This window comes from Lutzomyia longipalpis, chromosome 1 (genome assembly GCF_024334085.1).
Source record: "Lutzomyia longipalpis isolate SR_M1_2022 chromosome 1, ASM2433408v1".
Taxonomy (NCBI): domain Eukaryota; kingdom Metazoa; phylum Arthropoda; class Insecta; order Diptera; family Psychodidae; genus Lutzomyia; species Lutzomyia longipalpis.
In genome coordinates, this window is record NC_074707.1 from 6,017,119 (window position 1) to 6,304,393 (window position 287,275).

General features: G+C 36.2%; 23 protein-coding genes across 44 annotated transcripts; 14 read left to right on the plus strand and 9 right to left on the minus strand.

Moving 5' to 3' along the window:
* The first annotated feature begins 673 nt into the window (after positions 1–673).
* On the plus strand, positions 674–2,276 carry LOC129786673 (lipase 3-like). The gene is made up of 3 exons (XM_055821842.1): positions 674–891; positions 953–1,678; positions 1,769–2,276. Exons 1-3 carry the CDS (start codon positions 745–747, stop codon positions 2,180–2,182), a joined length of 1,287 nt encoding a protein of 428 aa, XP_055677817.1. The 5' UTR covers positions 674–744; the 3' UTR covers positions 2,183–2,276.
* Positions 2,277–3,616: 1,340 nt separating this feature from the next.
* Positions 3,617–12,323, plus strand: LOC129786866 (uncharacterized). The gene is given in 11 exon segments (XM_055822115.1): positions 3,617–3,726; positions 3,804–4,505; positions 4,604–4,762; positions 4,764–5,005; positions 7,507–7,849; positions 9,485–9,878; positions 9,971–10,197; positions 10,284–10,337; positions 11,316–11,417; positions 11,491–11,721; positions 11,953–12,323. Coding segments are annotated over 11 exon segments (2,667 nt in total). The 5' UTR covers positions 3,617–3,672; the 3' UTR covers positions 12,112–12,323.
* A 1,199-nt stretch (positions 12,324–13,522) lies between these two features.
* Positions 13,523–14,915, plus strand: LOC129786681 (26S proteasome non-ATPase regulatory subunit 13). Its single transcript, XM_055821854.1, has 3 exons — positions 13,523–13,673; positions 13,747–13,860; positions 13,929–14,915. Exons 1-3 carry the CDS (start codon positions 13,552–13,554, stop codon positions 14,851–14,853), a joined length of 1,161 nt encoding a protein of 386 aa, XP_055677829.1. The 5' UTR covers positions 13,523–13,551; the 3' UTR covers positions 14,854–14,915.
* Positions 14,916–15,215: 300 nt separating this feature from the next.
* On the minus strand, positions 15,216–19,128 carry LOC129786710 (glutathione-specific gamma-glutamylcyclotransferase 1). The gene is made up of 3 exons (XM_055821895.1): positions 19,015–19,128; positions 16,122–16,730; positions 15,216–15,868 (listed from the first exon to the last, which is right to left on the minus strand). Exons 2-3 carry the CDS (start codon positions 16,359–16,361, stop codon positions 15,317–15,319), a joined length of 792 nt encoding a protein of 263 aa, XP_055677870.1. The 5' UTR covers positions 16,362–16,730; positions 19,015–19,128; the 3' UTR covers positions 15,216–15,316.
* A 183-nt stretch (positions 19,129–19,311) lies between these two features.
* LOC129786709 (myogenic-determination protein) lies at positions 19,312–30,387 on the plus strand. The gene is made up of 7 exons (XM_055821894.1): positions 19,312–19,381; positions 19,445–19,824; positions 20,930–21,706; positions 21,780–21,864; positions 21,950–22,062; positions 29,260–29,338; positions 29,817–30,387. The coding sequence occupies exons 3-7, from the start codon at positions 21,335–21,337 to the stop codon at positions 29,957–29,959; spliced, it is 792 nt and encodes a 263-aa protein (XP_055677869.1). The 5' UTR covers positions 19,312–19,381; positions 19,445–19,824; positions 20,930–21,334; the 3' UTR covers positions 29,960–30,387.
* A 626-nt stretch (positions 30,388–31,013) lies between these two features.
* On the minus strand, positions 31,014–33,574 carry LOC129786662 (lysosomal acid glucosylceramidase). The gene is made up of 4 exons (XM_055821820.1): positions 33,435–33,574; positions 33,213–33,349; positions 32,771–33,110; positions 31,014–32,279 (listed from the first exon to the last, which is right to left on the minus strand). The coding sequence occupies exons 1-4, from the start codon at positions 33,511–33,513 to the stop codon at positions 31,132–31,134; spliced, it is 1,704 nt and encodes a 567-aa protein (XP_055677795.1). The 5' UTR covers positions 33,514–33,574; the 3' UTR covers positions 31,014–31,131.
* A 10,913-nt stretch (positions 33,575–44,487) lies between these two features.
* On the plus strand, positions 44,488–45,273 carry LOC129786870 (uncharacterized). Its single transcript, XM_055822121.1, has one exon. The coding sequence runs from the start codon at positions 44,488–44,490 to the stop codon at positions 45,271–45,273; it is 786 nt and encodes a 261-aa protein (XP_055678096.1).
* Positions 45,274–45,381: 108 nt separating this feature from the next.
* LOC129786871 (outer dense fiber protein 3) lies at positions 45,382–46,124 on the minus strand. Its single transcript, XM_055822122.1, has 2 exons — positions 45,715–46,124; positions 45,382–45,646 (listed from the first exon to the last, which is right to left on the minus strand). Exons 1-2 carry the CDS (start codon positions 46,122–46,124, stop codon positions 45,382–45,384), a joined length of 675 nt encoding a protein of 224 aa, XP_055678097.1.
* A 341-nt stretch (positions 46,125–46,465) lies between these two features.
* Positions 46,466–49,027, minus strand: LOC129786743 (synaptic vesicular amine transporter). The gene is made up of 6 exons (XM_055821933.1): positions 48,482–49,027; positions 47,849–48,384; positions 47,476–47,775; positions 47,254–47,397; positions 46,842–47,192; positions 46,466–46,727 (listed from the first exon to the last, which is right to left on the minus strand). Exons 1-6 carry the CDS (start codon positions 48,645–48,647, stop codon positions 46,638–46,640), a joined length of 1,587 nt encoding a protein of 528 aa, XP_055677908.1. The 5' UTR covers positions 48,648–49,027; the 3' UTR covers positions 46,466–46,637.
* Positions 49,028–49,748: 721 nt separating this feature from the next.
* Positions 49,749–51,122, plus strand: LOC129786873 (lipase 3-like; the record flags this gene model as incomplete). The annotated part of the gene is made up of 3 exons (XM_055822123.1): positions 49,749–49,763; positions 49,954–50,682; positions 50,751–51,122. Coding segments are annotated over exons 1-3 (1,116 nt in total), but the record flags the coding sequence as incomplete, so codon positions are not given.
* A 2,554-nt stretch (positions 51,123–53,676) lies between these two features.
* Positions 53,677–56,568, plus strand: LOC129786875 (lipase 3-like). Its single transcript, XM_055822125.1, has 3 exons — positions 53,677–54,070; positions 54,554–54,745; positions 56,552–56,568. The coding sequence occupies exons 1-3, from the start codon at positions 53,677–53,679 to the stop codon at positions 56,566–56,568; spliced, it is 603 nt and encodes a 200-aa protein (XP_055678100.1).
* On the plus strand, positions 56,348–62,700 carry LOC129786876 (uncharacterized). The gene is made up of 3 exons (XM_055822127.1): positions 56,348–56,551; positions 56,717–62,136; positions 62,684–62,700. Exons 2-3 carry the CDS (start codon positions 56,781–56,783, stop codon positions 62,698–62,700), a joined length of 5,373 nt encoding a protein of 1,790 aa, XP_055678102.1. The 5' UTR covers positions 56,348–56,551; positions 56,717–56,780.
* A 699-nt stretch (positions 62,701–63,399) lies between these two features.
* Positions 63,400–71,169, minus strand: LOC129786745 ((E3-independent) E2 ubiquitin-conjugating enzyme). Of its 2 annotated transcripts, none has more exons than XM_055821935.1 (7): positions 70,850–71,169; positions 70,423–70,676; positions 69,139–70,318; positions 67,469–69,021; positions 67,058–67,395; positions 64,993–65,208; positions 63,400–64,938 (listed from the first exon to the last, which is right to left on the minus strand). In XM_055821935.1, the coding sequence occupies exons 1-7, from the start codon at positions 71,054–71,056 to the stop codon at positions 64,913–64,915; spliced, it is 3,774 nt and encodes a 1,257-aa protein (XP_055677910.1). In that variant the 5' UTR covers positions 71,057–71,169; the 3' UTR covers positions 63,400–64,912. The 2 variants fall into 2 exon arrangements, with proteins under 2 accessions (XP_055677910.1, XP_055677909.1); XM_055821934.1 differs by having other exon boundaries at positions 63,400–64,806; positions 70,850–71,069.
* LOC129786746 (dnaJ homolog subfamily C member 8) lies at positions 71,164–72,634 on the plus strand. Its single transcript, XM_055821936.1, has 3 exons — positions 71,164–71,650; positions 71,738–72,058; positions 72,125–72,634. Exons 1-3 carry the CDS (start codon positions 71,591–71,593, stop codon positions 72,494–72,496), a joined length of 753 nt encoding a protein of 250 aa, XP_055677911.1. The 5' UTR covers positions 71,164–71,590; the 3' UTR covers positions 72,497–72,634.
* Positions 72,635–72,778: 144 nt separating this feature from the next.
* On the plus strand, positions 72,779–74,216 carry LOC129786749 (protein valois). The gene is made up of 3 exons (XM_055821950.1): positions 72,779–73,279; positions 73,361–73,534; positions 73,600–74,216. The coding sequence occupies exons 1-3, from the start codon at positions 72,917–72,919 to the stop codon at positions 74,140–74,142; spliced, it is 1,080 nt and encodes a 359-aa protein (XP_055677925.1). The 5' UTR covers positions 72,779–72,916; the 3' UTR covers positions 74,143–74,216.
* On the minus strand, positions 74,205–159,180 carry LOC129786747 (uncharacterized). Of its 12 annotated transcripts, none has more exons than XM_055821939.1 (16): positions 158,086–159,180; positions 134,019–134,276; positions 117,716–117,955; positions 114,820–114,935; positions 113,610–114,732; positions 112,859–113,453; positions 112,502–112,655; positions 111,320–111,525; positions 110,552–110,666; positions 98,419–104,406; positions 82,112–82,314; positions 80,864–81,058; positions 80,534–80,788; positions 80,168–80,394; positions 79,875–80,083; positions 74,205–77,705 (listed from the first exon to the last, which is right to left on the minus strand). In XM_055821939.1, the coding sequence occupies exons 2-16, from the start codon at positions 134,267–134,269 to the stop codon at positions 77,557–77,559; spliced, it is 10,026 nt and encodes a 3,341-aa protein (XP_055677914.1). In that variant the 5' UTR covers positions 134,270–134,276; positions 158,086–159,180; the 3' UTR covers positions 74,205–77,556. The 12 variants fall into 12 exon arrangements, with proteins under 12 accessions (XP_055677914.1, XP_055677913.1, XP_055677920.1 ...); XM_055821938.1 differs by lacking the exon at positions 158,086–159,180 and having other exon boundaries at positions 74,205–76,552; positions 77,534–77,705; positions 134,019–134,284; XM_055821945.1 differs by lacking the exon at positions 117,716–117,955.
* A 4,393-nt stretch (positions 159,181–163,573) lies between these two features.
* LOC129786750 (CD2-associated protein) lies at positions 163,574–182,609 on the minus strand. 2 transcript variants are annotated; one of them, XM_055821952.1, is made up of 7 exons: positions 182,225–182,609; positions 173,510–173,711; positions 169,324–169,435; positions 168,712–169,135; positions 166,777–167,764; positions 166,195–166,714; positions 163,574–164,767 (listed from the first exon to the last, which is right to left on the minus strand). In XM_055821952.1, the coding sequence occupies exons 1-7, from the start codon at positions 182,412–182,414 to the stop codon at positions 164,672–164,674; spliced, it is 2,532 nt and encodes an 843-aa protein (XP_055677927.1). In that variant the 5' UTR covers positions 182,415–182,609; the 3' UTR covers positions 163,574–164,671. The 2 variants fall into 2 exon arrangements, with proteins under 2 accessions (XP_055677927.1, XP_055677926.1); XM_055821951.1 differs by having other exon boundaries at positions 164,528–164,785; positions 182,225–182,580.
* A 104-nt stretch (positions 182,610–182,713) lies between these two features.
* On the plus strand, positions 182,714–186,331 carry LOC129786751 (3-hydroxyisobutyryl-CoA hydrolase, mitochondrial). 3 transcript variants are annotated; one of them, XM_055821955.1, is made up of 5 exons: positions 182,714–182,812; positions 182,870–183,039; positions 183,099–183,901; positions 184,022–184,193; positions 186,213–186,331. In XM_055821955.1, the coding sequence occupies exons 1-4, from the start codon at positions 182,810–182,812 to the stop codon at positions 184,144–184,146; spliced, it is 1,101 nt and encodes a 366-aa protein (XP_055677930.1). In that variant the 5' UTR covers positions 182,714–182,809; the 3' UTR covers positions 184,147–184,193; positions 186,213–186,331. The 3 variants fall into 3 exon arrangements, with proteins under 3 accessions (XP_055677930.1, XP_055677928.1, XP_055677929.1); XM_055821953.1 differs by having other exon boundaries at positions 184,022–184,142; XM_055821954.1 differs by lacking the exon at positions 186,213–186,331 and having other exon boundaries at positions 184,022–186,052.
* LOC129786752 (GTP-binding protein SAR1) lies at positions 186,318–188,130 on the minus strand. The gene is made up of 5 exons (XM_055821956.1): positions 187,996–188,130; positions 187,624–187,700; positions 187,290–187,409; positions 186,919–187,220; positions 186,318–186,853 (listed from the first exon to the last, which is right to left on the minus strand). Exons 2-5 carry the CDS (start codon positions 187,664–187,666, stop codon positions 186,737–186,739), a joined length of 582 nt encoding a protein of 193 aa, XP_055677931.1. The 5' UTR covers positions 187,667–187,700; positions 187,996–188,130; the 3' UTR covers positions 186,318–186,736.
* Positions 188,131–189,288: 1,158 nt separating this feature from the next.
* On the plus strand, positions 189,289–193,234 carry LOC129786932 (solute carrier family 22 member 4-like). Its single transcript, XM_055822196.1, has 8 exons — positions 189,289–189,518; positions 190,962–191,197; positions 191,276–191,400; positions 191,477–191,639; positions 191,703–191,879; positions 191,938–192,524; positions 192,591–192,778; positions 192,856–193,234. Exons 1-8 carry the CDS (start codon positions 189,516–189,518, stop codon positions 193,114–193,116), a joined length of 1,740 nt encoding a protein of 579 aa, XP_055678171.1. The 5' UTR covers positions 189,289–189,515; the 3' UTR covers positions 193,117–193,234.
* Positions 193,235–193,931: 697 nt separating this feature from the next.
* On the plus strand, positions 193,932–196,019 carry LOC129786934 (farnesol dehydrogenase). Its single transcript, XM_055822198.1, has 7 exons — positions 193,932–194,188; positions 194,258–194,340; positions 194,412–194,577; positions 194,872–194,998; positions 195,102–195,237; positions 195,331–195,468; positions 195,819–196,019. The coding sequence occupies exons 1-7, from the start codon at positions 194,140–194,142 to the stop codon at positions 195,876–195,878; spliced, it is 759 nt and encodes a 252-aa protein (XP_055678173.1). The 5' UTR covers positions 193,932–194,139; the 3' UTR covers positions 195,879–196,019.
* Positions 196,020–196,578: 559 nt separating this feature from the next.
* On the plus strand, positions 196,579–207,916 carry LOC129786933 (carcinine transporter-like). Its single transcript, XM_055822197.1, has 8 exons — positions 196,579–196,917; positions 198,832–199,184; positions 199,853–199,977; positions 203,691–203,853; positions 204,640–204,816; positions 205,791–206,380; positions 206,471–206,658; positions 207,537–207,916. Exons 2-8 carry the CDS (start codon positions 198,952–198,954, stop codon positions 207,795–207,797), a joined length of 1,737 nt encoding a protein of 578 aa, XP_055678172.1. The 5' UTR covers positions 196,579–196,917; positions 198,832–198,951; the 3' UTR covers positions 207,798–207,916.
* Positions 207,914–285,224, minus strand: LOC129786931 (uncharacterized). 7 transcript variants are annotated; one of them, XM_055822190.1, is made up of 18 exons: positions 285,143–285,218; positions 284,790–284,882; positions 279,311–279,875; positions 237,614–237,844; positions 235,589–235,785; positions 234,990–235,036; positions 234,632–234,747; positions 230,504–230,581; positions 230,243–230,299; positions 223,812–223,869; positions 219,857–220,005; positions 216,154–216,320; positions 215,011–215,092; positions 213,821–214,024; positions 211,835–212,027; positions 211,587–211,747; positions 211,124–211,481; positions 207,914–211,067 (listed from the first exon to the last, which is right to left on the minus strand). In XM_055822190.1, exons 3-18 carry the CDS (start codon positions 279,674–279,676, stop codon positions 210,616–210,618), a joined length of 2,916 nt encoding a protein of 971 aa, XP_055678165.1. In that variant the 5' UTR covers positions 279,677–279,875; positions 284,790–284,882; positions 285,143–285,218; the 3' UTR covers positions 207,914–210,615. The 7 variants fall into 7 exon arrangements, with proteins under 7 accessions (XP_055678165.1, XP_055678164.1, XP_055678166.1 ...); XM_055822189.1 differs by having other exon boundaries at positions 285,006–285,194; XM_055822191.1 differs by having other exon boundaries at positions 207,914–209,882; positions 210,593–211,067; positions 284,790–285,194.
* Between the last annotated feature and the right edge of the window lie 2,051 nt (positions 285,225–287,275).

A 287,275-nucleotide genomic window follows, 5' to 3' on the forward strand; every position in this document is an offset into this window, starting at 1 on the left:
AACCCATTGGCACGGAGTCTGCTGGAGTGTGAAACAGGGAGTAGGCTGAAGAGGCCTAGGCGCCCCAAGCTTTATGTGGAGTAGAAGTGATGTAGTCTTTACATATACTTGTTTTTTTTTTTCTCTGTTGTCTTTTTTATTTTATTTTATTTATAGTCAAAAATACTTTCTGTATATTCTAGAAGGGCCGGATCATTGGATCCGAGTCCCTGCTTAGCTCTTTTTCTTTTTCTTGATCAAAAGTGTTGCTGAATGTATATATTATAAATACAGTTGCAAATATAATCGGAAAAAGAAAAAAAAAAAAAAAAAAAAAAAAAAAGTTTACCGCAAGTCTCTATCTATTACCGTTCTCTTGCAATTTAACGTTGTACTACGGACGGCCGGACGGACGGCCGGACAGACGGCCGGACGGACGGCCGGCCGGAAAAAATTTTTTTTTGGCGCATACGTTTTTTGGAATGTGGGGACCCTAATTCGTGCTCATCCCAAGTTTGAGCCCGATCTGACGACTTTCGATTTTGCTCGGTACACAAAAGCTGTGTCTGAAAGAAACACAGCTAAAATATTACTTATCTCATGAAGAGGGTCTACTTGAATGGCTTTAAATCCCCAATTGATTAGATTAATCGATAACTTAAAGTATAAAAGCCCCGTGATAGACGGAACAGGTGCATAGTATTCAATTGCAAGTTCAAGTTTGAATTTCTGAGAGTCAATTGTGCATGAGCGAGTGCAGAGAAAATGATTAATTTCGTAATTTTCTGTACAATTGTGGGAATTTCCTTGGCGTCACCGCTTCAGGATGAATTGGATTTTAATTTGTACGCCGAAGATGATATGAATTTGCAGGATTTGGAAGGGAACGCCTCAGTTAAATTTCCTAGTATTGTAAGTATTTGAATTTAATTTTCTTTCGCGTATTTTTTATTCTTTTTTCTTTTCAATGAAGCCAACATTAATCAAGTCTTATGGCTATCCTGTGGAGAGTCATGAGGTGGAAACTTCAGATGGTTACCTCCTTACAATGCATCGTATTCCTCATGGTAGAAATCCCGAGGATGAATCATCTTCAAAGAAACCCGTTGTATTTCTGCAACATGGTTTACTTGCATCATCAGCTGAATGGGTTGTCACAGGACCCAACAATGCGTTAGCATTGCTGCTGGCTGATGAGGGATACGATGTGTGGATGGGAAATGCACGAGGAAATACTCATTCACGAAAACACATCACAATGTCCCCAAATGAACGAGCTTTTTGGAAATTTACATGGCACGAAATAGGGATTATCGATGTTCCTGCAATGATTGACTACATCCTCAATGAAACTGACCAAAAGCAGCTTCACTACATTGGCCATTCACAGGGTACAACTGCTCTATTTGTAATGCTTTCCCTACGTCCGGAGTACAATGAAAAAATTACCATGGCGAATGCACTGGCTCCCGTTGCATTTATGTCAAATGCAAAATCACCATTTGTGCGAGCATTTGCTCCATTTGTTTTCATCCTTGATCGAATTACGAGCTTACTGGGAATGTATGAATTTGCCCCAAGTACAACAATGATGCAAATAGGGGGTTACTTTCTATGCAAAGACACAACATTCTTCCAAGAAATCTGCGTCAATACAATCTTCCTAATTAGTGGCTATGATTCAGAGCAACTCAATAAGGTAATTTAATTGATATTTCAATCAAATTCACAAGAATGTTCTTGAGACTTGCACTGTATTTAATTATAAATTAATAATTCCCTTTACCAGACGGTTCTCCCACTTCAAATGGCTTACGTCCCTGCTGGAGCTTCTGCAAAGCAACTCGTTCATTTCGGGCAGCTTTTCAACTCACGCCATTTCCGTCAATATGACTATGGTTTGATAAAGAACCTTCAGGTATATGGATCAATTAAGCCACCAGACTACCCTCTGGAGAACATTGAAGCTCCAATTGCACTGCACTACAGTGACAATGACTGGCTGGCTTCAGTGAAGGATGTTCAACATTTACAGAGTAGATTGAAAAATAGCCTCATTGGAGCTTTTCGAGTTCCCCTGCCAAAGTTCAATCATCTCGACTTCCTGTGGGCTATTGATGTACGGACTGTGCTGTATGACCGTGTAATTAGTTTAATGAACAGATACAATAAGGAGATTAATTATAATAGTGATACTGAATAGAATTTCTTCTATGAAACTCTTGAAAATGAACACTCTTACATCTTTTGGGAAAATAATTATTTTGTATACAGAAAATAAAATTAATGAATCAAAATAATGTTCTTTTTTTTCAATTTAATCTGCATGGTGGATTTTTTTTGTAAATTCCAAGAAGCTCATTTTCATGATATACATATGTTGGGAGAGCTTTTCTATTGGAGTCTCCTGGAATTTGATAAAAGGATTGTTCATAATTTGAGAGAGAATCCTCATTGACTTTTTGAAATGTAAAATATAAATAAATTATTAAAGATTTTCACAAAAAAATGATGAATAAAACTCTTTTAAGGTGACGTTAAAAAAATGAATAAACAAAAGAATATGGAAATAAGGATTGGTAGAAGAGCAAAGAACCGAAAGATAAAAGAAACAGTAAAATTTCAAAAGAAACATATAAAGAAACAAAAGAAACAAATAAAGAAGGAAGTTGTTATTTTCTCATTATGACTTTGAAACACCCACTCCATAAACTTTCAACTGTAACTTTTCAACTACATCGTTTTATTTTTAAATCAAACAAATAACAATTCATATTTAGTTCTGCGAAAGATTTTTTTTTATGTCTGAATAAAAATGTATGATAAAAATGTCAGAATTTCTATGAATAAGTTCATCAAAATGCAGTTTTTAAATGCTCCTATATTGAATATCTTATAGTTCATTAATTAAATTAATCAAAAACCTGGGCTTTTTTCTAGCATCATCCTTTTTTTAATTCTTAATTTCATTTCACGGAAATTTTATTTGAATCTAATTAAGCTCTATTGTAATGTAAATGTCCCTTTTAAATTTCCCAGAATTTTACAGACTGAATTCATATTAATTTTCCTTGGCACTGATGACGAGGATTATAAATTAGAGAAGAGCGGGGCAAAAAAGTCACTGGAGAGTTTAGGAAAAGCTCAAAGTATCATATTTTCCACCGAAAGAGAAAAGAGGTTTGAAAATGGATTATGAGGTGGAAAATTTTCTAAAGAAATGAGCTTCTGCACTATCTGCTGGAAAATATAATATTTTAAGCTTAAAGCCCTAAGAATATTTTTGGAAAATCTTCTTAAAAATCATTTTATTTTATTCGTCAAGTGGAGAGTTTTAACAAAAATCTACCCACATACATTGAATATTAGAGCAAAGTAATTTATATTTATGTAAACTATTTTCCCGAAAAAGGGATTTGCTTGGCAAAACACAAAAGTTCAATATAAACATTTTATAAATTATAATGTAGGTAGGTGTTCAAATTGTTTAATAAACGAGAATCCACATAATAATCATTTTCCCACCGTTATCGCGGTTTTACTGCTGTATTGCTCACTCATGTTCAGTGTGTGCTCTTTACTGTTGAGTGGTTTAATCATCAAACAATCACAATATGTAGTAGTGTGGAGAGGGTATGTGTTGTATGTGAATAATGGGAATTTAGTTGTGAATTTTACAGTGACGCTGGTGAGATGAGGAGATTTAGTAGACTGCTGCATGTTCCTCGAAAGCAGATCAGACCATTTGTGAGTTTGTTTTGAGAGCTGATGGAGCTGATGTGGATATTTTTCTCTTTCATAAATCCTCCTCTATTTTTTCCCAGATAGACATAATTCAATCTCATGGCTACACCGCTGAGGAGCACGTTGCTCACACAGATGATGGGTATTTGCTGACATTGCACCGTATACCACCACGAGCAACAGAGCGTAGAGGTGTTGTCTTCCTACAACATGGACTTCTCTGCTCTTCCGTTGATTGGATTGTGTGCGGTCCAGCGAGGGGTTTACCATACATGCTTGCCGAAGAAGGTTTCGATGTATGGCTGGGGAATTCTCGAGGAAATTCCTTCTCACGGCAACACGTGTCTCTTGATCCGAAAATGGAGGCCTTCTGGCAATTTAGCTGGCACGAAGTTGGGATTTACGATCTACCAGCAATGATTGATTATGCCCTCAATACGACTGGGCATGAATCCTTGCACTACATTGGCTACTCCCAAGGAAGTACTGCGTTCTTCGTTATGGCATCAATGCGAGAGGTGTACAATGAAAAAATTTCCCTCTGCCAAGCTCTCGCACCTGTGGCTTTTCTATCGGATTCCAAGAGTTTATTTCTGAAGGCACTCGCACCATTTGCAAATCAATTCAAATCAATATTTAATCTTCTCGGACAGTATGAATTTTTACGTAATAGAAAATTCATGGAGCAAAGGGAAGAGCTGTACGATAAATCACAAATAGAAACTTTGTGGCACAATGTTCTATTTAAAATCATTGAGAAATGTTGTGAGCAAAATGATCCTGTAAGTCTCATTTGACTTTTCTTCATTTAATTAACACTTTCTCTCTCGTCTAAGAATTTAATTTAATTAAAATTTCTCTTTTTTTTTCTTTTTTCCAGGTACTTTTAGCAAAAATAATTGAAAACACTCCTGCTGGTGCATCAATCAATCAACTTGTGCATTATGCACAAATCATAAGCACAGGAAAATTCAGTCATTTTGATTTTGAAATGCAAGGAAATTTAATAAAATACGGCACTAAAAGACCCCCAGAGTATCCCCCTTCATAGAATAAAAATTCCAACAATTTTCCACATTGCTGATAACGACATTTTCTCATCCGTCAGCGATGTTGAAAAACTCACAAAGACTTTGCCACACCACGTTCAAAATATCCGTGTACCATTTCCTAAATTTAACCACTTGGATTTCCTCTTTGCAACCAATGCGCGAGCTTTGGTTTATGAGACTGTTGTTGATGTTCTCAACAAAAATGCAATCAATAAGTGTGAGAAAAAATAAAATACATACATACATATTCTTCTCTAAAACATGAGCTGAGCTTTTTTTTTGTACATTAAAAGCTTCGGAAGGATGAGAAAGCTTTGTTTCTTTTGAGCAGAAGAGCAACATGAGATTCATTTTGAGAAATTGCTGCAACATACTTGGTCCATTGTATAAAAACTATGTCTGTGCAGTCTTTTCATCCGTCTTCTTCTCGCAATTTTCCTGTTATCCACCAAAATGCAATTCATTCATCATCTTTTTTTGCATTATTTTTCACTTTAAACGATTCATTTACAAAGCTAATAATACGCAATACAAATTCAATATATAAAATTTTATGTTGAAGAAGTTTTCTTTCTTTTGAACATTTTATTAAAAAACTTTCTCATGTCTCGGTGACCGATATGAATACTTAAGAAGTAAATTGTTGTTTAACCTCTTATAAATTACAAGCTCCCCTATCAGTACGTATCTGGGTATACGTTTATCAGAAGCGTCTACCAAAGTTCAAAATTATTGCGAAAGCAGATAAAAGAATTTCCCCGCATGTTACAATACACTTGCTGTAGTTCAATGAGTTCAACATATGTATGTATGTTTATTCTGCAACATATGCCTATATCGTACATGTAGGTATGTATACCGTACAGTTCTTTACTTTGAGTAGTACGCAATATCTTATCAAAAGTTCAAAACTTTATCATGTTGAATGAATTAAGTTTAGGAAAAAAGACGCATAAAGCTAAAGTATTTTGTCGCATAATTCAGGAGTAACAATGCGGAAAATTTAACGCAAATTAATAAACTTTTAAAGCTAAAGTTTCTAGGAAATTCAAATTCAAAAAGTTTCTAGGAAATCATTAAATAGAAGAATGTAAAATTAATAATTTATTTTTCGGATTCGTGAGAACTTTCATTCACCTGAAAAGAAAATTTCTACTCTCACAAATTGTTCAAGAATTGTACATTCGTGATGAAAATGAATAAAGTGCAGCATGAAAATATCATATTTCAAAGCAAGAAAAATACAATGTCTTCAAATTAAAAGATAATACGAAATAATGTCCGATACACTAGTCTGTAGAAGGAATTTAATAAATTATTATTATCAATACGAAATAATCTCTTTTTTTTTCTTTCAATGTGAAAATTTAAAACGTTCGGTTCAAAATTAATTTCAAAGCCCTGTGCTGTTTTATTGATATTTAATTAATTTTTAATCGTCAAAAATGCTCAATTTTGGATTAATTACTCCAGATAATTAAAATATTATTATGTTCAGCATAAAGACTAAACATTATTAATTCACAGAGCATCTCCTCGAGGGAAAAGAAAATTTTACCGCACGGACTAGCTGTTATGTTAATTTTCAATAAATGTACATAATAATATTCTCTCAAGTTTATTGAACCGCATCTCAATTGATTTGATAAGTTTCCAAGTCAAATATTTGTAATGAATCAATAAAGAATCCCGCATGATGTGAATTTTCTCCATATAGAGCATGATTAAAGCCTTTTGAATGATTTTAGCTGTATCGCTATGTTTATCTGCGGTTGAAAATGGGCTGATATTTCCCCGCATAGCACTTTCTTTAGCATATTTATACTGATTCATATAATGATTTAAATTGAATTTTAATTTATCAATTTTTTTCTGAATCATTCCAGTCATTTTATTTAGCGCGCGGCAGTACAAAGAACACATCGTCTAATGAACGACACTACGGCGCATTTCAATTCAAAGTTTATATATTTTACAAGTAAAATTGAGAAAATTGCGAAAATGTTATCAGTTGGAGTATATGTAAATGGGAAATATTTATTATTTTCTCAAGAAACTCTGTAAAAACTTATTTATTTATGATGTATCAAGATCTTATTTTTCCACTACCGGAAAGTGGTAAACTTTCTTGATATTATTGTTCCTCTTCTGGAAAATTCATAACAACACGGAAATTTCTCTTTGATTTACAAGTTACATTACTTCATTCGAGTACAGAATATGCGAAGAAGGAATATTGACACAAAAAGTGGCTTATTTAATCATCAAAGCTGTGACCTCATCAACAAACACTGTGCGTGTTTAACCTTTGAACTTGTGAGCATGATAACTGCACGGTTGATTAAATAAACAAATGAGTGAGAGCCCCACTTTTCAAATTGATTCTCGCACATATGCAGCATATATACGTTTATTGTGTGCATGCTATATCGGAAATGTTATGTTTATTGTTGACTCATAAATGTTGACCACCATTTATTGGCATATCAGTTGAAGCACAATGTGGTTGCGTTTTAAAATATATATACATTTATATATACATAAATCTCTTCTTTCTCTCTTCTAAAGTTTTTTTCCTCAACGCTCAGTATTCAGTAGAAAGTGAAGCCGGAACGACGTTTCTCTAATCTTCTTTGGAAGTTGTCTTTTATAGTTAACAAATTCAATTACCTTCTGGGTGTTGTGTAAGAAAATACTCTTCTTTTTAGTTGTTCTACAGTTTATTATAAAGTAGATATATAAAGTTGAAGACAATGAGTAGGTGTAGTGTGGTGAAAATTGTGATTTTTGCACTGTTGTGCGTTAAGTTATCCCATGGAGACAGTATCTTTGGATTTTGGTCACGCATTATGCCGGGTGAGGGATCATCCACGGAATCATCGGCTGAATCCTCAAAATCATCCAAGGAAAATCTCGAAATGTTCAGCAGCCCTCTTGGTCCTCTTGAGGCAATCTCAGCGGAATCTGTGGACCAAATAAGTGAGATTAGTAAAATTTGGAATCCCCTGTCGTGGTTCCAATCCACTGAGCCCGAGCAGAAGCTACCCTTCAATTTGGATTCAGAGTTGGGGACAGTGAGTATTTTGCCCTCATTAATTTACATACATAATCACATAAATATACATAGCATTCACCGCATTTTGCTCTTCCATTCAAGTTCACGCAAATATAATCAATTCTACTTATACTTATGTTGAATCATCCTCAAGTTCACACAGCCTTCGGAATTTATCCCCTTATAGTGTTCTAGTATGAGGTTTTTTGCTTCCTCAACCACAATATAATTCCCCTCATGTTCGCATTAGAACATAAATGACATGAAGTACGAATTATTAACGCTCTTCGGTCTCCAATATTGAAATTAAAGGACTTTTTCATTCCCTTTTATACAAAAAAGTTCTTTTACATTCAACTTATAATGTCACAAGCAGTAAAATATGATCTGAAATTGGTCTAGACATCAGACTGTCGTATGTATATAGCACAGTACATACATATATTTTGTATATAGTAGCAGAATCATTGGGATGTCTCATTTCTTTTTTTTTTTTTAAATATAAATCAAATAAAAGGAAGCCCGTATCGTGCAAAAAAGGCTACATTAATTGGATTAATCGCTTTTGGGTGAAATTCAAAGTTCATTTTCCCCTTGTGTTGGAGTTTTATCAAAATGAAAATTGCTGAATTCGCAGCTTTCAATGGAAAACATTTTTTTTTCTTCAAAAGCCCCACAGTTCATAAGGGTATCACCCCATCGCAAAATTCCGTTTTCCTATCGTCATTCTAAAATAAAAATACCCGGATCTCGGGGCTTTCCGAGAACAGGGAGATGCTATATTGCAAAATTCAATAAAAAAGAAAATAAACATTTAAATATCAATATAATTAAGTTAATATTGCAATTACATTTTAATGGGTGATTTTCAATGTGTGACATTTGATGGAAATTTTAATTGTATTGATACAGAGTAAATTAATCAAAAATATTTAATTGACATTCCACATATCGTGACAATTTCCAATAAATTAAATTTTTGTCATTAAGTTCATGCTGCTTATTCCAATTTAAGTTATATTGTAATTATAGGGATGGAGTAAAACGAAGTATTTTTTTAAATAATTATTATTTTTATTTTAATTAATACAAACGATACAAACAGAAAGTTAAGTCCAGTGGATGTATAATGTCAAATTTAAGCTATTCTCTTTTATTTCATTTCGATTTAATCCAGAGATTTATTTATTAAATATTGAATTAAAAAATATATTTCGTATACAAAATAAACAATTTATAATCAAAAAAATTTAAAGAGATTTGTTTCGTTATTTTTCCCACCACTTTATGGTATTGTTTTGCAAATTGCAAATTAAAATAAATATATAAATCATACAATGTTAATCACATTTTTTAATGATAAATAATTTGTTTGTTTAATTTTTTATATATTATGGGATCCATTTAAGAGATGATTTTCCCAATTGTTTTTTTTTGTTTATTACTTTGTAAATAAAATTAATATTCTCTTTAATCAAATTGCATTATATTTAAAATTATTTAAAAATGAAAATTTCTCTAATGGTTTAATATAAATTTAAATGAGAAAGTGGCTATATCGAGCATGTGGCTATACTAATTACATTCCTCTCTATTTATTTAACTAAAATTAAATTAATACCCACGATTACATTTATGCTGGCAAAATTTACAGGCGGAAATAATTCGTCGTCACGGCTACCCCTCGGAAGCTCATACAATACAAACGGAAGATGGATACTTGCTGACTGTCCACCGTATCCCTTGTGCCCGTTCAGGGTGGACGAGCTGTTTAGCCCAGGGTCGAGGGCGCGGGAAGGCGGTTTTTGTCCAACACGGGCTTTTGGGTAGTTCGGCCGACTGGGTGCTCAGTGGCCCTGAAAATGGATTAGCCTTTCTATTAGCGGATGTGGGGTATGATGTGTGGATTGGGAATGCACGTGGCAACACTTACTCCAACCGCCACATCACACTGAGGAAGGACGATAGCAAATTTTGGGATTTCAGCTGGCACGAAATGGCCAAATACGATATTCCCGCAGCCATTGATTACGTCCTCGAAGTGAAGAGTATGTATATAATACACATTGAAAAATGATTGAGATTAAGGGAGGGGCGGTTGACATTGATTGGGGTTAATTTGGGCAAAATTCAATTTCAGACACAGAGAACAAGAGATACTCCTCCAATGACACAGTCATGCAGATACATACCGACATTCTCTATGTTGGTCACTCAATGGGGACAACTATGGCTTTTGCAATGCTAGCTATGCGTCCCGAGTACAATAGCAAAGTTAAAGCAATGTTCGCTCTAGCTCCTGTTGCATTCATGGCCCATGTGAAGAGTCCATTGAGGCTAATTGCACCATTCTCAAAAGATCTGGCGGTAATTATGATGAATTAGGGGGTGCAAAAAGATAGTCAATATGCTCCTAACATGTTGTGTTGGCGTTTTTTTTTTTCTTCTTTCAGTGGTTAATTAAATTTATGGGAAATGAGTTTCTGCCAAAAAATAAAATTATTACGGTAAGATATTTTTACATTATATAGATATGTCTAGGTAGAGGTACATACATATTTTTCTTCTTACATCTACATCGCAGATCATGAAGATTAATAAAAAAAATAAATATTAATTTTTTGACTCGAAGCGAAATTTATTTTATCCATTTTATCAAAACTTTCTTCTCAGAAATAAACATATTTTAGGAAAAGATATGTAGGGGAGTGCGGGGTTAAAAAAGTCACTTAAGGGTTTAGAAATAGCTCAAAATATCATATTTCCCAGACGGATAAAGGGAAATGTATAGCTAATTTCTTTAGGAAATTTACTGCCCTACAACTCTTTCTCAGATCATTTTGTTCTATCTAGCTAGGAAATATGATATTTTAAGCTTTTTCCAAACCCTTAAGTGACTTTATTAGCCCCGGTCTCCCCTACCTAATACATAATGTGTGTGATGGTATTAATCTTGCTTTTCTAATAAAATAATTAAAAGTTTGTATGTAGGTAATATTAGGAAATCCATTCAGGGATTTTTAATAAAAATTCATCCCTGGTTTCTGAAGAATTTGTATAATAAACATACATACATATATATTGTTTTTAATAAACTCGACAATAAAATTAATTTTCAGTGCATTCTTATTAAATCTTGTTATGAAATTCCAGCTTTATTGGATTAGTTTGTAAATTTTCAAATGAAATTATTTTTATTTGAAATTTATCTGAATTCAACTTTTGTTGTAATTAAGCTCTATATATGAGTGAAGGAATTAATGTCAATGTCGAAATTTCCCCAATTCCAATCGAAAAGCTATCTTTACAACCAAAAAAGCTGCTATAATTGGTGGAATAGGCATTTACTGACTAAAACATATTCACATGACGCTGAAGCCCTATCTAAAAGGCCATAATTAATTAGTTATCTATCTACCATTGATTTATATAAATATGTACTGTACATAATATATATATATACATATATCTTTTTTCTCGGAAAGTTCCTGGCAAAATATGCATGTGAGATGAACGATGTGGAGCGCTATATATGCGAAAATAGTATTTTTGTCTTGTGCGGATTCGACAGAGCTCAATACAATGCGGTATGTTGTATTATCTACTTTTCATGGAAAAAGAGATTCTAACAATATTTAACGAATCCATTTTCTATTCCAGGATCTCACCCCCGTAATTTTTGCCCACGCACCCGCTGGGGCTTCCACTAAAACACTCGTCCACTATGCACAGGAAATTCACGAGAAGGGCGATTTCAAGTACTTCGATTATGGGCGTAGTGAGAATGAGAAGCGCTATGGACAGCACTCACCCCCGCGCTATAATCTCACAAATATATCCACTCCGGTGGCATTGATTTATGCAACCAACGATTGGCTAGCAGGACCCCAAGTACGTAGTTTCATCCACATATATGTATATGTCCCTTTTGTCATATAACACAGAATACACCGAACACACAAAATGTATTCAATCGATTTGGTGGACAGATAAAGGACATCCTCCCTCAATTCCATCAATCCTTTTTCATTTCCTCATCCGACCGTATTTTATATTATCTACTAAAAATTATCAATGTCCATCCCTTTATTTGTCTTCTTTTTTTTCGTGTTCAATTCAAAGGATGTCGAGTTGCTGCACAAGAGGCTCCCAAACTCAATAGGTATGTTCAAAGTACCTTTCGAAACTTTCAACCACTTGGACTTTATGTGGGGATTGGACGTTAAGCGTTTGGTGTACATTGATATGTTGAAGCTTATGGAGAAATACCGGACAACATAAGTTTCGCCCTTTTGTGATTTTTTACTTAACATTTGGAGTTTTAATAAAAAAATTCTCCAAGCAAATGAAGCAAAAGGATTTATTGGACAAAAATAAAATTCTGCACGAACATACAGAAATTTTTGTGTGAAGGAAAACATTGGTGATGAAAATGTAATAAAATCCAGAGATATGACGGCAAAGAGGAAATAAAAGCTCCACCACAAATATAATTTGATTTTTAGTCTTTCATCTTTATTCATCTGCAAACTGTTTGGTATGATGAATGAGTAAAAATAAATTTAAAATACAATTTCCCCAAAAACATTTTTTGATGAGTTTATCTACCTGTTTTACCCTTTTTTGCAAAATAAAATAAATTCTTTCATGAAGGGCTTTTTAATTACTAACCCACTGCAATATTTTAATTTATTGCGTGATCATTACGCGGAAAACCTCTAAAATTGGCTCGTTTATGCTTCAAAGGGTGATTTCGTAAAACTTTCATTGAATTTTTGTTAATTAATCAAAGGGTGCAAATGGATTGGCAGTTAGTCATGCAAAATTTCTCAATTTGATTAATAATAATGTCCTTTTTATTATATTTTTTGGGAGCATTTTTTTCATTTTATTTAATTAAAAAATATAGGTATTAGAATCATTCGAATATTTCGAAGGTACATACATTTGAAAATAATTACTTGATAGACTTGATATAGGAATGCAATACGAGGGAAGGAAACAAAGAGTATAAAACAGCAATTTATAAATCATAAAATTCTATAAAAGCCATAAAAGCTTTTAAGGGAATTTCCAATCCCATTTTAACTGCTAAAAATGATTTTGGAGACAAAAACATTTTTATTTAAAAATTAATGCATTTTTGAGTACCTTTTGAATTTGGCGCCCTAATGTAGTTCCATAAACAACCACAACTATTTTTTGGCACTGTTGGTTGGGAAGGAAAATGAAACGGATGACATGCTATTTCACCCCCATTCTCTCAGTCGCACGTTACTGATACTGTTTTACTCGCACAGTTCATTTTTCGCGATTTTCTCGCGTTATCCGATAAATTTTTCCACTGAAAGAAGTTTTTCGCAATAAGGAAGTGACGCCGCGTTGAATGGCGGTGAAAATGCAGAAAGTCCGCGAAAATCAATTTGCGGGAAAACCGAGTCGTGTAAAATCCGCAACCGTCAAAATTTCAGCAGGCCCAAATTTCCGCACAAAGAGGCTCCCCGGAAGCTCGTAAGCACCCAAAAGTGTTTTAGGAGCCCCAAAACTGCGTGTTACGCCTGAAAATGAGGAGAAAAACAAAATAAATCAGGAAATTGTGGAAAAGGGAAAAAAAGTTCGTTACTTCAAATGTAGCGGGTAACCGTAAAATTAGCCGAATTTTTCGCCTTTCTTGCTCACGCAAAACTATCGCTTTCTCGCTCGCTCGCGATTAGTGAGGTTATGAAAAATTGTTTGTCATTCAACATGTCCGGAGCTACGAATTATTTATCTGAGCAAAAAAAGACCACAAATAAGGAGCTAGCGTCGGAATGGACGGAAATTGAGGAGCTCTACAATGAAAAGTAAGTATTCCACCTGAAGGAATTGCCGTTTTTCCGTTACTTATGCGTGAAAATGCCGCGTCTTTGTTTGCAGACTCTGGAATGAGTTGACAATAAAATTGGGGACGTTTGTGAAGCACCCGGCGCTGCAGAATGAGGAAGCCCTCGTCCAGCTGTACCAGAACTTCCTCTCCACCTTTGAAACAAAGTGAGTTTTTTTGAGATTATTTGTTTTTCTTCAAGAAAGCTTAATTGGAGTATGTTTTTGTTCTTCAGAATAAACCCGTACGGATTGGTGGAGATTCTCGCTGTTGTTGTGGGGCACATTTCGGACAAGCACGAGGCGAATAATTTCCTGGAGAAGCTCAAGGAGAAAGTGAAGATCTGCGATGAAGCTGTGTGGCTGTGCAAAGTGATGCAGGGTCAAATTCAGCTGGAGCATTTGAATGATCTCGAGGCCACGAAGAAAATTATTGAGGATCTTAAAGAGATACTGGAGGAAGCTGGGAATGTTACTCCAGTCCATGGGAAGTACTACATGCTGGCCAGTCAGTACTATCGCCTCGTGGGGCAGCACAGTGACTACTACCGTGCAGGATTGCAATTCCTGGGATGCTCAATTGATGACTTCCCGCTGGATGATTGGCCCCAGCAGGCTTTCTTCCTTGGTCTGGCTGCTCTTCTCGGGGAGGGAATCTACAATATTGGTGAACTTCTTGCGCATCCCATTCTCCAGTCACTTACACACACCGAGAATGACTGGCTCATTGATCTGCTGAAGGCATTCAATTCCGGGGATATCAACAAATTCGAAAGTATGAAGCCCAAATGGTCTAAGATTGCCGATCTAGCTGCTCAGGAAGTGAAGCTGCGCCAGAAGATTTCCCTCCTGTGTCTCATGGAGATGACATTCAAGCGTCCAGCTAACCAGCGAACCATCTCCTTCGGGGAGATTGCTGCCGAAACAAAGCTGCCACTGAATGAGGTGGAGATTCTGGTGATGAAGGCTCTAGCACAGGGTCTCGTACGTGGACACATCGATCAGGTGGCTGGAGTGGTCAACATGACGTGGGTACAGCCACGAGTGTTGGACAGGACACAAGTAGCTAGTATGGCCAGCACACTGGACACCTGGATGCTCTCAATCACGGAGATGGAGAAGCTCATTGAGAGCCGCGCTAATGAAATTCTCACCAACTGAAGCTGCACTCTTTTTTTTTTTCTGTATGGCAGTCGCAATTACATTAATTTTCTGGATAAAAATGTAAGAATTTTTATTTTTCTCTCTTAAATTATTGTCCGGAAGATATCCGGAGGAGGATTTCTTTGCCATTTTTGTGAGAATTTATGACTCTAACCAGTTAACTTTGTATGAGCTCCGAACCGACTTAGATGTTTTTACAATGTAGCCCTCGATTTGTTATTAAAAATCATTAAAATGATTTTTTTTTGCGCTAAAATTAAGAAGATCTCAAAGAAATTTCTTCCGAAACAACAGGGATGGGCGATTCAACTGCCCACCTACGGGAATTAAAAAAAAAACAAGCATTTCCTTACAAAAAGTTTCTTATCAGTAATATATTTTGAGATAAGCAGTGTCATCAGTACAATCAGATGAAATGTTTTAGTTTAAAAATTCATTTAGTTAGTGCTTCGAGTAGATTTTAAATGTTGAGGCAACGCAGTCGGGTTTCAGGGACGCGCGACGTAAACTCAAATGAGATTGGCCGTCGTGTCTCCTCGTGCGAATCCCGCCTAATTCTCTGCGGCGGACGTCCCATTACGGTACTCATGGCAATCTTCCGGTGGCTCATTAGCTGCCGCACCACCTCCTCGAGCTCAAAGAGATGATCATCCCGCGCATCGGGCAATTCTTCCCGCATAAACGTTGCGAGGCGCAAGAGGTATTCAATGTTGTGTCCGCAGGACCCGCGTGCATCCACAATGTGTCTTGCCAGTGAGATTACAGTCTCCTCCCCGGCCCACTGATCATTCTCATCGGAGGCAATGTACAGCAGCACCGGGAAGGCTTCCCCGCTGTGTCCGGAATTCGCCGAAGCTACACGTGGGAAGAATTTTGTGTATTCCACAATGTAGCCACCGAGTTTGCATTCACGCTGCTTCAGGTAGTCCAGGGCTGTTGGGCCTGCGATTCGGTAGGCACAGCCCCATGTGATACCCTCCTTGTCTTCCACCAGAGTCGCCACACGTCCTGGCTGGAAAGGTAAGAAGGGAAAAATTAATATTTTTTCAAAGAATTTTAACGCGTTTTTCAGAATTTCTTTTAAAACAATTATAAAAAAAAAACTTTTTAAAAAAAATATACGACATCAATAAAATTTATGAAAGCTTCATAAAATATTTAGAGCAAAAAACGAATGAGAAAAATTCAACGAATCGTGGATAGAATTTCCATAATATTGCTTAAGAATCTGCAGCAAACTTTCAATTTTCGCAGCATTAAATTACCTTGTCTATTGTGCCCCTCTGGGTCGTATTGCCCTGCCAGAATCTCCTCACGTAACCACGAATGTAGCCTGTGATGCACTTTGTGTAGTCAAAACCGGGATTCCAGCAGAGGGATCCATACCCAAAGACCCAAACAGATGGAATCTCCTCCTCGGTTTCGTTGTTGTTACTGCTACTAATGTTGCCGTAGTCATCGTACGACGATTCCTCGTCCGCAAAAATATTCTCAATGCTGCTCATTTCCTTTTTTATTAAGCTCTTAAATCTCACGTTCAAATGATTTAATTTATTTATTTTTTAATACTCAAAGCTCACTCTCTCCTCTTTAATTGTTCACGTGAATTTTTTTTAGTGTTTTCTTTGCCTCGTTCTTTTAGTTAATTTGTGAAAGAGTTGGCATAAAGATTGGGTGTGGGTTAAAAGAAGAAATGACGCTGGTGCAACTTCATTAACACTTCTTCACTAAAATCTACTATCACAAATGTTTTCTTATCTCCATTTTTTTCACAATGATTTGCCCCTTTTCACAATAATTTCCACATGATGTTCACACTATTTGGGTTGTTCTTGTACTGCGCGGAGTTCCACCAAATTGATCCAATCTCGTACCTACGAAGAAAGACTCTGTGTGAGATTATCTCTGGTCAAAGAAAGACATCTACTGTTCACTGTTCAATTTAATTCTGGCATCTGTCTCTGGTGACTTTGGGAGTGGGATAAAGAAACGCAAAAGGAATGAATGTGGGTGGGAAAATGTGCGTGCGTCACAAAGAATCTCATATACTGTAAATTTGGCCCTATAGAATAATATTTGTTGTTGGAGAAATTCTCAAACATTCCAAAAAATGCGTGCTTGCCAGTCAAAACTTAACGAATTATTATGAAAATTAGAGAAGAAAGGGGAGAATAATTAAGAGAATTATTCTTTAAGTGTCTCTTTTAATTTTATTTATTAATATTTCGTGAAATATTCGTTAAGCTTTGATAATAAAAAAAAAGTTAGATATTTTTCTAACAAATATTTTACAAGTTTTAATAAAAAAAAAAGATTTTTAGCAAAATTCTGCCAAAAACTTAGCCAAAGTGAACCAAACTTACAAAAAAAAACTTTTCAAAGTAACGCCATAAAAGAAAATTCGCCTTTTCAAAATTATTTTTAAATTCAAAAGCTAAAACTGATTAAGAAACTGAGAAAATTCTAAAATCTATGCTAGGGATGCTAGGTCTCTTTCAAACAGAAAATTTTCCAAGAACTGACTTAAAATTTGTAGATTAGGTATACAAAAATACTCAAACCTACTTTATTTACTTCTAAATTTAAAAAAATAATAATAATGAAATGAAATTTTTATATTTTGTTCAACTTAATTTTGCATAACTTATGACCATTGTAACGTAGAGATTATAATGCAGCCAGTAAGAATGCTTTGCCGAAATCTGTCAGCTAATCAGAAAACTTTATTTTCAAGCTTAGACTCACTCTACTTTTCAGTCATTAATTTTTTTTAATTGAAGTTTATTGAATTAGGTAAAATACTCTATATTCATTTCATTTCATTTAAAAAAAATTGTTTTTTTTTATTTAAGTTTGTTTAGTTTTATGGTAAAAAAAAATGATAAAAAAAATTTAACTACTATTAAAATTATTAAGTTTCATTATTAGGTATTAGACAAACACTATATATATATACATATACTATAGACGTCTATAGACGTTTATTAGGTTAGGATTATTAGAATAAATAATTCTCTCCGTAGAATAAAATGTTATCGAACTAACTTTAAAAAAAATCGAGACAAACACATTGTTCTTTATTTAGTTTAGAGATTAATTTAAATCTTCTCGCGAGACCTTGTTCACTGTCAAAGCATTTGCGCATAAGCAAAAAAAAATTACTCACTAACAGCTACAGCCTTATCGTCTCTCAATTCTCGACAATTCTAATGCACATTTCTTGTTTTTTTTTGCGGAAAAAAATACAGAAAAAAGCAATAAAAGATAGGCTCGAGATAGGCTGTCACGATGACAAAGAGCGGAAAAAAGAGAAAATGGGTCAATGGGGATGAATTATTATTTTTCTCGTGAAATTGGTTGTAAAATTCATTAATATTTTTGCAGAATATCACAAAAAATGTGCCAAAAGAAATATCTCATTCAGTGTGAGAGCCAAAAAATAGAGCCAACATATGGAAAGAGTTTTTATCTATATACGACGAAGAACTATTTTTATCAAAGATCTCTTCCCGGTTCTCAGTGTGATTTACATTTTAGAATTTTTATTCTCTCTTTCTACGTCTCTCTTGCAGTATCAGGCTTGTGTGGCGTGAACATTGACCGAGATTCTCATTTAACATTGTAAACATGCGGGATTTGTGCGTAAAAAAAATCTTTGTTTGGACGCTCTCACAGAAAAGTCCATTGGCCTGGTGAATTTTATTTTGTAAAAGAAAGCGAGATTTTTTTTTGCGCAAGGCGACGTGTTGTGCGGGGTAGATAAGAAAAAATCAATTTGAGAATGTCGATGTGCGAATTTGGGGCAAAGCCAAAAATCTTGTTGATGAGAGAAATAAGGTCAAGGATAAGGCGCACTTTCGCTGGCACATTTATAGTACATTTTGCAAACTCCGAACTTGCTCATCGCGCAACGCCAACAAATTTATTTATTTTTTCTCTTCTGGGAATGTCGTGCAATTTTGCCCAATTGAGGGACAATATAATTCAATTTATTTAAATTTATTCTTCGTCCACCAACAGAGCCGTCTGACGTCAGAATTTCCCCAAAGGGGGTGGAAGAAATATCCTCATTTACGTAAAAATACGGAGAAAATTGGCAAATGATGTCCACCCACTGGGGCATTGCATCAGCTATACAAAGTAATGTAATTGACTCACATTTAGGAACAGAAAATCCTCTCACGGCATGCCTTTGGTGTGAATTATTGAGACACTTTGTACGTGAAATCACAGCAGAGTTAAATCCATGACTTTTCTTGGCGATTGAGGGTGAAATAATCACTAAAATCTCACTATTTTAACACTGTTATAAAGAAAAGGTGGAGGAGAGTTTAACTAAAAACTGCGATAAGGTGGTGGCCCATCGCTGTTCAATTGATGAATGATTTGCACCGACTGGCGTACGAAGATATTTCGCCTGGTAACTATACTGAATCAACTTCAATACTGTGCAGCTCGTACACTCCGCTCCATGGCCATAGCTTCATGGACTTGAAAATATTGTTATGCGGGGATCACACGGCATGTGTGTATGCCAGCACTGCACAAAAGCTTCACCAAGACACCATTAAACTCGTTGCACTTACAGGGAATTTATGGAGAGGAGAACTACCTGATTGAAAGGAAATTTTTTTCACTCCTCCTGACCACATGCCAATTTCGGCAGCCGAAATCGACAAAATCTCCACTCTGTATGGTGGAAAATTCCATGATGAACGGCGCATGGCAAGTCGCAAAGAACCAGAGAGAGGTGCTGAGGAAGAGAAGAAGACACAGAGCCCATTTAACTTTCTTCAAGCACATGGCTTTTTTGCTGTCTCTCCGCACCATCATCGGTCACTCTGTACAATACACACCGTGTCGGCAAAATGTGAATGATGCAACAAAGCCAGTGCCAACAATAAGCCCCCGTTTTTTCCGCTCAAACCCCATGAATGAAGTACGGAAGAAGAAAACAGAAATGATTAGGTATAGCGGGACAGCAAGTTTCTTTTAATTCTTTTCTTGCGCTCTATTAGTTCCTGCAAAGCAAAAAATGTTCTCTTTCATGGAAACTTTAAGGAGTGTCGGACAAAAAATTTGAAATTTTTTTTAAGTCTTTTTTCTGCATTCGTTTGGCTATTTATTTGGTCAATTTTTGCAATTCTCAGTAATTTGGGTTTTAAGACTCGTTTTTTAGGAGAGACTTTTCTGGCAGTCTTTTAAAAAGAGATTTAAGAGTATTGCATTAGCTAAGAAAATTGCTTATTGTTTGGATTTTTTACTTTAAATTTTTTTACGGCATGTTACATAAAGATTTTTTTCCATTGAATTGGTGAAAAGTCTGTACAATAAAGGCATTCATCTTGAATTTTGCAAGATTCTCCAATAAACTAAAAAAGAATATTCTAATAAGAATATTCTGCCACTCAAGAAAATATTCTAAGATAATTTTGATTTAACTGAAAATATGTCTTATTAGAATCTTATAGAGATTTTGAATTAACTTTTTGGGTCGTTTTAATCAATCAAAAGAATTAATTTATAATTGTTTAATTAATTCATTTTTTGTTTAATTATAATTAATTAACTTATTATATTTCTGTTTTTTTTTTGTTTTAAAAAATAAATAATTTTTAAGTCCTTAAAAATAGATTGAGTTCAATTTGAAACAATTTTTAATAAAATAAAAATTATTCAAAAAAATATTTATTTAAAAATAGCAGAAATATTTCTCAAAAAAAATAATAGATCGTAAGATAATTTTCATTATGAATTGAATTCCTTATAATTTTCAAACCCTGAAATACCATACAATTAAACAAATTTATCCCAAAAGAAAGTTTGAGAACCACATAGGTAAATTAAAAGAAAGATAAGAAATTGTCTACTTTCAGGCTTATGAAGCTTTTTAAATTTTCATTTTGTAACGTTCAAAATATTTTCTTCTCGGTCTCTAATGACTCTATTTAAAGATTAATTTATTCCTCCTTATTCTTCAAGATCCCTTGAAGATAATACAGAGCTAAAATCGCTCTTAAACTACAAAAAAAAATAATCTACTTTTTTTTTAAATTCATATTTGATTATACAGAAAACAGCTCAATAATCGGTAAATGAAAGAAATTGAAATGCGTGTGGAGTGTGTGAATCTCCTCCTTCGGGATTTTCACGAAATCAGCGTGAAATGGGTGGAGCTGGGAAACGAATTTCCCACTCTTCACACAGGCAAATGAAACATCTGCAGCCCGAGAAATCCCAATAACAGAATAACAAAAAATAGTGTCACATGTGCTTCTGAGGAATGATCATCTCGACAGCCTCGGTAGTGTCTCCTCAGTTGCGGGGAATTGAAGCCACGGAGAACGAGTGATTAGTGTTTGGGGGAGGAAGATTTGTTAGTGAGCAATTTCATTGGCATTCAACCCTTTTCTTCCGCGTGACGCGTGGGTGATGGTGGTTTGATGAGTGCGGAGTGTGCAGAAAAGAATCGGGGACAATGACCAAATTCAGTGAGAAATTGTGCTGCAAAATTGCACCGGATTACAAGAATGGCTACGAAGTGAGTCACAAAACTTCAACACCAGTCGGTGACTTTTACCCGCACTACCAGGCACCGATGCAGCTACAAACCGACGTGCAACAGCAGAGAGGGAATCACTTTGAGCAGCAGCAAACGCATCATCAAATATCCTCAGATGCAGATGACAATAGTTTGAGCTCTGAGGAGCACGTACTAGCACCAGTTGGATGCTCAGCTGGGCAATCTCGTCCCTGCTTAGCCTGGGCATGCAAGGCGTGCAAAAAGAAGAGCGTTACGGTGGACAGGAGGAAAGCTGCAACACTCCGTGAGCGCCGACGTTTGCGAAAAGTAATTTCAATTTCAGTTAGTTTTTAAAGACTTACAATTCTTAAACTTTTTTTTTGTAATTTCTCCGGGAAAGGTCAATGAGGCATTTGAGCTACTGAAGAGACGAACAAGTACAAACCCCAACCAAAGACTCCCCAAAGTCGAAATACTCAGAAATGGTAAGATTCCCTTTCTTTCTTTCTTTTTTTTTTTAAAAGAATTCTATTTTTAAGATATTTATAATTTTTATTGACTGCTTTGCAGCTATAGAGTATATTGAATCCTTGGAGGATTTACTACAAGAAACACCCGCCAATAGAGAAAGTCCCGACACTTCTGATGATCTGAATCAAACTTCTCGTTCTCAGGATTATATGGTGAGTCTTCTAGATTTTTTGTATTGGCTAAAAACTAAGAAAATTCAGAGATTTTATTTTAAATCCTTTATTTGGTAATTTATTGAAAAATTTCTTAAAAATTTAATGGAAAAAAATCAGCTGAGATTTAATGGCTTCAATCTTCACAATTAAATTCTCTATACTAATGCCGTTTTCTATTTAATAGATTTAATAATGAATTTTGTATTCGTTAGAGGAGTTATAAAAATGTTTTTTTTTTTTAAAAAGAAAGAATACAAAGATTTTTTCAATCAAACCTTCATAAATTAGAAATAAATTAGAATATTTGAGTAAAAATATTTGCAAGTTTTCAACTTTCATCGTCTATTCGAGCTTTGATTTCCCTTTTATTTCTTGAAAAAATTCAAGAGAATTTATTCGATAAAATATAATTATTTTTTACAAGAGGAGTGAGAAAAAATATTAAGATGTGCTCTATTCGATAAAATAGAGTAAATTAGAAAATCTGAATTTACGATAAATCTATTTTAAAAATTGATTTCAAAGTTGCTCCAAAGAATGTTTCGAAAGCCCGTCATTTAAAAAATATAGCTTCAATTAATTCCTCGACGTATTTATCAACTCAATTGACATTTTGTGTAAACTCCCGGCAACCACATTGAGATTCGCAAGAGAAAGCAAGAGGATTTCGGGAGTGTTTGCGTTGCTCCTTTTGACACAACAATTAATTGCCCCAACATTTATTTTCTATATGCGCGCCTCTGACTACCAGCTTGGCTATCATGCCATGTATATGCTCAAATACATATATACCTACCTATATTAAATCCTGATGAGATGACGAGAGAATATTTGAGAAATTCCCCAGAGTTACCGTGGCAAAAATTAATGCCCCTCATCCATGAATTGTGCGCAAATTTAAAGGCGGAAATATTTCACAGTAAAGTCAATTTGATGATTTGATACACCGCCCACCCACGTCTCTCGATTCTAACTCATTTGGTTGTCGCCAACATAGGGAGGGGTGAGGAAAACCCGCAAGAATCGGTGCTAATATTAGGTTTTCAAGTCTTAGAAGAACTTTCTCTTGCTTTTCATCAATTTTCAGCTATATTACTTTTCTTGTTCTGTTCATGCGGCGGGTGTCTTCAGCACGTCTCACAGTGCAAGGAACACCGGTTGTATGTTCAGGATGACACTCCGTGACAGCTTGACATATTGTGAATGCCACAAGAAGAGCCCGAGACTAGCTAATTCTCCACCTTCTTCTGCATTTTACACAAAATATCGAATACACAACAACTTTATTTCCGCCAAGAGGCAAATTAAATGCCACGGTGGTCCCACTTCATGCCATCCATTCTTTGTAATTTACATAAATGATTTTGTGCTTTTAATAGATAAAAATATAGGGGGTTATTAGGTTTCTTTATCAGTAGAGGGTGGTCCTTTGAAGACGAACTTTTTCACCCCTTTCAGCAATACTTTGCTTTGCTAAAAAAAAAACTAAATCAATTTATCTTGTTAAAGATAAAGGAAAACATTAAAATTGATTGTAACATACTAGATTTAGATTAGATTTAATCAGATTCTTATCCGTGCTGGGATTTCTTTTATAGTTTTTCAAGCTTTTGATACCTGATGGAAAACTCGTGCTGATTCAACAGAATTGAAACGTCTAAGTTCGCTAAAAACATTTCTAAATTCTGACAACTTTCTAATTTATAATTCCAACCTAATAATTTCTTCATTTAAGAAACGTACAAATATCGAAAGAAAATTAAAAGTAAAATAGTTTTTAAGAAGGAAACAATCAAACAAAATTGAGGAAATTCCTTTAATGATAATTCCCTCAAATGTGCCCTCAAAAAAAGAAGAAAATATTAAAAATCACCTTTAAGAATAAACAAAAAACACGGAACAGAAAAAATAGAAAATTTCCTTTTTTATTTATGTTTTCAATTTTCTTTTGACGCATCTTTATTGCCTCGTTTCCGCGTGATGGTTCATAAAAAAGATGATTGAGCGACATATTAGCATAACACATCTTAAATTTTAGGAAGAAGTAAAAAAAAACTAATCCTTTCATCTTGCTGAAAGACTTATTAATAAGATTGTGGAGAAAAGAACGCGAGGACATCTCTCAGCACTCAGATCATTTAGTGCTACTGCTGAAAAATTTATCCATTTGAATCACGGAGAGGGTGAAAATATATTTATTGCTTTGGCAATCAAACATGTTGTTATGCCAAAGCAACAGGAAAAAAATGTTATTGTCTCTCCATCAAAAGAGCATAGAGACAAACAATTCTTCCACCCATTTGTAATTAATTAAATTTTATGATGCAGATGAGTTTGTCTCCATGATGTACGCATGTTCCCTCCGGTATATGGAGCGATGTTTTATGAAAATGTACCGCGCCTCATAAAATTATTAATTATTTAATTAAATTCGACAGGCACTTAAGAGATGCATTTTGCTTTATTTTAAGTGCCTTTTCTTGTACTAAGCACCGAATCCACTCCTTTTTTTTTTGCTCCGACTCCCGTGGATTTTCTCTTGGTGTCTGCACACACATGCTGCACTTGAGATGGGTTTTTTTCCTTCGCCGATGGTGGTGCAAAAAAAAGGAGAAGGAGTGAGGAAAATGCAGTGTAGTACTTCGAGATTACTTTCTTTGATGCAATTAGACCCAAAGTTATACATCTTGTGAACCATTCACGTATCGTTGCTGTGAGAGAAAAAAAGATTCCCTCATCCATCTGCAAAACATCTGTGGTTAGCTACAAGGAGTATGCAAAAAGACTCTAAAGAAATGCAATATGAATATAATAATTAAATATATTTGCTATGAATCTCATGATTTTTTCATGCTCTTACTTAAAGCTTTTCTTCTTAACTCTTTAAAGAAATTTCTTTTCATTTCACTTAATTTTCATAGAAAGAATTATAAGGTTGAGAAGAAGAGGAAGAAAATGTAGTAGCTACATATTGGCAATTAATTCCCAAATATGTTCAGCTTGAGCCGCTTGAGCATAGTGCAGAGGAGCATATAAAGCGAGGAATGAGTTTCGTGTTAGAAGAACCCAATAAAATGGATCATATAGCTCATGTACCCCAAATTCCAAAATCATGTTCGAAAGCAAACGGATTTCCACTTCCCTCACGGAGGAAAATTTGTAATGACAACCCATATAAATCACGATCTGTTTTGACTTGGCGTTTCCTTCCACATCTCCTTCCCAAAATTTCCATCCCGAATGACTTGTGAACGGCACACCATAAGACGAATTTAAACATATCGAATGAAATGTGACGCCCCAAAATGCACGACACACGTGATTTTTCGGGTGTGCACATCAAATGGCATAAAGAATTGCCCCTCTTGCTTTTTATATTTTTCATTAAAAAACCATTGAAATGAGAATAAAGTCCTCCAAACCATCCTGATGTGGTTTAGTGGCGTGACGATTTAAAGAGGTTTTTTATCGAGATTATTTTTACTCTCTTCACTAAATCCATGCTATATAGAAAAAGTGTTGTGCAATTTATCTATATATCTATTTCTTGAGGTTCAAACTTTAACATCACGCTTAAGCATAAACATGACAAAATTTTACGACCAGTCGCCAGTGAGGATGAAAATTGTCAACATTCTCTACACCATTAAAATGCCTGAGAAAATTTCCTGCTCTGAAAAAAAATCTCAACACGAAAAGATTCTAAAAACTCCTTCAATTTTGTTATTTCGGCATTCCAGCAGGAAATATCAGTAATAAGCCAAAAATTATAATGATGGTTAAACTTAATAAAATTCTTCTAAAGCACTTTATTATTGTATGGGAAAGTTCCTCAATTAATTTTGCCAAAGAGATTATAAATGTTTCCTTGGGTGAGAAAGTTTCCCATAAATTACCTTTTCACTATCATTGATTGATTTAGTTTTTTTTTTAAATTGAAATAAAAGAAGAATTAAAGTATAATTACAGCTCCAACATATCTTTTTTTCACGTATTTTACGACTATTTTTATTCTCAATTTTTATGATTTTTTGTCTTGTAAAACCTGTGTATGTACTCCCTTAAAAATCATGCAGCCGGTACTCAAAAATCTCCCTGAATCCCAATAAAAATAAAACTTCTGTTTTACATAAAAATACTTAAATCCTTTCCTGGATTATAAGAAAAAAAACTCTTTCCCTCTCTATATGAATTTCCGTGATTTATGGGCATTTTCCGCGATTCAGTGCCACGGAGGAAAAGACGAAAGAAAGTATTCAATGGGGATAGAGGCTGATGGTTGTGTTTGCGTTTCTCATGCTTCGATGGCCATAAAGTGATTTGTCCTTTTGATTGAATTCTGGCCACACGCCAAGACCGAAATCTTTAATGTTCCTTTGCCATTTACTGGCTGGTGTAACGGGGAAGCTGATACACTCCATAATGGTTAGTTTTCTCTAATTTAATTAAAGCCACATCTCTTTCTTCTTATATTTATGATGTTGGGGATTTATCAAAAAGGCACACTCACTTATTCCATACATAACATATTTATGTACATAAGTATGTTCGTAGAAGCTCATTTAGCAATGGATGTTGCATTCACTAATTATAAATTTGTTGTTTTGAGGTACATATTTCTTATGCATTGCTATTCTCATGGGGAAAACTAACAAATAAACCTCTATTTGTGTGCTCATCTCCTCGGAAACTTGCAAAGGGAAAAGCTTTTCTCACAGAGGGACATCAGTCAGTATGGGAAAAGGGGTGTATATGGAGAGTGAACATTATAGTTTCGATGAAAACCAAGAAGCAACACATTTTCAATCTAATTTGGCACACCTTTGATCACTACACGCTTTTACGGATGCCGCGCAAACTAACTAATTAACTGAGCAAATTTTCAAAGAAATTTGCAAATTAATTATTAAATTTTTAACTTCTTCGTCTCGGGCTCTTGCATTGCGTTCCCGTTTTTCCTCGCATGTTGTTCATTTTGGTTTATTTATGAAGAAATAGAAAACTCGCATTATATACAATACAGCAGATAGGAAAAGTTGCTACATATAGAGTGTGTCTCTCTATTATTCAGCAGTGCGTAAAAGAAGTCAAAGAGAGGAGAGACCACTGCGTGGAGTAGTTAAGAGCGCTAAATTTACGATATCTCCTCCAGAAGACAATAAATTTGTTCTAATTCTGTAACGGTTAAAGGAAAACCCGCGTGCTCGGGGAAAATTGGTAACAGTGACATTCTTCTAATTTGTTTTTCATGTATCATCGCCACACATTTCACGTTTGTTGGTTTTTGTCTTTTACAATACGATGAAGTCTCACAGCGTTGACTTTTTCAGGAATAAGAACGACGAGGAAAATAATACATGAGAATGGCAATTATTTTTATCCATCATCCTCACATCTTGTTCCCCCTTCCTTCATTTTCATCACCTTCATTCGTTGCAGAATAAAATATCGATGAATTTTCCTGAAAGTTTTCTTCTAAGATTCTCAAATTTGTATTTCTTTAAGGATATCTTTCACTGAGGAATAAAGTATAAAGACCCTCTGTAATGCAACCTAAATGTCACCTTAAATTTTCCTGTCTGTCCCCTAAATTAGAGATATTTTTAAATTCATTCATTTTGTAAAATCATCGTGAAAATTATGCGAAAGTTTTCAACTGACAATTAATTGAATGGGTTTGGCAAAAAGCAGAGACAAAGGTCTTCCTCTTCGACGGCAATTAATGCCTCCAGAGCTAAAGTTTATGATGCGTTTCGCATTATAAACCCGCAGACGAAGAGACTTTTCCTTTCGTCTGTATATGATGTCTAAATCATAAGCTTATTGCATTTTCTTGACATGAAAATTTTCTTCTTGTGTGGCACGAAAAGCAAATTGCTTGTACAAATTTTTCTCATGTCATCTTGCGAGGGATTTAGGATCAACTGAATTGGACGTGCTGCCACATGTGCTACGGGAGGGATCTACCGCAGAATATGATCTGTGAAAATTTTTTAAATTGAATTCTTTAGAGAAAATTCTTTTAGATAACTTTTCAGTCAGTATCGGATTACAAAGAAGATTTAATTTGGGATGAAGATTAAAGAATTTTTTCAGGGAGATTAATCAGCTATTAATCGTTTTCTCTGAGCCTTTTGATTCACGCAAAACCTCTTTATGAAAGTTCTTACAGTGGAGTTGCCAGGTAAACCAGGCGCCTCCACTGCTGCTTCAGCTATAGAGGTGTCTGGATATTCATCAATGTTTTCTTTAACATTTTATTTGATTTTATCGAATAATTGTTATTCTTTTTTGTCCTTAAAAAAACACTTAATCTTTTAATTAAAAAAATGCATAAGACTCTACTCTAGATTGGCACATAGAATGTATGATCACCTACATAAATCATCAAATATTATGAAATCTCAAACCTTCCATGAGTCTCCTGAAGTCTCCTATATAGCTGTCATCGGGATGCACGGAGGCATGATTTGTTGCAGGATTCATGAGAAACATGTGCAATGATGCGCTTTTTCTTGAATGAATTCCTATAATAAAATTAATTTGCCCCGTTTTTCCGTGTACACCGCCGATGTTTCTTTTCCCAAGAGGCACAGAAAAGTCTCGCTGCTTAGTTAATGATGCATACAGCATCATGCTAAAACATTCTTTCTTTTTGGCTTGCTATGCGTCTGCAAAAAATGCAACCTCTCGACTTTCTCATGCAATAAAAGGACACACACATGGAAGACAAAATCAATTTTGCAACTTGTACCGAGAATTAGCACTTAATTAAGCAAAAGAGTTCGGTGAATTTGCTTTCTATTTTCACATTTCTGCGCCAGCAAGAGCGGTGCGTTGTAAATCCAGCAATAAATTTGTCCCAAAAGGAATGCCACTCCTCTTTGGCTTCAAGGCGCGTCAGGGTTCAATGGAAGTGTCGTCCAAATGTCATGAACTCGCGCGATTGGAATTAACATTGCGGAGATATTTGAGATTACATTCGAATCTCCCTTTTGCAAATGAATACAAATTCTACCGTCATGAGCGATGGTATTTTGGCATGAATTTGGAAAGATCATTAAAATAGTTACGCCGCGTATTACGGGGTGTCGTATGCCGTGAGAATTGAATAATTTTCACACAGAGTTTCACATTTCTTCTCCTTAGAATTCTACGATCTTCTTTTCTAACTTTTCGTTTATCTATTTTCAGAATTGCTGTCCTGGTTCCTTCTTGAAAGAAAGACTGCATCAATTAACCAAAGACACAGACAGATTTACGCCGATTGCCGGTAAGTGCCCGTGCCCTTGCCAAATTGAAGAATTTTTTTTAATGATTTTTTTTTGTTATAAAAGTAATAAAAAAGGAATTAATCCAATGGACAAAGCAAAGAGTTATTAAGTTATTTGCCAAGAAATATTTCTGTTTTAAATTTTTTGTTTAAAGAATGTTGGCAAAATGTTCACAAACTTAATGATTTTGTATTACTATGGGAATAATTAATTTTAAAAGCATATTTTAGCATTTAAAACGTTATTTAAGGGTTGTTAAATAAACGATGAAAAAATAGATTAAAAATGCCAGAAAAAACTGTTTATAATTAGGTATGTAACAAAGAGAATTTTTCAGTGAAAGAAATTTTTCTTAAAACAAAGTTCTAAACTAAATTAATTTATAAATATTAGCAATTCCTCCTTCCACAAAATCATCCCCTATAACAAACTATCTTTGATAAAATTGCAAAAGATCAATAAAAACTTTCCTTTCAGGCTACATTTCAACGGGAAATGTGAATGGATCGAGTCTGGAGTGTTTAAATTTAATTGTCCAGAGCATAAATGCCGTACAACCATCACCAGTCCATCCATCTGCAACTTCACTTCCCAGCAAATTTGATACAGTGGTTCAGTGATGCGTCTCCCCACCACCCCCACACCCCATTGAGACTCCAAAGATTTAAATAAATAAAAATTATTTTCCAGATTTTAGAGAAAATGCCTCGTGCGTAAAAAAAATCTCAAATGCAATAATTAGTGTTTGTAAAATTTAGTGATTGGCTTTATTATATAAAAAATATTAATTAGGATTAATTAGGTACACATTTTTTGTTAAAAAATAAATAAATAATCGAGATGAGAAACTCTATTAATTTGCAATTTATTCAATAGAAGTGATTTTAAGCATTAATATAGAAATTTTTAGTGAAGAATTGGATGAGATTATTTTTGTTCTCATAAACCAACCGTGTTGAGAGGATACGTGGTATACATAGAGATATATAGGGCAGGAAATGTGAGTTAAGATTTATATATAAAATGAATACAATCTTGTCGAATTTAATGTGTTGAAAGTATTTAATGGTTAATGACTTTGGGGTTCTTATCGGCTTCTCCAAGAAGAGATAATAAGTTGCTGCTTGTTTAGTTGAGCGCCCAAAGTGCCACTTGAGTGAGTTTCAAAAGCACTTTAATGTGTCGTACAGAGGAAGCTACTCTCACCCTCTAAAACCATCAGCTAGGGGATCATTTTGGTGTCAAATTGCTCTTGAATTTTCAGCGCATCATCTGCCGTTTTCGTCACATTTCAACCCAAAAAATCTCTTTGCTTTTGCGCCTTCTCAAACGTCTTCAAGTGAGGAAAGGGGAGTTTCTTGAATTGCCAGTTTAAGAGTAATTTATTTATTTACATTCTCTCCCCCCTCTCTATGCCATCTCAAATCATTCAATATAGATATATTTTCTCAATCTTTCGGAGGATCATTAGAGAAACACGACCGACGCATGCCTCTGTGCCTGCAACGGATATGTGGGCGTGCATTTATTTTTGAAAAGGTATCGGAAGGAGATTCCCGTGCAGTCAAAGAGAAAATTTGCCTGAGAGGCACACAAAACTTGACTAAATGGCCCATGAAATGGCTTGACAGTCGGAAAAAATGGGATTCACTTTAATCTTCCAAACGTGCTAAATTCTGTTTATTTTCCCAAAGGGATTGTCTTTTATTTTAAAAATTTTTTCACGCTCCATTTTAGGCAAAATTGCTTCATTTAATTTTTCTTAAGTGCTTTGAATACTTGTCCGTTGTCTCTAAGGAAGAACATTTAAAATTGATTTTTTCTCAAAGAAAATTACAGAATGAATTGATTTTCCCGGAACTGCAACATTTACGGCAGTTCTCAGTGGAATATTGAGAACAACCTTAACTGCATGCTCCTTCTTGTTGTAGATCACAAGAACAATTCGGCCATCGGGTCTCTGGAAACCAACAACCTCCACATGTGAATCACTCGATGAAACTTTGATCCTGACTGAATCCTCCGTGATAAATCGCGAGAAATGCCCAATTGCGTAGAAAAGTGGCTGCTTGTAGGCCTCATCGGCGGTTTTGTTAACAATAACGGCCGAATCGACAAAGTTATTCACATAATTGGGCCCTCCTTGTTCATCCAGCAGCAAATTCCAATCAATCCACCCATTGACTGAATGCTGCAAATCCTGCAGGTAGGCTGTAATATACTCCTCAGCCCTAGCCCAGGATCCCAAGATAGGTCCATGTGTCTGAAGAGGTTTATCCCCAATTGAAGATTCAGTATTGAGGATCAACTTATTAGTGAAGGTTTTGTGTGTGGTGTCCAAGACAAGGGGTGGTACAAAACGATCCCAATACCAATGCACGGCAAAACCAGCTAAATCATTCATCACATTTGGTCGAGCATCAACCATTTCGTTAAACCACCACGGGAAGGTGTAGCGTTGATCATCTCCCGCGAAAATCTTCACATTCCCGTATGAGCTGTTCCGGAGTGCTGGCGCTAAGTGATCCGCAACCCAGACGGCCTGGGGACGTGCTGTCCATCCCAGACTCATAAAATGTACAAACAACCACCCAATCACGCCATTCATTGGCTCATTGCCAGTCGTAATGCCCCACAAATTAACACCACTCTTGGCCATTAAATCAATAAAGCGCACGTGGTAGTCTGCCCATGTTTGGTAGTACTCCTCCTTCAGAGAACTAGCTCCTGTCCAATCGTTATTAGTCTTCATCCATATGGGTGAACTCCAAGCACTTCCGAGGAATTTAATATTACGATTTCCAGAGACATCTTGAAGGTGTTTGATTTTGTTAATTAACTCCACATCGCGGGGATCGAGGCTTGAGAAATTCGATAGACGAGCATCATCTTGGGGATTCTCATTGTACGCCCATGGCTGTAGATCAAAGTCACATCCACCTGGAAAATAAATTTAATTAGTTCAAAATTTTATTTTTTTTTACTTTTAATGATTTTTTCAATAGAAAAGCTCAACGTCTTTAAGGTGGAAAGCTCATTAAGAAGAAAAAAGTTTGATTTGTAAAGATTGATTTTCAGTTAATTTTTGGTTAATTTTGAGGCAAAAATTGTAATTCAAAAATTTATAAATTCTTTAAAAGGAGGCTATTAAATGAACCTTAAGTTATTTTTATATTTTTTTTTATATTTATATATATAAAAAAAATAAAGAGAAACGGAAGCTTAATAAAGTCAGTCAAAAGTGTGGAAAACGCTCAAATTAAATTTTTCAACGATTTCCAATTTTTTTCAAGCTCCTCAGCTTTTTGCATAATCTTATTGGAAATCCTATATTTTTAACTTTTTTTCTAAAACCCTTGACTGACTTTTTTACCCACAACCTCCCCTAATTAAGAAGAAACGGACCCCCTATAGATATTTATTTAACTTACCAATAGGAATTCTCATAAAATTATAACCAATTCCTGCACGTGAGTAGTAGGATTTGTAGAGCAAATCTTGTAGTTCAGGTGAAAGTTGATCTAAATTGTGGGAAACTGCCCCCGTGAAAGCACCACCGAAGCCAACAACTTTCTGATACTTCACGGTGGGATCGACATTCACATTCACTTGATTTTGATTGAGAAAATCCAGTAAATCACCAAATAAATTCCCAATGAAACCACCCACAAGGGATACTTGTGGCACCTTCTCAACTAGGTCACCAATAATGAAGTTCTCGGTGGAAGATGTTGGCCAAGAAAATTTGCTTACATTGAATCGCAAACCAGCCTACAAATATACATAAAATAAAGCATGATGAGAGCAACATTGTGATGTTGAGATGCCAGTTTCTATATCACAAGCAAATATTGCTCTTGATGATGAACTTACTTGACTTGAAGTGACTATTACGATGTCCGATTCGCCGGGATTATCAACATTTTCGTCAAGAAAATCACAATTTGTTTTGCTACACACACAAACGTACCCATTTGGATACTCTCGCAGATTGCATGGAATACTTTTAGCTAAAAATAGACAATAATACAATTATTTAGGGATTTAATGAAATTTCTTAATAAGAAACTCTCAATGAACTTTTATTCTTCTCACCATTTAAGGGAAGAGCTTTGATGGTGATGATGAAGAGTATCCACCACAGAAATGAAAGTTTTTTATGGAACTTTATCATTCTTGAGAGCTTTCTTTGGGAGCTAAAAATTCAACACTCCACTGGGAACGTCTGTTGGAAGACTGAAGAAACCTTGAATTTATTTGCTCGGTCAAGCATATATGGAGTACTTACCGAATAAAAGAACATTAAGAGATAAAAAGATAGTCGATTTGTTTGAATTGCTTTAGAAAATTTAACGTTTTATCAACTTACCGCATTATTTACATGCATAGTGTAGACGAAAATTTTATTCATTAATTAAATAAAAAATTTTACAAAAATATATAATCCTTCTGCTGCTTAGCTTTGTTTATTTTTCAACCCCTCTGTAAAGGGTAGAAGATTGTTACCGATTTAAAAATTAATCGTTATACAATAAATATCATCACCATCTGACCTTTCTCACCAGCAATACAATGCGTTATAATTAATCTCGAAATTCCAATCTAAAATTAATTGATTGATGGGTCAATAAGAAGGCGTTAAATTGTTGAGAATAATAAAAGCTCTAAAAGCTATTTTATCATTAAAATGCATAAAAGTCAGAAATATTCATCGAGCTCTTTTAGTCCCACAAATTAGTTCAAAATGAAACCCCAAGTAGTGATTTTGGCCTTAATTTTAGCATCAGGATGTAGTGGTTTTGTACTAATCTTGGATGATAGAACAGCAGAAATAACGACCAAAGCTCTATTGGCTTTCTACTATGATCAACGTATTATATCCTACATCCTAACTGAGGAGGAAATGGAGTCAGTCGCGTATGAATTATTCAAATCAGCCCTTCACAATACGTACCATTTTACCTTTTACGACTTTATAATTTCCGATTTAACGGATGATTACAAATTACCGGGCACAGAGGAGGGTATAACACCCCATTCCCACACCCACAGCTACATAGTCAGTTCAGAAGCTTTCTTTGGGCGTCAGGATGTGATTCAGAGTCTCTTCCGTCAGAATCCAAATGCAAAATGGGCCATTGCTATTACGAGCTTTATTGAGGAAAGAGATCTTCTGGAGTTCTACCGGAAGTACTGGGATCTCTACAACATGGCCTTCATTTTCACCTTCTGGAATACGTACAAATTTAAATTTCCCGACAATTTAATCACAAACATAACGTATGCATATTCAGAAAATTGCTTCCTGTACCTTTTTAATCCCTTTGAGCTAGGCAATGATGGCCTACGAGGGAGGTTCACAAAAATGGATGCATCAGAAATGGAAACAACGGCAGATTGGGCTGAAATATTCTATTTCTATCACAATCTCATGAATAATTTGCATCAGTATGAATTGAAAGTTGTTCTCGGGGATGATGATCTTCTCGTCAAGATTGTTTCAGAGGATAAATTTATCTACCCCGATGGAGAATTAATTGCAACGTTGATGGAAAATATGAATTTTAAAATTAAACGTATTCCTCTTGGAGAAGTAGATCATCTTGGTTCTGTGCTTGACAATGGAACTGCCGTAGGTGTTACAGGAATGTTGGAATACAATGAAGTTGATATTATTGGGAATTCTCGTCTTATGACGGATTTGGGTGAGATTTTTTGAAAGTCTTTTAATTAATTTTAAAAAGTATTCTAAAAAACCAATTCTAAAACAAATTAATTTCAGGAACAAACAACACAATTTTCCTGTCTCCAAATGAACTTTCAAACAGCATTTTCCTGGTAAAGAAGAAAGCCCCAAAAGATAAACGCCTAACAGTGATGTCATGGGAAAATTATAAATTTCCCTTGAATTATTTTCACGCCTTAATTTTCATCCTATCCGTACTTTTCCTCACAGTGATGGAAATATTTTTTCAGTGGAAATTCCGCAATGAACAGCTAAATGTTTGCCGTGTTGTGGTTACAATGATTGATTCGGCAACCCTAATCTATGGTTTTATTGAGGAATCTTCGAGATCTCTCAAGAAATGGACCAAAATCTACCAACGTCTCTTTCTCTGCAGCATCATTTTGTACGCAATGTTCCTGTCGAGTGTCTACAAAGGGAACGTTGTGAAGGATTTGAGCAATGCTCTCGTGTACGAGGATCCAATGACCGTTGAGGATATTCTAGAAACAAAAAATGAAGTTCTTTACTTCACCAGCATTCATACAATTTACCGGAAGTACGTCAATGATTCAACTTTATTGATCAACAAATTACGGAAACGTCGTGGACAATGCGCAGGATGGGGTGATTGCCTGCGTAGTGTCTTGGACAAGGATATGATTATGCTCGTAAGGGATACTTATGCTCTTGAAGCAAGAGCACAGTACTGGAACAATGTAACAGGAAGCAATCTCTACCACATTGTTCCTGAAGTTCCATTTGCCTTCTTCGCCTCAGTCACAGTGCCCAAAGGATCTCCCTACCAGAAGAAACTCAACGAAATGATACTTAAATGTTCAGAAGCGGGGATTTTTCATCATGCTCAGAAAAAGGCTAAACATGATTTGGAATTGAAGCACCTGCGAAGGTATCTTGTGGGACAGTTCATCCCAGAAGCTCCCAAGAAGCCAATTAATTTCCAAAATATCGATATGGTCCTCACTGTCTACTTAATCATGATTTTTACAAGTACTCTTGTTTTTCTCTGCGAAGTTGCGGCTAAAATAATACTAAAGAAAAAACTTTAATGGCTTTCAGGAAGTACTGAATACGTGAAAAGAAATTATATTATTGAATGAAGAAGAAAAATAATAATTAATCTTTCTTGTAAATTAATATAATCCAAGAAATTAATAGATTTGTAAATCAACAATAAGGCACACAGAGGGTATAATTTAGTAGAGGTATTCTTGCCTAAAATAAAATGTATAAAGGACATCAGGAGCATTAAGTCGATGGCAGTGGTGTGTCAATGTAATTCATTTGTGAAATGTATTTACAACCAGCACTTCTCCTTCTATTACCTTGGAATGTTCTTGCGATAGATAGAAGTTTGACTTTTCTCGATGGAAAATCACTCGATACATCCATAAAAGCATTGCTGACTTTTTTTTACGATCAAAGGATTTTATCAATCTTAATGACAGACACAGAACTTGAATCGAACATCTATAAAGCCTACAAAAAATCCCTCTACGACACTCATCATTTTACATTTTACGATTTAAGACTATCACAATTGCAGAAGGGGAATATCCTGCCAGGAAGTAATAGAGGAATCACCCCACATTCAGGGACTCACAGCTACATTTTAAGCTCTGAAGTAATAATGGGAAGGACGCATTTAGCAAAGAGCCTCTTCCGCCAGAATCCTAATGCAAAATGGGCCGTAGTCATCACCCGCCCAATTACTGAAGATGTTATCATGAAATTTTTCAGAAAATGCTGGGGAGTTTACAATATGGCAAATATCTTTATTCTTGAGAATAAATTTTCCTTTGAGAAATCCCCAAGTTTGGTTACCAATATTACCCTTGCAACGTCCACAAGGAACATCATACGTTTTTTTAATCCATTTGAAATTAATGAAGATGGCAAGAGAGGAACTGTAACCATTATGGATACAGCGAAGATGACAACAAGGGAAGATTGGTCAAAAATCTTTGACTTCTATCGCAATCTCATGAATAATTTGCATGGATACACATTGAAGGTTGTTCTCGGTGAAGATGATCTTCTTGCGGGAATTGTGTCTGAAGAAAACTTTATCTACCCCGATGGTGAACTCTGCATGATTTTGATGAAGGAAATGAACTTTAAAATCGATAGATACCCCTATGGGTATGACTATCTTGGAGAAGTTCTTGACAATGGAACAATAACTGGCCCATTGGCAAAAGTGGAGTACAATCTAATTGATTTCATTGGTAATTCTCGTCTTATGACTGATCTCGGTAAGTTTTTTTTTTAATTAATTTTCTTTCAATATTTTAAAATCCGGGTTTTTCGTCGGTAGTGGAAACTCCTTACCCAAAGAAACTCAGCGTCTTACCAGAGCTTTCGGCCCTGCTCAGAGCCTTCTTCAGTGGCTAGCATAGAGAGGAGGTAAGGGTAGGGAGTTTCCACTACCAACGAAAATCCCATATTTTAAAATATTGATGCAAACATCGGGAAAAACTAAATTAATTTCCTTTCATTTATTCTTTGAGAATAATTTAAAACCAAAATCCTTCTTCATAGGCACAAACAACACAATTTTCTTGTATCCTCATATTCCTGCCAACAGTAGATTCATGGTGAAGAAGAAACTACCATCCGATAAACGATTGACCGTGATGCCCTGGCAAAACTACTCCTTCCCTGTTAATTATTTTCACATTGCCATTTTCATCATATCCAGCCTCTTTTTGGCAGTTATGGAAATATTTTCTAAATGGAATTTCCTTAATAGGAAATTGAACAAGGACAAAATGATATTTATATTAATTGATTCTGCAACACTAATGTATGGTTTCGTTGAAGAATCCTCGAGATCCTTGAAGAAATTGACAACGGACTATCAACGCATATTTTTCTGTAGCATTATCCTTTACTCAATGATCCTCACAAGTGTCTTCAAGGGGATGATTGTGAAGGAGCTGAACAACCCCTTGGTGTCTGTAGATCCTAAATATGCTCAGGAAGTAATAGATTCGGACAAAGGAGTTCACTATTTCAATAGCATTGCTACAATCTACAGAAATTTCGCCAATGATACAACATTGAAGATAAATAAGCTGAAAAAACGTAAAGTAGCATTTGATTACACCGTCTGGGATAACTGTCTCTGGGACATTGTGAAGAATGACAGGATAATGCTTATTAGAGATAACAATGCATATTATACTAGAGCAAGATTTTGGGACAATAAAACAGGAAGTGATCTTATTCATGTCGTCCCGGAAATTGCCTTTACCTTTTTATCCGCAATAACAGTCCCCAAAGGATCACCGTATCAGAATAAATTCAATGAAATCATTCTTAAAGCAACAGAAGCAGGGATTATTCATCATGGAGAGAAGAGTGCTCAACATGCTCTTGAATTGGTGCATCTCAAGAGATACATTATTGGGCAATTTGTTCCAGAAGAACACAATAGACCGATTAATTTTAAAAATATAGATATGATCCTCACTGTGTACCTCATTATGATTTCAATAAGCACAGTAATTTTCATTTGTGAGCTGGTAGTACATAAATTAACAAAAAAATATTTTTCCATGTTCAGAAAATGATTAATTGGAGTTTAAGGAAAAAAAATGATGGATTGTCTTTGAAATAAATAAATTAGATTTGTGAATGAACGTGTTAATTAATTTGAAATTACATCCTACGCAATATTTCTCAAAAAAGCTAGGATATAAGACAGCCAGACTAGATATATTCTCATTAGTCCTTATTAAATCTGTCCTGATTTGTAATTTAAAAAGAAAAAAATGTCCCTCCGGTTTATTTTAATTTTTCAAAGTTTAACTGCAGCTATAGCACAGAACGTAATTCTTGAGGATAAAGTGACTGAAATTGCCACAAAAGCCATGACAGCTTTCTTCTATGATCAGCGCATAATCTCCCATTTAATGACGAAAGAAGAAACAGAATCCTTGAACTATCAGAGCTACAAAAGAGCCTTCTACAACAGCTACCATTTTACATTCTACGACTTAAAGTTATCAGATTTAACTGAAGACTTCACCCTACCAGGTACGGAGAAAGGAATCACCCCCCATTCAGGTACCCACAGCTACATTGTGAGTTCAGAAGTTATAATTGGGAAGGAGAAATTGGTTAAAAGCTTCTTCCGCCAAAATCCAAATGCAAAATGGGCCGTTGTCATTACAAAACCCGTCGATGAGGAGACAATTTTGAAGTTCTACCGAAAATGTTGGGGACTCAATAACATGGCAAATATTTTTATTGTTGCCAATGAGTTGTCTTTTGAATATTCTAATAGCTCAATTGCAAATATTACCTATGGGAAGTATATAAATTGCATTCTGCGCCTTTTCAATCCGTTTGAAATGAATGAAGATGGCAAGAGGGGAACTGTTACCAGCCTTAATACATCAACATTGAAGACAAAATACGATTGGGGAAAGATCTTCTTTTTCTATCGAAATCTCATGAATAATTTGCATGGTTACACCTTGAAGGTTGTTCTTGCTGAAGATGATCTTCTTTCCGGAATTGTCTCAGAGGAGAAATTCATCTACCCCGATGGTGAACTATGCATGACTTTGATGAAAGAAATGAATTTTAAAATTGACCGTTCTACCTTTGGAAACAATCATCTTGGTGAAGTTCTTGAGAATGGAACCATAACAGGTGCAACGGCAAAATTAGAATACAATCTCATTGATTTTATTGGAAATTCTCGTCTAATGACTGATATTGGTAAGAGCAGAAAATACTTAAGATTGGCCAAAAGAAAATTATTCTTTTTAATTCTTCTTTAAGGAACCAACAATACCATCTTCTTGTACCCCTACAATCTTGCAAATAGTTTGTTTTTGGTGAAAAAGAAAACTCCCAAAGACAAACGCTTAACTGTGATGGCCTGGGAAAATTATTCCTTCCCCCTTAATTATTTTCACGTTGCTATTTTCATCATTTCCAGCCTCTTTTTGGCAGTTATGGAAATATTTTTCCAATGGAAATTCCGCAATGAAATATTGAATAAGCAAAAATTATATTTCATTGTCCTCGAATCTGTAACCCTAATGTACGGCTTCATTGAAGAATCTTCAATATCCCTGAAGAAATGGACAACAATCTATCAACGTCTTTTTCTCTGCAGCATCATCCTTTACTCAATGTTCCTCACAAGTGTTTTCAAGGGAATGATTGTGAAGGAATTGAATAATCCTTTAGTTTCAAATGATTTTAAATACTCACAAGAAGTTATTGATTCGGATAAAGGAGTTTTCTATTTCACAAGTATGGATACGATCTACAGAAAGTACGCCAATGATACAACACTGAAGATCAACAAGCTAATGAAGCGTCGTATAACGAATGTTACCTGGGATGATATGTTCTGGGATATAATTAAAAGTGATCGCGTAATGTTGGTTAGAGAAAACTTTGCATACAAAGCCAGAGCTGATTACTGGAATAATCAAACTGGAAAAGATCTTCTTTATATAGTTCCTGACATTCCTTTTTCCTTCTTCATCTCAATTACGGTTCCCAAAGGATCTCCATATCAGAAGAAATTCAACGACATGATCCTTAAAGCTTCAGAAGCGGGAATTATTCGTCATGGAGAAAATACAGCAAAGCATGCTCTAGAATTGAAGCATCTGAGACGTTACCTTATTGGGCAGTTTGTTCCGGAAGAACCCAATAGACCGATTAATTTTGAAAACATAGACATGATCTTAACTGTGTACCTAATAATGATTTTTACTAGCACCTGTGTCTTCATCAATGAGATCTTTATTCATAAATTCATTGATTGGTCGAGATCGAAGAGGATATAAATTATTTACTTTTGTCTGAATAAGTAACGTCCTTTTCGAATTCAAAAAACATTAATCATTATGGAATTTACTCAAATCTGTTAATTAAAACCAATATACCCCAAAAAAAATATTACCTAATATACCAACACAATGTAAGACATATCGGTGAATTCAATGTGAGAAAGAAAAATAAAATTGATTTATGAAGAATATCTACTGGTGGTAATTGATAGTCAAATAGAGGCTTGAATCGTGTTGATTATATACTCTCCCTAATTGAAAAGTATATAAAGGACACTTAATACGAAAGCTTCAAAATTAGTTTCCGGTGTCCCACAGAGCACATAAAATGCTCAATATTGCATTGGAAAGCATTTTAATTTTTGTTCTTGTAAATACTCTAGCAGTGGTTAGTGAAGATATCCGCATTATACCAAATGAAGTTGTTAAAGTCTCAACTAAATGTATGTTGAGATTTTTCTATGATCAAAAAATTCTATCCTACATAATGACTCAGGAAGAATTCAGCACAGCCGCCCATCGAACCTACAAAGCAGACCTACACAACACCTATCATTTTACATTTTACGACTTCAGGGCAAGTGATATTGAGGATGGACAGAGATTACCTGGCACTGAGATGGGCATTACGCCGCATTCTAACATCCACAGCTACCTCGTGAGCTCAGAAATTCTCTACGGCAATGAAGATATGGCCAGGAGACTTTTTCGGCAGAATCCCAATGCAAAATGGGCAATTGTTATCACACGACCCATTGAGGATGATGATTTGCTGCGTTTCTACAGAAAATACTGGAATCTCTATAAGATGGCACACATCTTTACAATTGGAAATGTCTTCACAAAGGAATTGCCAATAAGTTTAATAACAAATGTGACTTATCCCAAATTCATAACAACAATTATGCGACTTTTCAACCCCTTTGAAATGAATGAAGATGGCCAAAGGGGTACTCTAACCACCCTTGATACATCAAAGATGAAAACTGAGGGTGACTGGGCTAAAATCTTCTACTTCTACCGCAATCTCATGAATGATTTGCATAGATACACGTTGAAGGTTGTTCTTGGTGAAGATGATCTTCTTGTGGGAATAAAAAATGAGAGGAAATTCACTTTTCCCGATGGGGAGCTTTCAACAACGTTAATGGATCAAATGAATTTCCAAATTGAACGAAAAGATCTTCCAGATGGTGATTTTGGGGCAGTTTGGGATAATGGATCCATCACGGGCATAACACGGCTATTGGAATTCAATGAACTTGATATTGTTGGAAATTCACGACTAATGGCTGATTTGGGTAAGCTTTTATGTTTCTTTTTAATTAGAAAAATTTGATTTTCATAATTTTTTAAAATTATTTTCTATTTTTATGATGGATTTATGCATAACGAAAGCTTAAACTTTTAATTAGAATTAAACTTTCAATCGATGATCTAAATTATGAATAAAAAAATTAATTAAAGTTCCCTTGAAAGCATAGAAAGAGAATCAACAGGTATGAAGAAATTAAGCAGAAAATTATTTAAATTTCATAAGCAAACATTTTTCAGCAATCATCTTGGATTATTTCTTAAACAAATTAACATTATTTTATCTAGTAAAATTTATCAAAAATTAAAAAAAAAGAATTTTTAATAATCAATTCAATGCCAATGAAAAGAGGACAAATTTTTCCACTAACAAGGAATTATGTAAAGCCATAAATTCTTAGAGTTTATTTTCAGAATAAACATAATTGATTAGGCATACAGGATATATGTACATAAAACAGTAATGTAAATAAACTTGAATTGAGAGTAATTCAGTATTGTGACGATTAATGTGGATAAGTAAGAGGCAATCGCTACAACAATAGATCCTAATTATTAGCCAATTATGTATAATGTGATTATGATTAAGGAGTCAATTTATATATAAAGGTGTGACACTGGATGACAAAATAATTATAGAGCTTGAGTTATTTTGACCCAGTCGCCCTAAATTGTTGTTCTAGCCAAGATGGATTCTTTCCTAACATTTATCGTGTTCCTCATTGTCACAAAAGTTGTTATCAATAGTGATAAAATTCTCCTATTAGACGATGAAGATGTTAAAATAACTACAAAATCATATTTAACCTTCTTCTACGATCAACGCATAATTACGTACATAATGAAATACGAAGAAATTGACTCGTTGCCTTATATGAATTTCAAGAGAGGTCTCTACAATACGTACCATTTTACATTTTACGACGTAAGGATTCAGGATTTAACCACCCACTACAGACTCCCAGGCACAGAGTTGGGAATTACGCCACATTCAAACATCCACAGCTACATTGTGAGTTCGGAAATAATGTTTGGACGACAGGATGTGGTTCTTAGTCTCTTCAAACAGAATCCCAATGCAAAGTGGCTGATGGCCATTACGCGAACGATTGATTTTGAGGAGATTTTGGAATTTCACCGAAAATTCTGGAATTCCTACAAAATGGCCTTTATCTTCACGATTGATACGCAATTTGGTGTTGAAGTTCCCGATCATCTAATTCTGAGTAATTTCTTATTCGGAAAATTCGAAAAGTGCCTCCTTCACATGTTTAATCCATTTGAAATGCACGAGGATGGAAAACGCGGAACATTGACTGTTTTCGACAGCACTAAAATGAATAGTAATGCTGATTGGGCTAAAATTTATCACTTTTATCGAAATCTCATGAATAATTTGCATCAGCACACGCTGAAAGTTGTTCTTGGTGAGGATGACCTACTTGTGGGTGTTAGGCCGGGAAATCATTTTGTCTATCCTGATGGGGAGCTTTTTATGACTCTAATGAACAGAATGAATTTTCAAATTGAACGTCAATCACTTGAGGATGGGAATTTTGGTGCTGTTTGGGATAATGGATCCATTACGGGGATAACGAAGCAATTGGACGACAATGAACTTGATATTGTTGGGAATTCGAGGCTAATGACAAATTTTGGTAAGTTGAAACGATCGTAAACTCATCCTGAAAAGCGGCTGAGTTTTTATTGAAAATTTTTGTAAGAAGTGAAAGTTTTAAATAGAAATTGATAGAGGATATTGAAAGCTTTCTCGAGCTTTCTCCGTCGAAGATGAATTTTGAGAGTTCAATCTTTAAGATATTTTTCTGAAAAATCTGGTTGAATTAGATCTTAAATTCAATTATAGAATAAATTCAAAATTATTCATTCAAATTTCTAAAATTAGGGACTTATCACACCAAAGTATAAAGCTCTTGAAAGTAGCAAACATTTCTTATAATCAGACAACTTTTTGACTTTTTTTCTCTCTCCATTTTCTATGTAAATTCTTCCAGCCAGAATTGAAAAATTCTTTCTACTTCCAGGAACAAACAACACAATCTACCTATATCCGTACACAATTGCAAAAAGTGTTTTCCTCGTGAAGAAAATGATCCCAAAGGATAAACGTCTAACTGTAACTGCATGGCAGAACTACAAATTCCCTCTTGGCTATTTTCACGTCTTCGTCTTCGTCCTCTCAATCTTCTTCTTGGCCATAACGGAGATATTTTTTCAATGGAAAGTTTGTAATTTGAGAATGAAAATGGATCAAATGGTTGTAATTGTGGTTGATTCAGCAACCCTCATGTATGGCTTTCTGGAAGAATCGTCCGTGTCACTGAAGAAATGGTCAAAGATTTATCAACGTCTCTTTCTCGGCAGCATCCTCGTCTACTTTATGCTACTATCGAATGTCTTCAAGGGGAATATTGTCAAAGAATTGAATAATCCGTTAATTTTCGAAGACTCCATGTACGTAAGTGATGTAGTGGAGTCAGATAAGAAGGTAATCTACTACGAGAGCATCCATGCTGTGTACAGAAAGTATGCAAATGACACGGAATTGATTATAAATAAATTGAGCAAAAGACGTGTTGAATGTTGGGGCCTGCATGAGTGCTTTTGGAGCATTATTGAGAAGGATCGTGTAATGATCATTCGGGAGAATTATGCAAAGAATGCAAGAGCACTCTTCTGGGACAACAACACGGGTAGTGACCTCCTGCACATCGTCCCAGAAGTTCCCTTCTCATTCTTTGCCTCAATCACCGTCAACAAGGGTTCACCGTATGTGAATAAACTAAATGAAATGATCCTCCAGTGCACCGAAGCAGGGATCGTGCAGCACGGCTTAACAACTGCTGAGCATTCCTTGAGACTCAAACACCTAAGGAGGTACATTGTGGGCGAATTTATTCCTGAAGAATCCAAAAAACCCATAAATATGAAAAATATCGACATGATCGTCTTTATCTTCTTGATCATGCTTCTCCTCAGCACAGTGATGTTTTTCTGCGAAATTATCTTTCATAAAATCATTAATGTTTAAGAAGAAAATATAAATTTTGAGTTAGTTTGAACAATAAAGAACAGATTAACATCAAAAAGTTTTTATTATTCAATTTAGAATCTTAATTTGAGCTTAAACAATTTTTTTTTAATAATCATCTTCAGGCGATGTAAAATTTCCTGCACAGGCGTGATGTTTAACTCCAAAACTGAAACCTTTGCACTTGCAGGAAGACGTGAATTTGGGATAGTAGCAATTGGGGGCGGGACCTGAGAAGTTATCTCCGATTTCTTTCTGTCGAAATCTCATGGAAAATTGAGAGGATTTCGGGAAACAAGCATTCATATTCGGAGATCCATATTTAGTTGGCCCGGGCCCCTTTTCCTTATGATCCTGGAATGTTCGTTTCCCCCTAAAAGAAAGGATGATTTTTCAATCTGAAATATTTTCAAAAATATTTTTAAAAGAAAAAGTATTTACAAAGAAAATGCCGGTGCTGATGGTTTCCCAAAGTCATTGATGGCATACTTTGGTCCTGGTGCTGTATACCCCCCAATTTCCTTCGTTCTCCCCTTTAGGCTGTACTTTGGGGGATTTTGTCTGGTTAAATTGTCATTTATACTGTAAATCGGTCCAGGACTGTGAGCTCCTTCATGGCCAGCGTCTCGACGTCCAACAATGGAAAATTTTGGGGCTTCCTGCTTCCCAAATCGCGTAATGTTGCTACTCTCCATACCCAGGGACATCTTGGCATTAACAGTATCTCCCTTTGGGACATACCTACTTGCCCCTAAGCTAAACATGGGATTCCTATTGAATCTCAAGTCATGCCCCTCAAAGCCCACTGTTGTGGGAAGAAGATTGTACGGAGCTTTATTCACATTGCACATCACGATGAATTTTTATCACACTTTTTTGACCCAAAAAAACGGAAAATTTCTCACTGAATCAATTTTTTTCAATACTCTGTTGTTTGTCGCAAGGTTATCGCGATTGAATGGGGTGAAATACACAGAGGGGGTGGGTGGAAATATTTTTAGGGAGCATCTGTGGTGGCATTAGAAATTCTCACTTGGTGTGATTCATTGATTAAAGCGGATGGCATCAGCACAGAGAGAGAAAGGAGAGCAAAGCGTCTGCCAAGCACCGATAAGTGATTGGTCGCTGAATTGGAAAATTATCCTTGCAGGATGGAAATTGAGCTTCCAGCCCACAGACGTGTCTTCCAATATATCGCAATTCACTGCTTAATTTATTATTTTCTCAACGAGTACTACATCGATATTACATAGGTATGTGTGTGGGTGGGGGGTTGTATGGAGGACTAAAATGTATGTTATGCATGGCGCAGTGAGTCTATTTTAATTAAATAATGTCTGTGGGTTGGCCGTATATGTAAATTTTCAATCTATTGAATTGTAGAAGCGTTTGTAGTCATGATTTGCATCCTCTCCATTATTCAGCAGAACATCCTTTGACTTTATGAGCGAGCCCTGTGTGCACGGGAGGGATATTTTTAGCCACATATAGCCGTGTTTAAATGGAAATCAGTATTAATGCCGTATTTGTGCTGCTATATTTAGAGCAGAAAAAAAAACAGGACTCACCTGCAAATTGACCCGAGAGGTGATGAAGAGTAGTATTGGGGCGTAGAGGCAGTTAATGGAGCCCATTGAGCGCATTAGCCATGGGAAGCCGAGAATTTTGGCCAGCTCACCACCAAGGAGGGGACCAATGGAATAGGCTAAACTCACAGCCATTTGTTGGATAGCATAGATTGCACCGTAGTTGGAGAAGAATTCTCCATTTCCACCTTCACCTCCATCCACGTCACCACCATACTTTTGATCCACATACGTGGCGAGGAAGGGCACCAGTGCTGCATCCAAAATTCCAATTCCCAAACCCAGTACAAAGTGAGGTAGCATCAGGCTCCAAACTGTTGTTGCACTAGGAATCTACAAGCAACAATGAATTACTGACAAACCTTATTTGTGTCTCCACGCACTGAGAACTTACCAGGATACACGACAATCCAACCATTATCAATGCAATCACGGCTATTTTAATTTGACCGATTTGATAAGCTACCTTGCCGAAAAAGTTAGTTCCTAACAGGTAGCCTACAGAGTCAGGAATGAAGACTGTTCCAAGTTGCCACTTCTGGAAATTTTGAAATTTTAAATCCATCATTTCTTGCTACAAAACAATCTTGGAGAATTTTTTGGAGAATATATCTACCTTAGGATTGAGATTACTCAGCAACCATATGGGTAAGCAAGGTTCCAAGATTGCCATCGTACTGGTTGATATACAAATAGCAAGAACAACCACAAAAACAATAAGATCCGTACAAAGTGGCCACCATGTCATTGTGTTATTTTCCGCGGAGTCTTCGGGTGTTTCAGCGGGAACTATGAGTTCTAGGAATTTGCACTGAAGAAGAAGATCCACGCCAATAAGTATTGAAACAATGTAGAATGGCGCGGCTTTCCCGACAAAATCATAGAGGCATCCTCCAACGGGATAACCAACGAGGACCTGCAAACATTTAGGAGTCACAGTTGAGAGACATTTAACGGAGGCACAAGAACAAGAAGTTTTTCAAACTCACCCCCAGCGCCACACTCCCAAGGACAATTCCCATAATTTTGGAACGTTTCTCCTCTTCAGGATACAGCTGGGCAACTAAACTCATGCCACACACCCCAATGCAGGCAGATCCAATCCCCTGAACAGCTCGAGCAAACACTAAACTGATGTAATTATCCCCAATGGCAAAGACAAGGGCAGCCAGAAGGAGATTAAACGTGCCAAAGACAATGGGGATGCGATAGCCGAATTTAGCCGTTGATCCACCCACTATTGGATTAAAAATCAACTGCACGAGTGCCTTAACACCCAGAAGAATCCCAATTGAGACGTTCTCCTCATCGAGATTCACCTTTCTCACCGTTGGTGGTGGACCAATGGGGGTACTGAGATTGAGGACACTCGGTCCAGCAAGTGGATGCTTCCTCAGCATATTTGGTACATAGTGGAGATCAAAGGTTTTTGTATATAGCATCCCATTAGGCACATTGAATGTGGAAATATTCTCAGGGAGTCCCACATCACCGGATTGAGCGAGAAAATCTGGCAAGATGGGAACTACAGCGTTGAGGGAAAAAAATGATGAGGTGAGAGAAAAAGAAGGAAAATGTTAATGAGATTGTGAATCATCCCCGAATGACGCACTGCACCTCACCAATCACAGTTAGAAGGACATTGTCGAGAAAGAGTGAAAAGTACACGAGAGCCGTGACAAAATCACGCGATTCCCGCACACGACTCTTCATCTTCAGCTGCTCCAACTCCCGCCGTGTATCACTGTTATCCTTGTAGCTCAAAATGAGAACGTGCCTGCCACTCATCAATCCTCACCCACACACGGAATTTATTGATTTTGTAAAACACAAAAATCCCCACAACTGTTTTAGCACTTTAGCACCTCACGGAGGGTGTACTCGGTCAACCGTCTGGGTGTGCAACAAGTGTCCATCTGGGAGCACAACAAGTGGAAGTCTGAGAGTTCACTCGGCATTTTCCACGCATTTTATATTTTCCACCAACCATACTGTCTTTCAGGCTCATGTGCACAACAATAGGTTCGTTGGTGCAGAAAAAAATAAAGCTCCAACAGTGAGTTGCAGAGGTGTAGGAGCGAGAAAATGAGTTTATGAAAATTCCTTTTCTTAAAGAATTACAAAGAAATTCTAATTTGATTTCTATTCGAGCGACGTTTCAATGAGATTTATCACAAAAATAACAAAAAGAACTTCATTTAAACCAAAATCGAATAGATTCAATGGAAGGAATTCAGAACTTTACAATTTTCTAGAATATTGTTTTTGAAAATGTTTTAAATTATTTGGCGTATCAGTTTTAAAAATATTTGTTATTTTAAAGAAAAATTGTAAAAAAATATATATAAATATAATATATTCTAACCACTCTCTCTAGCCAAGATTTATTGTTATTTGAAAAAAGTTTATATACTTAAAGATAGGTTTTAAAAAAATTGTATCAAAATAAATAAAAACTGTTATAAATTCAATTAAAAATTAATCGTTTTTTTTATGATTTCTTCAATGAGGTTTCGCAGATTTTATCTCCCTCATTTCCTATTCATAGATTCTTAAAAACAAAACATCTAGTAAAACTAGGCGTCTCCATCTATACTGATTTATAGACTTTTTCTAATCTCACTTCCCATGCATGCTTCTTTTATAAATTTAATTACTAATTAATTAAAGAATCTTGAAAGAATCACAGCTAAAAAATGGAAAAACAGTTCTCTTTTAAACATAGGAAGTAGATTATAAATAACTCTACTTATTATTATTTCAATGTTCTTTTTTCTTTAGAGTAAAATAGTAAAACGAATTAGATATAAAAGGTGGTCAATGAGAATAGAATATCATTGGATTCTAATTTGTGATCATTGAAGGTACATAGGAAAGTATTGTGAAGTAATGTTATTCGTTATTGTAAGTTTGTGGACTTGTGGACTAGCTCCTCTTATATCAGGATTTGCATTAATTCCTGGGCAGGGAATTATGCAAAAGTATCCAACGTATTATCCTAGAACTGTAGGTAAACTGTGATAGTTTGTCATAGTTTATGATGTCTTTGTGAACTTCCAAAGTATGTGGATTAAAATCAAATTCTTTCCCCCAGCCGGAAATAATTCAATCAAACGGATATCCAGTTGAATCTCATGTAATTCAAACTACAGACGGTTATCTCCTTACATCGCATCGTATTCCGTATGGGAAGTCACCTGAAGCGGGCCTACGAAGGGATAAACCAGTAGTAATTCTTCAGCATGGTGTACTATCATCGTCTGCTGATTGGTTAATTATTGGACCGGAAAATGCCCTACCCTATCTCCTTGCAGATCAAGGATATGACGTATGGATAGGAAATTCCAGGGGAAATACTTATTCCCGAAAGCACATCACACTCAATCCTGATACATCTTCCAAATTTTGGGATTTTAGCTTCCACGAAATGGCTCTATATGACCTACCAGCTACAATTGACTACATCTTAAAGAGAACTGGGCGGAAAAAGCTGAGTTACGTTGGACATTCTCAAGGAACAAGTCTCATATTCGCAATGCTCTCAATGCTACCATCATACAATGATCTAATCAGTTCAGCTCATACTTTGGCTCCTGCAGCTTTTATGTCACACTCTAAATCTCCACTTCTATCTCTTCTTGCTAATTTTGCGGAAACATTTGGCGTAATACATGGTTTCTCCGAAAATACTGAATTTCTTCCTAGTGTTCCTTTTGTGCAAAAAACTCTTCAATTACTTTGTCAAGATGGCTCTCCAACACAGAATATCTGCCTTGGATTTATATTTCAACTTTCAGGACCTGATTATGCGCAATTGAATACAGTAAGTATTGTTTAATTATTCATTCAAAAATCTAAAGCATTAATTATTTATTTTCTTTAACAAAATAGACTCAAATTCCTGTCATTGTGGCAAATGTACCATCTGGAGTATCAACTAAGCAAATCATACACTATGTTCAGCTGTACAGAACTGGCCATTTTAGGTCATTCGATTATGGCCCTGTTAAAAACATGCAAAAATATGGATCAAAAATTCCTCCAGACTACCCCCTTGAGCGCATAGCAGCCCCAATATCTCTGCATTATAGTGACAATGATTGGGGAATAGATGCTGAAGATGTTATTAGATTAAGTAGTAAAATTCCCAATCTTATTGGTGCTTTCCGTGTGCCCTTTGCAAAATTTAATCATATTGATTATTTAGTAGCTAAAGACGCTAAATCTCTACTGTATGATGATTTAATTAAATTAATTAGCAAATTCAATACAAATTAAAAATTTTAATTCCAATTTTATTCGTTTTAATATTACGTTAATTATATTTGAATTTATTTTGAAAGCTAAAAAAACATCACTGATATATACTCACCTAATTTTACTATTATATACTACATATACATACATATATCCGTGTTTATTTATTTAATTACAGCGTTAAAAAAGTTGTTCTATTCAAAACTAGGAAAAAGATATAAATAACTCATTTTATTGTTAATCTTTTTTTTTTTTTCTTTAGAGTACAATAGAAATGTACGGGTAAGCTGACCAAGCTTACGAGAGCTGTGTTTCTTTCAGTGTACCAATTTTGTGAGAGCAAACTAGAACGCGAATTTGTTTAAATACATGCAAAATCGGGAAAAGTTGAAAAGTCATCCCCCAAGAAATCTTTAAAACGCCATATCTCGGGAACGGCTCCATAGATTTTCGAGTTTGAGCTATCGTTGGAAAGGTCTTAACCTCAACTATAATATATTAAAATATGAAGTAAATCGATAATGGAATTTTCGAAATATTCGAGATCGAAATTTTCGAAAATTTTGATTTTGACTTTAGCGCCTCTCGCGGTCATTTCTCGAACTTGCAATGTTCTAGACATTTGTAGGGCTTCACCAAACCTTTCATTTGCACTTGAGTTGATCAAAATCGGACTTGTAGAACCCGAGATATGACATGCCAACTTTGGAAGGCTATATCTTGAGAACGGAGACATAGATTTTCTTCATTTTTGGCATGGAGCTAGATAATATGGTCAGCTATAACATATCAAAAAATGAAGCAAATCGATAATGGCGTTTTCAAGATATTCATCGAAAACTCATCGAAAATTTTGTTTTTGATTTTTGGCCCCCTAGCGGTCACTTTTGAAACTTCGGATGTTCTAGAGAGTTGTAGGGTTTGTTGAGATTTCTGCAACCCAGGCAATGGCACTGGGCTGGAATTGCCGGTTTCTTGTGGCCCGGTTGCCGTTATCATTTAGGATCGGCTAGTGTGTTATTTCTGTGCATGCGTGTGTATTTGTTTTCCGCACACACTAGTATTTGCCAGATCCTGTCCACCTAAGTTGGCTCGCCATTTGACGGCCCGCTTTGTCTGAGGCCTCCCAAGCCGTTTTGTCCCATCCCTTCCCTCTTATTAAAGTAATATCACAGTTTGATATCACAGATCGTTTCCTTATCACTGGTCCAAGTTTAAAATCTTATAAAAGTTTTAATTAGGGACAGCACAAATAAGTTAAATAAAATTACCCTTAAAAAGTCAGGGTAAACATAAAACATTAACTCACAGTGCACGTTGTATAGACACAGTTGACAAACGATATGAGGGGAGGTGTGGCTACCCCGGGTTGATCAAAATCGGTCAAGCCGTTTAGTCAATATGGCCGCCACAATTTTTCATCGAAAATCGACCATAACTCGAAAACGGCTTGACCGATTTTGATCAACCCGGGGTCAAATGAAAGATCTCAACAAACCCAACAACTCTCTAGAACATCCGAAGTTTCAAAAGTGACCGCTAGGGGGCCAAAAATCAAAAACAAAATTTTCGATGAGTTTTCGATGTATATCTCGAAAACGACGACATAAATTTTTTTCATTTTTTAATATGTTGTAGCTGACCATATTATCTAGCTTCATGCCAAAAATGAAGAAAATCTATGGATCCGTTCTCGAGATATAGCCTTTCAAAGTTGGCATGTCATATCTCGGGTTCTACAAGTCCGATCTTGATCAACTCAAGCGCAAATGAAAGGTTTCGAGAAACCCTACAAATGTCTAGAACATTGCAACTTCGAGAAATGACCGCAAGAGGCGCTAAAGTCAAAAACAAAGTTTTCGAAAATTTCGAACTCGAATTTTTCGAAAATGGCGACATAAATTTTTTTCATTTTTCGATATGTTATAGCTGACTTCAAGACCTTTCAAACAAAAAAAAATTTATGAAAATCTATGGATCCGTTCTCGAGATATGGCCTCCCAAATATTTCTTAGGGTATGACTTTTCAACTTTTCCCGACTTTGCGCGTAATTAAATAAATTCGCGTTCTAGTTTGCTCTCACAAAATTGGTACACTGAAAGAAACACAGCTCCCGTAAGCTTGGTCAGCTTACCAGTACATTTTTTTTGGCGCATACGTTTTTTGGAATGTAGGGACCCTAATTCGTGCTCATCCCAAGTTTGAACCCGATCTGACGACTTTCGATTTTGCTCGGTACACAAAAGCTGTGTCTGAAAGAAACACAGCTAAAACAAATGAAATATAAAAGGTGATCAATGAGCATAGAATATCATTGAGCTCTAATCTGAGATCAATGAAAGTGTGAAAATTACAGAGAAATAGTGATGTTATATTCTTTGTTGAGTTTGTGGATATTTGGACTAGCGTCCCTTTTATCGGGATATGGAAAAATTTCCGGGAAGGGAATTAAGCAAAATTATCCAGGATACTTTCCTACAACTGTGAGTAGATCGTGCTAATTTTTATCTCCCTTCTTAATAGATAAAATTTAACTTTGTTCTATCTCCTAAGCCGGAAATGGTTCAATCAAACGGATATCCTGCTGAATCGCATGTAATTGAAACTGTTGATGGATATCTTATCACTGTGCATCGTATTCCGTATGGGAAGACCCCTGAAGCAGGACCACGAGGGGATAAACCAGTTGTTTTTTTGCAACATGGTTTCTTAACGTCATCAGGTGATTGGGTAATAATTGGACCGGATAATGCTTTGGGTTACCTCCTAGCTGATCAAGGATACGACGTCTGGATGGGAAATTCGAGGGGAAATACTTACTCGAGGAATCACATAAAGCTCAATCCTGATAATTCTTCCAAATTTTGGGATTTTAGCTTCCACGAACAAGCTATATATGACCTACCGGCTACATTTGATTACATCTTGAAGAAAACTGAGCGGAAAAAGCTCAGTTTTGTTGGATATTCTCAAGGAACAAGCATGATATTTGCAATGCTCTCAATGCTACCTTCATACAATAATGTAATTAATTCAGTTCATGCTCTAGCTCCAGCAGCTTTCGTTTCACACGCTGAGAGTCCACTGCTGCCTGTTGTTATTAATTTCATTGAGAAATTTGGCCTAACGAATGGAGTACGGAAAAACTTTGAACTTTTTCCCGGTCTGCCTGATGTGAAATTATTACTTCAAATATTTTGTCAAGATGGATCTCTGACTCAGAATATCTGTCTGAGAAGTTTTTTTCAAGTTGTAGGACATGATTATGCCCAAGTAAATACGGTAAGTGAATCTAAAGAAGAGTTTACTGCATTTTTCTAATTTTTTTTCAATTTTCTTTTGATAAAATAGACACAAATTCATGCGATTTTGTCTGATGTACCTTCCGGAGCATCAATGAAACAAGCTCTTCATTTACTCCAAATGTTTAAAACAGGCTACTTTAGGCAGTTTGACTACGGTCCAGCAGGAAATTTGAAAAAATACGGATCAATAACACCCCCAAACTACCCTCTTGAGCGTATGACCGCTCCAATATCTCTTCATTACGCTGACAATGATTGGGTGATAGCTGTTGAGGATGTCGAAATATTAAAGGCAAAAATTCCCAATTTTATTGGTGCTTTCCGTATACCCTATCAAAAATTTAATCATGCTGACTATATCCTTGCTAAAGATGCTAAAACTTTGCTATACGATGATTTAATTAAATTAATTAATAGATTTAGTAAGAATTAAGAAAAAATAAACAAATTTATGTATTGGTAGAAAATCCTAATCTCAAGTTTGAAATAAAAATTTAAAAAAAAAATTTTTTTCTCAATGATTTTTGCCATTAACTTTCACATTTGCCTCGATAAGGCTAAAATATTTTAGCTGTGTTTCATTCAGACACAGCTTTTGTGTACCGAGCAAAATCGAAAGTCGTCAGATCGGGCTCAAACTTGGGATGAGCACGAATTAGGGTCCCCACATTCCAAAAAACGTATGCGTCAAAAAATTTTTTTTCCGGCCGGTAGTACAACGCTAAATTGCGAGAGAACGGTGATAGATAGAGACTTGCGGTAAACGGCAAAGTTTAAAAATCGACTGGAAGACGTCCGATTATAACGTCAAATTTTACCCCCCACCCCCCCGTCCGCCATTTTGAATAACCTCAAAATTTTGTTTTGCCTATATCTCAGCCCCTGTAATAGCTAAAAATCTGAAATTTTGATATGTTGTAGGGGCCATCAAGAGCTTTCCAACGATACCTCATTTTCGAAAATCAGTTAAGCCGTTTAGTCAATATGGCCGCCAAAATTTTTCATCGAAAATCAACCATAACTCGAAAACGGCTTGACCGATTTTGATCAAACCGGGGTCAAATGAAAGCTTTCAACAAACTCTACAACTTTCTAGAACATCCGAACTTTCAAAAGTGACCGCTAAGGGGCGAAAAATCAAAAACAAAATTTTCGATGACTTTTCGATGAATATCTCGAAAACGCCATTAACGATTTGCTTCATTTTTTGATATATTATAGCCTACTATAACATCTATTTATAAAAAAAAATTAAAATAAATTATGTCGCCATTTTGAAAATATTGAGTTCCAACTTTGACATGTCATATCTCTGGTTCTACAAGTCCGATTTTGATCAACTCAAGCGCAAATGAAAGGTTTCGTGAAACCCTACAAATGTCTAGAACATTGCAACTTCGAGAAATGACCGCGAGAGGCGCTAAAGTCAAAATCAAAATTTTCGAAAATTTCGAACTCGAATTTTTCAAAAATGCTTTTATCGATTTACTTCATATTTTAATATGTTATAGTTGAGGTTAAGATCTTTCCAACGATAGCTCAAAATCGAAAATCTATGGAGCTGTTCCCGAGATATGGCTTTTTAAAGATTTCTTGGGGGATGACTTTTCAACTTTTCCCGATTTTGCGCATATTTCAATGAATTTGCGTTATAGTTTGCTCTCACAAAATTGGTACACTGAAAGAAACACAGCTCTCGTAAGCTTGGTCAGCTTACCAGTACATTTTGTTTGTTTTTAATAGTAGTAACCAAGTGTTAAGAAAATCTTTAAGTTGTTAACTTGTTAAGGAATTTCGTTATATTAAGCTTCAAATTCAAATCTCAAGAGAGAGCAATTAATGGATAAAAGATTCTTTCATGGGGCTCGGTCGCGCTGAGATTCGCCACCCAAGAGACAATGGGGCGCGCTTATCAACTAGCAGTTAGTCGTGAACAATACATGAAGAGAAGAAGTGTGCCAAAAATTGTATAAAATAAATTCATTAAATTTGCACAAGTTATTTCCATTAAATTCTGTGTTTTATTAAAAGTTAATTTGGAATTTCCTGCACCGGAAGAAAAGGACAAAATTTTTGATCCTTCAAATCACCAGATAAATTTTCTAATAATTCTGTGTGTCTAATTAAAGGTGAGGAAGCATTGTGAGGCATTTTGGAAGCATTGTGAGGCATTGTGAAAGCATAAAAGGGCTAATCAATTTTTATTCCCGTGTCATTGAAGGTACGCGGTACGCAAGCCGGCCCAAAGGACCAAGCTCATAATTCTATCTCATTTTTCTCATATCTCCCACAAGGTAAAATTCCAAACATTTGGTCCTTCACCCTACAAGAAGACAGGACGTTCTTCTAGCCAGCAATATGTCGAAGGAAACTCGAGCAGCCTACAAGGGACAATTGACTCAGCAAAGGAAGGCTCTCGAGAGATACCTGCTGGACAAAAAGCTTCTCAAAAATGATGATGCGGAGGCTGAATTAATTTCAATCCAATCGCAAATTGGCCGAATTGAGCAAAAATTCCAAGCTGTCCAGGTGGAAATAATTGATGCTACCGATTCTGATGCTGCCAAGCTAAAGGAGACTCAGGAACTCAACACTTTCTTGGAAGATTGCTGCAGATTGGAAAAAGATTGCAGCATCTTGATTGCAAAGATCTCTTTGTTGGAACCAAAAGAAGGTGATCAAGCTGCAGGTGGCAAAGATGAAGATTCAAATATTGCCAAAATTATCAACTTGATGACACAACAACTGAAGGAGAATCGCCAACAAAGGATTTCCGAGGAGAACAAGTTGAAGGATATTCTGAGCGCTCAGAAGGAAGAAATTCGCAGCATGATCGAGAATTCCAGGACGGACATGGCCAATTCAACGATGAGAAGCAACGCAGGCGATAGTATCCCTGAATCAAGAGCTAAATTGGAGCCCATTAAACTCCCTACATTTAGTGGCTCGTATGTGGAATGGCACACTTTCAAGAACTTATTTCTCTCCAGTGTTCACAAGGACACAAGTTTAACCAAGACGCAAAAGATGCATTATTTGCGTTCAGCCACCAGTGGGGAAGCCCTCGCATTGTTCAGCAGTCTTCCACTCACAGATGCAAATTATGATGTCGCCTGGTGTAGGCTCGAACAACGCTACGATGACGATATGCTCATCATCAGAAGCCATATGGAGAACTTCCTGGAGCAACCTCAAATCACCAAGCCTGATGCTGCCGCTATCAGGAAGCTACAATCGTCTACGTCTCAGGCTTTGGAGGCGATTGATGCGCTAGAGTGCTACCAACGAGATCCCTGGCTTATCCATCTGACTTTGAAGCACCTTGATCGTCAAACGCAAGCATTGTGGAGCGAAAAGAAGCCAGAACGAGTGCCGCAGTGGAGAGATTTCGACAACTTCCTCAACGCAAGATGCCGCAACCTTGAGTCGTGCCCACAACCGACTCCCATGCCTCAGCAGCAGCATCAGCAGCGCAGTAAGTCTAACAATAAGGCGTCTAGTTGTGTTACGTCTAATGGTACGAAAAAGAAAGAAAATTGTATGTACTGTAAAATCAATCCCCATAGATTGTACAAGTGTAGAAAATTCTTAGGCCTTGCTCATAAGCAGAGAGTAGATGTAGTTAAGAGTCTCAAACTTTGCCCGAATTGCCTCATTGAATCTCACCCTATTGAGTCATGTAGTTATCAATCTTGCAAAGAATGCTCCCAAAAACATAATCACCTCCTGCATGCAGCATATGTTGACCCAACCCCCCAGCCTGTTGCTACACCCCAAGTGAACAATTTATCCTTTGGGGGCCTTGAATTCCCTTCCACCAATACTGCTACCCTAAGCTGTTCTGGAGCAATTGGGGGAGTGAACTCCAAAGTACTGTTTGCAACCGCCATGGTGAAGGTACTGGGCAACAACAACACCCAGATGTGCAGAGTTTTATTGGATCCCGCATCCCAGATAAATATCATCACAACTCATTTGAGTCAGTCCTTGCGTTTAATTCCCAAGCGAACGAATCTCATAGTTGAAGGAGTAGGATCTGTGGCTCATCCAAGTCACAAAGAGGTGCAGCTGCGCATTCAATTTGAAAGAGGCCAAGAAATCATCACTGATGCATTGGATTGTCTCGTCATGCCAAAGGTTGTTGGGGAACAGCCTAACTGGGATGTGGATCTCTCAAAAATTCATTTGCCCCCTCATATCAAATTAGCTGACCCCAATTGGTGTGTACGACAGAAAATTGACCTCCTCATCGGGGGAGCTCACGCTTGGGATTATTTGGGAACCGAAAGATATTCTCTTGGGCAAGATTTGCCGTGGATTTGGCAAAGTGTGTTTGGAGCCGTGATTGTAGGCCCATGCTTCGGTGCCGAAACAGCACAAACTGCAGTTGCCTCATGCAACGCAGTCACACTCTCCAGCATTGATCGTACGTTGCGGAAATTCTGGGAGTTGGAGGAAGTTCCAAAGGAGCAGATTTCTCAAGTGGAACATGAGGAAGTTGAGACACAATTTCGCTTGACAACTTATAGGAATCCTGAGGGTCGCTATGTGGTAGAACTTCCAGTCAGACCAGAGATCACGAGTCTCCCCAACAACAAACTCATTGCCACACGCCAATTGAATTACTTGCTCCCACGATTGAAGAAAAACCCCAAATTACATCTCGAGTATGGAAACATTTTCAAGGAATACCTTTCCCTAAAAATGATTGAAAGGGTTCCAATGGATGAGTTGCAAAATCCTTCATTTTACCTCCCACACCATGCAGTGATCAAGGAAAATGCTGTGTCTACAAAGATAAGGATTGTATTTAATGCAAGCTCTCCAGCTACGGGACGTAGTCTCAATTTTTACCTCAAAATGTGTCCGGTGGTGCAGCCCACGCTTATTTCGATACTCTGGAGATTCCGTTTACACGAGATTGCCTTCACATGTGATATAGTGAAGATGTACCTCCAGGTATTGCTGCATTCACCACACAAGGATTTACACCGATTTCTCTGGGAAGAAGAGGGTAAGATTGTAGAATTTCGCTTCACCAGGGTATGCTTTGGAGTCGCTGCCTCCCCATATCTTGCAACCCGTGTGCTGATTCAGATTGCTGACGACGAAGGTCATAAGTTCCCTTTGGCTGCTCCAGTATTGCGATTGAACGTTTACGTTGATGACATCCTGATTTCAACATCCACTATTGAAGAGGCACTTGCAATCAAACAGCAACTGATCGACATGTTGAGAACCGCAGGGATGGAGTTGTCCAAGTTTCATGCAAATCGACCGGAACTCCTAACAACGGAAGACGGCACTGAATCGGAATCTACATCTCACATTCTGGACCAGGAAGCAAAAACTCTTGGAATCATTTGGACTCCACGTTCCGATGTTTTTCAATTTCGTGTTGCTGATGATCTAGCATCAATCCCAGCAACAAAGCGCCATATTCTTTCAACGATTATGCGCATTTTTGATCCCTGTGGGCTTATTGGTCCCGTGGTGACTACTGCCAAACTGACTCTACAGAAGCTGTGGACCAAGAACGTTGGCTGGGACGACCCTGTACCAGAAGAGTTGGCCAAGGAGTGGCAAAAATTCATTTCGGATCTCGTTTGCATTACTGAGCTGAGCATTCCCAGATGGATATGTAAGATTCCCATTGTGCATCACCGCGAATTGCATGCATTCTGCGACGCCAGCAGCGTAGCATATGGCGCTGCCGTTTATGTGGTGTACGAAGACAAGGATGGAAATCGCGCTTCTGGATTGCTAACTGCGAAGTCCAAGGTAACCCCCATCAAATCAAAGGAGGATCCAACGAAGGAATTAACAATTCCAAAGGCTGAACTTACTGCTGCAGAGTTAGGTGCGAAGCTCATGAATGTCGTTGGAGAGGCATTGGGCATCGAGGATCGCTACTATTGGACAGATGCAATGGCGGTTGTCTACCAAATTCATTCATCGACGCCTCACAAGAATCCCTACGTCAGAGGAAGAGTTTCAAAGATTCGCAATCTCTCAAACCATTCTCAATGGAACCACGTACCAACTGGTGAAAATCCTGCGGATGCGTTGTCCCGAGGTTCAACGGTGCGCGCTTTGATCTCAAATTCCTTATGGTGGAGCGGGCCTGGGTGGTTGAGTGAATCTCAGAGTCAATGGCCACAAAAATTTTCTCCAGAATTAGCCACCAAATCTCTCCCACATTTATCTTCATTTGCGTGCACTGAATCAGTTCCAGTCACACCTGAGATTCCAATTCCAACAATTCACAGCCAACTTGTAGAAAAATGTGGCTCATTCCTGAAGGCAACAAGAGTGGTAGCCTGGGTTCGCCGAGCTGTAGCTCTTTTTAAGGCTCCCAACAGACGCATCACTCGAAGTACAAGCCGCAGCCCGATGTATCAGCCGTTTCTACTGCCTTCGGAGCTACGAGCAGCCGAAATCTACATCATCAGATGGGAACAGGAACTCAATTTGGGCAAAGAAATCTCTCTTCTCAAGGCCAATAAGCGCAACAAAGTCAAACATTCTCTACGCAAATTGTATCCCTTTCTTGATCAGCAGGGAGTCTTGCGGCTTGGTGGGAGAATTGATGCTGCCGACAATTCTTATGAGGCCAGACATCCGATTATACTTCCAACCAGCAAAGTCGCAGAATGGATCATCTATGCAGAACATTCGAATCTTTTACACGCTGGAATCCAACACACCCTTTTTTCCCTGAAACAAAAGTACTGGATCCTTGGAGGTCGCCAATTGGTCAACAAACTTCTCGCGCAATGTGTCATCTGCATCAAAGCTAAACCGAAAGTTTCGGAGCAACTGATGGGATCGCTGCCTCAATGCAGAGTGACTTTGGATTATCCATTTAAGCACACTGGCGTTGATTTTACGGGGCACGTTATGATCAAAAGGACTCCGCGAGGTGTTGGACTAAAGGCCTATGTGTGTATATTTGTGTGCATGGCGAGTAAGGCAGTTCATCTCGAAGTCGTCACAACACTTTCTTCGCAAGGATTTTTGAGTGCCTTTCGACGATTTATTGCACGAAGAACCACGCCAGCCCATATGTACAGCGATAATGGTACCAACTTCGTTGGGGGAGCAAAGGAATTGCAGCGATTGTTCTCAGATCACAATGTTCAGAAGGAGGTGGTCGATTTTTCATCACCAATGAATATTATATGGCATTTCAATCCGCCCTCTGCCCCACACCATGGAGGTCTGTGGGAGGCAGAAGTAAAGAGTTTCAAGCATCATTTCAAGAGAGTGATCGGCTCAACTGTCCTGACTTATGAAGAACTCAACACGATGGTCGTCCAGATTGAAGCAACACTGAATAGTCGACCTCTTGTGGCTGTCCAAGACAAGCCCGGAGACATTCATTGTCTCACTCCTGGAGATTTTCTTCATCCAAAGGCACCCACACAACTTCCGGTTGCACAGGATATGCCCAATAGTGTTGGCTACGTTCGTCGTTGGCACCTGTGCACCAAACTCAGAGATGATCTTCTACGTCGTTGGAAATCGGAGTACCTTCACACTTTGCAACAGCGCCATCGATGGAACCTGCAACATCCGGACATCTCACCGAAGGATGTCGTTTTGTTGAAGCAGGAAGCTATGGGGAATGTCGACTGGCCAATGGGAATTGTGGAGGAGGTATATCCAGCCAAAGGTGATGGACACGTCAGAGTAGCACAGGTGTGGGTGAAGGGTAAGTCCATTTTGAGACCGATCACAAAACTTGTTAAACTCCCCATTTATCAAAAGGTAGAATAGTTATATATTATATATTCCCCGTTCGAATTATCATTATTTGAATTATCACATGAAAATATTGTAAAATTGAATTGTTAGTTAAACGCCCCTTGAAAGAAGGGGGAGGTTGTTAAGAAAATCTTTAAGTTGTTAAGTTGTTAAGGAATTTCGTTATATTAAGCTTCAAATTCAAATCTCAAGAGAGAGCAATTAATGGATAAAAGATTCTTTCATGGGGCTCGGTCGCGCTGAGATTCGCCACCCAAGAGACAATGGGGCGCGCTTATCAACTAGCAGTTAGTCGTGAACAATACATGAAGAGAAGAAGTGTGCCAAAAATTGTATAAAATAAATTCATTAAATTTGCACAAGTTATTTCCATTAAATTCTGTGTTTTATTAAAAGTTAATTTGGAATTTCCTGCACCGGAAGAAAAGGACAAAATTTTTGATCCTTCAAATCACCAGATAAATTTTCTAATAATTCTGTGTGTCTAATTAAAGGTGAGGAAGCATTGTGAGGCATTTTGGAAGCATTGTGAGGCATTGTGGAAGCATAAAAGGGCTAATCAATTTTTATTCCCGTGTCATTGAAGGTACGCGGTACGCAAGCCGGCCCAAAGGACCAAGCTCATAATTCTATCTCATTTTTCTCATATCTCCCACAAGGTAAAATTCCAAACACCAAGACAATTTTGGGTCAAGGAATAATTTTTATAGAGAAGATTAATTGCAATCCGCAAGAATTTATTTGAAGAGTTAATTTCTTTAGGGTTAAAAGGAGATTTTAATAATTTTCCTCATTTTGCTCACGAAAAAGAATAAATCTGATATTCTTTGAAATGATTAACCTTTACTATTCCAGCGACGTTCTAGTATTGTAATTCTCCGAAAAAAAAACAAACTTACCACTTAACGCCTACACTAAAAGTTGTCATTATAATTTTGCCATCAACTGTAAGGAATCCCAAGAAAAATCTTTGATTCTTTTATATCCTTCTTTATTTTTATTTATATATAGATTTAATATCTATTTATGTATAATGGTGTATAATATGAGATTCAATAACTGAGAAAACATAACACAATTAAAGATTTTTCATTTCTCTTCCTTTGTGTCTCATGACATTTTAGGATATCTCTCTTTGTTACCTATTTTCTTCTTTTTTTTTTTCAGCACAAACATCCCCGACAAATATAGGAATTTATATCCTTTTCTCCTTTGTAAATATTGTAGCACGATATTTTTTAAAATTATTTTTCTTCTTCATTATTATTTTCTTGCTCTATTTATAGCTCCAAATCTTTCTTTTTCGTTTCATCTTTCTATTTTTGGAGCACTTTTCTCTCTCTCTCTGTTTTTATTCTTTTCTCTAATTATATGATTTTTTAATTATTTATTTCATGAGGCACCGCATTTGATTAAATATCTGATTTTTTTTCATTTGCTTCGCGTGATTTCAATAGAGACATTTAATTTAAAAATTAAGACAATTCTTTATTTTAAATAGAAAAAATAAACCTTCTTTAAGTACATGCAAAGAGAATGAATTTATCGCTTGAATTCTATTTTATTTCCTTTTAAATATTTTTATTCTAGGATGATTTCTTCTCTCTCACTAAAATCTATTTAACAATAAAATAATGATCTATTTTTAAGTTTTTTATTCTTTGAGTTATTTTTTGCCTCTGAAAGCGTTTTTTTTTTCTTCTATGTAGAGATTAGGATTAATTTTTATTTTTATTTTTCTTTATAGAAAATTTATGAGCTTTGTGCTATTTTTTTAATATAAAACCTGCATATATGTAACTTAGGAATATAACTTAATAATTAGATTAAAAAAAATACTAAATTCAGTCGCTGATAGCAGTTAACTTAATTCATTTTTCCGTTTTCTACATAAAAGTAGAAGAATTTTCAACTTTAAATTTGAAATTCTCATTTTTTTTGTTTTTAATGCTTATTTTAAAAGGAAAATGAATTATTCAACATATTTACATTTAAAAAAAAACAGCAAAATTCTCTTAAGAATGAAATGAAATGCAAAATGAGTAATGCAATTTTACAACAAGGATGCATTGAAGGATAAATCTTTTGGGACGGCAATAAGAATTTCTTTTTAATTTTCTTTTCATAGTTATTCATATTTTCAACAAGTTTTATCTTTTTCAATAATTATTTAATATCTAATTTAAAAATTTTTCAGAACGAATTTTAATTTTTTTTCTCTCTCTCTCACTAAATTGTATTGCATATTTTCTTCTAAATTCTTTGCAATTTCTTCGCACAAATGTGTTCTCTGGAGGGAAGCTTATGATGAGCGCAATTCATCGTGGAATGCCAAAAAGGAGTGATTTTATTTATTTATTTTTTAATAATTTTTTTTTATAGAAATATAATTTTTCTTGCATTATCAACTATCTGTTTTATTTTTTCATTGAATTTTTTTTTCTTTTAATAATAAATAAAAAGGTGGGTTCAAATGGACCAAAAGTGTGTTAATGTTCACGTATTGTTTCTAATTTCTTCCGAAAACTCTCAAGTAGATTAACTAGCGTGAGACAAAAGCCACGACTTGCCGGAATTAGTGGGAAATCAGGTTTGGCTACATCCAACATTGTTGAATCTAATTTATGTTTAATGTTGTTGTTGTTTGTTGTTGTTGATGTTTTGGGGTGAGGAGGAATGGTCAAAAGAGAAAATATTCACAGCATTAGGATTTGTTTAAAGCTCTAATTTTTCAAAGCTTTTAAACTACCTACAAAAGGGAGAAAATTTGGGAAAGAAATTTAAAAAAAAAATGAAAACTCACCAACTTTTGGCGTTGATTCTTCTTCAATTTCCATTGACAAGTCGAGCCAATTTTTGATCCTTTCATACATGGAGAAACCTTTTTCTTCAAAATGCCGCACAATTTGCTCTTTAAAAATGTCTGGCGGTGAACACATTAATTTTGTCATGGACTGCACAAGCTTAATTACGGCCATTTCATTGTACATTCGCGAATTTTCCATGCCCTGCTGTGTACCTTTGAAGGAAAGAAAGGAAAATTTCCAGGGAAAAGTTAGGAAAAAGTACAAATTCAAAATTATTTTATTTAAAATTTTAAGGGGCTGATAAGTGAGCATTTTTGATTAACTTTGATTCCATATTCGGAATAAAAGTTATTTATTCTTTTCAGTGATATTAAATGATACCTATTGTTTAGGAATTTATAAAAAAAATAATAAAAGTACCTGAACAAAATGCACATTCTTTAAAAATAATTGATAAACAAATAATAAAAATAAGTCGACAAAATATAGAAAACATAAAATTAGACACAAACAAAAATTAGAAACCCAAAAAAAAGAAAGCAATATACTAAAAATTGAGAAAATCTGATATAAAAGCAAGTTTTTAATTGTCAAAAAAATGTAAATTTTGAGAAATTTAAATAAATTTTATTAGAAACGCAGAAAAGAACAAAAACAAAAAAAAAAAACGAGGAAAGGTCAGAAAGCAGAGAAAAGTCAGAAAAACTTAGAAGATTTGATAAAAGGTTAGAAAAAAACGTTAAAACACTAAGAAACCAGGTAGGAAAATTAACAAAATTAAAGAGAAATTTAAAAAAAAAAGCAAAATTTCAAAAATAAATTTAAAACAAAACAACAATGATAAACTGCTATAAATCATGAAACCCCTAAAAGCTAGGCAAAATGTGGAATACACAAAATAAAAATTAAAAAAAAACCCAAAAACACACGTTTCGAGAAAAGAAAGATTAAGAAAATTCACAAAATAAAACATAAACGCAAATAAAAATAAGAACAACCGGTAAAAAATTAGACAAATAAAATTGGTGGTAGTGTAGGGGTAACTGGGGTAAAATGGTGAATCGGAAAAAAAAACATTAAAATCTCAAAAAATAGTGGCTACTAATCTATCTAATTTGGTAAGTAGTTGAACTTTATACTCCTGCCTAAGCCTAGAAAGTTTCATAATAATTGATCCAAAATTTTTAACTTTTAGTTGAAAAACAATTTTTTTGAACCTCAAAGTTACTTTCACCTCTCAACTACAAATTAAGTTTTGGCGAAATTCTCTGCAATTTTATTTTATTCAAATTCATTTCTAGATAGAGAAACTATTGCAAAACACGAATCTATTCTGAATTTTCCAAAAAAAAAAAATCCGAGTTTTCCCGTAGAACACTGATAGTAAAAAGTTACCCCTTGGGGCAAAATGGTGAATTTGGTGTTTATTTTAAATAGGTAACTTTTAAAATTGTTGAAAAAAATATTTTTCATTAATCAGTATAACTATTACATACAATTTAGGATGTATTACCAATTTTTATAAACTAAAAAAATTAAAAAGTAAACTTAAATTTAACGTTTTTTTGTATTTTTTTTTATTAAAAAAAGTCTTAATGGGTACACAAATCTTTCATTCTCAATAGATATTATAGTGCCTTGCTAAAATAATTTCATTAAATTAAGATTAGGGAACAAAAAACCGCAATTAACCATTTTACCCCAAGGTTGGGGCAAAATGGTAAAAGTACAAGGGTTTGGAAAATGGCCTGAAAAAGCATTTTCCCGTTGAGATAGAGAGAAAACGTCTGAGACAAAGTTGTAGCACGGAAAATTTGCTATAAGATAGTTGTCATGGGAAAACTCAAACATTTCCACGGAACTCAGGAAAAATTATCTCCCAAAAATTCATCATTTTACCCCAGGTTCCCCTAGTATTTAGATAAAAAATCAATTTTCAGGGTACTTAAATAAATCTTAAAATTTTGTTAAATCCAAAATTAAGAAAAAGATAAGAAAAAACTTTTGAAGCACTTATCAGCCCCTTCAATAAATGAATATAAAGAAACTTCATCAACTCACCCTTCTGCTTCTCATACCCAGCTTCATTGTAGTAAGGCTCAGCCACGAGGATTAATCCCTGAATTGACACAATAACTTGCAGAAGGGAACTATCGGGACCCCAAATTTCCGAACCACGTCCCGACCACGTGCCCAGGAGTGAGACACAAACCTTCCCGTCTTCGTAGAGATTCGGATTGAGACGATCCGAGCAGTAGCTGATGTAGTAGCAGAGTGGTGGCATTGCGGGATAATCATCACTCAATTGAATGTCAAAGAGAAACATCCCACCTTCGTATGGAGTATTCTTGGGTCCCTCAATCATAACACTAAAGAGATCCACGCGATCTTCAAAGGCTCTGTGTCGCGGGAATAAAAAAGAGGGAATTTGTGAAAAGAGTTCCGGAAGAAAGAGAAGAAGTTTGATCTCACCTGACCCAAACACCAGCAGGAAGGGCAGTTCGTAGGAGTTTGTGCTCCCTCTGAACGGCACGAAAGAATGCCTTAGGATTCGTGGGATGGAAAATAGTTAGATGGTACTTGTGCGTATTTGGTGCTGTGTCCAAGACGACGAAACAATCAGAAGGCACCGGATCTGTGGTAATTGATGATGCACAATCAGCATCCATTGCCTGTGTGTTGGGATCACACGAAGCTTCCGGGAGAGCTTCAATGGCCTCATCGAGGGGCGCATCATTGGGTACGAAATCACTTCCGGGAATGCACATATCACATTCCTCAATGATCACCTCATTCAGCCCATTTGCCGGCTGACTGAAGCGATTGTTAATCTCCTGCAGAGCAATAACGAGCTGAGCCTTAATGAGAGCACACAGCTTGGCGCAAACAAATTCCGGAACTTCATCGACGAGCTCAATACTGGCGCACGATTGAGATTTGAGATCATCATCCGTCCGCAAGAAGCCATTGACGGAGAGGGTGAGATCATTCGATGAACTGACGCACGTATCGATGGAGCTTCCCCCCTCAGCGCCCTCTCCATTCCGCGAAAAGTGCCCGGAGTCATCCAGTTGGGATCTTCCGCTGTGACTTGCAGACAATTTGGGCTCCTGCGTGGCGAGATCGATGTTTGTGACAACGCACGAGATGAGTTTGGTGTGGTAGTCATTGTCACCCCAATTCTCCGATGATGACGAATTGTGACTGGCGCTCTTCATGGGCGAGCAAAAGGCTCCGCCCCTTTCACCCCCCGATGATGTTGATTTACTCTTCGGATCTGTTGATTGACAACTGCCCGAACTGAAGCTGCTGCAGTCATCGTGGCTGTGCGATTGAGACTTTGTCGCCTGCAGGGAATTCTTCTTGCCAACTTGAGCCACTTGCGGCAACTCATCCCGCGGCGGAGGACTCAGAAGATCAACATTCCCCCCAATTGTAGTCTTGGGCGGTGAAGAGGGAGTGAAGAGTCTGTTCATCTGATCCTGCACACGCTCCGCAGTTGAACTGCCACGCCGCACTCTCTCCAGCAATCCCATAAAGTTGTTCTCGTGGAAGAAGTTGGTCTTCATGAGTCTGTCCAGGTAGCGGCATTTCTTGTACACCCCCAAGAGGGTCCGCATGACCGTTTGATTCTGCAGCGAGGGGTTCATGTTGAAGAGCTCCTCAAGGCGCGCCATTGCAATCCGGGCACGTTCGAGATTGTGAACGAGATGGGGCTTCGTATTCATCGGTGACCCACCCAGCTCACTCACCTCACTCTCCGTCTCCCACGAATTCTCCGAGTCATCGTTGTCCCAGAACGTGCCATCCGTCTCGTATTGGCCCACCTCGAAGAGATCCTGCGGCCAGCACATACTATGATGCCCATCCACCCACCACACCTTCACACGCCCCTCCGGGTAGTTATCAATCACCTGACCAGCTGTACAGGTGGCATCCTCACCCACAAAATTCGCCACACGAATTACAATTGTTCCCGGACGATACTGGAAGTCCGGATGATCCTTCAGGTCGTACACACTCACCTGGAAAAGAAGCAAAAAAATGAACTTTTTATAATTTTTTATTAAAAAATTAAAGAAATTGTCTAAAATAAATCATTTTAAATTAAAACAAATTGCTTTTTCAGGAAAAAATCTCACCTCAGAGACTCCGCAGTATTTAGGTGTTGGCTCCTCCACACAGGTGTACGTACGGAACCACTTAACCCTGGCTGTGCGTCCAAAGTGATCCACCGTCTGGATGACCCCGTAGTCCCGGCGTGAGATTTCGTCATTCTCATTGCCGGACAGCACAAAATCCCCGGGAAAGAATTCGTGATCGTCGAGGTAGTGAATGGGATAGAGCTGCGTGGACGGGATGCCACTCTCGATGGTACCATCCTGCCACACCACTGTGACTGTGCTGTACACAACCAGTGCCTCCGTGACACGATCCTGCCCTGGCTGCGGTGCCTGCCCTTCCGCCACAGACGGCGTACGTCTCTTCCGCAAGCGCTTGAACTTCTTCGCAAGCAGCGGGGAACGCTTGGGGCTGCCCTTGGGCGTATTGCTGGAGCACGAACTGATTGTGGTCTGACTCTCACTGTCCGAATGCGAGTCCGTCCCTTCGTTGTCTGTCTGCCACTCATCGGGCTGTGGCACATTGTTGGCAGTCTCATTGTTTCTCTCCTTCGCGGCACCCATGGCACGCCCATCCACCTCCGGGCACAGCTTGCTCCTATCACATTCAATAACGGTGTTTGTCGTATTATCTAAATCACATTCGGTTGTAGTTAGCTTAACGGTATCACATGTTTCCTTCTTCGCCACGCGCCCATCCTCCCGGCGCTGCTGGTACTGGATTATCTTGTATTTGTTACTCTGCTCCCGCTTCCACTGCGACTTCCGCACAATTGCCTCCCCCTCCATGATCTTCAGGTGACTCTTATCATTTATCTGCAGCATGCACGATTCAAAGAGATTCAGCCGCTTCAGGCGCTTGAGATCGTCTCCCGTGACGTAGCGCTTTGGCTGCTGAATCCCACTCACACCATTCTCCTCACTAAGTGCCTTGCATTGCCAATTAACCCACACTCCCTCCACCTCCACGGACTGCACGATGAACTTCCGATCGCACGTCTTGTGCTTCCTACTTGTGCGCATCTCGTGTGACGTTACGAGCCATTTGGCATTATCCAGGGCACTCACGGGCCCCGAAAGTATCTGCCCCGGGTAGAAGAGGGTTGTCGAGAAGAGCCCATTGCGTGTCTTACTCTCCGTATCCTTCAGCGGGCAGTATTCAGCTTCCGGACGTAATTCCAGCACCGAACCGCACGTTGAGCTACGAAATCAATTTTTAAAAAAATTTAACCGTTTTCCAATAAAAAAAATCAATTAAATAAGATTTTAGGCAATAAAAGAGAAAGAAATTCAATTAAATTTTACCTGAGCACGAGTTTCTCATTGACGGACTTTGTGCTGCCGACCCACGAGTCCAGACACACAGCATTGTCACGAAATACCGTGACCAGAGGTCTAAGTCGTTCGGCATTCACGTTCTTCACGACAAACCGCGTGCCCACAACCTTTACATCCGCCCGGACGGAGATTTCCTGACAGTACCCATGCTGCGTGTCTTTACCCGGAACCAGCCGTCGTACCACATCACCCGGCATCAGTGTCCTATCCGCTAGGCCAACCTGCAGAAACACAAAAGTATTGGGCTGCATGAGGACACACAAAGAGACCTTGGACGGAACCACCCAATGTCACCCAATTAAAGAAAAAACTTCACACACGAGGGGGGTGGAATTACATAACTCTCCCTCCCCCTGGAGGTGTGGGAGATTTTCACGCACGCACACACACGCACCTGACTCTCATTGAGGATCTGCTCCTTGCCATCGGGATGCCAGATAATTCGCACCTCGCCCTTATTGAGGGTAAAGTCCTCCGAATCAGAAGGATTCCCCTCGAAGTTCTCCATGATTAGGCCAAATTTGACGCGCCCCCGTGCATCGATGCGGTACACTTCGTCCTCGTAGAAATACAGATTGTTCGTCGCTTCGCCGTGAGCCATTGCTGTGGATTTTTTATCACCAATTTTTGCCAAAATTCAACATTAGATTAACTCGCGAATTTTTCCAATGAAAATGCGATGCGATATTGAAATATTTTGACGTTTAACTCGTTCGTACGGTGTGAAGGTCTTATTGGAACTGACTGATGCAAGACCAAGGGATAGGGTGTCCTCTAAGTTCCTTTAAGAACATTCATTTTGTGCGTGAAAAATGTCTTTTCTAACAATTTTTCATTGATTTTCTTCACATTTTCATACTTCATTTGTGAAAATCTTCATAAAAGAAAACTCAACAATGCAAATCAAAGCAAAATAAGAAAGAAAAGAAGCAGAGAAGCTAACAATTAGAGGGTTTTATGGGACACACTAACGTAGAGGGCGCAAAAGGTAAAAAGTGTCCCAAAAAAGTTTAGCAAAAAAAAGCGAAAAAAAGGCTTTTGTTACGCGAAAAGTGAGTTTTGATTTTTCACGCGTTCCTCAATCAATTTCGCGAATATTTTCACGCTCAATTAGCAGTCCCATCCATTCCTCACAATGTCCGATAGTGCAGGAAGTTCACAGAAGGACGAACCCTTTGATAATTTCTACACAGAGGTGAGTTTGGGTGCCTTTTTGGGGGGTTTGTTTACATAATTTACCACCCTAATTTTCTCCCAATTTAACCGCCCTGTGGGGCACCAGGTGAAAGAAATTGAACGTAGGGACTCTGTACTGACGTCCAAGCAGCAAATTGAACGCCTCCTGCGACCAGGTTCAACGTACTTCAATCTCAATCCGTTCGAAGTGCTCCAGGTGGAACCAGAAACACCAGTGGAGCAGATCAAGAAGAAGTACCGGAGTTTGTCGATTCTCGTGCATCCGGATAAGAATCAAGATAATCAGGAGAAGGCACAGCAGGCATTTGAGATTGTTTGCAAAGCCTGGAAGACACTGGAGAATGATGTGACCAGGAAGAAGTGCTTGGATGTCTATGAGGAGGCCAAAGATCGCACAGATCACATGGTGAGAATTCTTTTTGTTGTCTTGAAGAGTTTGTGAGTGATTAAGATTCATTTCCTTTTCGTACAGATTGCAGAGAAGCGGAAAAAGATGAAAAAGGAAGGACGTGGGGATGAGCTTGTTCCCGAGGATGATCCCAATAAATACAAACACGCAGTGTACGTCATGACAATGAAGCTGTTTGCCGACATGGAGCGTCGACGGCAGCAACTTGAGACACGCGATCAGGAAGAGCGGAAGCGCAAGAGGGAGGCAGAAATTGAGGAGGAGGAACGGATAGCGCAGGATCGTCTGTGGCAGAAGACGTGGGAAGATTCACGACAGAGTCGCGTTGATAGTTGGCATAGTTTTCAAGCGGGCACATCGTCGTCCAAGAAGAAAAAGAAGCCCAAGAAGGCGATGGAATTTAATCCGCCAAAATTGAAGCCTGAATCACGATAAAAATCTGCTCATTTCGCTAAACAACGCACACACACACACATCTCCAATAGAATGGTTCATTTTCCGCGGGGGATTTTTCCTGCAAAACAAACTGCAACTCATTTTTTCCTCTGCTGCATTACTAATCCGATAATCTCAGAATATACAGAAGTAATTAAAAAAGTAAAAGAATTTTCTCAAAATTTTTTCATTTTTCATTGAAGGATTTTTCGCCTGCTAAGACAATTTTCCTTGGCAGATGCAATTTCTGATGGTAAAAGAGACGATTTTTTGACATTTGGGACACTTGTCAAAATTTCAAAACAACTTTGCATGCGGCATTTGTAAAAATTTCACATCTTTTTACCGCGTTTTTCCTGCTACTTCCTGCCCCATTCTTAGGCCACTTCCGGCACCATTTTTCCCAGTAATCCCATAGCAATGGCATCTGCACAGAAAAGAGTGAATTTAGCACAAACTTACAGAAATTTCAACGTCGAAGTGCCAGAGAAGGATTTAGTAGGAAGCACCCACTTACCCCATCTCAATGCCAAGGAATTTCAGCTGAGAATAAGTGATCCAGTGCAGAATGTCACCCCGCAGGAATTCCACGAATCCTTCGACGTGAATCCCAGTGGGAATGTCGTGGTGGCAATCAATGATTACCGCACGCGCTTCTTGGTTGGACACTTTTGGGGCTTTAGAAGCATCCAGGACTACAAGGAGCAGCGAAAGCATCTCAAGATCACTAAACCAGTTACTAATACTCCCGTTAACGTCATAAGATTCATCCAGGATAGTTTGGTGAGTTTATTTTAATTGTTTTTGGGTATCCTTGTGTGGAAGATTGAGGGAGTTTTATATTTTTTTATTTGTTGGAAAAAGGTGGCTCTTGGGCGGGCAGGAGGAACAGTGGAGCTTTGGTCTACTAACGAATCAATGGAGGGTTACTTCCTGGTTGACCAGAGAAATCAGCACATTGGTTCAGTCCTGGATCTCGATGTCTTCCGCGAGAGTCGAAGTCACATTGTCACCGTTGATGCTGAAGCCTGCATAAAGGTGAGATTTTCTCTTGTTTTTCCTTCTCTTTCTCTTTAAATAAAAAAAATCTTACTTTTTGGTAGATCTGGGAAGTTAACCTTGTGGATGCAATCTGTGTAAATACCTTCCGGAATGCCCATGGGGGTGCAATAGGAAGTGTTGCAACGCGTCCGGGATCGGATAACATTTTTGCAACGGCATCACGGGACAGGAGTGCCCTTCTGTGGGATTATAGGCTGTCCACAAAGCCCGCTAGTGGGCTCTATGGGAAGCACAATACCTCCCTGACGGCTATTGCGTGGACTATGGATGGGGAGAAGGAGGAGAGTTCTGTGGTAAAGGTTGGCGATTCCGCGGGAACAGTTCTCACAATTGACATCCGGAAGCCCAATGAAGTTGTCCAGGAAGTCTCCGCATTTCGACGTCCTGTTAAACGAATCAATGCCACGAAGGGGAAATTTGCCTTTTGTGGCCACACAAATGCCTTAAAAATGTATTCCAACGACGATAGTCTAATCCTGGAGGATACTTCCAGTGAGGACTTTGTGCGCGATGTAGCATTCAACGCGGGGAAGGTGATAGGACTCTGCTGGGATGGGAATGTAGTGGAGAAAGACGATGTTTGATATTTGAATGTAAACTTTCTCCACAATTTAATTCTTTTTATTAAATTAAAAAATAATTTGGGTATTTTTAAAAATTTCTTTCCTTTTTTTTTATTACCGTATCTCATCAAATACATACTCTTAAGGACTAATATCAATATGCATTGTTCTTTCATCAATTTTTCTTTTCTTTTAAATAATTCTTTTTTTTTATTCATATATCAATTTTTTATTTCATTTTGAAACTTGATTAACTTTTGCCTATCGAATGGGCTTGATTTTTGTCTATCGAAGCTAAATATTATTTAGTTTATAATTATTATAGGTTTTATATTATCATAATATATATTATAGAAAAGGGTTTTCTTGGATTTTTTATTTCCTTCAATTTCTAACTTTGATAAAAAATAAAAAAGAGACAAAACACATGAATTTTTCTTTTTTTGTCAAACACTGTGTATAAGTTTTTTTTCATTTACTTTTACTTCAATCATATATAGAGATACATTTATGCATGTAAATATGTATAGATAAAATAGTATCACGATTTAGTGGAAGGTTTCGTGTGTTTTATTTTTTATACTTAAAATTTCTTCAAAGTTCTTCAGCACTATCGACAATATTTTATTTTTTACCTCTCATTAAATAGAATGTGAAACCAACATTTTTTTCTTCTTAACATCTTAAAAAACTTCTTTTTTTTCATTTCCAAATACAAAGACAATTAACGCGCAATAGAAAGGAAATTCAGTAACAGTAAAAGTTCTATTATATAGATTTATTTCTTAATTCGTCTATTACACACGATTTTATTTAATTTTTGTAGAAAGAACATTTAAGTCGGGATGTTGTGCAAAAGTTTCTGGATTTATAAGAAACTTATCCATTCTGATTAAATTAAGAGATTTTTTCTAAAGAAATTCCTTAAAGAATAAGAATTTTTATGAAGAAAAGAAAAGAATTCTTTTTTAAAATATAATTCTTAAATGGCAGTCAGTAAAATACGAAAACTTCTTTAACTTTCTAGTGACGTGTTGATTTAAATATTTTCTTTTATATACTTCAACTTTTAATAATTTTTTATAGAAAAGCTTTAGAAGATTTCTAAAGATTTTAGATTTTTTTCTATTAAAGGATTCCAAAAGTTACTTGAATATTAATCAAAATAAAAGATTTTCATGCCAATATGGACGGGAATTTTTAATTTTTTAACTTTTCTATCAAATCATTAAAAATTAATCATTTTTTCCAGTAATTTTCCTTAATTTTCTTCAATTTACAAGAAATGTCCTTTTAAAAAAGTTTTCAAATCAAATATTTTTTTCTAAAATTCTTTACATCATTCGAATTATTTTTTTACTGATTGGGACTCAATTCTTAACGTTCTGAGGCATCTTTAGAGTTGTTTGTGAATTTATTTAAAGAAATACAAAATTTTTAAGATTATAATACTCTCGAAAATCATCAAAAAGTTTTGAAATTAATCAAAATTCTTCTTCTTTTTCCTCGTCTTGATTTCCTTACAAAAATTATTTGTTTTTCTTTAAAAAATGTTTTTTTTTAATTAGAATAATTTTTAGTTTATTTATAAAACCAGAACTTTTTAAAAATATTATCCATCAGCAAAATTAATAATTTTTTAATCTCTTTTCCAAGGAAAGGAAAATCCAAAAGAAATCTCTTTAGGTTAATTTAGATCACATCCTTTATTTAAAAAAAAATAGAATAATTTTGCACAAATCCAGAGCCAGAAATTTTTGCACCACCCCCGATGGAAGAAAAGAATTCGCTACATATTACACAAGATTTATTTATTTTCTCAGAAAGGAATTTAATTCGCCTTAGGGGTCACTAGTATTGCAGGGAGCTGAGAAATTATTACATTATTTCGATTTACAACGCAGAAAAAGATCTCACATCTGACATGTAGTTAAGCTTTGCATTGTATCCGCGCTCCAACCCGGTCGGTTTTGCAAAAGTTTCTTCTTCTATTATTTTTTATTTAATATTATTTAATTAAAGATTAGAATTCGTGGGAAAAAAATGTAAATCTCTTTAAATGATTCTTCACATTTTTTTATTTGATTTTTTTTCTCGAAAAAATTACATTCATTTTAGCAATATAAATATACACAAAAATTTGCAATTAATAGATGTTGAATACTTCACAGATGACGGGGGATAAATCTACTAAGTGGTTGACCATTGAATTGTGCCTCCAAATAGTATTTTATGATATATATAGCAACATTTCTTTTGTTGGTTTTTTTTTACTCCACAAGGATACTTCTTAATCATATTTTCACTTAAATTAAAAATACGCAAGAAAATGGAATGTCAAAGCAATCACAATAATTATTATTGTGGCATCTTTTATCTTATCATAAATTTTTCATCTGCTTCATTCATCTTCATCTTGCTATGCATGCGCCTATATAGGAATTTGTGGTTTATTTAATTTCTAAATTTTCTTCATATTTATGTATATATTTTTTTAATTTTTTTAAGTCGCTATGGTGTGTTCATTTCGGCAAAAATCTTGAAGGAATTACATGAGCGTGGCATTTGCACATTTTTTTTAGAATATCTGTGTGTGTGGATTAAATTGCAAGGATTATATGTATATTATTTTATGTTGTCCATTTTCTTCTCTGCTATTTGTAACACATAACTTTTATTTCTCAATAAATAATTTTTGAATTTATTTTGTTTTTAGAATTATTATCATTTCATTATATTTAAATTTGTGCCTCAACACACGAATACATTATATTTTTTAGCATTAATATCAACATTTAATTCTTTTTTTTTTTGTTCTAAATCTTCTTAAAGAGAGGTCTTTGTCTCTTTTTTTTCTTTCTAAATTTTCATTTTAAAAATTTGTGTTTCTCCTAAAAATCGCCCAGGGATTTTTTTTTTCATTAAAAAAGGGAATTTTGGGCGTGAAAAACCACACAAAGATCTCACAAAAAACTTTTTGATCACAAGAAAAATTCACGATTAATGTGAACAACTTGAGAATATATTTTTTTAAATATTATTCTTTTGTCATCTATATATAAAACAACACGGGTGCCTCTACATAATTCATTATGTTTATGTATATAATGCAATTCCACAAATACATTGCATGGAATCTTTTATTTTTCTTCCCCAAAATTTGGGGGAAGTTTCGACAAAAAGAAAATAAACACATCAACAGATTTCTCATTCATTAAGTGACCAAACCACCCTCATAAAGTCGTGGGATGGGATGTTGTGTACGTACACTTATGATGAGATACTCCGCAAAAAACCACCCTCACACACAAAAAACATATTACATACTACATTCTCTTCAACAAGAATTTTCTCAAAATGTTTTTTTCCCAAAAAAATGTTGGAAAATTGATTTCTTTTCTCATTTTCTTACCAAATTTCTTAATCACTTTGGGACTATAAAGAATTGCGTGCGGTGTCAATTGAAGATCGCAACACAAGACAGCCTTCAACCCAGAAATTGGGACGATTTAGCATACTCTGCCACAAAGAGAGCTCTTTGCCGGTAGCATCCATCCACTCAACGGGTTTCCCGTAGTGTTTCCCTGCAAAGAGAATTAAAGAAGAAGAAAAAATAGAGGAAATCCAATAAATTTGTAAAATTTATGTGGGAGATGAAGCTCATAAAACATCAGCTAAGAGCTTCCAATGGCAAAAGTAAACTCTCTCGCACTCAATGCGAGATGCTTCCTCACCACGGAATGCACGTTTTAATAGCAATTACGTCCACACTGATTGAATATTGATTATCCCTACCCCATTAATTGGAAATTTGATTAACATGCTGTGAGTATATTGAAAGGGAAATTGTGGGGGGTGTGCGATATTATTGTGATAAATGCGATGGCATATACGTAGCAAAAGGAGCGTGCACTGAGGTGGAAATGGATATTACTATTAAAATCCTCTTGAAATTCACTTTTGTACAAGCTAACCCGCGCTGCTTGTGTCCTATCATTGAGCTTCGCAGCAAAAGAGCGAGCTTTTTGGAAGGAGGAAAACAGGAGCGTATCCAGATATTTATTTAAAGGGTGTGTAATGAAAATTTTTCTTTGATTTAAGGTATGTTAAAATTGGATTAAAAAGAATGATTTAAGAGTCAAGATATAAGAAAATTGCGAGTACTACACTATATTAATGACTGCTGCATTTTAATTGGCAGCTTTTGAAAGTTAATCTGTGTAATTCTAATGTTTGACATTTTTTATTCAAACGTTTGATGTTACTTTACTAATGTTTTATATTTATTTGTTTTCAGCCAAAGCTTATTAAATTACTGGCTACTTCTCAATGTAAATTAACGAAAAAGAAATTGAATTGAATTATTTTCCAACGCTTGACTGTTTTCTTTAAACGTTTTACGTTCTTTTCTGTCGTTTGTATTTTTTTCTAAACTTTTACGTGTTTTTCGGACGTTCGTTATCTTTTTTTTTTTCTAACACTTGATATTACTTTTCTATGGTTTAAAATGTGTTCTTTCTATTGTCTGATATTTATTTTCTAACGTGCGACGTTTCTGTTCAATTTAAGTTTGACATTTCTTTCATATGAAGTTTTTTTTCATACGTTTGACGTTTCTTTGTCTAACGTTATTTTTTTCTTTTTTTGACATTTCTTCTTAACGATTAATTAACTTCTTTATTTTTTTAAATTTTCTGCTTAAAAAAATTAATTTGTTTGAACTTTCAGGGGGTTGAGACATCCAAATATCCACCCTGGGTACGGCACTGGGGGGGAAATTGAGAACCTTGAATAAGAGTCATTGCGAAGAAAAACGTTGGAAAACATTTATTCTCTTTAATCAGGAAATTTGGCAAATTTCATTATCATCTTCCCCGTGTTGCCGGAATATTATTCATTTCAAGGTTTTCCTTTTCACAATTGTGAACAATAAAGGAAGAAATAGAGGAAAACTTATATAGTTGATTTTATCAAACGGTTAATCTCTTCGCTGAACACGTTAATTCTTTTTAAAGAAATTATTTTTCTATTTTAAAATTTAATTTGCTTAATTTTTTAGATTCATTCTACTATATTTATATTTTATCTAATAGGTAAATTGAAATATTTTAAATTAATGATTTCTACACGAAAAAGAAAGAAAACTTCAAATAATCTAAACATATTTTTAATAGAACGAAAGCTCTAGTCAAATAAATATATTAAGAATTCTAATTAGTTTAGTTCTCATAAGATATTCCCATAAAAACTGCATAATGTCGCCTTTTTTTCAATATTTATAAAATACTAGTTTATAGACACAGAGGATGTAATAAAATTAATTTTCCATCTCACATTAAAAAAATATGTAACATTCCTATTTGCTTCGTGAGACCAAACAATTGCACCTAATTGATTGCTTCTTTTATTGCAATTTTACTTCCACCTGCAATATAATTAAGTAATGATCGTTAAAATCACAGTAAAAACGTACAAAGCTCTTTGCAAATTTATTTAAAACTTTTTAATTTAATGAGAAACAAATTCCGAATGCAGCGAAATTATTCATTGAGCTCTATCAGTTGTGGTGTACAAACCGCTATCGCGATGCCTTTCATAACTGCGCGACCATAAAGAAAACGAGGGAAGGGAATATGAGGAGAAGATATTAGATTAATAAATCAGGGAAGTAAAATGTGCGCGCAAACTTGAGCAATATTGGTGCATTGCACAAAAATTTTCTTTTTCTCTTTGCGCCAAACTGACCACATTACCTGTTCCGAGAGAAAAGCGCACGCCACCGAGAAATTCATTGCTGGCAAGTCGATCGTGATCCCAGATCGTCAGCTCGATGGCTCTCTCAGATAATTCCTGGAGCGTAACATCTTCGTATACGATTGTGTGATTCCACACGGGATTAACTGTTCGTTTTATTACGTCGGTTTTGCGCTTCGAACTGCGACTCTTCTCTGGCAAGAGATAGCTGGAAAATTTTGATTAGGATTTATGAGATTTTCATATCAGATCAATGGAATTTATGATTATTTTTTTTATTCATGTAATGTACCTCTTGCAGAAGGCGTCACATGTGCCATTTGCTTTAACTGGCATGAGGTTCTTTGCCTCCTTCACGAGCACATGGAGGGACCCCTTAGTTGAGGACCTCGCGGTGATTGAGGATTTACTAAACTTCCGGAAACTTGATGTGGAATTATGCCCCGAATCCGGTGGTACGAATTTTAGTCCAACAATTATATCACCCCGATAGGCAGCTGGCTCATCAAATGGCTCACTCTGCAAATTGGAAATTTGGACAAACACAACATTCAATTTAGGGCGAGTTTTTGGCAGGTCAATTCAGTGAAAGATTTATCATTCTCTCACGCCCATTCCCACCCCCCGTGCGTTGTGGAATTGATTTGGACAAACTCACCCGCTCCTGCAGCTGATACCACTGTGGTTGGGGATTATCGAATAATTTTCCCTGTAAATTGATCAACACTTCACCCAGAAAATCATTCCGACCAAACATATCGGAGTGCCAAACTGTGAGCCACAGCGTTCGTGATTCCAAGCTGCTGATTGACATGTGGAATTTGAGGACTTCATCGAAGAAGGGATTTAGCGTGTGCTTCTTCACTTTCGTCTTCCTCTTCCCACTCTTTGACTTATCCGGCAGCAAATATACCTTTTTCACGGAGAGAGAGAAAATTATCAATAAAAGTTTTCGAATTATGATTTTTCTTTTGAAAATGATTTTTACCTTCACGTAAGGATCGCTGCGATTTCTCTTGGCATCCACAGCAGCCAAATCTTTGCATTGGACAATGTGAATTTCAAGGGCATTCTGCTTATAGTTGTACTGCATCCCAAATTCGATATTTCCCTTGACCACCACTGTACCGTACCTACCCTCACCGGCACCGGAATAAACACTAGCCATGGAATCTGATCGCAGCTACAAATTAAATGAATAAAAAATAAAGATTTAATATTTAAATAAATATTTTTAGATTTATTTTAAAATGTTGCTCTGTAATTTTTTAATAATTTGTTTAATTAATTTTAGAATTATTTGGATGAAAATCAAATGAAAGATTTTGATAATTTTATTGAATTAAATTGCTAATTAAAAGAAGAAATCATGATTAATTGTCTTTAAAAAAATTCTAAATTTAAGAATCTTAAAAGATTTTTTCTGACTTGAGAAATAAGATGAATTTTTGCTTTACAAAAAGAATATTTTTTTCAGGTAAAAAAAGCAAAATTGTAGCAAAAAATGCAATAAAAATCCACGAGAATGTAGAAATAATCCATCAGCAACTTTTAAAATCTTTTACCAAATTATAAAGCAATTTACGAGGATTCTTCTGTCAAGAAAAATAGTTTATGGGTGTTTCTCTCTCACAATTTGCATGGAAATTTTTATCTGTTTTCCTCTTGTTCTACCACCGTAAAATATTTTACCAATTTACGACCAACATAATGACCAAAGACAAGATATAAATCTCACAGCTAAGAATACAAAAAGTCATTAGTAAGTTCTGGAGGTGTTAATTGGGGAGTTTCTTGTCTGATTTTGCTTAATTTACTTATTCTTTTTTTGTGTGAAAATCTCTTCCTTTTTCGCGCCTTTTTCTCAATCTATTTTTGGGATTCTTTTTAAATTTAATTAATAAAATGATATTAACGTTAAATGGTAGAACAGAAAATAAATCAGAAGCTTTTTGATTTTAATTGAAATGGATTCCTTTCTGAGAAAACTGATTTTATCGAGAATTTCATTTTATTCACTTCGAGTGGAGAATTAATTTTAGATTATTGAGAAAAATATCAAGTGAAATATCAGTGTGATACCCAAGGTTGGATGAGGGCATTAACACTTCATGTTTATTTACTCTTTGATTGACAAGCAAACTCCAAATCATTCATCCATTCAATTTGGGATTTTCTTCGTATTTTTGTGAAATATTTGTTTGCAGTGAGAAAAATCATTTTGATGGATACTCACCCCGAGAGAACTGAGACTATTGCGATTCTGATGAAGCGCCACAAGACGATCAATGTCCTCATCTGACTGCGATGGCCACGGATCAGTGGAGGCTGATCCGCGTGATCCCGCGGGACTAGTTGGACCTCCACTTGTGACATTACTCTTACTAGCAGCAGCCACAGGGGATGTTGGGGCGACTTCTGGTGAAATTGGATTTTCATCTGGAACACAATAAAAAAAAACATAAAAGTATGTTAAAATAAATAGCAAATATCTTGGTACGAAAGAAGAGCAACAGCAGCAACTTTGTAGAGCGTATACAAGAGTTATTGAAGCGAAATGTGAAAAATAAAAATATTCTTAACAATTTACTCTCGCGCGACCCAATGACCAACAAATTTTTATTTTTCCTCAATTGCTCTCGTTTTTTCCCCCAAAGAAAGTGGTGTTGCGGTAGAAAACTTTCGGAGCTTAAGGAGAAGAAAGTTATATACTATGTATGTAATTGAAGAACAAGACAACTTGCACGAGATACATTTAGTGACAATAAATCGAAACTTGCTGCTGCTAAAAGCTTTGTGGGGATATTAATTGCAGAAAGTTGCAAGGAACAACTGTGGGCGGTAAATAATACCAAAAAGTCCCCGAAGGATATAAAAGTTCTCAAAGAAGTGTGAACACCAACAAAACTATATATTGGTGTGGAGTAAATCACAGAGAGATGTTAGTCTTGAAAGTTGATAAACTTCATGATTCTCATTGAATTTTTAACCATAGCTCTGTAAAAGCTTTTCCTCAAAATTAATTGTTCAATTTAATGTACAAAGAAGATTGTTAAAAACAGCTTTAACTATGTGTTGTCAGCGTTGTCAGTAAAGCTTAATGTGCTTTGGAAAGACATTAAACTTTTCATAGCTTCTAAGATAGTTCCTCCGTTAAGATTTAAGCTTAAAGTTTCATTTGAATAATTAATTTTTTTTTGGAAAACTTAAAAAGTTCTCAAGAGTAGAATTAAAACTAATGGCCTTACAACACATCATACTTGTATTTTAAAAGCTCCCCAAAAAGGGACTTTATGTGCATTTTGCAGGCGGAAATTGCAGTGTAAAGTCCCACTAAAGCTCCCCACTTGTTGATTATGTATGCTTCACGCCACACATATGTTATTTGAGGTGCAGGCGGAAGGGTATATGTAAGCAAATTGCACATGCTGTAAACACTCTGTGTGCAGTAAACCCAATGGATGTGCCCCCTCACCAAATCTCTTCGCTTTGGATATTTTCGTGTACTTCTTGAGACTGTTGCCCTGCATTGCGTCGTACTCTAAGCTTTCGAGAAATTTATCCGAATTCGACTTGAGGCTATCATTCCAATTCCAAAAGTGCCTCTTGGCCCTCTTCACCTCTTCAGCGCGCAATGTACTCCGCTGACTGGGGGATTTATCTTCCACAACCACCGGAATTACCCTTCCGGGTGTATGTTTACTCCTCATTTCGTATTTGTAGCGATTAACGTGCTTGTCGATGCTGTCGCCATCACCATCGTCGTCTTCTGTGCCACATAGACGACACCAAGGACGTTTAGGGCGACAAGGGCACAATTTTTCGCGAACGCGCATGCAACAGAGGCACTGACAAAGGAAGAACCACCGCCATGAGAACTTCCGCGACTGCAGCCTCTTCCGGCGTCTATTTGGAACAAGCTGGAAGTGACTTGATGTGCTCCCAATGCTATCTGTACTGTGGATGCTGTTGAATTCAGCCCCGAATGTGCTATATTGATTTTCGTCGTGCATTTTGTAGCTCACTAACCGTGCCATATTGGCTTTTGTGATTCATAAATGTCCCTCCTCCGCCTTTTCACACATTCGTTTGCAAAAATATACAAACTACCACCTCTTGCCTTGTTGGAAATTTAACTTCGAGTCTCACAATTCACATTTGCACTTTTCCACGCCAGTGGGTATTGCATTTTGTGATATATTTCTATCATTGAAATTATTTGCCGATGGCATGACACCCCACTATACCATCGAGACAATTTGCCAGGAAATATTTGTATAAGTGATTCAATTAAATTCCAATAAAATGGAATGTTCGATGGCAAGGCTCAAGAGTCAGACAACGAGACGTACGACTACAATAAATTCCTCTCCAAGGAGGTATTTTTGATGCAAGCTATGTCAGTCTTATGAATGTGCACAGAGAGCATTGAGAATGAATATCGAAATTGCAGCTAATAAAGAATGATGTGGAAATGAAACAGATTGTTTAATCACCTTCATCAATGAGCTTTTAGGCTTTTTTTTCTTTCTGGAATTTGCTATTTTTTATGAGAGAAATTTCCCTCCTAAAAAATCAAAAGAAAGTTCTAAATTTTCCTTGAAAAATTCTCAAGAATGTTCTTAAATTTTTAAATATCCCCCAAAGATTCTAAGACGAAGTATTCTCACCCATTCTCCCTGTTTAGCATAAAGTATTTTCTTTAATTTTCCAAGAAATAAAATTTTGCAATTGCCAAATCATTTGAGATAATTTAAATTCCCTAAAGCAAATTTCTTTCATAACATTCTCTCTATAAAAAAATAAGAAAAAGAGCCCCCAACAGGAAATCATTAAAGATTTGCTTATATATGAGCTTCGTGGAAATCAATTACCCTCGCCGTTGACTTTTTCATGTGTTAACGGATGCTTTATAAGCAGAATCTTTGCACGCATAATAAACTCCAACGACGTCCACAATGTCTGCACAACACGAAATGATTGCGCAATAAATGTAATCAATTTTACGCAATTCTATTAATTAAAGTATATCATTGAATGGCATTTAGTTGTGGGGACGACGATTAATTTTCTCCCAAAGTGACAAGAAGCCAATTTCTTTGCATCATGAATATTCAACACGCAATGAAAGCTCCGTTGCGCCTTTATGTTCAAAAATTAATGAATACCATTTTAAGGGATATTCCGGGAGAGAACATTAATCAATTACCAATGGACTCTCACGTGCAGAATTATCACTCAAAAAAAATAAAAGTCGCTGAAGTTGAAAGCCGCTAAATAAATAATTGATAGCAAACTCACGAGAGATATTTTTTGTGATGTTTGAAAATGTAATTTATGATTTATTTATGGTGCGAATAAATACTTTTTTCCATTAATTCTCTTCTGTAAATTTTTCTTTTGGATATATCCGGTAAAATCCCATATTTCTTCTCACTGTCATTTGTCTTTTCCTCTTGGAAAGTAAAAAAAAAAGCAATGAGGTGGAAAATTGTTTTCTTTCAAAATTTATAATATTTTTGACATGAAGAATTTTAAATTCTTCCTTCAAATTTCAGTCAGTCAGCTTACAAAGAAAGCTGTCTTACAGTACAAATTCCATGTCAGAAAGTAAATTCTATGGTAAATGATTTTCTCCTGAAGACTACACGTGTTGCTTCTACTTTATAGAAAAAAAGACTTGTACGTCTGCTACAAGAAAGCGCGTGCCAACGAGCATGAAAGACATTTCAAATGATTCTTCTATGTCTTCCAATACCCCCACATTAATAAATTAGAATAAATTGAATTATCTCACGAAATTGCTTTACATGGAAATTTTACATGACATCACAAGCATCGCGTTTCTATTATGTAAATTAAGCTCCCCCTTTATATGAAGGAATTTTCCTTGAAAGATCTTCTCATCACAGAGTAGTTTATATTCTCACAAAAAAAGGAACTTTCAGGAAAAGTTTTCAATCTAATTTCAAGCCACTTTTGATCTTCCGGTCACTGAAATTCTTTCCTTTCCAATTTTAATATTGAACTTTGGAGCTTTGTGGTTAAAAGCTTTGTGATAAAAAAATAATCCTTTTAACAACATTGCAGAAAAACTAACTTTTCTAAAAGTTTTACATAAAAAGCATATCAAGGAGCTTTCGAGCACATTAAACGAGCAAAAAAGCTCATGTCTGATTACAGTGTGAAGCACAATTTAGTGCTGAAAAGGATCTTTTTGTTAGCGGAGAGATATTGGTAATTGCCCTCCCCCAAAAAATGTGTAAAATGTGCAAAGAAACATCTCATAATTTTGTAAAGAATTTTCAGTGTGGAAGCTACATCATCACATAATGCGCATTCCATGGAATTTCTCAGTGAATTTTGGGGTATATTTCTGCTGCTAATTCTACCACCCACACCCTCACTACCCCAATTGCGTGGAGAACATACTGTCAAATGCAAAAGAGCACTCAGACTCCTTTTATGTAATGAAATTTTCAGGAGATATTACCTAATTTCCTGGAAAGACGTACTGTTATGATTTTCCCACAAAACTTTTCGTAATTTCTCAGCGGACTTCTTTTGCATATATAACATCTGAGGTATTTTAAGACTTTGGCGCTTTGGATACACACACAGCCACACACTTCAATAATGATGTATATAAAATTTAATATGAAAGAAGAAAAAAAGTTTAGATAAATTAATAGAAATACAGCGTGGTGTGTGCGTTGAAGTATATTTCACACAGGGTGTGCTATAAAATATACCTAATAATAATATACCAGACTTGATATATCTCCTTGGAAATTATGCAAAACTTTTCTTTATCTTTTCGCTGTTTTCTTTGTCTTCCAACACTTTAATCTCTATATAAACATCTGTGGAGGAAACTGTGTGTACGTACATAGTTTAGCTTTAGAGAATTTTAGAAGAAGGAGACTACACGAAATACTTTTTAGAGAATTTATTTGAAAACTTTTGCAATAGTTTTCTTAAGTTTGCTTCTTATCGAATAACTTTGGATTTATAGAGCTTTTTTTTTCAGTATAAACTAATTTTAAACTAAATTGCAAAAAAATGTTCTGAATAATAACACAAAGATTCTTATTAATCTTTTGTTAAAATTAATTAATTTAGTGTGATTAGTTGGAATTTTTTTAGTTTAATTGTTCATTAAAAGCTTTCTCAAAAGCTTCAATTCATAACTCAAAAGCAAGATCAATAACTAATTAAGTTCTTTTGAAATTCTTGCCCATTAAGCCTATTTCATGTACTTCGAAAGTTTGCTAAGAAGAACCTCTCCACTCTCACGGGTCAAAAATAATTGATAAATTGACAGAGTTTATTGAGAAATGATCAAGATGTTAACAAATAAGGCCAAGAGGCCTAACTGTCAAGCAGCCACAATATTTTCAACGAAAGTTCACCAACCTTTCTTTCATTTTTTATGGCCACAAAGGAAAGCTCACAAAATTTATATACTCACTCACCGCTCAGAGGGGAAACGAAGAAAATTAAAGAATTCAATTCATCATCAGAAAAATGCCTCTAAAAATATTTTTCTACACTCTGTTTTATTGGAACTTATTTTAAGTAAATAAACTGTGGGGGTAAATGAAGAGGAACCAGATGCAAATGAGCTGTGTGTTAATTGAAATTTAATTAAACAAAAATTTTCAATCAAAGAAATTGAGAAGCTTCACAGAGTTATTTTGCTTTTTTTCTCTTGTGGGAAAAAAACCACACAGTTTGTAAATTCCCCGCGCAAGAGTTGTGGATTGGAAGATTGGAAGAAAAAAGAGTTACACACAATTACACACAAAGTCGCGTCTTTTTTTTGGGCAACATCTCTAAGATGGTAACGGATATAGTGTTAGATTAACCGGTTCATCCGCCGACGAGGAAAATATTTGAAATTTTAATTTGGACACCGTGATACAAAGAGGTATGTTTAGCAGTATCGTGTTTGTGTTGGGAAAGCCGCGACCAGATAATTGGGTACTTCACTTCGAGATATTTTGTCCACATAAACAACAACCATCCAACTGTTGCGATAAATTCTCAACTTTAGCTCTTGCCGTTCACGTGGATTTATTTATTTTTTCACTAGAAGAATTTTTATAAACAATTATTAATTTCACTGATGAAAATAAATTTCTCTTTTCTTTTTTTTCCTTCAATATTTGCCCATACAATACTGCAGTGTGAGAGCTCTTACTCTATGCACTTATAGTGGCAATACTGCGCGCTCTCAATTTCGTATCGAAAGAACTAACCATTTGGTACACAACGAGAGACGATCTCCCATTGAAACCCCATTATTCATTGTATTTTGCGACAATGGGGAGTCATATTGAGAATTTAAGCTATATACCAATAGCATCACACAGTATTGCCACACCAAAAGGTTAAACAGAACCACAACCCACGGGTCAATCTGATTGTCTCCCTCACTATGTGGTCTCGGGGGCTTTTGCCATGGATCCACATTGTGTGTCCAAGGAGCATGAATATTTTGTCTCTCATTTAATTACATCTTCATGCGCCTCAATGACTCCCATATGGCAAATATTTAACCCATTCATTGCGTGATAGGGGCGTTCAAAAAGTATGTAGGCTCTTTATTAATCCATCAATAACCATTTAATCAATATTCAATCGATTAGTAAAACGTAGAAAATTTATAAACGGAAACGTTTGAAAAAAATTGGGTGGTCTTATTTGCATTAAATTTATTGAAGCGAAAGCTCTTTGAGCTCTCACGTTAAGTCATGTAATAAAATTCTGCCAGACTGATAGTAATGCTAATTTTCTGCTGAATGAATCAATTTGTACAGCTTCATAGAGTTTTAAAAGTTTTATGGAAATTGAATTTTAAAAAAAGTCTTATTGGAGTTCTATTAGAATTCTTATTGGGTACAGTTCTCTATTGTTGTTGGCTTGAGTTTTTAAGGCTAGGACTTAGTTTATTAAGCTTGGCCTAAGTTTCTGAAGTTTAACCACAATTATTTAAGCTTGGCCCTTTAAATTAGGCCTAACTTTTTTAAATTAGGTCTAAATTTTTTAAGTTAGGTCTAATTCAATTAAGCTAAGAATAAATTTTTTAAACTTGGCCTAAGTTTCTTAATCTTGAACTACATTTTCTAAGTTAGGCCAAAGTTTTCTAAGCTAGGCCTAAGTTTTCTAAGATTGGTCTAAATTTCTTAAGCTTGGCCTAATTTTTTTAAACTAGGCCTTAGTTTTTTAAGTAAGGATAAAATTTATTGGGTTAAGAATAAGTTTTTTTTTAAACTAGGCCTAAAGTTTTTTGACTGAGCATAAAAAATCAGCTAGATCTAAATTGCTTCCTAAATTCTTAAAGCTAGGCCTTAATTTCTTTAGCCAAGCCAAAGCTTTTAACATTTTTGTTCATATTTTTACTAAAAAAAATTATGAACAAAATGAATTGAAGCAACTTTTTGATCAACCTCATATTGAAACGGCATAATGTGTGGAAAAATTTACATGGATGAAAATTAAATCAAACGCTAACTTCTCATTACTGGCCGTGACCCATAAGAAATCACTAAACTGAAAATTCATAATAAGGTTTTACCCTCATGACTCACATTAAGTACGTGAGTTAATTGGAGGCTGAAGTATTTGGAATTTTAAGTTTTTTCTCTCTCTCAATCAGCACTCTGACCAAGAAAATGTATTTGCTTTTTTCACTCGCTTTGTCTTATTTGCTCAATCACGTGTTTGTGCACAAAAATCAACTTTAGCTAATATTTTAGCACTTCAGAGTCTTTTAATTTTTATACATACACTACATTTTGCTAATTTAGTCAATGAAAATTAATCAATCTAACTCATTTTCCGCCCAAAATGTAATGGAAGAGCTTTTTTTTATTCAATAAATAATTATGTTGTATAGGTACTTCCCCTCGGTAGTAATTCATGTCACGTTGAATGGGGAATGAGAAGCAAATTTTGTTGTTTGAAATAAAAAGTCATTTCCTCAAAATGATACTTCAATACATCCTTCACTTTATCACACCGCGTAATCATGGAAATTGTATTTTTCCACTTCCGAAAGACATTTATTTCCCGCCACACACGCCCCCAGCCCACCTCATCTATCCATGTTTGGAGGAAGAGTTGTGGAAAGGATGAAAATCGCGGATTTATCGTCTCTAAATCACGATCTCATTCGTGGAATCCTCACCAAATTAGTGAGGGAAAATTTTGGGTGAAAATCCGAGTGAATTGTTTGTGGCACAAAAGGAAATCAAAAAGGAAGCACATGAGAGAACCTTGAAGTATCACAGAGACATTTTTGGATAATCCAACATACTACGTAGATATATATATTTTGCAGAAATTGCGTTGAAATAAGACACTCAAGTTGTCAGCACAGCCAAATATGTTGAAATGTTCGTTTTGTGGTTTTGTGGGTGTAACACGGAAAATGCCACTACTAATCTATTGATGTGTTTTCTCACCTTTCACAGGTAGGTATATAGGTATATTTAAATTCCCTCTGCGATGGAATTGTGGGTGAAAAGTGGACAAAAATCCGCCTTTGAACTGCGGGATTTTATCTCATATTGCGACCGTTTTCCCTCTCAATGGTTGTACAGAAAACCGCCCCTTTTTCTGGCCCTATTTGGCGTAAGCTAATAATGGACTCTGGACAGCAGATTTTAATGCAAATGTGCTTAAGCAAGACAAAAGAGGAGTAAAATCTCTAACAGCCAACCTAATGCTTACAACATCTCTTTTTGGTTGGGTCTTCTGCAAAGCTAAAGCACACATATAATGCGATCTATTCACAAAATGTGAATTTGCCTTCTCCATCTCGCACTAAGGATGGTCATTGAGAGTAATTTTATTACGTTCTTGGATTTATTTTAGAATTTTTAGAAAACAAAATTACAGTGAGGATCCGCAAAATAGTACAAGAATGAATTCTTTGTACGGCAACTGCTTGAGAGAAGAATTTTGAAGAACCTTGAATTGAGTCTCTTTTCCCTTCAGAATAATGATGGCATGCATTCCATAAGTCTCTATCATGAGCATACAATCATATTTCAAAGTGAAACATCATCGATTAAATCATTTTTCATATTTTTCCTCTACAAACAATTCTCAAAAGCGAGCACACAGCCAAGTCACAAACTTTCGCTCTATTTTTTCATCTTCTTTTCGTGGGTCGTTCATTCGACATTTTCTCTGTGTGTCTATGTTCTCAAATATTAAAAGAAATGAAAAATAAAAGCCATATAGTGTTACATGGAGCATCACCAATCCATCTTTTACAATGTAGGTGACATCATCATAAACATCCACCATAAAAAGCCCGCGCGTTTGTACAATTAAAGCGACTCTCTAACACAAACTGACTGATATTTTGCGGATTACACGCGAATATGTGAATGCTCTTTCTCTCATGGCTCTGTATTGGGATGGTACAATGGTTGAAAATAAAACATATGAAGAAAAATGACGTAACTTTTGTTTTGTTCACTTTGCACGAAATTGTTTGTTGTACAGACTTTGAGGACAGATAGTGTGAGAAGGGGAATATACAGTGAGTGTACCGTAGTACAGCTGATTCCTTTTACGTTCACTTTGTGGTAGTTTTGCTTTTGAAAGATTTATAATTAAATTTATTAGTTGGTATACCACAATCGTGGCATACGAAGTATTTATCTAGAAAAAAAAACAAACGAAAAACCATTCTAGGTAAATTATTTATGTTGTTGTGGAATAAAAAAAAAACTAGATTTTCATTAAGGCAAGACAATGTTTGTCTCGTATGTTGCCTCGTAAAAGGTAATAGACAATATTGACTTAAATAAATCGATCTTAACGAATTTTTTCATTGATCATGCTAAGATCCCAATAAAAAGAATTCTTCTTAGAGCAAAATTCAAGAAAACAAAGAACTTCTCAATCATTGCTCTGCACTGAAGCGAATTAGGGCTATACAGCAATGCCCCACTGTACGTTGTTATTACTATTACAAGTCAGAATTCGCCATAGCATACAAATACTCACATAGTATGTACTTGGAACTGAGAGACCGAAAACAATAGAAAAGTCCAAACTTTTTATGCTTCTTCTTGCGCAGGTTCACCCCCCTTTGTAAATGATTTTGTCTGTGTTGCCGAACACCCGTGCGTACTCACGTGAGACACAAAGCAAGAGCAGATGATATACTATGAGAAATGAAACACTGATGTGACCATTTCGTACACCCTCATTAGAAATGAGCAACGATGGTAATTAAGGGGTGGCTCGTGGATAGATTATTTCATCGAGTGCTGAAATGCAAAATTTGAACGCACCTGGAGGATACCTGGAGGCCAGGTAAAATGCCATATTTCATCAAAGACCCAAACAGAGCATTAGGAGGGAGAATTCATTAAATATATTAAACGTATACATCCGCATTATTATTTCGCATTCAATGATACTCTATGGATGAATTAATCAAACCTGGAATAGCTTTGAGGTGCTGATATTAAAATTTTCGGAATGTGTTTGCGGATGTACGCCAATTCACGCGGTTGCTCAATGAAATTAACGTGAAAATGAAGAAATGTACACAACAGTTCACAATGTATTTGCTGTACATGTATTTTTTCCTCTCTGTTTTTTTGTTGCCGCCAGCAAAACCATTTGAACAACATTTAAGCAAAAGTTTGAGAATGAAAAACTCACTTCTTTGGCATTTCCAAATTGAAAAAGTTTACTTCCTAATTTCTACACATACTATATGAAAATGTTTCTGTTGCATTTTGTAGTTTAGCTGCAGAAGCAAAATATGTTCTCTCCTCCATAGCATTCCCATAAGTTATCACAAGTTGTGGAGGTGTGTGGTTTGGGCGGTTTCACAAATTCGCATATAAGGACAAACCCTATGTAAATCGCACACAAAATGTCAATTTGAAACTTTACCATGAGACTCCACTTCTAATGGATTATTCATAAATGGTAAATGGTTTTAGGGGGATGCTCTATAGAATACGTGCTTTCTGGAGAATATTGAAATTACTTGCTTATTGAAAAGAATTGAAAGAAGAAATTTTCATGATTATTTTGATAAATCAAAAAAAAAAAAAAACTCTTATCTTGATAAATAATCACGAATTTATATTCAAACTCTTGACTAAAAAATATTTTTGCGATATCACTTTCAAAAGAGCATCGAATTAACTATTACTTTCACTGCTGCTAAACTCGCAATTCACAAATTGACTTTCTAAATCAATCTCTAAAAGCTCTGGGGGGAGCACTAAAATCTCACATCAAACTTGCTCTGATAAAGTCCACTGGCCTTCGCACAGGTGCCAATTCTGCAGGTGAGATGAGAAATCTCCGTTTGTGCAAAAAAAAAAGACCACGCATTGGCCTTCTCTGTAGCCAAGTCTCGCACATCATTCAGAGTATTTGCGTCAAGTTTATGAGCATTAATTAGGTGAAATTCATTTAGAGAGAGAGAGAAATAATGTGTACCTACATCTGGCGTGACAATGTCTTGAGCAATTTCCATTACGAGGTGAGTATCCGACAGAAAAAAATGCGTCTGTTCTACCTCGTTTACCACTATAATCTCCGCATAGAGTTTTCCATGGAATTTTATAATATACAGAACATGCAATATGGGCAATATAATAGCAGAGGGAAAGGCTCTAAAAATCGGGGGAAAGAGTTCAGTGTCGTTGGCACAAAAAAAATGATGTAGAAGATCACGGTGAGGCACATTCACCATTTAGAAAAGATTTGTGGATAGCGCAACAAGGGGGAGAGTCTCTCTGTTGTCCATTCAAAGACATTTTAATTGACTTAATTCAAAATTCGTGACTCAACAAGGGGGACAATGGGATGAACAATAAAAGAGGTACACCACTCACGAAGCTTTGTGCAATGCAACATAAAAGTTTACTTTAATTAGAAGAAGTCACCAATTTAAAAGAATTGGGGTATGTAGAACGAATTTCCCGATTGTTGGGAAATCAATTTTGCATTAAGCAAGAAAAATGTTTTAAATTAATCACAAAGAGAACTGAAAGAAGTTAGAAAATCCAAATTTTTTTATGAAGAAAGATTGCATAACCAGGCGTCTCCATTGCAATCTTGTGGATTATCTGTCTTTGCGTAAATGGAGATACTTGGTCATTGTGAAGAGATTTTTCATTAATTTTTTATCTCTTGTAAATTTATTGCTTTAATACTTTCCAAATAAAGCTTGTACATGTACATACTTTCTATGTTGTAAAATATATGTATTTTTTAAATGAGCTTAAGAAAAAGTTATAAAATCTTTCAGAAGATTGCGCACTGATTATTATTTATGATCTTCGTGACCCGAAATCGGCCAATAGTTTGTTAGTTTTCAAAATAAATTAAAAGCAAAAACAAGGAATTAAAAAGATGTCTTTGCCAAGAAAAATTTTGTAAAAATAAGAAAGTTTAATTATTATTTATAAATTTTCCAACATTTTTTCCCCCAAAGTTTGCAATAAATTCATGGAGAAAGGCTTTCCCTTGATCTTGATTTCTTCTATACGATCAACTGTGAAGCTGTGAAGTTTATCACCTCTCTAATAGGCCTTTCCTCCCACATTTTATGCTCTTTTGAGCTTGTATCAAAATAATCGTGAAAATTTCTTCGTGCAATTGATCAAGAATTCGGGCTTTCTTTTTTCAACGTTCCACACACACCCAACATAGAAGCATTAAGTCATTTAAAATATTCCTAACGTATATATCACTTTCATCGTGAATTTCTCTGTGAAAAGATCAAAAAGCTCCGGCGTGTATTTCATTGACTTTATGCTGAAAGCGAAAAGTTTGTGATGTAGTTCTTTGCAATTGTGAAAATCACAGAAAACTTCTCACGATGAGATTCATTTGTGAATATATTGAAATAGATTTTGCATCTCTTATGCCATTTTCTGACGTACATTTCAACATACACACCCATTTCCTTGAACATCTTTTGCATTTGATAGATTTTGATTAAGGAAATTTTTATGCATGCACGGCAAAAATGAAGAATATTGAAAAGTTTGTTGAAGATGACAGATTCAAGTATAAAAATTCAGAAAGAAATTGAATTTAAGGGAAAAAATAGAGAAAAAATCTTGGGAAAATGAGAAGAATTTTTATTTGAATTATAAATTGGGGGTGGTTGTGTTACCTACAAAATTACAGAAGGTCTAGAGAATAATTCTCATTGGGCACGTGGACACGAAAGCTCAACGTATTAGGAATTCCGAAAGGCGTTAGCATGACTGGACCCATTTAAATTGTGTAATGCTATATATTTAGCGGAAAATGATGCCCCCTGAAAGGGAGGTGAAATATAATCAGGACACAGGGATGGGGGTGAAACTAATTTTGTTTGTGGCTTCCCTCGCAAATGGCCAAAATTGTGCATAAAAATCATATTAAATTATATTATTTACAATATATTACGATGCCTATTTCAAGGTAGGATACAGGTAGGGTACTACACACACACACACCACCCTCAATAACTCTGGCACGGGATGAAAATTTTCTTTTATCTCACGCACGTTTTCATACACAGCATTATTATTCAACAGCTTAATCCCAGGGCACAAGGCGGGGAAGGAGGGCGTAGAATAAAAGACACCGTTGTGGAATACACGAAATGTAAATGTGTATAAATAGAATTCAAATTGGCGGTTGAATTATGTTGTTTAATATAAAAGGTATACATACGAACATTAAAAGTCTCCTCGTGTAACTTTTTCACGATTCGAAAATGATTTATTCGCTCTGATGATGCTCTTTATTGTGTCTCCTTGGGTGGATCTTTTTGGGAGCTTTTACGCCATTGCTGTGCTAGAATACTTGTGAGGTAATCTTAATTGATTTGTCACCATTTGGGAGGGTGTTGCGTTGAGCAGAAGAACATTGTCAAACAAAATACAAGAGTGGGAATATTTTTTTAAGCATTTGCAGAGAAAATCCAATGTTTGTACATAGTACAGGATTTATGCTGTTACAGGAATTTCAAAAAGAGAGGGTAGGCATAAGAAAATCTTTACAGAAATAATATTTAGAAACTAAAATTTAATTTGATTTAAAGGAAAGGAAAGATCGATTTCAGAAGAAATTTATTCTTTTTCTTAAGAAAAAACAACGTTAAGCTAAAGAAAATAAAATATGTTTAATACTTTGAAAGTTTCCTTTGACCTCATATTAATTCTTTTTAATAAACATGTTATGTTTTTTAAAAGGAAAATGAGCTTTCAGGAAAATAAAGCTTAACATAAACTTTTTTTTTAAATAGGTTAATCTCTATGAAAATATTTAAAGACTGCCCCCCGTGCGTACCTATTTTGTATTTTAAATCCCTAAGTGGTCACCAAGCGTCGCATTTTCAACAACTTCCTGACAGGGATGAATTTTTAAAATCACTCCTGCGAATGAAAATTTATCTCCAAAATTTCTTATGAAAGACAGCTTACAAAAAACAGTCAAAAATATAAAATTAATAAGAAATTGCTCATTAAAAATTCACATTGCGAGAGTGATGTTCACTAAATGAAATATCTTACATTTTTGACCGCAATAAATACATCAACGCGATTCCACAAAAGTGCCAAATTTAATTTTATTCATCCCCCCATCGCGGAGAGAAAGTCATCCGCATGGGATTTGGGTTCTTTTTAAGTTTTGTTGAAAAATTGAATATTGCGAAGGAAAATTTTTTCCCGGTGATGGGGTGGGAGAAAAGAGGAATTTTTGATGATTCCACAAAAGCTTTATATTCTCTCAGCATGCACCATATAATTCCAATATGTATGGATGTGAATTTTATGGGTATACTACATACAGAAAGGGAAAAATATGGAGACTCAACAAATAAACACATGTGGAGCAAAGAGAGTGTTACAGTGAATGATGCGAAGATCCCATATCGTATTTTCAATATTCCTTCCATTTCGCATTGTAAATAAATCATTTATAGACGTGCGAATGATGTATGTATGTGCTGTGTAGCATAGCCAAGCCAATGCTTACAATATTGTATGAAACCGAAGAGGTTCTTCTGGCGAAAACACTGATGGAAGTACAAAGAAGTAATATACCTACATTTTGTTGCAGAGCGAATGGTGTATAGAATTCAAAGGGAAATTTGCAAAGCTTACAATTGAAAAACCTCGTAAAAATTGTTGATGTTTTCTAATTGATTGCCATCCCATTGGGGAAGAAGCAAAGCTGAAATTTCCATGCATAATGGAGAACCAAATGCGCTTAAGAGAAGATTGCAGAGAGGTGAACCAAAAGAAAACAAACCGCCATACATGAAGAAAATAAATATAAAATACGTGGTATTTAACCCTTGCGCTGCTTTGAAGTTATTTTGAGTATCTGCACTGCAATGTTACCCAGAATAAGAGAGACGAGACTGCTCTGAATGTCGACTCATTGACTGAGAGTAAGGAGAGACTATTAATTAGCAGTTGCATGTGATCATGAAGTTATATAATTTGCGCACAGCCTATATTCGTGTTTGTTTACAATTCTTTGCGAGAGGTGAAACATAAGAAACTTGTGATATCACACTGATGTGCAAAATTACGAGACATGCACCAATTAAGGTTTCCATGCAGCTCAGTAATCAACGAGGAATTAAGCATATATACCTACAATTTCAAATTAATCTTCATATCGTATCGAAAAGCTCCATATAATCCAAAGTATGTTAAAGCTCCTTTGAGATATGATGCATTATTTATGCATAGAAGCATCGAAAATCTCCCGAGAGGATTAGTCGTTTACTGAATAGATTAAACACCCCCCTCCCCCCGCCGAATATACACCATTAAATCCCGCTGTGATTGCCTATTTAAACTCAATTAAATTTGTTATTATTTAATTGCCCACTAAATCTGTTTTTAATTATAAATTAATTTATCATTCGGATTGTTTACATGCACTACATAATTTCCGTTTTCATCATTTTATGGGTGAACATATAATATATGTTTGGGAAATCATTGGAAATCACGATGAGAGGAAGAAATTTAAGGCAAATTTTAAATTGCGGACAAATTGTATAAATTTGTTTTTTGATTAAAAAATTAATTGAAGCTTTTTCATTCCGAAAAAAATGTTTAATTTATATAGCAAATATTTAATTTTAATTTCAGTTTAATTTAAAAATAATATACTTGAAATGCGTTCAATTTATTTAAAAGACATCATAAACTATCTTATTGTTGATAAATAATAAACTATTGACTGAAAAATTCTTTGGTTTTTTAAAGGCATCCCTTTCATCAAATAAATAAATTAAAAATTAATTTTTAAGTAATTTTTCAAGAAGTAGACAAAGCATGGCAAATTATTGAGGAGACTATGGCGCAATTCTACACCTTCTAAAGTCTCCACGCATTAAATAATCGCTTGCAATTAATTATTCGCAGCTCATGGAGTTTATTTTTTGGCGAGAAATCTTTTGGGGAATTTCAGGCGGGAGAATTTGTGAGTTCGCATGTTGCATGGAAAGAAATTGCATAAGAAACTCACCAAAAGTGTGCACATTTTGCACTTTACGGCGCCCATCCCGACGTTGATACATTGACGTGAGGGATTGATGCTGAAGTCCGGGTGCTGAGAGGGTTTTCTTCGACATGGCTGTGGGTCGATTGAACCCTGGGGCACGATATCGCGCACTTTTAACATTATTCTGCAGGAAATGATAGACACTGTGTTGCTTTGACGACGTGGACCCGGGGAGGTTGGATGTGGACAGGCGTGGGAGGGAATTTGTGCTATTTGATGCCGTTGTCTGGAGACTCCGTGGTAATGTGGATCGTGTGGCAAAGTGTCTCTCATCGTCCGATGAATCATTGTCGGATTCACATGCAGCATCGGGGACGCTTGAACGGCGACGTGCACTCTTCTGGCTGGTCGACGATCCCCACAACTTGGAGCCCTCAATCTCATGATCCATCCCACCACCGATACTCCCACATGATCGCACACGATCAAGTTGTTCGCGACTGAGACTCTTCTGGTTGAAAAGTAAATCACCCGCGGAACGTCTCTTTGCCGCCAGCGCTGTGGCTGAGGAGGAATGATCGAGGAGAGTGAGCTTGGTGCGTGAATCTCCATTTGCAAGGAGTGCCGACTCAAAGCTCCCCCGCCAGGAGAATCGTTCATAATCACTGGCTTCCTTCTCCTCGGCAGCTGTATCACTAACACCACTACTTGATTGATGATGGAGTGGTCGTGACTCCCCCAGGAGGAGATCGTGCGACTTGCTGCGCGGTAGGTGGGCAAAAGTAATCTTTTCCGGCTTCTCCATGGCGCTATCCGACGTGCTGTCGTCATCCTCGGTTGTTGTGGCGGATATTTTAGCCTGCAACCGTCTGTGATGCCGCGAAGCAGCTGCCCCGCGTGGGGAGGAACTTGCATGAGACTCACCACTACTCACTTCGTGCATTAGAGCCACCAATCTACTACCAATATGGTGGATAACTTTGGCAAAAATCGGAGGACTTCCCGTGGAAGTTGTGGGTTTTTCCTCACCAGCAGCAATCTTCGAAAAGCTCGCCACGAGCTTTTGATACACAAAAGCTGTCTCACGATTTAACCCTGGATTTTCATTTGTCTCCCCAATCAGCAAGCCCCCATCCCCACGATCACCCTCCTCATCGTGATCCACAACAGTGCTGTCGAATTTATTGATAATCTGCTGGCAACTTGCGGAGATTTGTTCCTGCAGCTCGGACTTCTTGGGCTTTTTCCCTGCACCCTCGAGGTCTGAACTTGTGTAATCGGATGAATCGTAGGAATCTGACCATGTATCCTCACTACTGAGATACTCAACAATCTCCCGCACTTGATCATCATTTATTCCTGGCACAGTCTTCATGAGCCGTGTCAGCTCATTCTCAAAGTACACCAATTGCGGTGGTTTGCTACGGTTTCGTGGTTTTGCAATTGGTGTACCACTTTTCGGTGACTCACCGGACAATTCAGCATGTGTCGTGGTGGGAGCTACTTTGGAGGATTGTGACATACTCTGCACATTGGCACTCGCAGCCACGAGTGTCTTAAAGAATTGCCTCATCTTCGACATCATTACATTTGTCTCCTCATCGGAGCTCCAATTGTTGAAGCTATCCTTGCGCGTTAGCATTGCAGATGGTGGTGTTGATTTTGTGGCACTTCCTGAACTTTCCGTCTCCTTCACGTCACAGCGATTCTCCTCCTCAATCTCCTCGAGTTCCACCTTCAATTCGGACGATTTGAGGGAATCATCAGTCTTAAGGAGATCATCGTTACTCCCCACAAAACCACTATCACGACTGTGTTGCTTCCGGGATTGCACGAGATTATTGGGCGGCAGAAGATATTCGGGTTGAGGTGTTTTGCGATCTTCATCATCCGACAGATCACTCTCCTCCTTATCATCCGCATGCTCAAGTCGCTTCTTATTCTGTTTCTTCCTCTTCATTGTATCACTCTGCCCATCGGGTTTATCTGCACTCAATGTATTCTCATCACATGTATCCGTTTCTGAAGAATCATTCGAATCATTTGTGTCATTCACAACCTGATCCGGTGCACAATCTTCCTTTGCCAGAAGATTATCCAACGAGGAACTGTGAGATCTTCCTGAACCCCTTGCCCGAACGAGCTTTTTCCTCCTCTGCTCGGGACTTGGTCTACCCTCACTATCACTCCCCACACTACCACTACCATCGGAATCTGCATGCTCTGCTGAAAATCCCATGAATCCTGTTAGAAAATACTTTTCAAGACGCGAAGCTGTTAAATCAGCTGCTGGATTTGTCTCCACATTTGCATCATCAGGTCCTCCCAGGCTGTCCATTCCTTCACTGCAAATGCTACTACTTTCAGACAAGGAATCCTCGCGATTTTCAAGGGATACAGCACTGGGTTTCCCATCTCCCAGCCCGTAGAAAAAGTACTTTTCGAGATCCGATGCTGAAACACGGTATTTGTTCTTCATGCTCGATTGCTCCACCTCACTCTCCTCGCAACTCTCCTCAACAATTGTGTGAAGGGTAAAATCTATTGCGGTACGATTGTATCCACGCAGCTCCTCTTCACGGTCTATGGTTGACGATAGCGTGATCTCCTCCCCTGAATCCATGTCGGAATCAGTGGCTGTATTACCACCAAACTCCTCATCGTCATTGTTGCTGATCTCCTCCACCCAGGAGTCATCATCCGCGAGACCCTCTTCGAGGCTAATAACCGCCGACAGTGTATTCGCGCCAGTAACCACGGTGACGTCATCCACACCATTCTTCCCACTGCCACTCATCATCATTTTATTCTCCTCACTCTCACTGCACTTGTCCTGCTCAATGGGGGTGCTACCGTTGCTGGTATTTTCACTTGAATTCACAATTTTAATTGGTCGCCTCTTGGACGATTTTGGGGACACATCATCGGCACCTAGGGCACGCATAAAATACCCCGCTAGGGTATTATCACCACTGCACACATCATCAACATCTTGGGAATTTGTATGATGCACAATCACCGTGTCGGATTCCTCGTCGGACACAATACGCGTCGTATCGGTGGCAACGATATTCACTTGCACAGCAGGAGGGGTTGTGGCACGTGCATCCTGTGTGATCATTACCAAACTTGTGTACTTGGTCCCACCAGCTGGGCCATTGTGCGCCGCGTCCGTGCTTGTCGATTGTTCACTCTCAACTACCTCATGATCACCGCCACGATCACCGTCGCGATCACCTTCGCCACTTTCACAGGTGTCTTCGTCGTGTGTCGGCACTGTGTTGCCCTCACCTGGTGCTGCGGCGGTGGGGGACCCGTCGCGATCACTGGAGCAAATCTCCGTCGTTGTATGTGTGCACACTTCGCGGTCACCGGTGTGTATTGGTGCACCACCGCAAGAATTCGTTGCACTTTCAATTTCCACTGAAGTTGCTGCCGCTGCTACTGCACCAGAAGATGCCATCTCTTCCCGCTCTAAACTAGTTTCTTCTCCATCATGATTTTCATCATCCACACTCCTCCCTTCTGATTTGTCTGCAATTTCTTCACGAGATTTCTCATTAGAACTTATTTTGTCATCAACATTCAGGGAATCACTTGAGCAACCTTCCGGGAATGCTTCCTCCTCTTTCATGGGTAACTCCCACACATTGCTGACGTCGTTACTTGACCTGTCGACCACTTCATTATCCACCAAACTCGTATCAATACAACATTCACTTTCGTCTTGAACTGCTGCCTCGAGACTGTCCGCCACTGGTGATTCCGTTTGCGTATTCTCCATGCCACTCGTTCCCGATACATTATCACTTTTGGCATTTATTGTGTGCTCATCTGACACTGCACAGCTCTCATTAGATACTCTCGTATCACATTCCTCCTCCTCCTCCTCCTCAGTCTCGTTGTCTTGTGAATCACTCGAACTCTCCAGCACATTGTACGTCTTTTCCGCACTACATACCACTGCTGAATTTGTACTCTCTCCCTGTGGTTGGTCAGTTAATTCCTGGCCATGGAATGTATTAGCTTCAAGTGCTGCATGCACTTCATCATCATCGAGGAATTTAACAGAATTCAACACAACCTCTTGTGGAGTCTCCCCATCATCATCGAGGCATCTAATGTAATTGAGGACAATTGGATTTTCAGGATCGTCTGAATGTGCCTCATCAACAAGCCCATCAGGTTCACTCTCACTACCACCACTGCCACTACTACTCTCTGTTGTGGAAGCTCTATTGGTTTCCCTTTCGGGAATTTCCTTCACATAATTCAAAATAATTCCACAATCCTTCTCAGTGTCTGTATCATTGTCCGAGGAATCTTCCGTATTCCCATCGGAACTTTGGGAATCTGACGATGAATCGCGACGATTCACAACAAACACACGCGAAAATCTCTTGGATTTTGGTCGTCGGTCTGCCACTGTGCCCGTGTCGTCACTGTCAGTGGCTTCCGTTTCTGACGAGCTCGGATCCTCGCGTGCTGAACTGCTGGACACCGATTGACGCTCCTCATTGTCACTGTGCCCCACATCACTCACCCCACCGTCACCCTCATTGTCACTCTCCTCCTCCTCCTCCCCATGGGCATTGTCCCCAGTGACATCGTAACTCCGTCGAATGGGTCGCACTTGGCCCACGTCGCTATCGTGGGATGAGTCAGAGTCACTGGAAAATACATTCTCAGACTGCAGATACCCACACGTGAGCGTGTCAACAACACTACCCACGGACATTTTGTCCTTTTTTTCCACTTCACTCCCATACACGGGATTCTCCTCCTGTTTCTTCCCACTGCCCTCGTACCTTTCCCTGCACGCACTAATTAAATTACTCTCCGCCACCACAGGTGTCTCGCACGAATCTACTGAAATCGCGTCGTTGGCAACTTTCCCGTGTTGTTTTGCACCATCGCACAGTGATAAGGAAACCTTATCGGTGGGTTCAGGCGTACAATTGCGATTGACTAAAATGCTGCCGTCACTTCCACGCACATCTCTCGCATCACTTGCCACCACAACCTCTTCTTGGGCCGGTGTTGCGATGGGCACTGCTGGATTGCATTCTATTTGTTCGACGGTCGGACCGGTACTGCCGCCGTCTTCAGCACGATCGTACGGCACGGGTTCAGTGTTGCGAAACACACCAGACGCACTTGTGGTGCCTCCTTCTTGGTCTGCTTGTTGTATTTTAGCTTTCTCCTCCTCACCCTTTTGCTGTTGGTGCACCAGTGCCGCTGTATTCCACAATTGAAAAATATCCACCTGGCGTTGCTGAATTGCACGTATTTTCTGCTTTGCCACCGAATCCTCAATCTCTTCGGGTTGCACCAGCAAATCCGATGGATTCCAATTTGGTGGGATAAGCACGGGAATTGGCACAAACACCGTTGTTCCACCACATGTGCATTCCTTCTTTGCAGCCGATTTCCCCTTGTCACTGCATTCAGATGTTGAGGACACCTTCCCACTGGATTGCGACCAAGTTTTCCGCGTGAAATTCTTCATAAACATCAACTCTTGATTGACAAAACCATCAGAACTTGTTGGCGAAGAACTCTCTGCGTGCACAAGAAGCTCCTCATCCGTCCCTGTGTCGCTTTCGCGGAGTCTCTGGCGCATCAAGAAGGGGGATTCCGTGTGACCTCTCCTGTAGAAAATTGGCGAAGTCATGGGGGAACTCTTGAAGTGCTTCCTCCGTACACTTGGCGAATCAAAGGGTGACACGGAAAAATCCCTGAAGATTGCACGACTCCCCACGCCAGGTTCAAAATAATCCCAATCACAATCGTCCAGGGAGATGCTGTGTCGTGTATTTACTGAGCTGGTCGTTGAGCTACTATCCTCAAATTCCTCCTCTTTGCTGGATGAATCGGCGGAACTGATAAAGACCAACTTGTATTCATCTGTATCGGGGTACAGCATCTTCAGGCCATTGCAATTCTCATAGTCAGAAATGTCATCTTGCATGAGGGAAGATTTCCTATTTCGTGGTCCGGTGCACGCGTCACCTGAATTATATGCACCAATTAGTTGCTGTTGCATAGATACCATGTCATGCCCTTCACCCCAAATTACATCGACACTGCCCTACATATACTCAGCATGTTGTTAGGCCATCACCAACACCATTTGGTTAGTCACATATCGTTTTCCAATATACTACCAATACACCCATTACCATACTTATGTAGGTACATATGCAGCACATATTGCTTATTTACACATTCATTTTACATGGTAGGTATTACCTACTACCTCTTCCACATCCCCGCCAGCATAACATGTGTTTCGCTTTCTAGTCACAACAAAACCCATCAGAACATCATTGCATGCTGCTGATAGCATTTTGGTCAGAATCAGCACCCAGACAATACCAACATACCCTTCATTACCACTGTCGCTGCCACACAAATTGAAATTCTAGCTTTTAACTAACATTGCACAAAACTTCCCAGAAACACAGAGAGGTGATTATTTGTTGCTTCAACAAATGTTGATTTGTTGAAATAACTAATTTCTCAAAAAATATTTTTTCTAAAAGGAAAAGAGTCTTTAAGAAAATTCCATTTATTGGTCAAAGTTTTTTGATTTTTGGAAAAATTTCTCTTAATTCTTTTATTTCTGAGTAAGGTTGTTCAAAACTATTAATGGAATTTTCTTATTTTTTTACATCTCTTGCTAATTTTAATTAGTAAGAGTTTTTAGTAAAGTTAACCACCTTCACCAAAACAATACCAATAAAAAAACTTTTCTCAATTAATTAATTTTTTTCCAATATTCATTCATTTAATTATTTATTTATTTATTTATCTTCTCACTGAGAGAGAAAGCAATTTTCTTTACTTTTCTAAACAATTTTGAAAAAGAATTTATAATAATAATAATAATAATTGGTTTATTCACATTCCATTTTTTGATTTTACACGTTTTTTCCCTATACATTTTTAATCTACAAATTCAATTTGCGATGTGTGATGTACAAATGGGCGCGTAGATCATCTGTGGAATGGATACGCCGCACCGGAGTCTGTAGTGTAGACTGTGTTGGCTGCGGGGGGGATGTAGATTATCCCGTCTGCGGCAGAGGTCCGGCAACTGGAGGAGGATTTCACAACTTAGATGCAGTCCGCTGACAATCGATCTTTCATAGCCATCGGGAGACAGTTCACGGCACTCGATCACTATAGGTGCATCTTTCGCCAGATAGATGGTGCTGCAGTTATGCTCCGCCTCAAAGTAACTCAAACGTGCGTTGGAGCAGGAAAGGATGAACTGTGGAATGGAAAGGAAAGAGAGGATAGGAAACACGGGCCATGAACGGCGAAAAAACCGCAGGGGGATTCGAACCCTCTACTCCGGGGAGGTATGACCAAGAGTCGTGCTTAAACCCTCTCGGCCACCGGAGCTCAAAGAACTTAAAAACTTAACTTTCAAAGAACTTAAAAAATTCCGGACATAAAGTTAAAAAGCTTTTTAGATATAATAGATAGAATTAAATTCTAGAAATAATAAATAAATAAATAAATTATTGAATTGATCTTCCTTATCTTTCTTATCTTTCATCGTAATTTCCACTAATTTAATTAATGAAAAATTGAATTTTCTTCCAAAGAGTTTTGTAGTTAGAACCTCAAAATTCTTGCAAACAATAATTAACTAAAGAAGAATGATATTATATTATAAAAGAGGCTTTGATTAGCAAAATAGCAGTTTTTTTTCATTAGCTTTTGCTCTGATTTTCCTCATTATTTCGCACTCAAAAGAAAATGAATTTTCTCTACAAAATAAGAACTTTGTTGATTTTACAAATATTTTCTCTCAGTACATAATGCAAATGCATAATACCTTTTGGGAGCACACACAACTACATGGCATCGAATGACCCCACCAATCCGGCATCACTAATCTCCCGTAATACAGATGACATGAAATTATTCTTGCGTCAGCCAATATGTAATTAACATTGGGCATGAACAAAGGGATTTTATTGGTTTTTCGACTTGACTGTTCCTCTCCATTAACCCAAAACGGTCAGTCTTCTAATCAACTCCCATATAGTGCGAGTATATGTCTCCGGGAAGATACCCTCATTTCTCCGTGTCTGCCATCAAACTCAAAATGAATTATGTGAGTTTGTTTTTATTGTTTTCAACATGACCAACTGGACGGGAGCTAAGCATGGAGCTCTGTGTGCAGCAGCAGCACATGGGCTATGAGACAGCTTCAATCTTAATTACGAGAAATTGGCCAAATTGTAATTATCAATTATCGCTCGTAATTTATTGTTCGTGTTATTATGCTCCTGCCTCCTCACATGGGATGGATCAACAACAAATTAGACGACGTTACGTTAACAGAATATATTCTCCAGAAGGTTCTACATAAAGAATAGCTCAAGATTTTTCAGAGACTTTCTCATAGACATTGGCACACTTTTACATTTAACTGTGTCTTATGCGAAGAAAAATTTAAACAACAAGATAAAATGTAGCGATAATTCGCTACGCTTTAATTACAATAATTGAGTCCACAAAAAAGAGCAATTGATACTCTTTTGTGACCACTACGCGAGAATTATTTTTAAAGAAATTTCACTTTATGCAGCAATAATGCAGACAAATCTCTTTGAAAATCTCAAATCCATTCTATGGCATAAATCACACCGCACTTCTCTGCTTGAGTGATTCTTAAAGTGGAAACGGTGAGTGAAGAGAATATAAAATTGTTGTATAGTTTCCCTGAGTCAGAAAATCTCTATCTATGCTATATACTCAATGAAGTACCTCCGTAATTGATTTATCGTATCTGATTATTTTTTTGCAGCAACTATATACCTCGTAAATTCCGCACACTTCATGTACAGTTTAGTGAAAACAAATTACTCCCGGGTGGTACCTTGAAAGAATCAGCAATGCATTTTATTATTTCCAACCTCGGGCATTTTCTAAAAATTTCCATGTTAAGTACAATTTTTCCCCTTCATTTACCACCCAGCAAAAGAGGAAGATTTCTGGGTCATTTTGGTGAAATTCATTCGTACATTGCGGTGGGGCTACACTACACACACACACACATAGCTAACTGAGGGGCCACTTAATCGTCTTTTGCTGTTACCCATTTGGGAAGTTAATAATCCGAAACACTAAAAACTTGGTCAAACAATGCCAATAAAATGTACAACACTTGCAAGAAATGAAAGCAACCATCGATGATGAATTTCCTCAATAAAAAAAAAAACTTTAAGTGCCTTTTCGGCATCACCTGCTGCTTATTCTAAAGTATAAAGAGAAAACTACAATAATTAGTTAAGCTAATTGTCTTGAATTGTCTTACATTTTATTTTAGCTGATACGAAGTTCTTCTTCTAGAAGAATCTAGGATTAAATTTTCTGCAATGAGAGACAGGTTGATAAGAATATAAAGTTTGTAGAATATTTCCACGCAATTTAGAAAATTATTCTGAAATTTTATCAGCAATATAGGGAAATGGTTTCATGTCAATTGAGGTTTGTTTTACCGCACAATGACTGATAAATGCTTTATTTTTAAATTGATAACAATGTTTTGATAGAATATATCAGACGAATGTTTAATTTATTAAAGCACTGCGGCGTGGAAAGAATGGGAGCTTTGCGAACTTTAGTATAATTTTATATTTTAAAATTTAATTAATATTTTTGTTTTAATCAAATTATTTGTAGGAAATTAACCCATTACGTACGCTTGGTTTTTTTTTATTATCTTTAATTGCATAAAAATGACATGAAAATTTTATATTTTCACAGGAAAACTAATGAATTCGGTTAAAGAAATAGTTTGAGAATTTTTATGCGAAAATATAATTTTTCTTGATAATTTCTGGACAAGTTTGAGACTTTGCGGAAATTTCAAAAAATCCTTGAACATATCTTGGTTAAAACTTCCTTTTCTCATTGACTACAAAACACGAGAATTCAGGCGAATAATTCCCAATTTTCATCCTTTATTCAAGGCCCAAAGGAGATAATGAAAATTCCTCGAAAACCAATTTGATAAATCATCGAAGCAAATTCACCAAGAATTTAATCAAAACCTAATTATTCTAATCACTATTGGTGTATGTAGAGTAGAGAATGATCAAAAGCATGTGTGCGGTGGTATGTAAGCGATTGACGAGCCCCTTGGCTAAATATACTAATTAGCACCGAAAACTTTCCTCTTGCCACCACGTATATGAGGAATCTAATCAGAACACATTGGGAGCTTAGTTTTCATAATGTTAATGAAAGCTCTGTTTGTGTGTGTTTTGCAAAAACACCCGGAAAACTTTTGCTTTTCGGTTGGGTAATGAAAGCACAAAATTTTAGAATAATTAAAAAGTATACCATCCGTACTATGAAAATGTTTTTCTTCTCTTGGAACTTTTTCATGAAAATTTATCCCACAAGGCAATACGATGCGCCCTGTTAAATTCCGTATAAAGGTGTAAGAAAAAAAAATTAGGCGTTGAGGCACGATAATTAAATGTTTTTTTTTTGGAGGAATTTCTAATTGATGACTGCGGGGAAATAAAAGAAGTTTTATTGCGAAAAATAATTACACCACTTGGCACACATTTTGCAGCAATACGCCCCCACCATTTTCTTATTCCCTACGCCCTCCGCGTTGTTCTGTTTTGGAAAATGCTGAGATGATAATAAAAGCCAAAGCAAATGAAATTAATTCGTCATTTTACCTCATTACCATACAAATAATAGTCTGTCTCTCTTTCATCTGCTGCACTCATTCGGGTGGATAAATTAAAATATCGTACTCCCACGCCCAAGTCTTTTTCGTATATTACTTGCAAGTTGAACGTAATATAGCATTACATCCCCCACATTGTATGTTTGCTTTATGTGGGATCAATGGAAAAAGTTTATGTCGTCATCTTTAATTAATGGCACTGAGGTATGTTGCTGGCTGCCGTGGTATAAAATGTAAATGATACGACATGCTAAATTTGCGACAGAGCGATTTTTTTCTTTCATATGAGAGCAGAAAAAATGGTCTATAAATGCCAAGTGGCGCCTATAAATTTTTCATTGTGTTTGTGAAATTATTAGTTTATCTTTCCATGTTGTTTATGCTGGAAGATGTTTGATAATTTGCAACATTTTTCATTGAATATGTAGTTCAAATTGATGCTAAATAATTTACAAAATTAACTATTTTAGGAAGATTAATTTCGCTGGATTTTTCAAAGATTATTTCGTAAAATATTAATAGAAATTAACAAAATTTTACTCATATACGCTTCATATTTTTCTTTGAGCTTTACTTATGCAAAAGCTTTCAATAGAGTAAAAATATATAATCATTATATAAAGCTTTCCTAACAAACTTTTCTTTTTTACCACGAGAACAAAGCCGAGAACTTTTAACTACACCTTCTGCTTTTCTTAACAAGTTGGAATCTTTCATAAGAGATTTCTGTGAATTGCAGAAAAGTTCTTTTTCTTCTTTTTCATTTGTTAGTAAGTATATATTTACTTTTCTAACATGTTATGTACCTACTACAAATATTTGCTACTGAATTCACTGAATTAATCAATTTGAACTTTTTTTTTGTGATGTGAGTTTTTCTCAAGAAAAACTCCATTCAGATCTCACCAAAAGCTTAAAAAGCACATATGTAGTATAAGTGTGTTTGTCACTTTAGAAGCTTCCACCACCATAGATTAGTAAGATTCAAGCACAAGGGGAAGGAGAATATTGTGAATAGTTAGTGTGGAAACTTTTTTGGTAAGTTGCTGGTGAATAATTTCTCAATTTACTCACACAGGGAAGCAAAAGGAAGGAAAAAGTCAAACCTCAACAATGTTTTCCCAAAGTCACAAAAAAGCACATGGAAATACCCAAGAAAACTTCATTATACGTTACAGATTGTGTGTGAATTTGCAAGAAACTTAGAGAGAGAGAGACAAGTAGGGCGAGATTGTATTACAGGGGGTTTTATGGAAACTTTAAATAGTTGTTGCACATAAAGTTTTCTTGGATATAGATCGATAACCATGGCTGGTTAATTAGAAACTGGCTGAGAGGAGAGATTTTTCACTTCTCACCAGCAATAGCTCTGCATACTACAAAACTATACACAGGTATATGTAAATAAGTAAAAAATAGCAGTCTTACCTCCCTCCTCAGCTGCCTTCTTGGCGTTGCGTCTCTGAAGAACGACCTTCTTGAAAATCACGGCTGCCGCCTCTACAGCGCTCTGAATTTCAGCTTCACCCAGTGTGGTCTTGTGCTGAAAGCCACAAAATGAATACACGGTTGTTATTGACTTCAATGTGAATAAGGAAGGAACACCATATTTGGGAGCTTTGTGATTTTTCTTCGGGGGGGAATGGGTTGCAGAATATCCCCAAAAATAGCCCTTCAATTGCCAATCTCTTGCGAAAGATTAGAGGGGGATGAAGAGCCCCAAAGACGTCGAGAGTCTTTTGTGTGTGATTTCTAATGAGGCGTAACGAGGAGATTCTCACAAACATCGGGTGGCATTTTCTTCCTCTCATGCAGCTTGACGTCACACAAACTCTAAGCATTTTCTTTACCAACATTTTTTTCTTCTCCCTTTTTGCCCACCCATGCAATCAGACGCCGCAGCATGAGGTGGGCATAGAGGCGCTCGTCCCAAAGACCGCCCTGAGGTGACTTTATGCACTCCCTGTTGCGCTTAATGAAAGCTCCCGATGAACATAACTCATGTTACATGCAATTAAAGCGCCTAGAATCCGGCATTTCTTCACTCTTCTATTACATACAGCAACGACGGCAAAAAGCTCCCCACAGCATAGCACCCGAGTAGCTCTCGCAAATATATTGTATCGTAAACACTGTAATTTCTCTTTCCTTGCTATATATGAAAGATTACGAGAGAAAAAAGTCCCTCAGACTCACCTCAGCGGGAAGTTTTCGTTTTACATCCTGCTGCTCATCACAGATGCTGGCCTTCCGTTCGTCTGATTCGTTGAAAATTCCCTCATCGAGTGAATGGCATTTGTTATCATCCAATGCATTTCGTAGCCTCTCACTCATAGATGCGGTCTTCATTACAGCTTCCAAGCTGCGTGAATCGCGCTTCTGCAGCGGTATTGCCTTTGGAGCTGAGTTATTGACGTGTGCGGAAGTAATGGAAAGATGAAAAGAAAAGACAGAGATTTTGTCAAAATTGTTCGATTCGTTTTGTGCGGAAGTTTCAAATGCACCCAGAAAAACAAGAAACTTTTGGAGAGCTTTAAAGGAAAAATTAAGCTTAAGGTTAAATTATTCACAAAAGCTCTAGAGAAGTTTTCTTAGTTAGACTTAGAAAAAAGCTTTCATTCTTGAATATTTCCTAATTTCTAAATAGGTAACAATTTTCATTGAAAGAAAAGCAAAGGAAACTACAGAAAAAAATGATATAATCTGGGCTTTAAAATCTTTTAGAAAAATTAAATTAATTAAATTAAAAGAAAACTATTAAAACTATCAAAGTTTTTAGAGCTTTTAGGAGATTTTTGGAATAGTAGGTAGCAATAACACAATTTATGAAATTCGTTAATATATTAAAACCTATTGTACTTAGGTAAGAAAATAAGCTTTAAAAGCTTTAGAAGTTTATCAGGAATTGTTTCACATTGAAGCTCAACAATGTGTGTTAAGAATTCCATTTTATCGGATTGTAAATTCAAAAGACTTTCAAGTATTTAAAATTCCCTAAAAGCCAAAGTACTTCCATGTTGATTCTTTGCAATATTCTTAAAATAAAAATAAGAATTCTTCCTATTCACTGAAACGCTTTTCTTCGTAGGTACCTATAAAACTCAACCGACAGCAGTTGTTTAATGAGACCATAAAGGTAAAACACCTCCTTAAGGTGATTCTTATGGCTTTAAAGTATTTCCTGTGATTTCCGCCAGTCAAACGGAAAAGAAGGGTATAAACGTGTGGATGATAAAAGTTTTATATACATACATGCATATAGCGCATGTAGTACCTACAACGGAGAAGCTCCAGGGTGCATTTGATGAACATTAAGAGATGTATTTTCTCTGAGTGCACACAACACTATTAAAGTTAACAGCAAGCAGCATTACTCACCCGATGATAGTGCTGAATCTGGCAAATCGAGGGATTTGTAATTCTTACGACGCGGCGATGGCAGCTTTGATAGTTTCTCTTTCTTTTGCTTCTCCAACAATTCAGCCAGGGGCTTTGGACTTGGAACTTTCACTGTGTCAGCTCGTCGTAGTATCTGCGCGGCGTAAGATTTGGATTGAAAAAAGTTTCATCATTAGTAGGGAAGAGCACAATATGTGGACACAGCATTACCATCCACAATAGATTGCATGCGATATTTGCATTCATACAGAGAGAAAAATTATATGATTTTTTGAAAAACATCGAGAGAGACACAGAAAGAAAAATTAAAAGAAAAATCTAATGTGGAAAACCCACTTGGCTATCTCCTCTTTCAGGATGTGAAAGAGACCTTCTGGTAACAGGTTTAACGGGACGTGTTCCAGAATCCTCGCTAATTGACCGCATTGTCTCTGGTTTGGGTCTTACCGGTTCCTCATCGTTGGATGACATCACCAATTCCGGTTCAATCATTTCCCGCGAACGCCTCCGGCGCGTTCTTTCCTTTTTCACCGTTCTTATGTAGTCATCCGGATGAAAGTATTCCGGTGATGAGTCATTGAGGAAACTCTCCGTTGATCGTACCGGATGCCCACGTGATGATGCCTTCCCATCTGGGGGTTTTCCCTCCTCCGGATAAAGGGACTTCTCTGCCCCCTCGTACTCATCGTAGGCGGTCTCGAGGTAGCTGCTCTCATCCGCCTCCAAATACCTCTCAGGGTAGTCAACATAGCGTGGTGGTGTCTCCCCATATGGGCCCGATGGGGGATCATCGAAGGATTCAGCGAGTGTCTGTTTGGCTTCTGCAAAGGTACGCTTGATGGGGGATCTCTGTTCGGAGTTTGTTCGAATGAGATCCTCCTTCACATGCTCTTGGCGTACTAGCCTGAAAAGAGAGTTGTTGGGTGATACCCTGGACACATGCATTCATATTAATTAATCTAGTCTACCACCGCTGTATTCCAAAGTGCCGGTGCTTCTGTTTTTTTCTTTTCTTTTTCTTCTGCAAAAGCGTACGCATCGTCGTACACTTTTGGCTGTGCGTGGTATTCATTGTGCAGTGCCTTACCTTGGTGATCGACGCGTTGGGATCTCCGGGAGGAGCCTACGACCCTCACTCGGTGCATACGATCGTGAATTGGTGTACTCCTCGTTGCTGTGGCTGCGCACCTTGATCATCTTCGAGTGATCACGATGGGCAATGGACTGGGTTGAACCCTGTTCGTCCGTCATTGTTGGGAAGTTTTGTTGCGACAGGAAGGGACGTGGGTGCTGCTGTGGTTGCGGAAAGAGGAAGTTTTGCTTCTGCCGCGGTGAAATTGGCAAGAATTTCACGCCGTGCTGATGGATGGAGAGTGAGGTCATGGTGTCGGGATTGGGAAGGGTGTTTTGTCGTGAAAATTCCGGTGAACGCTTCATATATTGCGGCGAAAGTTGCTTCTTTGGCGGAGACGTCGGCAGTAGCTTGAGGTGCTGATCGGGATTGGGTAGTGTTGATTGTCGTAGCATTTGGTAGCGTACTGCCTGCTCGGTGGTCTCACCCGGTCCATCGGGGGATTTTGAGAAAACCAACCGGCTGGGCGAGGTCGGAAGGAGTTTGGGACGTTGCTGATGTGGTGGGTACAATTGCTCAGAGGAATTTGAGGGGAAGGTTGATTGTCGTCTAAAGGGTGGACATCGTGGTTGATCATCAGACTTCTCAGGTGAACGACTAAATGATCGACTGGGACTCGTTGATGAGTACTTAACTGAGGCATGGTGCTCATTTGGCCGGCACGGGAGTGTCGATTGGCGTCTTATTGTGAAACGTGGGGGTGCTGTTGGCTGTTGCACCTCCTGATCCGATAGATCCATCATGTTCTCATTGTCCGTATTGTACGGGCTGTACTGTGGGCTCAGCTGCTGCTTCGGGGAACCTGGGGGTAGTAGGTTATTATTGCCAAAGTAATTATTCACATCGGGATTTGGCAATGTAGATTGTCGCAGTATTCGCCGCTGTTGCGGCACATCCTGATAATTGACATCGTCGATATAATCCTGAGCTTTATCATCGCTAAACTGCATTTGAGCTGATTGTAGCTGATGCTGCATGAGAGATGGGTAATTACTTATCTCCTGACTCGGTGGTAGACTGGAGTAATTTCTATATTCAGCACCGTTTCGGATATGAGGCAAATATTCGTTCTGTGGACCTAAAAATTTTCCATAAAAAGGATGAAAATTAATTTATTTTCTTTTTTTTTTCATTCTCTCTCTCCAGGTGCAGCAAAACAACTTACTTGATATTGTCCAAGATCTGCGAATGCTCTTCTTTATGATGTCTGACGCTGAATCTCGCCTTGGGGGTCCTCTGGAAAATTCGTTCATCCACTCACCAGTGGCAGATTGTAGCTCCCTGTTCGGGGAAAATGGAAGAAGGAGAACACAAATTATTGCATTAATCCTTAATTACATCACAATGTATAACTTCAAGAAAGCTCCCGCATATATACAACAACAAAACGATAATAGAGTGGAGAATAAAAGGTAAACTAAATGCCATTTTCCTTAATGAAAAACAATTTTCTTTTTTTTCTCTCTATTCTAAATTGTATTATTGGCTGAAAAATCAAATCAATATTTACAGATTAACGTGCATTGGATTTTCTCCTGCCAATCTAAAATATATTTATAGAATACCTACATACATATTTTCATCCATATCTGAATTTAAAATCTACATTTCAGAATTGAAGTTTTTGCTGCAAATCCCCCAACTCGTTGTTTTTTGGGGGGAAATATAAATAAATATTTTAATACCAATACAAATCTCTTCCCTCCGTTAGTCATCGAATGCAAGCAAAATTCAATTTTCATCAAATGTTTGAATGTGGTTAAATGTGAACATTCTGCAATCTAATAGATTTATTAATAAAGAGTCGACTTATAGAAACATAGTTTTTTAATTAAATCCACCACATTGAAAGTTTTTTGTCGTTATTAAGTGAAAGAGAGAGTGGGAGGGCAAACAAAGGATAGTCTCTCTATCTTCCTGTCATACATTTTTTTTTGTATGTATAAAACTATATGGAAATTCAATATAAAATTATTGATTAGTAATGTCCAGGAAATATAAAATGAAAGAACGTATCAAACTATATATACATATGTATGTTACTGAATGGGGTATAGAGACAATAAGATTCTGTCGTATATAAAGCTAAAGTTTATTGTGATGTACATATAGAGGAGAATTCTCTATTTAGTTTGTCGCACAACTTTGTGCCAAAGTAGCACAATGTACCGTGACAAGCAAGTGGTGGTGGGTTGGTGTATCTTGCAGACAATTATTGGAGTACAAACTCACAATCAAACTTTACATGTGGGCCTGCCAACTGCACATAATGTTTTCCTTGTTTTGCCCTTCCCACTGATTACTATTTCAAGAAAAAATTAAATCAAAAATCACTCATAAACATTAAGAAATTCACTTTTCCGTGACAAAGCATAAGTGATTCAAATGCCAATCAAAAATTAATTAAATTAGAAGCTTCAGCTTAAATAGAAAGCAAAGTTTAGGATAATTTGTTTGTCTCGTTAAAAATTTAAAAATGAACGGAAATAAATAATTTATACTGTAAAGTTTTTAAAAGCTCCCACTAATTTATTAAATTATATTTATCAGGATTGAATTGGATGAAATAAACTAAAATTATTGGATAAATAATGAATTGAATTAAGTCAATTTACTCTTATATTGATTAAAGAATCAATTTGATTCACTCAAAAAGAAATCAATAATATTCAAGGTTAAGCTTTGGTTTGTTTGTGTTTTTTCCCTCTTACGTTTATTATGTACTCTTTCATTAGATAACCAAAATAATTTATTAACTTTTAATATTTTTATTGTAAAAGCAAAATTAATCTTTTAAAAATAAGAGGATTTTTGGATTAAATCCCATTTACTATGTATACATGGAAAAATTCTATATGTATAATTGAGCTTTCAAGAACTTCCTTCGTAAAATTTTTATATTTTCTTTTCCAAACCAATACCTTATTTACATTTCTTGCAAGGATGCACATGCTTATTCAAACTCATTCTATAATTCTCTTTTACGAGATGAACTCCTCCCCTTTTATGCAAAAGGTATCATAAAAGTGCATAGAGTATAAGCATAAACGTTCATCTACGTTTCCTTCTTACTCCATCATGACTAAATAGAATAAAATTCAAAGAGTCTGCATATCACTGTTATACTTTCAAAGACATTTTTATTTACATAAATTATGTTTTTTCTCTATTCTAAATTAATGAGAAAGGTATCTTGAAAAGAAATGTGAATAAAATAGTTTCAAAAAAGTCTTTCAGTTGCGACATCATATAATAGGGGTGAAGAGACATATTTTTTCAAAGAAAAAAAAACATTGCAGATGGTTTGGAGTAAAAAAAAGTTAAATTTTCATCTAAAAACTTTTAATATAATCTGGCGTAAAATTTTAATGCACTTTCGAAGCAAAAGAGTTTGTGATTATATAGTAAGATTGTACATAATATAAAGTAAAAAGTCCTAATTGTGAAAGTTTGCACATAGCAATTTCCCAGTTATTTTAAGAAGCGTCTGGGTACTTTTGTGAAAATTCTGCAAAAATTTTCCCCCTGTGTATGAATGAAATAACATAACGACGATTTTTTGCACGAACGAAAAGTTGCTGAAAGAGGGGAAAATTGGTGGAAAATTCAAGAGTGCAATCAACACAAAAGTACAAGAATAATTTTGCCATACTTTTTTTGTGTTATTTAGGGGCTCTCTCTTGTACATATATACATATTTCATCACTGAAATAAAAATATGCTGTGAAAGAAGTGGATTGTACTTGTGCATTAATTGGTGTGGGAGTGAAGTATGTGTTTGTATGAGGAAAATTTTTCATGTAGAAAATTATATATTAGATCCTTTAATTCCGTGTTGTGCAGAGGAATTTCTTTTTGTACATAATCACTGATGTTTGATTGAAGATTTCAAGAATAAAAATGTACAAAAATGAGTAAGATAAAATTGAGTGAGAGCAAAAAAGGGGGTATGCATTTTGAGAAATAAAATACTTTTTTTTTTCTTTTAAAAATCCTTCAATTAGGGAGTTTGATTGAGGGGGGAACGACATCAAGAAAAATTGCTTTATTTTGTAACTCACATTTGCTTATGGCACACAACGCAGACCCAGTCGGTCGTGCGTCTCGTGAACTCACGGCACGCTTTGCAAACGCGAAGACGACAGGATCTGCACGGGGCGCCGCGATTAATGATCCGACCGAGCTCCGAGCAGCACCGTGAGCACGATCGCTGTATTTCAATCGTAGGCCTGTCAAGGGATCCTGCCTCAATTTTGATTGCCCCCCTGCGACGTAAGCTCTGCAGTTCAGCACGCAGAAGCCTTTTTTTGCGTGAGGGATGCCCGTTGGGTCACGGTTGTGTTTCGTGTTGTGCAAAAGTGCATTTTTTTTACATTTTGGTCAAGACAGAGAGAGAGAGAAAGAGAGAATAAAGTGAAAAGAAAGCGTGTATGTTTTGCACATAAGAGGTCTATTATTAATTTTCCAGCAATTAAAAAACAATGGTGTTGCATACTATTTAAGCAAAAAATTCAAGAAATTGACACTTAAACGGTCTTTTAATTCGATGTATTATGTCGGTGGAAACAAACGAAGCAAATTGCGATGATTATTAGCATAAACTTTGCAAACAAAAAAAACTTTCCCATAATGCAGTTTAAAAAAAAAACATTTAGCACATTTTAACATCGCATAGATTCAATAATTAGCAATGTACACCATGCTTTGTTTCCCTGGAATTTATGTATGTTTGTAAAAATAAAATGCAAACAGAAAGCACGACATAAAAGCTCATAAATTGGTGAAGAACGGAAAATAAAAATAAAATAAGTGCTCACATTTTAGATAAGGGAAATACACCTGAAGCGGTATAACGAATTGAAAAATTATTAACAACAATAGTTGAAATTTTTATGGAGTTTTTATGTCGATAAGTTTTAATGGGATTCTCCTGATTAATTGCTTGTATTTTATCGTTTACATTCCGCCATGAATAATGACAATATCGGGCGATATATTTTTTATTAGTTGGGTAAATAAAAATGATAATTAATTACTTTTTTCTTGTTTTAAAAATTAAATAAAGTTAAAAATACTTCACTTTATCAAACAATTTAATTCATAGGTAGGTATATTAATTAAAAGAGTTGTTGAAAGCTCCAGGGAGCTTTTGGGTCTTTTGAGAATATAACGATTTATTAAAGTATTTTAAAAACTTTTCTTAGGCAAAAATTCAATAAATTCAATAGAATTTGACGTGAATTTCCAACATGTATAAACCCCCTTCCATTAATTGGGATGACTACAAATTTTAGTGCTATATATCGAATGTTTATGGGTGTCATCATAATATTAAGCTCCACCACATAAATTGGATCCCTCTTAATTTCTAATTAATCCCATCAATCATACAATTCAATTAACTTCAAAATGTGTATCATTTTGGAAGCAAAAACACATTCTATGTGTTTGTGAGAAAGCCTCACAAAAGCGAGAGTGTTGTATGTATTTGCTTCGTAGCTTTGAAAGGAAATTTCGTGTATATATGTAGATCAAATAAAACATCGAGAGTCTCAATGCTTGAGAAATGAAATTCCATTATTGTGGGGATTTTGGGTGGCGCTCTAGCCTAATTATCATTTAACTGGTGGCCCTGCCAAATGAACGTTCAACACGCAATTCCTCATAAAATGAATATATTTTGAGGTTTTATATACATTTTTTTTCACCCTAAAAATATTCACGGGACATTTGGGCTCAACATTTGCGTTAATTTTCACTTATTCAGCACTTCTGATTGCTCAGCACCACACTCACCGCCCGGTGTGGTCAGTGGCCCTCCATCATTCGTCACACAAAACTGTTTCACCTCACGTGCAAAACATCAAGAAAGTTCTTCACTTTTTTTTCTATGATAAATGTTTCCATACATAGAAATTGTTTTTTTTTTCACATTTGGAAAACGACAAGGTGAGCTTTTGCTACTGAACGAGAGAGCTTTCGGCATAATGGTTTTTTAATGCTCTCTCCCAGGGCTTTTTCCTAGACGTCGTCATTTTTCACTTTGTTGAAAAACACATCTCAAATGATGCGGAAATTATGCAGAAAAATATGCTTAAAAATTGATATATAGCACAATTTTGCAAAAAAGAGTTATTTTAATCGGATTAGTGATATGAATAGTTTTCCATGTGCCAGGAAATTATGTACATAGGTAGTTGAAGTAATATACAACCAGGCATACAACTTTCCATGATTTTCAATTTCATCTGTTGCATTTCGCGTGCCAACAATTTTTTTTCTCTGTATATTTCTAGAACTTTGCGGTGCCATTCAGAAGTTGTGAAAATGAAGGCAAACTTCCAACCATGATACGCTCGTTATGTATGATAATAAATTGGTATGTTGACATAGCAATATGTACATTGCAGAACACGTTAGTCATAGAGTTTTAAATTTATATCAATTTAATATGAACATATCTCACTTGAGAGACAAATATACATTGGTGAATAGTCCGCATACCTGCACACACTTCACCACCCATCATGTGGTTGGATGAAGGAGAACAAAATTTTTCCATCTTTTCTCTCCCATAGAGAGGAGAAGTGTTGAATATCAAGCTAACATTTCTCATAGTACCATGAATTTATTTGGTATGACTTGTTTTTCACTTCTTCTTTTCTTCTTCATGGTTAAAAAAATCCCTGTGAGCTTTATATCTCAGTGTGTGTTTTCTGTATGTATTTTCGCACGTGTGGTGACTTGAGGTAAGAAGATTGAGAAAAAAAAGAAGCATAAACACAATCTAAAAGATTTATTAAACATATCTCCTCTCCTAATGCTCATCCTTCATTTTTCACGTGTTCAACATTATTGCTTTTATGGTGTGGCGAAATGTTTTGTGTAAATGGCAACGAAAAAAAGTCCAACAACCACATCCATCTTCATCAACGCCCCACAAACCCCCCTCGTTGAAAACAACCCCTCGAAAAATTATGTAAATTGGAAAAGAATAAGCCTGACCGATTGAATATTTTATGCTTTTTATCCTCATCAATATAACTTTCAATTTAACGACAACCGAGTGGATTTTAATTGATAAATTCAAATTATTCTCTGTGCAGCGCAATAAAACACGAAAAGGGAAATGTAGAAAGGAAGAATAATTTGTAAATAATTATTAGGATCAATTATGTTAGTTAAAAGCATATTTTTTATTCCTTAAATGGCTGTTGTTAAAGAAAAATTCTACTTGAATTAAATTTTATAGCTAAAGCACATATCTTTCTTATCATCTCTTTTTATGTATTTTTGCAGTGTTTGTAGGAAGAAAATAAGTTAAATTGTAATATGTGACCGTTGGAACGATGTGTACGATGCAGTAAATGAGAAGAAAATGATAAACTTGAGCCAAAACATCCCCCAAAATTGCCTTGTGATGAACGCATTTACGTTTTTATGACCATCACTTTAATCTACACACAAGTTAGTTCAGCTGAGACCCGCACAATGAATGAGTCCGTTCCGCGTCCGACACCATCAACTGATAGAAGTGATCATAAAGACGTGTAATTAATAGGATTTCTTGGGTTTCACATTTACAACCATTTACAGCGTGCTACAAGCCATAATCGCAAAATGACTCCTCCACAAGCAAAATTCTCCATCGCTTCGTTACATAAAACGCGCCCAATTTTTTTTTGTTTAACAGCAAACATCCCATCAATTTATAATTATGAAGTTGTAACATAATATTTCTATATGGTGTTGATAAGATAAACATAGTGCAAATATTCCCGAGAATTAAGCTTCTCTTTTTCACAAAAAACATATTATATAGGTAGGTATCAATTAAAAAATAACAAATACATTTTCATTTCCTCTCACAATTGTAGAGCAGTTGTTTAAATACACATATACCCCACCATAAATACTCCATTATATGCTCTCAGCTCACAGCAATGAACAATAATAATAATATATTGTATATTCAGCAAATAATATAAATATTAGACAAGAATTTTGGCGTATTGTATGCAGAAATAATGTATTTAGGCTAATAAGGGAAGCTTGGTGCTTTTATGCATATTAGCTGGAAGCTATATGCTCAAGCTCAAGCACACGACACAGCGTCTCGTCTATTGTACACATAAAACAGGAAAAATATTTATACTTTCTCATAAGTAATATTCAAAATGGATACATAAACACTGTGACGTGTGTCTTTTGAAGTCACATAAAATTCAATCCTTTATTTGCTTAAACGGAAACCCAACCGTTATTAACATCAAACGCTGTTAAATAAATTTCATGTCAATCACTCTCCTTTTGCGTTTCTCTGTACAATTGCTTTTGTCAACAAATCAGTTGGATTCTCGATGTGAAATTTCCACGTACCTAGCATACGTACAGCAATGATACCACAAATGTATTTTGAATAGACAATCTGGCTATGTACATATGTATGAAACAATAAAGGTTTTGCGAATCACACGAACTATATAAATTAATAAATGATCAGAGATAAAATCCATAAGATGGTTTCTGTGATTCAAATAACTGCGCAAATCTATTAGTTAGATTAGAATCTTAAGAGCTAGAATTATGGGAATTTTAAATAAACTTTGAATGTTTTTACTTGGAAGGAGATTCGAAAAAGTTTATCATGAAGAAAACGTTGAGATGCTAGAAGAAGGAATTACCATTAAAAATCTTTTTGCCCATCGCCATTGCCATTAAAAGAATAATTTAACCGTCAATTCAATTTACGCTAAAAGACAAGGTTAAGAGTTCACAAAGTCACGACTAAACAATTAACTAAACATTCCATCAAAACTAGAATGATTAATGTTTTGTAATTAGCACTAAAAGGCATAGAATTCAATACCTATACAAAAATTCTAAAAGCTCCTAATTGTTCGGTATTTATTTAAGCTTTTTTTTCATCATAAAAGTTTGTAGCGTTCGCTTTTCCATGGATTTTCTTGATTTTTCAAACTGTCGTAAATTTCATAAATTTCATTAAATTTTTCAGGCTCTCAACCTTAATATTGGCCAACTGCTAGAATTGTTTTTTCTGAGGTTTTATGTGGGACAGATTAATGAGATTTGTGACGTCCCCTCCTCATTGGAAATTTATTTTAATATAGGTTTTGTCTTGATTCCCAGAGTATCCGCACGGAATTGGGGAGCCGAGCTCTTGGCCCCAAAAATCCCCATAGAATGTCGTTGAGTGATCCGCGCGTGAGTGGACGGAAGAGGCTACTGTCCGGATTGAGCCGGAAGGGGCTGCACCCGAAGTGCGAAGAAGAGAAGTACCATCGCTCTCCCACTGGAAAGGAAAAGATGCTGCCGTCTACGATGCCCCATGTCGATGGATGTGACCCCACGGGCTCCGTGAGCAAAGGAAAACCCTTTCACTGCCGAGCCAATGGCAGAAGAAGGGCAGAAGTGAGTACCCAAAGATGGAAGAAGCTTCTACACTGCAACATTCGTCGTGGGAGACGAATTCTACGTGCTGTGCGTCGTGAGACCGACGGTTGTGAAGATGCCCTCCACCGAGATGAGCTTCAGGAGAACTCCGAGTGGAGGACATGGATTCCCTTTCGGGGATGGGGAAAGTCCTCAAGCCTGACGCCGAAGGATGAGCATCAGGAGAACACCAAGTGGAAGACATGGATTCCCTCGCGGGACTGGGGAAAGCAGCATCCAGAGAACACCAAGTGGCTGACATGGATTCCCTCCCGGGAATGGGGAAAGTCCTCAAGCCAGATGCCGATGGATGTCAATGGGACGTGGCGTGCGAGGACACTCGCCGAAGAGACAGGAATCAGCGAAAACCTGTATCAAGTAACTATGTTTCATGTCTAACAATTCTCGTCGAATGACGAGTGGCGCCCAACATAAAAGTCATTTAAAGTAACTTGTAAAATTCTAAATTTCAATCCTTGCTTTTCTTTTCCTTAAATAATTTAAATTAAAGTTCCAATTAAAGTTGCCTACTTGTGGATAAAAGAAATGGTTTAATTCTTGCCAATTTTAATTATAGAAAACTGAAATTCTGAATAAAATTTATTAGTGCAAAAGTATAAAGAAAATCTTTTCCTTTCCATGAAAAGAGGTTCATTTCAAGTTCTATTTTCTTTCTCACAGGTATTTTTTTATTGACCAGTACAATATTTCCTTACTGCGTGTAAGGAAGAAGAAACAAAAAAAAACAAAAAGCTCAAAGGGAGTTAAAGGAAATTGAATGAAATACGCAACATCGGAGTGGTATGAGTAAGAAAAAAAACTTCCTGAAGAAACTCATTGAAGGACATTGAGTATGATTTGTGTGATTTTTCTCCTCCTTTTTGCACCTCAATTTGTGCAGAGATTATACTAAGAAAACACACCATGAGCTTTCTGCTATAGCCATAAATCTATTATACTATATATCAAGCATATAAAGCGTGGAAAAGTTTCCATTATTGCGTCCAAGAGCAAACGGGAAAAGAAGCTGCTGTAATAGACAAACAAGTGAGGAAAACTTTTTACTTTACACAGCTCCGGGAGTAAATGTTCTCCTCCACCCGTGATAAGGCTTTTTTGAGATAAAATCAATATGGTTTTACGCTTAATCCTTAGAGACTTTTTTCTCTTTATTTTCCGCCGCGTGCAAACTTTTGTCCAAAAAGCTGTTTATAATGTAACCTCAATCACATAGAAATCCCAGCGGTGCCAAAAACTTGAGATTACAGGCCAAATATCTCAAAGCTATGTGCGCAATGGTTTTGTACTTAAAGAAAAAAAAACAAGTGTTATGATTCTTTTTTTTGCTAAACTCAAATTAAAAGTTCCCCAAGTAGTGACATAATTAGTTAATCCCGAGATAAGGAGGAGTGTGTGAAAAATCTTTATTAGTTTCTGTTGTGTATTGTAATCTTAGGGGGAATTCAGTTGAACGACATTTAGGAATTTTGTGAAAGTATTTTTGTACAAACATGTACTTTAGATTTGAGATAATTGAATTATTGAGACATTTTTGTGCTCACTTCTTCTTTCTTCAGTCTGATAAGCAGAAAATTGCACATAAAAGTGGAAGAGAAGCTTGAAAACGTTTTCATTCATCGCCGCATTGAATGGCTTAATTGCTGTGTCTCAACACTTTCAATTTATAATTTTATATCTAATTATTATTGTTTTTATCTTTCCGCACTTACACATAGCATCTGTTTGACATGAAAATATGTAATTTTTAAACAAAAATATCAATTTTAAAATAAATCCAATTTTAAGAGAGCTTAAATAAAATTCGTAGAGTTAATCGATATAGAGTTAACAGTGGGAGGGAAATTGTTTTCCATTTAATTTCTCTAATTTATCGTGTTAGTTCCAAATGGCATAAACTGAAATGTTAAATTAAAAATACAAACGCGCAATGTTTGAATTGCTGTATACAATTTTGCAGCACTAATTTCCAACATTCATCCATTATTCATTATGAGAAAATGCAGATAAATTTACCCCCAAAGACCGTCTTGTGTCTTGTTCAATTGATTTAGCCATATAAAATGCAATTACAGTTGATTGAATTAAGTACAAAGAATTGCTTCTAATCACATTTTCTCTATAAATAGAACGTTATATTTATTTACCTATTTTCCGTGAAGATCATCTCATTAACTCATGTTTCTTAATTTACATCTGAGTGAGAGACTATAGTTGATATTTAATTACGTGAGAGACTTTACACTAGACAAGCTACATAGGAGAAGGATTAATCACACAAAATTAGGTGAAATTATCTAAGAAATAAGAAAGAGAGAGATCCATTGAGAAATTATGTAAGTTTGACAAGAGAAATTGCTCTTCGTGCTGAAGATTCTCGATTATTACCCATCTCTTATGGAATAACGACTGGAGTAGCATATTAATTTTGTAATTTAAAAGTCTAATTAAACATGAAAATTGGGGGATTGTGTGTGCAGCATAGTGGCTGTGGCGAGAAAATGTGCATTTTAAGTAAATATAACATTCACAGCAACATGTTGCGATAAAAGAGGAATTAAATGTCTAACAATCACCGGAACTACACATTTCATACATATACTTATAATTAGATTTATAATTTGTTTCCCAAACAATTGCAACAATTTCTCACATTTTACGAAAACTCACTAAATTTTCATATCTCTTTTGCTTGTGAAATGTGTTGTTGGTATCATTTCCAATGCGTAGGTTTTATATGCAACACACACCAGCAGCATTGTTGCTGTACCAGAAGCACATCGAGAAACAAGATTAATATTTTTATATGCATAGCATGAAAAGTAATTAAATTTTCTTTGCATTTTCATGGTAGCGCAAAAATGGTAGCAAGTACTTTTTTGTAAGGGTTGTATGCATTTTGTTTAAATTACATTTTAAATACAATTTATACTGAAAACATTACAATGTGGGTTTGTCTGGGCGGCTATATGTCTTATTTTCTTCTATCGTGCGTCTTATACCAAAGCTCACATCGAATGAAAATATTCGTGACACAATTTAAATGTGAGACATGAATTTCTCATAGTATATAAATCCACTTACATATCTTTTCACTGCATGGAAAATCACATGAATTTAGACGTTTTTTTCTCTCTCACACATGGTTTAAAGAAGAATAGAAGGAATGTGCCGGGAATTTGGTTTGTGTGCAAGAAAATGCAACAAGTTCAACAGATATCCAAGTTCAAGTAACACACGAGGGTGGAGAAAATTTATATATTTATTTATGGACCCATTTCCCGTTGCATTCACGTTGCGATTTAAAGTTCTAATGTACCTATCTAGCATTGACCTATATTCGGTGTAATTAAATACATCTCAACAGGTCGCGGATGTTTAGTTACACGATGTGTGATGGATGACCGCGTGTTTGTAGCACATTTTGTGGTCAATCTCAATACCGTAACATGGATGTTTTTTGCATAAACATCAACAGCGGCATGCAAAATTGTTCTAATTTATTGAGCAGTTAGTCAATTAAGTGATTAAGTGATGTATTTGGGTGAATTGCTGAGAGAAAATTCAAAGAAAAATATATAAAATGAGACGCTGTTGGGAGATAAAAAAAATGTTGACATGATTAAAAGAATTGCGTCTTGCTTAATGCATCGTGAGACTGAGAACAAGATTCTTCTGATTGATATGAATAGCAGGGTGATAATTCTAAATTGCAACGATGCATAATTGTGATTTTCACACGAGGTTCTTCACAGTGTTTTGCATAAAAATTTCAGAAAAAAAGAAATCGTTAGAAAGAGAAGAATTCTGTACCCTTTGAATGTAAAAAAATAGTAATTTAATTTTACCCTGATAAATAAATTATCAAGAATTTTAATTTGCATTGGAGAATGAAGTCTTTTTCTTGGAATTTTGTCAAATTATTTAAGGAGAAACATTCGAAATTCTAAGAATAACTGAAAGGTTTCACTATTAATCGCCTTACCATAAAGCTTAATCTACGCATGAGGAGCTTTGCAGTATCCTCTATTTACCAATCCATTCCATTAGAATATTCACAACGTTGTATATAGCTTTATGAGCTTTGAAATAAGCTCCCAATTTATTTACTTATCGGTAACATGAGATAGTTTCAATATAGTTTACATAATATGTACAATTTCATCAAAGGAATAGAGAAGTAGAACTTTTCTTCATAATTCTCCAACGAGCCATGGTTGATGGTAAAGTTTATATTTAAAAAAATATTTTAAAAAAAAAGTAATAATAAAAACCAACATTTTTCATTCGTGAGCTATTTTTATCCCTTCCAGGAATAAGGATATATCCTGCTAGTTTACAATAATTAAAAAAAAATTAATGAGCAAAAGTTCTAAAGAATCTTCTAATCCTGAATATAAAATAACCCACCATCTCTTATATTAAGAGACGCAATTTAATTCATTTCCTCTCAATCCTTTCTCTCCCTGTATAAATTCATTTGAAAGGGATAATTAGCTTAATCATATACCTTTGAACATTATTGTAGCATAAGCTCCTTTCTAAAATCTATTCGCAATTTTTTGCTATGTAATAAAATATTTATATAACCAAGCATTAGGGTAAGAAATTTAATAAAAAAAAAAAATCTCCACAATCTCTGTCAGAAGAGGAGGAAAAAAAATTGAGAAAAGTGGTTGAACCACATGAACGACACGAACACATTGCCATATGACTGTGCAGTATGGGATGCTAACCTGTGGCATCTTTTGTCCCATTACAATCTAATCAAATGGCGAGAGAGAGAGCGAAGAAATTCCGAAAGAAAGTTTGTTGGATCATTTCGGATGATGGGGAAGAAATTGAGTGGATACGAAAGAAAAAAAGTTAATTCAAGGCTCCCGGATGGCGCCGGAAGAGCTTTTTCGGTACGTATCTCTCCTCGAGTATTTGTTCTACACCTTAACACCACCAAAGTGTTAAAGTTTCCTCCAATACAGCAAGACCGGTTTGCTGCCTATTCACGTATAAACGTTGGTGCGCGATTGCAATAAAAAGAAATCAAACTTTTCCGTCTCCATCGTTTTTATTGTATGGTGGAAACTATATATCCAAAATGGCATTGAGTTTGTAAGAAAATGATCTAATTCCTACACTTAGCACCTATTTTTGCAATTCGTACGTATAGCGATTTAGTCATCACAATTGGCAACAAGGTGACACTGGGTGGGGTGTGGGAGGCCACCCAAAAAATGGGTGGAAAACTTAATGATAAAAAATTGCGCGGGGAAAAGCACAGAAAGCTTAAAAAGATTGAAAATTTTCTTTAAACCTCCTATTGGTGCTATTTTCCTGTCTTGCCTTTAAGCAAGTTTCTTTTTCTTCATTGTTGCTGTTGCTGCTGCTGCTGGAAGTCTCTGGCTCCATGATGGCCGCTGACATTGTTTTCTTCTGTCTTGTGTGTTACTTCTTTACCAACACAGCACCTTTTCTCCCCAACAAAACACTCAAATTTCCACATGAACTCATCACTTATCGCAAAAGTGCCACCATAAGTGGAATTTTCACTGCACAAATGCACAATTTTCCCCGTGTCAGGCACAAAAACACTTTGCGCACATAACTCTTATTGGGAGCAACAGCCACAAGTTGTGAGTGAATTAATAGCACTCGCGGAGTATCATATAAGCAATTTCGAATCGTTCGCAGTGCAAAAGTCGACTGACGAGGCTAACAAATACAAGAACTCTCTTGCCTTTGCTTAAGCCACCGAACTGTTCGTCAGCAGATATTACCTGCTGTGTACTCTGTGATACGACACTATATCCATGTATTCGTGCACCTTTCCACTATACGTTCCGAGACTTGAGCTATTCAGCGTCTCAAAGTAAACATACGGCTGAGAATTTTACACAGAGTGATCATAAAGTCAGATTCTTTGGTCGAGGAGGAGTTCTCTTAAGTTAAGAGACTTCACCCCATAGGGCATGAATTTCCTATGAAATCATATTCAATGGACAATAAGTTGCTCTCATCTATCATACATTGTCTCTGACAGACAATTCCTTCAGGTCAGAGGAAGTCATATTTCTAAAGAATCTTGCTCTTACTGCACTATCCTCTCAGTCAGATGATCTCTTAAGACATATGATAGGGAGTACCTATTTGTGTTGGTGTCAACTCCAACACTACTCGATGCTACACTCTCTCTCTTTTGACTCTCATTCACCCAGGGAACAGGTGAGAAGTCATCTTCACAACACACACACATAAGGAGGTGGGAATGTTGCTTGGAAGAAGTGTTGGCATTCACAAACATAGGAGGGCACTTAATTTCCTATTGATGTAATATGTATACACTTCCTATTTGTTCCATGATAAGGGAAAGTTTTGACGAAATATAAAGCAATGAAGCTTCAGTTAACTTTAAGCCCCAATAAAATGTTTATGGGAAATTCTAGCAGCAGCAGAGAGAGAGGAAATATTTGGAAATTTAGAAGTTTTATTACCGTATTTAACGATGAATTTGCCCGTTGATACTTACATACTACCGTATACATACATACATAAGTCGCAACCTAATTTATGCTTCTAGATCACAATGATTTTTTTTCCTAGACATTTTAATGTCCGGTCAGGAAATTAAAAGCACATTTGAAATATTTATTGAGTACATGATTGGGATTTTTATTTTGGAGCTATATAATGAACTATATATGAAACTACAAATAGCTAAATTTTGTTATGTATATATTCACAAAATTCCTTTAAACTTATCTAAGAAGAATAAAAAGATTCTTTGAACACTCCGGCGGAAATTCTGGGAAGCCAAAAAAGCATAAGAATCCTTAAAGCTTTCAAGTATGTATATAATTAGAAAAGCTTCTGAAATAAAACTTTGTTAAAAGAAGTCATTTGAGAAAATTTTAAAACAAAGACAAAGAAAGCATAATGAGCTTCTTCATGAGTATTAAGATAATGTCCTTTGTTCCGTTTAAAGGGTGTTTAAGGGAGAGAAAAAAACCCTTAAATACCCTAAAATCCATTGCTCATTTTCTTGCAACAAATTCCACTACAATACCACCTTATTTGCCAAAGTTATACGCGCTCCTACTCTTCACGTATCCCCCAACATGTCAAAAAACTGTTTAATATCGTGACAAGTTTGTGATAAATGGAACCAAATCGAATTTGTTTCACCTCATCATTAATCATGGTGCGAGAAGACCCTTTTTTGCGAGAGGTGGAAAAGGATATGAAATAGTGATGGGTTGACATAGGACTGACAAACTTAATAGAAGGTTCAGAAAATCTATATGTACATAATACAATCCCCTCTGTGCCTATATAAAAGCACTTAATTTTCCGGGTGCCTCCGAGATAAATCGAAAGATATTGCAAATTGCTTCAACATGAGCATTTCATTTGATATGAATAATGAAAAAGCTTCTTGATGAAAAAAATTGTAAGAAATTGAGGTTTTTTGATAAATAAATCGTTTTATTTTACGAAGAACTTTACACAAATTACGCTTTTATGTGGCATTTGTAATTTGAACTATTTTCTCTTCGTTCCAATTTCGTTCGAGTTTGGAATTATAAATTAATTCATTTCAGTGGACAAAGTTAAACTTTAGTGGTTACATGTCATTTAATTCATCAAGTAATTGAGGCTTTTGGTATGTACTTTGAGGGCTCTAAATGTGAACTTTGCACCAACACACAGTCATATGATAATACTCTAGAAATAATTTGCAGGAAAAGCTCTAAAGCTCCCCAACTGTATGTATGGGAAATGATAGTCTATGCATGTTTAATTGAAACTTTCAAAATCCATTATGGTTTTGCATTTAATTGCATTGAATTTTAAATTATATGAACTGATATATTTCATAGAATTATGAATAAATTAAATATTATTTAAAAAAAATGAATTTACGATTTATTCTATGTATTAGGGGAGATTAGAATGTGCCGGGTCACGCAAGGGGTTGGGAAAAGCTCGGAAAAATTGCATTTCACTTCAAGATTAAATGAAATGATTTGAGAGAAAATTATAAGGGGGAAAATTTCTTATTTAATCGGTTTTAATTTAGATTTTTACGACATATTTTACTACAAAAGAAGCCGAAGAAATTATTTGAAAAAAATTTCTTTCCGCTTTATTTCATCGCAATAAAGTTCTAAATAGAGTTGAAAGTTTCAGTGAAAATAATTAAAAATAAATTATTTTAAATTGAATATAAAATGATTTCAATAATTTTTGTAAATAACACCAATAATAATGCATAAAATATGATATGTGGAAAATATTTAACATAAAGTTCTATAAATTATTCAAAAATCCACCCTATTTGAGCTTCAAACTTTAAACATGATGCTCAACAAGTGAAGGAGTGAAGGAAAACTGAATACATCTCGAAGGGTTACATCGATTTTATATATAGGTACATAAACAGGTATATAGAAAACGAGGTAAATTGTCGCTTCGCTCCAATTTACATCGCCCCGCTTCGCGGGGATTTGTTGCGCTTCGCGCAAATTTTAGAGGAAAAAAATTGTGATGGTTTGATTGAGGCCACTTATATATCCCGGAGAAAAATTTCGGAAAGAGAAGAAATCATTTTCATACAACATTTCAGGCGCCAAATTCAAAAATTTGCAAAAACTGCATGAAATCTCTATGGGGGGTACCTGAAGGGGGGCTTTGGGGGGAAAATGAATACGGCCATCTGAAACCGCCTGTTATAAGGAGCCTCTGTACCAAATTTCATCGCGATTGGTCAAACGGTGTGGATTTGTATAGAAAAGTCGGAACGACGATTACCAACAAACAGGCCTTTCTTTATTATATAGATTTTACATGTCAAATTGTGCAACAGGCCGCCACATAATCCTCATAAATATTTATTCGCGCATTCTATGCGCTATGAAATATTTCAGGTATAATTAAATGTCAATATAAATGCTATCTATGTATGAAAAACTTTTAAACAAAAGTATTTATGGAATCAATAATGCAAAAATTTTAATAAAATATTTCAATGGCATTTTAATGGTTCCACAAAACACTGGCATTGCATTTTTAATGCCACAAACCACAGGTTATTTAAACGCAAAAAAAATATCCTTCCCCGTCATTATTGAGATGGAATTTGAGAAAGTTCACAGGTGTGGACTTTCCTCCCATTGACAAGTCAAAGTGTCACGATGAGGAAACTTTTTGAGCATCATCGCTGAAATATTATATTAAATTCTCATTCTTTTGTCTTCATAATAAAAAAAATAAGGAAAAACCAGAAGATAATAAAAAGGAGGCATATCAAATATCCTTTACATTACGAATAACGCAATATTGTATATTTTTTCTCAAGAAATCCTCTCGCGTCTTTTATGTCTTGAGCGCGTATTTTTTTCCTGTGCCTCGCACAAGGAGATTTTCATAATCCATTTATCTTTGTCAGGTGGATGGATAAAATTCTCCGAACGAGTAAAGTAATCCTTTTTATGCATTGTGTACACGTTTATTTGAAAAGTTTAGCCCACCAGATAATTTACCATCTGCTTTATTGAAAATATTCCATCTCATTCTTTTTATGTGCTCTATCCGGGGTAAAAAACACCACCGTAAAGCTCAAAAAAAAGTTCTCCAAGTAAACTTCCGCTGTGTTTGTTACATTTGCGGGGGAGCTTTCAGGGAGAATTCATGAAGCATTTGTGGGTCAGAGGAACGTATCATTTCCATAAATTTGAATTTTTGGTCATTGCAAATTCCATCGAATTAGTTTTGAGCTAAAAGTTTAACTAATGACCACCCCTGAACGGAATAATAATTTGCCACATATTAGCTAGGATGATATAACCCCAACGTCAATGTATTTAAATTTGCTTGAATACTGTACGACGTAGTAGTTTCACAAAGTGAATTTTTAATATTATTTCCCTAATTTTATTGATGATGATGTAGCATATCATCAAGCATTATATGCTTTGTTTTTTTTTTTGCATAAAATAATTTACAATGGGGGCGTGGTTTTAACATGTTTTTAGGGTAAATTATTTTCCACGTTTTCCCAGTTAAAAAAATGTAAAATAAAAAAAAGCTTTAAAGCTTTTAATGAATGTTTTATCATGACCTCAAAGGACAATTTTAAAAATGAATAAACTCCTTTATTGAGGCGGCTTCAATGCTGCTCTTGTGGTATGCTAAACATTAACTTCTTCATTGTTAAGTAGAATATTTATTTAGTTCTTACTTTTATTCAAATATTCATTGTGCATGAACGCAAATATGATACCCATGACCACGTTAAAGAGCGAAATATAATGTTTCTTTATTGACTCATAAAATACCAAAGAATCGCCATTAAATAAAATAATTCTTTACGGGAATGTATAGGGGGATACTTTCAGAGTTTTATGAGAAGCCCCATGAACAAGCCATCCCCATCTTTTACCCAGTCTAAAGGTAGCCTTTACTGTCATTCACTGCAAAAGGACATGCCTATGATGGTGAAGTGAGAAATGTATACCTTCATAGGGGTGGAAAGGGGATGGTGGGATAAATTAATTCCACCCCCTTCCCCGCGATACTATAAATTCCCATTGTTAACGTCATATCAATGAAAAGGATGGCACCGTGAGAAGCATGAATATTAATAGTGGGAGGCATCACCTGTTGTTAGTATTATGCATATACAGAAAATATAACAAAAGCCAAATGGAGGAGCATTCATATGCATATATGATGGTGGGGGTGGTATGAAATGCAAAAAAGATCATTGTGTGTAAAACTCGTGCAGAAAACATGCCCTATGAGAAGCACCTACACACCATTTTATCCTTTTCTGCTGACTATATAAACATAATTCATATAACATTGAGAGAGAACAATGATGCAGTGATCTTTCCTTACATAATCCTCGTTGCTTCACGCTGCCGGATCCCCTCATCTCGTTGCAACACAGCCAGGATCATTTGACGTTCACGCTCAGATAAATTATCAAGGACCTGTGTTGTGGTGACTGCAAAGTCCGGTGTGAGATTGCTGAAAGTACTGTTGGGTATACTACTTCCCTGATAGTTGTGGTTGCTCTCGAAGGAACGTACATTGATGGACGGTGTGGCGGGTAGGCGAGCACTTCGGCCACTCGCCATGGAATCCATCGACCGCCTAGAAAGATAGAATGAAGATGCATGGATGTTACCACATTACAAATGAACTACACAACATACACACAAAAAAACGGAACATTATTGTATGGCTGGCTAAAAGAGAAAAGCTTTGATTATTTTATATGCGCACACTGTGAGAGTCAAGGCGATGTCACAAGACACACACAATGTTTGTTTTTAATTTAAGCGTGCTGCAGAAAGAATTTGCTGTGAGCAAAAATTGAAAAATTAAATTTTTTTGAACGATTTGAAAGCGTCTATTAACTCACTACATACCTTCAAAAGCTTCTAAAATACTTTTAAAAAAATGCTAAATACCTTCAATTTATCTATATTTACTTTCAAAGCAATAATGTGGTGTATATCGTCTATGAAGCTTACTATATGAGAATGATATGAACATTCTGTTAACTTTTTCCCATCTCCGGCGATGATATTTTAACGTGCTTTCTGAAACTTTCATACGATATGTATGCATAAATGTTCATACGAAAGCTTTCGGAAGAAAAAGAAGCAAAAAAAAGGGTGAACATAAAAAAGAGAGATAGAGGAAGCGCTCAACATCTTTCTCCTCACTCACTTCATGTGCAAAATAGCAAAATAGAGAACTACCAAAAATGTTACATATGAATAAAATCTGCAGGAAAAGTGTGATAATTCAGCACAGGATACAGCTCTAAGATGGAAAGTTAAGCAAATGTAGGAAGCATATATGTAGGGTTTTATGCGAGATTTGTACTATCAATCTCTTTTTGCAATTTCTCCAACTTCATTCTCATACACATTTAATGGACATTTCCCTTCTTTTGCAAAGCGAAAGCCAACATAAAGTTAATATTCTGTAAAATTTCCAATTTATCTCTCAATTGTGTCGTACGTACTTGCAACATATACTATGTAAGTATTATTCTTATGTAGGTACATAAAAAAAATATTATATTATGCCCACCTTACTTTATTATGTTCAAGTCATTCAAACGCAAAAGATAACACTTTCCTCATATTTTTTTTCCCAAAAATTTTGCATAAGGAAAAAAAATGAAAATGTATTGGATATCAAACGAGCCGTAAAATACCTCTCGAATCCTTTTCTCAGCCTTTAGCTTTTCAAATATTTTTCTACCCTTTAAATGTGTTTTCCTCCCCCTTTTCACCCCCAATGAGGATTCCACGAAGGCGAGTTTTTTTTTTTCAATCCCAAAAACCCAAGAAAAATCATTTACTTTGTAATGTTTCGACTTTAAAAAAAAACCGAGACTCGCTTTCTGAATGCTAAAGAAGGATTTCTTTCCAGTTATCTCCCACAAGAGATAATCCCAAACGAAGCAGAGTGATGAAATCATATTTCAATCCATCTCTATACTGAGATGACTCCCCGACATTGACCCCATTTGTGTCACCATTGAACGGGGGAATTGCAAGGATAAAGTCTCAAATGTAATCCGCAAGTGTTTTTGATCTATTTCAGAGACATTTTAGCTTTCAAGAGAGATTAGAGAGATTTATTATATTCGCATTTTGGTGTATCACAAGTCGATAAGCCATTGAAAAGCAAAGACTCACAGAAGATCGAATTAACCAAAGAGAAGCAAGAAGAAAATTTCAACAACAAAGCGCGAGTAGAAAAGCTCGAGGAAAGCTGGATGGAAAAAAGCTAAAAATAAGCTCTTTATTATATGATAGATGTTTCAAAGAGTTTAGCTAGTCGGTGTATCTTCTGTAGAGATTGTAAAGTAAGTAAGGTAATATCTGAAAACATTTAGCAAAGCTTTAAAGCTCTTCCGTAATTTATATATTTGAAATTCAAACTTCCGCTTTTTGAGATATATTGTGAAGCTTAAAAATGATGTAGAGATATTGCGTTATACCTAGAAAAATAACTGGAAGTTATCAAAATGAAGCAAAAGAACCTTTTTTTCTGAGAAAATGTCAGAAATTGCAGAGAGAGACATGAAGGGCGAGGGGTTCATAGGTTATCTTCAATATTTCTGCTATATAAAAGAAAATAAATATTGCAACCCTTAGTACGCCACCCATAGAGGCTTTTCCACATGAATTTATGAAACATACTGCATGAAAATCATGCTGGCATATTGAATAGGATGATAAATGGAGTGGTGGATATAGGGTGTGTGTAAGAGAGTTCATGTATTGGAAAATTGCGAATTCGTAGATTGTGCACAATACATAAGTTATAAGTCTAGTCACTCTCTGAAAGCTCACCCGTATACAGAAGGGTGGGAGATGGTACTAAATGTTCCAGGAGCTCTCACAGGTATTTGCAATTCTGGATGTTTACTCAAGCGCAGGTGAATTGAAAGGGATGCTGAATTCAGAAGATAAGTGGGAATTGCGACGGTGCTACGGGTTGCAGGCACAAATTATGGATTAACCCCGTGAAGGATTTTGTTTGCAAATGTAAAAAGGGGGGATCAATACTTTATGTTTATTTAACATTATCAACTCGGTTAGGTCGATTGCATCGCATAAAAGAGACAGTTCATCCCCTATTTATCTCTCTATAAAACGCAAAAACCCTCTTCTGCGTACTCTTTGTCCTTCTGGCGTACTTGAGAGAGTAACTCCCAAAGGATTGTCTCGTAAATTTCCATTTTCTCTCTGGGTATCCCTTAGCTAATAGAGAAAGTTCTCCTTATTCTTTTTTTCGTTAAAAAAATCTGCTTGAGATAAAAGGAAAATAAATCTTCATCACGTAATACAAATTTGCTTATTTGAAAGGTCACTGAACCGGCAAATTGACCTTTCCTGGCTTTTAACAAACTTTTTGGTACTCTACGCCCCTTTGTGAAGAAGATAACTTTCACCCGCGCCAAACAAACCAATAAAATGTGGGCGTCATTTTATTGAAATGCTATTTTACGGCACGTAAATTTCGATCTTTAAATTTTTACACACAAGGAGACATATTTTATAGACGATTTTGGCAGCCTTTTCATGATTATATGCACATCTGTGCTGTGATTTTGGGATGGAGGTTTTTTGAATATTCTCTAGGAAGGGCAAATAGGATCCTGTATTGGCTCTCTTGTTTGAGATTTCATATATTTTGTAAAAGAATTTTCATCAAATATGTAAGACTAATAAAATGCAAAGGCCAAGAATTTTTAAATATTTTTTTCCTAATTATTTTTTCGCTTAAAAAGCATTAAAAATTCTCTCTTAAGCTATTCGTGTTTTTTGATCATACGTTGACGTAAATCATTTTTTTTTTTGAAAACGTCTTGTTTAAGTTAGAAATGCGTTTCATGTTTCAGTAATGTTTTACGCATTCTTTTACATTTTGCTGTGAGTTCCCCGAATATATTTAAGCTTTTGGTAAGTATGTAATATGAAAGTCGAGCAGAGTAGTTTCTAAAATCAGAACAAATTACATTTCAAAGCTCAGAGAATATTCCCACAAGTTTCGACTTGAGCTTTCTCCCGCTATTATAAGCTCAATAACTTTACCACCCCTTCATCTCTCAATCAATAAATGTTAAACTTTCCGGTGTTATTGAGGAAGTTGAAAGACACAAAAAAACGATCCGTCTCACTCGTTTAGAATAATCAGATTAAGCGTCAGAATATTTTAGTTAGACTCTGCCGAAAGCAATTGAGGTAGTTGTATGCTCTAAATCCCTTGAGAGCAAATAAATCTTTCACACTGAAAAATCTCACAAATGAGTCACAAAATGGTGTGTGTCAAATACAGGAGATAGCCTTTATGTATGTACGTGTTCGATAGGGGTGTCTGTATGTAAGAAATTGAGTAATAAATTGCGTGTGAAGTCCATCTTTCACCATGGATGGCGATATAGGAAAATTTATGGTGCTGAACACACACACAGCTTCTAATAAACTTGGAGAGGATATATAATGTATATATAGTAAGAAAGCTCCACAGAGTGTGGACATCATTCGCATGGGAAAGCCATTTGGGATTCTTCTTAGTACCCCAATGGTCGACTAATAAAAGGTACACCTACAACGCCTGGGACGAATGGAATGGAAGGAGTTGAATTTATGTAGTTTTCCCGAAAAGCAATCATTACCCATGGACATTTCTTTTATGTTTCTTCTCAGGACGCCTAAACGAGACACGGCACAAGGCAATGAACTCTCTCTCATTCGGTGTAGAAAGACGTGCTGAGGGGTTTTAATTAATTCCGAAATTTGTGAATTGTTTCTGCTGTTTTGATGAGAAAGAAAACGGAAAATCTGGAAGGTTTTTCCTCCCCTGTGGATTTTAATGCGAAAACTTTCTACATGAGCAAAATACGCGTGGGAGTTGAATTTTACTCCCCCCTATTCAGCATGTCTCCAACATCATGCGGGTTTGATGTACATATATTCTTGGGAGACATGCTTACGTTCGCATTGACATCTCCTTTTGCATCCTTACGCCGCATTTTAACCCTCTCGTCAAAAGATAATGTATATAGACGGTGTTATATACCCGACCTAGGTCAACAGGTCGTTATGTGGAATGCAAAACTTCTGTCGTCTGCTCTTGTAATCGCCCTTGTAATCGTCACACACATATAGGAGGAAGAATGGGAGCATTAACATTGGCCAACAGAGTATCAAAATGTTGCCATGGGTGGTTGTTTGTGTTGTACATCACCCACGCAGAATTATCTCTTCGCCCACTCATTCAACAAGTTCCTACGCTCAATCTATATTTATTCCTTGTGCGATTGACTGTTGATGCTCCTCCGCGTGCTCTGTGTGTTGCCATTCGGCTGAGGCCGCATCGCGTGGGCCCGCACATTTTCACATATCAACAACCTAATTTCCAAAGAAAACACGGGAATAATGCTTGATAAAATATTCCCAAGTATGTTGGGGTTGAAATGTTGATGCAACAATACGTATAGCAAATGAGTAGGCAGGAATAAGTGCTTAAAACTTGAGAGCTTTAATCAAATGTATATATAGCAACAGGTAGCAATGTTATAAATAAACTTCTTTAATCCTCCGTTAAAATTTACATTCATTCATGCTTCCTCAAAAGAAGAATAAATTAAGGATTGGAATTATCTAGGTGGGATGATTGAGTTCAATAGAAATTTAGAAAGTTCATTGAGAGAAATTACAATTCTTCTGTGAGTTTATTTTAAAATCTGCAAGGTGGGAAGTAATTTATCTTGGTTATACACTTTTGTACATCTTCCTACACGATGAATTCGCATTTTGTGAATTTTTTGCTGAATCCTCTAAACAAGCAGAAGCTTCCAAAAAAGGACCACAACTTTGTCCGGCACATAAAGAAATTTTTCTCTACAACGGGGTAAAAAAGTTCATTGTGCCACCCACTTGCTGATGTCCACCTACATGTTGGTGCTAATATTTTTCAAGCACCTGGGTCTCAAAGGGATCCTCTTTCATCCCACACCAGAGAAAACTTTTGGACTGCTCACAAGGCAAATAAAATCATCAATCTCACTCATCTCTGTGATTGTCTGCACAAACTGTGTCACGAAAGCCTCCACACTACAGGAGTACTGAGCTGATCAAAAGTTAAGAGGTTGTATGTGGGTGGCTAAGTAAATAAAATATGAAGGAATTTTCTGCAAAAGTTTCCATTGATATTTCAAAGAACTTTGGGTGAGCTTTTCAAAAAAGCTTTGTACTTTTTTTTTTAAATAAATTAAAGAAAAACAATCCAAGCTACCCTTTAAGTGGATAAGCTACCCTTTAAGATCAACATATAGTTGAAAGCTCTGGCGTTTAATTTTTCATTAATTTTCTTTAGTGAAAAATCGCCTGAAATATTATCATTGTTTGCATCTAAAATACATAATTCACCTCTGTGTTTAAACACCCCCTTTCCCCAACCGTTACACCTTATTTACTTAGGCTATCTCTTCAGCATAACTTCTTATCTCTCATCCACCCTCTATGAGCTTTTTCGGCGCAAGATTCCGCATTAAAAAAATGGCTCGGGTGGGTGTCTCCAACCACCTGATTCTCACCACAACTTCCCTTTTCCGATCCGTTTCGTGAGTTGCGGAATGCCAGAGAGAGGTAGGCGTGGGTGAACGTATAAAGCTGTGGCGAAAGTGCGTGGGTAGCCGACCCAGTGTGAATGAGATTATGTGTCTTCCCGCCAGACAGACAGGCGGCAGCGGCGGCGGAATCTCACTTGTACGAATAACGTGATTTGCGTGCACAATTGATGTAGATATCCTGACCTGCTGTACTCCCCCATAGTGCCTCATCCCCCAATCCCACCCCTTCCGCATATGGATCATGGAACTCTGAAGAGAAAATTTTCTGCAATTTCCCATTTATGCGTTAATGGAAATTTGCTCGTGAGCAAGATGGAGGAATGCTACCAATGATAGAAATGTGGAGCCCCAACAAGGACAGTCAGGGGGAGGGGGCTCTACATGGTCGTTGACACGGAGTGATTTGTGAAATTGTACGCACTCAAAATACTTAAATTTCTATATGGATATTGTGGGGGTATTTCCACCCAATAATTCATTCGAGAGTGAGAAAGCTTAAAGCTTCCATTCTCAAGGAAGACTTTCTGTGTATTCTTGAGATGCGGATACTCGGAAGAGAGCTGTGAGGAGTCATGAGATGGAATTTATCTGCATGAATAAGTAGGTCATTTTAGAGGGAAATAGAAATGTCTCATAATGTGTGCAAATAAATAAATCAGTCGGGGGATGTGGTGCGTTTTGAAATATAAAAGGTATTCATGCGATTTATTTATAATTCATTGTCTTTGCATGGAATAAATGGCATGAAAGGGAAAAATAATTAAATATTTAATCCATTTGTTATTTTTCTTTTTATCCTTTCCTGTTGACTAGAAAACAAAATGGTTTTGTAAAAAAGGACTGAGGGTACATTTTTAAAAATATGTATCGGTGTGAAAAAAGCTCTAAATATCTTTGATAAAAATTCATATGAATGTTTTCTAAAAAAAACTAAAGAACTATAAAGAATAATAACGTTCTCTACACGCAATTCAATGTGTCCTGTTGTTGGGACATTAACGTATGTACCACATACAGCATAATAAATGTCGTGATGTTTAGGAAAAAAAAGCTCCCCGAAATGTGAGAAAAGGCAAAAAATTAATATTTCACCTCGACACGGTAGGCTTACAATTTTTCCACTAAAAATCCTTATCAGTTTCCGGTCAACATCACACTATTAGTTGGTGTTCCACTTCGTGGCCAACACCAAGTATTGTAATCGTCGGAAAAACCGGCCACCTCAGATCGGGTTCAAACTTGGTATGAGCACGTTTTAGACATCCCACATTACGAAAATGGTGGTGGAAAATTTTTGATCCGGCCGGCCTGCCGGCCTGCCGGCCGGCCTGCCGGCCGGCCTTCCGGTGGTCCAAACTTTGCCTTATAGCTCGAGAATGGTAACAGATAGAGACTTCAGGTTTGAAGTTTTCTATAGAAATATGGGTGTAAAATTTCATTTTTTCGCATTTTCAATATCCAAGATGGCCGCCGTCCGCCATTTTGAAATACTATCAATCACTTCCCTTATAGCTAGAGGTCTGAAATTTTAGTATGTTGTAGAGCTCAGAGAGACGTTTTCATCAACAATTCATACTTGACAATCGGTCAAGCGGTTTAGCAAATATGGCGGCCTTAAGCAAAAAGTGTTTTTTCGATACAACTCGAGAACGGCTTGACCGATTTTGATCATCTTGGTATCAAATGAAAGGTTTCAAGAAGCCCTACAACTGTATAGAACATTCCAAGTTCCAAAAACATCCGCAAGAGGCGCTAAAATCAAAAACAAAAATTGCCTAACTTTAAAGGGCAATATCTCCCAACATCTGTTATAGATTTCCTTTAAATTTTGATATGTTGTAGCCTGACTCAATATCTGTCACCAGTCCGAAAATAAAGAAAATCTATGTCGCCGTTTAGAAGATATGGCCATTTGAATAATTCTTGCATTTGAAAAGTTCTAAGAACCATATCTCTTGAACCGCTTGTCCGATTTGACTCAACTTTGTATCAAATTAAAGGTTTTGCAATTATCTACAACTTTCTAGAACATCAGAAACCTCTAGAACCATTCCTTCAGGACGAAAAATGCGAAAAACTGTTTTGGTGAAACAAAAATCCGCCATTTTGTGTTCTGGAGGTGACCTTGAAAATTATTGAGATATATGTCAAATTATAGCTTATTTCAAGACCTTTCCAAAACTAGTCATGAAATTTCTGTAGGTGTTATAGAACAAGAGATATGACAATTTTTATGCATCAAATTGCTGAATTTCACTAAAAAATCAACTTTGCCTACTAATATTGCTCACAAATAGTATTACAACGCATAAACAAACTTCTACACGTTGTGGGACACCAACTCTTATAACTGGACGCGTTATGATTGACTTTTTCTATAGTTTGCCCACAAAAACTAACTTTCCAGGTGGATGCGCAATTTTCCATCGATCGTAATTTCCCAAAAATTTCAACTCATAAACTTCACCAATAATGTTGGTCAACAATTTACTCCCAGTGTGGTAGTAAATTTGAGAAGGGGAGAAAGGGATGGTTGTTTTTGTTTACTTTCGCTTTTGAATTTTATTATATTGCATGAAATATTTCACACGCCCCCGCACAGCTGAATAATTCCGTAGAATTCTAAATTTAGATTTGAAAATTCAGTAGTACAGAGATATTTTACTAAAAGGATGTGAATTTATTTTTAGGACTACACCAGTGTGGGGGGTGGAATAGTACAATGAGTAGTGCGAACTTGTGCATAAATTATTCTACTCTTGCATTGTTGCCGAAAACGTGTCGATCTCTGCACCACCTCTGTCACCCCCATTGTCCCTTTTATTCACACAGAGAAAATGTTGAGCTTTTAAGGCCAAGCTCTGTATCGACGTGTAACCATTCAAAGTTCTTACTCCCACTCTTTCTCTCTCCCTCTCTAAAGGACTTACACGTATAGGCTGGTACTGTGGAGGCGGCATAGAGATCAAAGCATAACAAAGGGAACCCCCACAATGGTTGTGAAAGATGTTGAAAATCCTTTTTCCTTTACCTGGAAGAATACCACCTTCTTATGGGGATATTGTCAATGAACGGAAAAGGTGAAATCCTTTAGAGAGGAAGCCCCAAAGAAGCATCTCCAGCAAAAACTTATAGATCACTAAACCCCCTCTCACAAAAAAGGATACGCTGCCAAAGAATTTCTCATCCACGTGCATTTGAAACCTATTTTTATTATCATTCTTATAAAACCTAATTTGCGATTTTTCACGTAATTGACCAATTCATTCAATATGTATTTTTTTCCTCTGTGAGAATTTAAAAATTTAAATTCAAAAAAAATTTGCCTTCTAGGGGCTATAAATAATTCAGGTGGTGAAAATTTGCAATAAATGTTCATGTTCATTTGATCGTAAATGTATGCATAATTGCTTTGTTAATTACTTGTTTTATAGAAAATCAATATGAATCTGGTTTGTTTCTTTATAAATACATAACAACATGCTTTCAAAATTGCTACATACTGTAGGGGGGACAGGTAGTATGTATAGTAGATTTATATTGTTTGGAGAGAAATTCAAAACGTCTGCCCTACTTTTGCATTCCTCCTGACACCTTATTTGTAATTAAATGCACAATCTCTCTCTTGGTCCATGATATTCTGTGTGTACTGAAAGCTTTCAGAAAAGCTCATCATACGTCAGTTGAAAAACCTTCCTCATCAGAAGGTTTTCTAGATTACTACATTCATCATGGATTTATGAGAAGATCTAAAAAAAGAAGCAGTCTTGGCAGATTTTGCACGATTTATTAGTCGTGACAAGATTAAATGATATGAAATATGTGGCGAAGCGATGATGCGAATCCCATTTAAATGTGACAGTCATCCTTAAATATTGGATGGTGCGTTAAGCTGAAATTCGCACAGAAATTCGAATCACAGAGGGGCTTGTTCGCAAACTTTTGCCCCATTGCCATCATCACATTTCCCCCCTCAACAAAATACATAATTAATCATAATTAATTGGTGACCCTCTTCAAGAATCCAATGTGCACAATGTGTAAAAGTTTTCCAACATGTAATGAGCAACATATTCCGATCAAACTTGCTGTGTGTGTACGCATGGGGCTCGGAGCTTTTTCGTGTAATTTATGCTGTATAGGCGCTCTTTTGATATTGAATTCCATGGAAATGGTACAGCGTTCGTTCATCCATTTTATACAATTTGATGCGAGTGTTTGAGATGGGATGGTGACCCCCCCTATACGCATCGTTATGTGACGCTTCGTCCTCTGGCAGGAATTCCCGTGTTGACCTCGAACAGGAGACGAAGCGTCGGTATGGAGTCCTCCTATAGGATGTGAGTGCGTGGTTTGGTGTAATTGATGAAAAGGCCCACTGGCAAGGACAGTGGAAGGAGGTTGATGGGTTTTATTGGTCAGATTTATCGGCATTAGTGCCACTTGCGCTTCATTGACAACAATCTGATCTGAGCCCCGTGTCCATTGCTCAGGCAGAGAGAAGTAGACAATATTGATAATTCTATTTGTAAAAATATCATCCGCAAGATAGGAAAGAATATGGTGTGTGCAAGATAAAGAGAGACTCCATGGGAAAATTGTGTGCAAACATTGCGCTGGGGGAATAAAGCAAGAAAAAAATCCACAGTGCTCAACGATATTACATACCAAATTGGAAATTGCCTGTAATACCCGCACATTGTGCCTAAAGCTATGCCAGTGAGTGATTTTTTTTTTATGACAAAGGGCACATAAAAAATGTCAGTATATCCTGAAGGGATGTTTTCCAAGCATATATACATACAAAGTTAATCCAGCTTGACATCGCAACGGCACAATTTCCCTTTCCTGCAGAAAGGATGTTTTGTTATGCTGATACGAATTAATTGCACTTTGTATTTTTAAGCGCGCCACCCAGAAAAATCACTGCTTTCCTTTCTTTATTTTACCCCTCACCTCCCTCGTAATCCTTCACTTGCTTTTATATGAAAGTTCTCAATCCGAAGGATTTATAAAATAAACATAAACTTTTTAAAAGCTCTGTTGGAAAAATTGTTATGCAAGAAATTAAATTAGAAATAATTTTAAAAAAAATCATAGACTACGTGAGCTTTTCTTTCATATTTTCCGTTTCAAAGCTTTGCATCATGTTATTTGATAATGTTTCAATGGAGAAAATCATTTTTCCTTTCATTATACCATGACCTTTGCAACTTTTAATCCAATATCGGTGTATTCCCTTGAGGAATAAAATGTTAAAATATTATTCTAGTTAGAATAGCTTTTTGTTAGCAAAGTCCCTCGACACTCCTTAATTTCTTAACGAAATGATTGAAAGATTCAATCAAAAATTGTATCAGATTAATTTCTTTAGACGAAGCTTAATGATCTTGAGGTGAATTAAACACATTAAATTTTCTAAATCGTTCAGATAAACTTTAAACCTTTTTAAATCGATTTTTATACTACTATTCATTCTTTTTAAAACGACAGGGCAGAAAATATTTATGCAACATGAATATAAATCTGCAACAAACATAAAATAAATCAGCCTTTGTTTTTTGTAAAAGAATTAAAAGTTTTTGTAAAATAAATTTAATTCTCAACTAAAGATTATTGATTATTGAATGAAATTTTGGTTAGAAGAGAATAATTTCAAGTAGATTCATTCGATGTTTTCCATTCAATTGAGAATTTGAAGGAATTGTTTCAATGTATGTATAATGTATCAGTTTACAATCAAAGAGCTTCCACTTGTAAATGCATTTAAACGAAGCAATAAAAGCTTTTGAAATAAAGCTCGCGTTCGGGATTTTATTGCAACAATGAAGGACCTAATGGTCTTTGGTGTCCATGGTAGCTCTATGCTGCTATCTGATCACGTTGCAATGGATACCTCCTATTTTCAATGCGTTAAAACATTGACACAGCTCTATACAGAGGTATTTGTGTGCTGAAATTTGCACGAAATAGGAAGCATAAAAGGGTTAAAAGGACTCAACGTTGTGAATTAAATCTGATTACCTTTAAGCAAATTGAGCAGACGTATCATGGTCTCATTGGGCTCATATACAAATAAATACATTGTCGCAACTATAAAATCCAATTTGTGGTGGAATTTCAAATTTATACCCAATGTGTTGTACTTTATATCACATTTTGATACGCTACACATAAAGTGGATAAACATTGTGTATGAATTTTGTAAAGTATGGGCACTATGCCATTGTACGGCGTTTACCTCGTTAATTTGGTTTAATGGAAATTATCGGAATTAGAATTCCATGAAATTAAGTTTGGTGTGACACAATCTTGTGCTGTATATCTGTATGTGGATAGAGTTTCATTCTAAATCTGATTTGTAACCCTAGTGTGTAGCATGATTGCGAAATTATCTTCTACGGCAGCGACATAGGATGGACTTAAGGGATTATATATGTATATACTATTTAATAACATCAAAATGCTAAGTTTGGTTTTGACAAATAGACACGTATTCGGAGATGTTGCCACCCCTTGGGGCACATTTTAATCCATCTATATTTTCCTATCATCCCCACTTTAGCCCTTCCGAGAAGGTATATGTAGCTCATTCGCATGGGGAGGTATAACGTTTGTAATAGGATAACTTATTTCTGGCATCCGATTTGGAAGTTCTGGTTTTGTTTTTGTTAGATGGCAACTTGGGTGCGCGAAGCTTTCAAGAATGCTAATGCGATGTATGTGTACGACGGATGTAGCTTCTGGAGATTGATATTTCAATTTGCTTCACACACGAATAATTGACGAGGATAAGTCACCGTCGCATGAATGGCTTTTGCCAATCTCGGGGCTCTTTCATTTCCCAAATGCATTGTACAGTAGAACATCACTGTAACATGTGTGACAGAGTGAAAGCTAAATTGGCACGTACCTGGCAATTTTAGTCATTTTTGAGGTTCAATGTGGAATTAAATCGATTTTGACTAACTGACGATAACGAGGATTGTGGTCTGAAATTAAAATAATTATCTCACAAAGCGCTAGGCTCAAATCCCATAGGGTAGAATCCCAATCCTTCGTAATTTCCCTCCTCACACCCACTCCACAAATCCCATCGATTATCGCTGCGTATTTCAGGAATATACAATACTTGAATCCCACCAAGAATTCTCCCTTGGAGACGCCTCATAATATTCTTCATAAGAAAGCTCTTTCTCTTTCTCACTCACTCTCTCCTTTTCTTCCAGTTCCAATAAAAGCTCCCCACATCCATCACCATCACTCATACTCCCGCACAATCAATCTGACTCGGCGTGAGAGCTTTGTTTCGTACCACGTTATATATGTAGGTACCTACCGCGCCATACAGCACACCTCAATCGTAACGCTGTTAGCTTGAAAATCCCAAGAAATAAAACGTCTCTTGCAAGAGCATTTCCGGGAAAGCTTATTCAAAGCGCTATACTTCAAAGGTAACTTTCTCGATAACTTCACGGAACAAAAGGTTTAAATGAATTTACCAGACTTATGATCTAAATTTAGACCTAAAAGCTCTAATCATAAATCTATTTATGCTATTTCTGCATAAATATTTCTTGGATAAAGGAATTCATTTATCCCTCAGGACTTGAATTTAAATTGTCTGTAACAATAATTATTTGTATTTAATAATTTTATTTCTCCGAGAGAAAATAAATATGAAAATTCATTTTGTGAAGCTGCAACTGACATATTTTATGCTTTTCAAGGAAATCATTAATTTGTTTTGCCATTTTGCACTTTATTAATTAGCTAAAATGGCTTTGAATTAACTTTTTAGCATAACCACATATTATTTCATTTAATTCAATTAAAAATGATACGACTATCGCAGCTTAATTAGAGGTTATACTTATACCAGTATTAAATATTTTAAATATTGGTTTTCATTCAAAAACGGGGTAGTGAACGATGTCAAATAATTCCTGGAAATGGTTATTTATGCTGATGATGATGTTATAACATTTTTAGAGAACTATTCCACAATGTTTTCACAAAGTGAATTCAAAAAATATTTCCCAGAAAGATTTTCCAACAACTTTCATTATCCACGAGCTTTTAAAAGGGTTGTAAAACTAACATTATTCCTAAATATTTTCCGAAATGATTTGTGTTCAATGTTATAAGGATAATTCAATTATTTTTAGCACCTTTTATGGTGGCGCTAAAACCACAAATCCCGCCATTTAGAGCTCCCCAGTGAACTCTTCTAAATTCCTATCACATCAAATTAAATGTCCTACGCACGAAAGCATTCAGATTGGCCGCTTAAACACGCAATTCACAGACAAAATGAATCTTAATGCTAATTTATCCAACAAACGCCTATAGCTTTTGATATCCTTTGAAATTCAAACGTTGTATGTTGAAGGTTTAATGCTAGGAGAGAAAAAAATCTTCAGCTTAGCATTTCCTTTTGAGAGTTTTTTTTGTTGGTGCGTGTAGATGTTTCACGTGAAAAGGCGCTAAAGAGCTTTTTACCCCCAAAAAACATCAGTATAGCATTATTCTCTTGAATTTCCAACTTCTTATCCTTCGTCCCCATTGACATACGCCGCGGGAGTAATTTGTAATGCACGGTAAATTACAAAGTTGAGGCATTTGAAGACTTTCTTTATATACATGGCTCTCTCTCGTTCTCTTCAAAAGTAAAAAGTACAAAGATGGAAGAAATGATGACGAAGAGGTGGTTGTCTGAAGAAAAATTATGCTGAGAATTAATTAGCATGGAAAATATCTTACTTTACACGGAGCTTATTCATTAGTTTTCTCAAGTTTTCCTTCAAAATTTGACATTAGAATGTTGAGAGATTTTTCTTATTCTTCTAAAAGGAACAAAAAAAATAGATTTCTCTTCGAAAAAGCTTTCGAAACTTTCCAAAGTATAAAAATAAAATCCAGCCTTGTCACATAAATTTCCAGAAAATACCCCTTGAGTGAAGTATTCTTGAAAAATTAAATTTCTGTAAATTGTTTCGTACTCACAAGGCACCCATTGACACCCTCTTATGCCTTTTGCGTTCTCCATCGCGCGAGTACCAAAGCACCCATCTCTCCCGCTCCGGCAAGACACACCATTGTTCGAATGAAAAGACGGGGGTAAATCGAGGATGAAGCTTGCCTAAGGATACGATGGCGTCTTTCACATTGGAATTGATATAAAAGCGTATACGAAGCCAAACTCGGTGTCTATTATTTTGTCCTCGTTGCTTTTGTTTAAATGAGTAAACCTCCCACTTCAGTGTCTTTTGCGCCTCGCTCCGGGGACAATTGACACAATTTTAAGCGACCAAGGAAGGGATCATACAACATGGTGTGCAAGAGGGTGGCATATAGCCCCCAAGATGGGGGAGGGTTGGTGGTCAAGACAATGTGGTAAAAGACAATTCATCTTACGCCCCTTACGCCACACCATGACTCCGTAGGGGGGGAAGAGAATGCATTATCGACAGCCATAGAAAGAGGCAATGAAATTGCCTACAGCCGTCGTTTCTTGTCATGTGATTTTTCTAATGGCAATAAGGGTGACACAGGGGGCAAGTGTAACAGATGAACGTGACTTTTGTCCAACAAAATGGCCTTAAGAGAGGCTACAATGGAAGTTGGGAGCTTTTAGTGTGTATACGTACAGCATTCTCCCTTAATCCCAGGTATATTGTAGTTGGGCTTTGAGGTGGAAATACACAGAAATAAAACTTTGTACGATATGATGTGTTCTATGAGCTAGAGGGCTAGATTAGGTCCTTCAGATTATTTTATTTTAACTACCAGCAAATGTTAATAATAAAACTTGTCTAATGGACGTATGTTTCAGACATGTTTTCAAGAGAATATTTATAAATTCCATGGCAATTTTAAAGCAGCTTTTTGATAAAGTTTTAAAATAAGTTCTTGAACAAATTGATATTCTAGCATGTTTCTTAGGAAGCAAGATGAATTCTAGATGCCTTTCTACTGCCATAAACTTCCAAAAGAATTCACATATTGATGACATATTTTGCAAGCTGCAAAATTGAAAATAGCTTATCTTGTAAAAGTCTGACTAAGAATCACAATTTAAGACATGTTGCTAGAAACCCATTCAAACGTTACAGATATTACCCAAAAGATTCTTTTATGACTTCGTGAGGCTGCAACTGTTATGGGGCTTTGTACTTTGAAATTATATTTAAAGAAAGTCTTTCTTGGAAAATCTTTTCATGCATTGTTTGCTGGAAAAAACTTCACTTCCAGGAAAAGCTCAAAAAGAAAAATTCCCGGACGGTATTATACCTATATATTTTGCAATGTGAAGCTTTCCATTAAAGCTTCAAGGGGATTAATTAAGAGGATATGTTCTGGTCGCCTCTACTAAATATTTAAGTGAATATGATTTATATCTATTTTTAGACATGTCCAGGAAGCCTTATTTCTCAGTAAGTTTTGCGAGAAAAATTTATTCTTCTTAGAATTTTGCATTAAAGAAAATTAAAATCAATTTAGATTCATTTAAAAAATATTTTTCCCAGAAAAACTTTAAATCCAGGAAGTGAATGAAATACCAAGAATAAAACAAAAATTATTGCAAAAGCTTTCTCCCGCAAATCCTTCCAATTTAGTGATGGACTCATTAAATATGTCTCACCCATCAGTGCGAGGGTGGACTGTACATACAGCAAAAGCTAAAATTGCAATTTTGCGTCATTTCTTGTGTCAGTAGCAAGCAATTTGGTCACAAAAAGAGCAATTTAGTGCTAAACAATAAATGTCACACAAAGTATGGCAATAAGTGGTTGGCCAGGATGTGGCTCATATGTTTGGTTTTCCTGGTTTTCTCACCTCCGCACTGCACCCCGTATCTGCCACCACCCCCTGTGTGCTGGTTATGAGAGAGAGGCAGAAAGTTGAGGTAGGATACCTGATATTCAAAGCAATACCAATTCACCCACATTTACCCCCAATCCCCTCTTTCTCTCTGTTTAAATTAACACAGTCCAGGAGAACCCTTCAAATTCACCGGTATGTATGTACATAGGTACCACCCCCATTGTGATGCATGTGTGTAAATAATTTTGAATTTTCCACCTTATCAACCGGAAAATCTCAATAAAGCAAAATCACGCACTGGAGGGAAACTTAAATAAAAATATTGACACACAACTTCATCTTTGTAGCAACACAAAAAGATACAAAGGGTGAGGAAGGGGGAGGGCAAATAATTGGACACAAAGATGAAATAGAAGGAGGAAAAAACTAGGAGAAATACAGAAGGAACAAAATTACGGTCTCATGAGAAATCGCCCTGAAGCTCTGTGAGTGTAAAAAAAATTCAAAACTTCCCCTAAACAACCTTTTCCCTCAGACTTTTCCCCATTTTGTATGTCAAAGGTTATCCCTCACTAACATACACCTCTGTTCATCCCGCGGATTTTCATTTTTTTGTAAAGAAGCAAAAGCTTTTGATTGCTAAATGAAGTTTTTTTCTCTTCAAAAAGCATTTTCCTACAACCACGAGCTATAAGGAGAAAAATGTATTATGTTTCATTTTAGATGGAGAGAAAAATTTTAATTTTTGTGACCTTTGACATTATGCGAATATGAGGGAAATAATGCATGGAAAATTATGAGATTTCATTTTCTGTTGATTATAATTAAACCTGAACTGTTCTTGGAAAGATAATTCTTTGATATTTCTAACTAATTTAATGTGTAGAGGAACATGACCAAACTCCGACCTCCTTCGATCTTTTTTTTAATCTGCTATTACTTAAAACTGATAAAACTTTAAATGTAGAAAGTTATGAAACTTAAAAGAGCGTTAAATGGGCTTTTAAATGGTACCAAATTAAAGAATATTGCTTTTTATTTATTTTATACCATTTTATTCTCATTTTGCGCGGACCTTTGCAGGTCGGAATTGGGCCATGTTCCCCTACTTTAAATTAGAAATCTTATTATAACATTTTGTTTCTTTCTGTTTCTTTTGAGACTCAAAATTAACTAACCCGGCGCCTCCACTGTGCTTGAAATCAGTTAAAAATGGAGGCGCCTGGTTATTATATTTTGAAGCTTTATTTTCAAATACTGATTGATTTTAATTAAATCTATAAGAAAAAAATATTCAAAGAAGATAAAAAGCTTCCAAAAACCTTATTATTGTGGACAACTAACTTCTAAATCTAATCAATGTCAAATTCTAATCCTTCTGCATAAGACTTCCTCGAAAAAAAGCTTCCCTTAATAATTTTCTTACCTACCTCAAATATCACAACACAATGACTTCTGTGACAATAAAGATGGTCTTTATGGCCCTCTCTCTCTCTCTCTCTCTACTTTTGGCGTACTAAATTAAAACGTGAATTATAAATGTCAACATATACAAAGACTGTCTCACATTGAAACATTATCCACTGCTGTGCCGACTTAATTACCTTCCTGGGAAATTGACGTTGAGGAAGTTTCTTTTTTGTCCATGCCAAAAATTCTTGCGAATTTCGCGCGCAAATGAGGCGCAAAACGTGCGTATTATTACTAAATTTTCGGGTGTGGCCATTTGGGAAAAATTAATCATATTTTGAATAATTGCGACACAAATTTTTCATCCCTCTCTTGGAATTATCATCCCCTCCGCCCCTGCCTATTATGAACATAACTCGCAAAATAGCGCGACAACTGTGGGATTAATTTATTGGAGGTGAGCTTAATGGAATTTTGCAGATTTTTTTTTTTTCAAATAATTGAAATTGAAATATCACTTGTCAATTTTGGATTCAATTGAAATTTCTTCTGTGGAATCCCAAAAAGCTGGAAAAACAATTTTATATACAACGCACCACGGGCGATAGCTATGTACAATTGCGTTTTCACAAACGCAGGCCATCAAATTTATTTGATGGGAGAAAAATGTGGAAAGGATTGCGGGAAAAAGTTGCCGAGGGTTCTTTTTCTTGTCATATGAGCGAATACCTGTCTGTGTGTATGTGTTTTCTTATCATGAAAAATGGATAAAAATTTAGAAATAAAAAAGGGTGAAGGATATGAAGATTTTCTCGAAGATTCCATAAACAAACCCCTACCATGAAATTCATCACCTCTTTTGGACATCACAGACGAAGATTTAAGCCATGAGATTCATCCCCAAACATTTCAAAATTATTCCATGGAAGTAATCCATCGTCTGAATTCCGAGAAATGATTGAAATATTTAGTAGTGTGTGCGGAAGTTGAACAAGTCATGGGGGTTTCTGGTCAAATGTGAATTGAATTGCGTCCATTTACTTCTCCACAATTGTGGAAACTTTGATGTACAATACTACATAGTCTGTGGAAAATAGGAGTTTCCTAAAACCCAATTATTTATGCTCAAACTAACAGAATCGAGTACGAGAACATTTTAATGTGCAACGTCTAATTCCTCTCAGCAACTAAATTCTAACTAACAGTGCTGTGTTTTTAATTAAACCATTTCGATGGTATTTCCAATTGAAATCCTCGCACCATTCAATTGATTTCTTTTTCAACTTAGTTGTAAAATGGTGTAGCAATCGCTTTTTTGTGTCCTTCACATGAAATGACCCATCAATTGCAGATGGTAATCTTCGGGAAAGCACGTGCTGTGGCATTTAAAAGCACAAAAGTGCTTTTTTTTTCACTGGAAAAATTTCCCAGATTGAATCAATTTTTTTTTCACGTTAAAAGTTTCCAATAAAATGTATATAATTTGCAATAAAAGGATGTGTGCAAATGACACATGACTCCTCTTGAATGTGCATAAAATAAATTAAAATGTCTCATTGTGAGGATTTTCCGCATTTCTATGTTATTCATTTGAAATTAAATAGAAAACTGTATTCATTGCAAATCTCCGGAGGAATGCAAGCAGCTATGCTGTCGAGAATTTTAAAACAATAGTCTTGTAATGCTGATTTTTCATGGGATTTTCTTTTAGAGAAAATGAAAGAATTCCTTAAGTCAAATTTCATCCAAAAGATAGGACTGAGTGAAGCTTTTCAGATTGTGAAAAAGCAAATGTTGAGATAATTTTTTTTCGAGGTCTTAAGAATTTTCTATTTGCCTGAAAGTCGAAGACAAAAATTGAGCTTTGAATTAATGTTGAATGGAAAATTAAAATTCATTCTAGAAGTATTAAGAAATCCAACAATATATTCTTGATATATTTTATCTTAAAAAAAAAGAAATCATTATGACTGTAGCTTTATGTATTCTGCGGGTCCTATCTTTTGATCAGAAAATTCTGCTCTTGATCAAAATAATATTCCGTTTTGGTCAGAAAATTTGAAAAGGAAGTTTCAAATGCAAAAAATAAGAATTTTCAATTTTTCCCTTGAAATTTAGACATATTTTTGACTGAAATCAGTTTTTCGCATTTTCTGGCTCTCCTGTTGGTCTTTTAGAGAAAATCTGAATGGATTTTGGGTCATCCCGTAGGTGTATCAATGAGGACGATCGATAGGTACCAGAGGGGTAGTTTTAAATGCAGAAAATAAGAATTATCAATTTTTCCTTAAAATTTAGATTTTTCTGACAAAATGTAACATTCCTCTTCGAATTGAAACATTTTTCCGACCAAAGCGGAATATTCTTCTGATCAAAAGCAGAATTTTCTGATCAAAAGATTTGATTCTCATTCTGCACCATCACATAAATGTTAAGTTTTGAAGAATAATTTGATGTGACATTTTAAGTCTTTTCAAATTCCTCATGAGCTTTTTGTCGAAGCTTTTGCTGAAAAAGAAGCATAATCAAAATGCATTTAAAAGGCAAACTTTTTCCCAACATTTTATAACAAAAATTAAAATTTTAATTTCCAAAGAACCAAAGTAAATACATTAAAACTATCTTGTACCCATTCATTTATGGAGCAAAAGAAAAATAATACATTATTTCAACTTTTCAGTTTGAATTTCAAATATCTCAATAGAATATGTAAGCAAGATGTTAATTAAGAGTCTAAAAATAGCATTTTCCACAGAGAGAAACTTTCATTTTACAAAAATTCACCCTAAAGCACACAGAGCGAGAAGGACTTCATTCAATTTGCAATACTTCCTTCAACATTGCAATGTATAAAGTTATCTTAAAATATCTCCTTTAGGTGGAAAGTGAAGCAAATACCGTTCTAAATACATTTTAGAGTGCAGTGTGCGTGAAAAGCTGCAAGAACTATTAAAGAGCTTTTGTGTGCAAGTTGAAAGTGATCAAGTACGATGCGCTCTTTTCTGTTGAATTGCATTAACTTTCTATTCGCGTCTTGGAAAATTCTTGCGTATATTCAGTAAATGTTTGCCAGCATGGTATTCTCCACCTTCGACGAGTGTGAAGACAAGTATTGTTGGTGTGGCACGTAGGTGTATGTACCCAAACATTAAGGGTTGTGTGCACATCGCACGTACAACGTTATGTGAAAAGTATAAGATTATAGAATTATCCCACCAACTATAGGGGATGAAATAATTTGATGACTTTCTAATTACTTTCCCGTCTCAGTGTGTGTGTATTTGACTCCCTTCCCGTTCACCAGGTTGAATGCACAGGGCAGGATGCTTCTCAATGGGTTGAATTTTAATTGAGACATGACTTTGTGAGTTTTGTGATGTGCATGAAAGTGTAATTTAGCAGTTGATTTCCATAATTAGATGGATTTTGATAGCATGAAAGGTATGTAGCATCAAGGGATGCAGAGTGAATTTATGCAATTTATTATTTAATTGCAATTACCTGAATGTCTTCTATGCTATGCAATTCATCAAGTTTTTTTTTTCTTGTGTTGTACCTCCCTCACAGACAACCTGACTTCTTCACATCTGTGAGTGCTTTTGCTGTTTTCTCATTTATTTTCCATCTCATGGAAATACAGAGGGGTGGATGAGAATAAAAAAAGAAGGTGACACACCAAAGTGAAGGAGATGCTTTCAGGTGGCTCTCAAAGGCGTACAACACAATCGAAGGAATTAGAGAAAATCCTTATTGAAATCTCACTTCTTTACCTACACTTCTTCCCTATCTTGTCATCCTTCCTATCCATCCCCAACCCCATTTTTTACCAACGATAATCCTCCCATAAGCAATCTCATTTTCTTACAAATTGCTAGAGGACACTTTAAAAAAAAATATTTCCACATTTTGGAAAGTTTAAGGAGAGGAAAAAACATGGAAGACGACAGTTTTGGTAAAGTTTTTTTTTTCCTTCCTTGCTCAATACACCCAAAACAAGAAGATTGGAAAGGGAAATAAACTCTGTAATCGATATTCTATACACCAAATATATATATAAAGTTCTCTCCTCGGGGATCATTGGGAGATACTTTAATACACTCTCTCGTGGGTTCAGTGTTTTTCATCAATTTTTCCTTTCCTTCCTCCACGACGCCCTACACGTTATTTTGCTCGATGTTGAGGAAAATTTTAAGCAAATTTGTGTTGAAATTATTTCCCAAGATAATTCCGCAAAGGAATTGAATTTAAATTTGAAAGAATTTTCGATTGATTGGTACACTTGGTACATTATTATATAGGTATCTATTTTATGTGCCGAGAGCTTTTTTCCAAATATTGCCTTTCTACTGTTCAATGAGAGAGCCTGTTTGTTATCTTTATTAGTACAAATTGATGGTTAAAAGAAAAGAGGGTGGATTTTTGAGTTTCTTCATTAAACGTGATATTCAAATTAACCGAGTTATCAATTCGTTTTTAAACAAATTAAGAAAAGAATGATTTTTTTTATACCATAGTGCTATGTATAACAGTGAATCAACCAGGGTAGGTTTATGAGAATCCTGCAAGCTTAAATAGCTCAGATTTTATTTTACAAAATTAAAAATAATTATTTTCTGATCATATTTTCAAACGTTACAAAAAAACGACAATTCTAACGTTAGCATTGTACAAAACTATTAAAATCTGCTAGCTTTTAAAAGAAACGAACTTTCCACAAACTTTTCTTTTCTTATTTTTTCCATTTCTTGTGCATCTTATCAAAATATTCTACAAAAACATTTCAACTTTAGAATATTGAAATTTAAATTGTAAATTTTTACCCCCTTTGGAATGAGAATTGCATGAAAACTCATTTTCTCGTTTTTTTATTACAGTATTGGCGACACTTTTGATACTTCTTCGAGGATGCAATTCTCAACGAAGAACTTTTAAACTTTTACGAGTTAAAAAGGAAAAAGTATATTTTCCGGGTCGAAGTCCATTTTCAAAAAGCTAAATTAATTAAAACTACACAATTGGGAATATATTTCAGAGCAGAGAGTGTGAAAAAAAAGAGAGGAGGAAGCAAGATTGATAAATAAAATGTGGGAAAATTGCTCTACAAGTTCCATGGTCCAAGGGGAAAAATTTTATATATTACAGAGCGTAGAAAAAGCTGAAAGTTTTTTTTTCTGGCAGAATAAATGGATGCCAATATAATGATAAATGATGAATTTTTGTGTGGAGCTTTTTCACGTTTTCCCTGGAAAGCTCTTACGGTGAAGAAAAAACTCATCGACAGGCTGTTTTCTTTGTTTAGGGAGGTCTCACCATAAATAATCGTCAATTTAACAAATGGTCTTTTTGCGGCGGGGAAATCTGACAAAGTTTGTGCTCAACATGATACTCTTCCGATTGAATTTGAGATTTTTCATTTTGCCAATCATCCCCAAATATTTTTTTCCCTCATTGGGATGAGGGCAAGTTGTGAAGCAAAGTAAAATATATTGGGAATGTGCCCTGATCGGACAAGGGGGTGTGTGCAATAAATGTGAAAGGAATAAAAATTGGGTCACGTACCAATTTCTCTTAGACGTTGATTACAGCTCCATGAGGCATGATGCTACGTAGCAGCAATGTTTGGGGGTTGAAAATGTGTGTGAAGGGAAAAAAATCCATCTCTGAATAAGACACACAAGCACTATCAAAAATGCATGAAAAAAAAAACACACTGAAAGTCATCTGACCTTCTCCGACACTTTACTTTCACATTAATCCAACATTCATATTGAGAGTGAACTTCACCTGTTTTTTTCTGTCTTCCTCCCTTACACACTTTTCCCTAACATATCGTAATATATAATATAACTTTTCATGGGAAAAGCACACCAGGCACGAGAAAATTTGTAATGCACAAACCACTTTTCCTCGGGATTGTGTGTAAAATCAGTTTTGAGCGCGGGAGGGTTGAAAGGCCCGTGTGAAAGATCTAAAACACATGAAAATTGTGAAACCTTTTGCGGAGGGAGGGAAAAGTTCCTTTTGCACCTACTCCGTAAAAACAATCATTGAACCTGCTGAGGGGTTCAACACATGCCCTATTCTACAGAGTCTACTACACAAATTACCACACAGTTGCCCTCAACAAATGAGCTTTTTCTACCATCCTTATTTTAAAAAGCGTCTCTCCGCGCCTCTATGTTTTTGCTGCCCTTCACCCGCAAAAGCAGAGTTTGAACAATTAAAATGATATTTCCGACGTTTGGGGGATGTTGCTTAATGCGCTATATAGCGGGCTATTGTAAAATAAGCACGATGGCACGAGGGATAAACCCGGGGGCAACCGAATGTGTCTATATTTGCAGCTACCCAGTTCACCTCAGAGTTTCTCTCATTAGCAATCTGTTGCTTCACACGGACTCTTTTTCACCGCAGAAAGCTCACACACACAAAAAAAATTGTCCATCACCCTGTTGCGAATTTCCCGCTGAATGCCGTTAAAAATTCCTTGCTTCAGGATGCTTTTAGGAGATGCAAACAAATAAAAAAAAAACCATAAAAGACGGGGCCCTTTGTTTTTGTGCAAAAGTTCCCCGTGGAATTCTTTTTCTCAACTCGTGATACGCGAACTTTGTGAGTGGCGCACCTTAACTCCCCGATAGCGATCCAGGCACTGATGATACATGGCCAGAGCGTGTGGTATTTCAATGCAACAGACTCTCACGCACACACAGCACCGAGAATAGCTATGAAGGTGTGCTTTCACCCCCTGTTAACTGGGGGACGCCATGAACGAAAGCTCTGTGCTTGGCCGTTTGCTTGATCAGTGGGGACGCCGGGTTGTCCGGATTTTATATTCTTTTGGGAGCTTTTTCTTTGAAAATGATAATGAATTTTGAAGATTTTGTGGCAGAAAGTTGTAGTCAGGTTATTTACAAAAGGATATTTGCATTCAAATTGAGAGCTTTTGATAATTTTTTTTGAGGAATTTTAACGATTTTTCTATCGTTTGATGTTTCCTTTTTAAAGTCTGAAGAATTACTTTTGAATGCCTAATATTTTTTGTTCCTTTTCTAGTGTTTAACCTTGATTTTCTTACGTTTAATTTTCCAAGAAAACCGAAAGTGTCTCTACTTTTAGGGTCTTTAGACATCTTAACATTTCCGCCGACTACCCCTTTGATCATTGAAAAAGAAAATAAAAGCTCTATAAATCTAATATGGAATAAATGAAGCTAATTCAGGCAATTCAAAGAAATCCATCAATTTCCTCTCCTTGCCTTGGGAAAAAGTAAGCGAGCTCGGTGAAGAACCCAAAAAGCTACAGTGTTGCTTCACGATTAGAGCTTTTCTGCGCGTATGTATTGGTGTTTGTAAAATTGTCTGGCGTGCTTTTGGCGTCGGCGCTCTTCCTTCACGAGCTCTCTCTCTTCTTCAACACCGAGTCTCGGGTACACGGCCAAACCACCCACCCACCCCTTCTCTTATTTTATTGTCGTCATCGTAGCATATTTAGCGTATAAAGGCCGTCGCGAGAGAAGAGCTAGTGGTGATGGGTTGAGAGCTTCCACCACATTCCCCCGGCGCCAGAGACCCCTGTGCGGGAAGCTCTTTCGCATTGCCAACAGGTCAAAGTATTACCACGCGCCACAAGTGGCTTCCATCCCGGAGAGTTTGAGAGAATTGAGAGGAGAAAGCACAAAAATGTTGGAGCTTCCATTCCACCCTGTGTGTAGTGTACGCGGGGTTCTTTATTGAACACACCGCGTACACTCAGGGAGGAGAGGAAGCTCCGATCTAACGCAACAGAGTCCGTTCCACCACTTCATTAGATTCTCTTTACTCTCTCCACATCCTCATTCCCTCCAGGCTGTTGCTGCTGCTGCCTTTTTCATGGCCTAACACAACCCCTACCGCGCGCACCGGACCGACTCCTGCATGCGGGGGTTCGCCTTGGACTCTTGCTGGGACCGATTGTATTACAACATTGCAAATGGTGCGCTGCGTGTTTTATAAATAGAAATATACTAACATCTGAACCTGAAGGGATCCTCCGCATGTTTCGGAAGGGGAGCTGTTTTACAGTCATTGAGCGACAAGGCTGATTCAGGGGTGATTTTACAATGTTTTTTTTTATAAGGAGGGAGCTTGTAATAAAGGTCATCGAGGGGACTTTGTGTAAAATCCAGAAGGATATCCTTAAAGGTTTTAATGAATTTACAAACTTTTTAATTGTAATGAGCTGAGAAATTTTTTCAAATGATTTTAGACAGGTGCTTTTTGGTACAATTTTAATGAAAAGCATTTTAAGGATCGATAATTCTCAAGATTTTACATAAGTTTGGCCAGGAACTTCTTTAGTTTGATCATCAAATCACGTGAATCATGCAAATCATTCGTTTCAACGCTAATTTTTCAATTAAATTTTTTTACATTTTCTTTGTAGAAAAAAATGGATAAAACTCACCTGAATTTGAAAAAAAGATACTTTAGTCGTTTATCGGTTCACCTCCTGGCCAGTCTCTGTGGTCAGGAAATTGAGAAAATTACTTTAATTACTGGATAACCATATGGATCAACAAACTTATTCACAATGATGTTTACGCTTTAATGAACCGCGATCGCCGTGATTGTCTGAAGATGTTTCACCTTTGTTTCATTCAAAGGAAGATTTCAAGGAATCGCGCGAAAGATGAGCGCAAGAGGCGGAAGATAAATTCGATTTTATTTTTCTTAATTTCACTCAAAACTAACAATTTGATTAAAAAAAAAATAAAAATAAATATTTATTTGATTAAATAAAAAATGGAAAGGCTCTTAAAATGAATTTTAATTAAAATCAACCCCAATGATGGTACATTCGAGAAAGATTTAACAGACGTTGTTCTTATGCTTTCAAGAGAACTTTATGTTTTAAGGAGTTTAAGAATGTTTACTGTAAATTGGTTTTTGTTTTCTAAATTCTCTAAAATAATTTTTATAATGTTAGAATTTAATTGAACCTTGAAAAAGATTGTCAAAATAATAAATTTCATTATCACCTCTTCATCAAAATTCTAATAAGAATTTATTTTCTCACAGCTTTTAAATGATGAAGGCCTATGAAGCTTTTGAAGAGCTTTTATTCGTTTTCTTGCCCTAAAAAACGCCCTAATGTTAAATAGGAAATTTTCCTTAACCCTTTCGCGTTTTATGGGTCACACGTAGATCCAAACGTGAAACATTGCATTTTCACGAATTTTAATTTAAAAACTATTTCTCAAGATAGAAATTTATGTATAAATTAGTCCAAAAAATACGTTTTAAGTGAGAAACATTCTCTGAAAGTTCTGAAAGCATCCACTGGAAAAATATCCTGATAAAAAGATTAAAATGTTTTAATGTTTCATGCGAACGCGAAAAGGTAAAAGATCTTTATTTTTTCACCACAAAAATCCGCTCTTATGTTGCACCTACAAATACAACCATGTGCTGTAGCATTGCGAGCCCAAAGTGTAGACATACTGAACAAATGTAACGTAGAAAGGCGCGTAGAATTTCACGTTTGACTACATAAAAGCTCCCACCCTCTCTTTCTCCTTTTTTTATGTATTCAACAGCTTTACGAGGATGCAAAGTACATAATGGGCACCTGCCTTCTCTTCCACCTTAGTCGTGATCTCCTACATAATTTACCACACACTCAGTTGAGGAAAATACATAAAAAAGCGAGGCGCGAAGGGTTCCCACCCCATTTATTGGAGCTAACTTTGTGTTGTATGTAAACCGAGGGAGGGTCTCTCATTCGCCACATATTGCTGCTTTTTTCTACCTGTGATTTTAGGTGCCTTTCTTGTGGTTTTTTTATCGCACCATTTCTCCAATTTCTATTAAAGGGCGTGCTGAGGGGAAATTCCTTTTTTTCCTTTTTGCTAGACTCGGGAAAACTACAAAAACTCTCCCTGTAATTACCTCACTAAGAATTCCCCAGCAAATAAATAACTTTTCACCACGAAGTTGCGTCGAATTAATAAATAAAGCTCTATGAAGGGCTAAAAAGTTCGTCTGCATTTTGTATGGTAGCTTGAAGCAGGAATCGTCGTAAGGAAAAAAAACTTTCTCATGAAATTTTTAATTTTATTATCAATAAAAATATATTATTATTATTTTATAATCTATGAAATAAAGTAAATTTTTATGTGGAAATTTTCCATAAGTACATTTTTCTTCTCTTTTTTCTTTCTAAAAAAAATATATATAGTTGTGTATCAGTTATAGTTGATTTTTCTCGAAAGAAATGGAATATTTATGTATAAATATTTATATAGGAAATGCACATATGTTCAATTCTTTTTTTGTTTTAACATAAAAAGGACTTTTTTTTAAATCATTCTGGTTATACCTATTCCTCATTGTTTTTGCCTTCCATTTTACTATGTTTTCATTTTTTTTAATATGTTTACATATCAATCCTATTCACGGATTTATCTCCCTCTCTTTTTATTTTTGTTTTAATAATTAATTGGAATGATATTTTCATTTTATTTTATAGACTGACAAAAATGCTCATTAAGCATTAAATTACAAAATATTCAGAGGCTTTTGTGTGTATTTGCAAAAATCCTCCTGCTCTTTTTTATGCCGCTCCACCACCCCTTCGTGTGCCTCAAAAAACATACCAATATAGAGAAATTTGTGGGAAGTCGTAGCTATATAATTTCAGTTATCTGTAATTTACAAAATGGACTATATCGACGTACCGATGGTTCCCCCATTCTCTTCTCCTTTCACAAAACCCACTGAATAATTGAGTTTTGAGGGGTTTTTACTCTCAAATATTGCTCCACATTTCACATGATAACTCCCCAAATATTCCCGAGGCATCATTCCCCATCCCCATCCCACCCACAGTCTGTATTTGCAACACCCCCAATACGCTCTCAAATCGCATGTTCTCTACATTTCTGTCTTTTAGAATAAATTCACTAGAATTCCACTGTTTTTACGTTTTTTTTTTCTTTCTCTGCATTCCTCTCTATCAATTTCTATTTATTCTTTTCATTTTCTTAATAATTACGTAATTTAATCTAATATTTCTTTTAAAAATGAAATGCATAAAGGCCTGGCAATTTTTAATCTCTCAAAATTTTTTCTCCTTCTCACAAATTCTTCATTTTACTGTTAAATATACTTTTTTAATTTTTCTCTTTTACTTTAATAATAATTTCTATGTACAAATGCAAATTTTCTTTTTTTAAAAAATATTTCCTTTTCGAATGTTGTAAAATTCCTTAATAAATAGCAAAATAAATATATATCTTTTCTTCTTTCCATGGTGTATAATTTTTATTTATTTTTTTTTTAATTCTATTACTCGATAAAATTTTCTTTTCTCTCTTTCTCAAAATGATGTTTATCTTATGTTGGGATCACTATGCAAAAATATTTCTTTTTCTGTATAAAATATTGTAATAGCAACTGAATATTTCTGTGAAGGAAGCACAAGCATTTTACTATTCAAAAAATTGATATCGTCGTTCTAAAGTGATTTCTATCATATTCTTCCATCTTCAAGCACTTTTCTCTCCATAAATTTTATACAAAATGTTGTATTTGGAAAGTCCGCATGTTTGCATTCTTGAAGCGTGTCTGTGTGTGTGGAGATAAAGCTTTTTCCCGAACATTGATTTTCTTCTTGTTTACTACTCTATCTAAAACAGCTCAAGATTTCTGCCTAAAGCCATTTGAATCTGTATGCAGAATTTTCTCACAAAAATAAACTTTTGCGATAAAATGCAAACATGTTCGTGATTTAGGATATTTCCTCTAACCCTACTTGGTGGAAAATATCCAAATTCTATTTAATATTTATCCCTTTTATCTACACAAAAAAGCGCGTGATTCTTCTACACAATTTGTGCCATTTTTTACAGCATTTTTTCAATATTTTTTCTTTGCTGAATGTGCAATATTTTTTTTTGTTTTTCATTAATTGCACATTTTATGAATTTACATACAAAAAAATCTCACAAAAATTCTCACTCTTTAAGCATATAAAAAATATATATATTTATATTCTTTGTATATTGCGCAATAATATTTTACAGCTTTTTTTTACGTTGAAATAATTTATCTCGTTTGCATTACAAAAAAAAACTTTCGTTCTTGACACTTTTATAATTATTTTTTCAATTTTTAATTTTTATTTTTTTTTTTTTCAATGTATAATGTATGTATATAATTTTAAAAGGATCCATCATTTGCTGATTCATAAAATAGTGAATCTATATAAAAGGCAAATACTATCAAGTGATTTTTTTTGGGGCGTCGTTTCAATTAGTTTTTGAAACCAATACAAGTTTGGAAGGACATGAAAAGTATCTGAATATTTGAGTTAAAATTAAGGGTTTACTTCCTTCTTATTAAATATTTTTTCAATCTTCTTTTTCTTCATTTAGTTTAATTTAATTTAACATATTTTTTCAATGAGAAAGAAATTCTTATTTCTTAATAAAATAAACTTGACAGATAAATATTCATTTTTTTTAATTTACTCCAAAATATCCCATTTTATTTATTAAAAAATAATATTAAAAAAAAAATGAGAATTTATTAAATTTCAACACATTGCGAACCACTGGACGCCTCAAAACTTTTGGTGACAGCTCTCGTGTAAAAAATGTGTCGGAAAATTTATTTGACAGCTACCCGGCTGACAAGTATTCATATGGAAAAAATTCTGTCAAAAATAATTTATTTTCTTTTTCTTTCAACTCAAAATTTGAAGATTTTGACAGTTTAGAGTCAATTTATGTGTAAAAATTTCATTCTTTTACAATTCAAAAGTTGTTTGATGATTTTGACAGATTATGATTTTTTAAACGTTCTTTAAATGAACAATATATGAAATATAAAAGATTTTCTGTTCTAGAATTTTTTTTTGAAAAACATTTTGCAGTTTTTCTTTTATTTCTTCTTAATAGAAAATTACAAAATACTAAAATATTTCAATTTTTCATTGAATAACCATTAATTTTTCAACTCTAAAAATTCAGTTTCAGACTTTGAAATCAGTTAATTTTCTTTGACTGAAATGATTGAAATTGTCAAAATTTCATTTCAATCAATTTGCATTATTTTCAGCCAACGCTATAATTAAAATATCAGAGCTGTATGTGTCAGCCGGGAATAATTTTTCTACACGACTGAAAATTTATTACACTTCGCGTAAAAAAAGTTTTGATTGTGAATATATTAAAAATAACGAATAATTTGAAAATATCAATTTAAAGCTTCACTTTTCCCTATCAGAAATTTCTATTTTGGAATTGAAATTTCATTTTCATAGCCAAGCTTTTATGTTTCCTTTAATAAAGAATTTTTAGGCGTGTAATAAAGCCTCTTTAATTCCCCTTGAATGCAAAGGAATTCCCAAAGAGCTCAGATACTTCCATTCCCCTGACCACTGTATTGCCGTCTCAATGTGAAAATCTTGCAATTAAATACTTTTGAATGCTATAATACATTACAAATCACGATAACTGCTGGAATTTATCATCATCACTGTATAATTTATCCTTTCCAGGGATTTTTCTTTCTTTTCCTGGAATTTCTCCAATTTCCCTCCAATTTTTCTTTTATTTACAATTTCTTTTCATCGCACACCCAATCATCCCGTTTTGAAGACGGGATAAGGAAATTATTTTCATACCTGCGTCACACATTGCGCGTACTTTTCCAGCTCAGCCTTCAACGTTCGCACTTTGTCTGTTTCATCGCGAAGACGTCGTACGAGGTCCTCAATAGCACTCCCCTGGCTCTGAACAATCCTCTCGAGTTTCGCCACACGTTGCTCCAATTCGTGCACCTTCCCCTCTGATTGCTGCTGCCCCTCATGCCCTTGGCTAATGATGGCATTGAGAGCCGTCTCACCGCCCACACTTGGTGGACGTCCTGCACTGATTTGCCTCATTGGGGAATTGCTGCGATTCCGTAAATTAACACCGACACTCACTGGTCGTGGCTTTGGGATAACTTCCTCCGCGACGGCTGTGTGTTGTGCTGTGCTGTCCGAAATGGAGATCTTTGTTGACATTGCCGACACGGACTTGGTCATAGCATCTGAAGACTCCTTCTTTGTCACATCAAATGACGCGCTTGAGCTTTTAACGTCCACACTATTTGATCGCACTTCAAAGGTTTCATTGGTCTTCCTTTGACTGCTGCTGGTGCTGCAAAACAAATTAAAATCTTTAAAAAATCTTTCCTTAAAATAAGAAAAAAAATCTTTTACCTCTGACTGGAGGACATAAAGGAGCTACTGAAGGATTTGGACATGTCTGACTTCTCCATGTGATGATTGTCCGTACTGACAGTCGCAACGACACTCTCAGTTGTTGTGCGGGTTTGGGGGGCTTCTGGGGATTTGGTTGTATCGAAACTTGGTGATGTCTTCTTTGCCTGATTGGCTTTGAGTTCCGCCATCCACGGGGCACGATTCTTCTCCCATTCCCGTGCCTTCGGCTTCACAAGCTCATCCTCACTCTGGGACGTATCCTTGCTATTGTTGTGCTCATCAATACTCCCACTGCTCCCATTGAGAAGGCTACTCTCACCGCTGGAATTCAGAGCAGACGACGGAGGTCTTCGGCCTTTGGGTAATTTTGCACGATTCGCTCGCATATCCTTGAGCACACCACTCGATCGTTCAACCTGATCAAAGTCCGACTCCCCGAAACTCCGTGAAATTCTCTCACCCACAACACCCTTCTCACTGTTATCCGCCACCTGTGGGCTCCCCATTTTACTCGTAGCACCCCCATCGGGATTATCGAGGTTCGTCACCTTACTCTCAGTCGCCGCCGGCTTCACCTTCTGCTTCAGCCCCGAAAACAAATTCCCCGTCACACTCCCAATGGTTGGGGACTTCTTAATTGGCACACTGGGCTTCTTGGACAACACCGGAGGCGGTGTAGCCTTCTTCTCGTCCAAATTCTCCAAACTCTTCCGGATATCCCCGGAGCTTTTTGTCTCAAAGCTCTTTCGTGGCGGTTTCTCCGCAATTGGATCCACTGATTTACTCTCAAGTGACTTCCGGTGTGCCGCCACATTCCCCGTGACAATTCCAGAAACAATTCCCGTCTCATTGAGGGAATCCTTCGAGCCAAAACTGTCTTTTCGTGTGGAATTTGTGGAATTACTATTTGTTGTCTTCTGAATGATCATCTTTGATGCCGGAGGTGGACGATCGGGCTTATTTGGGTTTTCTTTTGATGGTGATGCTGCAAATTTTAGAGAAATTCTATTAATTTTCTCTTCGGTTAAGCTTGAATCTGAATTTCGGCTAAATCTTGTTCTTCTGAGTGAAATTAAACTACTAAGCCCCGCTTAAGTTGCTAAAGCCAGGCTTTGTTTCTCTTTTCTAACAACAAGCTTTGATTTTTTAAGTGAGGTTAAAGTTTTTTTTTAATAAGGGCCTAATTTTTTTAAGCAGACTCAAGTTTTATTAGGTCTGACCTCATTTTTAGAACTATAAATAAGTTCTTACAGACCAGACTTAATTTTCAAAATAAATTTAACTTTTCATAGGCAAGGCCTAAATTTTTTAAAATTAGGCACAAGTTTTTTAAGCTAGACCAGCAGGACTTAAGTTTTTTCAGCTGGGAGAATAGGTTTTCAAAACTAGGCCTAAATTCTTTAAGTTGAAATCAAGTTTACTTAAAACAGGCTTTGATTATTTAACTTAGGTCCCAATTTTTTAAGCAAGATCTAAGTTTTTTAGATCAAACAGACTAGATTAAGTTCTTTTCTAGGCCTGGATTTTCAAACTTAGGCCAAAGTTGCTCTGAAGTTAAGCTAGAGTTTTCTTAAATCAGTATGTATTCCTTTTTATTAGGCTACAGTATTCTAGGCCGGGCTTAAGTTTTTTAAAGTTAGCTTTTTAAGGTTTTAAGGTTAGGTCAGTTTGAATCAGGGCTGTAAGGATTTCTGAACGATTTTTAACGAATTTCAATGTCTGACCTTAAGAGTGTAAGCCTAGTTGATTAAACGAAGCCTAAGAAGTAGACTAAACCAAACTTAGTAGTAAATTTCACACTTATTTAAAATAAAAAGAAAGAAAAGCTTTCATGCAAAAAAAATACAAAAGACTTAATAAAAAAAATATTATTTTCATTTAAAATAAATAAATCAAAAGATAATTATGATATAAAGCAATGAAAAAACTCACCTTCAGGCGGGAGGAGAGAGACAAAATTATCCGGGAAGACTCCCATTTTCCCACGTAGTTCCCCCTTCCACCAACCCTTGTCTGGTAAATCTTTACTCAATATCGTGATTATATCACCCTCAAGCAGCTCCAATTCATCCTCATTCATTGGCTCATAGGGATAGAGAACCTTGCAGGTTTCACGTACTGGCTTTGGGGGTAAACTCGGTGCATCCTTATCCACTTGTGCTATGGAATTATTCACGCCGGCCGATACTAAATCTTCCCGTGAACTATTGAGACTAGTTTTCGTACGATTGCCTGAGATATTTGTGGAAATCCTATTTGCCGACACGGGGGAAACATCATCGATGCTCAGGACGAAATTTGATGGGAAGACACCGACACGATTATTCAATTTACCACGCCACCATCCTTCCTCAACCTAAACAAGGTTCAGAGAAAGAAAAATCCCGCAAAGGGAGATCATAAAGTGTTAATTAATGCCATGTTGCGCAGTTTATTTCTTGTCGATTGTATGTTGTATATGTATAATAAATCCACGCCACAAAATGGCATTGATAGCACCACACATGTTATCATGTTACTCTCTTCTCTACTGCTACACCTTACCTCGCCGAGAACCTCAATGACATCACCAACCGCAAGCGAAAGTTCATCATTGTTGTTCTGAGTATAGCTGTAAACCACTTTACATCGTCTATTTGATGTTGCAGATTTATCCCTGATGATGATGCCATAGAATGAGAGAAAGTTCTAACATTAGAACAACATTTTATCTAACAACTTTAAAAGAAAAGTTTTGTCTTTGACGACTTGGCAACAAAACATGAAAATCGAAAAACATTTTCGCAACATTATTGCAAAAAAAAAAAATAAATAAATAAAACTACTAAATAATTAATGAGCTACAGGATGACGACGTTTGCTCGCACTTCAGCATATTATTCAGAAAACCTCATAAAGGTTCTGTATGCGGAGAGATTCACTTTGTTCCACCACTCTGATGGCATAAGGCTAAACGAACCGAAGAATACGATCGTTTGCATTCTGAAAACTTCTGAAATGGTCAGTTACTCACATGATTTACTATCGAAAAATTATTCTCTCTCTGTCTCTCCCTGGATGGGTTGTCTTTTATTTTATTTTTGCAACACCAACGGGTAGAAGTTTCAGAACAAAATGTTTAATTTTTTTTAATGTAAAACCAATGTATATAATAAGAAAAGTTAAAGGTGATATATAGACAGTTTAATGATTTATTTAAATCAGTTTCTCTTATTTTTCAAAATCAGTTTTTCTTGGAAAGTGAATAATTTTTTAATAAAATTTTAGATTTTGACATTTTAAACAAATAATCAGCCTAAAAGTTCTGATAAAACGATTTAAATTTTAAGTTTGGATTTTTTAAAAATGTTTAAATTCAAGAGAAAATTTTAAGCGCATTAAGCGAAAAGGAAAGAATATAAAATAAATTTCGAAAAACTTTAAGAATTTACAACAATAGCACTTCCGCGAATTTTTAGATTTTAGAAAAGATCTACTAATAAGAAAAATTCGAAATTACTTCCGTACTACGTTTAAAAAACAAAACTAGTTCCGTAAAACGTAATAGAATCTGAATTAGTTTCTTAAATATTTTAAGAATGAAATAAGCTAGAAAAGTAGCAACTGTTGACAAAGTGAGTCGTGCTCTATAAATCTAGTTTATGACTGATTACATTATCTAGATCAAGTTAGGGATTGTTTACAATTTACGAAACTTATTAGTTTGAAATTCTTCAAGTTTTGCGAAATAATTTTGGATATTCTAAGGTTTTGCTAAACTAGATTAGAATTATATTTATTTTTTCGGAAGTAGTTGCGGATTCTAAATGTTTCTCCGAATAGAGTTTCAGATTTTTTTAGGTTTCGGTAAACTTGTTTCGGATTCTTCAAATTTTGCTAACTAATTTTCAAATACCTTAATTTTTTCTACAATAGCTTCGGATACTTTATGTTCTACGAATCTAGTTTCAGGTTCTTATGCTTTTGCGATACAAATTATTTATGTTCTCCAGATTTTTTTGGTAAAATCAGACAAGTTTAAACTTTTTTTTACTTCTATAAAATTTCAGTAAATTTTATTTATTTTAGCAACATAAATAAATTAAAGATTTCTTTCTCAGTTAATTAATTCTTAAAAAAATATCCATCTTAAATTAATATCAAATTAAAACTTAAGGATACCATTTATTAACCATTTTATTAAATCACCCGTCAATTAAATAAAATCTCAATAATTTAAATTAAGTTCAACCACCACAAAAAAATGCCAGAATAAAGCATTCGTGGCGCCCAATGAATCATTTATAGACTTTTATTTTCCACCATAAAATTGTCTGTGGAAAATAGTAAAGCATTAATTAAGTCATTTCTCTTAATTGACATTTGAATCGAATTGAATTTCTATTGATTGTGGCGCTTTTTTTGATTCAATTCAATGAATTTTGCTCACGAATTCTTTTCTGCTCTATTGCTTTTCACAAATCCCTCCCCAATAGCGACGACGACAACGTTCGCATATACGTAGTCTTTGTTGTTTGCCTTTGATTATGAAATCACAAAAAAGGTAAATTTCGCGCCAAGACTGTACTGAGCATAATAATATTGAGTGAAGAGTGTGGTGTATGGCAAAGTAAAAGCAAATTATTAGCAAATATTCTACAAATAATATTTCGCGCGCTCAATTTTGCATTCCGCACAATTTTGTATTGTCATTTCATTCCAATGAATTCCCTCCTTAATCCGATTAACGTGATGCTGAAGGAAATTCTCTCATTCAATTTATTCCAAATCTAATCCGGATTAAAGAATAATTTTTTTTCTGATTCTTGCCTTGAAAATTTATTCATAAAACAAAAAAAAATAATCGTGCGCTCACACCCCTTTCGCGTGCGCGTACCAAGATTTTTGGGGGCAACTGTATGTCTCAATGTTTTCTTCTATTTACTTTTATTTTTCTTACTCCGCTCGCGCTTCTATCACATTCGCCAGTTTAGTGACATTTTTAATACAAACACCGTAAATGTCCCAAGAAAATGTATAACGTTGAATAATTCATGATACAACAGATCTCAATTTACATATGAATCATCAAAAGTTTCCTCGTTTAATTCACCACACACAAAAAAAAATAAATAAAAGAGCAACAACAACTAAATACAAGAAGAAGTTCTTTCGCATATATGATGTCATATTACTGTGTCGTCGTCTTTTTCACCTCGATTTACATCAATTACCATCTAGCGGTAAACTCCAACTACAATCATCCATCATAATTAATAAACTATATAAGTTGTAGGTAAAACCTATTATATTTTATTACTACCTATAGATACTATATGTATGTAGGTATGTAGTTTATGTCTGTTACAATTTCTCTGGGGAAATTATATTTAAATAATAAAAAATAAAAATGCAAAGATAAATATATATAAACTGCAAAGATAAAAATTAAATATAGCATGGATGGAACAGTATAAAGCGAAAGAACGGTAAGTAAAACTTACGGGCTGTGATTCTTTCTTTGTCAATGAAATGTGAAATTGACGGAAAATTGAAGATGGGCAAATTTTGAGGAAGGCTTTCTCGCGCACCGAATCACAGCCAACGCGCAGATAATTTGTGAGAAGCATTAATCGTGGGCGTTGGCTGTGATTCGGTACGCGAGAAAGCCTTCCTCAAAATTTGCCCATCTTCAATTTTCCGTCAATTTCACATTTCATTGACAAAGAAAGAATCACAGCCCGTAAGTTTTACTTACCGTTCTTTCGCTTTATACTGTTCCATCCATGCTATATTTAATTTTTATCTTTGCAGTTTATATATATTTATCTTTGCATTTTTATATGTATATATATACTGTATATATCTATGCATTTATATATATTTTATTTTATTTTATATGTGTATATATAAAACGCCCCGCTTCGCGGGGCGTTAGACTTATGCAACTCAAGATATGACATGTAAACCTTAAAACGCGATATCTCCGGAACGGCTACATAGATTTTCTTCATTTTTGGCATGGTGATAGATATTATAGTCAACTATAACATATCAAAATATGAAGCAAATCTATAAAGCGATGCTCGAGATATTCATCGAAAACTCATCGAAAATTTTGTTTTCGATTTTAGCGCCACTTGCGGTCATTTTTTGAACTTGCGATGTTCCGAGCAGTTGTAGGGCTCGTTAATATCTTTCATTTGACCCCGGGTTGATCAAAATCGGTCAAGCCGTTTTCGAGTTATGGTCGATTTTCGATGAAAAATTGTGGCGGCCATATTGACTAAACGGCTTGACCGATTTTCGAAAATGAAGTATCGTTGGAAAGCTCTTGATGGCCCCTACAACATATCAAAATTTCAGCCCTCTAGCTATAATAGGGGCTGAGATATAGCGAAAACAAAATTTGGGGGTTATTCAAAATGGCGGACGGGGGGGTGGGAGGTTGGATTTGACCTCATAATCGGATGTCTTCCACCCGATATATGAACTTTGCCGTTGACCGCAAGTCTCTATCTATTGCCGTTCTCTTGTAATTTAGTAAAAGGTTCCGGCCGGCCGGACGGACGGCCGGACGGCCGGCCGGACCAATTTTTGGCGCATACGTTTTTTGGAATGTGGGGACCCTAATTCGTGCTCATCCCAAGTTTGAGCCCGATCTGACGACTTTGCATTTTGGAGTGTACACAGAAGCTGTGCTTCTTTTAAGAAAGAATCACAGCTAAAACAGCAAAAAGGGATCTCCTACCTCAATACAACTGGATTCTTATCATCTGGCTCCAGAACACGCACAAAATTGTCCGGAAACATTCCAGTTTTCCCAGAAGACGCCAAAGTCCCTTCCCACCAGCCACCAGGTTGTACTTTAATATTCTGTATGATGGCACCTTTAACCAGACTCAATTCATCTGGCTGCATCGCTGTATATTCGTGTTCAACTATTGCACTCACTGAAAGTAAAAAAGAAAAAAATAAATTTAAATTTAAATCTCCATGGAGAAATTTTCAATATAAGAATTTTTCATGTAGGCAAATGGATTTAAAAAAAAAAAAACTTCTTTTCATTCAATTTGTGACCCAAAACATGACACACAAAACTTTTGCGAAGAGCGCAAAAAAGGTCTTCTTCCTCTTGTAGGTCATTAAACTACTTTTAGTATATGTATAGAGAGGTAGAGACTGAGGTATTCCCACACAAAACATCAAATTGGTCAAACACGCAAAATTACCTCCAAAAAATTCTCAATAAAACACCACTTAAGGCACCCCGGCAAAAAAGACTTTTAAGCACTTCTGACGACACTGAAGATTTTTTTTACAATGAAACCTCCATAATCTCTTGTTTATGCTTTTCCAAGTGCGAGTTCAAATAAAAGCTAGGTTGTGGTGATGAACTAATAAAAGCTCCCTCCACACACCTCAATTTTTTTTCACCTGATTTGGGATTTTTAAAAGTAAAGAAAGAAGAAGAAATTATCATGAAATGTATTGCCAAGGTGGCAGATGGTTGAGTGAAATAATTAAAAAGCAAAAAGAGAAAAAAAAACATCATAATAACATAATTCAAGTGCTTCATCTACACCTGTTGTTAATCACCCAATCATGCCCTAGTATTTGTACAGAGAGCGTGGTGTTTTCATTTTGTTGCAGAATTTTGTAATAATGCGTCTTTTATATCACCCATTACACTTTTCCTTAATTCATCTCTCCTTTTAAAGAGGTAAAAATTAATTCATCAAATATTGCGCTTCTTCTCTTACACAACACATCATGACCCGGGTGCTTTATGAAGTAGAAAGTTATTTTTAGTGTTTTTTTGTTTTGGAAAGAGAGAGAAATGAAAACAAAAATATCGGAGCATAAATTTTTTGTAGAAATTTGGGAAATTTGAGAAAAAATTCTTTAGTGTTTGATTTATTTTTCTTGTGGGAATTTATTGGACCTGTTAGCCGTGAGGTTCTAGTTAAGATTTTATCAATGTCAATGATTAAGGTTCGAGTACAGATACTAACTAATTTTTTTCTTAAATATTTTTCCTGCATATTTCTTCTTAAAATTATTCTTCTCAATTATGAGATTAAAAATCAAAATTAAGAAATTTTTCTACATTAAAAAATTTCGTGTTGCATTATTTTTGGTCAAACAGCAGAGTAAAATTTTTCAAGAAAAAATTGGTTCTCCTCACAAAATCACTTCTAACTTTTTTTCTCGCTAACCGATTTTGACAAATAAAATAAACTCTGAAAGCTACACTCTTCCTCTTTCTAAAGAATCCAAGATGATCAAAATCGGTCAAGGCGCTGATTTTTTGTAGTCAGTTTAGTAGATCAAGGCAGAAAATGCCACTTTCTCTTCAATCGGCTGTTAAAACTTAACCCCTCATCCGATTTTGGTCATCCTGGCAGATTTGGAAAGGGGATGAAGGTAGCTTTCAAACAAAGACAATTTGATAGGAAATAATTTTCACATGGGCTGTAAATCCATTAAATACCTCAAAACAATTCAATCAGCTAGCAAATCTTATTCTAAAACACATTTCTTAATGTCTTTTAATACAAAAATTAACTTAGAAACAAATTCGAGACATCTGAATTGGCCAATTCTGTACATTATGCATTTCAATTTTGTTGTACATACTTATGTGCCCTACCGCGTATGGGTTCCCCTTTAGCTCTTTAGCAATTCCCCAACTCAATTCCATCATTGTCATGCTTTAGTTAAAACCCATCGTGCATTTTTCCTTTTTCTCTTTCTCATTGTATCGCCTCACATTGAAATTCACTCACGACATCTTCTTTTGGAAACCGAATTACCCCACAACGAAGAACTCTATTGCCCTTGCATAAAAGCATCAAGTCCAAAAAAATATTATTATTTACCTCAATGAAATTATGCGCAAAAAAAAAGTTACGCCAGTTATGATAGCGATCGGTCTGGTGCAACTCCTCACCAGCAGACATATCTCATTTAATTTTTGTCAGTCACAAAGCGGAAATTCCTTTTAAACTCGATCATTGTTTTGGGAAGAACCATTTTTAATTATATTTTCAGTTTTTTTTGCTTCTTTTCTTATTCTTCACCTCATGTGCAGCATATAATATTTCTTTTGCGTATTTTTTAATGGAATTATTGTTGTGTTGTACCTACCTAACTATATATGTACATTTTCGCTATATATATACGTTGTATTTGTACAAAAAGTCATTTTCGTGTCTTATAATATGAAAACACATTGGATAAACCTGTTCTCTCTCTTTCTCTATAACCATAGGTACACTCAATGCTCGCACCAGTGAAGACTTTCCGAAGAAAATAACACGATGATGAAGGAAGAAAAAGAAGAAAAAGATCAAGACTCTATCGTTGAAGTAGCTTTTTGTACAATTGCTTTTGAAAGAGAGAAGACTCCAAAAGCATACAATAATAATATTTATATATCGAAGTTGGAAGTACTTTTACATACTAATATCTTATACATTTTGTTCTCTGTGTTTCTTTACCTAGAAGATATGGTGTAGTAGACATAGCGAGAGAAAGAGGGAGAGAGAAAGATTGTGTATGGCTAAACCCCGGGCTAGTTCCTCATAGAGTTTACAAACACACCATAAATTACCATCTTTCACAATTTTCATATACACATAGCATGTATATAATCTTATGCTGCGCAACTACAACAAGCTTTCCGCATTATATGGAGAATCTAAACGAATTCTCAGTGTCAATAAAGCTTTTCTCAATTCTCCAATTAGCATATTTAGAGAATTATTGTAATTTATGCTCACCAAAAGGATAATAAATAATGTGAAAAGTACATTGAATTTCATATAAAAGTGCTAAAATTCTGAAATTTCATTGAAAAATATAATTTTATAAAGCAAGGTTCTTGCCTTTGTGATGATATTCCATGTATGAGATGTCATTTAATAGAACTTTCATTTCTCTTTGTACTGAAAAACTCTCAACAAGAAATTTCTGCTACAACTCAAATTATATTATTCAACAAAAGCATCATTTTATGAAATGATTTAATATTATTTAAAGTTTTTGCTTTATATTTTTGCCTCTGAACATTTTATGCTGGCACGTCTTAGCTGGGAGATTTTGAGTCTTGAAAATTCGTTGTTTTGTTATAACATTTTAACTGTTTACACTGACATTTAGGGACAACCAACTAAAATGAATAACAAATATTTAGGTTTATGTACTTGTTACCAAACTTATATACCTATAGTTCACCACATATAGTGCCTTGATTTATTCAAATCATGCTTCTCACTTTATATGGTTTGTCTTTCTCGCCTTTGGCTTTTATTATGTTACAACGCTCTCTTTGGCAAGATAGCCATCGAGATACCCTCAAAATGTACTCCAAAATTTCCTTTTCTTATCAATTTTCTAACATTGCTTCTTTAAAGTATACACATCTCTCTATCTGTCCATTGCAAAAGTTTTTCCCCTTTTCTGCCCACTAATCTATTTATATAACACAACCAATGCCATTGCTATATACCGCCAGGCGATAAGGAAAATGATAATGATAACTTATCCGTCCTCTGTACTCACAGAGAGAGAGAAGTAACGACAATTTCATACAACTTTTTGTACAATTTTCTTCATGACATTTATGGAGAAGAATAACATTTAGAGAACTTCACAAATTCTTTGAGATTTACTCCAATAAAATGCGCCATTCATGACGGTGGGGCCATCAAAAGACGTAGCGCCACACAGACTCAATTCTCATTCAAATTGCCAACTTTCGATTACGACAGAACCGGTTGACTCATTTTCTTCAAATCCCCATCATTGATTAATTCTTTTTTCTTCTTCATCTTCAAAGAAAACCAAATTTCCCATATTCACACTGACATCATCATCGCACATTATCACATAGATATGTTGCATTTATGGTTTTGCACTTTAGTTGTTTTTTTTCCTTCTTCTTCTCTCTTCCATCTCAGTCTCTCTCTCACTCTCTTTACACCTCCCATGTGGATTAATATTGAATTATTCATGAATGACAAATTAGAAATGCATCGCGAAATCTTCTCTCATTCACTCACCCGACTCATCTTCCCCATATTTCTTCGTGTTTTTTTGTTCTTTTCCTCCAACATGTTGTGTGTATGTGGAATGAAAAAATCATGTTGTGGACCGCACATAAGACAATGCACCCAACATGATTCATCACCACGTTAGAAGGACAAGAAAAATTGCTAAAAGCACACATTCAAGGCAAATTGGAAAACTAACTTCAATGCTCGGTCAATGATTTTTTATCAGAGAAATTTTTCTGAGTCATATCTGAGTGCGAGGAGGAAATATTAAGAAATTATTGGTTTATGATAAACTTTTACAGTCATGATTCCGTTGAAGGTATTGGAATATTTTTAATTTAAAATAAAAATCTATAAAAATATGCTTGAATTTATTTATATAAATTTTAGGCATTAAAATAAAATCTATTTGAGGTTAGAAAGAGTTAAAGTTTTTAAGAGCTTGAAATGATTGATTTTGAACTTTAACTAATAAAGAATTCTTAAGAAAAAACTAATTAAAAACTCATATTCTATTTGATATGAAAATTTATTTATTTAATTTATTAATTCTTCAATTCTAGATTTTCCCGAACTTATATTAGTTTTTGTGGTAATAAAATGTTTTTGAAGATCAATTATTGTTTTGCAGTTTTTTTTTAAGGCTTTCCTTTTATTATTTTATAACATTTACAATTTTTCCAAAGCTTTCGGCCAACTAAGTTATCATTTTAATAGCAGTGGAATGAATAATTTTGATCTCAAAATGGATAAACTTACTTAATAATATTCTTTCAAAAATAGTACCTACGTAATAATAATTAATTTAATTTACTTCTTAAGAATACTTAAAATAAATTCTTTAAACTTTCTTTTCGATTCTACATTGAGGCCCGACTGTAGCATGAATGACGGCTTTTTATCATAAAAATTTTAACAATAAAAATATGATTTTATACTAAATTCCTCAGATAAAAATATTAATTAAACAAACTTATGTATAAATCTGTTTTTCAAATTGATTCTGGAGCTCAAATCATCTTAAAACTAATTTCTAAGAAGAATATTCAACAAGACATTCAAGCCTAACCTCTAAATTCTTCTATAGTTCGTTATTATCATATTAAGATTAGCATGATTAGCATACAGGTTCGTCTAATTAATTTATTTGCGCGTCGATGACGAATTTTATATTCACAAAATCAAAATATGCAAATCTCCATCAATACGGCTCTTTTCAGACGATTCGCTAACATTTTGTCCCAATGACCCCGCAGTAGTAGGAAAAAAATCCGCGGTCAAGGTTAATTTGTCAAAGATTTGAATTCTTTATTCAAATTTTAATCAATTCAATATTCTATTCTCTGTGAGTTCTACATAAAAGCTCTTTCTCTGATTAGAGATCAATCAATCTCTTTATGTTTAGAGTGGGTATGTTTGTGATGAATCATTGAACTAACAGCATATTGAAGAAGTATTTCAATCTACAAATAACCCCCATGATGATGTTAAACAAGGGTTCCATCTATGTCCCTATAACTTGCCTAAGTTGATTAATAATTCCTCTGTGATGTGTGAGAACAAGATAATGTTGTGCCATGTTGGTTAGGTAAAGGTAATTGTTAAGCATTCAAAATATAATGAGTACAAAAGTGTCACATCGAGACTGACCCAGATTGTTGTAATCATCATTGATGTAATTATCATGTACAAGAATCTTCTACATTGCACGTACGACAATTACATGGGAGCATATCCATGTGCGAGGGACTCTCTTTCTCTTGAATTGAGCCATGGGAAATCAATTCACCCACAATTTGTTTACCAGACGCTGAGGAGAGCAGGAAGGAAGAATTTTTTTTTGGGTTGGTACCTACATATTTTCTCTGCACGCCGAAGAAGAGTCGTTGAAGGTCTTCGTTGGTAAACATAGCTGACATATTAATTGGCTTGGGGTAGGCGGTTGGGTATACGTTCGAAAAAAAAATGTAAGAAGAATGTATATATAAACGAGGAAATGACTCAACAGTCTGTTGTTTGAGGAAATTTTTTTTAAGTGTTTGTGGAAAAATGCCAATAAATAGCTGGAAAAGCATTGACCCAGTACAATTTACAATTTTCTCCTTTCTTCAAAGCCCATGAATTCTTATCACTGCTGCCGCCAAAAGAGCTATATGTCTCCTCTGAGCCATGATATTTTTCGATTGAGTCACATGTGTTGTGGTTCAGCTTTGAACGTCACGAAGGCGAAAACATTTATTAATACTTTTTTTTACTTTTATTGCCATTGAGCATAAAATCAAATGACATTAAGTAGAGATAATGGAGTGTGCAGAAATTGTATCTAACTTAAATTACTACTTCTTCTTCCACCAACTTCATACGTCCTTCCCTCCCCTTCCTTCTCATATATTTTCTCAAATCGAGACGGAAATCTTAAGCAAAAAAAAAAAAAGATTTAGCGATGAAAGTAACTTTCGCTCCAGACACACACTATTTTTAATTAATAGTTTTACCGTCTCCAATTATTCGCTCAAGAAGCATTTTATGCATTTTACTCGGGGATCTATCGACCGCAGCGCGCTTTTGCCCCACACCGCAACATAATTTTTGTTCCCATAAATGGAATTTGATCTACTTGACGTGCTTCTTGGGTTTGCCATACAACAAAATTGGGTGGGACGTTTTTCGCCACAAGGAAAGCTACTTATTGCGAAAAAAGGTAACCGCAACAAAAGTAAAAGAATCCCTGTTTTTCAAACCGCCGTGCATCACAAAATTGCCCGCAAAAAAAATGAAAAACTTGCTCCAATGACTCATTTCATGTTTTTCATGTTTAGACACGGAGCATGGAAAATTGTGGCATGACAATCAGTGTGTTAGCAAGTATGATTGATGGAGCTTTTTTTCTATTTTATTTATTGTTTATAATATGTTTAGGTACAAATGAACAATTTTTAACAGATTTTCCATTTAAATTAAATAATAAATTAAATCTTATTCTAGTATTTACTATAAATTAAATTAGTTTGGGTTAAGATATACAATAATTTTATTTTAAATAAAATTATTAGCTTTTTACGGTGTTTGATACGCAGCCGTATATGTTATATCCTTAGGCTATTTTATACAAAACTTAAAGAAATATTTTTAAATGTTAAAAGACTGCAAGATTTGATTTAAACCAAAAATTGAAAGTACTTTATACGCAGTCTAAAAAAATATTAAGTCTCAATATTTCACGATATTTTATAAGAGAACAGTTAAAATGTTTTTGATAACTTCCTTAAAAAATTTAATGGCCATCATAAGTCATTTAATTAATAAAAAAAATTTAAATACGTTTTTTTTCAGGAAGTATTTTATTTGCATCCAAAACTATTTTTAAGTATTTTATACGCAGCTTAAAAAAATTTTAAAGGATGAAATGTTCTACCACCAACGTAATGCAATTGATTTTCAAGATAAGAAAAGTAATTTAGTAAACTCTAACTTTTTTTTCTATCTTTTTAATCTAGATTTATTAAAGGCAACCAAAATTAAAGTCTTTGTTTACAAAAACAAAATAAAATAACCAAAACATAAGAACCAAAATCGAATTACTGCGATTTAAATAAAAATGGTTTAGCTACCTAAGCTATATTATATGCAGCCTAAATAGAATTCAGACGACTTAGCTCGACTTAAACTGTATTATACGCAGCCTAAAAAATTCAGACGATTTAAACTAATTATACGCTTCTCAAAAGAGAACTCAGACGACCTAACGCAACCTAAACTGTATTATACGCAGCCTAAAGAGAAGTATAGCTCTTTCAGCAATTGGCAAGAAACAGGAGAACCAGAAGCCGTGAATGTAATGAATCAGAGCAGGAAATTGGTTTAAAGCTCCAAGATAAGCCTCCAGACTGTCCAGTCCATCCCGTTCCGATAGAAAAGGTGATATCTCTTTAATTAAACGCCACGGATAAACACGCGAAGGCAGCACAAAGAATATTATGAAGCTTTTACACAATTTTTAATGCATGAAACGTGTTAGCTAGTGGAACATTTTCCTTTAAAATTCCTATAAGAACTCCGTGGTGCGCGAGGTTGGTGCAAGAAAATGCAAATTGGAAGAGGAGGATTAAAAGGGTGTAGTCCTCATTAGAGGCATGACAGGCTGCCTTCGCGTAAGGTGTTCATCCTTTCTGAACAAAAAAAAAGCTACACGTCAACTGGGTTTGGGAAGATCCTTGAAAAGCAGGGACACCGGAAACTATTTATTTTCTAAAGCAGCTGAATGTGCGGAGAAAATAGGCCAAACACCGCAACAAAGCACACAGTCGCGCCCCATCGACACGCAGCTCCCCCCTTTCACTGCGGACACACTTCCGGCAATAGCAGGGGAGCACACACCCACCCCTTTATTTTGAACGAAAACTCACCGCTGCTTCGTGTTGCCGAGCTATCCATACTTTGGGGATGCAGGATGTGGCCAGAAATGTGCTGGAAATGTCGAAAGTTCAGAAGATTCTCAGGGGCCAGAAAATGAAGTTTTTGTGTCACACTCGCGCAGTTCTTTCTTCTCGTGCAAAAACCACCCAAAAGCCACAATTTTTGTTCCACTAAACACATGCAAATCGTGCTAATTTCACACCCTCAGGGATTTCTGCATTTTTTTCACACTACACTACACGACCCTGCCCAGATGATATCATTTTAATTTGATAAAACACCGAAATGCACGATGACAGCGTCCATTGGCGATAAAACGTCTCTCACATCGCCCAAATACTCATCTGCCTCCACCAAATCTCCATGTAGATGCGCTGTCCGCGAAAGAAGGCGACGAAGCAAGGTAATTGTACCGAAAAATACCTCGCGGCTGGGTTTTGTCTTCCCGACGGGACCGAATCAATGACGCGAAGGAGTTTTGTAATCCATCTGGGAGGGATTTGTCTGTGAAAACTTCAGTGTGGATTGACGGGTAAATCACATTGCATAATCCCCCATTTATTTTATCACAAAAAATGGTAATTTCCTACTTTAATTAATTCTTGTCAACTACTTAAATTCCTCTTGAATTGTAGATTATCTCACGGGCAGTCAGAAATAGCGGCATAGGTGTGAGATATGCCAGGAGAATGGGTACTACAAGTGAAAATCCTCAGACGGTAATTGCCCAGGAAGTTGGGAATGCCGGAGTGATCACGTTGGATCGCCAAAAAGCTCTCAATGCCATTAATTTGGACATGGTCAGGTGAGGCATCTACAAAAAGAATCAAGAATTTTATTTAATTCTTAAAAATAATTCCTCAGGCAAATCTATGCGGCAGCTAAGAAGTTTGAGCAGAGTAAGGATCTTGTGATTATTAAAGGAGCTGGAGAGAAGGCTTTTTGTGCTGGTGGTGATGTTAGGGCTGTGAGTTATGGTCCCCTGGAGGAAGCTAAAGCCTTCTTCCGCCAGGAGTACATCCTAAATGCATCAATTCAAGCCTTCCGGAAGCCCTACGTGGCACTAATTGATGGGATTACAATGGGTGGTGGTGTGGGGCTCTCTGTGCACGGGAAGTACCGCGTAGCCACGGAGAGAACTCTCTTTGCCATGCCCGAAACGGCCATTGGACTCTTCCCTGACGTTGGAGGCGGATACTTCCTCCCCCGTCTCCGTGGGAAGCTGGGAATGTTCCTCGGGCTCACGGGATTCCGTCTCAAGGGCAGGGATGTGGAGAAAGCCGGCGTTGCGACGCACTACTGCGAAAGTGCCCGGATCCCAGAACTCGAGGAAGCTCTCACCAAGTGCTCCACCGATGGGGATGTTGCAGCAACACTGGCTAAATTCTGCCCCAAAGACACCTCTGAATTCATCCTGAACAAACATCTCGCTCAGATTGATGAGTGCTTCAGTGGGGCAACAGTTGAGGAAATCCTGGAACGCCTCCGGAAGGATAATTCAGAGTGGGCACAGAAAACGCTGCAGGGATTGGCAAAAATGTCTCCGACGAGTATGAAGGTCAGCAAGAAGCAGATTGATTTGGGGGCCAATATGACACTTCCGGAATGCCTCGTGATGGAGTACAGACTTGCGGTGAGACACGCCCAAGACAGTGACCTCAAAGAAGGTAATGAAAAAGTCTGGAAACTTCGTTAAATTAATTAATTCTCTAAGCATTTCAATGCAAAGAAAAACAGTCGTGAAGAACGAAAAAAAAATTAATAGTTTGAACAAAACTTCCTTCCAGGTGTTCGCGCGTTGCTGGTGGACAGAGACAATCAACCAAAATGGAACCCTCCAACCCTGGAAGAGGTCACCGACGAGCGGGTGGATTCCTTCTTCAAGCCACTTCCGGATGATTTGAAATTGTAATGAAGGCAAAATGGGATAATCATTGACTTCTCCATCCATTTATTGAGGTTCTTCATGTCACACAGAAAAGGAATTTCCTGTCTAAAGATCCGGAGTTTTATTCTGAGAGTCTCGAAATCTCTCAAATTCCATTAGAAAAATATTTTTTCCTCGTAAAATAAGAGTTGTAATAAGCTTAAAAGGAGTCTATTCACCGTTGATCTTTTTAAATATTTATTTATCCATCAAATATAAGAAAAAACTCGAATTATTTAGGATGCTTCTGATGCTTCTAATTGAGAATAATTAGGAGAAAACGTAGAAATATTGAAAAAATCATCGAAAACTATAACAAATAAAGACAAAACATTTAAAAGTATAGATTAAATACAGTCGTGATCGTGCAGTAGGACCGTCGTCAAAAAAAGTTCTCCGCGGTAAAACGGCTGCAGAATGAGGAATTTCGCCTTCGCAGTGGGACAATTAGTACTATTGGAAAGGTAGGATACCAATTGTCCTACTACGAAGGCAAAATTCCTCATTTTGAAGCCGTTTTACCGCGGAGAAGTTTTTTTGACGACGGTCCTACTGCACGATCACGACTGTAAATACAAAATATCGGAAAACAAGGAAAATCTTGCTGAAAATAAAGAGAAACCGAATAAAATCGTGAATAGGTAATATAAGAGAACTATTTTGAAATATAAATAAATAAAGAAAAAGAAAACACGTTAAAATTTTAGAAAAAAAAACGAAGAAAAGAATAATGCAAAAAATAGAAAACATAATTTTAAAACTTTATATAAAAACTAATTTTAAGTTCAGGAGGTAGATTCAGATACAAATCTTTTCTTTCCTTACAGTTCGTTAGTTATAAGATTATTGGTATTCTGGGATAAATCTTATAAGATTTTTACAATTTTTTTCTATCTTTAATCGGATTTTTGAAGGAAAATTACTTTTCTATAGGGGCCTCTAAATTTCTTTATGCCGGTTTTTTGGGACAACTAATTATTTGTTATTTTATAGAACGGCAATAGAACGATCTAAAAACTCCATCTTTCAAAATCTTACAACAAATTTTTAACCGTCCGTATGCCATGATCAAAACTTACGCGCATTGCCATGGGGTAGGTGACCGACCACATAATTTTTTTCGCAAAATAAGCAAATTATTTCGGTCAAATGAGCTTTAATAGACTCCTTGGTACTCCCTATGAAGTCTTTTGTCCATTTTAGAAGACAAAACTACATTTAAATTGTTTTTTTTAATTCCCTCTTCTTACATTTTTGTTAATAACTTTTTTTTCTAGTCATATAATCTAGGAACTTAATCCCAAAAGATGGGTTTAAAATCTCTGAGAATTAGGGCGTAATAACTCGAAATAGGGCTATGGGGTTTGTCACCTACCCCTCATGGCAATGCGAGGGTTAAAGTTCTTTCTGTCAGTTTTTTTGGGACAACTAATTATTTGTTATTTTATAGAACGGCAACAGAACTATTAAAATATTTCATCTGTAAAAAATTTACAACAAACTTAAGTTGTTAGAAAAGATTTTTATCAAAATCTGTTAATTAATTTGTTTTAATTGTTTAGGGGAGAGCGGGGTTAAAAAAGTTACTTAAGGGTTTTGAAAAACCTCAAAATATAATATTTCCCAAATACATAAAGCGAAATGAATTGCTCATTTCTTTAGGAAATTTACTGCCCTACAACTTTTTCTCAGATCATTTTGTTCTATCTAGCTAGGAAATATGATATTTTAAGCTTTTTCCAAACCCTTAAGTGACTTTATTAGCCCCGGTCTCTCCTACATTTTTTTTTCTCTGTGTAGTATTCTTTTGAATGACGACATAGCGCGCAACAATGGTGAATAGACTCCTTTTCTTATAAGAAAAAAACATTAAAGTGCGATTTAAAAAATTCTCTCACGAACTATTCTTATTGGAAAACTTTTATTTTATCCGGAATAAGGCTCTGAAATGATAAGAAGAGATTCCAGCTCCTGAAACATAAATTTTCCTTCCTAAAACTAATCAACAATTGAAAGGACTTTAATCTTTAATTCCTAATATTTTCTTCCAGTCCAACGGACATCCTGCAGGCAAAGCTGTAAAGTGAAATTGAGGGATGTTCCTGTGCAAACTTGAAACGAAGTGCATTTATTTTTCAAGGGGAGAATAAATAAAATTTTTTGAGTATCATTCCGACTTTATAAATTTATTTTTCTTCATCATCATCGATTCCCCCACTGAAGTTGATTTTCTTTCAATTTACCATTAGAAACCTAAATAGAAACTAATTTTATTTCTTTAATTTTACTGCCTTTTTGTTTAATTTACAATATAATGACAAAATTGTGTCCTGCAATTGGTAATAATGTTGTTTTTTTTTGTTGAGATGAAACAACTCAGAAAGAAAAAACTAAATATTCAAACGAAGAATATTTAATCGCGGTCTTGTTGCTCATTTTGGGTTTTTTGTTTGCAATTTTTTTTTCACTGTTTACGGATTCTCATCGCGCGCATTCTTCGGTGATTTTTTTTGTCAACCCCGTTGGTAAGTTGGAAAGAAAAAAAAAACATAAGAAGCACACACACAGGGACAACTTAGTCAATGTATTGAGCTAGCCAACGAAAGCCCTCTCCGTAGCCTTGTCGCTTGAGGACGGAGCACATGAAGAGCTCCAGGGGACGGCCAGGTAGATCTGATCGTGGAACCTTACCCTGAAATGCAGAGATTTCGTGAAAATTAAATCAAAGAATTTTGGGGATTTAGCTGAAAGATTTACCTTTCCCGTGGTTAATTGATACAACTGGAAGAAATTCCGCAATTCATCCTCACTTGCGGCACCTGGCTTGTCAATTTTATTGCCCAAAATGAGCACGGGGCAGTTGGAGAGGGCCTCATCGGTGAGAAGGGAATCCAATTCGATTTTACTTTCGGGGAAACGACCCCTATCCCAGGCATCAACTAGAAATACAATTGCATCCACAGCCGGAAAGTAATCCTTCCACACACGACGTGCCTGAGTGTGGCCGCCGAGATCGAATGTCGTGAAGCGCATATTTCCTATTGAAAGTTCCTCCGATGCTGTGGAAATTAATCAAAGAAGTCTTTTAGCTCTAATTTCTTCGAGGACACAGAGAAGCTGGAACTTACTGGGATGCAACGTTGGGACGTGCTGTGCGAGTCTGTCATCTTTCAGCATGTGCAGCAGTGTTGTTTTACCGGCATTATCTAAGCCCAGGAAGAGGAGTTTTCCAGATTTCTTCCACAAACCTAAAGAACACAAAAGCCATTGTTAGTTTTAATCAACAAATCATCCCGGAAGCTTCATTTGACTGAGGAGTTATCGTCATCATTACTCAATCCTTTCACGCTTCAATTGTGCTGAAGACATAAAAGCCACGCACAATCAATTTCATCACAACTTTCTCTCATCTAATGCTTCACACAGCTGTTGGTGCCCCCTTTACATAGGGCAGAGACTCACCGAGATATCCTAGAACTCCAGTAAACCAATCCCAGATAAACATTTTTGCAGCGTCACCGTTCAACTTCTATTAATAACTGGAAGTAGAAAGACAAGACAACGATTATTTATATGCCATCCTCAGCTTCTTCGTTGAGGTAATGATTTGGACGAGATGAGGTGGTCCAAAAATCGTGGCTATTTCGCCATTCAGCCTTCAAAGCCCAAAAAAATTTCTCAAGATTTTTCAGGCCTCAGCTAGCATTTGCTCGCGGCGCCGCAAGGGGCGCTATTGATTTGAAATGTCACGATTTTCTTCCACAGCCCATTTTCTCACAACACAAATGCGCAAAAAGCAAATTCTTATCGTAGTCAGACACAATGCGATAGTACCTTTGTGATTGCACACAAGAATGGAATTACAAAGCAAGAATAATTACAAAAATTAAAGAATTAATTTTTACGTTGACGTGGTGACAGCACCAAGAAAGAACACGCTAAAACTTTTTCCCATGATATGGTGGATACTCCTTGGATAAATCCGATGGTGTCTGATTATGTCGTCACCGACAACACGGTGGCGGTTGGCGGCTGATTCAATTCTTTTTATTGCTGGATTTTCTGTGCATTTTCAACATTTTCTGGCATTTTTCACTTTCCTGGAAATATCTTTGTGCTTTTTTTTGGGCCCTTTGGGCATTTCTTGGGGGGAAAAGTTGAATTTTTTGTCTTTTATCAAAGTTGCGGGAAAATTTTGTGTCCTCCGCCGAAAGTTTAAGCAGGCGGCTGATGAATTTTCCTTTCTTTTATGTTTTGATGCCATTTTCCGGTCGCTTTTGATTCTCTCAAGGATGTATGGAGTGTAGGGGATGTAGTCACGACAACATACAATGAGTTTATGTACATTTTAAAGGTAAACAGGTGTGCTTGTTTGCCGCCGGCGGGTAAACCGTTTACAAACTTTTGTATTTTATTCTTATTAAAATAACATTTTCTGGGTTTTTCCATAATTAATTGATTCGACGACACCCTCAGAAGCTGGAAAACTCTATTTCGTGAAAAATTCCCTGGAAATTGCGAAAAAACACAGAAAACTCTGATTTGTTCATGATCTTTAATTTTGGCGCGTTTTATCGGTTGCGGTTGAAGGTGCTTTGAGAAAATTAAATTTGAAATGGGAGCCAAATAGGAGTTTTGTAACGTTTTTTTTATCATTCTTATTTCGATTCTTTTAATAAGTTTAATAAATCATATTAATTAAGAATAAAAATATAAATATCACTTTGCTGACACACTAAAAACTTTATTTCTCAAGAGACTTTAATAAGCATCTTTTTACACATTCAATTATGCACATAATTGAAGAGTTTGTATGACACTTGATATTTTCTTTCCAACGCAAATCAATTTACAAAATACAATAAAAAGAATAAGAATAAGAAAATGAGAATTTTATTCAATTAAGAAGACATTCCTACGTTTTTTTTTACTCACTGACTGATTGTACACGCCCACGCATTTCACAACACCACAACTGAAGACAACGTGGTTCAGTTCAGAGAGCTTCTCTCCTCTGTGGGCCAGCAAGTAGACAAACTTCCGCCCAGCAATTGCCTCCAATCATTGAGAGTAGAAAATGTAATAAAATGATTGAATAATTACCTTTCTGAATCTTCATAATCTCCCAGTTATCATGATGACGACCATGAGGATCAAACTCCCGCATCAGAGCGTTTTAGATAGCAATCAGTTGGCGTCAAACTGTCTCGGGTTGAAGATCTTCTCGCAGAAGAATTTTCTCGCAGATTAGAAAAATTCTTTTGGAGGATTAAAGTGCAAAAAAACTCAAAGATAAATCAACTTTCTTCAAACAGTTTGAGTGCTTTTGTGATAAATTTAATTGAAGCTTTCTTATGGTAATAAAATGTTGTAAAACCATAAAAGTGATACCTGTGAAATATTTCTTACAATAAAAGTAACAATTTGATAATTTCAAGTGTCTGTAAAATTTTTTGATAAAAATAAGTTTTATTACTTTCTCTGGGATATCCTGAAGAATTATTTTTCTTTTTCTTGAAGCTCAAAAATACGATTTTTTGCTTGGTTGGGATTAATGACCGTCAGATGATCACGGAAATGGAAAAATTAGATGCAGTTTTCTAATTCGGTTGGTTTATTTTTATCATGTGTGAAGCAACATTTCTGCCTAATGGCCGCAAAATAAGCCGAAACGTTGATAAAAATAAAGAATCTGAACTACAAAATTGCTTCTCTATTAAAGACTTTTCTTTGTCTAATTTAAATTACCTGTAAAGCTCGATTTAATGCTTTATGAGATAGGAGAGAACAAAAGCTTAATGTTAAATGTAGAAGGATGTCTTTGTTGTATATGTATGTGGAAAAGCTCACAAAAGCACCATCACCTTTTCCGGGAGTGAGTGAGAAGAACTTACGCGACAAAGAGTGAGCGGAGCTTTTGCAATTTATGTATGTTTCACTCCTTGGGGCTTCAGCTGTTCTGCAGATAAGCACGCGTTAAATTTATCTCACAGAGCCCTAATCGAGTTAAATTGACCATAATACGCAGCTTAATAGACCTTGAAGTGTGGGATTTAGACCTTGAACTTCCTGACTTGCATTTGTGCCGCCACTACAACACGGAGGGAATTTCGCAATATTTGCACCAACAACGACCAAAAAAAAACTCTCCAAACACGCGAGTCGCTTAGGTGATGGCTTTTGAGGGTTAAAGAGGTGCGAGATTACAGTAAATCCTCCCCCGAAGACGTCACAATGGGGGAAGTATAGTCAATGAGATTAAGAAGACTGGAGACATATAAGTCTTATTTTCCTTCCAAGCAAAAGCTCTTTTGCCGTCCGAGCAAATAAATAGCAAAATGAGTTGAAATTGCTCGCTGAACAAATATTAATGGAAGACTTTAGGAACGTTTTTTTTTCTCTCCAATCGCTCTTCTCGCATAAATCAGTCGGTGAGGGAGCTTAATTTCTCTCCACCTAGCACAGAGGTGAAGATGCGCACAATCTCTAAGAATCACACACGAAAAGTTAAATATTTTTGTTATCTTTTCTCGTCTTCCACGTTGTTCATTTTTCGGGCAATCGCTTTGTTAAGCTTAGATTCCCTATGTATGTATATTTGAGCTTTTGAGAAAAAAGCTCACATTAAAAAGAATAAGATCTTGAATTATTGATTTTATTGAAAGCTTTTTTCTGCGTTATATTCATTTCAGCTTTTCAAAAAAAGCTCATTTTTAAAGATAAAAGCACTGGAATTAAATTTTATTTTTTTATTAAAAAAAAATCATTAAAATTGGCTTAAAATATTATTCTCTTTTTAGGCTTCTTCAGAAGCTGAAGATGCCGTCTTTGACAAGCTCATTGCAATGGTTGGGGACTGGGGCCCTTTCCAGAAGCGCTTCAACTACCTCTTCAATGGAGCCCAAATTATATTTGTCTCAATGTCCTTCATGAATATTGTCCTGGCGCTCAATATTCCCGATCATCACTGCAATGTTCCCGGTCGTGAAAACACAAATTTCTCCCTGGATGAGTGGAAAGAGATCGTATTGCCCAAGTAAGAACGCCTTCAGAGCTTTCATTTTTATTGGATTAAAAAGCTTCAATTTTTTAATAAAAATTCCTTTAATTTCAGGGAGAAAAATAACAGAGATATGGAAGTTCTGAGCTCATGCAAAATGTACAATATTACTGGAGTTGATATCCAGAACATTTGGGAAAATACCACAAAACCTGAAGAGGTTTTCAATGAGACAATTAGTTCGTAAAACTTTTCTTTAAAAAATTCCATAAATTCTAAATAATTAAAATAAATAATTTATGAATTTTCTTTTAGGCTGTACCCATGGTTACATTTACGATAAGCAATGGTATGAGAAGACGGTGGTGAGCCAGGAGGATTGGGTCTGTGACAAGAATATCTATGTTACCAACATATTTGTCTTTAATCGTATTTCACAAGTTTTTGGTACATTAATCTTTGGGCAACTGGGAGATAAGTAAATTCTAAAGAGTTCTGAGCTTTCAATTTTTCTGTTTTATTTAATTTTAATTTCTTATAGGATTGGACGACGATTTATTTACTACATAAGTATGCTGCTGACCATTTCTGGGCGTTTTCTGTCCATTGTTACCTCATCGTCCTTCCTCCTGTTCTCAATTGCCTCAATTATTGGTTGCTGTGCCGCCAATACGGCCTTCCAGTCGCCTCTAATCATTGCTTTGGAGACTTCTAAATCGTAAATATTAATTTTTATATCTATTTCCAAAGCTTTTGCCTTTTAATAATATTTCCAGGGAGCTTCGAGCGCATATAGCCATGATGCAGTACGTGGGATGGACAGTCGGTCTGTGCATAATGCCAATGGTTTTCTGGTGGGTGCGAGATTGGGTTTGGTTTATTGTTCTAACAACCATTCCCTATGCAATGTTTGTAATTCCAAAGTACATGATTGAGTCACCACGATGGTTAGCTAATCAACGTCGCTACAAAGATTGCGCCAAACAACTGAATACAATTGCTAAAATTAATGGAAAAGACGTAAATATAACTGAAAAGCTCCTAATTGAGATGCTTCCAACTGCATCAGAGGAGAAAGTATACGGGCTAGCTTCAATCTTCTCAAGCTGGAGACTGGCTAAGAACTCATGCCTTCTAATGCTGAATTTATCCATTTGCTGCATTGTCTACCTCTCAATTATTCTCAACATCTCACGCATGGGTGGCAATCCTTTTGTCAATTTCTTCTGGCAGAGTTTCAGTGAACTACCAGCATCTATTATTGGGCAGAAGATGGGCGATATCATTGGCAGACGCTACACGAATGTTATAGCATTCCTCCTTGGTGCTCTCGGATGTCTTGGAGCTGTATTTATGGTCCAAAGTAATGCAGAAAAATATAAATTATTTGATGAATTTATTATAATTTCTAAAAATAATTTTCTTTCAGATCCTGAGATGGATTTCTATGCAACATCTTTTACGGTTTTTGTAAAAATGATGATCATGATTAACTTCTTTGCAATTGGCTTGCAATCTATGGAAACCTATCCAACTTGCATAAGACAAACTGGAAATTCTGTTAGTGTAATTATTGCCAATGGTTTTGGAGTTCTTGGTCCATATATCGTTCATTTGGTAAGTTAATTTGATTATTTCCCTCAAAAGATTTTTTTCATTCATTTTTGTTTCTTTTTTTTTTATTAATTTTTCAGGGAACAAACTTTGATGCACGATATCCTTTCATCATAATGGGTATTCTGCTGCTTATTGGAGCTCCTGCCAGTTTATTCCTACCTGAAACTCTACACGAAAAGATGCCAGAGACACTGCAGGAAGCGCAGGAGTTTGGCGCTAATCAACCCTTCTGGTTCTACCCCAGAGCACCGTCCAAAGATTCCAAATCAGAATGTGAAGAGAATGCAAAGACAGACGATGTGAATGAGAAGCTAAATCAACCACAATTCCAACCATGAGATTTAATTGTAAGAAGAATTTTAGACTCTTCAAGATTTTTTTTTAGTTTTTACTGCTTGTTGCTTTTTAAGCTTTTTAGTTTGTTGCAAAGAAATAAATTTGTTTTTGAAAGAAAAAGCTTTTTCTTACCTTATTTTGGAGCATTAATAAGTTTTAAAGGGAAGGTAAGAGATAGAGCTTTTAAGCTTTAAAGCTCGTGATTTAAATTTCTTACTTTCTTGTGTATTTACATATAAAATTTAAGATTAATTCAATTTAATTATTTGAGGAGGAAATTAATTAGAAAAAAATAAGAATATTTTCTTCAAAAATAAAATAGAATAAAAGGTAAATTATTATGATGACTCAAACCTTCTACTAATTAATTATTAAAGCATTCTTTCTAAAAATAAATTAATTCTTCAAGAAAAGAATTCTCTATTCTTCTAAATTCTTATCTAAGAATTTCGCGGGCTTAGAAAATCCGCGAGAGACATCTGCACAATGTCTCAGAAAATCCAATTTGAATTATTCTACCAAAGTGAATCTTCTTCAACGCTCAGAATTAGATTTGTTGTCAACTTTTCATCTTCTCATCATCATGAATCATCATCATTCGTTTCTATTCATGCGGAGAAAATAAAATATATTTCTTTTTAATTTGTCACAAGAAGTATCTCAGACGATTCCCACCATCCCGTTCAATTTGTACTAATTGCGGAGATTAGATTAGACGGACAATTTGATGATTTGCTGCTGCAACAGAGGGTCGACGGTCCAGTGCAATTGTGAGCCAATAATATTTCTCTCTCTGCGAATAATATTTCGTTGTGCATTTTCTAATTGTGCCTCAGATGTTGCGGTCACACCGATGACGCTCTGGGAAATTCAAGAAGGAAGCACAAGGTTACAACGAGACTCGCGTTTCACATATAAAAGCTCTCCTCTTGCCCAGAGATCTTGCATTTTATTGTGCAAGTTCCGTGTAGTTGGTTCACCTTTTTGTGAGTGATTTTCCCCCTCGAGGAATTTTCTCCAATTAAATGGATAAATGGAGAGGAAAGGTGGCTGTTGTAACAGGAGCGAGTTCCGGTAAAGGAGTTTCAAAGAAAGGAATTTTCTTCTCAATGTTCTCTTAAAGAAAAATAAAATTCTTTTAAGGAATCGGAGCGACTCTGGCAAAAGCTCTTGCAGATTCGGGGATGGTAGTCATCGGACTAGCTCGCAGAAGTGCAATGGTGGAGGTAAAATAAATAAATGTTTTGTAAATTTTTAAAAGAAAAAGTCTGAAGGAAGGTTTATCTATGTTTAATAGGAGCTAGCAATGGGTGTGACCGGAAGTGGGAAAATTCATGCAATAAAGTGCGATATGACGGACCAAAACCAGGTGAAAAGTGTCTTCGACAGCATAAGAAGTGATTATGGAGGGATCGACGTTCTCATCAGTAATGCTGGTTTGATTAAATCTGCATTTTTGATTGGTATGTAAATTTACTGACATGGGGGGTAAGTTTCTATAAAAAGCAAAATATTTGCGAGAATAAAAATATATTTTTGAAAAAAAAATTCTCTCTATTTTAATCTTTTTAATTATGTTTTTCAAAGATTTTATTTAATTTTTAATTTTAAAGAATAAATTATAAAAATCAATTTGAGAATTTTCATTACCGGAAGACCGGAATTTTGGACAAAGAATTAATTAAAATGTGAGAGACAGGAGAGTTAGAATTTTTCCAAATTCCATAATTAATGTTTTCTTTTAATTCTCTTTACAGAAAATGATTTGGAAGATTTCAGGGAGACTGTAGACCTCAATCTGTGGGCTTCAGTGGTGTGCATTAAGGAAGCCATTAAGGATATGCGAGAGAGGAAATCAAAAGGCCACATTATCATAATCAACAGGTTCGGAGCATATGTATAGTCAAATTTCCTTAAGGCACCCACCCACACTCCCCCCCCCCTTCCTCCGTTCAAGTAAATCAATTCTCTCAATGTAATTTCACAGCATTCTCGGCCACCGCATTCCGGATGTGCCCCTGCCCAAGTTCAACATCTACCCAGCTACAAAATTCGCCCTCACAGCCCTTGCACAGACAATTCGGCAGGAGTTGCGCTTCCACGGAGCGGAAATTAAATTGACGGTAAGATGAGGGAGGGGGTGGGAGGAAGAGGCATGAATGAATGCCTCGAAGGTTCTTTTGCTTGATCTCAAAGTCCACTTCCTTCCTACACAGAATATTTGTCCAGGATTGGTGGACACACCCTTGTTGAGTGTCTTTGATTCGAGGCATTTCGCTGCGTTGCTAAAATTAACAGCGGATGATGTAAAAGACGCAGTAATTTATGCACTCGGACCTCCAGATAACGTTCAAGTGAGTACCTTACATATATCTGTCTTTTGAACTCTCGCTGTGCCATAGAGTTGTTGTGCACTTGAACGAAAAATAGATAAGATAGGAGATTAAATTGTTAAATGACTTGCAATTCATTCAAAATCAATGTTTAATCAATTGGCCTAAAATTGAGCATTTTAATGAGTTGGATTCTCTCAAAATAACCCCACTTGTCAGTATATTTTGTAAGAATATAATAAATCTTTAATCTCTTATCTACAGAACATTTGCACGTGCTGTGAGCATTTCTGTTGCAGCAAAATTTTCCACACGACTAGAAAATTTTACACACGATAAATTTATTTTTCTCTTCTCCCTTTTCTGTCTAGATAAACGAGATAATCTTCGAGGCAGCTGGACCATTAGTTTTTCCCACTGATCTTCAGTAGAGCAGCAGCAGCATCACAATTTCTCGTGGATTTCTTTTTAAACTCACAGCAATTTTTATTAATTGAAACTTTTACAAACCACTTGTTCTATTTCGATGCAAATTCATTTTAAACATATAAAAATAAAACATTCCCAATGGAGCTTTTTTGTGCTGTAGCTTCTTAACACCCACATTTCGTGCAAATTGCGCGATGTGTCTCACGACGAATGTCTTCATGGGAGCCAAGACGTGTGGTCGAGTAAATGGAGATGCTTCCGCCCATCAATTGCCTCCAATTATTGTGCTAAGCAAATGTGATAAAATGATTGAATAATTACCTTTCGGAATCTTCATCCAGGGTGATCTATTAGCACACATTTTTGCTCGTTTTAATTTAATTATTCCTTCAGAATGAAGAATATTCCTTCAGAGAAGGGAAAATTTTCTTTTTTTCGAATAGTCAGGCGTCGCAAATTATCGCAAGAATTCCCAACATGTGCTCCACAAACTTCGCGTGATTTTTTTGGGGAGTTAAGAGATAAGAGGGAAGATTTCCAAATTTACTCATCATTGTTGACTGATCATTAACTACCGCGCGAGGGAGTGAATATATAGCAAATAAATGTGTTTAATTATACAACATAAGCTATTAATCTCCCACAGAGACATCCAGAGATAGACTTTTCATATTTGTCAACGCTAAATAGGTGCTCCAGAGCTGTGAGATAACACACATCACAGTGTCTGATGTGACGGCAATCAGGAACTGGTGGAGAGTCTCTGCACCATTTGTGGGGGATCGCGATCAGTCGGTGGCAAACTATCACGGCTAAATGTCCACAAAAGTGCGCACTCTTCAACGTCTCAAAAATTAAATTCTTTCAAGTGGTTGTGATTTTTCTTTGGGATTAATAAGTGAAAAGCTTCCCTTCCTTAACCATTACAGTGCAGAAAAATTCCCCACAAAAAGACAAAAAACCCCAATAAAAGAGTGATAACTTTATCAGGGTACAAAAAAAAAGTGTTCTTGTGATAAGTTCGATCTACGCCTTCTCATGGTAAATTGAATTTATCTTGGGCGATGGTGGATGGAATATTTCTTCTCATACAGAGGCGAGAGGGATTAATTTTGAAAGTCATACCTATAAGTCCTCCAGGGGATGCTTCTCAATAATTTCCAACACCCCCGTAGAGATTTTACGAACAGCGAATATATATTGGAAATATACATACATCATCATATATATTGATTTTGCATAGGTGTACCTCTTCCTGTGCAACCTGTAATGTAATTTGCAGAATCCCTAACGAAGCTCTTAGTGAATTTCGGAACTTTGTCGAAGTCAAAGAGAACACCAAGAAAGTTGCCTACATAATAAATTATAGAATTCATACCCAACTCACACGAAAGTCAAAGCAAATGACTTTTAAAGTGATATTAAATGATATTGAAGAATTATAATTCTATTTGTTTAGTACTCTATAGTACTCCCTTCTTCCCTGAAAGGAATACCACTTCTTCCTTTCAATTAATATTCTTCAATAAAGTTTCTCTCCTTTGATGAAGATACTTTGAACACCTTGAAATTATTGATTATTCCTTTAAGCATAAAATAATACAGATTTCATAAAGTTGCGGAGCTTTTGAATAAGGAATTTCTTATTCTCTTCCCTCTCTCTTGTTTTATTTATTGCAATCACGTTGTAAATATATAAAGCTGCTTAAGAAGAATTTACAAGAATTCTTTTATATATCCCTATACTGTTTAATTATATCTTTTGAGCTCGATTTAATGCTTTATGAGATAGGAGAGAACAAAAGCTTAATGTTAAATGTAGAAGGATGTCTTTGTTTTATATGTATGTGGAAAAGCTCACAAAAGCACCGTCACCTTTGCCGGGAGTGAGTGAGAAGAACTTACGCGACAAAGAGTGAGCGGAGCTTTTGCAATTTATGTATGTTTCACTCCTTGGGGCTTCAGCTGTTCTGCAGATAAGCACGCGTTAAATTTATCTCACAGAGCCCTAATCGAGTTAAATTGACCATAATACGCAGCTTAATAGACCTTGAAGTGTGGGATTTAGACCTTGAACTTCCTGACTTGCATTTGTGCCGCCACTACAACACGGAGGGAATTTCGCAATATTTGCACCAGCAACGACAAAAAAAACTCTCCAAACACGCGAGTCGCTCAGGTGATGGCTTTTGAGGGTTAAAGAGGTGCGGGATTACCAGTAAATCCTCCCCCGAAGACGTCACAATGGGGGAAGTATAGTCAATGAGATTAAGAAGACTGGAGACATATAAGTCTTATTTTCCTTCCAAGCAAAAGCTCTTTTGCCGTCCGAGCAAATAAATAGCAAAATGAGTTGAAATTGCTCGCTGAACAAATATTAATGGAAGACTTTAGGAACGTTTTTTTCTCTCCAATCGCTCTTCTCGCATAAATCAGTCGGTGAGGGAGCTTAATTTCTCTCCACCTGGCACAGAGGTGAAGATGCGCACAATCTCTAAGAATCACACACGAAAAGTTAAATATTTTTGTTATCTTTTCTCGTCTTCCACGTTGCTCATTTTGCGGGCAATCGCTTTGTTAAGCTTAGATTCCCTATGTATGTATATTTGAGCTTTTGAGAAAAAAGCTCATTTTAAAAAGAAAGATTTTGAATGATTGATTTTATTGAAAGCTTTTTTCAGCGCTATATTCATTTGAGCTTTTCAAAAAAGCTCCTTTTTAAGAGGAAAATATTGGACAAAAATTATCCATTAAATTATGATAAATTAAAGAAAATAATTTCAAATTAAAATCAATTAATTGATAAAATACTCGTTCCGTTTTAATTAAAAAAAGAAGAAGAAAATTTCCACCCTTTATGCTTCTGCAGCGATATTCTAGCCATCATTTCCCATCTAGTTTCATCGCAAATATGTATCCTGAATAGATTAAACTCATGCCATGTAATCTCTCAAGAGTTCTCCAGGTCCTTGAGGAGTGCTGGCACACGCAAAAAATCCTTGAACGTTGACGAGCTGCAGTGGAAAAGTTTTATCCATTAAGACGCGATAACGCGAACGCGATTGAGACACACAAATGGCGGAAGCTGAAGATGCTGTTTTCGATAAGCTCATGGCCATGGTTGGGGACAGGGGCCCCTTCCAGAAGCGCTTCAACTATCTCTTCAACGTGGGTCAGATAATATTTGCTTCAATGGCCTACATGAACATTATTCTAGCCCTAAGTGTTCCCGATCATCATTGCTACGTTCCAGGACGCGAAACCACAAACTACTCTCTGGAAGAGTGGAAAAGTATCGTCTTGCCAAAGTAAGTTAATGGTCAAAGTCTTTTTTTTTTTGTTAAAGGGATTCTTGAGGAATTTTTCAGTGTAGAGAATGTGTGTATATAAATAGAAATATTCTGGATTAACTGGATCGTTCTCAAATTCTTATCTCTCAAAGCTTATATTTTCTTCCTGAAGTGTTTGCATTATAACGACTTTTCTCATTAAAATGCTTTCATTTTATTAATATATTAGTTGTGAGATTATAAGAATTTGCAACACTCACATGAGTTTAAAATACACTCGAGAGTATTTGTCTCGTTTATCTTGACAAGACCGATTTAAATCCACGGAATATGTCAACAGTTGTATAATTTACACAGATTCCGCTTGAGGAAGAAGAAACAATGGCGGGTGAAATTTTTTCAAAAATATAATTCCATTGAATTTATCTCGTTTATTTCATTAAAGTTGACACACATAGATGCATTGATTTACTTAAATTCTCCTTCTAATTACTCCTGTACTAATTTCTGGGATAAATTAGGCAGATATCTGAGTGTGTGGGTGGCAAGGGGTGATGAAAGGAGGGGTACAAAATATTTGCTTGTCCAGGGATGCAAGCAATGTCATATTAATTCTTGGGAGAATATCAAAATGTGACGCAATATTCATGTAGAATGTCTAACATGAGTTCCTCCACTCATTCCAGGGACACCGACAACCGAGGCATGGAGGTGTTCAGCTCATGCAAGATGTACAATATAACAGGTGTTGATGTCCAGCATCTTTGGCAAAATACCACAAAGGCGGAAGAGGTGTTCAATGAGACAATTAGTTCGTATACTTGTACACAATCTCCATATTAATTCTCTTCTCCATATCTGTGCCAATAATACTGAAGAGTCTGTTCCAAATTTCCGATTCACAATCCCTCTGACTCCTCAGAAGAAGAAGAAGAAGGGGTGCGCATACCCCAATAACTTTGTACACATACATAGAGGAAAATGGGAATACGATTAGAAAATCGATTGAGGAAATATCAACAGAAATTTGCTTTAATGCTTCCTTGAGATGCATTTCCTCTTTATGTTGCATTGCAATATGGGACTATGAGAGAGTCCTCAACAACCACAAAACAGTCTTTAGAATAGTTAGAATACATAACATACTCTAAGATTTACACTGGATGCCCAATATAACGAACAGCATTTTCCATTAAATTATATATTTTATTGAATTTCCAGTTTAAAATTCTAATAACTTTATTAATTTTCATAGATATTTCAAGGGTTTATCTGCCTTTAAAATTGACTCAAATTCGGTCAAATTTAAAAAAAAAATATTTTTTTTTTTAATTTCGCCTAAGGACATTTAAAATTATTCCTTTAATTAAATCCTTTCGATTTTTTTAAATATAATTTTTTTATTACATTTTTATGTACTTCTATGTGTAAATCAGGGTTAAAAAAAATATTAAGGAAGACCAGCAGATCATTCAATAGAGCATCCAATGCATTGTCTGCATCTTCAAAGATTACAGACAAGATCTGCAATAAATTATTAATTAGAGAGAGAGAGAGAGAGAGAGAGAGAGAGATCGGAAACTAATGAGATTTCTCGTTTATAAATTTTATTAATAGTAAGCAAATTTTGGGTTAATTTATTGAGGTAATTTTCAACAAATATCTCTAAGAACATGAAAAAGCTAAGATAAAGCATAAGAACATTAATTTGCAGTGCAGCGCTGTATAGAGCTTTGAGAAAAATCATTAAACGGTGTGACACTAAACGTAAACATATTTACCAAAAAAAAGAGCATAATTAAATTTTATATTTGAACATAAATTAATAAAATTAAAAACAAAAATACTTCCATGAACTATCTTTGAAAAGAATCTCCAATTTTAGTAAATTAATTCAATCTACAAAACTGATAAAAAAACTGTTTTCTTTTGAATTTTCCATTTGAAACTCTTCTCCATATAACTTTAAAAAAAATTTATGTGAATGAATGAATGAATGAATATAGTTTATTATATGCAAGAGATACAATGATCTATAGTAGCACTATATATTACAATAATTGCAATAAATTTTACTTAATTTGAGTGTAAGGATACAATTTTTTTTTCTTTAGTTCAAAATAATAGGAGTTATTTTAAAGAAAATTTTAAATTTGATTCTACTTTTTCACCATGTGATATTTTGAAGCCGGATTGCAGATTCTCGTGTCAGTGTCGAAGCCAGTTTTTGCATATAAATGGTAGATGAGTTACGCACTGTTTACTTAAATATTTCCAAGTCCTTGCGGTGTTTAATTTGAAAGATTTTACTTTTTTCCGACTTTCGTGCATACAATACTCCACTCTTTGTCCATGCAAATTTGAGCAAATCATTCCTCCGCATATCCCTTGCGATTTTGAAGAGAAGTTGGAAATATCCGGTGAGCGATTCATTGATGTACACGGGCTTCGTGTCACCTTCCTTCATGAGATCCCCAGAAGTGAGAAAAACTTTGGAGCGCCGCGCCTCTCCCAGGAGATGATTGCTCCTCTCCCAAATTGCAAATCTCCAATCGTTGTTCCCCAACCGATTTGTTCTCTACTTTGGTCACTCTGAATGTTGGAGTGGGGGCAGAGACCGCTGCAGATTCAATTTTTAGTTTTTTTGCAAATGTTGGTGTACACTTGCTCTGCATTTACTGTTGCCTTCAGTGGAAGACCGCAAATGATAAGAGCTCCCTTTTTTCTTCGTTGCCTTTCAGTCTCTAGTGAAATTTGCACTGACACAATTTCAGCTTTCAATTTCACATTGTCACTGCGTTGCTCCATCAATGCATCCACCACCTCAGAATGTCTCTTTTCCTGCTCCTGCATAGTGGCTTTCATGATCTCGATTTCTCTTTCCAACTGTTGAATTTTCTCCCCAATGATCTTCCACTTCTCACCTTCTGGCTCACACGGGACAGCTTTTTCACCGGAAGACTCAATTTTCTTTGTGGCCTTCTTAACTTCGTCAAAGTGGTCACCCACCTTTTCCAGCTCCTGAAGGATGCAATCCACGGGAGAGGCATCCAAGTGGGTTTTGCTCGACATTTCATCAGAGACCGATTGTGTCCGACCAAAGCTGCTTCTGCTTGAACTTGCTCTCTTGCACGTACCACAAAACCAGGGAATTTTCTTCGACACAATTTCCGTGAATCTTTTAGAATCCAGTGAAGAACACTTGGCGTGGTAGGACTTCACACACTTCCTGCATTGCACCGATTTGGATGCTTTTTCACGGACGCGAATTGATCGTAGGCAGAGCCCACATTGCACGTCCTCACTCTCTGCCATTTCGTACTGAACTGTATATATTTCAACAAAAATTTGAAATTGAATTAAGAAAGTATTTCAGTTTCTCCTTTTCAGTCAAATTCTTATCAATATAAAAGAAAGTATACTGAGGACATTTTTCTTTTCCCATTGCAATACCCACAAAGAAAGTTCCTGACCGAACGACTTTCTCTTCCTCGATTTGGCTTCTTTTCTATTTTCTCTTTTTTCCGGTATTTGCATGAATTCCATTTGAACATTTTCCGGCGAATGATTTTCGATTCTTCTCTCTCACAGTGGTTGGGGGAGTGTGGGGTGTAGGTCTGTCGTGGCATTTAGCATTGGGATATGGACGAAGGAAAGGGGTTTAGTCGAAGTGAAAAGTGTCCTTTGCACACCACCCGCCTCCTTCACCATCCTGTGCAGGGAAAGTCAGGAATTTGTAGAGTATTTTACAGCAAATCTGACCTTTTCCCTTTTGTCATCGTACTGCAAACATTCCCTCTTTCTCGCACCACTGCGCGTGTAATAAAATGTGGATTTTTGGAATTTTAAAATGAAAATCATGTATATCGCCTTTTGTAGATTTTTCCAACCCTTTCATCTTTTGGGGTTAGATTAAATAGCAAAGGGATTTTATTTTAATAAATCTTTAGATTTTTGCATATTTTGTGGTTAACCCCAGGCTGATTTTAAGGGTTATTTATTTGAATTAGGGGAGTTATTTTTTTTGTTACGAGAAATGCTTCGTTTGGTTCGTTTTTAGGGACTTTTCCAATAGGTTATGCATTCAATGCAATTATATTTATAAAATAAAATAAATAAATAAAATTAAATTGTTATGAACATAAAATCCTTAAAGAGCTTAAAGGAAAAATGGAATTAAATATATTTTCACTCAAAAAAAAATTACTAAAAAGAAAATCCCTTAAAGTCCTTAAGCATTTAATATTAACACATTCAACTATATAGGGCAATAAATTCAATTCCTTAGAATGTATTTTGCCGTCCCTCTTAAAAAGCAAATCAAATTCCATAGAACCCTTAGCTATCCAGCTATTTAGAGAAATCTTCAGCATTGACCACACACACACTCAATGGGGGAGGATTTTCCCAGATCCTCTTGCCTTTTGAGGGTACTTTTCAGAGCTAAAGGATATGGAGAGAGAGAAGAGCAAGGAAGGAGAAAAAAAGGCATAAGAATTTGTAATTTACTGTGCTTATTTATAGGCTGTACCCATGGCTACATTTACGATAAGCAGTGGTACGAAAGGACGGCGGTGACCCAGCAGGATTGGGTCTGCGACAAGGACCTTTATGTCACAAATACATTTGTGTTCAATCGCGTTGGAGAATGTTTCGGGACGTTTATCTTTGGTCAACTCGGTGACACGTAAGCCAATTTCAATTTTGTTGTGCTGTTGACAATTTATAGCACTTTCCCATCCTGTGTGGCACCCCCTCACCCACATGACCCCCAACATCCTGTCCGCCAGCACAAGCATGCCTTATGGAGGTACCTATGTTGGTACATACTGCGGCGATGCTCCTTGGGAGCTTCGCACAAATGGAATTGCCAAACACCAGCATCGAAGGATGGAAGTATGCGACCATGTAAAGTGGCATACACAAATATCCGATCACTGCCACACAAAACGACAAAGTATGTGTAGCACTCAAATGGGTGGCATCCGGTATCCTCGAGGGGTCTATGTGAGAAGGAAGAAGCATTGTTGGAATCGGATTGATTTTCCAAAGTCGCTACTTTATTGAATGTTTGCATGTCAAATGAAAATGGGGAAAGCCGCACAATTCCATTTCATTTTATTACAAATTTACGATAGAGAGACACATTTCCCCCAAAGAAGTCTCCGCACGAGAGCCCTCTGGCACTACAAGTCATCTGCAATCACAGAGGCCCATCTCCTTCAGTCACATTAACACTCTTCATCAATTTCTAAAGAATTCTCGCTTTTATGTTTGAGAGGAGAAAATTCAAAATTACAGAACTAAAACACTCTGCGTGACTTATTCATATTTTCCCGCGTATTTCCCCACTCCATCCTCATTGGCTTTTTTTTGTCCCAAACGTTTGATACAATTTCCCTTGAATTTATTAATAAAACGTGCGATTTATTTTCTCTTTTCCTTTTTTCCATCTTTTTTTTTTCATTTGCAGAATTGGACGACGAATTATATACTACATGAGTATGATGCTAACCATTTCGGGGCGTTTGCTGTCCATTGTTACCTCGTCGTCCTTCCTCATGTTCTCAATTGCCTCAATTCTTGGCAGCTGTGCCGCCAATACGGCCTTCCAGTCGCCTCTAATCATCGCCATGGAGACTTCTAATGTGTTAGTATGACACAATTTGATAAGCAATTTGGGGGGGATGGGGGTGGGTGCTTAGAGAAATTACGTGCGGGGGTTGTTCGCCCTAAATTAGGTGGAAAGCTTTCTATTATATCGGCAACCCATAGCAGCCAAATTCAATAAGCTTCTGATTAAGACTAAATTGGGATTTTTTCCTCTTCCATGGAATTTTTTATCGATTGAATTGGGTTTATTATTCAATATTATTTTACCTTTTTTGTGCAATTATTGTTAGAATTTTAGGGAGGATTTGAATGGCGCTGATTGGTTTAGGATTTGATTAAAAAAGCTCTGAGCATTAGATTGTACATAGTTAATTGCTTGAGTAGTGGGGACGCCGGATTGTCATTCATTCTTTTGAGCTTTCTTTGTATTTTTTGTCATTTTTTTTTTCTGTGAGTTTCGAAGTTTTTATTCTGTCTCTTTTTGGACAAAAATCAAGAAGATTTTCTTTTAAATTTCTAGACAAAGCTTTCACTACATTATTACTTGAAAATTATAAAAATATCTTCATTTTTTATCCCCTAAAAATCAGAATAAATGAATTTTCCTCTCCGTACTAATTTTGCATTAAAAAAAATTAAAATTCAGAATATAAAATAAATATTCATACCAATTGCATCCTAAAGCTAAAAAAAATATTTGTTTGATTGAAATGGAGGGTAAAAAAAAGAGAGACTAAAACGTGCCAATGCAAAATTCGCATTTGAAATGATTGGCAAATCAGTGCGGGGAAATGCGAAAATGCCATTGTGGTTGGGCCAGAGGAAATGATGAGAGAACTATGTAATCCACATTGTTTTCTGTATATGGGGAAATGGAATGCAAACGATTTGGTGAAAATTTCCAAAATCCGCACTTTAATCCCACCCCGGGGCTACAGAATCCACCCACATCCCCAGCCCCAGAGCATGGTGCCGGGAGTTGGATTTAATTTGTCTTGTTGATGTTTGCAGTGAGGCTCGAGCACATATTGCCATGATGCAGTGTGTCGGATGGACAGCTGGTCTGTGCATAATGCCGATGGTGTTTTGGTGGGTTCGAGACTGGGTGTGGCTCATTGCACTGACAACCCTACCGTATGGGATCTTTGCCCTTTTTCCCAAATACATGATTGAATCCCCGCGATGGTTGGCCAATCGTCGCCGGTACGGGGATTGCGCTAAGCAGCTCAATAGAATTGCAAAAATCAACGGGAAGGACGTGGAAATCACGGAAAAGCTCCTCGTTCAGATGCTCCCGGCCACATCAGAGGAGACCGTGTACGGGCTGGCGTCGCTCTTTTCCAGTTGGCGTCTGGCTAAAAATGCCTGCCTCCTGGTTATAAGCTGGTCCATTTGCTGCATTGTCTACCTCTCAATTATTCTCAACATCTCACGCATGGGTGGCAATCCCTTTGTCAATTTCCTCTGGCAGAGTTTCATTGAGCTCCCAGCATCGGTGATTGGGCAGAAGATGGGCGATATCATCGGCAGACGATACACAAATGTTGTTGGCTTTCTCCTTGCTGCCCTAGGGTGCATCCCCGTAATATTCATGGTGAAAAGTAATGAGGAGCGACGGAAAATTTAATTTCTTTCACATCACACATACTCTTTCAAACATCTGATCCGCAAATTTTTTTTTTTATCCACAGACACCGAACTCGACTTCTACGCCACGGCATTCACGGTTTTTGTGAAATTCGCCATCACCATCAACTTTTTTGCTGTTAATTTGCAATCGATGGAAACATATCCGACGTGCCTCAGGCAAACTGGAATCTCTATAAGTGCAATTATTGCCAATAGTCTCGGTGTTCTCGGGCCATACATCGTGTATTTGGTGAGTGTATACAACATACATACTCTTCTTCTATTTGAATTAACTACATATGGGGGTAAATTAGCGAGTGAGTTTCATACCAAAGTTCATTAAAAATTTATCTCATTGATATCTTTTATTCAGCTATTGATTTTTTTGGGGGATGAATTTTACTTTTAAAGAAAAATCAACGAGAAATATTTTTTTTTCTATATATTTTGGTTAAAAATAAAATTGAATAACCTAATTTAGAAATTCATTTTTGAAAAAGAACGTGCCAAAAGACGCCCTGTTTCATCAGGCGTCTCCATTGAATTTAAAAAGCAATTTAGCAGCAAATGGAGGCGCCTGGTAGTTAGTAAATATTTTTATTAGTTGATGTTCCACTTCGTGGCCAACACCAAGTATTTTTCTTTTAACCAGTTTCTACAAATATTCTACAATATTTTGTACATTCGGAAAATTAGATTTACGAAGTTTGAGCAAAAAAAAAGGTTATAGATTAGAATGAACGGAAAATTTAACAATTTTTACGCCAAATCTGTGATAAAATTAAACAGAAATAAAAATTGAAACGAAGAGCTTTTACTAGGCGCCTCCATCTTGGTTAAAACCATAAATATTAAATCTCAAAAAATGCTCAAATAATCACAAAATTATACAATTAATTTTCTTATTAATTTTATTTATTAAACAATGTACAAAATAATGATTTTGAAAGCTTGATAATGAGGAAAATTCTCACCCCTAACAACATGGCACAAAGCGTTGTAGCAAAAAAAAAGCTTCATCCATGTCTTTTATCAAACTAATTTATCATCTTCTCAAACACAATTAATTTGAATATTTATTTTAATAAAAAAAATGGATAAAACTCACATTTTTAAACGTTCTTTCAGGGAACAAACTTCGACGCACGGTATCCTTTCATCATAATGGGATTAATGTTGATCTTTGGTGCGGCTGCAAGTCTCTTCCTCCCGGAAACTCTCTACGAGAAGCTCCCGGAGACGCTTCAGGAAGCACAGGAGTTTGGTGCTAATCAACCCTTCTGGTTCTACCCCAGGGCACCACCAAAGGATTCCCAACCCCAAAGTGAGGAAGATGGAAAGGTAGATGATGTGACTGAAAAATTAAATCAACCTCAATTCCAACCGTAAAATAGCAAAGGTCAATTCCTGTGGAAGATTAGCTCGAAATGTTCTTAGATTTAAATTCAACTGCTCGTTACCTTCTTTTTGTATGATTGCAAATGTAATAAAAAGACATGAAAATCAGATCAGTCGAGTTTTTTTTCTTCTCTAATTTTCTCTTTCTTTATTCGTTCTATAGAATGTTTTTTTTTTCATGTTAGATTGCTATTTTTTGAAAGAATATCATTAAAATGGTCTGTACAATAAAATACTTTCTTTCCATACTCCCATACAATGGTTTAACTTTAAGTCTCCATCCTCGATTTTAAAACCCTTTTCTCTGTTTTCTCAGCTCGTTTTCCACGCATTTTCAATATAATTTCATTATAAATGACTATATTTTTTTGTTTGTTTATTTTTCACCTAATAATTTGAAATATTAGAATATTACAGATATATAACATATTAAATTTTTTATATACATTTTTGGTTGCATTTTTTCACGTGTGTTGAGTAAAATTTTGGCGACATTTTTATCATTTGATAGCAATATTTTTTCTCCATTTTTTTTTCTCCATTTTTAAAGATTTTCCTTTTATCATAAATAAATGCAATAACAGTATAAAAAATGATAAAAAGTATAAATTACATTACTTATGCGGTCAAATAGTCTTTTTTCAAATATATTTATTTTTTCACTTTGTAGGTAAAGTGTAAAAAAACTAACACTATACATTATTCTTTCTTTTTTCTTTAATTAACAGTTTAAGCAGATTTTCATTTAAATATATAGTTGAAATAAAAAATTCTAGCTAAATAGGCATGAATTAAAAAATATATAGTAAAAAAGTTTCTTGCAAAATTATTGTTGCATTCATTGAATTGATATTATTTTCATTGTTAAGTTTTCATGCATTAATACCTAATAAATGTTTTTTTTTCATCTTCATTCATTATCTTTGACCACAGATATGATAAATTCTTTTAAAATCTACTTTTTTCGTTTTTTATTACTTGTTTTTCTCTTATTTAAAAATGTCCCTTTTTGTCTCACATTTATGATTTATTTTTTTGTTAAGATTGATGTTAGAATGGAGAGATGATGAAAATAATTCTTTTATTAAATTGATTTTTTTTCTTCCATTCAGTCACAAGAACTTTAAAGTTCTTTTTGCAACTTCTTCCCTTTTTTTTCAAGAAGTTTCCTTCCCCTGCATTATTTTCCCACTCATTTCATTCATATTTACAAATTGTTCTAAGTTATCGTACTATAAATGTATTGCTTTTGAAGTTTGTTAAGTTTTGTGGGAATAAAGAATATTAGTTTTTCTTTTAAAATTGATTGAGAATTTCTTTATTGAAATTTTTGTTAGATTAATTGAACTAAAAAAAATAGTCTAAAAATCATTAAAGTTTTTCTAATGATTATATTTAAATTAAAAACAAAGCTTTTATAAAAGAAAAAGTCATTTTGTTTCTCTCATACTCACGAAGAGATTAGAAAGTCTCAAGCATTCGAAGCTGAAGTGAAGTTAGATTCTGTCAAAAAGACATTTCGAAAGCTCTCTAAACCTTCTTCTTCGGGTCTTTATAATAAAAAAAAAGTTCTTTGTAAAAAATTAGAATATTTTAATTTTAAAATTTCTTTGTAAATCTAACAAATCTTCAAAATAGAATTTCAAAATTTAAAAAAAATGTCAAAATTTTCCGGATGGATAGGTCGTAAGATTGAATTCATTTATGGCAGTGTTCGTTTGGAACATTGTTTTAGAAGATTGTTAACGCCATTGTTCACAGTTTATTGACAAATTAACGCCCATTAACTATTTATGCTAATATACTATGTTTTTATGTATTCTCTTGCAATTCTTTTGATTTTTTATTTTATTGTTTCGAGTTTTTTTTTTTTTTTTTGAATATTCTGTGTGTTTGTGCTGCTGCAAAAAATAACCAACATTCTTCAACACATAAAATGGTACAAGGAGTTGTAGAATGAATATTCAGAGTGTGTTCTTCTTTCATAACACGTCTCACCTGTTCCTTTTATGTGCAAATTGAGCTCCCTTCCTTTCTCTCCCACCGCTCCTACCACCATTATTGCGAACATTTGAACTGTGCAATTGAACAGAATGTAGAACGATTTTTTCATTCTTTTCCTGACTAATTTTGCTTCTTCTCTCCCTCCCACCATCACCAAATTCACAAACTTATGGGATACAAAGCGCGCAATGTACCCCATGTTTTGTATTATTTACTCTTTCGAAAGGAAAATATATATAATTGCCACGAATTTCTCTGCAATAATATTACCGATTCGCGTGCCATTTGCATTTTGTTGCCACTATTTGCATAATTTCAAGCGATTCACTAACAAAGTGCGATAATCTTGAAACTTTTCCATGATTCTCTTGAGCTTTTGAAGAGGCCACCCACACCCGCGGAAGTTGAATGGGCGGGGAGTGTGAGATTGTTGTTTCAAGTAAATGCAAAAAGGCTTAGCACAGTACACACCAAATCGCAATTTATGGGAACGTTTTTGATGGTCTTTAATTCAGGGAGATTAAGTGAAAAGCTCACGAAGAGCTTTTGCCTCAAAATAAAATTTAAATTCAGACAATTCATAGAGAAAGCTTAATGAATTTTTAGCGCCAAGAAAAAAGATTTATCCAAAATTTAAAAGATTATTTCAAGAAAACTATTTGAACCCTTAATTTTCGCTACAGCCCTTTAAATGGGAATTCTTTCCCGCCCAACTTGGTTTATCGGTGCGCTACCATATATAGGGTAGATGGGTAGAATTTGTCGGAAGGGAGCAAACTTACTTGGATAACTTTTGCAGTATATTTCACGTAATGTTCTTCATTGGGCCTGAAGAGAGTGAACTACTGCTGACCCCAGAATCACTGGATTTCTCACTGAGTGCCCCACCGCCACGTGAGCAAATCCCCTCATCTGGGGTATTCCCTGCACTTCCACCCAAAAGTCCCTTCTTGCCTATTCGCTGCATTCCCTTCGGCGTTGTCTTCTCCTCCTTCATCCTCCTGGCATTCTCCACACGCTTTAGAATCTCATTCGAGCACTGTGTAACGACATCATCTAAACTGTGAGCATCATCTACGGGCATAATCTGCGTGGCTGAACCCGCAGGTACGGGTGAACCTTCGTAGCAGCCTGAATCCCGTGGGAAGTGTCGACGACCAAATGGCGAAGAAGGATGCTTGAGAGATGCCAGATGATTCCGCCGAAGAGCTTCGTCATTCTCTGAACTCGATCCTGCTACATCCCCATCGGAATTGGCTGCAAAAAAATCATTTTAAGCGTCTGAATTCCTTTTTTTGAATCCTTCAACTTACAATCCATATCATGAAGAAGCTGTACAGCAGTCAAGAGCTTAGCTCTGTGATCATTATTGAGCACACCGAGGTAATCTAAATCTGCAGGTTCTAGCTCCTTGAAAAGCTCCAAGTCTTCATAGCCATTAAGTACAAAGACAGACGTGTATTCTTTGAGACCTATTCGCAGGAGAAGCTCCTCAACGGTGGCAGGACTATTAGGATTGCGGCAGGAAGTTATTTTATTGTTAACATTTTTACGTCGTTGATCTGGGAGAACTTCAACGTTGATAAATTTAAAATGTCCTACGCGCCCATTGCACCGTCCCCGCCAAATACCGGAAGTATTCATTGAGATTACATCTATAATATCACCTTTCTGGAATGTTAATAAGAGAGAGAGAAAAAAAAACATAAAATAGTAAAGAAGTTGAGGTGTGAGAGAAAAGGTAAAATTTTCTCAATAAAAGGGTGGTTGTTTTACCTTGAAGCGAAGAGCTTCTTTGTCATAGGGATTTGGTAAACTATCTACAATGGCTTTAGCTATACAAATGGGTGGCAGGGTATTCCGGTCGTCCGCAGAGAGGGAGCTTTGGGGGCTTCCGGGTCGAACGAGAGCTTGTGTACCTGCAAGGGTAAGAAGTTCTACGGTATAGATTTAATTTGTTCAACCAATTAGAGCTTTTTGTGGAGGCGATTGGGGTGGGATAGAGGAAGGTGGTAGATAATTACTCGAACCAGAAGCACTTGGGAGACTCTCAACGGAACTAGCTGAGCATGGGAATGCCTGATCACTTATACTGCCCCGGTCAGTATTCTCTTGAGATGTATTGAAGTCCCTCGAAGTTTCCTTTGTCCCATTGAACTTTCGTAAATTCTCACCAAAGACAGCTTTCTCCTTGGGTGAACTCCGTACATCTCCAGGCTAGAAATAAATTGCAATAGAAAGGGCGAGACTTATTGTTTGTGTTTCCCATTTTGCAAATAAACCAACTCTACCCAAACCACCCCTTTTTGTATGACCCAAAATTGAGTCCCCAGACGTATTTTCTTAGTATAAAACATCCCCTATAGTACAAGTCTTCATTATCTTCCATAGACAATTGCATGCGCGCATAAGAGAAAAGTGGAAGAAGCCAACATCAAAGCATTCCTCCTAATACTGTCTGGCTTTTCCGACCCACAAAGTTATATGCAAATTGCGAGCTTTTTATCAAATACATATAATTCCTTGTTGAGACAATCTTCATGTCCGAATTAACTTTCTTCCTTTTCTCTCATCCACCCTAGCTATGTATGTATGTAGCAGAAATTCCTCCAACTAGAGCTTTAGCTTATGAAAATTTTCTTATTCCCGCTTTTCATCTCGCATACAATACACGGCGGGAAAGGATAGTATGCGCACAACATTCCCTCCCCAAGAGCTATTAGTCTATCCGGATGGGTTGGCATTGAGGCACACGAATGAGCTTTGCAAGTAGAAGAAACAAATGTTGAAAACGCTCTTTTTTCGAAAAAAAAATAGTGAGTCGGCAGGATAGACAGACAGACAGACAATAAACACGGAGAAAATTCAGCTCTGACAGACTTTTCCGATCTCATTTTTTTGTGCCTCAGCGGCATGTTCTTTAGTTCTTCGCATAAGTTGGGTGTTTTCATGAGAATGAGTTACAATTCTTTCAAAACGAATGGCGGAGATTGTGAAAGAGCCCATTTTCCTTTCTCTTATAGTAATTTTTCCATCACTTTGCATGCAGCTAAAAAAAATTCACCACTTTGAGTGTCAACCGTTAGTACGCGATGCTCCAGCAAGGCTATTATGCCATTAAAGAGGTAAAAAGGACGAGAAGAACGGACAAGCTTGAATGAATGTGAGAAAATTGGGAAAAACCTTGTGGATACTTTTTTATTTGTTTCACATTCATTCTTTTTTCCGCTAAATGTTGGATGAATGAAAGGATTTTACATGGATGGTTGAGTGCGGGAAAAATATTGTTTAAAAATTCTTGGGGAGATCATTAATAAATTTTCCTGGAATAATTGTATAATCATTTTCCAGGAAAATAAAAACTTTAACAAAGAAAAAAGTTCTTAATTTTCTTTCAATAATCTTCTAAAGTCCCCCAAGTTTTGAACTTTATTCTCCTTAATTTAGGTGAAATTTAACAAATAAAACGAACCTTATTAATTTCCTTAAATAAATATTAAATTAAGTGAATCGACATAAATTTTTGTCGAAAACTTTATAATTTTTTTTTAATAGTTTATTTGAAAACTTGGAATATATTTTTTAAATAAAAATAAAACAAAATTAGTTGCAGCAAAATTCAAAGTTCAGTGGAAAAACAATTTTCCTTTTCATTTGAAAAAAAAAATACATCCCGCAAAATAACTTTTCTCACTTGCAACAACTCAACAACAATTCACGTTTTAAAATACAAACTTTTTCCAATTTTCACAGAAAATACACAAGAAAGAGAAAAAAAGCATTTTGCACTAATTAATTTCCCCGTCAAAATTTTAATTATGATAAATGGTCAATTTTCCACTCGAGGTACGGGAGCATTAGTGTGGCGCTTGGGCGGGGCCGGGGGGTGACAGTCAGGCAAAGTTTTAGCTTATTTAAATTAAATCAGAATGAGCGCGAGGTACAAAGAAGACCGAAACCACTTGAGTCATGGATCCCTGGAAGTCGTGAAATTATTTTAATTAGCTTACATGATGCACGGTCGCCTTCTGGCTAATTGTTGAGCCTTTGTGTGCCGCACTCCTTTTGCCCTTAGCCATGCCACCAGGTAATCCATGATGCGGGCCAGCTAAATCGTCCTCGTAATCGGATGATGGACTCGGCGATGGGGATGGTGATTCACCAATGCCACCGCTGAGTGTCCTGTACCGGGCTGTACAATTGTTTGTACCAATCTGAAATTACAAATTGTTACCCTCTCGCACAGCTTGAATTTTGGCAACGTTTCTACATTTACTGTGAGTGCGCCGCTAATTAAATTTAACCCAGCCCCCCTTTATGCATGGCGGCCCGAAATACAGGCGGGGAGGCAACCAGAAGTTTCTCGTTCGCAATTCAAAAGGGGGTAATCAGTGAGACTAAAATGAGCTTTTTCTCTCTCAACAATTTAGCTAAATATTTCTAAATAAAAAAAAGATTATTTTTATACGTTCTTTCTTTGAAAGTTCTAATAATCTACTGGAGGAGCTTTTTCGATTTTCTACGAAAGAAAATAACCCAAACTAAAATCTTAACAAAAGCTTGATAAAGCTTATATAAACTCAAAAGCTTTCTTTAGAAAATATGCAACATATTTTTAAACCTTAGCTTTATGCTCTAAAAATTCATTTTGGAGCTTCTTTGTCAACGAATTTCCAGACACAAAAAATTACGAAAGACCCAAAAAAAATCCTTTAAAAAAATGAAATAAATAAAACCAAAAAGTTCTAAATCAACTCATGTTTTACACGATGCGTATCCCTTGACGTTTTGACTACACCTTAGCCCTGGAGCTTGCGAGACATGAGCGTATTATTTACCACACCAATGTACTGTGTTAATATTTGGAAGAAGAATTGAGGGCTAGCAACGGGGGTTGCTCATAAAATTCTGAATTATGATGTCTGGCTTCCAGTGTAGGCACTCTGCTCTATTTGTCGGTGGTCCTTCCGCCTACATTTTTGGCAATGTAACCGACGAGCATTTATACAATTTTGGTTGCTCCTCCCGCGCCCTCCTACTCGCAGGAAAATTTACCCACAGGAACAAAAATACCCCACCAACGTATTGAAGCGTTTATTTTATGGCGGAACATTTCGATGTGAAATTGATTTTCAACCCCCACCCCCCTCAGAAAAAAAGACGAAGAGATGGGGCTTTTACACCATAAACAACAACTCACCGAAACCGTACTGAGGCGAGATGTGACACTCTGAATGTCCGACACGGATCCAGCATAGTCCCCACTCTCCCTATCGTGTGATCTGAAATTGAAGCATAAAACCTTTTTTTTCTTGCTCTCCTCTTTCTCCCCGGAATAAATAACACACACGGAGAAAGGACCGAATACGAGGAAGGATCCTCTGGCCCGGGTCCTTTCGCATCATATAAATTTCATGTGAAAAAATGTTGTGTGTGTGAATGTGATGAATATGGGGGAATAGTGGATTGGATGTGGAGGTATATGGGATTGTGTGTGCACCCATTTAACCGAGAATGGACCTCAAGTTTCGAGAGAAAGAGAGGATCGGCCATATACTAAAACGTTTGGAGATTGGAAAGATAGAAAATACACGATATAGTAAGACTTATTGCACACTCTTGATAAACACCAAAACAAATTGTGCCTAATAAAATGAAGGCCAGGAAAATTGCGAAAGCTCCCCAAAAAAGCTCCCATCCTGACTGTAAAGCCCGCAATAACTCTGGTCTTTGCTTTGATTGCAAATTGACTTTGCAAGAAAAGAAAAACCATTCGTGACGCTATCGCAAAGGAAAATTCGTTTAGACTGAAAGAAAATCACGAAAATCATAAAGCTCTCTTCATTCAATTGGATAGAGATTTTCAGCTATGTTAGAATGTTTGGAAAAGTTGAGATTCCATCTAACACTGTAGAGTTTTGACTAAAGTTTTTCGTGAACTTCTTTAAATAAATTTATATAAGTCTGAACTCTCAAGATTATAGAGGAAGTTTGGATTAGAAAGTTTATTGCTAGAAAAAAAACTAGATTATCAAAAGACGTCTTCTATGGATGTTAAAAAAGGGGATATTCCAAAATGGATTTATTACGGAGGTACGTTGTGAGTGCAAAATAACCATCATAGAGATTAGATTTCAGAAATAGTAAAAGGATGCAGAATCCTTTAATATGAGAGCAGATGTTTGTAAATATTCTCAAAGAATCCTGGGAGCAAATAAAGAAATCTCAAGGTAAGGGATATAGAAGACAAACATATCTCTCAGAATTTATCCTTTCGATTGGCTTAGTGTGTGTGTGCGGTAGAATGGAAGGAAGATTCTTGGATGAAAAATATATATTTTACCTGGCATGCGTTAGGGGAATTATTGTAGGTGGATTAGATCCATGCTGTGGCACAATGAGTCCTCGGCGGGGTGGAGCTCTCTGGGGTAGAGATATGTCACCAGCTGATCTCAGAGAAATAACTCCTGTACCTTCTCGTGAGTGGGTCGTGAAGGAAACACGGCCGTCCTGCAAAATGAAGAAAAGGCACAAGAAATTAGTTTACGACCAGAATTTATCTTCATGCCATATACTCGAGGAAAATTTAATGATCAAACTCCATACACTCCTCCCTTCGTGTGGGGGACGATACGAGAAGAAGGAAACACAATATTCATTTCTTGAAACTTTCAGGGATTTTCATTTGCACATTCGGAGAGGGGGGGTTTGTGGGAGGGATATTTTAATTTGCCCAGGGAGAAACTGTTTCTGCGTGACTCAGTTGCTGAAATAGGGGGATTTAATTAACTTTGAAGCTATAAATGCGCACAAGGGGGTTTTCTCCTATTTTATCACTTAAGGAAAAGAAAAATTATCTCTTTCACCTTGAAGAGTCCCTCTCACCCGAGTAGCAGGTCACTTTTTAACCCTCATCGTTTGGTATAAGAAGCTTTTCTTGTGTATACTACTCCTTTATAAATTACTAAAGAAACTTGGTAAATATTCCCCGGAAAATATGACAATTATAGTAAATTGGCTTCACAACGACAAGGGAGTTTTCCATGTATAAAATGAGATTAGGATGAAGAGAAAAAAAAACCAAAGAGGGTTTTCCACATGGGGCAACACTATACATATAGAATTTATACTTCAAAATATAATGGGCGAGTTATTCTCACGACAATAACCTCATTTTACGGTCTCAGTGATGTATGAACAATCCGCTTTTTGCTGTGGAGCACCTTTCAGGCAAAAGTCGCCCCGCACTAGAGTGGACATTTTCTCTTTTGCAACCCCCGACAAACCCCCATCAACCCCCAATTGGAACCCTCTTCGAAACTTATGGCAACACATTTTGGTAGTGGCTGCTCCGGAGTCTCTACACACCATTCGTCCGTTGGCAAGAATTATGTACACACGATCCTCGTAACTCACCCGCAATTTATAGTTAATTCCATCCGTATAGTTCTTCGCTATGCCCCCTTCCTGCCTGCTTCATCACCCTCATACAGCCCTCAACCATTTCGGTATAGTTTTCTCCTTTAAACTTCCCTCATCCCCCCAACTGCCGTGTGTGCAATCCCATCATCTCTTTGCACGTCATTATCATTATTGTTGGCGGTTGGGAGCCCTTCATCGCGTTGGACTTTTCAGCACCCCCTATGTACATGCTCAACTATGATCCAGCATGAAAATCCACAAACCAAATTTTCTCTGATGGTCCAGCATAAGTGACCAAGAGCAAACGCAGACGCTTTGATGGCACTTCCCACGTTTGCTGGTGCGAAAGGGACACCGCAAGCTTTGATGGGAAAGGGAAGCAGCAAAATTATATGGATACTTCTGTAACTACGCCAAAAGCTTGCTGGCTATACAGTTCCCCAGAAAAATTTCGCTGCAAATCCTACAAATTCTATTCTGCTGGTCAGACGACTTTTATTGATTTAAAAAGCTTAAGTTGTATAACATTTTGTGAAAAAATACATTTTTATATTTTAAATAAATACTTCGATCAAATAACAAGTTCAGTGTGAGTATAAATAATGGAATTATAAATTCCATTAACGTCGCTTGTATCAGTTACTTGTAGTAAAAATGTTTTTTTTTTATAAAGAATTTTATATGAATTTTACTATTTGCTTTTTCAATATTTATTCGTCCTTAAGACTACGAATCCCATAAGAAGAAATGAAAATATATGGGTAGAAATCTGAAACTTTATGAGACAACCCAATACAAGTGCTGATCCAAGCGACAATATGAAACTGAATGAAATTGGTGCTGATTGAAAAATTAATCATCTACATTAATTTTCTTATTTTCGGCAATTGTATTAAACTTTTTTTTTTTTTCTTAAAGGTAGCCCAGAAGTGATTAGGGGCTAGGATTAACTAGTCATTCATATAAACTGAAGCTAAAAATTCTCAATCACTGTGGAAGCCTAATTTTTGATTTTTCTGGAGCTTTTTGATATATTTATTTCATTTTATTCTTGAATTACTAATTTTTAAATAAAAAAAAATCTTCTATGTGTCTGTAAAATTTTTCAGCGAAGTGTACCGTAGAGCTACAAAGGCTATGAAGCAGAGGATAAAGTTTTCCGAGTGGTACTTGCAGACTTTATATGATATTTTGATAGTTTTTCCCGTTCATTCGTCTCATAAGAACTTCCACATATCCTGCGCGTGAAAACTCCCTGGCAATTGGTGAGAATTTCTTATTCACGCAAATGTGAGTTTTACAACAACTTTTTTCTCATATTCATCTTTATATTATGCAAAAAGAGGCGATAACGAAGGGACTTCTTGCAAGTTTGAGAAACAATGGAAATGAATTGTAATTTGATTTTCCCCAAATTATAAATGAGTATTTGAATTACGTTTTGTGACTCTCGAAAAGGACAAATAATCGTGTTGTGAATACATTAATTTTATGTATGTATGTTGAGGGAGGCCCTCTTATGGTACTTTTGGGTAGATGTGTGTGTGGATGTGAAAAGTTAGTTTGAGGGAAAATTGGGAGGCAAATGTCCGGAATTGAATCCAATTAAAATTAGTAAATGCTTCTCGGTCTTCGCATTGAAATTTCTTTGGGTATCTACCACCATTTTCCCTTTTTGTTGCCTTATCACACGAACACAGAGGCATCCTTTCTCAATTATCAAACTCAATTTCCTCTCATGGAGGAATTTCACCTATACGCATTATTCTAATTAGATTTCACACGTTTTCTTGTGACTTTTGCACAATTAGGTAGCACCCTGCCACCCCACTGAAAAGGTAAAATTTTCAAGGAAGGGTCCTAAAAGCTTTTCTCACCTTTAATTCAAATTTGCAACTTTTCGTGTACCCCCAAAGTTTCTCACGAAAACATACATATAATTAGAATTTGCACCATAAAAGCTCGTGGTTTACTTTTTGGGGAAATTTAGCGTTGTGAGATTAATTTTTAAAAGGAATGTTTGGGATAAAAATGTAATTTATAATAAAAAAAACCCTCCCTTGAAATAAAAATTTAATAAAGTTTCTTTATTGCTTTTCGTGGGTAATACAAAATGTGAGATTCTAAGAGATTTTTTGAAAGGCGCTAGAATTTTTTTTATTTTGCCACAGAATGCTGTCAGAGTCAAGAGTGAAGTGCAAGGACCTTTTGTGGATTATTCTGCAAATTATTCATAAAAAAAAATCCTCCACAGAATGTCCTGCATTTTCCACTCATATAATGTAAAATAGCTTTCCACACGATGAGGGTGTAAATGTAAATGGGATGAGATACTTTCACTTTTGATGGCGTTTTATGCTCTTTTTTTTTGTCTTTAAAAAATCGCACGTTTCTGCAACGATGCTCACAGGGGGACAAGGAGGAGAAAAGGCAATGGCACATTAATAAAATATTCACCTCATTTGCATTTGATTTTGCCCTTATGATGAAAATTCCTCCACAGATGACTCCCATACCTGTCTCATCAACATTTTTGGGTGATTCACAAAGGGGTGGAGGATGTACAGGGGGTGTGCAAAAGGTAAAGAACACTACGGTATACATATGGGTTGTTAGACATGTACCTGTATTGTAGCCGCAGGCCCCGCATTTATGCCAGACATCAGAAAATCATCTGGATCACTTTCATACGGTGGTTCATCGTACCAATGCCCCTGGTAGTGACTTCCACCGAGAGCACCACGAGCAGCATCATCATACATATACGTATCATCTGAGGGTAAATCCAACGACGTACAGGTAGTGGGCGGCATAACCCAAAAAGTAAATGGAAAACTTGTTATTTACATCTCAAATGCTGTAATTCACAAAATTCTCTCTCTCCGAATATAATTATTTGTCATTTGGGAAAGGAAAAGCTGTTAAAATCTCCATTCCACTCTCATATATACACTGTGTATGTATTAAAAAATAATAAAATAAATTTTCTGCTTCCAAACTTTCAGGTAATATAAATAAATTTTTCAACTTCTCAGGTCGAATTTTTTTCACTCAGGTAGTGCTCCTCTTGCGGGATGTGATCTTGTGTGCAAGACGAGAAATGGGAGAGACACACGTAAGACAAAACGCCAGTTGGATTTTTTTTTAAATGGAAAGAAATTTGTTATTTAAGTCGTCACACCCCGGTCAGTATATATAAATAACATGCATACAGTGGTGTATGAGAAATAGTGGCGCATAGATATTTTCTTTTCTTTATTGAAATTAATTTTTATTCTATTTTTCTTTTAAAGATTTATTTTAAATCTTTGTTCATAGATTTATCGTTAATTGAATTAAACTAATTTTAATTTCTAGATGTTTTTGACATCGTGAAGACCTTCATAAAGGAACAATAAACATGAGTTAATTTTTATTTTAAAACTATAAAAAATGAGCAGATGAAATAAAAATGTATTTAAATACATTTTCTTAACAACGAAAGCTCCAATTGAATACATATTTACATAAATATATAATTTTTATGACTCCACAGTTTTTATTATTAATTTATTCAAGTTGAGTCACTAATTTAGTGAACTTTCTGTCCAATTCTCGAGTCAATAAAAATATCTTGCGCCGCCTATCCACCGCTCTGGCTGTAGAAACAATCGATTACAGAGGTTCCATTGTCACTGAATCTGGAACACGTAACTCCCAAAAAATATGAGATCTATGGTCACTTTCTGACACTCCGGGGCACACCATGTGCAATATAGTGGAGTTATGAGAAAAAAAAATGGAATATGCAAAGTTTTCGGGCGTGGAACATTTTTTTCTCCTTTACTTTTTTCATGTAGAACCCTCACTCCATCGAAAGAATCAATTTATTATCCAAATTTACGATCATTCTCTTCTCAAGCGTGACACAGAGACACTGCGGAATCACACGTAAATTCTCATGAGAATGTGACGATAATTATACCTTTTGAATGGGGCATTCATACCGTAAAAAGATCAAAACTGTCTCTTCGCACAAATTTATAGTGGATATCAAATTTTCAATTTTCGTTTAGGTTAAAACCCTCCGCGTCAAATCGTACCTAATTTATTTCCTGCTCCACTCCATTTCTCGCTCAAACTATGCGCGCGTGTCCTATCAAATTACTTACGATATTTTTAATAAAATAAAATCCTCCGCATAGCGCTGTGGATTCTCCCTCCACCATCGCCCCTGAGTAGTAGGTACCTAGAAGAGGAGTTTATCTACATAGCCCCACGAGAGAATAACAGGGGATTTTTTTTTTCTCAAGGAAGTATATTGCGAAAAAGTTTAAACTGCATATAGTTTTCATTGCAGCAAAGTAGGGCACGTTGAGTGAAGAGCAGGAGGAATATTGCCATTGTGAGTTTGAGAAGAAAGTTAAAAAAAAGTGAAGAGAAATAATTTTCTTGCGACTTTGGAGGAATTTAAATTTTTTTCTTCAACTATTTTCTGTCTAAAACATAATCCTACATATAAAATTCTTCCTCTTGGGCCTTCCTCAATCGTCTCAGATCGTCCTCTTGTGCAAAACGGGGGGTGGTGAATATGCAAGAGGATAGAATTATCCTTCATTCCTTGAGATACACTCAGAAAAATTCCAAAAAAAGGAAATTTTTATATATTTTTGTAGAATTGGAAAATAAAACGAATATAGATAGCAAATTAAAAACTCTTCGAGTTCAATAGAAAGAAAACTTCACAATGAGAAAATTCAAATTCTTCCGTATAAAATTAAATTAAATTTAACCACAAAAGTTAAACTATTAAATTAAATACTAACCAATTAGTTCTAAAACTACATGGAGAGAGAACAAATTAGAGCGACAATGTGTGTCTTTTCGTATGAAATTTCTGGACTAAAATTCTAAGCAAATTTCCGCATGTCCTGGGTGGATTTTCCTTCGCAAACATCCAGGGGTTGAAGAGTTTTCCTCATGCAATGACTAAAAGTATGGAGGAAATTTTCCTTTGAGTGTACCGAAGGTATCACAGAGGGGAGAAAGTTTTCCCCCATCCATCTGTATGGAGATATGGGGTATGTGTGTGTACCTCATCCACAAATTTCAAGCAAGAGTAAGAAACGGAAATCCAATTTTATGATTCAATTTCGTTGAAGCTCCCTCCTCCCCAACCCCCGTAAGGATTGTACCCCGCACCACTGCACAAGTCCTCCTTTCTCACCCCAAAATCCACCTCTAACTTCGGGCCTCGTGCCATTGTAGGACTTTGATAAGATTTCCACCCATAAGCACTCACATACATGAGCTCACATTAAATTTGGGTATTTGCGGCAAAAGGATGGTAAAGTGTGTCGTATGAGCTTTCCTCTCAATGCTGACGAATCCACCCACATACACACGGTTCGAGAAACGTTTGGGGAGTAAACTGAACTCCAAAAAAAAAGAGAAATTTCAATCAAGATCATTCATTTTAATCAAACATGAACGACTAGAGAGAGTAAATTGAAATAAAGCAATCAGTTTGGGAATTGCAGTGGCAAACTGCTGATGACTGTTTTGGCAGAGCAATTATTTTTAGTCGTGGGACACAAATGATGCTTTTAGCATGATAAAATGTCAATCAATTTCGCTTTGCAAGAGAAAACATTTATACAGCGACAATACAACCTGAGGGCAATTAAATGTAGATATGTACCTATAGCAATGAATTTCTCTTGGTTTTTGATATGTATACGTAGGAAAAAGGTCCATCAGACATACCACAAAATTGGTTTCGCGATTTATATAATCATTTATATATGTGAATGGGGAGTAGCATAGAATTCCTCCCTTGGGGGACATTTCAAGTTTTTGGAGGGAACTTTTCGCAATTTTGCAGACAAAATGCCATCGACATACCCACAGCAACAATGTTTCTCATCAAATATGAAAAAGAGAAATGGGAATTTCCTCTTGGTGTGTCATGAGACATGTTCAAATTGCAAAAATCAACATAACATATCAATAGAAAGCATCCATTTGTGCAGAAGTACCAAATCAATCCACCACACACACCTCCATCCACCCGTATCTACCATAAAACTTCAAAAACTTTGTGTGATTTCCAATTGTTTGCTTCACTTTTCAACATTTTGTCGATTGTCAGAAAATATCTGCACACACACAACTTTGGGGAAAAATCCCCCACCCCCCATAAAAGCTCCACATGAATTAATAACTCGAATGCCTTCAGATTTTGCTACTTTTATCACTGGATTGACGTTTTAATTTGCAAAATAGACAATTTTTTTTCTTTTGAAAGTTTAAAAAATATTCATTTTATAAATTCTTCTATATGTATGCTTATGGAAGGTAAATAGACCACCCAAAACATGAGTTTGTGCTCCCAAAATTTCTATGGAAGCAATTTCGTTGCAATTTGAAAGTCAAATTTCTCCAGCATATCTTCAATCAAAAACATAAAATTCTCCCATCGTGAGAGTGGAAAATGGAGGAGGTGTTCAGACAACTTGAGAGGTGTATATAGGATGTGGTGGAGAGAGAGATACATATAAATTAAATTTCGTAGAGTTAGACATTTTATGTCCTAATTACCTGCACATACACCATCTCGGCTCATTTGGAGGAGACCCTGTCGAATATTTCGTAGTATCTGCAAGAAGAAAATGGTTTTAAATTAATTCATGACGTTATTAAAAGTTTATAGATTGCACACACATAGCATCATATTTCATAATCTCGCCCTATCTCTCATGCAGCAATTACTCACAGGAATGATGTTGGAGGAAACGACTCTCCTCCTATGTGAAGTTGGGGGCAAAACTTGCTACACAAATGAATTGATAATAAGTTGCCTTTTGCAAGAATGGATTGTGCAAGAGTATTTGCTTCTATGGGTTATAATTAATGGCACTGAGAATACCAAAGAATGAGGAAGATATGGAGCCAACATTTTCTCACCACATATTTCTTGGCGCTTTCACCCACCGCATATTATAGTATAAAGTTTATAACACCAAAAATTTAGCATTCAGGAAAATTTCTTGGGGGCGTTGAGACTTTTTGGATTGACTAACATGAGATAACTGTGCTCAGAGACTCATTACAATTTTATTGTTACATCATAGCAGATAATATTCCATTCAGCAAGAACAAATTTATCTTTACATTGGAATCCATTTGACTTAATTGTGAAAGTTTTAATAAAGTAATATTCAAAATGCATCCTCGTAAATGCACTGAATTTATTATGATCTTCCCCACTTAATGCTATTTTAATTTTCATCGTATATTTGGTGTAATTTGGAAAACAACCCAACCATATAGGTTGAATCCATCCCCCACCAAACTACGGTACATTTGCATGATGTTTAACTCTTTATTTGTCTTATCATAATACGTTGGATTTGTTTGGTATTCTCACTGCACCATCTGCTGCGCTAGAAATTTCAGAACATACCCTAACCTCATCATTCTCCCCAGCTTAACCACTGAATTATACATATACATACGTATGTCGTTGCATAAAGTTACTGTTGCTTGGGTGAAAACTAATTCAGTTAAACTTTGCGCCAAAATACTAACTGCTACATACATACACGTCTCTCTTCAACCCCATATTGTTGTACAGTTTACTGTGAATGCCACCACCATCTCATCTAAATTTATTCTTCTCTCTCCCTCCTGTCCTAATTCTAAGTTTTCTGACAAGTGGAGAATGCCACTCCTTGAATACCATAGAGGTGTATTACGTACACAACACCCACAACACCTGTTAGGCCTCATTAAAGGAAGGTATTTTCCTTAAATTATTTTAGAAAAATTTCATAAATTATTTCTTTTGTATATAAAGTTTTTATTTCTTTAAAATTTTCCGTGCATTTCTGTATGATTAGTTGAGCTTTTAGCAAGCTTTTACATATGACGCATTGAAGGTTTCTTTACTTCTTCATCAGTCCTAGGACATATGATACAATAAATACATAAGTGATTTAAAAAAAAAAATCTTTTCATGAAAAAATTTTTTAATTTGTAATTTATAAAAAAAAAAATTTATTTCGTCAAACTATCAGAGAAATCTTCAGTAATTCACAATAAAGATGCCCCTTCTGTAACCACGGAGCGGAATACATAGCCCAGAGTGTAGCCATGTGTAAGTGAAATGGAATGTAATACTCACTAAAGGAAGAATTTACCATCATCAAAAACTTTCAAGTTTCGCAAATTTCAATGCTTTCGCCACCACAATGAATATGGGGGGGGGAGGTTTCTCCCGCGGGTTGGTTGGGTATATTGAGGGTGGGTTGTCTTTCGTCAAAGAAATACTCACAAAAGCTCTTCGAGAGCTCTCATCTCTATATCGGTTCGGTGTGAACGCTTGCCATAGTGAAAAGACTTGAGTTGTGCCAAAACTGGCTGCTAGATTTGGTCCCCATACTCCTCTACCACCCTCCTCACCGCTTGGAAAAGCCACCCTATAGCCGATGGCTGGAGGATCTTCGGACGTGACGTCACGTCTATGTAAAAGTTGAAACTTTTATTGTCGACTCCCAGTCCGGAGCTTTGGGATGGAATGCCATAGTGGAAAAAAACTCGATGCCAAAGTTCCTCCACTATGTGAACAGTCAAACCAATGCACAGAAGGGAGGCGCTCAAAAATCACCCACTCATCAAGAGTGGAAAGATTTCTTCCCAAAAAGTGAATGCCGAGTTGCCCGAGCTTTGTACAAACAATAAGGAAAATGGATTAAAAAATGAATTATAATTTGAAATGGTTTCCTTTCTTTCCACGAAACTGTGGCCCTTCTCATTCAGTATACATTTTCTGCCACACCCCCTCCCCCATTCGTCGTGGGTGGCCAATTGCTACATTTAAGTTAATTGAAAAGTTCATGATGAAGCGTTTTGACTTTTGTAAATTAAGCAAATTGAATTTTAATCAACATCTAAATGCGCATTCCTTGTCTTCACATTTTCTTTTTCTGCTCCGCGAAAGCTTTTCGATTTTTGGACTTTTTCTGAGAGGGGGACACATTTGCAAATGTGAGTGAAGCAATATGCTAATTTACTGATTTATAAGATATGCAAGAGAAGAACAAAAAAACCCCAAGGAGTAAAATTACAATGACTGAAAGCTTTGGAATTTTATTCTTAGCTCCTATTTTTTCTTAGGCTATTTTCGTTAAGATTTTGTGGCTTTTAATTTTAAGTAAAATTTATTAAACCCCTACATGGGATCATGGGCAGCATTTTGGTATTTTAGAAATTAATTTAAATTAATAATAAATTAGCAGATGTGCTTTGAAACAACGTGAACAAAAAAGAAAAAAAACTCAACATTTGCTCAACAAATTATCATAAGACTTCCAAGGATGATTTTCCTTTTGAAAATTAAAATATTCTCTGCCTAAATTAGGCATTCTGCTATCGTTTATTGCCATATTTACTTTGTACAAAAAAGCCCCTTAAAATCGGGGTGCTGTAGTTCATCGCACTTAGAGGCAAAAGGTCGAGCATTTGGTCCAAGTTCGGTTGAACCCTTGTCGTCACATTTGCCCTCGCTCCTCTACTGATAAAACTTCCTTTTTGAATTTGTTCAAGTCTTGACCATAAATTTGACGCTATACGAGTTACAATAATATATAATTTTGGGGTTGAATGCAAAAGTGCTTTTCGGTGTTCTTCAGCACAATATAATTCTATTAAAAAGACGTAAATATGTCTCATTTTCACAATACAAATCTCACTCCGCCCCAACTCACTCTGCCCTACTACTTTCTTACTACCCCCAATGAGAAATAAAGAAATAATAACAAGAGAATTACATTATAAGTAGTTGTTGTGGGAATAATGATGAAGAAGTGGGCGCATGCAACGGGAAAATGGTCGTTAAGGGATGCAGGGGCGGGGGAGGAGAGACGAGACTAAACGAGATATGAAAATGGTGGGAAATGAAAATTGCATTGAATCTTATTATCCACCCTCTGAAATATTTTTTTTCCATTCCCTCCACGAGTCTATAGTTCAGCTGCTGGAGAGAAGAAAAGAAAAAAAGTCGGCGCCTGAGAGTAAGATGTTTTTCTTATGTACTTTTCGGCATGAATCTCTTGTCTATCTGGGGAGTGTGTAGCACCCAGATGAAATTCCAATATTAATTATTCAACTGAATAGTTTCTCAGGGATTTCGGAAACAAGGGCTTGGTGGGAGTTGTAGAGACACGACTCCAGAGGACCCCAGAGCAATGTTAAAATGGAGAATGGAGATGATGCCGAAAAAAAAGAGCGAATTCATTCTTCACATTTTCGTTATCATCTTCAAGCAGGAGTTTTCGCCAAATGTATACCTCACACCTTTATACCCCCTCTCAGCCATATACATAGAATATTCAAAATGAAATGGGGAATGTGTCTGTATACCTACATATGTATATATGTGGAAATTTCCCAATGGTTTTCCATGCACCATAATTTGGAAAGAACACTGTGAAGCACATGAATGATTTAGAATAAAAGAGGAGAAAAACTCTTCTCCAGACTTTTGACTTTTTTCTCTCTCTACACATTGCCCCTTTCTCACCCAAAATAAAACACCATCGAAAAACTTTTCACGCAGCAGTTGGGGGCGGGTAAATCTGAAAACGAATACCGTATGGGGGATACACTATAAAAGTGATCCAATACCCTTTTGCCTTCCTCCGTTTCGATGCACAAGAGTGTAATCTCCAAACGTTCTCGTCATACGGAGAGAGGGGGTTCTTCTTGTGCATTTGATGGATAAAAGAAAGGAGGGAAAAATGGCAAAACCTCCCCCAACCCCCTTTTTATCGCAATAAAAACAACTGCTATATATACTTTTCTTTCCGGTGGAATATCATGAAATTTTCAAGGAACCATATCCCATTCAAAATGACCGATTTATATTTTATTGGAAAGGTCCCTTGGCTATTTTATTGGCAAGAATATTTTACATTTTTACTGTTTTTCCACATAAATAATAAATAGCTTCGGGATATGTGGGTGAAATCAATACCTCAAAATCAGAAAATTATTTATGTGACTCCCTGAAAAAGAGTCATGAAAGAATAAAAGCGCAATTTAAAGTCACTTAAAAGTACTACGAGACATTTTGTTGTCCTGAGAGGTATACATGAAAGGACGTCAGAATTTTTTAGAACTGTGGTCAAGTTCTATCGTTAAAAAAATCTCTACATGAAACATAAAAATCAGTGCAAATTTTTTAAATCAAATAGAGGCAATGAACCAACATAGAGAAGAACATTTTTCATCCTTCCTAATAATATTATTACGCATTGTACATATAAAAATGTTTTCGGATATTACAATATTTGACAGAGAATAATGATATTACGGTGTTTGTTTCTTATTCTTTGTAAATTTACCCAAGTCTTTTGGTGCGGATAAAGCCCCCTTTTGCGTATACGGTACAGAAGGGGCGCAGATTGAAGACTTTCTTTTTTCACCCTTCAATACTTCCACCCCCCTCTCTCTCCCGGTTGTACATAGTACGACTTATTCCCCTGATGCCATTTCCTTTGCCTATCTCCTCTAATGTGTTAGATAAATTCCTTGGAGTGTGATAAAAAGGCTCAAACAGTAAAAGTTTTACTGCACAAAACTCCTTCAAACTTTTCTCTTTTCTCTCTTTTGCATCAAAGAAGAAAAAAAATTATATTCGCCACATTTTCTCGTAAACATCAATATATTCTTTAAAGAAAAAAAAGCGTATAGAAGACGAACCTATGCAGATGTACATAGGCGCTATACAAAGTAAATAGGGTTGAATCCTCAACCGCATTTTGTGGGTGAAGAAGCAAAAAAAATATCAGAATAACAATCCCATTCCGCGAATTTGAATTTAAAGTTTATATACTCTATTACAGAGAAGCCCCCGAGGCAAGAAGTTACACAATGTCGTCTTTTTTTCTACACGTTCTTTTAAACCAAGGAAAAAAAACGTAAATACGGAAATGAAGGTAGATGAAGGTAGATGAGACGATGGGAAGAAAAACTCCCAAAGTGTCGTTACATATATAATACGCACACTCCTATATAAGATTTCCAGTTGTTAGCATAATTTGAATTAGGAGCCAATAAAGTGCGCTCTCCTTATTTTTTGTGCCATCTCTTTGAACTACCCTCGGAGGCATCTTATGGCGAAAGTCAACCCCCCACGAAAAGAGGGAAAACTTTGTTGGAAAACTCTAAAGAATAATACATTTTGGTGCTATCGTGTATTTATATTGAAAGCAAAGTTGAATATTACATAGAACACCTTGTCGAAAACCTTCGCATTTTTCACCCACACAATGTTCCACCTGGGAGAAAGGAACTCGATAGAGAGATATTCCAGGGGAAATGGCTGAAAGTTTTCCCAAGAAAAGGGCAATTCTGGTGCTCCTCTGTATAGGAAAATTCTTGGAAAAATCTTATGAATTTAATGAAATGCAATTAAAAGTTTTTTTTTGTGAAAATCGTGTTATCCGAAACATTTATTGAGGTGTTGTGGAAACTGAGATATTACCAAAAAATAATTATTAATTTTATTAAATATTTCCTACATAATTTGTGAATCTCATTTGGAGATTTTTAGTGAGAAAAATCAATTTGAAAATATATAATTTTAAAAAAGCTTCAAGTAGTAAAAGCTTCACTCAAAGCTTTCCACCGTTTATTGAAATTTTCAACAAAAAAAAACATGCAAACTATACTTCCTCATTCAAGCAAAAAAGCGTTGGAGTTTTGCATGGTGAGGACATTGTATTTTTGAATTTCATTAAAATAGTGATAAAGCTTATCTGATGCTGCCACCCGTTTAGCAACACATTCAATATGGAGCACCGAAAATGAGTTTTAAATCTGATACAGCATGGCGTTGTTTGCACAACTTAATGTAGAATCAATTGAATGAAAATGATCCTTTGTTTCAAAATGGGATAGGTAGTACGCGAAAGGTTAAATTGAATTGTCTGCCAGGAGCAGCAACAACAAAGCAAAAAAAAACTCACCTCTTCGTGTTCACGTTGGAATTTTTCCCTCTTCCTCAGTGCCTCTTGAACTTTAAGCTGAAACGAGAGGCAAAAGTGATATAAAGTTTTGGGGGTTGTTTTGAGAAATTTTCATGGGGACGAAATGCAAAAGTTTCACAAGATAGGAATAAGCTGATTTAATATTTAATTAGTTTTATTTATGGAAAAGTCCTCAGCAGCAGCAATTTCGGATACACGGCGCGGTATACGTGGGAGCAAAAGGTAGAGAGTCATACTCACCCTATGGATGGTTTCCTCGAAACTGTTTTGTGGTCCTCCGTTCGCTTGGAAATGTCTCAGTCTTTCGATTCTCTCGTTCTGCAAAATGTTAAACACAAAATTATTATAAACAAGAAATGTATATATGCTGTGCAATTCACCCTCCTACAGTCTACCCCATCCCATTCCTCTCTCTCTCTCTCTCTCGTGAATTATAAGTTCTTTTAATGAGATGTCGAGTATATTTCAAATTTTAATTAACTCTGCACCACAGCGAGGGCACACAAAAAGCCAAACTCCTCTGTCTAGCCCGCAGAAAGCACTCTAATCACATTTTACTTCTTTTTTTTTTCCTCTTCGCTAGTATGACCACCCTCTCGGCAAAAAAAACTACAGAGAAACAGTGCAAACATTTTCATTTCAAACTCCCTTGAATTATTCAAAAAATTTTATCAATTACGAGGAAAAATGCAAAAAAGTGCAATGACAAATTGTACCACATACTTTTTTTTTTCAACTTCTTGCAACAGCTCATGCTCCTCAACTCTCGTGGAGCAAGGAAACGCATGCAAAGTGGTTGAGTGTTGGTTAATGAAATGCAACTCATATTTGCACTGTTTTGTGTAAAAAAAAAATTAGATGGTTAAAGAAATGCTATTTAAATAGAAAATGTCATTGAATTTTTAAACACGAAAGCCCCAGCTTGAAGGAGATAAAGTCCACCCACACTGTGGAAGAGTGCAGAACCTTCGTCTTTTTTTCTGCCATTTCTCAAGCAATATATGGATTTAGCAGAGTGAGTGTTCATTGCACTGCTATGAGATAAAGCACGAATCCCTCGCGTATTAAAGTCGAGCAAAAAAAAGGCGCCGTCTCGAGAGCTTGTCATTGTATTCACCTCCTCGTGTCCATTAATGCACAAGCAAAGTGCAGTGAAAACGGTGAGATGCTATAAACACCCGACTAGATACATTCTTGATTTCACTCGCATGCAATTTGCCCAGGAGAAGGGTTGGTTGTACTGTACACATATCACACGAAGGGACACATAGAGCCTGAATAGAATTATGTCTATAGCGTTACCACTTTATACCCTCCCCCCACCTCCCCGGAATAGCTATTTTGTCTGACGCCTCCCCCTATATATAGAGAATTTTCTCCCTTTTTGTCACTCTCCTATACACTACTACTGTACATATATAATCGCATCCCCCTTCATTGCAATCCCTTGCAGGCCTTTCCAAATCATCCCGAATTAGCGCTTTCATGGTGCTCCGCACGTACTCACACGGACAATCATTCCATTGATAGAGAAAAGTGTACCAATGGCTTGGGGATAATTCTGTGAAGCACCGAATGGGGGTTAAAGCAGATTTGAAAGACGATTTTCGAGGAAAAACACCACTATTTCGGGATTTATATGTTTGTCAGAGTGCATTTGAGGGAAAAGCTTTCCTGGGCAATTAGGTGGTTTGTATGGAAAGTACAAATCGGATTTTTCTGCTGCCATTTTTCTCCAGAAAGATTTTCATTCAACCCTCACTTGCAAAAATGAGAATCGAAATGCGATATATCCTTTCTTTCTCCTTAATTTTTTTTTGCATTTGAGATTTTGAAGCTTTTTGTTATATAAAGCTCTACATTATTTAACTGACTATTTCAAATGAACTTTTAACAATCAGATATTTTTTTTTCTATTTGTGAAAATAGATAAATAAGTTTTCTTGATTTTTCTGATGAAGTTTTGTACAACAAAGAAGAGCTTTAAAAATCAACAATATTTTATCCTAAATTATAAGTAATAGTTATGCTGATTAGGGAAAAATATTTTTCAAAAAACTTCCAACTTTCTCTTAAAAAAATATTTTAAAAAATATATATATAAAGGAGTCATAAGTCTTTCCTTAGAATTTGCCTATCCTTAATTTTCAGCCTGTTTCACCAGATAGTGAAAATGAATATTTGATACAGCGGCTCGATATCAATCTTCTATTGAATCTATCTTCCATTTCAATTTTTTATCTCCAAAAATTTGCGCTAAACGCAACAAATCCCTGCGCTTCGCTCGAATTTATCACGTTTCATGATATTTCTAAAGCGTCTGAAGATTTGCAAAACTTCAAATTGTCATAAAAATTATAGAGCTCAAATCTTTAGAGCTCTTTTCAGAGAAAAGGATGATAAAAACAATTCACTTTTGCATAAAACTCATTCATCATTTTATCTCATACACATATACTCTTCTCATTCTTAAGGAAACTCTGACAACATTGAGAGTAATAAGTAAATGAAATATAGTTTTCATTCGAGAGAGAAAAACTTCAATTTAAACATAATCTTGAAGTGAATTGCGCAGGAAATATAATCAGAAATTATGGGACGGCGGTACGAGTGAACGTCTCTTTAGAGAGAACATAAAGAAATCCCCAAGAAATGAAAATAAATCCTAGCGATTTAAGACTAAAACTCCAAGAATTGTCATAATCAGATTGCGTCGCCCGCGCTTTCCCCATTCTTTCCTATAGTACAAAAAGGACTCGCTCCCACTGCCAAGTTGTGTTTTTCCTCAAGACCCCCGACGAGGAACTTACTCGAGCATGAGTCATTTTAGTTTTAAGACGTATAAGATGTGAATTTGAAGCGAAATGAAAATGTGCCTTTAGGAGTGATATCATTTGATACATGTAGTATACATATAACAAATCCTTGAGTCATTTTCTCCTTTTGCTTGCCTTTAAATTCACATTGCCCTGTGTGCGAGAGAGCTTTCTTCTTATCATGCCAAACACTTTTGGGCATATATCCCATTGCTGAGCATGCAAAGTATCGATGTGTCAAGGAGGGACTTCCTTGAATTTCCTTCTGCCAATTCACATTAGTGAGATCATTTGTCCAATGGATGCCCTCCCCCCAACTGTGGACAGATTGCTTCGCACACACCCCCGGAATTCCCAAGATATTCCCTTAATACATTTACCCCACTCTCTCTTTCTCCTTGACATAACTATCTCGTCCTCTTCTGCACTCTAACACGACGACCAACAAGGTGGATGAGATGAAATAAAAATTGTCGTAAATTTTTTATCTGTCCAACCGTATCTGTAAGAGTGATGATGATAGTAACATGGATGGAATAAATGAAAAAAAAAAACTTCATTAAAATGAATGTGGAACATTATATCTGCACATGGTGGGGAGTTTGCTAGTTGACACCATACGAAATTTCCCACAATTTTTCCACATAGCAAAATTCCACAATAAAATGGAGTAGGTGGAGCTGCAAAATGCTGATATAAAAAGCTCACAAAATGAAAAGTTTATTCGTTATTTTCTGCACCATAACTCCATTGCAATGAATTTGCATAGAATTCTAAAAAAAAACACACACAACTCATTTACAAGGAGCTTTTGCATTTGAACCATTTAAACGCGAATGGTTTATTCCTTAATTAATAATTATTCCCTCCCCCAAAAAAATAGGAAATTAACTTAAAGTTAAAGTTAAATTCTTTTTGGAATTTTACTGAAAATTCAACAAAGCACAAAAGGAGCGACATTTAATCCTCAAAAGAAAATACCCTAATCCCTAAATTCCTAAATTGTGTTACATTGCTTCAAAACATTTTTTTTTAGAAAATTCTCTCGACATGCAAGATGAAACCCAAGTTGAACTTTATGAGGATGACGCCAAAAAGAGCTTTTTCGGCGAAAAAAAACGACTCATTGTAAAATTTTAGATGTTATAAAATTTGTGCCCATAAAATAGAGACGACAACGGAAGCTTTTTGCTTTTTCCAAGTTGCACTCTCGCATGTCACAAGGATGGGGACAGGAAGGCACAAATTAAATAAAGAGACACAAATTGTTCTCCCTGTGTTATTCTATAGGCGTACACACAGGCAGTACTTGGCATAATAAAACTTAATCTCCATGCCGACACAAATCTGGATTAAAAATACAATCTTCCCCCCGTCTTTCGTCTTCATCTAAAATTCAATTAGGATGAAAAGGAAGTTTTTGGATGATTCAGCTTGAAGCTTTCCGTTTATTAATTTGATTTTGAATAATTTACAATTTTCCTACCCAAAGAGGAATAAGATGTATATTTTCACTCCCTTCCCCCTCCAAAAAAATATTAATTAGACTTACGATTAATTGAGTTGTGCCGGTGTTTTGATTATTGGTCCTATCTCTTCTATTTACAGTTTTTAGGCCTTTGAGCAAACGTGCCAATGTTAAGCGCTTCTTCGTTGTTTCGCGTCCTTCTGCAATGAGAAATGTGCGGAGATGTTGAACAAGAAAAAAAAAAGAACCAAACATAAATAAACATTTTGGGGTCATGAGAAAATGCAGAGAACAGGAAATGAGGAATAATTGTCAAAGTGCATCGTCATATTGATGAATCTCAAGCAAAAGATTGGTCAAATGAGGACTCCGGGGAATAATACACATAATTTTCAAATAATTGATTCACATCATGATTTAAACACAAAACAACAACACATACCTGTGGGAGGGAATTCATAAAAATACGCCGATCTCGGACTCAGGCAGCTGAAAGAAGGGAAAAATTTATTATCATGCTCCTTAATGGGGAGAAGCATAAACAGCAGGTTTGTTGAAGCATAAGAGAGACAATCTCAGTTATCTCCAATGGAGGACAATTAAAGCAAAAAAAAAAGAGGAAAAGATTGGACAAAAAGTCTCTCGGGAAGTGGAACATTCTTTTCGCTTTGCGAAATGGTCATTTGAAATAAAAAGAATGAACCAACAATGAGAGCTGAGCACTGCGCCATTTAAATTAGCATAAATCTATAATTCTAATCAATATGAAAAAGAAATAATTTATGATTTTCGAATAGAAGGTAATTTTTATAAATACAAACTCGAATAAAAAATGATTAATGGCGAAAAAACTTCTAGAATAATATTAGTGTGAAAAAAATGGAAAAAACTTTATAAAAAAAATCAACCAAGTTGCAGTTTTTTACTTTTATTTGGCGCAGTGTACCCCTAAATGCGGTGTGCCAGGGTGGAAAAAAAAGAGAGTAGAGAGTGTTCAGACAAACTACTGGATTATTGGATAAACAAACATTTGGGAATTACCTCTGCTGTATGGCTGGTTGAATGGATGAGTTCTGTGATTGTTGGTACTGCGGCTGCTGGGTGGTGGTAGTGTGGGATGGATGCTGTTGCGAATTGATCGCCGACTGCAGTGCACCCCGAGCCACCCTTGGGGCGAAGACACCATATCCGAAACCGTAAATTTCATCCTCTTCCTTATCGGATAGACAGCTTGACGGCTGCGAATGGTTTGGTGCAAGGAATAGAAAAGAAAGTAGAAAAAAAAAACTTTAGTTACTCGACTATAGAGATTAATGTGTTTCACATTTGAAGACTTTTCTCGAGATACAGTGTGTCAGCATAAGGAAACCGGAACTAAAAGGTTGAAAGGAGTCGGACTACATTTTCTCGTTTTTTTTTTCTTCAAACACAACACATATCTTTAGCATTTTTTGCACACTTTTTACCCCCCTTCAACCATCTTATTGGAAATTTACAGTGTATATTATACGATAAATTTGCATAAAGAGTGTAGGTATAGTGTTTTCTCACACGCTACACCGGAATAGGATATAGGTAAGATTTTATATTGGAAATTGTGTAACGTATATGTAGGAGGGTAACATGTTCTAGTTTAAACCCTATCGGGATTAAAAGTAGACATTTGGACAAGTGCATAAGGAATTGAATGAGAAGTAAAGTAGGAGTTACATTCATTTATTGTTCCCTTGGAAGTTTAGTTGAAAAAGAATTGTTTAAGTTACAGGTAATATGTAGTTTAATCAAGATTTTAAACTATTAGGAGGTTTAATTTGAAAAGAAACGTTGCATTTATTTTAATTTTCGTTGATGATTTGACTCTTTTCTTAAATAGTTTTATGATATTGCGTAAAACTCACTGCTGAGTCCGGATTTAGTCCGTTTCGTAAGTCAGACTTAAGTTTTTAAAAGCTTGATCTCGGTTTTTAAACTAGAACTAAGTTTTTAAACCAAGTCTAAGTTTTTTCAACTAGGTCTAAATTTCTTAAGCCAGGCATAAGTTTTCTAAGTTAGGCTTTTATTTCAGCTAGACTTAAGTTGATAAACTTACTTCTAAATCCTAAATGTCTATCCTTAAAAAATTCAGACTTTGTCTAAAAATTTAAACCTGGGTTTAAGAAAACGCTTAAACACTTGGTTAACTCTTTTAAAATTAAAACCTTTTATTAAAATTAAACTAGGATCTAAAAAAGTTTGAAGAAAGTTCAAATATATTTTTTTTAAACTATACTTTAAAGAAAATTTAAAACAATTTCCAATATTAAAATCAATTGTGTGTCAGCAAAATTTTCCAAAAAAAAAAACTCACCGTATTTGATGATGATGCAAAAGAAAATTGGAAATTTTGCCAAAATATTTTTCACATAGTGGTAGAATGGGTGAGGTAGAGGTAAGAGTTTGTGGGCACTCTTCCAAATTATAGCCCTTTTAAATGTTTACCGCCCTAGAGCCAAAATTATTTTAGTTCGTGTGGAAAAGTTAGTTTTGGTATTTCTCCCCAGCATAGAATTCCAACCCCAGTCCATTTATTTATTATAGGTTTTATGTGCAAATCCAAATTAATCCAAATGCAAATATCTTTTGGTTGTTTTTCCCCCCGAAAGAAAGAGAGATAGCAGATTATTATTAGGAGGTGGCACAGTGCCCAAAGTGAGGGAATTTAATCACTTACAGTGACACCCTCCTGTATCATAACATGCTGAGCAAGAGCCGAAATTGAAGCCTTAACGTTTTCTAATAAACTTCCAGCACCAAAGTAGTTCTATAGAGGTGGGGTTAGTTAAGTTTGTCTAAGGTGTTTGCATGACACTAATATCTGATCTCTACAGAATCTCAATAAACCGTAATCCAACTACTTCTAAACACTATTTATATTAGGTTTCGTAGGTGTTATGTAAAAGTTACGAAAACTAAACTAATTCTACGTAATGAGAGAGAGAAGAGAGAAAAATATGATATTGAGATGACCAACTAATAGTGCGAACTATAAAAAACGTGGCTAATCCCTAATTTACTGTCAATACTCACTGAATATTTCCCTGGCACATAAATTGGTTGACTATGGCTATTGGGGAGGCCACCTTGACTGGAGCTCCCGCGGTGGCCTCGATTCGCACCAACACCCCTATGGTGTGGACTAATATCGGCCCATGCCGCTAATCGTTCATTCTCTAAAGCACTTAAAACGTCCCCAAATGGAGCCATCAGAATTTCACAATAAACCGATGCAAGACCCTCCAAATGACCACGTTCACCATCCTGCAATTAAAAGAACAAATCATTTGTACAAAACCATTTTGCCACACTCTGCCTTTAACATTTCAGCTGTAGGTGTGCTGTATGATGAGACCCATTAAATGCCATTGAACATTTTATTATGGATATGGAAGCCTAAAGCAGCATGAATGCAGCATTATCGAAATTAACCCCAAAAATGCGGTGTGCGATTTTAGTGGAAAGTCCTCTCAATGTAAAGTACATTAGGAATTTATTTTAATGAGATTTTTGGCGAAACAATGAAATTCCTGGCTGTATAAATTGCATTTTGCACTGAATTTCAGTGCAAATAAATTAAACATCTCTCTGGTTTAGGTTTCATGCCAAAACTGCTTCATTTTCAAAACAATTCCCAATGGATTTATGGAAAATTCAAATCTTCCAGAGCTTTTCTAGCTTACAGAGTTTTGTTTAGCTAGCTGTGATTTTTTTCCAGAAGAGCTTTATGACTTGCTTACAATCAAAGCTCAATTTTTTTAGCTATATGTAGAAAATATAGACTGAAAAAAAAAGAAAAAAAAAGAAAGAACGGCACTTTGGAAAAACACCGCATTTTCCCTTTGGGGATAGATTTTAATCTTTCAATGGTATTATCGACCAAATGAATCAATACAACTTTTCTATATATGTATGCTTCCCCATGATATATGCTCTATACGTTCCCACATATTGACCAACGGTTGGTGCATTAGAGATTTCTTTTCCATTTACTTGATTTTTTCATTTTGCTGTAGCAAATGATAAGCCGCTTAGTAACCTCGTGAAACGTTGATTCTTCCAACAACTTATCCTATTGTTGCTTTCTTCCCCATCACAGACCATTTGAGCCCTGCAGCCAGATATTTTTGCAAGAGAATCAAGCGCTGAAGAAAAATGACCATGCCTAAGTATGGCAAGTGCAGAGAAATTGATTGATAAGTCCTTCTTAATGTGAAGGCGAAGGCATTAATTCTCAAATGCACACACACACGCCCCAGAATCAACAGGAAGAAAAATATTGTTGAAGAATTGCTTGGATTATGTATGTTATGTATGTAAGTATGTAAAGAGATTGGCAGATGCTTTTCTATATATCAAGGAAAGAACAACAATTTTATACATATTGTGGTTTTTATGGGGCGAGCACAGCGCATTTGTCGATTCCATAATGTTCAATTTATTATGCAATTATCGCGACATAAAGGGGACAGTAAATGACATAAAATTCCCTCAGAGTTGGGGCTGGGGAGCTAGAGCGCATGGTATGAGCTATAAAATTATTTTTGATAATTAAAAACTTAATAAAGCATTAATGGGAGTTTTGTTTACGCGCAAAATTAGGCGTTCATCGTGTCAGATAATAGCATAAGCATATTAATGAATATAGCCTGCGTTGGGTAAATTAATGATTTTATGCTATGAAGGTCAATATTGTCCAGGAAAAAATAAATAAAATTGTTTAATAGGAAATTTTATATGCGGTCTATGAACCAATAATATTATAATTGCGGGTTAATTAATTTTTAATCAGACACCCCGGAGACCTCTGAAATATTAAACAGTGTTTGTGACGACAAAGGACATAATAATGTGGCCAATTTATCGGAAATTGTTGTTGATTATCGGCGAGCATCAGGAAAAGCTTTAAAAATATAAAACTAAACATAACTCGCTTCTATTTGTGATTGAATTCTGATGCGAATTAATTTAATTTTATAAATTTTTTAAAGAAATGTCAGTAAAGAAATTTTGAGCTTTTAAATTTTCTAACAGTGAGCTTTTAACTAACATTAAATCTATTAAATTAAATCCCTTTAATGATTTTATAAAATGAAAACTTCCTCAACATAAAATTAAAGAGGATATTACAATTCTCAAATTACTACAGCCTTCTATATTAAATGCTCAACTGTGATAGTTCTAAAATGTAAATTTAGTGTCATAAAAATGTGTACCTAAAATTCATATTTAGTTTGATTACTTTAATAAATGTTTATTCATAAATACAACATGATTTCCATAATGAATGTTTAAATACGAGCGCATTGCCCATGTTTTCTCTTAATGACAATAATTATGCGCGCAAGATGTTCATCGTGTTCCTCTTCATTATATATATAGACACTGAACCAATCAGAGAGGTGCAGAAATGATGAACCTGTGTGGAGCTTTTATTTGCACTGTGAGACCATAACCCTATACGATGCGGAAGCTCCCCGCATGGCAAACACCGCACACTGACTGCAGAGAAGAGCGCAAAACGGGTGGATGATTGAGCATTTGGTGGGAGAAAAGAGGACACAGAGTGATAAGATCTAGGCCGCAAAATATGGTGTGTGTGTGCACCGATGTAGCGTCGCGGTTGAGAATTTCAGAAGGGGGGTGGGCGGGTGAAACAAGAGACAGTTGTATGCTCATTTAATTCAATAATGAAAGCATTAATCTCGCTGAGTGTATGACTTGGCGGTTGCACAGTGGTTTGGTGTCACCGTGCTATGGGTGTTCTGCATGAATTCACGTGGTAGAGGCGGAGGACCCCGCGTGGAAAGGTGACGACGAAGTGGAGGAGACAGCTCTTGCGGGTGCTTTCATTGTTGTTCTGCACAACAGCGAATTATAGGTATATACGGAGGATAGGGCAATTCTATTTAAACTCCCTGTTGTTTGTTGATATGGTTATTGTTCGTTACATTGAAAATATACTGCCTTAAACCGAATTTAATTAGTGCTTGTGTTGGATTTTAAGTGGAAAAATTTTTAAGCATGAGAAAACTTGCAACTTTTGCAAAACTTCCTTTTTTGGAAAGCTCGGAATTTGTGGGTAAAGTTTTCAGAGGTAATAAACATTCAATGTAGATTTAATTGTTATTGCAAACTTTAATATCACGACTATTATTTTAAGATAAGGTATGAATTTCAAGGATTAATAAACCCTTGAAGGATTCAGTGTCCTTATTTTATTTTTTTGCTATTGAAAAGCTCTAAAAAATTATATATAAAATCATAAAGCTTTCAAATGAAAATTATAGATAATTGAATGTTTTTTTTATGCCAAAATTTCAAGTAAATCTTTTTAATGCCAGTTTTACTAAAGAAAGCGTTTAAAATTGTAAAGATTCTTTTAATATATTTTTTAAAAGAAAATCAGCAACATCACTCCTTTATTCACAAACAAGGAGTTATGCAAATTCGTAATGGGATTCTGCATCAATTTAAATAAATATCTACAATTCATCATAAGCAAATTTTCAAGGAGCTGCATGTATGCAAGACACTTAGAAAAATCCCACTATGACCCGCAAACAAGTGTTAAATATTTTATGCAAACTCATTGACTTTTGGGTTGTCTTCGTCCCTCCTTGTTTTTGAAAGTTGCGGCAATTATTCAGAAAGTAAATTGTCGCTCTTCAACTGAAGCTATATAACAATGGGGGACCGACAAAGTGTAATTGTTTTTGTTGACCTTTTGTTTCCATTTCCATTAAAATTTCAAGCACTGCCGCGCTTGTTGTCCATTTCACGATCACCACAAATGGCGGGGAAAATGAGCAATCTCCCCGGGAGAGGAGTTTGGGGTCTTGGTGTACGATAAACAGATGGATGTAACACCGCGTGAATCACCCAAATAAAGCCTCTACAAAGGATTCCAACAGCGAAAGCATTTTATACATAACACAGCCGATGAGCAGCCCCCCATTTTAGCCTACGGCTGTGCGAACGATAGTGTTGAAAATGCTTTCCGGAATAACTTTCAACTGTGCAAAATGCCGCAGAGATAAATCAAGCCCCTGAAGAATTCTACAAAGACAGCTTTTGCACCTCTTTTCTCTCTCTCTTACTTAATACGTATAGCGGATACACTATAGGTATGTATCTGTAGGTATAAAATTGGAATAATGCAAAATATCTTAAAGAATATACTACATCGTTTTCTTTTCCCTTCGTCGTGAAAATTACAAAAATATTTCCCGACTGAATTCTCAATAGAATTTCATCTGTGAGACGGTGGGGTTTTGAATTCAAGTCTCGCGAGGATGGTAAAATGGATGAAGTTTATTTAAATTTCCCCAACCCAACCAAACATGCCTCCTGTTCAAACATTCAGAAATGCGGTGAATTTTTAAAATTGCACAATTGTCCCGATTTTACAGCCGAAAAAGGTAGAATTTTTCTCTCTTCTTTTCCCATTAAATTGATGGTGAGAAAGTTAAGGATCCGAGAAATTTTGGGGGTTTGTGAGGAATTATTGCGAAGAGGTTGATTTACAAAACCCATCGAATTCAGGATGATACAACAAGAAGTATTTTACATTGCGCATTATTGATGTTCAGTGTTAAATTTATTTTCACTCAAAGAGAAATTCAATTTTGTACATCTCGCCTTGAAATTGAATTAAAATGAGCTGAATTAAAATTTTACATCAAGAGGATTTAAAGGTCAGAGTTTATAGAATTTTAGACGTACTAAAGAGAATCTGCAGACACAGTGGAAATGTTTGTGAAATCAACCCCCTTTTTGGTTCAATGCTATTAAGACAGCTTTTGAATGCCAAAAGTTCAATAGAGTCGAGGCATTGAATTTTCTTTTCCAGCAAATTTTTATAGATTTTCCTCGCATATATCGTGAAAATTCCAAGGTATATGGCCCATAAGACCTTGGGTGAGAGACACCCAACACGAAATTGCAATGTCTGAATTGGAATTCACGTTTTTTTTTATACATCCTTCTTTGTACATCCTTCTTCCTCCTCAGTGGAAACAATGTCGTAAATAATTCTACGGTAAATCCCCTACAAAGCGCTAAGTCGCTACACTTTTCTTACATCATTGCGAAATATTTTGCGCCATTGCTTCGTTCTCACAGGCCGCTCTCTCTCTGGGTGGGAAAATATGGAAATTCCTCGTCTCAGGATTTGAATGTTGGAAAGCAATGAATGCAAAATTGGTTTTTCACTTGCAGACGGTGAAAATGTGCTATGTTTTCGGGGGGGGGGGGGGGGGGGGGGTGGTTTGTGTTAAAGAAATTGTGTATCTGTAAACATTTTTGGATACCAAGCGGGATTATTAAAGGTGAAGAGAGTCACACCACTTGTTCTTCAGCTGCTACCATTCTCATATTCAACACGAAATGTGTTTGGTAGTATTTTGCGGGATTTCTTAGAGAGTTTTGCACCAAGTATATTATTTTTTTTCCTTGCTCTCTTGCAAATGGAGATATTTCGAAATATTGATGTGGAGGAGGTTTTTCCTTTCGACAGATACCACAGAGAAGTTTTTTTTCACATCTTTTCTGAGGGCGGTCTTGTGTGCAAATTCAAACTGACAGTGTGCGGAAAAAAATCCACAGAGAGAGGATTTCGCATTTTGTGTGGTGTCGCTTCTTCCTGATGGTGAAGCTCGCGCGCCACAAGAGGTGGTTGCGAAGAGAAAATGGGAGAGAAACCCAAAATGTATGCCTGTCACGAATCCAATTTGTCTTGTATAGCAGGAAGATTCAGTCGAAATTTAACCGTGGAATACATTCAATTAACTCTGCAGGAGAATTAAAGCTTCCAAAATGTAAATGTTGATATTTGTCTTCGGATACTGCTTTTTTCAATCAACGCGCCTCACCCATTCGGTACCCTCAAGCATGGGTGAGTTGCCACAATAGCTGAGCTTTTTTTTTCGTTTGGTATTTCAACAACCCCTAGTCGTTCCCTGGGTCTCAATACCTCCATGTTCAGTATAGCTTTCAGATAGAATAAGGACTGTCTCTCTCTGGCAGAAGTATTTTTTTTTCTTTCATCGCATAGGAGAATCGTTGTGCGAAAAACCAATAAGCCACAATTGAAGTCAATTTACATAAACCCTCGTCATTTTGTTTGCACTTTCGTGGCTCAATACACGCCTGGTCCGTCAGTTTCATACCGGACGGAGTCAGAATTTCAGACATTTTCCACACACAGAGCATCTCAATTTGCTCTGTGCGAAAAGGTGGGTGGAGAAGATCAACCAATAACAATATACATACATACATATCGCATGAACATATATAAACTTTTGGTTTGAATGATATTTTACTTTATTCGGGAGAACATTGAGATTAATTTTGCAAATGAATTTTAAAAACTCTACTCCCGAAATTATTTTGAATTTTTTTTGCTTCAATTTATAACGAGAGATTCAAATAGAAAAAAACGAGGTAAATTGTCGCTTCGCTCCAATTTACCTCGCCCCGCTTCGCGGGGATTTGTTGCGCTTCGCGCAAATTTTAGAGAGAAAAAAATTGTGATGATTTAAAGGTAGATTAGGGCCACTTATCAATCTCGGAAAAAAATTTTGCAAAGAGAAGAAATCATTTTCATACAACATTTCGGGCGCCAAATTCAAAAATTTGCAAAAAATACATGACTTTTATATGGGGGCTACCTGAAGGGGGGCTTTGGGGGGAAAATGAATACGGCCATTCGAAAGCGCCTGATATAAGGAGTCTCTGTACCAAATTTCATCGCGATCGGTCAAACGGTGTAGATTTGTATAGCTGTACAGACACGAAATCCTTTCTTTATTATATAGATAGATTATCACGATTGTGTGCAGAGCAGCGTTGAAATTTAATAATTTCCGAGAATTTTGTGTTTATTATGTACAAAAATTTTCGACTTATGCTGTTTTAATTAGTGTTGTGTTGTGATTATTATATTTTATCGTGAAATCCGAATTATTTTTAATAATTTAATTAACATGTCATTTTAACAATTAACTAGAATTTTTTTCTTTAATTCTTTTTTTACATTTTATTATAAAAAAATCAAATTAATTAACTTAAACTCCTTCCACGAGATGCAAATTTTATATTTAATTATTGAAATAAATGTCAAATAGTATTTTGGGTCGTTATAAAAAAAAATTAGCTGTCAATAATTTTGAAATATAATATCCTACTTTTTGTGATTTATTTATATTAAATTTTTTTCAACTGAAAATTGGATTTATATGTAAATGTTGTACTCTGGCGAGAATGCTGATTAAATTAAATTTGTTTCCGAATTTTCTATCAACTAAATGAAATTATATACTATATTCCTTTTGATCTTTGTGAGTTAATCCGCGCGCCAGCCTGAATGAGGGAGGGCGGGTGGAATTTTAATTCCAAATTGACGTTCACATCCACGTCATGTGGTTTTGCGTTTCTTGCGAAGGGGGATCTCCAGCAGTGAAAGTATTCTTCGTAGTATAACCCAAAAATATTCCCTGATGGAGCTACATACCAGGGGTTAAATATATATGTCTGTACTATGTATATAGAGAAAGTGGGTGAATTTGTATAATTTCTTTCCCCTTCATTACGCACTTCCTTTTGCACAAAATGTATGGGATTGTGCGGTGAAGGTGGTGATGAAGTAAATGTGCGTGCGTAGATGCAGATGGGAGGGCAATGACGAAAGAATTCCGGGCGAATCATGGCAAATACCAAAATTTTGTCATACATGTCTCTGACTTTGTACATTTGCACAAATGCGGGGGGTCGGAGGGGTGCAAATGGAACATAAATGTACTGCGAAATTTACTCCATTTCGCCCCATGCCCAAAATTCTAATACAACCTCCCCCACATTTGGTGTGGTGTGGATGCCCCAAAACACAATGGCGCGGTGTTGTATCTCGCTTCGGGTGGCAGCAATGGGTCTGTTGCTTTCGCATTAGGACGACAGAGGCGGGAGAAAACCACCCACTATTAACCTCCTGGCTACATGTTCGTTACGCCAAAATGTAATAAATTAGATGCGAGGGCAAATGAACGCCGCTACCCCATTACGAATGAATGCTATGTATTGTATTCCACAGGGGCATCAAATCGTCGACAAGAGTCCTATACTGGCCATATAATACTACCTACACTCTCGCTGTACCAGTGCTGGGCCAAGTCCTCAGCAGCAACCAAAATGTGGAAATTTCCTCTTTTGCTCTCTAACTGAAATGCCATAAAGTTTTCCACGCTGTGGTTCCTTATTGCGGAAATTGTTTATACAAAATGCACAAAATATAATATGCCCTCTTATACACCTAATACTCTCTCCCGGCTCCCTTCTTCCCATCTAATTGTGCTTGCAAAGGAAATTCCCATTCGTACCAACTCTCGCCCCCGATTTGCAAAACATTATACCAGCAGCGTCATAGCCTGATGGTCGTCGTCGCACCATGCAGCTCTAAAATTATATTAACTGCATTGTGGGCCAATTTTGTGTAATTGTAAAAACATAAATATCCCCTAACCATCTGTCACCATTGTACCTCATTGTGCCTCATTCATGACACTAAATTCAATAAATGCGATCCGCAGAGGCTCGTTTACGGTTTGTTCATGGGGGGTGGTAGTGGTGCTTTTTTTGCCTATATGTGCAACACCCTACATGTCTGGAAAACTTTGGCAAAAATTTCAATTGTCCCACTCTCGGTGTGTTAAATTGAATTTCCATGCTATTCTTGTAGAATATGTGCTGTTGCTAAAAGATAAAATAAATCTCTCTCTAAATTGGGCGTATTGAAAACGGTAGCTATTCTAGATTTTTATTTTATGATTATGCTAAACGATAGCATAGATCTCTACCATAAATAGGAAAATTATGTTTTGGAAAAGAGATTTTTTTTCTTATTATTTTTTCAAGGTGAATTTGTGGGAGAAAAGAAAATCTTTAACTATTTCAATGTAAAGATTTTTGTAAAGATAAAAAAGTATTTTGATTTTATTTATATTTAAATTTAGTAAAAGAATGGTCTAACTATTGAAGATCAAGGAGCTTACGAACATTTTTCGAGTCCATTTTGAAATTAAAAATTAAACAATTGCAAAAAATAATATTTCTTACTCAAAAATTAAATCAATACCTATATTATTTAAATATTTTCATAAATGCGCGTCATTTCAATCACACTTGGTACATAGGAAAGATTTTTCTCTGTGTATGCTTTTATGTAATTTTATTTCCAATTTGTCTTTTTCATTATTTTTTCCATCCTTTTTGATATATACAAAAAAAATAAAAAGGGATGATGAACTTTCAATTAATTTACATTTTCAATAAAATATTTGTTAAATTCATCATACTATTTGTACATCTAAAAGTAAATAATGTGTAAATATATTTGTAAAAGTAATTAAGATAAATACAATAACATTTATATTTTTTTGAACCACAGAGAGAATCGATTTTCTCGCGAAAACACATAAAAAGTAATTAATTTTTTTTCCACGTGTGTATATGTAAACAGCAATACCTACATACATTTTTAATAAAATATACCGCATTATGAAAATTGCTTTATTTACAATCCAACAATCCAATAAAAAAAATGTGGAAATAAAATGAGTAATTAAAGCGACGAATCGTTGATGTGATGCATTTGCAATTGGAGGGGTGGGGGTGGTAGAGGAGTGAGAAAGGCTTTTCCATTAAATATGATCTTTTATTCACATGGCAAATGCATGTCATGTACGTGACAATTGTGCATTCAATCATCGCGCGTATTGAATTGCAGTATATTTAAATCAATTTTCAGTCAACCTGATCACCCACTTGCAAGGTGGGCCAATATACGGGGTGGTTGCTGTCAGGGTAATGTCAATTGGGAAGCACACCGACCCCTCATTGCCCGTGTGTCACCCCCCCCCCCCACGAAAATTTCATATATAAATTACAGTTCCAATTAACTCTCAAGTGCACATGTGTACATTTCAGCCTGTGCACCACGGTGTGTTGTTGCATTGGGGTGTGTGTGTGCAACCTGTGCTAAACATGGCTATACACCCCCCTCTGCCGCCCCCAAATTGAGATATGGTGGAAATTGGTGTATGCAGAGTGGATCCAATTTTCGGGGATAATCCCCAACCAGACCAGACACTCTATATGGATTTCTGAGCTCGTACAAGTGACTTAATTATATAGCAAACAAATACATACGGCACCCCCATGTCTCACTACTGCATTCACCCACCTCCCCCTGCATGTATAGTACATCCTCCACAGTTGCAGTCAATCGCATTTCACCCGAGTGGAAAACACTTCTTGAATTAAGTATATGGTTTATGTTAGGAAAAGTAGGTATGTATGAGAGCACCATGTGGGTGGGATTTTGCACTGAATTTTGGGCTTTGAGGTTAAAAGTGAATCCTTTTGTGGATTCAAGTGTAAAGAAATGTTAGTTTAAGTCTATCTACAACTTATTATAAAAATTAGAGCTTTCAAAAAAAGTCTTCAATTCAATAAAAAAATTAGAAAATATTTAGAAACATTATTCTAAATTATCTTAATGATTTTTATTCAAAAATTAAATGAAACATTGCTTAAATTTATCTCCCGCATGTCTTAAATTCTCATTTAGATTCCAAAACATCATATAAGCAATATTCTTTTTTTTTTTTTCGAAAGAAAATTTATTTGTATGATCTGTCGTGAGACAATAAATACATTAAATCACAAATTAATTGAAAGCGCACAAAAAGAGCTAAATGCCCACAACAAAAATTTTGACCAGGAACAAATTCCCAGCCTAAACAAAACACTCAATAGCACTGATAACTAACGTTTCACACATAGATCCTTCCTCTTCAAACGTCTCAGCCCGGGTCCGCTCAGTACGTCTCTCGCAAGTATATTCGGGTGGGTCACCAAACGCTCTCTGTAGTTGCCAGTAGCTTTCGCAATAGCCTCCTCCACAGTGTCAACACCCAGGTCCCTGTGTATGCAAAGGTTTTTCATGTACCAAGGAGCCCCAGCCAAAGTCCTTAGGCATTTTGACTGGAAACCCTGGATCTGTTTTATTCTAGAAGAAGAGGCGGAGCCCCACAGAGGAGCTGCATATAGCCATATAGGGCAGATGACTGATTTGAAGATCAAAACTTTGTTGGCCAAAGAAAGTCCAGAGTGCCGCCCGAGCAGCCAGTAGAGCTTGGCAAATTTGATTTTGGCTTGTTTTAATTTGGCAGATATGTGGTCCTTCCAGCATAGCCTTCGGTCGAGATTTACTCCCAGATACCTGACGGAATCCTGTTGCGGAATGAAGGAACCATTGAGTGTCACCCTAGGGCAGTTTCTCTTTTTTAGGGAGAAAGTCACATGGATTGACTTCTGTTCGTTGGCCTTAAAGCCCCATTTTCTAAACCACTCCTGAATAAGTAGGAGAAGATCCTGAAGTTCCCGGGAGGCGGTCAGAGGGTTAATATGCGTGCACATCAGGGCGGTGTCATCCACGTAAGTCGCCATAGAAACGTAGTCCGAAGTGGGAATATCCGATGTGTACAGTTGGAAGAGTAACGGCGCCAGGACGCTACCCTGGGGTACGCCGGCCTTTATAGGATACTTCTCGGACAAGGAGCTCCCATGTTGGATGAAAAATTGTCGGTGCGAGAGATACGATCGCAGCACCCTGAAGCACTGCCGAGGGAGCCAGTTCTCCAGCTTGAATAGAAGTCCCCTGTGCCAGACGCGGTCAAACGCCTGCGATATGTCAATAAAAACAGCCGAACAAAATTTCCTCTGATCCAAAGCCAACTGTGCTTCCTTCGCCACGCGATGGACCTGCTCAATGGTGGAGTGCTGTGCGCGGCATCCGAATTGATGGTCCGGGATCAGGCCCTGGCTGTGCAAGAACGGGTTCAGTCTCCTAAGAAACAACTTCTCAAAAAATTTCCCCATCACTGGGAGGAGGCTGATGGGCCGATACGATGAGACCCTGTTGGCATCTTTTCCTGGCTTTAGGATGGTGATCACCTTTGCTATCTTCCACTGTTCAGGAAAATAGCCCACCCTGACAATGGCGTTGAAAATATAGAGGAGGAGTGTGAGACCCACAATAGGGAGCTCCTTGAGGTGCTTGCCGCCAACCCCGTCGAGACCCGGGGCCTTTTTGGACTTCAGAGACTTAACTCCAGCCTTAACTTCATCCAGTGAGAAATTGTCATGCACGGCAGGTACATCCGGGGAATGCGCAGGTGGTAAATCACAGTCGTCCACACCAGGGAACGGAGTAAAAACTTCACTGAAGTGCCTCGCAAAGGCATCCACCTTCTCTTGTCCACTGCGAGCCCAGGAGCCGTAAGCAATATTCTGAGCCGTATTTTGCAATTAAGACTCTCATAGTCAACAGAGAACAAAATGCGTTGAAGGAATTTCCCATGGCAGCTATTTGGGGAAGCCTCATGGTGCCCGTATTTGTATTTTTGTGACGTAAAATGCACACCAGGCACTGTCTCCGGGTTAGACACGGTTGTTGTTACGTACAACGTTTGGTATTAAAGTACGAGAAATATAACTTTGCATAAGGGAGAGCTAAACTGTTGCATTATAAATTTAAATACATACATATAAATGTATATAACAGAGACAGAGTTTGTAGAGAGAGAGAATAAGGAAATATTAATATGTGGAGTTGCACGGCACTTTTAATTTTAAGCTGCATTTGTTACCATTATACTTGTAGTCCCCCCGCTACTACTTTCAGGGGTGTAGAACGTTCCTAAAAGATGTTCCTTTCTACATGTATACATAACAATGGGAGAGAGAGAGTTGAGTTGCGACTGTTGCAATCTGCAAAATTGTTAATTGGCAGAGATTGTTGCGACACGAACGAATAATCCTTGTCTTGTTCAATGGGTGGGTGTGTCACTGCTCCCCTTCTCAGTAAAACACAATTTTGGATATCTTATATAGCATTCAGAGGAGGGGAATTCACCGGAAATGTTAATGCTCCCTGCTATATACATAACACACTACATACTATATAGAAAATGAATTCATGTTGCAGAGCAATGTGAATTGGGAGTTATGAAAGAATATGACTTTTGTGTTTATTAGTGTTTAGCGAATAAGGAAAGTCCCATAAAAACATTCTTCTTGCCCCGCAATGGAGGGACCTTGACGATGATGGGGTGCTGAAAAGGGTTAATATCACGTGAGACGCGATATTTGTGTGCTTCGTATGCGCTGAGAGTTATTTGAGCGCGCACAGAAAATGATGTGACAGGTAATACATTTTATGACTCTCGCAGAAGTCACCACATTTTTTTTTACTTCAATATTATTTATTTGTTTTCATGGAGAACATTTGCATTTAAGGGGGGCAGGGGGAAGCATATTAACCACGAAACTACCAATAAAAGAGCAACCAAGTAACATTTTTATCCTCTGTGCCCCGAAATGTTTATCGAATTACTCTTTAAATCATCCCAAAGAGTTCTTTAATGGTTCGTTTTTATTATGTTTACACATAAACCACCCACAATTTGTAAATAAATATTTTCATGCCTTCACCAAAAAAAATCATACGCCCCCACAGTATGTTCTCAATGAGGTTTCAACTGAATCTCATGGCTGGAAAGAATCAATGAGAAAAGGAATGCTCTTTATGGTTGTGATTGTCTTTGTGACCACAATTATTCAATTCTTTTGAACATCTGACTCAAAATTAGGTCAAATAATCTCACAAATCCTTAATTTTTTTTTTAGATCATCCCTTATATTGAGCAATATATTCAATTATGTATAAGATATAGGCAAAAAATGTAAATTATTCATCCTATAAAAAACTAAAGCCTGGGTTAAGAAGAAATTTTCTCTTTTTTTGTATCTCAATTTGATAGACGGAATTTTCAGTTCATCAAAAAAAGAAATTTGAGAGGGATGCTGCCAAATAGAGCGAAGCACATCCCCCTCTAAATAATGCAAAATATGGATATTTTATTAAAAGTCTCAAAATCAAAAATTCAAAATATGACACCCCTCACTCCACCATATAAAATATCAATTTTCCCTCAATGGCATTTTTCCTGTGGCACTTCGTCATCCCCCACAAAACCATCTTTTAGGTTGCTTGAGTGTGGGTGGATATAAAAGAGAGGGATATTGAGAATGTGTATCGACAAAAAATAGACTCAACAATTTCAAATTGAAGTGAACAGAAATGCAATCACCATCCTCCCACACCCTTTGCCATCAGACCAAAAAAAATGTACGGGTAAGCTGACCAAGCTTACGGGAGCTGTGTTTCTTTCAGTGTACCAATTTTGTGAGAGCAAACTAGAACGCAAATTAATTTAAATACGCGCAAAGTCGGGAAAAGTTGAAAAGTCATACCCTAAGAAATGTTTGGAAGGCCATATCTCGAGAACGGATCCATAGATTTTCGAGTTTGAGCTATCGTTGGAAAGGTCTTAACCTCAACTATAATATATTAAAATATGAAGTAAATCGATAATGGCATTTTCGAAATATTCGAGTTCGAAATTTTCGAAAATTTTGATTTTGACTTTAGCGCCTCTCGCGGTCATTTCTCGAACTTGCAATGTTCTAGACATTTGTAGGGCTTCACGAAACCTTTCATTTGCACTTGATTTGATCAAAATCGGACTTGTAAAACCCGAGATATGACATGCCAATTTTGGAAGGCTATATCTCGAGAACGGCGACATAGATTTTCTTCATTTTTGGCATGGAGCTAGATAATACGGTCAGCTATAACATATCAAAAAATGAAGCAAATCGATAATGGCGTTTTCGAGATATTCATCGAAAACTCATCGAAAATTTTGTTTTTGATTTTTGGCCCCCTAGCGGTCACTTTTTAAACTTCTGATGTTTTAGAGAGTTGTAGGGTTTGTTGAGAGCTTTCATTTGAGCCCGGGTTGATCAAAATCGGTCAAGCCGTTTTCGAGTTATGATCGATTTTCGATAAAAAATTGTGGCGGCCATATTGACTAAACGGCTCGACCGATTTTCGAAAATGAGGTATCGTTGGAAAGCTCTTGATGGTCCCTACAACATATCAAAATTTCAGCCCTCTAGCTATAATAGCGGCTGAGATATAGCGAAAACAAAATTTTGAGGTTATTCAAAATGGCGGACGGAGGGGTGGGGGAGTGGATTTGACCTCATAATTGGATGTCTTCCAGTCGATATTTAAACTTTGCCGTTTACCGCAAGTCTCTATCAATCACCGTTCTCTCGCAATTTAGCGTTGTACTACGGACGGACGGACGGCCGGCGGGCCGGCCGGCCGGCCGGCCGGAAAAAAAAATTTTTGGCGCATACGTTTTTTGGAATGTGGGGACCTTAATTCGTGCTCATACCAAGTTTGAGCCCGATCTGACGACTTTCGATTTTGCTCGGTACACAAAAGCTGTGTCTGAAAGAAACACAGCTAAAAACGAGAGATATACGCTATCCTCCCCTCTTTTGCCGGTTGCACATTTTTTTCGCCCTCCGAATCCACAAGCTCCCTCCATATAATCCTGCCCCTGTACCCCGTAGCAACCCGGCCTAAACCCGAAATACCAAAGCCGCGGTATGGAAAGCACGCGGTGTGGCAAAGAAGCAAAAAAAAATGTTGAGAACGCCGCAAAATGTTAAAATATTGAACTCTCTTGCGAATTTGATTGTTCGGAACGAGATGGCGTGAGATATTGGTGCTGCTACCGATGAGATTTTATCCCATTTATCAATATCCCAGCGATGCGGGATGTGGAAGATGTATGTAACCATGTAGCAGCATATTTCCGGCTGTTTATGAGAAACGCTTGGAAAATTGAAAAGTCATTGACGCGGAACTGAATGCCAAAACACAGGCATTTTCTCCATCCAATGTATTTTTGTGAATGAATTTTCCAATATAAGCTAAAATATTTTCCGGCAATATTATATATGGTTTGGGTACGGAAGTCACTGGGGCCGGGGGGAGAGGATATTGGTAATCGGCGGTAAAGCCGGATTCAACTGGGATTGTTCACGTTTATTGAATTGAAAACCAACCAAATGTTATCTAGGTACATACAAATGTATCTATGTATATATTTGTATTGCTGGAATATTAGTTTGTTATTTTATCAATTTAAATATTAGAGAAAAAAAAATCAAAATCTGCAAATAGAATGTAAAATGTAAAATAAATTGATTATTTTGAGAACAACATAACTCTATTTTCTCAATGCTTTATATCTCCAAAAAAAACTTTCCAGACACTGCCAGTCTTGGGCAAAGCATCACGTTCTAAAACGGACTCAATGGTTCCATCTTACATGACACCCGTATAGGGGTGGAAAATGCTGAAACACGATGCAAATGCAAAATGTGCTTGGGGTGGGTGTGTAAATGAAGTGCGTTGTTCAATAGAAAATTGTTAAAGCTATTGAAAAAAAAATTGTAATGACACTGAACTCGGTATCTCTTGCCGGTGTGTGAAGTATCCGCAAGGACTTTTGGGGTAGTTACTTACACAGACAGTATAGGGTGCCCCCGTCGACGTGGATGATGGAACTTTGGGGTGGAAAAGAAGAGCTTGACGGTAACTTTGTTATTTTCACTTTCCGTCAATTTCTATACGGAACGTGATCAGAAAATGTAAAATCTCATGTGAGTCAGAATGAAAATGCTCCCCTCTGCAAGCTATATATGGTAGGTATATATTCCTTGTGGATTTTATCCCTCCTATTACTCACTTCGCCCCTTTTGTTATATTTGCCACACTCTGGTGGACTGGTGGGTCTCTAGCGCGTACAATAAATTCGATGTATGAATTTTAGTATAAATTCCATGAAATTTATCAAAGCGTCATCGTGTACGGTTTGGTGGTTGGATGTGGTGGAGACGTAATCAAGAATTTTGTGGTGTCGGCAGTGCCTTTGAGAACAAGCCACATTAAATTGCTAACAATACATAACGTATATATAGCGCAAAGTGAGAGACTAGCATAGTAATTCCACTTTTATCTCCACTTTGCTACATTCACCCAGACACTCTTGCCATTTGGAGTATTTTGCACTATATACCCCACATAATATATTTATATGTATATATACCACACACAACGGAGTTTGAGTCCATGGAGGAAATTAAATTCTCTGCCCTTACCTGTCTTACCCACCATCCATATGGATGCTTATGTAAATTTGTTGTAGCGAAACAGGTGCTTGCGTCACCTTTTTCGGAAATGAAGTTGATTAGGAAATTTCGTCATTTTCTTTTACCTTTCGCACCCCCTCCCCTCACCTCCCTGTGGAAGACCCCCCTTGCTATCATGCTGTGAGAAAAGTGTGGCGAATTTATTCCATCTCTATGAAGTCGCACACACCCTTTTTGGGGGGCATCAGGTGTGCGACTTGTGAAACTTACGAGGTGGTTCTGGGGAAAACTTTTTGGTGGGATTTTGAATGCTTAATTGGGAGAAATTTTGTCTCCAAAATCGATTTATCCAGCTGTGTGGTGGATTGTAATTAGATTATCCTTGTGGGAGGTATTTTGATTGCAAATCTGTTGCTTTCTTTTAATTAACCCCCTTTTTGGGGTTGTATTATCGCAAGTAAGATAATTACTAACATTAAGTTTGTACACACAGGTGTAGTTGTTATATATTTAGAATTTACTCCAACTATTAGTTTAGGGAATTATTGCTACAGGATATTATACGACTGCATGGTTAATATTTTTCTCATAATAAGGGTGAAAATCTATATAATAAATTGTTAATAAGTTCGGCTTTAGTTCCTTAACCCAGGCTTTTGTTAGATTTCTCAAGTAGGCTTTAAAGTTAGATTTAAGTTTTTCGAGATAGGCCTATTTTTTTGTATGTAGGTTATATCTGTGTTTTTAATGCTAGGTCTAAGTTTTTTAGGTAAGGATTAAAATTTATTAAACTAAGCTTTAGATTTTTTGCCTAGGCCAATCTTGGCCTTAGATTTTAAGCTGGGTTTCACTTTTGTTAAGCTAAATTTTAATTTTTTCAAACTAAGCCTAATTTTCTTAGACTACTTGGTTTTTTTCGGTCTAAGCCTAAGGCTTTTACGCCAGTCTTAAACCTTTTAAAACAAACTCTAAGTTTTTTATTGCTTTTCCTCAAAGATTTTCATTTCAAAATTATTAATCCACGAAATTCATCAAAATTACTTTCATTAAGAACATTTCCAAGAAATATCTTTGGGTAAAAAGTAAATACTCTTGAGCAGAAATGGTCGCGATGTGATTGTGAATTTACTTTAAATAGCATGAGTAAACTTTCCCCGTCAAACTGTGTCTCCTGACGCTGACTTTTAAGCAAATAATAATTTCGAGAATGAGAATTTGTGAGAATTGCGAGGATATAATTTGAAATTTTCAAGTACAAAACATACACTGGCAGTGATAAATGTACGAGTATTGTTTGAAGGCAATTAAATTTTGAGAGAAATGGTGGTAGAAAGTACTACAAGAGGAGCATAGCTAACCAAACGTCCCCGCGTAATAAAGCCAAAAAGCTCCGCACGACAGTGATACCGCGTGAGCTCGGAGAAAATTGAATGACATTAATTATCTCATTGAATTTCAACTTATTCGAACAGTTGTTCTGGACAAGTGAAATCATCCCCATTTGCCATAAAAGGATAGCCCACACCGGAGTAGTGCCAAAATGAAGGAAGAGTGGCACGTTGGTGTGACAGTTTGCAAATTAATTTGGAGAATCATGTGGTTCTCTCGCATCAGTCAGGTGGTGTAGATTTGTGATATTCGCGCCAGGAGTTTATGACTCCCACATCCCACTATGTGCGCTCATTTTCCGCACACCGGAATGAAAGCAATTAAAGTAAAATTTATTAATATTCAACTGTGAAAATGTGTGTGAGCGTGTGAGTGTGTATAAATTTACCATCTCAACTAATTGCGGAAAATATTCAATTGTTCCCTGATGTTTGCCACTAGGCACTCTCTCCGGAGCCTTTCAACATACGCTCTTTCTCCGGGGAAAATGGAAAAGTTACAGCACATTGAAGAATTGTGTGTGCTGAGAGGGATGTTCGTGTTATGTGTGTGTCTTCCCAATGAGTTTTCTTCTTGCTTTTCTCCATTGAAGAATTATGATCCCTCCACCCATTCTCTCTTTTGCTAAATCAGATTCTTCCGCATTGAACACTTCCTACCAAAATTTTTTGATCCATTTAACATTTTCCCTTTTCTTTGCTTAAATTTTTATTACCTACACAAAGCTTTAAAAAAAAGCTCAAGGGAAAAATATTTTCAACACGAAGCTCCCTCACACAGTTCATTCTGATATACAGTTGATTTTCATTTCAACATATGATTCATATCAAAATGCACAATTTCCTGATACATAACAAAGCATACCTATATTTTTCCGCTTTCCACGTTATGTGTATTATTATAAAATTGAGTGAAGTATATGTGGGTGGTAGTGTAGTCAAAAATGGTAGTACATCCTGTTTTACCTCCTCCTCTCTCCCGCAACAGTCTGCACACACATTCATCCCTTTGATATAGACAATTTCGGGGCACTCATTCTGAATATTTCATCAATTCCCGGATATTCTCTATTTAAGCAGAAAGCTTCCATCTCTCCCCTCTTATACAGCTTGTTTTTCTGCCTCCTCTCCCCCCTCCCATGTGAATTCATGGTATCTTCTACAGAGGATACAAAAGAAACTTCCCTTATACGCCCAGGTATATTACACACATAGAGTAAATGTATCTGTCTATTCATTTTAATGCTATGATGTGAATTTTGTGGCACTATCTATCAAAGAAGGAAAAGTCGTACAAAATTTCTTGGGGTTCGTAACTTTGTGCTCTTTCTCACTTGCTCCCTTTTACATATATAAATACACAAAACCTCTGTTTTGGCCCATGGGAGGTACACCATCATATCCCACAAAATCTTGTAAAAGTAATTTTCACTGTTCTGGGGGTGTCGGGAGCAACATGGAAATTTTGGAGGCCAAAACGAGCTTTTTACCACGTGAAAAATTATGCTATTCATTTTTGTTACCTCGCATCAAATTAGGATTCTGGGTGAAATGGGAGCCAGCCCCACCATACATACTCTCCGAAGGGTATATATATTGAAATTTATTACAGTCTCCACCACGAGACACCGCACACAACTCTCTTAACCTATTGTGAGCTTCATTCTTTTTTTCTCTCTTGCTCAACCTCTCGCCTCCATATTGTGGGCCCCTCTGTGTTTTTTCAAAGAGGAAAAACTTTTCACATACGTAGCTACTAGGTAGCAGTGGATTGCTAGGTGGAAGTCCTCCATATACAGCGTGAATTTTCTCTGCATATGATGTAGAAAAATATTATATATCAAAAAGAGAGTGAAGCTCTTTTTTATCACCCCAGCCGAAAAAAAAAGCTTCATGCCACTTTGATAAATTTCATTCAAATGAGACAGCAAATGAGAAATATGGTGGAAGAAAATTAATTTTAAATTGAAAATTAGCTGTCTTCCTTGTGAATCCAATTGGACGGATGGTGTCAGAGGAACTTTCCGCTTTCTAAACTGATATTTATGGGGTAGATTTTTGGGGTAAAAGGGGGGTGTATGTGCGCGGAACGAAGATGGAGCTATCAATGGGTTAATCCACGCCAAGTCACAACGAATTACATTCCCCAGGAAAATGGAAAGTGTGTGAGGGGTTAAATAAATGACCCCGGAAAGATGAATTTGAGATAAAGGCAGAGGGTGGGTGTGACGGTGCGAGGATTGAGGGTGTTTGCTGAAAAATTTGTCACGTCCATGGCAGATGTTTCTAATGCATTTTTAATTGTAGGACATTATCATATGAATGCGACAGTTCAATTCAATTAAATTATTATTATGTTTGAAATCCCCAACATACTTTTCATGCTTATGAACACTATGTGGAAATCACAGGGAAATATTTATGTGGTGCTATTGAAATTTCAAATTTTAACAGAATATCAGCACGAGCATTAAGAGATAATGCTGCAAATAATACTATCTCCCGGGGGAAAATTACTTTTTTTGTTAAATTAAATTAATTAATTTTTGGCTTTAAAATTTTATTTGCAAAAAAGGCTTGTTTTGAATTAAAGAATAATTATTTTCTTTAATTAAAATCTCACTGAGCATTAAATCTCTCAGTATGAATTTATTTAAATTTATTCCAAGAGAGATTCTTGCAGAGGGGATGAATGCGGCAAGCCCATTAAACATGCGACCCTTTGTAATTTTCTTGTTTCAACAATTTAACGAAAATAATTTTAAAGATTTTATGAAAAATCCTTTGAAATACAGTTAGTAAAAAAATATTTTCAAAAGCTTCGATTTAGACCATCTTTTCCTAGTACGGAATAAGGAGAGGAATAAACCAAACATCCAGTGGTAGAAGCAAACAACATTCCCATTGGCTAACACCCACCAGTGAACCACACCATCCCCACATCTGCTCCATCAATTTGATCTGACTCTTCACACAAACTCCGACCTTTTAAGTTCGGAAATAGTGGTAATCCCTGACAGAACTATGAACCTCGCATCACCTTCCTTCGGATGTAAGGGAATAAAGGATTGCGAGTCGGAGTCAGTTGGTATACTATATACTCCTTTTACAATACTTTGTGAAAGATGAACGTATATTCCCGTGTCCTCTGGTGAATCTAAAATTCACACAGAGACTCAAATATTGAAGAAAGAGTGTCATCAATTTCTTGGATATCCCCACCATATACCTTCTGCTTCATTCCTGTGCAGATTTACAGCACCAGGGAATTCCTGGCACGTTGCAATTTGTACCCAAGTTGATCTCAATTCACAATACATCCATCACGTCAGTGGAGAAGCGTCGAATTTCTGTGTGCACAACACTTTGTGCCTTCCCATTTTGCCACCACCACCCCATCCGGAAGCCACCCCTTGCTAGAGCCACAATTTCATTTCTTTCACCACCATCGAATAGAACTCACCCCTCCAACCCCCGGGAGGATTTACCACACCACTCGGGAGCCTCGTGCTAAATAAACTTGCGACGAATAAGAGAAAATAAGAAGAGGGAAAAAGAAATCATATATAGGGAACACAATCGATTCGCAACTGAACCATGGAGAAGCGAATGGCTTATTAAATCTCAGGTATTGGGGCAAGCATAAGTGTGTGTTTGGCTAAAGAAATAATACACAGAGAGGCTTACATAAAACAGCTAGAAGCAATAATAAAACGATTTCTACCAATTGCTTTATTATGTTACATTTTTCTCTTCTTTTTTTTCTTTAAGAAATCATTTCCTCAATCCCCTTCCCTAGTGCCTGACTTGCTGGCAATCATCGATGAAATGGGTCAGAAATATATAGATTATAAATGGAGCACACGGAAAGGGGTTTTAGAATGTAAATAAAAAATAATTACAATTGTTGATTTTATTGCCAATGTTACAATTCAACAAATGCAAAGGTCTTGTGGGAAAATAATTATATATACACTGAGAAGAAAATTTAAAACTTAAATGAAAAATTCATCTTAAAAAATATTTCAACGGAATCTAAAATTATTATGTAGGTAGATACCTTGATGAACTCTATCAATTCACAACTAAATGGGAATCATGTGAGGAATTTGTCATTCAGAACCACATACCAAATCACACTTACATCTCCTCGGGATCTGATATCTCTAACCCAGGCATGTATCCCCTTGATAAAATTGATCCTACAAAGTGCCAAATGGTGAGTGCCACAAATGTATTGGATTTCTATTTCCAATTTTCCATCCATCCCACCCCCGCAATAGCCGAATCTCAAAGGCATTGCAATCGCCCTGGAAATATTCCGTTCATCCGAAATTCAACCCTCCAGCTGCCCATAACCAACGAAGGGGTATATCCCAAGCCAAAATACTACCCCCACTGGATATGGTGCACCTCCGAAAACGCGATTGCTTTAAATTTGCGGATTGTTGTGGGTTATTTGGAGGAGAGCGAGCTAGAAAAGTTAATTCAATATCCCAAAACCCCCGTAAATGAGCGAGTGAAGGCTTTAAATTCAAAATGGGGTTTTCAGTTAAGGAGCATGAGGGTGAAAGGGGGGGGGGCATACAGACAAATTTAATTACTACCCCACAAATTCGACTATTTTACATGGATCAACCGATTACATTTTGAAAAGAGAGACAAAAAAGCTTTTACTGCAAATTGGTATTATTAGCGCAATTTCACTGGGGGCATGCCCCTAAAATGCCCGTAATGCTTGAAAATTCAACCCCTCTTGAATTATTTCATAGGAATCGACTGATAGTTTTTTGAGGGTAGAAATTTCCCATTGATTTTGCTTCAATCAATTGTAAATTTGATTTTTTATTAGTTTAGTAAAGCGTATATAGAACGAAAACTTTAAGCTTTGCTGAGCTTTAATAGAGCGCCATCCCTTCGAGTTTTTATTAAAAAAAACATAAATTGATCTCAAGTTTATTAATTCTTTTCATCGAGATGCTATAAAAGCTTTTTAGTTCTTTAAATTGTTATTCAAAACACCATCTCTGTGTAATATTCGTAAATTTCTTAAACGTGATCTTACTCAGCCTGCACTGTGCCTGGTTACTTTTGAATTTCTTCCACGCATCACCTAAAATATTCAAATAATTGACATGCCGCGAGAGAAAAATCATTTTTGGATGAGATGCAAAGAGCCAGAGAGAACATACCGCCGCATATACAATACTTTTGTATTCAATTATTGAGGAATAATTCTTGAGAATCACATTTGAATTGGAAAAATCCTCCACGGAGTTTCACATTCATTTGATTCATGGTTTTCAGGGATGAAATATATTTTATTATTCTTTCTTATCGTTTTCCGTCTCTTTTGGACGCGATATCGTCTCACACATCCTTGAAATTCTCATCCCATGTGCCACCATTTCCACCCACAATTTTACATTTTCCCAATTTTCATGTGTACATAATACATAAATCACTTCTGGAAAGCTTAACCGCATTTCCAAATGATAAATGTGATGTCTGCAATTGATTTTTTTCTTCACTCCCCGAAAGATGAAGCACATTGAATGGGACATGGTGAGAATATTCTAAGTCATGGGGAGTCAATAATCTCATAAGCAGATAATAAATACCCGGAGAGCGACATTCTAACTTATCAATTTAACGCCGAGCTGAGAGTTGTAAGAGGCATCATTAAAGTTGTATTTTGAAGCCAACACAGTGGCACAAACACCACATAAATATAAATCATTTTGCCGCACAACTCATCTCCCGATTAGTGAATTGTTGAGATAAACTTTTGTGGATCCCTGAACCGTGAACCCAAATGGCTGGTCAACATTTTAAACATTAGCTTCTCGCGTGTTGAAATGGGCCTATACAAAAAAAAAAGCCCCAGCACCGACATTTCGGTGTTTATTTGCGAAAAGCGCATAAGCGTGGATTTTTTTTTCACAGACAGGGCAGAAACGAAAAATTCAGTCAGACGGAAAATAAATTTCATGCGAAAATATCATGCTACAAATCGCATGCAGATCCTGTTAAATATTTCATGAACTACCCAGGACCCAATGGTTGAATTTTGTACCTAAAACCCCATGATTTTCAGCTCAAACCCGGGATATTGATTTTGACTTCGATTTGTACTTTTGCAGACAGAATTTTATTTTCACCAACAACATTTTGAGTGTATGTGTGGCGTATGGAATTTGAATTGGAGGACTTAAAGTACTTTATTGGGCTCGGCCGAACTCTTTAGTAGAACATTATATTAATTATTTTATCCAAGGGGTGTTTATATGCAGAATATTTTGAATTTTTTAGCGAATCAACGGTTAGTATTCAGTTTAATTTTTTTTTTTAATAATCTTTAGTGATCGATTTTGAGCAACTTTTCTTTGAAATGATTCAAATCCATTACTAAAAGATTGAATGAAAAATTAAAAACATAAACTCTCTCAAAAATCAAAGAAAATGATTGTAAAATTTCCCTCGAGTTTTATTAATTGAAATTTGTAAAAGAAAATCCATACACCGGTGCACACCCACGCTCTCAACAAAGTGAGAACATTGAATATTAAAAGCATGCAAAATGATACGATGTGATGAAGTTCTGTGAGAAAGGGCATTATCAATTATTCAGCATATACTCAGAAAAGGGTGAGAGCGAAAAGGTTATTGTTTGATTTATATGGGGTGGATGTCGGAGGATACTGCGGAGGAATCATTCACCTCGCATTTTGTTAGACAGCAATGGGAGAGAATTCCCGTAGTACCATTGCTATGTGAAGAAAAGGTGACTCCCGCTACTTCCTCCCGATGGATGAGAAACTGTCTGCCACGGGAAGTGTGTGTAAATGAAATATGAATTGGTAAACAAAGGAGAGGAGTGCCACAAGGTGTTGGATGATAAATTGATATCACCGACCAAAGGGGAGAAAAAGTCATCGTGCTGATGATCAAGTTGATTTAGGGGGCACAATTTGAATTGAATTGAAATCTTGTGTCAACAGAACTCCAGCGCGCGCGTCCTCATATTCATTACCATACAGCCCATCACTTACTCAACATAAGCTTGAGGTAGGTGGGATATGTTAAGTGTCTGATTGACTAATGATGGTACTGTCTCAGGAGTTCAATTTATTCACACTTTTACACGCAATATGACTTCCAAAACATTTTTAACACTTATGGTGTACATTTCTTCTACACATAACTCCTATATCGAGGGTTGGAAAATATACTATACTAATTCATTTTTGTTGATTTTCAGGAGAGCGATTTGAAGTTTGAGATTTACATTGCTTCTTATGTAAAATTTTTTACAGTTTTCGCTGTAACTTTGTAGGGAACAAATATTCGAATTTGTCCTTTTGAGGGAAGATGAAGGACATCAAAAGCTATCGAAAAATGCGTTAAAAATATACTATACTAACTCGACTTAGTATAGTGTATTTTCCAACCCTCGATATATGAAATGACGAACATGCTCGTCGCGTAAACACCTCTAAATCCATCAATGTTTCCTCCTATGCAGGCTCTCATATTACACCAACGTATATAATAATTTTTTAAAATAAAAAAAAGAATCATTTGATAAAGCACAAGAATTACAAAAAAAAATTGAAACAACAAATTGTGGAAGAAAATTAATCGTTTGCAAGGGACACGATCAAATCTAATATTGCTCGACAAAATTTGCGTGGTGCTCAATGGCAATTTAATTGTCCATACCCGCCTGATTTCCACATGATTCGTTAATTTGTTGCTTCCGCGTATATTTAACAAACGTTTAATGAGCCTCTGTTTACATGTGGGCCTGTCATTTTAGCACTAATAGGGACACCCCCGCACTCCACCAGGCGTCGGTTCCCAGGGCAGGCGTGTCCACAGCTAATCAAATAATCCACCATCCTCCCTCACCGCACCACCACCCAGTCCTTAGCCATCCATATTCAACGTACTACGTACAACCATACATATATTCTACACGCCGCAGACGAGCGGGCTATGTTTGTGCTATATGTGGTACTTTTGAGAGCGTTAAAAGCAATTCTCTTAAGTGGCTAATTTGAATAATCTAAAACAAAACACACTCAAACTTGATTATATAGTTTGAGGAGAGGGAGCGTAGATGCCACGAGAGATGATTAAATGCTAGAAGCACTCACTAATGGTTACTTTCAGCTAAATTCTTATCCAATCAACTTTTTTTTTCTTTCTTCAACACACTCTCCCCCTCAATTCCATGGCGATCAAGCAAAATTCCCATTCAAACTGTTCCCTAACGTGTGTAGATTATTTTTTTGTTGAAAGGGCTATTCTATTGAAATATATCACGAAGGTATATAGAGATTATTTCACCCAGGAGGCTCCACAAGTTTAAAAGAGGCGTCAACGACAATTAAGTGCAATTTAAAGTTGAATTCTTGAATAAATAAATTCAAATTACAAGGGACGTTACAACTTCCTTTCTTTCCATGAATCTTGCATAGGCTCTTTGCATTATTCATTCACCACAGATTAACTTTTCCCATCCTCATTCACACAATAACACAGCCCTATTGGTCTTTTTTTTTAGTAACAAAAACTATATAGATTTCGCACTCATGCCATGTTATTATTGGGTCAATAACACAAATTGCTCGCAAGAAGACGTGAAAGACGGCTATTCAATTTTTTTCTTCATTCTCTGTTAAAATTCATTGGAAACGAAAAAAGAAATGTTTCACCTTAAATCCTTATGGGAAAAAAGGGTCTGTCGGGGACTTATAATTACCCTATATAGCACTATCGCTATTACAACAAATAACCACAATTACTATGTGCTTGTGTGTTACCTTTCACCCCGCAAAATGGGTCGAAAACGACAGTTATTGCGGAGAAAAAGCTCTCAGCGTAAGCAAAAAAAAACTATTATGGTTCCTTTTATTGGTACACCCCCCAAACCCATTCAGGCGTCATGAATTATTCCTCATTTCGGCCAAAAACAAAAATATAAACACACCTTTATCACACTACTATGGATTACTAAACATCATTAAATATTGTGGGATGGTGAACTTTTTGGGGGGGAGACCAAAGTGCTCACCAAACTGCTGGGTGCCAACATACATACATATACAATGTGGTCATTACATTGTAAATAGGCCAAATGTTAGGAGTCCATAAAAGGATTTTATATAACAATACACCGACCCAAGAGAGATGACTATTTGTTAGATACTTTGGAGCTAAAATAGTTGGGCTTTAGCCTCGGCATATAAGCGATAGTTTCTTATTAAAATGGATTTAAGTATTTATTCAGTCCCTTCCATTGTTGAGGCTCTTTTGCATTTTTACCTTTTGATTCAGAAACTTTGATTAAATTTAAATTACAAACTATATGTAATGCACTAGAATGAAGAATTAATTTCAGAATAATTAGGCCATTTGTAATTGCAAATCTCATTACGAAACTTAATATCAAACTGAAATTGTATAGCAAATGGCTCCTTTTGATATAATTTCACACAGGAATATAGGATTTGATTTCAATTTGCACAATATAGGATTATATTGCTGAAGGTATTAAACTCAACTACACCACCAGCTCCATTGAAATTCAAGTGTCTGGAAACATTTTGGTATTGTCTATACACTACAAAATCTGAAGGAACTTCCAAAATGGTAATACCACACATATACAAAATGTTGTTAAGGAGCTCACAAACCCTTAAATCCCTTTTTGGTGAGAGAGCATGTTAATCTTATAGTTGCAAAACTTTACTGATTCAATGGGGTTTTTGTCAGAGTTCAATATCACACAAACTCTGCGTGTTTACCCCTATTTTGAAGGGGGCTTTTAATTAAATTTTGAGAAGATATTCATTCTCACCGTTAAAATTCTACTCCAAACAGTAAAAGACTACCACCAAAAGGGTTATAAGTAAAGTAGAGAGAGAGAGAATCCGGGCTGTGTGAAATCTATATCCAACTAAAATGTTCTACTTAATCCCGCACTCACACACATACACACCACCCGTCTGGAGAAAAGCATCGTAAAGCTCTCAAAGAATCCTTTGGAGTTCCACAAATAGCCTCATCACAAAAAGCATCATTAAGACGGGCATTTGTTGAGCTTCCCAATCGCATCGTGAGATCTTTCCGCTGGGATATTTGAAGGCCTCCACCCACGTTGCAGTAATTTTAAACACTGCCAGACAGTCTATGTACGTACACCTTATCCGAATGAGAGAGGACTCCACTATCTTGGGGCGCGCTTTCGTGTTTATAGTGCTGCCATTATCTGTAACTATCGTTTACTTAACCGCCTTTCTCGTTATGAAGCGACAAACATTTTATGGATGACGCCGCTACATGGGGTGATACGCCCGTATTTCCAGTACGTTGCGCCCGTAAGAAAAATATCCAGACACACCGTGGGGGCTTAAATACGTCCGGAGCATGCAATCTGCAACTTTATCTTCGGCTACCATCAGTTTTCTTTCGCCCAAGATGAGCTTTCATTGTCCTCACACTATAAGCTTTACTTGCTGCGGATATTCCTCAAATATGTATGTACGTACTACATATATGTACTCCTTAAGAGGACTCACTGTGAGTATAATCGCCTTCTTATAAAGTGATAAACACAAGGAAAGCTTCTTCAGAAATAAACATTTCTTGGAACCCTTCATGCATCATGTTGATAATGGGGATAGTTTTATTTTTCTTTTACTGTTAGTTGTTTAAAAGGAAAATTTTAAAGATATTTGGAATTTTTAGAATTGAAAGTTCTCAGAAAACTCTTTAATTTTTCAGAGAATTTCCCAAAATTTGATCTTTTCGCCCTTGAAATGAAATGAAAGCTCAGTAAAAATAAAAACGTAAAAAGAAGATTTTTAGGTTTTTCTGCTATTTATAAGAAAATTGATTTACTTGAAAGCTCTCAAAAGCTGCTTTAATTTAAATCAACCCAATATACATAATTCCATGTAAAATGAAATCAATTAAATTACAGAAATGTTGGTAATTTTGTTACTTTTATTGAGCTCAAAATAACTCAAGAAATAACTTAATTTTAATGGATTTGCTGAAATTTTTCAACTTTTCAGCTTCCCTCCTTTAAAAAAAAAAGTCTTTGTCTATTCATCTTCACCGTGGGGTAGAGATTTAAACAGATTATTGCCTGAAACTAAATTTTTCTCATTAAACTTATAATTTCTCAGTCCTTTCCTGCCACATCTTTGTCCCAATTTAACTTTTCACATTTGTCTCTCAGGAGAGTAATTCTCTCTGTAGGTATATACTTTTTTCTCACCTTCCTGTGAGTACCATGGTGGGATGATAAATTTTATGCCACTCATAAGAATAAGAAAGAAATAAAATGGAAGATATTTCACGGCAGGACTAAATCTTTTCACCCTCCTTTCGGCTTTGTTTGTGCGCCACACAGTGAATGTCATTTAATTTTTTGACAAATTTCCCCCAATTTTCTCTGAATACGCGCTCACCTACCTATCACGCATCTTTCTCTCTCGTGTTAGAGTAGAAAAAAAAATTATCTTGCCTGTGCTGAACGATTTGTTACCTATCTCAGCATCTGCGGCCTGGAGTCACACAGAGTTTGTGCTACACCGTGTCTAATGGTAGAGGCACCCCTTCGGATATGAGTAATTTGCACCCGAAGCTAGATGTGCCGAGATATATGGTGTCGTATTGTTAAATGAATGAACATCATCCTGTGTCACATGAGCCACACCAATGTGAAGAGTGGATGAATGCGTATAAATTGATGGATCCCAGGAGGAAGACGACGGAAAAACATGGAATTCGACCGGAGTCGTCTTTCTGCCTCAAATTTGATGGTTTGATCACTCAACCAGAATGCGTAATTGCGTAACACCGATGACACTTTTCGGGACCCCTCTCTATATCTCTTCTACATGGTATGAAAAGTGCCATCCCAAAGTGTCTGGTGTGAAGAGGAAGAAGGTGCCGCCTATCAGCAATAAATAATTCTCTGTGTGCGCCGTCTAAGAAGCGAAGCCATCCAGCTGAGTCATTTGTCCTCCAAGGGGCAAATAATCCCAATTTTGGAGGGTACACCGACCTCTTAAACAACTCACTATTTGGCATGAGATTTGTGCACCTGTCGTGGTCTTTTATTTCTATTTTTTTTTAACCAGATGTCTTTATATGTACATGATTTAATTCATAATCAAGATTATTTTATTCAAGACTCATGATCTTTCTAAAACTTCTTTGCAAAAGGTTTGATAATTTTTGTCATCAATTTGATGAAATTTTTGTGTCTTTCAGACATCTAAAAATCCTTGAGAAGTATGGGAAAAATCCCTTCAGCTCCTAATGGAGTTCCACAAAAATTTAAACCTAATTGAGATGTTTCATGGGAACATTTTGGCAAAAATTTGTCGCCTTGACGAACCTTCACCTTGTCCTAAAATTCCCACAACTGTGTAAGAGGGAACAATGTGCGGAACTCCATGACAAAACATTTTTGTGACACACCAAAAGAGGAAGGTATAGGTACTACCTCTGTAACATCCAAAAAGGGGATCATCGGTCGTGAACAATAATTTGACACGGATCCCTGCGTGAGTTAATGCAAAAGTACGGGGGTGGATGGAAAGCGTGAAAATTGCAAGAGGGTGTACCTGGGGCAGTTCTTATCTTTTTTTTTAGACCCATGTCACGTATGACTTTCAACTTTTCGCGCATAGTGGACGGCAAAATAATTATATTTCCCTCATCGTGTATTTGCAACATGAGCACGCACTTTCACATGCCACGAGACTATCTATGACAATCTCATTTATCAGCAAATTACGGATGGGTGCTGTAATTGACTTGGGGACCGTTTTGTGCACCACTTATGCTGCAGAGGATATTTTCCCACACAGAATTCTGAATTTCTACGAGAGAGCTGTGCTGCAGCATGGTGAAAGATGTGAATGGCACCAGAGGTGTCTCTCACGTGTCGTCCTAATCGGACCGAAACATCGCGGTTTCCATGTGAAAAACAATTCCTGGCACCACTGTCGTCTTTATCCACACACATACCTACTCTCTGCTGCTGCTGAACTCAACTGAATAGAATAGGGATCTTTATGAGCTAAAGTTCATTAGGAAAACACATATGGTTTTTAGGAAGGAGTGAGGCAGAGAGAGAGAGTGAAGAAGAGAATGGAATTGGGTTAATATGGTCTCCTAGGTATAGGTGAATGTTTTATCTCAAATGGGGTGGTTTTGTGATATATATGAATACAAAAGCTCATCCCCCAAATGGGAGAGACGTTATGTATATTTAATTCAAATTCAACTAGGAATTTATTTAATGCATCGGGGACATTAATGTCAAGTAGTCTAATAAATAATGAATACAATTAAATCTCAGTATCATTAGGAAGTATTTTATATATTTAAAAATTGACATTTTGCAATTTGTTGCCAATTTAGGAACATCTGTCAAATTAACTTGTGTCAAATTTGAAATAACGGAAATATAACTAATGGTTGGCATATTCGTTTTTACACCTTTATGTAGTCTTTTAGCTGTGATTCTTTTTTTCTCAGTGCTCGCAAGGTGTTAGTATACAATATTCATTTTCAATTAAATTGAATTATTGGCTTTACAATATCATGTGACAGTCAAATGTGATTTATACGAAACACCTCTGAATATCTCATTCGATGAATTCCGTGATTTGCGTGCAAAAGGAAATCCCACTCATTTGTGTGCCAGACATGGAGTATATGCTAGCGCGGTGGAAATTCATGCAAAGTCTTAAATGCACTCCCTGGGCGATTATTATGTGCCAGACCGACAGACACCCAAGTTCCAACTGTCACTCAAGCGGCACATCCATCCAACCCATAGCTGTGCTAAACTGTTGCTGCACCTCGGCGGCACTATTTTGAGGCATCGTCAGCCGCATTGTCTTCATAATTTCTTATTTTTAGAGAGAGATACAAGCTATGTAGCGCGTACTTTTTGGTGCAAAATGTATCAACATGTGTATTTATGGCATTTTGTAATTAACTTTTCCACAAAACATCTCACTGACACTCAACATTTGTAGCTATATGGTTGCTATAGAAGTATTTTAATTGTTTAACTTTTTGCACGCGCTAAATTAACTTTTCCTTTTACACAATTACTTGCGATTTTCCCAGTAAATCAGTTAGAATTAATTTGAAAAGGAGAAGCGGGAAAAAAATCTCACACCCTCACCGTAGGAAGACCTCTTTGTCATAAATCCCTGCAGAGGACTTCCCAGCAGGATTTGATGAAGTGTAGCAAATGCATTGAGCAAAAATAGCTCTAAAAAACATCGAGAGAGAGAAAATGCACCCTCACGTTTTTTACGCGGTACATGAGAATAGAGGAGAGTTCACTGGAGCTATTAACCATAATTTATTGGTAGATTGCACACACAAAGTGTTGTGGGAATTGTTTTGTGATCAAGTCAAAGATGACGTTTTAATCAATTTGTTAATTGAAGCTGAAAACGACAGCCTGATACTGTGTCAGACAAAATACAAAATTGCTATGGGAAATACATGGGGCGCAATTTGTATGAGCCGCACAGCGGTAACATATATAGAATACAAGAACCTAGCCATTTGTTAATTCGACTGATGTCCCATTTGAGTGAAAACATTAATTTTGCTTCAACACAGAAATAGCATGTGTGCGCCAGGGCAGAAAAAAAGCGGAGACATGCGAGGATGAAATGGCACATACATACATACAGGAAAATAAATAATAAAAGATATCCATGGGAGGATTTCCGTCTCCTACATAGAAGGCAGATAAATGTGATGAAGCTTTCTTCTTACATACATATATATTGTACGTGGTTTCACCAAAAGTAAGTAGTAGGCATACTGTCCCTGCCCTAAACCACCCCCGCATAAAGTATAGAAAATTTCTATAGGCATTTTTGGCTTATTGTCCCAAAATTACTTGCCTTTGTCGGGAAGTTCCTTATCAGTAAATTAAGTAATTTCATTTCGATAGCTTCAATATTGTACACACACACACAACCTCGCCCCCTCCCCCACAGCTTTTCCGCACCATACCTAATAGAGCTTCCTGTGGGCAGGGTGAAAAAAAAAACATTTCCTTTCGGTGCGTCAAATTAAAGGGAAAAATGGGTAAATGAAAGCACCCAGTTTGAGGGAAATTCATCAAACTCACATGTATATAGCCTCGCAATGAATGGGACCGCATTTACTTATGCTGACGGGGCTGACGGTGTGTTTTCCCAGAAAGATTGCTTCCGGGAAATTTACTGATGAATTTACTTCAATATATACTGTTTTAATACACATGCTTTCCCATGGCAAATATTCCCTTCGTTTCGTGGAGTCTTTCATAAATCTTAATCCTAATCCTTATTGATGTTTCCGTATATGAAATTATGTTCAAGGTGCGCGTATATAAAGTTACATAAGATTTACATTGTTGCCGCGTCCATAAAATGTTTGGAAAATAAATATACCTGCGTGGTTTGTTTTCTTCAATTCCAAGAACGATATTATACAAAGTTTTCTTTATTACAACAATTTTGCTCCTTGAAGTATTTTAATTTAATAATAAAAATTAATAAAGATGAAAACGTTAAAAAAAAATCTTTAATTTTCGAAAAAGAAAATTAAAAATACTTTATGAATCAATTGAATTATATTTCTTTCTATCTCATCAAAATTTTCATCTTTTCCTAAAGTTTCTTCCCTCAAACAAACGCCTCTAAATTTGCCCTTAATTTAGCCTCATTGAAAAATCCACAATGGACTTATCCTTTAATGAAATCATGACCTAATGAAAGGGATCATAGATTTCCAAAAAGGACACGAGGTGAAATACCTACAGAGAGAAACAAAATTGTAACCGCAAAATGAATGAAAAGTCTCAATACCTTGGTGGTCGGAGACGAAAACCCTTTGTGTTACGAATGAGTGACCTGCGAAGGATACTCGGTCGTCTTACAAATTCGATTGTATATCCCTTTTCCACATGTCCTTTCAGGGCATACACACAACACACCTTTCAATTCGTGCTTGAACCAATTTTGGGACGATTTGTGAGCTGTGACAAAGATGAGGGATTGGCAGAGATAAAAAGCAGGAAACTTATTAAATTTTATACCATCCCTAGTGCCATCGAAATTACATTTCAACTATATAGAGTGGAAGGGGTTGGTTTATCTGTTCGTGCGACGTCTAACCCTCTCAATTATCTGGGCATTATTCGTCACAGAGAGGGAGAGAGGGAGCAAAAGAGAGAGAATGTGTGTAGATATCGTACACGAGAGGAATGTTGGCACGAAAGAGTCCTTTTCATGGAAATTGTCATATTTCTCATGGAACAATTTTTATTCTGTGGCATATGTCGGATCGGGAAGCCGGCAAAAATGCTGCTTGTCACGTGAAAATAAATGAGTTTTCGTCAAAAATGGCATTGGCACCAAAATCTCACTGATCATTGCATGAAATCGTGCTTGTGTGGTGCAACCCTCGCAAAAATACCCAAAATGCCATCCCCATAGCAGGGAGTTTATTGTATAGTTCCGAAATCATATCTCCCTATATCTATATATCTAGCAAGGGGAGTGAGTGACAAAATTATGAATGGAGTTTTAATAATAGAAATTCAATAAAATATAAAATTATGGATGCCATGAAGGATATTTATTGAATTATTATGAGCCTAACAACTTCCCCCTACCGATATAAATTGACTTCACAAATTTCTCGTGCGAGGTCTCGAAGGGATAGTGCTAATTTATGGTTGAGGATATTTCATCCATAATGCTACATATGTATATGTATGTATGTATATGGGCATTAGGAAAATGAGATTTATGACACCACACGAGATTCATAGAAGCTTTTTCGTGTCACCATCTGGAAATCATTTTCTTCATGATGGGACACGCAGTGAATCACAGCTATTGCTAGCAAAGGAATAATCCTTATTTTCGAGAGAGAAAAAATGTAGGAAGGACGTTGTTTTAGCTGTGTTTCTTTCAGACACAGCTTTTGTGTACCGAGCAAAATCGAAAGTCGTCAGATCGGGCTCAAACTTGGGATGAGCACGAATTAGGGTCCCCACATTCCAAAAAACGTATGCGCCAAAAAAATTTTTTTTCCGGCCGTCCGTCCGGCCGGCCGGCCGTCCGTCCGTCCGTAGTATAACGCTAAATTGCAAGAGAACGGTGATAGATAGAGACTTGCGGTAAACGGCAAAGTTTAAAAGTCGACTGGAAGACGTCCGATTATGACGTCAAATTTTACCCCCCACCCTCGCGTCCGCCATTTTGAATAACCTCAAAATTTTGTTTTCGCTATATCTCAGCCCCTGTAATAGCTAAAAATCTGAAATTTTTATATGTTGTAGGGGCCATCAAGAGCTTTCCAACGATACCTCATTTTTGAAAATCGGTCAAGCCGTTTAGTCAATATGGCCGCCACAATTTTTCATCGAAAATCGACCATAACTCGAAAACGGCTTGACCGATTTTGATCAACCCGGGCTCAAATGAAAGATCTCAACAAACCCTACAACTCTCTAGAACATCCGAAGTTTCAAAAGTGACCGCTAGAGGGCCAAAAATCAAAAACAAAATTTTCGATGAGTTTTCGATGAATATCTCGAAAACGACGACATAAATTTTTTTCATTTTTTGATATGTTGTAGCTGACCATATTATCTAGCTTCATGCCAAAAATGAAGAAAATCTATGGATCCGTTCTCGAGATATAGCCTTCCAAAGTTGGCATGTCATATCTCGGGTTCTACATGTCCGATCTTGATCAACTCAAGCGCAAATGAAAGGTTTCGTGAAACCCTACAAATGTCTAGAACATTACAACTTCGAAAAATGTCCGCAAGAGGCGCTAAAATCGAAAACAAAGTTTTCGAAAATTTCGAACTCGAATTTTTCGAAAATGGCGACATAATTTTTTTTCATTTTTCGATATGTTATAGCTGACTTCAAGACCTTTCAAACAAAAAAAAATTTATGAAAATCTATGGATCCGTTCTCGAGATATGGCCTTCTAAAAATTTATTAGCGTATGACTTTAATACTATTCCAGACTTTGCGCGTATTTAAATTAATTCGCGTTCTAGTTTGCTCTCACAAAATTGGTACACTGAAAGAAACACAGCTCCCGTAAGCTTGGTCAGCTTACCAGTACATTTATTTTAAAATTAAAAGTTTTTGCGGGATGTAAAAAAAGGAATTTTCTGATAAAAAGAGAGAACATTTTGTTGTGAAAATTCTTAAAATAAAATTTCAGAGCTAGAAATGTCTTAATTTTTTTTCAATGTCAGATAAAAAATCTTCCCTACAACAAGCTGATATAGATTCCTAACATTTGTGGGAAAAAAAACCAAGCGAAGAAAACATTAGGATTTAAATAAAAGGTAAAAGAAGTTGATTTGATATCCTCGTACCCTTTGACATTGTCATTCTTTTAGAAATTTCTCCCACATTTATGGAATTTGCATAATGACTTTTAACGGTGTGATCATTTCTTTCCATTCACCCTGCCTTATGTTATGACCTTAATAATATTTTTTATTGCACACACAAAATACATTTTCTCCCTTATCTCTCGTACTCCATACGCGAGGAATGTCATTTTCTCGAGGAGTCATCACATCGAAATACATCACGATGGGGAGAAGCATGAGAGCATAAATACACTTGACAAATACATAAATGGGAGGGAATTGGCGTTCATCACATGAAAAAGCTTTCTCAATTCACGTTGGCAGGTCATAAATCAATTTGTATATAATAATTTAACAGGAACATGACTGACTTCGTTGAGATTCTTCGGCATTCGGCACAACATACAAAAATTGGCTCTATGTGTTATGAAAAAAAAAAATTTTTTTTGCTTGCCATAAGAAATTCGTGGTGGGTACGATGATCCCGCCTTAAATCTCAAAATCCCCATAACCGTGATTTTTAATAACACACAAACAAATTTATGAGTATGGATGTTGGTGGAAAGTATACTGGATCGAGGCGACACGACTTTGATAATTTACTGATACGAGATTTCATTCTGCGAAAAATTCCATTAAAAAGTTTCCTTTTTTTCTCATGCACAATAAAGGCCCCGTCTCTTTACTTCATCTCATTAAATGCTGACATTATACTGCTTACACCGACAAAGAGATTTTTGCCAACTTTTTCCCCTCAGCCATACCCCAGCATCAATTTGATGATTTTTTTTTCTGCAAAAGCCTTAATTATTTCAATATCATACCAAAGAGAGACCCAATTTGGGCTCTTATATTCTTTCACCCAGATCCACCTCTGCGCGGTGTGTGTGTGTAAATGAATTAACGAGAAAATTAAGACATTTATCGCCACATAAAAGTTCTTCAAAATACCTCATTCTCATCGCGAGTGCCGGGCAATTATGTATTGAAAGAGGAAATCAATGGTAGAGAGTCAAGGGAGTCAATTATCGTCTCAAATTCTATATGATTAGAGAAATAAAGTAAATGAGTGTGCTACCTGTGAGTCAAAAGAAAGAAAATAAAAAAAACGAGAAATTCTCGCTGCCATTAAGACCCAATTAGGCACAAATAAAATTACATTCGGTTGTCTCGAATGAATCATTTTTAATTTATTATTTTGTAGGTTTTATGAATGTTTTTTCCAACGAATGGTCTTTTTTGTACGTTTCTCTTGCTGCTGCTGACCATCGTATTCAATCACACACAATAAAGGTTTGTCTTTCGATAGGTTAAGTGATTTTTAACACTCAGGAACGCCCAAAGATTTTTTTTGATTGAGAAAAGACGCTTTTAAAGCCAAGGAAAAAGATTTTTTGCTTGTGGTCATAGTAAAAGTACAAACCTACGTAGATATATGCGGGTACTGAAAATTAAAACATTATATTTTAACTATTTGTTCCCTGATTGTACATAATAAGGAAAATATTAAATTGGAAGAAAGATTAATGATTTTTTATAGAGAAAAGAATAAATAATTTAGAAAAATTAAATCAGTAAATCCGTTCTTCTTAGATAATTTTGTACCTGATGAAAGAAAAATAATTCATCGAATCGCCACAACCTAAAAATTCATGACAATTCATACCTACAGTTTACCCAACAATTTTGTAACAATTCTTGAAGGAATAGCGCGAAATATTAAATCAAGATTTGAATTTTACTGACTCGCTATGACTAATAAAGTTTAGGCAATATAATATTTTGACTGTTCTTCCGACAAAGTTTTATATATGGGAGTCTATTGTCTCTCTATTCTTGTGAAATATCCCCCCATCATAAAAGCACTATAAAATGTTTGAAGGAAGTGTAAATTTAAATACAGTGGATATATTATTTTTGTTTGGGCCATAGGAGCGTGGCATATTATGTGTAGGCACGAATATGGTCAAAAAGTATGTTAAAAAAAGGAGGATGGAAGTTATGTTTTTGGGCTCATTGATGGTAGGGGGTGGTACGATAAATGTTTTGTAGATTGTATGGAAAATATGGGTATTTCAATGCATAACTTCCGGTTATAGTGTCGTCTTTATCGTGCAATAAAAGACGGGAATAAAGAAAGGAGCCCCCTACAAACGGATGCTTGTGACATATTTTTGTGTATTTTGCGCAAACAATTCAAAAGCAAAAGAGGGATGTATGCTCCGGTCCTTTGAAGTGCTCACGGCACATTCCATGAAAATGTATAAATGCGAAATAAAATGTTAGGAAATGTACCTACATATAAGAAGTGAAGGAGACAGTGTTGAGGGGATGTTATGCCCGAAATTGTCTTTTTTTTTACTTTAAATTTTATCATTTTTATAGGAAGGAATACGATGCATATACTTAAACAATAGGGATCTCTTAATCGTAAAATCCCCATCTAGTGAGGTCCCTTATCTAAATTACTTCAATTCCCTCTTCCCGATAGTCGCGGCGAGACTACCGAAAACCCCTCGGCTTTGAGCATCATAAGTCAATCATAACGCGTCCAGTTATAAGAGTTGGTGTCCCACAACGTATAGAAGTTTGTTTATGCGATGTAATACTATTTGTGAGCAGAATTAGTAGGCAAAGTTGATTTTTTTGTGAAATTCAGCCATTTGATGCATAAAAATGGTCATATCTCTAGTTCTATAACACCTACAGAAATTTCGTGACTAGTTTTGGAAAGGTCCTGAAATAAGCTATAATATGATATATATCTCAGTGATTTTCAAGGTCACCCGTAGAACACAAAATGGCGGATTTTTGTTTCACAAAAAGAGTTTTTCGCACTTTTCGTCCTGAAGAAATGGTTCTAGAGGTTTCTGATGTTTTAGAAACTTGTAGATAATTGCGAAACCTTTAATTTGATACCAAGTTGAGTCAAATCGGGCAAGCGGTTCAAAAGATATGGTGCTTAGAACTTTTCAAATGCAAGAATTTTTCAAATATCCATATCTTCTAAACGGCGACATACATTTTCTTCATTTTCGGACTGGTGAAAGATATTGAGTCAGGCCACAACATATCAAAATTTAAAGAAAATCGATGATGGGGATTCGGAGATATTGCCCCTTAAAATTAGGCAATTTTTGTTTTTGATTTTAGCGCCTCTTGCGGATGTTTTTGGAACTTGGAATGTTCTAGACAGTTGTAGGGCTTCCCAATACCTTTCATTTGACACCAAGATGGTTAAAATCGATCAAGCCGTTCTCAAGTTATATCGAAAAAACACTTTTTGCTTTAGACCGCCATATTTGCTAAACGGCTTGACCGATTGTCAAGTATGAATTGTTGATGAAAACGTCTCACTGAGCCCTATAACATACTAAAATTTCAGACCTCTAGCTATAAGGGAACTGATTGACGGTGTTTCAAAATGGCGGACGGCGGCCATCTTGGATTTTAAAAATGCGAAAAAATGAAATTTTACACCCACATTTCTATAGAAAACTTCAAACCGGAAGTCTCTATCTGTTACCGTTCTTGAGCTATAAGGCAAAATGTGGAGTCCGGGCCGGCAGGCCGGCCGGCCGGCAGGCCGGCCGGATCAAAATTTTTCCACCACCATTTTCAGAATGTGGGTTGTCTAAAACGTGCTCATACTAAGTTTGAGCCCGATCTGAGGTGGTCGGTTTTTCCGACGATTACAATACTTGGTGTTGGCCACGAAGTGGAACACCAACTAATTAGTGGACGTTGACGACGGGTCTATACGTTGATTCCCAATGGCTCAGGGGGAGCCATAAAACGACAGTAATTCCAAAGAACAATCGTACACAGCGGAAGAAATGATTAAATTACCTTTTATTGCACGTATAAGAATTGCTTCACAACCAAAGAAAAGAGCTTGAGCCACACGATGCCCCATCACGTAAAATTACCTTTTTTATTTAACTAATTCCACCAACATGTCATGCGAACCTGTATCTGTTTACCCTGGACCGCGAGCATGCCCGAAATTGTATAGAAAATCAAACCGGATTTTTACTTCTTTGCACTCCTCCATGGGGTAATAACATACAATTCCTCAGCATTGGCCACAAACCAATGTCAGGAACGCATTGTGAGAATGTTTCTTCTTCTGCAACAACGCAGGAATTCACCTCGTGAGAGGGACATGAATGTTAATTACAAAGCCATATTCGTGGGTGTCCGACGCCAAAAATGGTTTGCACACTGCCCCAAAGAAATTTTGATGCTGCCAATTTTATGTTTTGCCATTATTTCGTTTAATTTTCCTATTATTTTCAATTCTATCCAAAGCCTTTCCTTTTGTTCTGTTCTGTGAATTGATTCTAAAATGATCCTAGCTTCAAAAGAAATTTGTAAACAAAAAAATATAATTTGCCAAGGCTTCAATTCGGAGTAGAAAATTCTAAATTTTCAAAATATTTCTTAGAGAGATTGATATACTCTCATCCATTAAAACGCCCTCCCGTTTCCGTAATACGAAAACCCCCTATTAATTTTCCATAATGGAGGAAAATCTCTAAATAAGAAAAAGCGAAAAATATTCTTCCTTTCAATTTAATTGGAGTGTTTTCAATTAAAAATTCCGATTAAATAAACCCTTAAAACCTTTTGAATGTCCTTCTAGCCCATAAATCCTGTCGCAATATATAAATAATGTAGGATGCGTGCACAATGTAATGCAGGGGTAGTGTAAAAGCTCCATGAGAGCAAAATTAATTTCAGACCACTCACCGGCGTTGAATATGGATGGGATGTCAATCGGATGGAGTCGCTCTGCAGTTGTTGCCTTAGAATTGTTTCCAATTCCGTTGGCGGTGGGGTTTCTCTGCCAATAGCCTCCTCCAGTCCCTCAGCTAGCCCATTTGGGTCGTTGAGCATAAAGTACACACTAGCAGCACCCTTCTCCCTCAGCTGTCGCACGGATTTCAGCAATTTATGCCGATGCTGGGGATTTTCCACGCCGATGGCATCGAGATCCGGATCACCCACTTGCTTGCAGATCTCCAGGTCGTCGTAGCCATTGTCGAGGAAACTCTCTGCGTACTGACCTAGACCTAGGGCCTTTAGCCACTCACAGACAATATTGCTGACTGCCATCACGTGGATAACAAAGTTTCTGTCAGCGTCCTTTGCGAGACACTCTTCTTTTCACAGTGGTGTGTCTTGCTCGTTCGCGCGCCTAGTTTTCAATTGACCTTTTGAACTATCATACGCGTCACAGTCTAACCTCGTGAAACATTTTGCAAGATTAATCTTGAGATTAACTCAAGACGTTCCCGAAGTTTCCACCAAGTCACTGAAAGGTAGAAAGAAAAAAAACATTTTAAAAAAATATTTTAAAATAAAATCAAATATTAAATTAAATCAGCAGCAAACTGTCAAAACTAATGGCAAAATTCTTATGCTAAAAGTCAATAAGAACATTGACCGTTTATGTTTTATGTTTATGGCTATGTAAAAATGAATTAGGCTATAAATAAAATAAAATAAATGGTGAACTTTGGAGGATTCGCGATCCTCCAGAAAACCTTCATCAGGCTCCAATTATTTTCCTTAACCCTCAAGATAATAAAGAAAGCTTCAAAACCTTTTAAGTATGTAATCACAATTAAAGGTAATTCAGAAGGTAAATCTATTGTCTTTTGCCTCTTTTGCGTATTAAAAGGAATTCCAACACTTGAAAACCTTTCCCATACAATAAACCACGTCACTTGAATTATTTATAAAACCACTCTGTGAGCTTCTTATTAAAGCTTTTCTCTTCAATTTGACATGTCTCCCGGTATATGAAACTGAAACACTAATTAATTATTTTCATGTTTAATGAAGGGTAGGTGGGGTGGGTATGTGATAAATTTTATATCGCTCCGCATGTGATATATGGGTTGCTATATATTTACGTAAGGAGTATAAGGGACTTTTGCCTGAGGTTGTTCTATGTCCCGAAAAGCCTATTATTCCTTATCTCCCCCAAAAATCGACGTTGAAGAGACACTCACAGGAGCGGTGAGAGGCGAAAAATCGATGGTGTATATAAACCTTCACTTGGTGATTAATCGCAAAAAGCCTTTCACCTCGCCGTATACACAGAGGGCTCTCCTCCTGTAAATGCACACACAACTCGCAAATCCACGCCAAAATTCTGGACGTTAGGGTATGTCGGGGCGACTAATTACCAATTCCCCCGGCGATACATCATCTCACTCAGGAACTTTGCATACAAATGATTTATTCAATAGCGCTAACCAGGTGTGAAATTATCACTGGAACATTGTGGTATGCTACATATAATACATTTTACCCCCATCCCCCCACGCCCGTAAGTTGTGTATGTGCAAGCAAACAGTGGGCGGAAATAATGGTGAGTAAATTTGGAAAATGTCTTGCATGACCCCCAAAAAAAAGTACCTCCTCCTTTGTCTGCGCACACGGTTGTTCAAACATCCAACAACATGCAAGTGGGTGAATCAACCTGAGACATTTCGCTGTGTTCTTATTTTTTTTTTCGTGAGTAGCAGCACCTATTTTCTCGGTATGCTTTTAGTTCTTGATCGCACAATGAAATATTAGCGTGGAGAATGTTATACAATAAATTCTCTTTATGGCATATTTTTCTGCTCTCTAATGACTTGTGAACACCCGCTTTGTTTCAGCATTTTTATGGTTTGTTAAGAGTTTTAAAGTTGTTGCGGTTTGCAGGTCTTTCATGAGAGATCTATGGTAGGGCACGGGAGTACGATCGCATACATAATTCTATTGTTCGACTGAAGATTATAAAGGAAGAGAATATTTTTGGAGAGAGATCTCTAAATTAATGTTCACGGAGATCTCTAAAGAACAAAAGTTCTATCTCAGCAGGATTGAGATCATGAAATTTTCACGCTTCAAGATTTAATTTTGTTTACTAAAATCTATTCGGTTAACTACAGATCCCTGCTGAAAATGATGAATCTATAACTATTAAATGAAAGAGTCTTACAAAATCAAGATCTATATTTTGTGATTGCTCTGGATTAAATATGTATGCAGATTTTTAAATAAAAGAAATTTTAATATTAAGACACTCCCCCACAATTTTCATTATGGATCTGTATTAGCGGAAATTTGATCTATGTTATGATTATTTAATTATCACACCGGAAAGTCTGTATTATATGTATGTTTCTTAAAGATTGCATTGTAGGCAAATTCCTTCCACTTGAGAAGAACTTCCCTTCCTCTCACAATACAATATTCAGTGAAAGCATTTAATTCAATTGCTGACGAGGTAACATCCGTTGCATGTTTTAGGGTTTTGGAAAAACAAACATTATACGGGCAACCCAATACAAAAGGTACGACGTGAGAGGTGCAACCATTGAGAGACCACCAAAGTACCTGGCAAGTGGATGCAGTAGAGAACATAGTGATTATAAGTTTCGGTCAGTTGGCCCTTAATTGCTACCATCGGCCAGTAATTCCGTGTATAGCTTGTATCGGCACACGGTTGGCCTCGTGAGCGACAGGTGGAGATCGATTGCATCGTCAGAATGCACCCAAATGCGCCTTGCAACTGTGCCCTAAACAAGACTCCATAATGGGTGGGATCCTCACCATGCTCTTCCAACTCTTCCTCTCTGTTAATTCTACACAGAATTGTGGCTATTTTGTCACCAACATCAACCCCATAAAAGACTCGATAAAAAACTCCAATTTTCATTTAATCGTGAAATATTGACACGCGGCGTCATAATGCTGAATTATAGGTTTCGCTTGCCTCCCCCCAGATTAATTTTCCCAACCACAATGATGAATGCACATTGGACGGTTGGTATACAATCAAACTGACACTCTTCGTACCCCAAACGTGATTGACAGAGTGCAATTGAAAGCGACAGTAAACTCCTTCAATGTGTTATTTTTTGCCCAATGCGTGGGGATGAAATTGAATATCCACCCCCGAATTGTCCCTCTGTCGGAGCATCTATTGTTTAACAATACATATTGCAATGTAGCGACAGAATGTGAATGAGGGTCGTGTTGAAAGGCATATTGGTGCAGACAGTGCAGATAGAATTTAATTTATTTCATTATTAAGCAATGGGAAAAAGAAAAATCGTGGAAAATTTTTAAATTCAAAGTGAAAAGATATTTTTATTAGGTTTTTTTTACTTGTTGCTTAGCAAAAGGTCAAAGGGTTAAGGATACAAGAATTCAAAAACACGAATATTCATAATATTTTGGATTTCCTTGCAATATTGATGAATTTTGATAATTTCTTTTAAACATTTCTTGATAATCACAAGAAATAATAAATTAATTCAATATTTGAACTGATTTAATTATTATTTTGTGATTAAAAAGGGAATTTTTTATCAATAGTTTAATTTTTATTTTAATGTCAGGTCAAAAGCAATTTTCCCCAATACTGTTGAATATTTAAATATTCTTTAAAAAATCTTTAATATTTATTCTTAATTTCTTTAATTTACATTGAAAACTTTATGCGATTTTTATGCATTCCACACCAACAATTTAATGTTAAAAAGCATAAAGTGGATAAATCCAGATTAAAATTTTAAACCAATCAGTAAATCTATATAAAACGATAAGAATTCATCAAAAGGATTGATTGATAGGTATGTAATTTATTTCAAGGACTTCAAGGCACTTCAAAAGAACATATAGAGCGTCATATATAATTGGCGCAATTTAATTTAACGACTAAAGGACGGCTCCATTCATTATTTCATTAAATTCAAACCAAAACCCATTATTATGCGTGCCCTAAAACATAAGCTAATACTACCCATTCTATGAGTTCTCCATGCTGAAAGGGATATCACGTGGGATGAATAATGGAGGGAGTCAGCCCTTAGTGGAAGCTTTGTAGCTAAAGGCACAACGAATGGTGTACTGATAAGGATTTTTATGAATATTCATGCTGTGACAATCTCTGATGATTGTGAGATTGCGAAATTATCGTCATTTACCCCCCTCGCTGAAGAAGAGGGAGGAAAAGAATGATGGGTGCTACGTACAACAATGTTACTTAAATATTGTGTGTGTGTGTGTGGTGTGAATGTTTCTCCATGGGCTGGAGGGTTTCTCGCCATGAAACTAAAGGACACGATTATGAATACAAATTCCACGTGAGTGTTCCTCAAGTGTTCACAGGGGCTTGAATGTTGAGGAGATTAGATCGGAGTTGGGAAATATAATGAAAAATGAGTGCAGTGTCAAATCCCATCAACGCTTTTATGGGTTCCCCATCTTAAGTATCTCTCCCATGAAAATCACGTTCAATTGAGAACCATTTTTGACGTGGATACTGGGTGGGTGGTTGCACGAAGCGGTGGTTAGGGGGGGGGGCTTTGATCTCCCCCATCTGCCACCCATCCACCCACCCCGGGGGCGCTTGATCCCACGATGAAGCGAAAAAGCTGCAAGAAATGGAACAGCACGTATGCAATTGGCAAAGGAAGAGTGATGTTAAACTGTTGACGGTATTGGCCTCTGTGAATGCTTGCGCCATTGGAAACATGAGCAAATAGCAATAAAATATATAAGATGTCTCTGGAATCTGGAGTTGGAAATATAAAATGTAAAATACACTCTTTGCACGGTGTTGGAGAGCGCGCTATAAAAGTTGGCGAGGTCGATGGTTGTACATACAGAATTTCTGTGTGGAACCTTTCCATCTCTCCACCATCTCGCCTCGTGTTTCTTTTTTTTCGGTCTCACCATCGTACTGTTGGTTTATTTGAAAAACAGGTAAGCAAGTAAATAATAAAGAGTAGCAATAGTGGCTAAAATAGTTGCATTTCGACTTTGCAGCAGCAGCAGCATCCACCGTGTTATTTGACTTGCTGACACGAACAAGTACCATATATATGTACATATATAAGATGAGGCTTTAAAGTAAAAGGGAGCTATATATATAAATATATTTATGTTGGAGAGATGGGCCGATGAGAATGTTAAGGAATGAGGCGGATCCAATTACTCTCTATACCTAAACATACATGTCCTAATTGACCATTTTGGGATGTCCTTTAAGCAACTTTAACATCTTTACGTTATTCCACAAATTAAATTCTTTTAACAAAAATATATACTTTAAGCAATAAGTTACCCCACACAAGTGTTTGCCATAAAAACACAATTATGTTTAGCAATATATAGAATAAATATATAATAGAATAGAAGAAAAAGTTTGTTTTATATTTACTTTTGAATCATTTCACATTAAACCATCTTTCGAGTGTTTAACAAATTTCAAAATGTGAACACACACGAAATAGATACACCACTTGAGGGTTCACTGAAAAGGAAAAATAATCCTTTTTTTTTCACGTTTTGCGATGGGGGAGAGGGAAAAGAAATGGGGGAAAAAAGGATGAGAAAAATCACTGGTATCCTCTGTAAATTCTCACAGGACACGTACGTTTTCTCGCGCGATAGCACACACCACCACCGGGTAGCGTCACGGAAGTACACGGTATCTGTTGCTATATGTAGTATTTGGGGGTGGGGGGTGGCTTTAAATCATGATTAGGGGGGTCCTTTTCAATGAAAATTCACCAATTCCAGGCCCGAGCAAAGTGAACAATCGATACGGGTGTACCAACACATCTTCCGCGGAGGAGCTGACGTAAACTAAAGTAGAGAGCACAGAATTCACTACTGGAAACCCATGAAACCGGTTTATCAGAAAAAATCTCTCTCTCTCAGCATTTTCTCCCAGATCTCCCGCGAACCAATACATCCCAAAGTACCCTCCACCAGCAAGCATACTCTGGCAACTACCAAAAGAGAAAGGGACCGTGTGAGCAATAGGAAGCCCCGAAAGAGCGAAGAAGAGAGAAAAAGCAATGCTATATATGCGTTGTTTGTATGTAGTCAGTGACTGGAAGAACATTCCCAATTTCCCCTGAGACTTCCAGCATCGATGGCGGAGAAGTTAATGGAAAAAGCCATGCAAGGTATCGTCTACCAACAAATCTCGCTCTCACAGTTCAAGCACCTCCAAGAGAGATCATCCTGAAAATTTGGCAACTATGCTCAATGGCACATAGCAATTTCAAACTTACCCATAAGTCCAAGTTATGTATATTGTGCACCTTCATTTAGGAAGAGGCACAACATGCTCTTTCCCGTAAATATATTTCCCAAATTGTTGCACCAACCCCAATTTAATCTTCGACATCCCAAATCCCAGACGATGAGGTTCTTTCATCCAATACTATTTGTTAGTTGTATGTATATGGCAGGATTTACGCTCCAACGGGCACACCTGAAGATAATGAGAAGCAACGTGGACAGTGATAAGCCATAAATCTGATCCACGCGAGCTGATTACTTCCGCATTCGGGACTCTGTGAGGCCCAATGAGGTGGTGATGTGACAAAAATAGGCAGGAAGGAAGACTCTCTATAATAAATGGTGAGGTGAAAGGCTTAGAAATGTTGGGAGACGCACATTGAATACTTAACTAACTTTTGTAACATAATCCGTATGAGACAGGATGATTAGACAAACTAACTAATCAAGTTGAGGAAGAACTTCCTCCAAATATACATGTGTAGGTATGTACATTCTCCTATTTGATGTTGAATAATGGAAAAGCCGAAATAATTTTTGGAATCATGAGAGAGAATTTTAATTAAAACTATTGCTTGAGTTTTTTTGGTATAAAAATTCAGGATAAATAATTTTGTTTAATAGCGAGAATATTATTAAGAATCTGTAGCCTACAACACGACCGAAAATCCGCTTTCCTAATTTTTATTAGGATTGTTACAAGCATTGGAATATTCTTAAAGAATTAAAGAATTAAAGAAAATTAAATTTTAAAAAATCTGATCTAAAGAATAATTTTATTATCAAAAAATGAAATCCTTATTAAAGATTTCTCATAAACTTTTTTTTTTCAAGTTTAAATTTTAGTAGAGATTCTATTTAGTCGTTTTTTATTTAAATATTTGCAGTGTAATTTTTATGATTTTCTTTTATGTTAATTTATCATTAACAAAGTTTTTCAATCTATCTTGATTGCAGAAAAACTCCATTGTTGTTTCTCTTAAATTATCTTATCTCTTTAGATTTTGAGTGGTGCAAACTTCCTTAAAAAAAAACGAGAAATTTGAACGAAATCCTCGGATTAAAATGAAATCAAATTATTTTGCTTGTATCTCGTGCAAACAAAAATTTCCCAATTGGAAGGAAAATCAAAGAAATTGAAGCCTATAAAACCTCAAATCACTCTGGGAGGTTCTTGTGCTGTCTGGCTGTTCCTTTTGATAAGGTTTTTCGCCTCGGCTGTGTTTTTCGGGGGTACTGCTTCTGCCTCTTCCAACCCTCCCCGGCGTTTCCCACAAAAAAGCTCATTTTATGGCTACAAACAGTTTGATTTCCGTGCCATGGCAATCTCTTTGATTGATTATCGACCCGCAATTTCTCGTGAAAATTTTGTGTGTGTACCTCTCGTGAGTTTTATGTCCCAAACCCGAAATTGATTTATCAAATTATGATTATGAAGCATTGATTTCTTGTACGTGATTCCTCGAGTTTGGCAAATATGTATTATATATTTGCCATGTAGCTTATATTATGTAGATATATAATGTACATATAACATTCAGTACACCAGAGAAAGCAACTGAGCGGCAGCAGCAGCAGTGAATTCCATTTTAGTATCGTTGGATGTAATCAGTT

What these genes read in the sequence shown, in the direction of transcription:
- LOC129786750 (XM_055821952.1), bottom strand. Translation starts at nt 182,414, where the DNA reads ATGTGTTTAGTGGAACAAAAATTGTGGCTTTTGGGTGGTTTTTGCACG. An exon ending in CTCGGCAACACGAAGCAGCG is followed by an intron (nt 173,712 to 182,224) that starts GTGAGTTTTCGT and finishes TTTTACTTTCAG; the next exon opens with TGAGTGCAATAGTTGAACAC. An exon ending in TTTATGTCCTCCAGTCAGAG is followed by an intron (nt 166,715 to 166,776) that starts GTAAAAGATTTT and finishes TTTGTTTTGCAG; the next exon opens with CACCAGCAGCAGTCAAAGGA.
- LOC129786681 (XM_055821854.1), top strand. Translation starts at nt 13,552, where the DNA reads ATGAAAAATTGTTTGTCATTCAACATGTCCGGAGCTACGAATTATTTA. An exon ending in GAGGAGCTCTACAATGAAAA is followed by an intron (nt 13,674 to 13,746) that starts GTAAGTATTCCA and finishes CTTTGTTTGCAG; the next exon opens with ACTCTGGAATGAGTTGACAA. An exon ending in CTCTCCACCTTTGAAACAAA is followed by an intron (nt 13,861 to 13,928) that starts GTGAGTTTTTTT and finishes TTTGTTCTTCAG; the next exon opens with AATAAACCCGTACGGATTGG.
- LOC129786931 (XM_055822188.1), bottom strand. Translation starts at nt 279,676, where the DNA reads ATGGCAGTCAGCAATATTGTCTGTGAGTGGCTAAAGGCCCTAGGTCTA. An exon ending in CCGAGATGGTGTATGTGCAG is followed by an intron (nt 220,006 to 223,811) that starts GTAATTAGGACA and finishes ATTTACCCTCAG; the next exon opens with ATGATACGTATATGTATGAT. An exon ending in GCTTCTTCATGATATGGATT is followed by an intron (nt 211,068 to 211,123) that starts GTAAGTTGAAGG and finishes ATTTTTTTGCAG; the next exon opens with CCAATTCCGATGGGGATGTA.
- LOC129786933 (XM_055822197.1), top strand. Translation starts at nt 198,952, where the DNA reads ATGGCGGAAGCTGAAGATGCTGTTTTCGATAAGCTCATGGCCATGGTT. An exon ending in GGTGTTCAATGAGACAATTA is followed by an intron (nt 199,978 to 203,690) that starts GTTCGTATACTT and finishes GCTTATTTATAG; the next exon opens with GCTGTACCCATGGCTACATT. An exon ending in GCCATGGAGACTTCTAATGT is followed by an intron (nt 204,817 to 205,790) that starts GTTAGTATGACA and finishes TGATGTTTGCAG; the next exon opens with TGAGGCTCGAGCACATATTG.
- LOC129786876 (XM_055822127.1), top strand. Translation starts at nt 56,781, where the DNA reads ATGTCGAAGGAAACTCGAGCAGCCTACAAGGGACAATTGACTCAGCAA.
- LOC129786749 (XM_055821950.1), top strand. Translation starts at nt 72,917, where the DNA reads ATGGCATCTGCACAGAAAAGAGTGAATTTAGCACAAACTTACAGAAAT. An exon ending in GATTCATCCAGGATAGTTTG is followed by an intron (nt 73,280 to 73,360) that starts GTGAGTTTATTT and finishes TGTTGGAAAAAG; the next exon opens with GTGGCTCTTGGGCGGGCAGG. An exon ending in ATGCTGAAGCCTGCATAAAG is followed by an intron (nt 73,535 to 73,599) that starts GTGAGATTTTCT and finishes ACTTTTTGGTAG; the next exon opens with ATCTGGGAAGTTAACCTTGT.
- LOC129786747 (XM_055821939.1), bottom strand. Translation starts at nt 134,269, where the DNA reads ATGGATTCCATGGCGAGTGGCCGAAGTGCTCGCCTACCCGCCACACCG. An exon ending in CCAACGCGTCGATCACCAAG is followed by an intron (nt 113,454 to 113,609) that starts GTAAGGCACTGC and finishes GCATGTGTCCAG; the next exon opens with GGTATCACCCAACAACTCTC. An exon ending in AGATTCAGCACTATCATCGG is followed by an intron (nt 111,526 to 112,501) that starts GTGAGTAATGCT and finishes TCAATAACTCAG; the next exon opens with CTCCAAAGGCAATACCGCTG.
- LOC129786743 (XM_055821933.1), bottom strand. Translation starts at nt 48,647, where the DNA reads ATGAGTGGCAGGCACGTTCTCATTTTGAGCTACAAGGATAACAGTGAT. An exon ending in TGAGTAATCTCAATCCTAAG is followed by an intron (nt 47,398 to 47,475) that starts GTAGATATATTC and finishes CAAAATTTCCAG; the next exon opens with AAGTGGCAACTTGGAACAGT. An exon ending in TTGGATTGTCGTGTATCCTG is followed by an intron (nt 47,193 to 47,253) that starts GTAAGTTCTCAG and finishes TGTTGCTTGTAG; the next exon opens with ATTCCTAGTGCAACAACAGT.
- LOC129786932 (XM_055822196.1), top strand. An exon ending in TTTGGGCAACTGGGAGATAA is followed by an intron (nt 191,640 to 191,702) that starts GTAAATTCTAAA and finishes AATTTCTTATAG; the next exon opens with GATTGGACGACGATTTATTT. An exon ending in GCTTTGGAGACTTCTAAATC is followed by an intron (nt 191,880 to 191,937) that starts GTAAATATTAAT and finishes TAATATTTCCAG; the next exon opens with GGAGCTTCGAGCGCATATAG.
- LOC129786870 (XM_055822121.1), top strand. Translation starts at nt 44,488, where the DNA reads ATGGATCAAATGGTTGTAATTGTGGTTGATTCAGCAACCCTCATGTAT.
- LOC129786752 (XM_055821956.1), bottom strand. Translation starts at nt 187,666, where the DNA reads ATGTTTATCTGGGATTGGTTTACTGGAGTTCTAGGATATCTCG. An exon ending in TGGAGTTCTAGGATATCTCG is followed by an intron (nt 187,410 to 187,623) that starts GTGAGTCTCTGC and finishes TGTGTTCTTTAG; the next exon opens with GTTTGTGGAAGAAATCTGGA. An exon ending in ATCAATTAACCACGGGAAAG is followed by an intron (nt 186,854 to 186,918) that starts GTAAATCTTTCA and finishes TCTGCATTTCAG; the next exon opens with GGTAAGGTTCCACGATCAGA.
- LOC129786875 (XM_055822125.1), top strand. Translation starts at nt 53,677, where the DNA reads ATGGTTCAATCAAACGGATATCCTGCTGAATCGCATGTAATTGAAACT. An exon ending in AACTGAGCGGAAAAAGCTCA is followed by an intron (nt 54,071 to 54,553) that starts GTTTTGTTGGAT and finishes TGTTTAAAACAG; the next exon opens with GCTACTTTAGGCAGTTTGAC.
- LOC129786709 (XM_055821894.1), top strand. Translation starts at nt 21,335, where the DNA reads ATGACCAAATTCAGTGAGAAATTGTGCTGCAAAATTGCACCGGATTAC. An exon ending in AGCGCCGACGTTTGCGAAAA is followed by an intron (nt 21,707 to 21,779) that starts GTAATTTCAATT and finishes TCTCCGGGAAAG; the next exon opens with GTCAATGAGGCATTTGAGCT. An exon ending in CTCGTTCTCAGGATTATATG is followed by an intron (nt 22,063 to 29,259) that starts GTGAGTCTTCTA and finishes ATCTATTTTCAG; the next exon opens with AATTGCTGTCCTGGTTCCTT.
- LOC129786745 (XM_055821934.1), bottom strand. Translation starts at nt 71,056, where the DNA reads ATGGCTCACGGCGAAGCGACGAACAATCTGTATTTCTACGAGGACGAA. An exon ending in AGATCCTCAATGAGAGTCAG is followed by an intron (nt 70,677 to 70,849) that starts GTGCGTGTGTGT and finishes GTGTTTCTGCAG; the next exon opens with GTTGGCCTAGCGGATAGGAC. An exon ending in TGGGTATGAGAAGCAGAAGG is followed by an intron (nt 65,209 to 67,057) that starts GTGAGTTGATGA and finishes TTTCCTTCAAAG; the next exon opens with GTACACAGCAGGGCATGGAA.
- LOC129786871 (XM_055822122.1), bottom strand. Translation starts at nt 46,124, where the DNA reads ATGTGCAATGTGAATAAAGCTCCGTACAATCTTCTTCCCACAACAGTG. An exon ending in TCAGCACCGGCATTTTCTTT is followed by an intron (nt 45,647 to 45,714) that starts GTAAATACTTTT and finishes CCTTTCTTTTAG; the next exon opens with GGGGAAACGAACATTCCAGG.
- LOC129786751 (XM_055821953.1), top strand. An exon ending in ATTAATTTGGACATGGTCAG is followed by an intron (nt 183,040 to 183,098) that starts GTGAGGCATCTA and finishes ATAATTCCTCAG; the next exon opens with GCAAATCTATGCGGCAGCTA. An exon ending in AGACAGTGACCTCAAAGAAG is followed by an intron (nt 183,902 to 184,021) that starts GTAATGAAAAAG and finishes ACTTCCTTCCAG; the next exon opens with GTGTTCGCGCGTTGCTGGTG.
- LOC129786673 (XM_055821842.1), top strand. Translation starts at nt 745, where the DNA reads ATGATTAATTTCGTAATTTTCTGTACAATTGTGGGAATTTCCTTGGCG. An exon ending in CAGTTAAATTTCCTAGTATT is followed by an intron (nt 892 to 952) that starts GTAAGTATTTGA and finishes TTTTCAATGAAG; the next exon opens with CCAACATTAATCAAGTCTTA. An exon ending in ATTCAGAGCAACTCAATAAG is followed by an intron (nt 1,679 to 1,768) that starts GTAATTTAATTG and finishes TCCCTTTACCAG; the next exon opens with ACGGTTCTCCCACTTCAAAT.
- LOC129786934 (XM_055822198.1), top strand. Translation starts at nt 194,140, where the DNA reads ATGGATAAATGGAGAGGAAAGGTGGCTGTTGTAACAGGAGCGAGTTCC. An exon ending in TGTAACAGGAGCGAGTTCCG is followed by an intron (nt 194,189 to 194,257) that starts GTAAAGGAGTTT and finishes AATTCTTTTAAG; the next exon opens with GAATCGGAGCGACTCTGGCA. An exon ending in GCAGAAGTGCAATGGTGGAG is followed by an intron (nt 194,341 to 194,411) that starts GTAAAATAAATA and finishes TATGTTTAATAG; the next exon opens with GAGCTAGCAATGGGTGTGAC.
- LOC129786746 (XM_055821936.1), top strand. Translation starts at nt 71,591, where the DNA reads ATGTCCGATAGTGCAGGAAGTTCACAGAAGGACGAACCCTTTGATAAT. An exon ending in TTGATAATTTCTACACAGAG is followed by an intron (nt 71,651 to 71,737) that starts GTGAGTTTGGGT and finishes GTGGGGCACCAG; the next exon opens with GTGAAAGAAATTGAACGTAG. An exon ending in AAGATCGCACAGATCACATG is followed by an intron (nt 72,059 to 72,124) that starts GTGAGAATTCTT and finishes CTTTTCGTACAG; the next exon opens with ATTGCAGAGAAGCGGAAAAA.
- LOC129786710 (XM_055821895.1), bottom strand. Translation starts at nt 16,361, where the DNA reads ATGAGCAGCATTGAGAATATTTTTGCGGACGAGGAATCGTCGTACGAT. An exon ending in AGAGGGGCACAATAGACAAG is followed by an intron (nt 15,869 to 16,121) that starts GTAATTTAATGC and finishes TTACCTTTCCAG; the next exon opens with CCAGGACGTGTGGCGACTCT.
- LOC129786662 (XM_055821820.1), bottom strand. Translation starts at nt 33,513, where the DNA reads ATGATAAAGTTCCATAAAAAACTTTCATTTCTGTGGTGGATACTCTTC. An exon ending in CAAAGCTCTTCCCTTAAATG is followed by an intron (nt 33,350 to 33,434) that starts GTGAGAAGAATA and finishes GTCTATTTTTAG; the next exon opens with CTAAAAGTATTCCATGCAAT. An exon ending in TAATAGTCACTTCAAGTCAA is followed by an intron (nt 33,111 to 33,212) that starts GTAAGTTCATCA and finishes GTATATTTGTAG; the next exon opens with GCTGGTTTGCGATTCAATGT.